This window comes from Macaca thibetana, chromosome 12 (assembly GCF_024542745.1).
Source record: "Macaca thibetana thibetana isolate TM-01 chromosome 12, ASM2454274v1, whole genome shotgun sequence".
Lineage (NCBI taxonomy): Eukaryota > Metazoa > Chordata > Mammalia > Primates > Cercopithecidae > Macaca > Macaca thibetana.
In genome coordinates, this window is record NC_065589.1 from 53,696,573 (window position 1) to 53,984,930 (window position 288,358).

Below are 288,358 nucleotides of genomic sequence, written 5' to 3' on the forward strand. Positions count from 1 at the left end.
AATTAAGTCTCTTTTAGGCTAAAGAGTCACCAGTTCCTCTGGAGTTTGGAATATACTTGTGGAAGATAATAAAGTCTCTAAAGTAAGAAAAGAACTGTAATCATGTAAGTAGGGCGTGGCCTTGACCATGAAGCTGGAAGTATTGCATTACAGCTAACAAGGTGACAAAAATGCTTAGTACAGATGACAGATTCTGTAAAAAAATTTTAAAATATCAAAATGGCACTTTGTTCTGTAAACTTGCTGATACATTGCAACTTTGGGTGTTTCTTTATGTCTAATTCAGCAGTTTTAGAAACACTAAAATATTCTGCATACAGCTGTGTTCCTATTTGCACAGACTCCACATCTGCCAAAGCAAATACTGGTCTGCTCCCTGTAATTCTACCACTCCACTAGAGTTTCTCCTGTATTTATGGGATGGGTGTGTTGATTATAAGTTAGAGTTCTGGTGTTTGGTTCTTGACTACATTGTATTTAAGTTCATTCTATGCTTTTTTGGCTAAAACTTGAAAGCAATGCCACTTTTAGATTTGGGAGGGTGAAAATAAATAAAGCAGGGCAATGATACTATGGTCATGATATTTCCGCATTGTATTTCCTTGACCTGTACATATGTTTCAAGTACTCATATTTTCTTTTCTTTCCAAAATATACATTAAAGGGCTCCATTACAGATTTATATTTTATCTGTACCAATGGAAAGTTACTGAATTTGAACTTCATTTTTAGCATTTTAATGCATTTCCATTCTACCATAGGAAAAAGTACTTAGCAGAAGAGGGGTTTGAAATGTATCAGTAATTGTATTATTCTGGAAGAATGGGCTGTTAAGCAGAACTCTTTTGAAGAATAAATAACTTCATTTTCAGATTAGAAAGTTTAAGTGTAATAAGTAGTGAAATCAAAATTATCAAAATTGATAACTAGAAAAGGTTAATAAATGAATTTTATGTCTCTGATTCCATTTCCTGTCCTCTTATCCTCATCCCTACTGTCTTGCCAAATATCCCAACAAAGATAATGATTTTAAAGATGATTCTCAAATGCATCATGCCTATAGTAGTATCTTCCTCAGAGTGAGTTATGGAATCTCACACTCTAACCCATCTATGTCAATTTACCCTCCATGCTTATGTACTACCATTATCATTTCTTTCTTTTGCTCAGTAGCTCACAATTTTCTACCACATGAATTCTAAACCTGGAGAAATTAATTTCTACTGCTTCTGAATGTGAACACTCTGCCACATCTGACCAGTTTACTTACTGCTTCTTTAGTAAGTCAAGGTTATTCTAGTCTCCACACTTGTTCTTCTCACCTCTCTTTCATTCATTCCAACTCCTGTCTTTTCTCAACGCATGAGAAGTCTGAACAGTCTATTGCTGGTCTGACAATCTGTTGCTTTTAACTGCATAATTCTGTTTATTTCTATTTTGTGTGAATGATATTTAACATTGCATTTTATTCTTTTGATTTATTCTACTTTTTCTGTTTTCCTATTTTCTACTTTCTTGCTTTTGCAGGGAGGGGGTTAGTGCATTTTGTTTATTGTTCACATTATATTCTCCCCCCACTGCTAGACTGTATTTTTTCAATTTAATTTTTACCCTTTTAATTATTATCCTAGGTATTTTAGCACATATATTAAACTTAACAGCCTAAAAATAATATCTTTAATCTCTTACCAGCTAAAACAGGAGCTTAAAATGCTTTGCTCCCCAAACTATGAATATATATTTATTATTATATGTGCATATATAATATATATGTTTAGTTTTTTTTATTAACCGACTAGATTTAAAAATGCTTTATATGATCAATGGATTATTTAGATTTACCTATATGCATATCACTTTTCCTTGCTTGTGTATTCCTTTTGCATATGTTTTTTCCGAGATAACATTTTTCTTCCTAAAGCATATCTCTTGAGAATTCCACTGCCTTCTGATTTTTATTGTTGTTGAGAAATTAGCTCTTAGCTTATTTGTTGTTCCCTTTACAGCAATTTGTCTTTGTTTTCCTCATGCTGTTTTTGTAATACTTTGTCTTTGATGTGCTGCAGTTTCAATGCAATGTGTTTATTGATTATTTTATTTGCATTTATCCTTCTTAGGGTTTTTTACATTTCTCTAACTTTAGAATCAAGGTAACTTCTATCTTTGGAAAATTATTAGCCATTATCTTTTTGAATATCTCTTTTCCATTTTCTTGTTTCCCTCCTTCTAGGATTCTAATTAGATATTTGTTAGTACCGTGTACTCTAATCTCTGTTACTTCTTGTGCCTTTCATGTTTCTCATCTTATTGTTTTCCTGTGTTGCATTCTGTATATTTTCTTAATTTGTATCTTCCAATTTTTGAATTTTCCCTTTAAATATGTAGAGTCTGTCTCCTTTGAATTAACTAAGTGTTTTGCATTATTTCATTTTATCTTCATTATGGACTTATTATTAAAACCCCTTTTTAATATTTTGTTAGTGGTTGCCCTAGGCTTTAGGATATGCCTTTTTAATGAAGGTTAATCACCATATGTATTGTTAAACTTTCCAACAGTATTTTTCCATTTTCTTTTCACATCTTTTGTGCTACCTTTATCATGTAATTAACTTTTAATATAATTGCTTGTATTGTTGCTTTAGAGATTCAATTATATTTTAGAGTAAAAGTAATAAAGTCTTTTTTGTTTTTAAAATAAAATATTTACCTTCACTTTAACTATTTCGAAAGATCTTATATTTGTGTGTGTGTAGATCCAGGTTTCCATCATACTTCTTTTGTCTGAAGAACTTTCTTTAACATTTCTTGTAGTACAGGACTGCCAATAAGGAATTATATTAGTTATTTTTTGTGTGAAAGAAAGCCATTATTTCTCCTTAATTTTGAAAGGTAGCTTGCTAGGGAAAGAATTTTTGATTGACATTTTTTTTTTTTAATTTCAGGAATTCAAAGGTGGTGTGCCATTGATTTTCTGTCTTGCAATGTTTCTGATAAGAAATTTCTTGTGATTCTTTTTCCCTCATTATGTATTATATCTCTTTATTTTGGCTGCATTAAATATTTTCTTTTTTTAAGGCTTTCAGGAGCATAAATATAATGTGTGTAGTTGTTTTGTCTTTGGTATTTATTCTGCTTGGCATTTTCTGAGCTACTTGAATCAATATATTTTATTATGTTAGGAAAACTCTTGGTCATTATCTCTTCAAGTATTTTTTTCTGTTTTGTTCTCTCTCTTTTCCTTCTATTTGTATTGCAATCCCATCTTCTTCCCATATTGTTAGAATCCAGCTTACTTAGCTACCCTATAACCTAAACTTTCTGCTGGGTTAAGGAAAAATTTTAATTTTGAAGGTTATCTGGCATTTAATTACTATTAAGCCAGGAGTAATTCACTCACCAGCTTCCTACTTTCTTGTGAGAAGTTGAAAGCCCTCTAATTACGTATTTATTTTGAGGTATTATCTAACAACTTTGAGCAATTAGAGATGTGAAAATTAGTACATTTCATCTTCTTTCTGCCTCCCTCTTCTCCAACTTTTAATTTGGATTAGTTGTTTAGTTAGGTTATTTTTTATACCATCAAGGTATTATTTATGCCATCAAAGTAAGACCAAAAAGATGGTACAGAACCCAGCGCCTGCCTTTATTAACCTTGATCCTGAAGGTGCAAGGAAGAGAGAAGTTAGTGAACCTGCGGAGATGTAGCTGTAGGAAAAAGCTACTTCACTGACTGTAGCCACTCTCTAGCCACAGCTGGCAGGAGGGGATTGGGAGAATCAGTGCCCTGACCTCATTCTCTCCCTGCCTTTCAATCCCCTGTTGTGCTTTCCATTGGCCTAACCCCAACAAAAAGCCAGAGGATGAGTGTCTGTTGATGCAACCTGTAATGGTCAACTTGTAGGATATAGTGATGTACAAAGAAGGATGGAGAATGAATCTGGTGGAGTAAAATTAGAAAACCAAGTACACTTATGTTGCTTCCTTTGGACATTTATTGTATTTTATCTGTAGAAAATTTTGTTTAGTTGTATTTTTACAAAATTAGAACTTTGAATTGTACAGGCTTTTATTACTGGATTCTTAGGGTTCTGACTTTTATTTTACTTTTTGATTAGCCACAGTACAGCTTGGTGATCGGATGACTTAAACAAACAACTTTGTGGGCTGTTCTAATTTTAAGGAGAAGATGAATCTTTTGAAGAGAATACTCACCACCCCCCCTCTATGTCCCTTTCTGCTTTGGTTATGAACATGTGTTTTCTTGTAGTGGGTGTGACCATGCCTTTTTTTGCTCTTGTGCCTAGTTTAGAGTCTTCAAAAGTATCATGGGCATTTTTATGTTATTGTAACTTTAATAAATGCTTTATTTCCCTCTAAACAAATGAAAGCTCTTGACTAAAAGGTATTATACCTTTGTGAATCTTACTCTATAGATAATTATGGCCTTACTCCATGATCTATCTCCAATTTTGGCAATAGTCATGTGCTTTTACATTTAAGTTTTTAGTTATTACTTACATATAGGTTATACAAATCTTTGCTAAACATGAATAGAATTAATAAAGTGGCCAGTGTTGCTTTTTGATCATATGCTGACCAATTATTCATATTTATGGGACTCCAGCTCACAAAAAGTTTCAAAAAGGTTTAGTCTTGATTTTTTCTCTTAAGGAGCCATAGTCTACTGAGGTGATAAACATACTCATATGAAAGGATAAATAATAGTATACACCAGCATATGATATGTGGGGAATTAAAAATTTAGGTGAGTAAGTGTTATAGAATTTTAGGGAAGGAAATGTTAGCATGGTTGAATGAGTGAATACATAAAGTAGTTGATTAAAAAAATTGTAAATGAAAGTAGAATTAGTGTGAAAATAAAAATTATCAACTTTCTCTTGCTTCCCAACTTAGAATCGAAACAACTGACTGTCTCTGAGAAAAGTTTTTAGTTTACCTTTCAGGTTGAGAAATAGTGGCTTGATGTTGACCATCATTTCCCTTAATTGCATATTATTATTACCTTACTATATCCCTCAAAATGAAAACTTATATATGTTTTACAAGGGCAAGTACAGAGTTGATTTTCACATGTTTAACTTCACATTTTCACTATTATGAAAACAATTTCTGCATCCAGAAATTGATTACATTGATTTTTGTTATATCACTAATGAAGGTATCTGATAAATGACTGTTCATTATGTCTCAAACCAACAAATACAACTTTTTCTTGTCCATCCCATCTCTGTAACAAACTTTCTACCCTGTCTTTTCTTCACTACTGGATTTCTTCAAAAAGTGGTACCTTCTACTATATGTCTTCTCTTTTTCTATTCATATCCCATTCAGTTAAAGATAAAATTATATATGGTTTTGTATTTATAAGATCGTTTGCTTATAATCAAATAATCACTGAGTAGAGATAAGAGATCCTACTTTACTCCAACAGTACTACAAAACATAAATGATTGCCAGATTAGGTTCTGTGCTTGTCAGCCCATTACTTATCTTTGTATTTTAATTGTCTTTATACATCTTTATATTTATTATATAAAGTTAACATATCCTATGCATTCATTCTTCCAGCATTCATGTGGAAAACGGGCAGGATAAATAGTAATGTACTCTTCTTCAGGTAGGGATAATACACTCCTAGATCTAAATATGTGTCATATTAAAGGTTAAGGTAGGCGGGCGGATCACGAGGTCAGGAGACTGAGACCATCCTGGCTAACACGGTGAAACCCCGTTTCTACTAAAAATACAAAAAATTAGCCTGGCGTGGTGGTGGGCACCTGTAGTCCCATCTACTTGGGAGGCTGAGGCAGGAGAATGGCGTGAACCCGGGAGGCAGAGCTTGCAGTGAGCCGAGATCGTGCCACTGCACTCCAGCCTGGGCGACAGTGCGAGATTTTGTCTCAAAAAAACAAAACAAAGCAAAACAAAACAAAACAAAAACAAGAGCCTACGAGAAACTTTTGCCACGTAAGGAAAATGTTAATTTGAAGCATCTGGCCATACTGGTCATTTCTGTTCCCTAAAGATATCAAACAGATTCTGCTTGAATGTATTTGTATGAAGTTTTTCTGAAGTGTTCTTCCCTGGAATTTCTCACGGTTGGCTACTTTTTTTTTTGTCATTTGAATCTTAGCTTAACGATCATTTGTAGAATAAATAAACTAACTTAAATGGACATTATTTAAAGCCAATTTAGTTGCGTTAGCAAATCCTTCCTTGCCACAACAAAGCATATGATTTCTTTCGAGTGCCTTCATCTACCACCCAGAAATGGGGAATAGCACTAGGGACTCTTTGCACCTTCCCTTATTTATAATATTTTAATTAATTAATTAATTTTTTTAAATTTTACCTTAAGTTCTGGGATACAAGTACAGAACGTGTAGGTTTGTTACATAAGTATATGTGTGCCATGGTGGTTTGGCATACCTATCAACCTGTCATCTAGGTTTTAAGCCCCAAATGCATTAACTATTTGTCCTAATGCTCTCCCTCCCATCGTCCCCCAACCCCCTGGCTGGCCCTGGTATGTGTTGTTCCCCTCCCTGTGTACATGTGTTCTCATTGTTCAACTCCTACTTATGAGTGAGAACTCGTGTTTGGTATTCTGTTGTGATGTTTGCTGAGAATGATGGCTTCCAGCTTCATCCATGCCCCTGCAAAAGACGTATTCTCATTCCTTTTTATGGCTGCATAATATTCCATGGTGTATATGTATCCAGTCTGTCATTGATGGGCATTTGGGTTGGTTCCATGTCTTTGCTATTGTAAATAGTGCTGCAAGAAATATACATGTGTATGTGTCTTTATAGTAGAATGATTTATATTCCTTTGGTTATATACCCAGTAATGGGATTGCTGGATCAAATGGTATTTCTGGTTCTAGATCCTTGAGGGATTGCCACACTGTCTTTCACAATGGTTGAACTAATTTATATCCCCACCAAGAGTGTAAAAGCGTTCTTATTTCTCCACAGCCTCACTAGCATCTCTTGTTTCTTGACTTTTTAATAATCGCCATTCTGACTGTCATGAGATGGTATCTCATTGTGGTTTTGATTTGCATTTCTCTAATGATCAGTGACATTGAGCTTTTTTTCATATGTTTGTTGGCTGCATAAATGTCTTCTTTTGAGAAGTGTCTGTTCATATCCTTTGCCCATTTCTTGATGGGATTGTTTTCTTCTTCTAAATTTGTTTAAGTTCATTGTAGATTCTGTATATTAGACATTGGTCAGATGGGTAGATTGCAAAATTTTTCTCCTATTCTGTAGGTTTCCTGTTCACTCTAATGATAGTTTCTTTTGCTGTGCAGAAGCTCTTTAGTTTAATTAGATCCCATTTGTCAATTTTTGCTTTTGTCACAATTATTTTTGGCATTTTCATCATACAGTCTTTGCCCATGCCTATGTCCTGAATGGTATTTCCTAGGCTTTATTCTAGGATTTTTATGGTTTGGGGTTTTACATTTAGTCTATTGTGAGTTAGTTTTTGTATCAGGTATAAGGAAGGGCTCCAGTTTCAGCTTTCTTCATATGGCTAGCCAGTTTTCTCATTATATATTAAATAGGAAATCCTTTCCATTTATTAAATAGGAAATCCTTCCCACATTGCTTGTTTTTGTCAGGTTTGTGGAAGATCAGATGGCTATAGATGTGTGGTGTTATTTCTGAGGTCTCTGTTCTGTTTCATTGGTCTATATGTCTGTTTTTGTACCAGTACCATACTGTTTTGGTTATTGTAGACTTGTAGTATAGTTTGAAGTCAGATAGGATGATGCCTCCAACTTTGTTCTTTTTGCTTAGGATTGTCTTTGCTATATGAGCTCTTTTTTGGTTTCATATGAAATTTAAAGTAATTTTTTCTAATTCTGTGAAGAATGTCAAAGTAGTTTGATGGGAATAGCAGTGAATCTATGAATTACTTTGGGCAGCATGGCCATTTTCACAATATTGATTCTTCCTATCCATGAAGATGGAATGTTTTTCCTTTGTTTGTGTCCTCTCTTATTTTCTTGAGCAATGGTTTGTAGTTCTCCTTGAAGAGGCCCTTCAGATTATTTGTTAGCTGTATACCTAGGTATTTTATTCTGTTTGTAGCAATTGTGAATGGAAGTTCATTCATAATTTGGCTCCCTGCTTGTCTGTTGTTGGTGTATAGGAATGCTTGTGATTTTTGCACATTGATTTTGTATCTTGAGACTTTGTTGAAGTTACTTATCAGCTTAAGGAGTTTTGGGGCTGAGACAATGGGGTTTTCTAAATAGAGAATCATGTCATCTGCAAACAGAGACAATTTGACTTCCTGTCTTCCTGTTTGAATACCCTTTACTTCATTTTCTTGCCGAATTGCCCTGGCCAGAGCTTCTAGCACTATGTTCATCCCTGGGATGCAAGGCTGGTTCAACATACACAAATCAATAAATGTAATCCATCATGTAAACAGAACCAATGACAAAAACCACACAATCATCCCAATAGATGCAGAAAAGGCCTTCGATAAAATTCAACATTCCTTCATGTTAAAATCTTTCAATAAAGTAGGTATTGATGGAACTTATCTCAAAATAATAAGAGCTATTTATGACAGACTCATAGCCAATGTCATACTGAATGGGCAAAAACTGGCAGCATTCCTGTTGAAATCCAGTGCAAGACAAGGATGCCCTCTTTCACCACTCCTATTTATAATATTTTAAATTAGGGCACAGCTTAAGAATTTTACAACTGGGAAGTGGCTAAATTAATTATAGGTATGAGTTAGAATATCATGCAGCCATTGAAAGACCTGCACATAAGATTTGTAGAACACACATTAAATAGTCCTTGCACAGTGTTAATTGGAAAAAAAGCAGTATGTCAAGCAAGAGATTACATGTAAAATGTATTCCTAAGTGAGAAAGAAACCTCAGAGAGAAATAAATGTTGTAAATGCTAACAATGATTATATTAGGGTGGTGGGTTTGTTAGTCAAATGATTTTTAAAATATTTTCTTCATTAGCCCTTTTCTAGGGGTGAGAGAAAAGCATGGGCTACTTTGGTACATTTGAAAATTTAATGCTATATTAAAAATGTAGATGAGAAATGGACTCACTTGGACCACAGTGTAGAGCAGTATTTGTCAGACTTTTGGTTTGGTATCAGGAGTCCTTTGTACTCTTAAAATTATTGAGGACCCTAAATAACTTTTTGTGGTGGATTATATCTATTGGCATTTACCATTTTAGAAATTTAAAATGAAAGACTTCTAAACATTTATTAACTTATTTAAAATAACAACATACCCATTACATATTAATATAAATAATGCATTTTATGAAATAACTGCATTTACTGAATCAAAACAACTAATTAGAAGAGTGGTATTATTTTTCATTTTTGAAAGTCTCTTTAATATCTGGCTTAATAGAATACAGCAGAATTCTCATGATTGCATCTGATTTTAATCTCTTGCCATAAATTGTTATGGTTAAAGTATATGAAAAGATCTGACCTTATACAGATTTGTAGTTGGAAAAGGAAGAATCTCATAAACTCATCCTCTCTCCCCCAGAAAATAATGTCTTGAGAGCATCTAAGAGTGCTTATGCCCTTCTCTGGAGTAGAGGAAGAACTGTAAGTCAGATCTGGGTTTGAGTCCTGAGTGATTTATACACTACTTGTATAATTTTTGCATGTTATTTAATCCCTCTTAACTAAATGTTATCTGTAAAATGAAATTTGTGCTGCCCATTTCAGTTGAGACAATTCAGTGGGGTGTTGTTGTGAAAGTCCTTTGCAATTTCAAAACAAAGACTTAGGATCAACAAATATCATTTTTGCATTATCGCTATTCAATCAACAAAGATCATTTATAGTTTATATATTTGAAACTCTTATGGTCATAAGTGGTAAATAAATAGTATTTTGATTTTGTATATTACTTTTAAGCAAATGAAATGTCTATTTTTTTCCCAGCTGGTTATTAGACATCTTTCTCATTATTCTTTATCTTTCTTTCCCTCCAAACTTGTTCTCCTTTTAGTTCATCCTATTAGATCAATGCTCAAGTTGGAAAATCTTTCTGAGTTTAGGCAGTTTGAAAACCAAGCCAAATGAAGTAACATTGCATTGCTCATTGATTTCTTAGTCTGCTTTGTACTAGTGAAACAAAATACCTGAGACTGGGTAATTTATAATGAACAGAAATGTATTGGCTCATGGTTCTTGAGGCTGAAAAATCCAAGATCCAGGGGCCAGCATCTGGCAGGGGCCTTCTTGTGTCATCCCGTGGCAGAAGGTAGAAGGGCAAGAGAGGCTGAGAGAGACAAAACAGGACCAAATACATCCTCTTGTGATAAGTAGTACTGTTGTGATAAGTATCACACTCTTGTGATAGGAATCCTCTTGTAATAAGTAGCACTCTTGTGATAAGTAGCACACTCTTGTGATAGGAACCCATGCTTGAGATAAAGGCATTAATTCATTCACAAGGGCAGAGCCCTCATGGTTTAATCACCTCTTCAATATGTTAACTCTTAATATTGTTACAATGGCAATTAAATTTCAACATGAGTTTTGGAGGAGACATTCAAACCATAGCACTGGTTTTGTCCTTTTACGCATTGAAAATACACTTTTAATGTCCGAAAATAGCTTTGAGACTTCATATTGTTCATACTTGACCAAATAATTGAATAGGGCTCTTCTCAATCTATTTGTATTGAATCACTCTTTATATGTAGGTAAAATAAATGAAGTAATGAGAATGACAACATATTTTATTAATTTATAGAATTTGTAAAACTTATTAACGAATAGTTCCTGTAACAATACTTGGAAATATTAAGGGGCTTTTACCATTGCATTTTGCAAATGAGGAATTGGGCTCGAAGGACCTACGGGGTCGTCCTCATGTAAAGTGGTTAGTGAGAGGCTTTTAGGACCAAAGCTCATGTTTCCCAAAGACCTACTTCCAGAGAGAATATTCTGTAGAGTAGTCCTTTCAGAAATGTCACACTTCAAGTTCTTAATGACACAAGATAAGTTTTTGTTTCCTTTTTTTAAACTTAAAATTACTTTGATTATATTATTCATTTCGTTTTCGTCAGGATTTGGTATTTAGAACTATATGTTGTCTTTAAAGTAAACCTTTTTACTTTACAGATCTGGTAACCCTCACAGATTTAAATAAATGTGGAACCTACCTATGTGTATTTTCCATTTCTCTGCTATGTTGACGCAGGCTGCTGAAAAAGATGACTACTTTGATAGGAGCTTGGAAGATAGGTTGAGGTTGTTATGTGAAAAGCAGAATTCACATCTATGTATGGTTACTGATTCATCCACATTTTTTCTTGAGCTATGTCTTCTTTTGGAAGCAAAGATATGGGTGTGGTTCTACAATAAACAAAACCATGCAGAGTAGTAGAAGTGCTTTTTTTTTTCCTACAAGAGTAAAGATGTGGGGATATTATTGATGTCTCTCTGTGCCTCCCTCAAGACACAGCATTCTGAAGAATACAGTTCAGTAGTTTATTAGCTTAGTAAAATCATAAAAAATAAAAGTACTCTGAAGTATAAATATATAAATTATCTTGAAATACTGGCCGGACCATTAAAAGATGAAAGTATTGTTAAGGTTGAGATTTATTGCAGTTAAGATTTATTTATTTATTTATTTATTTATTTATTTATTTATTGAGATGGAGTCTTGATCAGTCACCCAGGCTAGAGTGCAATCTTGGCTCACTGCAATCTCTGCCTCCCAGGTTCAAGTGATTCTCATGCCTCAGCCTCCCAACTAGGTGGGACTACTGCTTCCCCCCACCATCCCTGGCTAATATTTGTGTTTTTAGTAGAGACAGGGTTTCAACTTGTTGGCCAGGCTGGTCACAAACTCCTGACCTCAGGCGATCCACCCACCTCAACCTCCCAAAGTGCCGGGATTACAGGCTTGAGCCACTGTACCCGGCCTATTACTGTAAATTCAACATGCTTTCCTCTTACAATTTGAAAATATTAGGTTTTTAGTCTCTGCTGTTGTAGCTGTCTTAACTCTGCTAGGCTACTAAGGCTACTAACAATTTCTTTAAGCCACCTGAGTGGTTTTTTTTTTTTGTTTCCCTAATCTCCCTTCAGGCAATCTTTGTTGGAGTGCTATGCATTTTCTGAAGCTCTGCTTAAATCCTATCACATCCAGAACTTCTTTCCAAGTTCCTTGTGACTTCAAATCCTTTTACCATACCCTGTTCTCCTATTATTGTTCTGTGTGTTTGGTGTTTGTATAATAGAACTCATTCCTTTATTATGTGTTAGGTATCAGTGATTGCGTCTATTACCACCAAACCACGTAAGCCCTTGGTGGGCCAGGAGTATATCCTGTACATATTTGCATTCTCAAAGTACCTCTGTAACAAGTGTGCATTACATTGATTTGAATTAAAATCATATAACTTTTGAAACTAAAACCCCATCTTAAGCCGGATGAGCATATTAGTATGAATAAGTCACATTTGAAACAAGGGTGTGATGACTGATGCTCATGCATTAGGAGCGCAGTAACTTCTTTTTTTTTTTTTTTTTGAAACAGAGTCTGGTTCTGTCTCCCAAGCTGGAGTACGGTGGCACCATTTTGGCTCACTGCAAGCTCTGCCTTTCGGGTTCATGCCATTCTCCTGCCTCAGCCTCCCAAGTAGCTGGGACTACAGGCGCCCACCACCATGCCCGGCTAATTTTTTGTATTTTTAGTAGAGACGGGGTTTCACAGTGTTAGCCAGGATGGTCTGGATCTCCTGACCTTGCGATCTGCCTGCCTCAGCCTCCCAAAGTGCTGGGATTACAGGCTTGAGCCACCGTGCCCAGCCGTAACTTCTTAATTCTTCCTGCTATTGATAATTTCAATGTCCCAAATTATTTGTAGAGTTTTTAACAGATTTATAAAAATTGAGTAGAATACAGAAAAAAAAAATCTAGCAAATTAAGTACATTGTGGTTTCTGGAGTCAACTGCTGGGCCTTAGAGATTAATTACAAGCCAAAAATTAATAAAATAAAAATTATTTTATTTTATTTAATCTTCTTACAAATAAATGTATATAGATTTTTTTAAGTAAATTAACAGGAAGACAAATTGCCAAATGTTCTATCCCTTGAGTGTGTTAGCTGTGTATTGTATTTATGGATTTTCAAGGTTGCTTTCATGACAAAATTATGGAAGTGAAGATGATGCTGAAAGGGAAGACAAGGCACATTTATAAAATCTCACTCATCCAATAATATCTTCCGATTGCAGTTATTCCAGAGAAAACAAAAGTAAGTCTCTGTTAAGACAACAAAATGAAATCCATGTGTTCCTCCAAATCTCATGAGATGATATCACTCACATACTTTAAGAAAACATTAAAATAGTACAATCTCCAACTGGTGAATGAAACCTGCTTTAGTATTTACTGTGTATTTAGTATTTACTGTGTACCCTTTTTTGTAGTAAGTGTTCATAGGGCCTTTGGTTTTCTTACCTTTGGGTGTCAAGAAGGACTCAGATTTATGTAGATGGGATAATCAAGTTTATGAATTGCTCTTTCACCAACTATTTTCTTTGCATGTGTACTTTAATGTATGGATATGTACATGTTTTAATTAAATAGTCATTAGTGACAAATATATGGATTGCTGCTGATTTCTAAGCAGTATAATTAATGCATGGGTCTTTGTGATGTTTAGGACATTGAAAAACTTGGCTATATACTGACCATACTTTAATATATAATTAAGACTTCAATTGCTGTGGTCAGAGCTTTTCTTAATCCATATTTGTAATTTATACCAATGTGAATGCATTGATTACTTGAAGATATTTAAATAGAAATTCTAATTCAAATGAATTATATATATATATATATGTATATATATTTACACACACATACATATTCTCTTTTTTACTTAAGAGACAGAGTCTTGCTCTGTTACCCAGGCTGGAGTACAGTGGCATGATCATAGCTCACTGCAACTTCAAACTCCTGGGCTCAAGTGGTCCTCACCATGCACGGCTAATTTATTTTATTATTGTTATTTGTTTTAGAGATGGGGTCTCATTGTGTTGCTCAGGCTGGTCTCTAACTCCTGGTCTCAAGTGATTCTCCAGCCTTGGCCTCCCAAGTAACTGGAAGTACAGGGACATCATATGGTTTTAAATCAATAATGCCATTTTAGCTTCATAATGATTATTAAAGTATTTATACACTATAAAGAATTGTGATAGCAGGGATTGTGAGCACAAGCTTCTACTTTTCAGTATTAATCAAGACTTGATCACTGCTGGCCATTTCCCATTTGATACATCTATATCAGAAGAAGAAGATAGGGATGAATATTTTTATTACTCAGATTTTCTAAAAAAGTATTTTCAAATTATTTGATATTGAATTCTTTTGGCATGTTGAGGGCTAGTGCAATTATTTCATTCAAATACAGTACACAAAAATACAACAGAAATGGCACTTAAAATGGCAGATTTATATAAAACTCTTTTTCTCTCAAGGGCCAGTTTATTTAAAAAAACTCCTTTTATCTTCTCTCAAAGACAGAAAATTCTATAAATCTGCAAAACAGAATTAATTTTACTGAAGGAGTAGAAGAGATAGTTTTCTCCAATACAGAGGAGTCTTTAAAGTATTAAACAAAATACTGATGGACTAAATATGAAAAAATATATCACTTTGACTTCCCTGGCCTGTGCTGCCCTCTCCATACCAAGAAAAGACATGTTTCCCAGACCTCTGGTCGCCACATAATTGTCAACTGAACAATGCTAGAACTCAGATCCTGTTGAGCTGAATGACTCCTTATTTGTTGAGACACAACTTGAGACTTAGACCTTTAACTTTGTAAAAGCAGTACGTGGAGCATAGCACACTCATTTGGTATAGGAGGTCTTTGGTGCCATTGCGTTTCTGGACAATTTCTCCTTTGTAGCCTGTGCCTAGTCCTGCCATTTAAAAAGCTTCCCTCAGGGGAAGCCTTGACTCATGGACTCTCAATTTAGCTACAGAAAATCGTCTATTCCAATACAAACAATCATCCATGTCTCAAGATTTATTAGGCTTAAAAAATAACTGATGGATGAATGATTAAGAATGAGGAAATAAATTTTAAAAATGTAAACATAAAAGCTTTAAAGAAAGGAATGAACTGCTTATACATGCAACAGCATGGATGAATCTTGGAATAAGGCACAAAAGGCTACATATGGTGTGATTTCATTTATGTAACATTGTAGAAAGGCAAAACTAAAGAAATGGAAAACAGATCGATGGTGCCAGGGATGGGAATGGAAGAAAGGCTTTGACTCCAAATAGTGGAACTTTTTGCAGTGAAGAAACTGTCCTATAAATTGTAATGGCAGTCACATGATTGTATACATTTGCTCAAAGAACTGTACACCTAAAAAGATGAAATTATGTAAACCACATCTCAATAAACATAATATAAAAGAAAACAAACACAACAGAATGAGAAGGTGAGTGGAACATAGTGTGGGACATGATTAAACTTCCTTCTAGTGAGCCTGGGTTTTTGGTCTTTGAGTAAATTTTAATAGTAACATTTTAAACTAATGACACATTATATGTTTTTTAGAAGAAACACTAACAGTTTCTTATTTTTGTTTAATCAGCACTTATGTAGTATTACCTCTATGCCAGAAATTGTTCCAAGAGTTTTACAAATTTCAACTCATTTAATACAACAATTACCAATGAGGTAGGAAATATTATTATCCCCATTTTTCAGATGAGGAAATTGAAACGCAGAAAAGATTTTTTCATCATCCCCCAGGTAGTAAGTGGCGGGGCCAGCATTTGGACTCTGTCTGACTCATAACCACCACATATCTGCAGACATTTTTGCTGCTATCTTCCTAGTTCATAAAATTTGAATTGCAGTTTTATTATCAGGGTACAGTGGATAGAGTTCTAGGTCTTGAAAACTAATATATGAGGCCATTCATTATATTGTGTGACTTCTGACAAGTCACTTAGTATCTCTGAATCTCAATATAAAATGGGACTGACCATCTAGTGCGTATCACTGGGTCACTGTAAGTCTCAAAGAGTGTGTGTGAGCTAGAATGGTATGTAAAGAGAAGAGTGCTACACAAGCCAAGCTCTCATGTTATTTATGATCTTGGCTCACAAGACTCTCCATAATCTCTAAATGTAATGGTTGATGCCTTAGGAGACAGCACAATATTCTAAAATGTAAAATGCCAACTTTTCTCAAAATATGACTAAGCTAAAATATAAGTATTCAGATTAAAATGAAAATTCATATCGTAAGAATGTTAAAATGAAGGTAAAAATTTCTAATACAAAAAAGGAAATATCTCTAATAATGTCTAAATGTTAAAGATATATTTTCAGCAGAGATTTTCAGATAGAGGTAACATATTTATAAAGTTTGGATATAGATAGCATTGATAATTAAATTAATTGGTACATGCATTTGTTTTCCTTGAAAATATATTATTATAATGACATTTTGAGTGATTTTCCCAATAAGGTAATTTTTTTAAAAAGCAGTGATGGAGCTTAAGCTAAGAAAATTAACATCACATAATTTTTTGAACTTCCTTGTTAAGAGAAAAAACTGTGCAGCCAGGATTTCAAGGCAGGATCTATTAATAGTCATTCCTTGATGTGTAATTTGATGCAAATTAGTTTTTTATTAGCCTCAATTTCCTTCCTCATCTGTAGAATACGAAAAATAATAGCACTTACCCCACAGCGTCAATTTTAGGATTAAATTGAGTAATACAGTATTTGACACATAGTAAGTACTTAATACATTCTAACTATTATTATTATTGTTCTGGTTATTATTTTCATAGTGGCTTTCAGTGAGAAAAAGTATATTCACAATATGCAGTCTTTTTCCTTAATACATTCTAACTATTATTATTATTGCTCTGGTTATTATTTTCATAGTGGCTTTCAGTGAGAAAAAGTATATTCACAATATGCAGTCTTTTTCTGTTCAAAAATTATGGTTTGTTGGCTTGGCAAGGTGGCTTATGTCTGTAATGCCAGCACTTTGGGAGGCCAAGGCAGGAGGATTGCTTGAGCCCAGGAATTCGAAACCAGCCTGTGCAAGATGGAGAGACCCGTCTCTACAAAAAAGTAAAAAAAAAATAGCTGATTGTGAAGGTGTGTGCCCAGGAGCCTGAGGTGAGAGGATCCCTTGAGCCCAGGAGTTCGAGGATGCAGTGAACTGTGATCGTGCCACTGCACTCCAGCCTGGGTGAGAGAGCGAGACTCCCTCTCTTAAGAAAAAAAAAAAAAGTGGTTTGCTATTTTAAAGCATATATGTGCACAGATGCACCTAATCATTTCTGCGCTTTCCTGCTCTGTTACTAGTTTCTCCTCCTTGCTTAGATATTTCTTTCTCTAGGACAATCATTTTCCTGGTTCTCTGGGATTGACACCTTGGAATTATATTTATTTATGTTCACTGCCACTTGTCTCATGGTCATTCAATCATCATTTTCTATTGATTCCTTATCAAGCAATATATGTTCAGCAAATAGCTATCGAGCAAACAATGACCCAACAATGTCTTTAATCTCAGGAAGGCTTCAATATGATAAAGGAAACAGACATGTAAATACAGTGTGATGTTAATAGAGGTCTACACAGAACATGCTGGTGGGTTTTATGAAGAAGCAGACCTGTGTGTCAGGGGAGGCAATAGTTGAGCTTTGCCAGCTGTATCATCTACTCAGTCAGCAGAAGTGTCTTCCTCAATTTTTCATTTTTCCCTAGCTCTTCATAATCCGTCAGAAATGTTATTTCCAAAATACATCTTGAATCTTTCTGCTTCTTTCTATTTCCACAGTCCTTTTTTAGGACTCCATTATTTCTCATTTGGAGTAAAAGTACTTCTAACTGGTGTCCCTGCTTCTATCTTTGCCTTTGCATAATACATTTCTCACATGCCATACAGATCTTTTAAAAGTTAGCATATTAGGGCTGGGTGCGCTGGCTCACGCCTGTAATCCCAGCACTTTGGGAGGCTGAGGCGGGCAGATCACAAGGTCAGGAGTTTGAGACCACCCTGGCCAACATGGTGAAGCCCCATCTCTACTAAAGATACAATAAATTAGCCGGGCATAGTGGTGTGCACCTGTAATCCCAGCTACTTGGGAGGCTGAGGCAGGAGAATCGCTTGAACCTGGGAGGCGGAAGTTGCAGTGAGCCGAGATTGTGCCATTCCACTCCAGCCTAGGCGACAAGGTGATACTCCGTCTCAAAAAAAAAAAAAAAAAAAAAAACAAAAAGCAAAAAAAAAAAGAAGCATATTAGAGTATGCCATTTGTTTGTATAACAACGCTTTGTTGATTTCTCATGGCATTTAGGAAAAAAATTTGAATTCTTCCCCATGACCGACAAGGAATTAATGATAAACCTCATGTCCGATCTTATATCATATCATGCTAGCCATAATGGCTTTCTGCCTACTTTTACATAATCAAAGTTTATTTCTGTCTATGGTATGGAAAGAATAATAGCCCCCAAAGATGCCCTCATGTCCTAATCCCTAGAACCTGTGAGTGTGTTACCTTACCACATCAGAAAGGACTTGGCTGATGTAATTAAAGACTTGGAGATGAGGGAAACTATCCTGGAATATCCAGCGAGGCCCAATGTAGTCACATGGATCCTTAAAAGTCCTTTCCAGTTTGTAGTCAGGGAAAAATGTGACAACAAAGACATGTTGGGAATATGCTATGTTGCTGGCTTTGAAGATGGAAGAAGAGGCCACAAAACAAGGAATGCAGGTAACTTCTAAAAGTTCAAAAAACAAGGAAATGGATTTTCCCCAAGCACCCCAAAAAGGAATGCAGCCCTGCTAACAGTTCGATTTTATCCCAAGGAGATCCATGTCAGATTTCTGACCTTCTGAAATGTAAGATGATATATTAGTGTTTTATGCCACAGTCAGTAGTAATTTTTATGGCAGCAATAGAAAACACGTACACCAGTCCAGGTCATTCCCACTTGCTGTTTCTTTAGCTTGAAATGCCTTCTTTTCTGTTTTCCAGTGATAATTTTATTTTTTTTTTCAAATTTTAGGTCTCAAGTTCACTGTTGCTTCCTTAAAATGCCATATTTCCCAATAGCACTATTGAAGCATCCCTTCTGCCACCAACTCCTGAGCAACTCTAAAATAACTATTTATTTCTTGCATGGCATTTAATTGTCTAAGATCACCTTGTTTGTATATTTGCCTACTTGTTTATTGCTGTTTTTTCCACTCAAGGTTGTAAGCTGTGTGGAATCAGGGACCTTGTCTGTGGTGTTCACAGCTATATATCCTTAGTGCCTTCATTAGAACCTGACAAATAATAGACCCTCAATAAATATTTGTTAAATGAGGGAGTGAATTAGACCAGGGAAGTGGTTATTTCAGGCAGAGGTCAGAGCCTGAGTAAAATTATGAGGTGTGAAACTGCTTTATGTGTCTGGGAAAATCTGTTTCCTCTGGATAAAACAACAAGAGGAAAGCAGAAGATTGGAACCAAGAAGTAGGCATGCATTATTATAATTATCTTAAACTCATGTTATTATATTTTGTAGGTAACTGGGAGTCAGCTTTCTTAGAAAGAGGAGTAATTGAATGAAAGAATGCATAACAAAATCAAGAGGACTTGCTGAACAATAGGATGCAGGTTGAGGGAAAATGAAGAGTATCTTTCCCTATTTCAGATCTTTGGGACTAAAATAATGGCAGTAGTGTTAATTGGTATAAAGACCAATTGCAGATAATCGTTTCATTTTGGATTCTGAGTTTTATGCCTCTCCAGTGGGAGATTTTTAATTGAGGTACTTGAAAAACATAGGTCTGCAGCTCAGGAGGAAAGCCTTGACTGGGAGTCATTAACATGTAAACAGAAATAAAGTCAAGGGATTTAATTTAATAGTTAATATACCCCAAGTAAATGGGCAACAAGGGAAAAAAAACTGATAGTACAAGATTGGAGAGCACAGATGACTTTCTGAGAGGAATTAGAAAAGGAAGTTTGACTAGCAGAGCAGGAGGCATAAAAGGAGTATGTGAGACCAGGGAAGCCGTGAATGGAAAGAGATTCAGTATTAAGGGAGTAATCAGAATATCAACTGTTAGGAGGGGAAAGAAGAAAGATCTTTGGGTTTATCAACAAAAGGATGTTGGTGTCTCTGGCAGTGCAATCTATACTAGAGTGCTAGAAGTAAGATCCTGATACAAGGATGGAGGATTACTGAAAGAAGAAGGAGTGGAAGGGAAAAAGAGACCACAGAAGATGTGGGGTTAAGGGAAATCTCCCCTTCTTTTTTTATTTTCAAGATCGGCTATTGGTGAGGAACAGGTTTACAGGCTATAGGAAAGGTACTAGCAGAAGAAGAAAGGTGGAAGGTAGAGAAGAGAGAAGGAGACACTGACAGAGTAACATCTTCAAGGAGATTTGAAGAAATGGGATAAGGAGTGCAGAGGGAGGGATCAACCCTGAAAGGGCACTGAGACAACTTTTCTTATAAGCCTGAGCATATAAATATGTGTGGCATGCATTAAGCTCAGCAGAAGTTGAGAGAAAGGGAAGATTATAAAATGAGATTAGGTAGGTAAGGCATTATCATCACTTTTCTTGGTGGAAGAAATACAAGAACCTTTGGATTTTATTATTTGTTTTTCTGTTATTCTTACTGAATGTTTAGCAAGGTGGTTTACAAGTCCTGATTTTCTCATATATTCCAGAAAGAAGTAGCTGAAGGGTGGTTTTTGGTGCTTACTCAGTCCATTCATTAATTGGAAGTAGGCTTCTCCTGGAGACGTGTGGTGGTAATAGAAGTTTGAGTGTCAGGTGGGTCTAAAAAGAGCTAAAAAAGGGTGAGAACATTGACTCTGGAGTCAGACATCACTGAACTGGAACCCTAGATTTACTGCTTATTAGGTGAGCAAACTTGAGCAAGTAAACATCTTTGAACCATAATCGCCTATATATGATTTAAGAAAAATAATAAATACCTTTCAGGGTTGCTGTGAGAATTGGAAAATATTCACCCACTAGCACATATATACACTGTTAGGATAGGCTTCACTGGAATTGGGACATATTTCTGAGTACTCCACTGCAGCAGTGAGGTCTATAATCAGTTCTTTAAGGACTAAGAAATGGCATTGTCCTCTATTCTGAATTCAACCACATGTATTAAACAGACATTCCTGGTTAATACCTGTGTGTATTTTAGTCTTTTCCAAATTGTAATGTGGGACCCTAAAACCAGACATAGAGAAAAAGCCCAAGTTGCAAAATATTTTGCTATTTATGACTTGATTGCATTAAGATTTCAAGAGTTCACAAGGACAATATGGAATATTTATTTAGCTCAGGTCTTTATGCCCCTGTCATATCATGAGCTTTCAGCAGGGTGAAGAGGAGACTGAAACTGGTGGCAACCGTCAGAGACTGTATGGTGGTTTTAACCTTTCTTATATAAGCCATGTTTATAGTTAAATTTAAAACAACTTTATTAACGAACAGAAAACAGATACTAAACTACTGATCTGAGCAGCCACTGAGTGTTCCATACACTGACTCTGCTACAAGTCCTGCAATATTTTCTAATCATTGCTGCATCTCCAGCATAGGTTCTGAGAGTTGTAGATTCTCCATAAATGTCTGTCGTCTTGCACTTCAGTAAAAGTGCTGCACAAGGTGCCTGAAAATGGTGGCAGCCCTTTGGTATCAGGGTGGTATTGGTCTAAAATTGCCTCATGGTGGAATAGGACTGGCAAGCTCAGAGAAAGGTTAATAATTCCTTCCCCCCACATTTACTTATCTTCCTGTTATCTTTGAATATATAGTCAGGTGGATTTCAAATCCTAGCCTCTCTCAGATATTCTAGAAAGAATTCCTTACTTGGCCCATTCATTAAGTGGAAGGGCACCCCTGAGAACAGTGTGGTGGTGACAGAAGTCATTGAAATGGGACATGTCTAAATGAAAAGATAAACGAGGGGTATAGGGTTAGAAAGCTGGAAATGACCAGGAAAGTTGACCTCCACTGGAGGTCTAGTTCCAAAGCTAAAATGCAAAGGTTCTTGGATTTCTTCTATTAAGAAAAGTAATAATAATGTCTTATTGCCTAATCTCATTTTATAATTTCTCCTCTCTCTAATGCATTCCTCACATATTTAATGCTCTGGCTTATATATCTTTATTTCCTGTAAATTTAGTTTGTCAACACCTACATATGTTCCTTGAGGGTAATGGGTATGTCTTTTATTTCTTTTATGTCATCCTTTCTGCCCAGCGCTTAGCACAGTGCAAGGTACCTGTTGCCGAATAATTATAAACAATTGACTCATTCGTATTGTATGGAACATCCATTCTGATTCTAGGGAGACTCAAGGTGGCAAATACATTAGATTATATAGAACTCTCTGAGGTCATTAAGATCTTGGCAAGTGTGAGGGTGGCACAAAAGTTCATCAATAATTGTCCTTAAAATGCCTGTGCAACTGGGGCTATCATATTGCCTGCAAATCTGGCTTAGAGTTAATAATACAACCATCTACTTTTATGTAGCTCTTTGCAATTTGGAACTTCATTAATAATACATTACTCATTTTAGTGTCACTAAACCCTGTACACTGGTCAGGGTAAAGCCCTTTTCTCAAATGAGAAAACTGGAGTGCACAGAGATAAAGGACTATGTGCACACTTACAAAATTGTTGAGTGGCAGAACCACTCACAAAAGGCAGAAACCAGCCTTTTTTCATCCAAAGGTAGAGTACTTCCCATTCCTCTGCACTGCTTAGTAGACTATTTTTCAACATAGTAAAACTCTCCGGGACAAGAGGAACCTGAAGATGTGGCCCCTTAACAAGAGATGTGGAGAAATTAGGAAAGGACCTGCCTTCTTAATTCAGATTACAACGTATCACAAATTCATTTACTCAAAATGGTTTTCTCACCTGGATTTTACCTGGGGAACATTCTAATAATCCCCTTCCAGAGTATGGGAAAAGAAACCGAATCTGAGAAGGGGATAAGAATACTCCCTATTCAGTCAAAAGAAAGGGTTAAAATGTGATTCTTTAAAGATTTAAGGTGGAGAAGAGAGTCTTGAATTATCTAAATATAAAAAAAAAAAAAACAACTAGGCGAAACGACTGGATTTTCTTCAGAATGTCTTTTTCAGCTTATAGGGGAAAAGTTAAAGGGTGTGTGTCTGGGGGGAAGGGTTAGGGAGGGGAAAATAGAACCCTTCTAACAGCCTTTCTTAAAAAATAAAAGAAAAGAGAAACAAATGTTTGTTTCTGTTATTAAGCCCCATCTATGCTTTAAAGTTAAACGAAATAGGGAAAGTTCAGGCACAGAGACGCGTGTTCTGATTTGGTTGTTTACCATCAATCAGACCGTTGCTTGGCAGACACTGGATGGTTATGAGCCTGAACAAGCTGAAAAGGGGCAGGAAAAGAAGTGGAGGCAGCATTCTTCCTATTTAAAGCTGCATCGCTTGAAAAAAGTTTTCGCAGACTGTGCTGGAGCTGGTGCTGAAAAAGGGGGTTTGCAGAGGCTGCCCTGGGGCTGGTGCTGAAAGAAGAGCCCACAGCTGACTTCATGGTGCTACAATAACCTCAGAATCTACTTTTCACTCTCAGGAGAACCCACATGTCTAATATTTAGACATGATGGCAAACTGGGCGGAAGCAAGACCTCTCCTCATTCTTACTGTTTTATTAGGGCAATTTGTCTCAATAAAAGCCCAGGAAGAAGGCGAGGATGGTGAGTTTGCCATTTGCTTTGCTTTAGTGTTTATTGCACGGTTTGGGAAATAGGTGGAATGTTAAGCCTCAGGAAGAGCGTGAAGAGGAGGTTCTGGTTTGAAGTCTGAGAAGGGGGCTGACGGATTTGCACCTGGAAAACGACTTGAAAGACAATTGGGATGTTAGTAAATCCGGAGCTTCTAGATCTGCCGTTGGAGAGAGTACACTACTAAATTTTTCTGGGAAAGCCTACAATAAGTCCTTTTGCCTCAGTGTGAGAGTGGGAAGTTTGAAAGAAGAAAAGAGCGAATGCTTAAAACGGAGCACTAAAGGCATTTTAGTGAGAGGAGCTCTGTTCTGTGGGCTGGAGTTTTCAGAGCAAGGAAAAGTCGCGGCAGAAGCTGGGTAGGGTGGAGTCTTTTTGTACTGAACTTCAGCTGCTTCATAAAATTCTTTGTTTAGAAAAACCTCTACAGCAACTCTGATAGCTCTGATTTTTCTTTGTCTTTGGCTCCTCATTCTTTCCTCTTTAACAATTTACACTTCTTTTTACCATTTTCATTTGTGAAAATGTGATCACTTTTGCTTGCTGGGAGGCAGTCTCGTTTGTTTCTCCATGACAGAGGCTGATAGAAGCCAGATTTCTTAAACAGTGGTATTTTCCCACCCTACTGGCTTGATTAATAGGACAGTGGTGGTTCCCGGTTGGATGGCGGAAGGCAGGAAATCAGCATGCCTTATATATATCTTATTTGGCATGGAATATTTGCATGGACATTACCCCTTAGACACAAGCTTTTTTTTTTTTTTTTTTTTTTTTTTAAGATAAATCTTGCCTGGTGACCAAATTTTTTTCCTATGCAATTTTCTTATGTTACAGTTGGGTTATATGGTATGGTTAAGCAAAAATGCATAGCTGTTATAGTATATAAGAAAATGTTTAAGTTGATTCCTCTATTAAATCTTTACTTTTGAGGGTTGCAGTTTCAAATACAGACATGTACTCTTTTAAAATAAGCCACTATAGATTTTCATCAACTCAATCATTTAACATCAAACTCAAGCTTTTAAAACTTTGGGCATTCATTAACCTTTTCTATTACTTTCATATATAGACACATACATACAAGTATATATGTATATATACTATGTGTATATCTATCGTTTTAATACAATTATCTGCTTCTGTGTGTTTTTGCTTTTAAAAACTTTATAAAATTAATCTAGAGATCAGAAGTTCTAAAAAGTTTAAAAAGTGAAATACGAATTTGTAGATGAATATCCAACAGTCTGTCAGGAGTCCCATAGAGGGGGCACTTTCTAAGACTTGGAACTTTTTATGTTACATTTTATGTTTTTAAAATATGAGGTAATTTGTAAAAGGTAAAAACTTTTGAGTTTCTTTGTAATGGCATGAAAAGCACATGTTGTTTGGAAGGGTGGCAAAAATAACTGAATAGAAAGTAGAAGTAAGAAAACAGGAGGAGAAAAATACAGAAAAATTACAATAGAAATTGAAAATTTGACTCTAAAAAGAACAGTTTACTCCCCTACCCCACCAAAACAACCAACTTTAATTTAAAACCTTTAATACCACTTTCTTTGTTAATTTATGTTAAAATAAATAAAGTACTTTAATAAAGTATGGAAATAATTGAATATGTGAATAAATGAAAGGAATGTTTCACAAGGTACATGAAATAGGCCATATTTTAAAAGACATTCCCAAATAGTTATAATTACTCTGTAGGTGTTTTCGAAAAATGAGCAGATAGTTTTTCTTAATAGTAATTGACATAAATGTAAGGAATGTGATGCTTGGTGCAAAAAAGTCCCCAACTTCAATCCAACCCCAGTGCCCACCCCTGACCAGTATAACCAAACAGCACAGAAAATGGAATTCCAAACATCAGGTTTTACAGAATGTGTAATTGCTTGCATATGTGTTGTAAAAATTCCAGTATTTTATTTCTCAAGAGAATATAAGTGATAAAAATTCAACAGCAAAAGAAAGTCATCACTGCCCTAATCAAAGATAATAGAGAAAATAATTCCAGAATATAGTACATTCAGAACTACTTAACTTGTATTGTACTTACTTACCATGCATATTTTGGTTTAAGTTGATATTGTATGGATACTTGGCAATACTTTCTTTTCCCTGTTCAGGCCTATCACAAGCTTAATAAAGATGTCATAATTTAGAAACTCCATTTGATTTTGAGTTTGGGAAAGAGTAAGCTGAGACTGATGCTTTAAGTTAAAGAAATATCTAAGGCACACATGAAAAGCAAGTACATTTTTCAAGTTTTATCTATAACAGTCACATAATGTGATATTTACATTTTGTACAAATATGTCTTCTTGGAAATGTGGAGATCTGTTTTTGCATGTAAGTGCATATTAATAAGTTTTTATTTTCCCTTTCTTTTTATGACTTCAGGGTATATTTCCTTTTACTTGATTGTGGTTATTTACCAGAAATGTAAAATATAATCAGAGTGTGCCTGCCTGATAGAAACACATGAATGAGAAGATAAAAGTAAATAAATAAAGTTTTAGGCATTTTAAGCCAAAATTCAGTTCCATTCTCACTGAGTTTTAAGAACTGATTTGGTTTTTAAAATTAAAAGAAACTGAAAGGAGAAAGTTTGGGAGTTGGGCTGACCTTAGTTAAAACTAATGTAACAAAAATTAGGGAGTTAAAATGAAAAAAATCAGCTTTTAAAGAGTTTGTGTAGGTGTATGTGTGTGTGTGAAAAATCAGGGAGTTAAAATGACAAAATCAGCTTTTAAAGAGAGTCTGTGTGTGTGTGTGTGTGCATGTGGTGAGAGTATGTGTGCATGGGGGCGGTGGTCTTTGAAAGATTCCACATTTGTGTTAAGGAAAATGCTAGAGCATTTACAGTATAGTTTATATTCCTAAGTTAATGCCTAGCATCTAGTGAGCTATATATATTCTTGTTATTAGAAGTAGGCATACTTAATTTTAGAAAATAATCTTTGTTATGAATCACTGTATTCAACATGGGACAAGCAATGGAGAAGGGAAGGTGCGGAAATGTATCATTTTGTTTCCAAATACTGTAAACTTCAATGCTTTCAGAGGCCAGGCAGGTAATATAAACAAGTGAAGCAAACCAGTGTATGTACATCAACAGGTGATGATGGGGCCTATGGAGAACTGAAGGTGCATGCCCACTTTAAGGCATTCAGAATTAACATTTTCAGAAGATATTGCATATGCCAAATAAAATTTATCTGAGCATATATTTGGCTCATGGCCATCATGTTGCAATCCTACACTGATATCCTCGTAGACCCAAGCTGACTTTTGATTACTGAGAGATGAAGGACTCACAGTCTTATATGTCTTATATGTCATGGTCTCTTGCATTTTTATGATATGTCTGCCATTCATCTCATTGTTATGATACAAATATGAAGAAGCAGATAGTTAACACTCAGTAGTATTTGGATGACATCATTTTAAAGAAGGTACAGAATATGTATACATAGCTTAAGATACATGTTTACTCATAAATTGTTTTAAACTCATTACCGTTGAAATACATGCTATGAAACATGTAGGACATTCAGACTTTTATAGTGGGTACATGTAGCAGAATGCAGTAGTTTAAACAAACACAAAGGGGTTTTCTGGCAGGGCACAGTGGCTCATGCCTGTAATCCCAGCACTTTGGGAGGCCGAGGTGAGCGGATCACTTGAGGTCAGGAGTTCAAGACCAGCCTGGCCAACATGGTGAAACTCCATCTCTACCCAAAATACAAAAATTAGGTAGGTGTGGCAGCACATGCCTATAGTCCCAGCTACTCAGGAAACTGAGGCATGAGCGTCACTTGAACCCGGGAGGCAGAGGTTGCAGTGAGCAGAGATTGTGCCACTGCACTCCAGTCTGGGTGACAGAGTGAGACTCTGTCTCAAAAAAAAAAAAAAAAAAAAAAAAAAAAAAAAAAGCTTTTCTTTTCTAAATATAAAGAAATGCTTTTAAGCAGGTAGTGAAAGGCTGGAATATTGGCTCCACAGAGTCATCAGGGACTGAGGTTTTTTCTACCTCTCCTGACTCCCATATCTTTAGGTATTTTTTAAAATTTATTTTTATGGTCCTAAATGGCTGCTGAAGCTCCAGCCATTGCATGTACTTTCTAGGCATGTGGATAGAGGATGGGAAACAAAAACTGTGAGCCATTCCCCACCCTGCTCCCTTTTTTGAAGACTTTAAAGTCTTCATAACATTTAAACTTACTTACAGTTGGCCAGAATTTAGTCATATAGTCACACAAAATTTCAAGAGGGACTAGGAAATGTAGCCTTTACCTGGGTGGTGCTGGCAATATACTCTATGGAATTGAGTTCTGCTATGAGGGATATAAGGAAGCACCACTATTGGGAGTTTTATGGTCCCTACCTCAGTGAGCAAAAATGTCAGCTACTTTTAGTGGTCTAGATCCTACGGTTTCAATGGACAACACATAGTTGTGTGACTAGATCCACCTTGGTTATTGTTTATTTCTAAGTAGACTGTGAAGCCAAGAAGACTGAATGTCACATAAATATCAGGCTACATTTTCTTTGCTTCCTGTCTTTAGATAAATTTTGACACCTATAACTTTTTTTCAAACTAAACTGAAGCTTTAGTTTGAAGAGTGTATCTCTTTCTACATATGTACATTGGTAGATTCATAGATTTAGTAAATTTTTGATATTGACTAACACAATGTATACTTGGACCATGGCTCTGTAGGGTAGTTGGTAAGCAAGTCAGAGATCAATGTTGATAAAAAATGGTATAAAGAATCACCTAAGATCTTGTGACTAATACAGATTCTAGACCCCCCTACTTTCCAAATATCTAGGAGGTTTGGATGGGGTCTGGACATCTGTATGTTTTTAGAGCTCTCCAGGTGACTCTGATTTACATTGGTAAACCACTGTATTAAATATTTGACTGACACTCTCAATCTTGTTGTGGACCTGTTGGCTTTTATGTTCCAAGGCTACACATTAAGATTTTGGTAATAACTTGCTATTCTGATTATTCATTTTACTTATAAGGCTGCTTAGTTGAAGTTTGTAGATAAACTATTGCAAATTCACCATCACTTCTGGAAAAAAAAAACAAAACTCAAGGCCCAAATCCCCCTCATGGTGGATTAGGCGAATCATTCTACTATGCAGAAGACACATGTCGTTCAAACGTGTTTCCAGGTGAATGTATGTTTTTCATTTTCAATATTTCCTCTCTCTTACTGTCTGCTCTTCACACTTTCAGCAGTATCACTACAGGCCTGAAATTCATTGCGTTCATTATTCTAGACAGGTACCTAATGCAGGCTGTGAGGCAAAACCAGAAAGAGGAAGCTTTATTTTAAGAAGCTGGAAATTAGAAGATTGGAATCATGTCAATCTGTGGCCACAGAATGTAATTTTTAAAAATCATACAGTTTTCTCTGATTTGAAAAATGATTAATGCATCATCACCTGGCCTTACGTGGCATTCTTAAAATGTATGGATGTGGATCAGCTGATTTTTAATCTGATTTGCTTCTCTGAGATCACAACATTGAAAAGCTTAGATTTACACATAAAAGATATAGTACGGGTGGGGGAAAAGACTGGAAGTGTTAATTATTAATTGATCTATTGTATAAATTTGGGCAAGTTACACAAGTTTATATAAGACACATCTTAGAGTTATATAAAGATATTCCTTGATTTAATATTTTTATTATTTATATCCATGAAACTAGAATTTCCACTGAAAATGTAACATGAGACATTATCAACTTACTGATAAATATGAAGTCTTTGAACTTTTCATGTAACTAAAAGTCACAGCTTGGGTAGGCTTTTGGAGTCTGAATGAAATAAGATACTGATAATCTAGTGTTCCTTTAAATTTATTTCCATATAAATTTCATATATATTTACCTAAATTTTATGTAAGATGAATGAGCTGTGATATTCAATATTTAAAACACTATTTACTCTTGGCATTTGCATGGGAAGTAGTGTATCCTATAGAAAATTTTGCTTTAAAGGTGTGACCATATTGGCAACCTTAAGGCTTTTATTTTGTTTTATCAATGTTTTAAAAACTAAACCCTTCAAATAAATCAAGATGGCTTCATCTTATACTAAAATGTTCACTAAGAAACAATGTATAAGGGAAATTACAATAAAGCAAGATTATTCCTATCTAAATCTTGCCTTCTGCAGAGAAGATAGAGGCCGGGTGCATGGCTCACTCCTGTAATCTCAGCACTTTGGGAGGCTGAGGTGGGCAGATCACCTGAGGTCAGGAGTTTGAGACCAGTCTGACCATCATGGTGAAACCCCATCTCTACTAAAAATACAAAAAAAATTATCCGGGTGTGGTGGTGGGTGCCTGTAATTCCAGCTACTTGGGAGGCTGAGGCAGGGGAATCACTTGAACCTGGGAGGCGGAGGCTGCAGTGAGCCGAGATCATGCCACTGCACTCCAGGCTAGGCAACAAAGCGAGACTGTGTCTCAAAAAAAAGGAAAAATGTTAATAATATTAATTAATTAATATTAATTAATGAATCAAACTTCGTTCCTATAGCCTTCTGGTGTTATGTTCAAACTCAAAAATGTTTACATGCTTTTTTTTTTTTTTAAAGTTTAGGACTAGGAAGGAGGAAAGACAGTCTCACAGTTTTGTATCCCTTTTTACCTTTTATTTTTGGGATGCCCAATCAGAATTGTGAATTCAGCTTTAAGATGACAGCAAACTATATTCTTGGTGGAAAACCTCCCCTCAAGCAGAGGGAGCTGGTTCCGCCGTCGGCCAGCCCAGACTTGCAACATAAGCATCATAGCCTTGTTGTAGTCTATGTAGTATAACAAGTATAATAAAGCTTGGTCCAGCCATCATGTGAGAGAACATCTGGGTTCTGGTCCTTGTTCTATTTAGCAGTTTTGCTACCTGCAGAGGGTCCTTAACCTCACTGGAAATTTGTGTCCTCATCGCAAATAGTACACACCTTTGTCATCTGGTGGGATTCTTAGGAGGATCATTTAAGAAATTTACCTAAAAGTAACTTTAGAGTACTTAAATGAGACACTGTAAGTGACATTACAATCTATTTCACTGACCACAAATATAAACCCTAGTAGTGTATTTTTTTGCTTTCACCAAATCTTGGAATTGTTTTGAAGCACCTCCTGGATTTGTTATTTTGTGTTTTATTTGTTCTCCATCTCCTTGGGGAACTTGTTCCATCAGTCGTGCTCTCTTCTATAACTTCAGTCACTTCCTTTCTATCTGCTCTTTTCCTTTAGCTTGTAAACAAGTTCAACTCTCTCCCACAGCCTGTGTCTACCTCCCACCCAGTCTTTATTCTTTAAAAGGAGCAGTGCAGTTTTCTGTCTCTGCCTCCTATGCCCTCACTTGGCCTCTCCTTCCACTTAAGCTGGTCTAGCATGGTGAGGATTAAAATGTATGATGTTCCAAAGGTCCCTTTTAATCTTATCTTATCAGGTCTTTCTCCTTTATTGGAGACCATTGACCACTCCAGCTTTCCTAAAATGCTACTCTCTGAAGGTTCTTCCTCCACCTCCCTGACCTTTCCCTCTCAGCTTCACCCACGGGCTCCTTCTTCTCTTTTCCTTTAGCATTTTGCTCTTCTTAGAGGACTTAGTTCATTGGTTCTCTCTGGATATTCTCTTTCTAGGCCATCTAGAATTAAGGGTTTTGTTTAACAGCTGAATGCTGATAATTATAAAATCTCTTCAACCCCAATCTTTCATGTGAACTTCAGATAAATATATATATATATATTCAACTATCCCTAAGGCAGCCTACAACCACTTCAAGTTCAGTGTATCCAAAACCCAATTTATTGGCTTCCATTCAAGACTTAGTCATTTTTCTTATGTAGTCCCCCTTATGCCAGTTAATGGCAATATGATGCTACCTGGTCATTCAGTCATTCAATCAGTACAATTCCAATCATTCACTAAGATCTACCATTTTACCTGCTAAATATTTCTCAAGTGTACATCTTATCCATCCCTACTACAAATGCCTCAGTTTAGGTCCTCATCATCTGTCCCTCGGTTACTGTGATAAGCATCTAAATTCATCTCCTTGCCTCTCATGTGTCTACTTTCCAACAAACACATATATTGGTGCCCTCTGTTGCTAGTGTGATATAAAACTAGTATCTAATTTTGTCTTTATCTTCCTTAACAACTTTCACTGGGTCCCATGACTTGTAGAAAGAATAAGGTCCAGCCTTCTTAGTGTGACATACAAGACCCTGCTGATCTAGCCCATTTCTGAGTTTTAGTCGCATCAGCTATCATTCTCAGCCTCAAAATAAGGAATTGCTTGAGGCTCCCACCCCCAACACACACAGACACATGCAAACTCTCTCATTCTCTCTCTATCCCCTTTTATTCTCTACTGTCCAGATTCCACTCAGAACTGACATTCTCTCTTTAGTTGAGCTAAGTGCTCCTCTGGCCATCTCACAACATTCAGTACACCTCTGCCATGCAGGAACCATACCATACTGAGAATGCTTTCTTTCCATTAATCCATTTTACATATTCCCACCAGATTAGTCTTTCTAAGTCCCATGTTTATAATGTCACTCTCCACTTTAACAATTTATTCTGAGCTGCCATTGACTATTGCATCACACTTAACACATTATATTGACCTTACTTCTGTGTGACTTTTTTTTAACCTAAGAGTGCCAAGAGTATCCAGCTGCCTTGCAAGACTGCTCATGTTCTCTTCCACTCTGTCTAAACAACTACTATGATTTCCATTATTGTCCTTAACACTGTTGATTGCTGCACACCATGCAGCATCCTTTTTTACTTCAGACCTAACTTTTTACTGTTCCCACATCTAACTTTTGTGATTTAGGTACTTCTGTGCTTCTCTTTTTATGTTCGCTCTGCCTATTGATATTTTCCTCCAAGTTCTATTTCAAATCTTGTGTCCTCTAAGAAACTAAGAGATTCTTATCTGCAATAAATATCCCCTTTCCTTTCAAGGGATGGTCCTTATGTTGCAAGTGTGTTGGTGTTAACCAAGAATAAGTTTCCTGGGAGATAGGGACTATGTCATGAAGTCATTTTACATTTTAGATCCACCCATGCATAAATGCCAATTGAGTACTATTTGGGAAAATCTAGAAAAATTTTTTCCACAATTTGTTCACTGAAGTATGAGTGATCTGAATTCAAATTTAGGTTTTGCAAATTGTATTTGCATATTCTTGGGCAATTTTTTTGATTTCTCTGTGTTACAGTTTCTTCATCTATCAAATTGGAATGATACTTCAAATAATTATGATGAATACTATCTATCTATCTATCTATCTATCTATCTATCTATCTATCTATCTAACACCTACATGATAGCATGACTCCAAACTAATAATAGGAACTCATTAATATGGTAGATGAATATTATTAGATTACTATTTAATAATAACAGGCTGGGCATGGTGGCTCACACCTGTAATCCCAGCACTTTGGGAGGCCAAGCCAGGTGGATCACCTGAGGTCAGGAGTTTGAGAACAGCTTGACCAACATGGTGAAAGCCCATCTCTGCTAAAAATGCAAAATTAGCTGGGCATGGTGGCGCATGCCTGTAATCCCAGCTTCCAGCTACTCGAGAAGCTGAGGCAGGAGAATCACTTGAACCCGGGAGGTGGAGGTTGCAGTGAGCTGAGATCGTGCCATTGAGCTCCAGCCTGGGCAACAAGAGCAAAACTCCATCTCAAAGAAAATTATTATGTAATAATAATAGAGATAATAAATGCTTATTGGGTGATTATGAGAACCAAGATATTAGATGTTACAGAGAAATAAAGAAACAACTTTTGCTCTCAGAGAGATTAAGCCTAGCATAAAACCTTTAAAATGCAATTTTTATGTATTATTCTACTACAATCATTTTGATATTATATCAGTGATTTTATCTATGTGTTAATAAGCTTTTAAAACCCATTTAAAATTTTTACTGTTCAAATAAAAAGGCCGTATCATATTATTTCCTTTTGTAGGTTTACTACTACAAAAAACAAAAGAAAGAAAAAATAAAAGGCGCTTCCCATTGGAGAGTTTCTAAAGGCCCTGTGATCTGAAGCACCACTGCCTCTCTCCTGTTTCACAGCCCCACATACATTTACTTTGTGCTGGTTCCCAGTGTGTGAGCAAGCCAAGCACGATCCACTCCATGTCCCAGTGCCACCTCATGCCTGTCTACCATCCCTGTCTACTTCAGAGTTTATTTTGTGAAACTATGATAGTCATAGAAGTCTCTATTAAAAACTGGAAACCTGTTTTCCACTCTCCATTGCTCTGGGTTGCATTTGGAATGAGAGGCATTGCTTCACTGCACAGGGATTTACAAGGCAGCTCCCAGGACTATTTGGATACAGTAGTAGGGGTGACCATCTTTTCCCAGAGTCTGTAGCAAGTCTCTTCACTTTCCAAAAGCTGTTAATTTACCTCCCTCCCTTCACTCCCAGGAGACTTTTCTGAAATTGACTCCAGAAAGCAGAAACTGGTGTGGGATACTGGCACATTTTTCATACTCACACTTCCCTTACTTTGCTGCACTTTTCTTTCTTTGTAGGTTTTCAAATTCATAATAAAAAAGATGATGGGTTTAACTTGGAAGGAGAGATGCAGGTGGAATTTTACCAGATAATTTGTAGCTATGAAATTCTTTAATTAAATTTTTGATATTCAATATGGTTGTTCTGTGGTCATCAACTTTAGATTTTTTTATTATGGAATTCTGAAAATACGATGGTTCCCATAGCAAATACAATTTATTTATAGAGATTTAATATTTTCATTTAGCTTTCATAGTAATAGGCTTATTCGCTCTTGAGGTCGAAGAACCTCTCAGATTCATTTGTGCTAGTTTGGAAGTATTTTAAAGCCTTTTTTCCCCTTCATTCTTTCATTCTCAGATTTTTATATTAAATAAATGGAAAGTTATAGTTTAATTCAGGGCACTATGGTTTTCATGTTGTGATGAATTTTTAGCTAGAAGTTTTGGTGGAGTGGATTGGTGGACAGTGAGGTTAACTGACTATCATGGAAAGATTAACTGCAAAGTTCCTAGTTTTCTTGGCTACAAACATAAAACTTCTGAGGTTTCAGCAAAAACGGCTATACTTGCTTTGAGAGGACAGAGGGCACTGACCATTCCATGGCAAGTGAGAGATTCTGTTGTAAGAATTTAAAAAAAAAAAAAAAAAAAAAGGCCGGGCACAGTGGCTCACGCCTGTAATCCCAGCACTTTGGGATGCCAAGGTGGGCGGATCACGAGGTCAGGAGATCGAGACCATCCTGGCTAACACAGTGAAACCCGGTCTCTACTAAAAATACAAAAAATTTAGCCGGGCGTGGTGGCGGGTGCCACTACTTGGGAGGCTGAGGCAGGAGAATGGCGTGAATCCAGGAGGTGGAGCTTGCAGTGAGTGGAGATCAGGCCACTGGGCTCCAACCTGGGCGACAGAGCGAGACACCATCTCAAAAAAAAAAAAAAAAAAAGGAGTTTGTACTGGGAAAAAAGAGACTTGAGGCTGATGAATGAAGAGCAACTGTAAATTCTATCAGGGAGCTGGTGTTCAAGCCTTTGAGATGCTACAGTGTTATGCCCTTCTAGGTGTTTGCAAAAAAACAAAAACAAAACCAAAAATCACTTCTTTCTTCAATCCTTCCCTATTTTTCCTTAAGTTTTGATAATTGTCGATTAGATTAGGCAATTTTTTTATTTGTGGCTTTTGTTGTTCTCTCTTAAGCATAGTATAGCTGAACTGAATTTTGCTTAGAAACAACTCATAGGTTTGTAAACCAATGGAGTTCTCATTAGCCTAGAAATATTTCTTTATATAGTACTTAGAATCATTTTTGTTTGTTTGTTCTAAAAAATGGAGTAGAGGAGTGTATTCCGTTATGCAAAGGATGACAACAAATTGAAATAGAATTAGTTCTATAAAGATAAATCAGTGAATAGACTCTAAGTTTCACTGTGGGTGTTTGTGTTGGGGCATAGGAAGGATGGCACAATAAAATAGAATTGGTAAGTTTTAGTATATTCAGCATATAAATACGTCTTGTAAAGTTGCCAAGTGTCCTGCTCACCTGAACTATCTTGTGCCTCTTGACTTTCCTTGGTTCCTTGGATGCAACATTTGCTAAAGTCCTAGGAGTAAGAACAGGTCCAGTTCTAAGAAAAAAATTTTGTATAGCTGGTTTATTTTTAGTTTTTAAGGGAAATATGCTTTCATTCACCTTTCTGTTTGAAGGAAAGGCATTTCTCAGGATTGGGAGGCCATCCTTGCCTTTCCAGTGTTTCACACTAAGCTCCATCTGGATGTCTCTTTTCCAGATTTTCTTTCAAATTTCAGACTTTTCCTTCCAGCCTGACCTCTTATCACAATTTACCTGTTTGGCATTCCTTTCTTTCTGAGCCCCATGGGGAACTAATATAGTCCAGATGCCCTATAGTTAGCATCCTAGGACACAGATTTAATGATATTATGCTCTTGTCATGCATGCTCATTATATGGTAATTTGCCTTTTAAGATCTTTGTCTCAATATTTTGTGGCCATGAGATTCAACTGACATAGTGGCTCTGGGTAAAAGCCCCAGTATCCCAGATGGACTGTGGCTCACACTATAGACGAATAAAATTCAGCTGTCATAGACACTCTATTTGCCCACGGAAGGTTCCACAATCCAAATGTTAAACTTACTTCAAGTCTTTTCTAATAGAAACTGAAAGTTGTCTGGTTATAATCAAAATGGAAATTTGTCAGCCAGATTCCTACTATTTCTGAAGAGGGCTTTAGAGTTTCTTCAGGATAGAACCCTAAAATTGCCCCATGATGTATGCCCCAAAGTGACCTAATGTGGCCAGCTGAATTTCAGGGAGATGCTTTCCAAGATGACAATTTCACTGGAATAATTTCAGAATGGGCACTTCTCTGCCTGTAATGCCCCTTTCCTGTCTTAGGTGATTTAAAAAAAAAAATTTCAACCTGTCTTTCTTCTCTTCAAAAGCAAGTTTCAAGTCACACCTGGGTAGATCCTTATGCCTCTATGGAGTCTGCAGGATGTGGAAGACAGGAGAGAGGGTATGGAAAGCAGCAAGGGTCAGGGAAGAAGGGCTCTCCGAAAATATATAAATGATACCAATGGACAGGTGGCTCAGATAGCCTCAATGAAATGCACTAAAATGTAAGGCTCCATGCTAATTTAGTATGGCTTTACCTAAATGATGTCTTGGGGGATTTATTTAGTGAATTTCAAAAAATTTGGGAAAGTAGATGACATCTGTCAACATTTGTTCTTTGACTCTATTTTTTACCCTAATTTTTAAACATAGTCATTTTAGAATAAATAAATAGATAAATAAATAAACTGTGTCACAATACTATATTCTTTTGGCTAGAGGCACATATTCTGTCAACTAGGCCTACACGCTGTAGGAGTAGGACACTGACTCAGCAATGAATTTTTGTTTTAAATTTTTATTTTAGGAGCTTCCCAAGAGTTCCTAACTATTACCATTTTTCTACATATAGAGCTTTTTACAGTTAATACTTCTTTTCCATTTACTTTCAATACACACTTAACAAAAGAAGGGTCTTTGGATTCGCACCTTTGGGTCTAGGCTTTGCCGCTTGCTAACCTTGTGACCTTAAGCAAGTTCCTGTTCTTCTTTAAGATTCAGTTTCCTCTCCTGATCTGCATATTGAGGAGTTAAATTAAAATGCATGGCCTTAATGGGCTGAGGAAATGTGGATGTTATTAGTACTTTTAGAATGGATTCCTTGATTGACTCATTACAGACTTTTCCTCCAATAACTAAAACAATTTTTATCAGATTATTCCCAGTTACTAGGTTTGATAGGAGGAAGGATAAGGGAACAGTGAATCCTAGGCACCTGGGGCAAAATTAGGCGGGGAGTAGAATAGGAAAAAGTATAACTGGGAGATTTGAAATGACAATAGTAAATTTTCATTTACTATTTATTTATAGTTATAATTATTTTTATTTATCTCATGTTTTTCTCTTTGGCCAGGTTTGTGCTTAGCTCTTGATTATTTATGAAGCAATTCAGGAAAAGCAAACCAGCAAAAAACCCCAAAATTATCCTTTCATATTAGAATGCATTTTGCAAATTTAGTGGTACATATACACATTTAATTTAATTCTTTCTTTCTAATATAAGGGGTTTGGCAATTGTTTGCACATTTGGATCAGGTAGAGTTGTTTGAGAAAAGTGGAAATATGCTCAAGATATAAAACAGCTGTTTACTTTAACAATATTTTACTGATGTCAAGACAGACTTATTTGAGCCCTGGGGCAGTATTTTTGTGAGGGATGGCATGCACCTTGCCTGAGCAGTCAATGAAGAGAAAGCAGCTGTTTGAGCTTGCTCAACTTCTACTAACTCAACGTGGATAGATTCCAGATAGCAACTGGCCCTGTGTCAGACGACTACAATAAAGCTCTGACTCTTTCCTTATAAATTCTTTATAAACTTAATGTGCTGGGGTCTTAATTTTCTCATTTACATAACAGGGATAATACTTTATATTTTTCTACCTTATAGGTTCAAAAGAAAGAGTTCATAATATCTGTGGAAATTCTTAGCTGTAAAACCCTGTTATATAAGCGTATATTATATTACATAAAGGTGTTATTATTTAGCATGCTCTTACTGTGATGAACAGTTAGCTAAATGCAAAATAAGATTCTTCTTTGAAGTAAACAACAATAATAATAATCAAAAGGAATATAAGACTTTCCATAGAAATAAAAGAAGGCAAAGTTGTATTTTTTCAAAGTCACATTTAAATCTTTTATTTAGCAAAATAAAATAGACTGCTTATATAACTATCTAGAACATCTCCCAAAGCCCCGGAATAGGAATTAAATAGTAAATATATATATATATATATATGAGTTGAGGCTTTGACTTGAGGAAAAACAGAACAGATAGAAAAACAAAATGTGATTTTTCTGCTCTAACTGGACTGTAGTCTCTCTACAGCAAAATGTAGCTTCCTGGCAGAAGCCTGAATCACTGTTATTATTATTACTTTTTCTTTATTCATCTCACATCAGGAAGCTTGTCTCAAATTCAAAGTTAAATGCTAAAAGCCTGTTTGTAGCATGGTATCCCTTTTCCCTGGGTCAGAAGGGGACTTGGAGCTAGAAGTTTAAACTGGTGACAAATATCCACAGGCATCTGAGCCAAATGTTTAGAAAAAAGTCCTATCATCCCTCAGGCCTGTCTACATTCTGGTATTTTAAGACTCTCTACTTGTGTAGAGAGACACATGCAGTTAAAGATATGAGGGCCTCGACTAAATAGGCTGTTACTTTCATGAATGAATTGTTGAAATAATTTGAAAGAAAAGCTTCTAAATTAAAACTGGACCAGGACACAGGAAATCTGCATCATAATTGCAGCTCTGTCATGGACTAACTTGGTGATTTTGTGGAAGTGACTTAAATTCTCTGGACCTCAGTTACTTCTGTTGCAAAACCTGTGATACATTACCCAGGGCCACTGTCTGCTTTGAAAGCCTATGACTACAGAATATTTACATAAAGGTACTTCACTTAAGTCATATTTGTGCTGTAATACAGTGGAAAGTCTCACCTACACATTTTGGTAACTGGAAGCATCACACATATTCTGTATGGTAATATATTTCTGTACTTGTTAAGTTTGCATTTGAAGTTTAGATCAATTCAGGTTTGTAGTTATTTCCCTAAATATGGTTTATTTAAGGAGCACAGCTCCCAATTTATAACTTGTAAATTGATCTGCTTTTCAGTGAGTGACTCTACAATAAAGTTCCTAGACATTGTTATAAAAGGAGATGACTGTAAAAAAAATTCAAAATAATCTGATATCAAATTTTTCATATTAACTGAATTTTCCAATTAGAGAGAAAATTTATAAATGTATCATGTGCTGTGTTATACTGTTTAATCACAGACTCAGTGTTCTCCTTATGTTTTTGGTGAGATGGGATGTCAGAGTTTAGCAGCATGCCTTCTTGCCCTGATGCTGGTGGACCCATCTTTGCAATGCTTATTTTTTTCCAACAATCCCTGAGCATACTGAACTGCTATTTCATTCAAAATAAGAATAAGAATAAGAATGAGGAAAAGAAGGAGAACAATGGGAGAGGTGGAGAAGGAGCAGAATAATGGGGGAGAGAGAAGGTGAATTATTATTATTATTATTATTATTAAATGGTTGTGGGCTTTTACCTGAGGAGTAGATCATATTTGTTCTCGATTCCTTATTTTTTGCCTCTTCTTGACTTCTTATTTTTCTTTGCAATTGTGTTTATTTGGAGATACATAGGTGTTTACTATGAATATTTAGAAAATTTGATTTATTCCATCGATATTCCTTGGGCACAGACATTTTTTGGAATATGCTGCTTGCCCTCCTTTATCTTCTGGGAAAATGAGACTCCATCTTTGTGTTTGTTCCCCCATTTCCCTCCTTCACTAGTACTGACTGAGTCCTGCAAACATTTATCTTCTCAAGTCCTGCTAGAATTCCTCCCCCAGGGATTCTGGGCAGAAAACAACCCTCTGTTTTACATCTTTACAAGTAGCGTGTGTGTGGAATTCAAGTGCATGAAACATTCAGATTAAAAATCTGATAATATTTTAGAAATTCCAGTCTACCCACAAATACATTCCTGTTTAAATCAGGGATTCCAGTGGGAGAACACTATTAGGTTCTAGCTTAATGTATTCTTCAATAAGTGAGATATACTTTGGTCATCTTAAAGCATTTGCCAATAATTTACTACTTTAGGGAATTTAAATCCCATTCTATCTTCAGAAGTCATTATGAAAGTGTTTTCAGTAACATTATAATTTGCTTTGGGTGATTCTGACAAATTTGACGTTTTATTAAACAAAATGATGCTCTGGTCTCAAATGATGGAGATTTCAACTTGCTTTTCTCTACAGAGGAGTATATCCCTCACCATGCAAGTTATGAGGCCTTTACTTTCATTTATTCATTAATTTGGTAAACATTTGCTGAGTACCTACTCTTTATCAGGCTCTTTACTGATTGATACAGAAGCAAATATTTAATTCTTACTCTCAAGAAGTTAATCGTCTAGAGGGAATGAGACAAATGGAACAAGGATAATACTTTATGGTCTGTGCTGTGGCAGAGGCAGACAAAGCATCAGGGGAATAACGGAAGACTTCCCTCCCACGCACTGCCTGAGAGGTGGAGGACTGAGATGGGAGCTCAGGGAAGGCCTACGCGGAGGGCACACCTGAGAAGTCATTCCACTGCATGAGCTCTGTTATTTTCCTTATCCCTTATTTTCTCCTCCCCTTCACATCCAAATCCTTCAAGTCCACCATCAAGTCTGATGTGCATCCTCTTTGAAACCTTTTGGAATATCATAGACATATTTTTTCTCTCTTCTCTAAACGGTAGCACTGTAGCACTTCCTCTTTCTTTAAGACATTTAGCACATAATAAATCCTTTTATTCATTGTCCATTGTTTTCTAAATAACACTTATTATAAATGTCATTAATTTTTAGTTGTATCATATGCTCTTTGAGGGTAAAGACCATCTCTCAAACCCAGAAAGTCAGATCCAAATCCAGTGCTATGCATGTAGTAGAAACTCAGTAAAAGTTTGTGACTGATATTTCAAGCAAAATATATTTTTCTTCATGTTTCAGAATTAAGTGCTTTCTCTCTGTTGTTAGATTGCTGTCTAATTACATTGTGCAACCTTGCCTAAGTTTTTATATACATAGCATTGAACTTAAAAACATAGAACCAGCTCTTATGCATAATTTAGCTATATTTAGCGTCTTTTGGTCCCAAGCCTTATAAAAATATGTACATCAAAGCACTGTAATTAAACGGGAACAAAGTTAAGTTTTTATTTTACTTGTTTTATTTATAGTGACTTGAGTCAGAGTATAGGGACACAAAGATGATTGACATATTATCTTGTATTTAAGGAATACATAATGAGAGGAATAGACACATCAAGAAATAACTATAACGCTGTGTAATAAATACAGTGAAAAAGAATGGCATAGGAGGAGTATCCAACCCACCCTTGAGAACATGGGTTGGTTTCTTGCAGATGTATCCAAACCGTAAAGGATAGATGTGCAGTAACTAGCAGAAATGAGACAAGACGGAGGACTAGAGGATGGCATCTAGATAAAAGTACAGCTGGGCACGGTGGTCCATGCCTGTAATCCCAGCACTTTGGGAGGCCGAGGTGGGCAGATCACCTGAGGTTGGGAGTTCGAGACCAGCCTGACCAACATGGAGAAACCCCATCTCTACCAAAAATACAAAATTAGCCAGTGTGGTGGCACATGCCAGTAATCCCAGTTACTCGGGAGGCTGAGGCAGGAGAATCACTTGAATCCGGGAGGCAGAGGTTGTGGCAAGCCGAGATCGTGCCATTGCGCTCCAGCCTGGGCAACAAGAGTGAACCTCCATCTCAAAAAAAAAAAAAAAAAAAAAATACATGAAGAAATTCTCAGGAATATTAATTAGCATTGTTGTGCAGAAAACTACAACTACTTTAATGTCTTAGAGCATAGAACGAAAGGTAGGAAGACATTATTAGAGTTTTGATTTTTTTGACAATTTATTGATTGATTAATTATAAACTCAGTCTTCAGTAGTAGGGAAGACAGCAGGTATAGACTTTTATTTTTCTTTCTCTGTGCATTAAAAAGCTGAATTTTAAAGGGAAGAAGAGCTATAGGACCCTAGTCAGAACAGGATGTAGAGTCCAGTGAGGATTTTTGTTTTATTTTACTTTCAGATAGCGGAGTAGGCTGTTTATAGGCTTCAGAAAAAAACTACATAAAGAGGAAGATGTTGAAGATAGAAAAAAAGCGGGGATAAAGATTGCCCAAGATACAGAAAGGCTTTTGTAGAGACAAAGTCAGGGTTTTCTGAGTTGGCTAGTGGTCTATACTCTGTTGACATTTAGTTTTGGTGTCTTCTGCCTCTATAAATAATAATATCACACTACATGTAAGTAGTAGTATACAATTCATGAAGCATTCCCACTTCTTTTATGCATACATTCTCAGAACCTCAGGTTAAAGATTAGGACACTGAATCTACAAGGAATGAATGATTCAGAGGATGTTGGACAGAAGTTTAGAGCTTCAGTTTTCTGGCTTCTATTTCAGGGCTCTTTCAGTTGTATCTTACAGAGAGGAGAAAAAAAGGGAGGATGGCAATTTTAGTCACCAAGAGCAACACTCTACATGACATGAAAATCATTTGTGTTCAGTGCTGAGTTCTTAGAGACTTCAGTGAGACCAAACCTGTGGCAGGCAATAATGAGGAAAAATATAGTTTGGTGTTTTATTTAAAACTATTTATTTATTTATTTATAATTTAATTATTATTATTAATTTTCTTTGAGACAGGGTCCCGCTCTGCCACCCAGGCTGGAGTGCAGTGGTTCGATCTCAGCAACCTCTGCCTCCTGGGTTAAAGTGATTCTTGTGCCTCAGCCTTGGCCTTCCAAAGTGCTGAGATTCCAGGCATGATCCACTGTGCCTGGCCAATTTAATGTTTTAGAAGCTTAGATTTTTTAAAATAATTTTTTCAGTGAATATGCATAAAGAACTGTTGCTAGGAAGATAGAACCGTACAACTTTTAATTTACTCAACTAATACATTTACTTGTAATAAAAGCAGCAACATTGTAGCTGGAATCTGTGTAGAGTTGAAAACAAATGTAATCACAGGCTGTGTGACAGTGCAAGAGCCAAAAATTACTTTTGAGAAAAATATAATGCTTGTTCAGCATTCAGTGAGACACTCCTAATTGTTAGATTTTCTGCCTTAGCTTTAGATACTCCGCTGATTTTAAAATCAATGAAACAGTCATTGGCCAAATATTTATTGAGTGCTTTCTGGGTCTCTGGATTCTAAGCACCATGTTAGACATTGCAAGTAGGAAGAAGAATTAGAAGTGAGCTTACTTAGATACCTAATATGAGAGATACAATTAGCTGTAGATTTCTGTGAAGAGAACCAATAGGTATATAACTAACAACATGCATGTAGACCAGCTTAAGCGGAGACCACATCTGAACCAAATAATTTCAGGAAGAGGTTCTCTAGTGAAAATGTTCATTTGCTAAGAAACTGTTTTTCTTCCTGATGTAGTGACATAGATGATCAACACCTTTGTTCAGTTTTCTTTGAGGGTGGTTACAATTGAGTTAAAAATGTAATCACCTGCAGAAATGTTTTACCAATTTGTATGAATGCTGCCTATTTATAATCAGTCAATCCATAGATAATAAATATTTGTGTGACTTCAGTGCACCAAACAAAGTACAATGGTGCATTCAATCTGTATATTTAGTAAGAAATTCAGAAGCAGAATCCTTGGTTCCTGACTTTGGGAAGTTTCAAATTTAGTTGCAAAATAAACACTTGAAATAATTAGGCTAAGAAATAGGATATATAAACACCAAACAAAAAGACATTAAATCTTTGGTAATAAGTCTAGAGTCAGTTCAGGAAAGAGGAAAAGTTGGAGTTGTCAGGAAATGAGTGAAAGATTTCAGAGAGGAAGCAGACAGGAGAATATAGTGTTACAGAAGGTATCAGAGATGCTCTTAGAAGAGATCGACAGTTCCTGTGTCACAGAGATCCAAGGAAGGATGAAGAAAAGATACTGGATCTGGTACTGTGGTGTTTTCTAACTGTTTTTGAGAGAGTAGTTGTTTTTACAGTTAAGAACCAAAGTAAAATTTCCAGAGGTTAAATCTCTTGTATATTCTAATATATTGATTTCTGAACTAATTTCACACTGTAGCCATTTGGATGATATATTTGACTTAAATTCTACTCAGCTAATTTCTTTTAGTTTTAGATTGTTTCTTAATCTTAGGGACCTCTTGAATACTAATAAAATGATGGCTGTGGTCTATTGGTATTTGCACTGTGAATACCTTTTAGTGCTAATAAATATTCATAGTGCTAGTAAGCACTACAAAAATAGAGGACTGTGATCAGTGGCTTTAGTAAATAATTGCAAAAATGTTTTGGTTTAATATTTAATCCTTTATGTAATAATAATATTGGTTGTTAACATAAATAACCCCAAATTTCCATAAATTACTCATAAAAGTCATTACTGTGGAGTCAGTCATTGCACATATCTGTATCTATTACTCTAACGATTCTTAGTAATTCACATACTGACTACTGTATGATTACTTAACACTATGACTTAATAGTTAAAATGCAGCAAATATTTATTGGATGTGTTCTACATTTCAGATATTGTGCTAGACTGGAGGGATACCACAGTATATAAGACAGTTTCTACCTTCATTGAAGAGTATCTAGAGAGAGAAAAATGCAGATGTGTAGAATGGGAATGTTTTGAAAATTTAGTTGCCACAAAAATATTATTTCCTGTTTAGGTCAAGAACAAATAATATATGTATGACTAATATCAGATTTAAAATACTGTAGTTTATTATTGCAGTGATTTCATTGATGGTAAAAATGTTAAGTTGTTTCTTCAAACCAGGACATACCAGATGAAGCAGAACATTTTGACCAAAGCCTTGAAGTTTTATTTCAAACAAGAATACCACAAAACATTTAGTTCTACTGAAGAATTAGCCCACATTTTATTTTTGTCATCCAAAAACTTACATTCCAATCTTCCTTTTACTGGTATGTGTGAAAAACACTTCGAACTAGATAATAGTCTGGATTGGGATTCCATGTAGTCTCCTCTGTCCAGTCAGGTTTGCAGAGTAGTGAAATATCACCTGCTCTAGAAGATAACAGAACTGTGTGTTTGTAATTATTGTTGAAGATATATGATGAAATCATATTCTTGCTTTTTTTAGCCTTCTTTATTTAAATGTCCTTAGCATGCTCTGTCAATTTAATGAATATTTTAAATTCTTCTGTACCACTGTTTTCTTTTTTGCCTTTATCTTTGTTTTGGGTTAAACTTCCAGATGTGTGACTATTTGTATATGCTTTAACACACTTGGAAGAAATATATTTTAAAAAAAAGCAGATTTATACATCTTTCATTTTTAATGTGAAATATGATCTAAAAGTCTTAGCATTATTTGTATTTGGGGCTTCATGTGCTGAGCGCACACACACACACACACACACATACATATATATACATATCTCACAACTGGAAGTTTCATTAAGTTGTGCAGAATATTTAACTACTTGCTTCGGTAGAGCCTCAGTGCTATCCATTGTGGAGATGAGTAAAAAACACAGACAGGTAGTTAGAAGTATTACATAGTCATATTAACAGTTGCCTAGGGTGAATTTACCATTTTGTTAATAGACGTTATTTTTCAGCTACTGTGGCAACTAATCTTCAGCCATATTTCCACTATTTTATTGCAAATTATTAGAGTAACTGAATAGACTACCTGCTTATTATATTCTCTAGTGTGAATTAATAGTGGATTTTATGCTAGCTATTTTGGAATTTCAGAAGATAATGTGATTTTACACTATGAGTTTAGTGGAACTTATTATCAGGTAACAGACTCAAATATTCAGCACAAAAACATAGTTGAGAAATGTCAGTACATATTTTTTGCTCTAGACAAATAATATTAATTTTTTGTGCTGAAGCATCAATGTCTAATATTCTGTTTATGAAAGCCTATATCTTATTGGTGCAGTCTCTCCAGCAAAGCTGGATAGCCAGACTCTTTTAAAATTAATTTATGAGGACAAGACTATCAATATACATCAGAAATCTGAGCATAATTGAAACTTTCAAGTCTTGAGAAAGCCTTGTGAAAAAGTAATATATTAAAAAGAATAATTTTATATATGAGTTTGTCGTCAAATGTAATTTTTACATTTTTGAAATTTTGCAGTCAGTATATATCAAAACTTGTTCCCCAAAGAAGAAATTTTGAAATTTATTTACTTAAGGGCAGTGTTATTTATTTAAGGGCAATGTTATCACTCTGAGGATATAGTAATGAGCAACTCTCTGAGCTTCATGGAACTTGAATTCTACTGCAGGGTGTGAATGACAAAATAATGGCCATCCCCAAAGATGTTCATGCTCTGATCTCTGTAACCTGTGAATATATTACATTATGTGGAAAAGGAGAATTAAGTTTTTCGATGACATTGTGATTGCCAATCAGCTAATTTTAAAATACAGAGATTATTTTGGATTAACCAGGTGGGCCCCATGTAATCTCCAGCATCCTTCTAAGAAAAAGAAGTGGAAGATGTGACAACAAAAGCAGGAATCATAGCCAGAGAGAGATAGATTTGAAGATACCACTCTTCTGGTTCTGAAAATGAAGAGAGAGCCACGAGTAAAGGAAGGTAGTTGGCCTCTAGAAGCTGGAAAAGGCAAAAAAAAGGATTCTCTTCTGGGGCCTCCAGAAAGGGTGCAGCCTTGTCAATATCTTGATGTTAACCCAGTGAAACCCATTTTAGACTTCTGACCTCCAGAACTACAAAATAATGAATTTTCGATGTTTTAAATCACTAGGTTTGCGCTAGTTTATTATGGCAGAAACTAATACAGAGAAATAAAAGACAATAAATGAACCAAAATATATATTCTAAAAAGATAATTTCCAATAATAAGTGCCATAAAGGAATTAAAAACAGGATAGGATTCTGAAACAGTGCTGTCTAATATAATATACACTAACACATGCAGCTGTTTAAATTTAAATTAATTAAAATCTAAGTGCTACTAGGGTGGCCAGTGACTACTATCTTGGACAATGCAGATAATAGGACATTGCCATCATCATAGAAACTTGTCTTGGACAGTGCTGTTCTGGAGAATGGTGCTACTTCGCACAGAGTGGATTCAGTTTGTATGAGGATGTGAGAAGAAGGAATCAGGCAAATGAAAGGCCAAAGGAGCAAAATGTAGAGTAATATGTGCTATAAAATAAATGAAGCACATGTGATGTAAAACATTTTAAAATCTCCCAAAGTCTAGTGCAATGGCTCATGCCTGTTATCCCAGCACTTTGGGAGGCCAAAGCTGAAGGATAGCTTGAGTCCAGGAGTTCGAGACCAGCCTGGGCAACACAGTGAGACACTGTCTCTACAAAAAAGAAATTATTTAAAAAAGGTAACCAGGCTTGGTGGCATGCACCTGTAGTCCCAGTTACTTAGGAGGCCCAGGTGGGAGGGTCCCTTGAGCCCAGGAGGTCAAGGGTGCAGTGAGCTCTGATTTGTGCCACTGCACTCCAGCTTTCACATTAGAGTGAGACCCTCTCTCTAAAATAAATAAATAAATAATCTTTCAAGATACTTTAGGGACCTTATTATTATTTTATTTCAAGGTGCTCATAACCACTCATTTGTTCATTCATTCGTCAAGCATATACTGACAACCTAATTTTATTTAAAGTTTTATGCCAGGTAAAATATATACAAAAGTGAATATAATGGAGGTGCTAAACTCACATAACCAGAATCTAGTAGATTTCTCCTTTTAAAAAATATGGTTCATTTTAGACAGCATGGTGGCTCACTCCTGAAATCCCAGTGCTTTGGGTGGCCAAAGTGGGAGGGTTGCTTTAGTTCAAGAACAGCCTGGGCAACCTAGCGAGACTTCATCTAAAAAACTAAATAAATAAAAATTATGGTTCATTTTCATGGCCACAGAGGCCATTGATTCTGTAGGTGGAGAATTAAACTGCAATTTCTCATCATGCTAGGGAGGGTGAGGGAAGAGGGAGACCGGCAAGATTCTGCTACGCTGGGGACTGCCTATTGGTCCCGTATCAGAGATATTCACCAGATCATTTTGTGGACCTGATTCCACTCTGGTATCAACCCACATCATATTTGCAGAAGAAGAAGAAGCAGGAGACATGAATTATTATTCTCCTAGCAAATGAGCAGCATCTTTATTAAACTTTGTTAAGTCCTGCGAATACATTTTGAGCTAGAACTTTAACTTCATACTATAGTTTTGTTGGTGTTACTGCTATGCATTTATTTCATTATTGCTGTGTAGTTTATATTAATGACATTTACTTTCAAATATCATATCTTAGAGAATAAAAAATAGAGTTTCTGATATAGTAATCTCCTTTAAGGAATCCAAAGAGTTGTGAGTTGTCTGTATATGTGCATGCATATGTGTGTATATGTATGTGCTTTTTATGTTTGCTTAAGTTTTTAAAAAATATGTTATTTCAAGACACTATAACATTGACTCATAAAATGTGTAGTTATTAATATGACTGAAAGTGCCAGAGTTTGCAGTCAGTAGGTTGCAATTTTCCATAGCCAGGGAATATTGGAAAGCTGTTATTCAAAGGCAATGCAGAATCTTAGGGGGTTTATATGGGAACTACCTTGTAAGGCAAATGCATCTTACTGGTGAAAGTGATGGAGGATGATTTCCAGATGTTCAAATGCTTGTTTTGGCAACTGCTACAGAAAGCTGAAACGTGTATTGCCAGAACAACCAAAAGGGATGTGAAGCACTGATGTAAGAGGGATCAGGCCATGGAAAGCAAGGCAAGCAGAAACCAGAGAGTATATATAGAGATACCAGAGAGGGTAGGTAGCTGAGCCAAGAGAACAAACTTTAGAGCCCCAGTAATTACATGTAGTAAAAGCGTATCTGCCTCTGTATGAGGATGCACACCCAAGCTTATCACCCCCCACCCCACATACACTTTGCTGTGCTTTTTTCATTATCTTTCCTGTAACTATTGATGTCATTATGTTAATTGGGAAAACTCTTCCTGGCTAATATGCTTGTTAATTAGATATTATGGGCTAGTGAAGCATGCATGACTGGGGTTAAGCCGATTTGTCTTCAAATCTTGAGTTCATTCTTGATTACCGGAATGGTCTTGACTGAATCACGTAACCTCTAGATGGTTCAGTTTCTTCATCTGTAGAATGGAGGTTTTAATATTACCAAGGAGTTGTTGTGAGAACCAAATGAAATAATGTATGTGAAGAGCATGCAAGAATGGGTTTCTTCTTCCATCTGACTCCTTCCAACCGATTTCCAGAAGTAATACTACGTTTTTGTCCAGTTAGGAAAAATACATGTTCAGAAAACATCTGAGAATTGAATATCATGTTGGCAGACTCACAGACTGAAAATGTTTAGCTAGGTTGACTTTTTGTGAGCTTTTGGTTTAGAATCACATAGGCAACCAGATACTGTATCTACAAATCAGGAACCCACTTGGGATTGTTTTCTAAAAGATAAGAACAATACAAAAATAAAAATCCAACCTTGATTGAATATATCCTTTTACACTCTGAATATCTGCAGTGTTTCTTTTCCGCCCAACATTTTTTTAAACATATGTGTTGATTTTACAATACAGACTATTAACTGCCATCCCAAAGCAACCAGTTCTAAGCAGTTCAAGATAAATAAAATTCCCCGTCTGCCTTCACATCTTGGTGAGATCTTTGACCTTCATTTCTAAATCATTTTGATTCCTCTCCACCCTCCCCCTCCTTACTTCTACAATGCTCTCCACCCTAGCTCCTTTCTGAGAGAGAGATTTTTTCCAATCTGTGTGCTAAGCCTGGTCCTGGGCCAGAAAAAGCCAGGCTCTTCCAAAAAGCCAGCCTCTGTGGGAGTTGGAACCTAAAAATCTAATTCATACTGCAACTATTTTCCCAGGGGGTGGAGCAACAGGAGCCAGGATAACAGGAAGGGATCACTGTAGGGAACTAGCTCATTCCACACCTGGACACCTGGCTGTGTTCCACTGTGAATTCTCTGGGGAAGGTTTTGAAGTCTGTATTTTGAGTTGAGCTACATTGTGTGTTGGCTTTCTTGCCATTTCAACTTATCATATTATCTGTCCATGCCCTTTGCCATCTTAATTTCGCTGAGGAAACATCACAGAGGTACAATTTAGAACTTTTTGGTATCATAACTTGCAGCCTGGAAGTCATTGGAGTGCTGACCTTACCTATTATTGTACTTGAAGTTAGAAACTCTCATTTTAAATCCTAGATTTTTCATCTATAAGCTGCATCATCTTGTATTTTAAATCATACATGTGTCAGGTTCTATATCTAAAAAATGTAAAGGATGAGAATACTTGCTCTGATTACTTTGCAGTGTGTAAAGATTGAATGAAATCATGTGTGTTGAAGTACTTAAAGCAGTGTAGATGGTTCTCTTCCTAGTTCTCCTCTGAGATTTTGAAGAATTCTGTTCATATTGCATTGTAATTATTTGACTCTTTCCCTCTATTGACTCAAAAACAGAGATTAGTTTTTTAGCTATGAAGTAAGCAGAATAACATAATAGTTCTCTTTCTAATATAACTACTGGGGTCTTAGACCCAACAGTACAACTTTGAAGTGAACTCCATAGTTATGTGATTTTTAAAGTAAAGTAGCTTTTAAATAAATATAGCTTTTATATAGTTTCTTACTAGGATAGAGTTTAACCAAAGTTATTGAGAACTATCTAAGGTGTGTGCAGTCAGTTGAAGAGGCTCCATTACAGCAGAGTTTTAAGAATAATTATAGAGAGTAAAATTAGAGAAGGTACACTAGTGAGTTTTACAGTGAAGAAGGTAAGAAAAAGAGTTACGGATGAATATGTGTTTTTATGGCCTTGCTTAGATTTTAAACACACCTTGTAACTCATCACGGAAGAGGGGTAAACTAACTGAAATGAATCGTATAGAAGCAATACCTAAATGTCAGGTGTTTATTTGATTTGCCATTTATCTAGATCATCCTTACTCTTTAAACATTTACCATCATGTATGTTTTCAGTCATGGATTCAACAGAAAATAAGACAGTCAAAACCCAGTTATTTTCGCTATTGCTTTTCTTGAGATCTGTTATCTAGATTGTCTTCGCTCTGAAGATTGCTTCATTTGTCATTATGCCTTTATTAAATATAAAACATAAACAATTCGAAGACCTACTATAACACCATTTGCCATAGAAATTAGTTTGCTTTAAAGAATATACATTTTGGATGTCTATCTGGGTAAGAATGTGTTTATTCTATTTTAATGGAAGGGGTGAAGGGCATGAGTTCATTTCAAAGAATGTAAGAGTAAGATGCTGCGGGGAGGGCCTGGTTAGTGTGTCTTAAAATGTTTGCAGTGATTATCTGTGTGGAAATGGGTTACATTTACTTCTTATTATAGGCCATGGTAGTTCCTTATGGTAGAAAGAATAATAGGCCAGTTTGGGCTGCTAGGTAATCCATGATTTTTTTCATCAAATTATGTTACAGACTACTATGCTCCATATTTATGCATGGAAACACTTTCTAAAATGTTATGTGGGATTCCCTGTGGAAAATCTTTTTTAACCTTTGACCTAACTGAGAATACAATGGGTTCCCTTTGAGGTAATGAATTCTCTGTCTCTGGAAGTAAAAGCAGGAACTTTACAGCCACTTATGGGTGCTATAGAAGAAATTCCTAAGAAACTGGACTAAATAGCTTCTTGTTCTCTTCTGATGCTCTGTGTAAATGAATTTAGGAATTGAGGAACCAAAGATAAGCTTCCTAAGTTCATTCATTTGTTCCTAAGAACAAAGATCTGAACATAGTAGAGGTTCCAATAAACATCAAGAAACATTTATTGTCTACAAAAACACTTTTTATCTTTCAAGGTTTTTTAAATGGAAGTAGGTTATATCAAGAAATCCAAGCTTGATTTAGGTTGATTTTATTATAAGATGGAAAATAATAGCAGTCCATGGAGACACTGGCATTTCACACTAACATTTTAATTTTTGAGAATTTTTTTAAAAACTTTAAAATTTACATCTTCAAAAATTAGTGTGTCCAAGAGAACTCCAGTTGATTACATTCCAAACAGCAATCACCTCGGCACTGTGTCCTAAGGATTTTTATATTGATATGACTGAAAGAGAGTTACATTTGTGTCCTGATATTTGGCAATTAGCATGAGCTTTATTTGCCTTGTGTGCTCAGTTGATTTTCATCTGAGAGCATTCTGGATATAATTTAATGCCTGTTAAGTCATCTCTAAAGTACGATTGTAATACAGTAAACAATCACAACTGTTTAGTGTTTGAACAATTGCTTGCTTTCATTTGACCTTATTATAGACTGTGAGCCTGTTAGTTTGATTCCTGAAGGCACACACATTGTTCAGGAATGTTTGCCAGTAATGAGTGAGGGCTAGTTTTCCATATTGACCTCATACATAATTACATGAATTAAAGCAAACCATAACAACTGAGGGTACACATAAAATACACTTCACAGAGAGATTTTAAAGCCCTTGCATTGTACCAGGCTTGAAATTATATTGCCATAAGACACATATATCATTTTTGAAAAGTGTATGTTTAAGTTTCTACTAAGACTTTACAAAGAACACTAAATAAAAGGTTCTATTTTAATAAGCATTACCATGGAGGTTTTCTCTAGAAAAACTTGGTTAAGAAAGAGGATTGCCAGTGTTTTTATTCTGGAGGTTATTGACTTGATGATAGAAATTTCTAATGCTAGGCTTCCAAACAGTCTTGAAACCACGAAACACTTAGGAAAATGCAAATGTAGAATTTAGATCTTAACCCCCGAAAACATTCGTGAGTTTTAAAATTTACTTATAGCTTCTTCATGCTTGAAATTTCAGAATAATGTTGATGTTTAGCCAAGTTCAATTTAATTTTATAATTAACCTTTTTCATATGTGATTTTTTTGGTTAATAGTGTAGTCAGTTTTTAAAAACATAAAATATACACAAGACCTCTGCAAATGAAATTGCATTCTATGTGACTATTTAAAAAATCATAGACTTTCAGAGTTAAATGGAATATAGAGCCAATATTAAATATATTTACCAATAATTTAGGTAGTGGAGGCCAACAGTTTTAGTTATCAATCAGATATTAAGGTTCCAATATTATTAATCAGCAAGTATTACTTCATTTATTTCACTTTATAAAACAATTTTGTTTGAAGTTTATAAAACCTTATTTCTATTGTTTTCACTAGGTTTTGAGGCAACATGTAAGATGTTATCATGGGAAAATCTTCACCTAACATTAGCACAAGTTTTCTTTTTGATAAGAAGAAAGTTGAAATGTCTTTGGCTGGAGGAGTAGTTTTCATTTTTCAAAACTTTTATTGGAGTACAATGAGTCTTATTCTGTCGCCCAGGTGGGAGTGCAGTGGTGCGATCTTGGCTCACTGCAACATCTGCCTTCAGGGTTCAAGTGATTCTCCTGCCTCGGCCTCCCCAGTAGGTGGGATTACAGGTGCATGCCACCACACCCAATTAATTTTTGTATATTTAATAGAGATGGGTTTTTGCCATGTTGGTCAAGCTGGTCTCCAACTCCTGACCTCAAGTGATCCTCCCGCCTCGGCCTCCCAAAGTGCTGGGATTACAGGTGTGAGCCACTGCACCCAGCCACAATTGGTATTTCATGTTGAAGACCATGTCAAAATTAAAATGAGCTTAATGACCACTAATATATTTTGGGAATTTCCATTTTTGGTTAAGGCAGTGTTCTGTAACTGCATATATGAGATTAAATTTGTACTTTATGGAAAAATGAAGATTCATCTAAATCTATGATTCTAGAATATACATTCCTAGGTTTAGCTAAGTCTTTTTGATTGTTACAGCATTTCATAATTTTCTGACATCCTATTGGAGGGCAATATGGATTCATGTTTATTACTAACTTTATAATGTTTTTCTCTTCTTAATCTTCTTTTTACATCTTTTAAGTCTCCATTCACACCCTTCACAGTTTAGTAGACTTCACTGGCCTATCACACTCTTTTCAGTTTCGTCTTCCTAGCCTAGAAGACCTGTGTCTTCTGCATGGATTCATCCAGAGTTCTTACCTCCCTTGGGTCTGTGGTTGCCCTTTGCTTGATTCTTTCCACTTCTACATGTCTTTTCTTACATGTGTCAAGTTATGCCACATGACTTTTTCTAACCTACCCATATTATGACTTCACGTGTCAGATACTACTATATATGTGCATATTTTTTTTCTTGACAAATAATTGTTGACCTATAAAACTAGCATCTTGCTTGGCTATCTCAAAGTATGCCTGTGCAAAAACTCTGAGCTCATTTTTCTGGGTCTTTCCCATCATAATATAGTTTGTCATCTGAGTAAAATTTGGATTCCCCTCCCCCCAGTGAATAGGAACATAATTTTTTTGTGAATGCAAGTACATTTTCCACAAAGAAGTTCATTTGTCCTTTTTCTGTTAATACTAAGAGCATCATGGCGCTTTTTAATGATAATCATTGACATTTTTTAATGCCTGAAGTTTAGGATAATCCAGAAATGGTTCTAAGGATCTGTGATAGAATCTTCAAGAAATTCTCCACCTACTCATTTGGTAGAGTCCTGGGGACCATCAGAGAGGAGATAAAGCTTCTCTTCCTCCTTCTCCACCTACTTCTTTACCCTTGGGACTTTGCTAGGACCCTGGGGTATTAGTTAAGGCATGTAGATGGACTGCAAGGTAAACAAGCACTCTGATATTATCTGTAAGCCCAGAACATTCTCTGGGTTACGTTTTTTCTAGAGACGTTATAGCACTGTAGTCCTAGGAAGGCCTCAGTATTTGAACTTTTCCACCTGAAGAAATATTTTTTGGTCTACTTGTTTCTTAACTCTTAAGACAGCTCCTTACGCATGTTAGAACATCTTTCAAAATCCCATGGTGATTCAATCTTCAAGAAGTTTTTGTATGAACCTAGTCATACAAGTATTCAAGCATCATTTTCCCTCCTAGGACCATGGTTCCTCTGTGAGTTGTATTGTTTTAAGAACATAGTTATTCTCTCCTTTGTAACAGATTCCACCAGATCACCTGGTTGGAAGTAAACCTTAGATTTCCAGGGTCTTCACTGAATTCTGTCTTTATGAATGGGGATAATTATTGACAGCTTGTCTTTTCTGGTTTGCTTAATTTGTTACTGGCAGGTCATTTGTCTTGGCTTACTGTTCAACATTCCCTTACTTTTTTTCATAATTTTCATATAGATGTTATAGCATCTTAGGTATTTATCTGTGTCAAATATAACAATGTGTTTTTGGCAATTCGATCCAGTACTTTGGACACACATGCTTTAATATGTAGTTTAGGTGTTGAAATCGTCAAATGAATACATTAAAAGAGAAAAGAACTAACTATTCTTTGAGTATTCCCCAAATAATACAATTTTATATTTAGGATTTCTTTGGATTCTGGAACTGGATTCCTTCCTTTCTTTGACATTTTTAAGGGTCTTCTTATTGTTGGCTTTGAAGTTACTTGTAAGATAGTTTCACAAATCTTTTTCTGGTCTAATTTCCAGTTATATCTGATGTGTCAAATTTTGGAGGCTTCCCTTTCTACCTTGACTTGGGAAAATTTGATTTAGATGCTTGTTTCTTCCTATGAAGGCAGTTTTTACTGTAATAGTTTGCTGTGAAAGCATTTTTTTAATGCATCTGGCTTGTTTTTATGATTCATGACAAAAAATTCATCTTGGGCTTCTAATGGTGTATTTTAAAATAGTCTCCAGACATCCTGTGGTTCACTTTATTTTAAACTATTTCTTTTTACTTCTTTTTTAATAATGGCCAGAATTTCCTAAGTTCCCTTTACTAAAATTAAATTATTTTATATGACATTCCTTTTTTCTTGCCAAAATGCTAGGCTTAATCATTGTGAATACTGAGTAGACAGAAGTAGGCACCCGTGATACAACCTGCATCAATTCCTGCTCAAGTCTGCCTAGACTCGGAAAATCCCATTTTGGCAAACTGATGTCTGTAATCATCTGTATTCTTGTACTCCAATGTTCATTCTACATGTCTATGATGGGATTACAATATAAATTCACCTTATTTATTCTTTATCAAATGTTTTCACTGTCTTTCTTGTGATACACTGTTTAGATAATTTTGCTTAAAAGTGTCCCTGCATCCCATAGAATAAGTAAGGTTCATATTTTTTAGTTTAACAACCAATGCCTTTCCTAATTTTGATCCCTAATTATTCTATCTTCATTCACTTCCCACTAAACTTTTTCTTTTTCTTTTGCAGTACAATTCTTACTAAATGGCAAAATTTCACAACTGTACCTTCTCCCAGATCATTCTGGAATACCTTTCCCATTTCCTTCATTGTTCATCCATTCAGTGTCATTAAGATATCATCATTCTCATCAAGATGTTAGCCGTAGGTGCCTTTTCAGTTAAATTGCATGTAATCTTCCTAAACCCTTGGTCCTTGCCTTCAATGTAATTCTACTGTCTTGCTCTGTATAAGTCCAGGTGTGAGAGTCATTACCTCACTCCTGTACATGGCAAACTCCACTCATGTCACATTTTTGGAAATTTAATAATTTAACTGAAGATTTTTGGTTCTAAAGGAGGATCGCAGTATTAAGGACTATCTATCTATTTTCTCCTTTTTTCCTTCTCAGAAAATAAAAATTATGCCTTATCTCATATACTTTTGTAGCTTGGTCTCACCTATTATACAGGTCTTCCCCTATGTTCTAAGTAGCTTAGAAAAGTATGTATTTTTCTTTAAAATGTGGTACTTGCCCAATAAAAATCCTTCTGAATAAGATCTTCTTCAGCTCATTAATTGACCATAGTTTTTAAAGAGCCCAGAATGATCTAGGCAATATAATAGACACTGATTATATAGCAAGAAAATTTCAGGTCAAGCTTTTGTGTTCATAAAGTTTTAGCGTGTGATCCAAATAGCAAAATATAATTGTAAATAAAGTGTTCAATAGATATTTGGGGTTATGCAAGTGAATATTTTATATTTTCAGCTTATTTGTATTATTTTAGTGAATTGTAGTATATTTGCATTACTGTATTTTACTATTTAAATAGGAAATGCAGTGAATGCTGCCTTGAATCCATGTAAAAAATAAACAAGAAGAAAAAGATGGTCAAGAAATATATCATTCTTAATTTCTGACATGTGCAATTTTTCACATTACTTTTTTAAGTTAAATTTCTGTTGGATGTATAGTTCTCATGTCATATTTCTAACCCTTTCTAAGTGCAAGAATCCTTCCATGCTCTCACATCCCACTTACTCAGAGTCTGAAGTAAGGAAGTTTTCATACAAACATGGAAATACTCATGGCTTCTACTCTTCCATACATATAGGAATTAAGAAAGTATTTTGCAATGCTCTGAAGGTAATTCTGGTTGTGGACTAGGTCAGCTCAGCGTTCCATGAGGTTCTAAACTCTAAGAAGTACTAGTTCAGAAAGGATCATTGGAATAAGGAAAGTTGCATGCTAATGTATTCCAGGAGATGATGAAATCTCTCATCTTATTAATTTGGCAGTGCTGAGTTCCTCTTCTGTAGAATGTAATTTCCTTTCTAAAAGATATGAGGCATCTGTTCCCACTCAGAACCAAATGGAGAATTCTTCATCTACATTAGCAAGTCAGGCCTGCTTAGTGCCCCAACTGTGCTTACTGCTCAGGATATTCTACTCATGAGGACTGATTAGTGCATCTGGTGTTTCACATTATTCGTTGGAATTATAATCACTTATCATCTTTCCAGTTCATTAGGATTAAAAAACTCTGGTAAAAGTGTATATATAAAATATATGTATTTTTTAATTCAAGAAGATGGAAAACAGATTTTTTCGGTCTTGAAAAATATATAAATACAACATATATATATAACATATATATGTATGTATGCACATATGTTTTTGTTTGCTCTCAATCGTTCAGCATTGTATGGTTACAACAAGGACACTGCAACCTACACTGTCCTTATGAAGCTAACATACATGACTATACAAACATAGACCTGTTCTTTAATTCAAAATTTATAATAAATAAACACTGATTATTTGTTTTTCTCCCCTCTCCTTTGAGAAGATTCTTGCTCAAAAACAAAACTTGTGCTCTCCTAACTAGGTAAAACTACGCAAATTCCCAACTATGTACTTGTTTACTGAAACTGTGTGTCAAACTGTACCTTTTTTTTTTCTTTTTCATTTGTCTATCTTTTGAGTTTTTGAATTGTTCAGAAAATTCTCAAGTACTTTTATGTTCACTATTTTCAGAGGCCCAAGAGTCTTGCATCACAGCAACATGGTTTCTTGCAGGGAAGAATGTGTTTGAATGTCTACACCCCTTGCCATAACCATCTGGTTTGCAGATGATAAATACAAACACTATGTTGTTTCTTTTTTTTCCTCCCCTAAAGATCTGAGAAACAGATTGAACTTAAAATTCTACCCTGGCGATCTCAATATATTAATCTTCATTACCATGTCTAGTTCTTTAAGAATTCCAGTTCTGCAGCTAAATATTTTTTAAAGACTGAGCACATCATACATATGATATACCACTTGTAGGATCTTTTTATGTTGTTATAATGTCTTCATTTCTTCCTACAGTCTAGTAATATCTTACTCCTTTTTCAAAGTCCAGTTTAAGACCTGTTTCCCCTGTGAAGTCTTTTCTAGTTATTCTAACCTCCACACGTCTCTCTTTCATTGTTTGGAAGACTTGCCTTCACACCAAAGCAAGGTATATATTTGTTTAAAAGTTTCATGCATGTGCTTAGCTCCCTAATCAGAGTGTGAGTTGTTTGATAACAGATTGTTTATATGTTTTGTAATCATAGTATAATGGACACAGTGGATATTTAGAACCTAGTTGTCGAGTTAATACTTCATTAATGCCATCGAAGAAGTCTCATTCTAATAGAGGATGTGAGAGAGACTATATTGGGATGGGATCAAGTTAGGCAGAAAGTTTTACAGTGGGAAATATTGACTTCAATTACAGGGTTAGAGTAGGCCTTTACACATGTTTTGTCTGAAATAACATTAGAAATAGAAAACAGTGCCACCTCTGGGTGACTTTTGTCTGAAATAGAAAACAGAGCCACCTCCGGGTGACCCTAGGCAAGTGGACAGGAGCAAAAGAAAAGGCATTACTTCTTCCATTAGATACAGCCCCAAACTAGGGTTCAGAGATGACAAGGAGAGCTTGGATTGAATGTCATTTCCCACTGACCCCCTCAGTTGGAGTCTTTGTGAAGTGTACAAACTGCAAACAATACACAACAGCCCTCCAAATAGTGATATAGATAATGCAGGCAAGTCAAGGTGGCTTGGTGGCTTATGAAGTAGCTAATACTGCATACTCTGTGTGGCATGAAGCTAGAGGCTAAGCACCTAGAAATTTTATGTGTTACACCTTAGGAGAGAGATTGAACAGTCATGGCTGATGTGGAAAATATTTACTTAAGAATGTAGATTTTTCGTTGTTATATAAAAATAATATTTAAGAGAATGAATAGCCCAGAGAATGGGCAAGTAGGTCAGAAAGCAGTCGATGAGATTTGTAAGGTGTGAACAACAACCAGAGTGAAAAAAAAAGACACAATTCTGAAGGTGAGGACAAAGTTGTTATTGGGCCAGAGTGTGACTGAGGACAATTGCTGAGGTTTGAGAAAGGTGACACAATTGAAGGGTCATTTAAGAAGAAGTTTTGATAGCTATTTTTAAGATAGATTGCAGGGTAATCATAGTACAAAGAAATCTGAAGGATGTCTGTCCTATTAAAAGCAGAATGATCAGGAATTAATTAAGGTAAAATATGGGGAGAATTTTTTGGTTGACTTTATAAAAGACTGGGCATAAGATAATAAGCATTTAAATTATATTCTTTAGTGGACATTGATTAATATAATGATAATCATTACTTTGAGGCTACCATTTATTGAGTGCTTAATAAGTACGTTCAATTATTAAGCCTATGTATAGTGCATTCGTATAAATAAAGCAAGTACATAGTGTTAAGGCGGCGTTAAGATATCTCCTCAGTATAGGTTTAAAGTATTATTTTTATTATAGTACCATTTAATTTCCTCAGTTTACAATCTATTCATAATTTTTATGGCATCAACTAACTTTAGAAATTGCCCACACTCTGGAATTCTATGATCCATGAGTGTTTCTCATAGGTCTATGAATTCTATGATCTATGAGTGACACTAGTCACTAGCAGTACATGAGATAATTTCAAGTGGCACACAACATTTTATATTTGTAAGTTACGTGCTTATATGTATAATAGAGAAAACTATATAGCTTGTTGAATCTGAGGTTGATTTAAAATTAAAGTTTAAGACAGGGAATAATTGAGTCAAAATAGATTTTAGTCTAACAAAACACATAAATATTGGTAAATGATATGCACAGATATAAAACATTTATAATTATGGTGAGCTAGTTGGCTGTAGTATGGAAAATACTAATCTATGGTATACATATGTCATAAATGTTAAGCATTTATTTTAAAAATAAAAAAACAAGGATTTTCAAGGGAAGTATAGATGTTTAAATATACCTAGTTTGAAGAATAATCTTGTTTCACACTAAAATGTATTTTATTATTAAAAACATTTTTGTTTAAAATTATTGTCAATCATAATAGGAAAACATATAGATTAAACTTCAAATATTTTGGAATAATCTGTATCCATTCCAATGATAACAAGTCTATGCAGTGTTTACATTTACATATAATAGGGAAAAATCTGGCTCTTGATTATATCAGATTTATATTATCTCTCACAATAGGCTTAGGAAATTCCAGAAAAGAATTTGACATTACTTCTAAAATTACTATCCATAAAACATCTTAAATATTTTTCCTTAGTTTGATGAAGCTCAACTTTTAGTCTTTCATCGTTGACATACACTTTGTTATCAAATTATGCAAGTGAAATATACAGAATTGGATTTCTTCAAGTGAAAAAGAGATGGCTTCACTGTTAAACTCTATAAACTCCTTGATCCAATTTAAAGGACTGTTTGCTTAAGTTTTTAGGTCAGAGTACATCTTAAGAATCTAGAAGAAATATAACAGTGCATTTTGCTATTTTGATGTAGCATTAGTAAATTTCAAGAATTCGGGGGAAGTTGGGAAATGAGTGTGCTAACTTTAAAACTTGCGTTAACTACATGACCCATGTGACTATATGAACTTATTTGATATTGTTTGGTAAGAGGAAATCTTTAACTGGAGCCATAAATAAATTATCCCAGTCAGATGATTGTATATATTAATATATAATCAGCATAGTCTTTGGTTAAAATAATAGAAAGAATGCATCTGCAAAGATAAGGCTCTGAAAACTGACTTTTCACTGCCAGTGAAATCATTTTGCCCCTGTGAACCCCGTCCCTTTATATGTAATAAGGCAAAATAGGCAAAGAATTTCTACCTTGAATAGTCATGAGCATTTATCAGATAACATCTGAAAACTGCCTTGTATAAACACTAGATGATCTTTATTGTTATTATTAATAGGAACCTTAAGCATGTTAATTCACCAATGTGTTTAACTGGTCTACTGCACACTATATTTCCAGCTAACTTCCAACTCGGCTTCCTTACCAAACCATGGGGAATCCTCAGCTCATATTGCCATCCCCATCTCTGCCTGTCAAAGTCCTGCTTCATTTCCCAGAATACCTCACTTTCAGCACATCTCTATTAAAAGGAATACATCCGGCTATTTTATAGTTCCTTTTAATAAAAGAATGCTGATTTTATCATTAAAATATTTTTAAATCTTAAGCAGGCAACATGAAAATATTAGCATATTTTAGAATAAAATATTTGAATCTAAGATTAACAAGTAATGTCTGTGTAGTGCTTAATAGTTTAAAATGCTTTTTTCGTGTAATTTATCCATTTCATTTGCAATAAGAATTATTAAAACTATTTTTTAATTTGTGAAAACTGAGCCTTAGAAAAACATATTACTTACCCAAGGTCTCCCTGATGGTAATTACCAGAGCTATATCTTCTGAATACTAGAAACTGTTTTTCCTAGTATACATTAAGCCTCTACAATGAGAAATAAGATTTAATAAAAAGAAGGGGAGGGGATGCAGATAATAGCCTAAAAGGGAAATAGTAAGGAAATGAAAGCTCTAACTATAGCGTTGTACATTTTAAATAAAGATCAACTTCCCCATTCTCTTTCTTCCTTTCTATATATATGCGCATGTGCATACACACATAGATTTTCTGTATTTTTATTATAATCTTTGTTGAAGCACAATGGTTTAAATTTCTGGTCTATAAACATAACTTTGTTTCATAATATAGTGCCCAATGTGCTTCCAGGCTTCACATGTATTAATGTTCAGAAGAGTTCTCTAATCTGTTTAAGGCAAGATAAAGGAAAAAAGGCAACGTCGAATCAGAGGGCTCTGTTCTCCATTGAGGCCTTGGCATGTTTTTTCTGTTTACAATTGCTGGAAAATGTTGGTTTTATTTTTTGTCCTATATGGTATTGCATGATGTATGTATTGTTTGATGATAATCATTACAATGGTAAAGGGTGATTATTTTGGTACAAATACATATTTTATACTTTGATTCTTATTTTTATTCTTGATTTTTATAACTGGAGAATTATAGAAATGCTCACCAATTATATTTTGAACATGATTGAACATCTGGTCACTTTTTTTTTTTCTTTTTTTTGAGATGGAGTCTTGCTGTGTCACCCAGGCTGGAGTGCGGCGGCACCATCTTGGCTCACTGCAACCTCTGCCTCCTGGATTCAAGCGATCCTTCTGCCTCAGCCTCCTGAGCAGCTGGGACCTCAGGTGCACACCACCATGCCCAGCTAATTTTTTTATTTTTAGTAGAGATGGGGTGTCACCATGTTGGCCAGGCTGGTCTCAAATTCCTGACCTCATGGTCTGCCTGCCTCGGCTTCCCAAAGTGTTGGGATTATAGGCATGAGCCACCGCACCCAGCCAGCATCTGGTCACTTTTAAAATATACTTTTTAATTTTAGAAGTTTTTTTACAAAATAATTGTAACAGTCTCAAATAATCTAGACCCAATTTTCCCTCTTCTTAACATTTTACATTCACAACTAATAAACCAATATTGATACTTTACTATTAACTAGAGTCATACTTTAGTTAGGTTCTCTTAGTTTTTACCTAATGACCTCTTTCTGTTCCAGGATCCCACACAGGATCCCATATTACATTTAGTTGGCATGTCTCCTTAGGCTCCTTTTGGCTATGACAGTTTCCCGATATTCCTTGTTTTTTAGGATTTTGACAATTTTCAAGAGTACTGGCTTGATATTTTGTACCATGTCCCTCAATTAGGATGTGTATGATTTTTGCTTTCATTATTAGATTGGAGTTATGGGTGTTGGGAGGAGGTAAAGTACCATTCTCAACTATCAACATGAATTATTGTTACTGATGTTAAACTTTTTTTTTTTTTTTTTTTTTTGAGAATGAGTTTGGCTCTTATTGCCCAGGCTGGAGTGCAGTGGCATGATCTCAGCTCACTGCAACCTCTACCTCCTGGGTTCAAGTGATTCTCTTGCCTCGGCCTCCCAAAGTCCTGGGATTACAGACGTGAACCACCGCGCCAGGCCTGACGTTAAATTTGATCACCTGTCTGGAGTGGTATTTGTCCTGTGTCTTCACTGTAAATTTGCTATTTCCTCCCCTTTCCGTTCTGTACCCTTTGGAAGGAAGCCACTATGTACATACAGTCCATGCTTAAGGAGTGGAGACTTACTCTCCAACTCCTCAAGGGTGGAGTAGTTACATAAATCATTTGCAGTTCTGCCTAGGAGATTTGTCCTATTCTATTCTATTTTATATTTTGTATGTATTTCCATCAGTATGGACTCATAGATATTTATTTTACATGTTTGGTTGTATTCAAATGCTACTTTGCTTATTTTATTTGTCGAACTGTTTCAGTTTTGGCCATTGGAAGGTGAAGGTCCTTTAGTTGGATTCTGTGTCTCTTTAATATGTCCCCATCATGTGGGCTTTTTTTGTGTGTATGTACTTTTTTACTTTCTGTTACTATAAGATGTTCTAGGCTCATTTTGTATATTTATTGGCCCAGTTCTAGAATCAGCAATTCATTCAAAGAGCTCTTGTTCCTTATATTGGAGAATGCTATCAGAAACCACAATCTGTGACCTAGGTGTGTTCATTGCTACTTGGGAGTTGTTGCTTCTGTATTCTGTCAGTGCACAGAACAAGGAACTATATGGGGGTATATATACATATCTATAAATATTTCAATGAAGCATGTGTGTGTATTAATATTTGGAGGCAGAGACAGTAGAATAGCCTTGGGTTTTATAGCATTTCTTTTCAAACTTTTCCTATATGTGATATATAAACAGAAGCAAATCAAGGCATATTATTAAATAAGGGTAGAGCTAGACAGAGGCTGGTAATAATACCTTACAAATATACCCGACTGGGCATGTTGGCTCACATCTATAATCCCAGCACTTTAGGATGCCGAGGAGGGCAGATCACAAGGTCAGGAGTTCGAGATCAGCCTGGCCAGCATGGTGAAACCCCATCTCTACTAAAGAAATACAAAAATTAGCTGGGCATTGTGGTGTGCATCTATAATCCCAGCTACTCAGGAGGCTGAGGCAGGAGACTTGCTTGAACCTGGGAGGCAGAGGTTGCAGTGAGCCGAGATCACACCACTGCACTGCAGCCTGGGTGATCGAGCAAGACTCCATCATATATATATATATACACACACACACACACACATGCTATATATATATACACACACACACATACACATATATATATCTCCTAAACCTGGAGTCTTCAGCTGGATTAGGCCCACACAGATATTTTCCTGGGCTCAAACAGTGCTTTGGAAAACTATTTGAATTACATCATTAACATAAAAAAATTGACAGATGTCAAACACAAATATTGATTTCTGTCTTCTCTTTAAAATTTGCCAGGTCTGAGAAATCCTAGACACACATCATTTATGCACCCATCACCCTGCGCTGAATGGTGGTTCAAGCCTTCATGAGTATTGCACAAGCCCCAGTTCAACAGCCCATCTACCCGTCCCAGGCCCCAGCTCACTGTGTTCTGCACAGTTAGAAGCTAGCTCAGATTCTAGTCCATGTGCTGTTATTTTTTCTATTGTAAAGAAGAAAGGAAAATATTTCCTGGAACAAGGCTAACAAATTAATAAGAGAAAGCATTTTCCTCTAAGTGAAAAGTATAATTTTTTGTTTAATACACAATGTGTGACTACGTCAAAAGAGTATTACTTAAAATTTCAGTACAAAATCAACCCAGCTCACTAAATTTGGATTTCTCTAATCTCGTGTTCTTTTTTTTTTTTTTTTTTTTTTTTAAATTTATTTATTATTATTATACTTTAAGTTGTAGGGTACATGTGCATAACGTGCAGGTTTGTTACATATGTATACTTGTGCCATGTTGCTGTGCTGCACCCATCAACTCGTCATTTACATCAGGTATAACTCCCAGTGCAACATAAGTCTTCCTTCCTGCTACTTGTACAAAATGACTTCATCAAGTAACATGAGCCAATACAAAATCTGGATTTAGGTGTGGCCTTGATATGTATGTTATTATTAGATTTCAAAACTTCAGAAGGCACCTCTCATGTAAGAGTAGAATTTTATTTTCTGTGATAATTTTATACCTCTTGTCATTTCCTATAAAAGACCAATGGTAATTCACTCAAGATCCATAAACCACATTCTATTGCTATATTTAATGTATTATGTTTGTGTTTTTGCTTGAAGAGATTGGTCCAGTTAGTTTTATTCAGAAGAAACACGAATGAAGAAAACATTTATTAATTGTAGATTAATAATTATAATTATAGAATCTATAATATAGATTTCTACTGCACTAAAGAGGTGGAATTTAGATTCAGCATTTTATTTGACATCTGACTTCTATTTTTCAAAATGATGAAATTATCAGACAATAAAAAGTTTGGGCCATCAGCAGTTAAAATGAAAATAAAGTTCAGATTGTAAGTAGCTGGAAGTGAATCAAGTTTATAGCTTGCCATGTTTTACTGACTGAACCAAACTAAATATATTTGGCAGGACAATGTACTTATGGCAAGAAAATGGAAAAAAGCAGTGCAATTACTTGAATAAGGTTGCATTTAGGTCTAATTCCAAGTATTAAAAATAAATGTAAGACAAAATATAATAACTATTATAAAATATAACATTAAAAAATATAAAAAGATCAGGTTTGGAAATTTGACTGTCTCTTTTCCCCACTCTCCATATCATTGTATTATTGTTAGCATCATAAAATTTCATAGTGTTTATGTCTGTCTATATAAACATACAAATACAAGATTTTTTCATTATTATACATGTATGATATTTTAATATACATATATGTATTTGTAAAAAAGAAAAAATATGCAGCTGCCAAATGTGAGTGTATATATAACTACCTCCTGGTTAACCTATGTAACCACACCTGTGTAAAAGAAAATATCTACATCCTCAATACACACATATGAAGCTTTTACATATATATAAGTATATACATATAAACATATATATATAAATATGTATTTATATACATGTAAATTTGTACTCAGATATTTTTGTATACATAGCAGTAAGGTTTTCATTAGAAGATGCTGATTAGCTCACTGGAAACTTTCTGGTTTGCAGAATAATATGTTGTCTTTTTATATACAAATTAATTTCCTATGAACATGTGTAGCATAGATTAGCATTAAAAATTAATCTGATAAATACAGAGTGAGTTAACCATTAAGTTTCTGCACTTTCAGTGCTGAGAAACCAGAGCTTTAGTCAGGGCCTAGCTCAGTAGGTCCCATACTAGCAATCATTTTATTCTAATACCTCTCTGACCACAGCCCATCCAGGGAATAAATGTGACTGGTGGACCTCTTTCTCTGCTGATCCTTCTTACTGATGAAAAGGTTTACACCTGCAATAACACTCTCCTGTTTCAAATCCAGGGCCTATCACTTATGAGGGATGGGAGTTGCTGTGAGCTACTGTTGGTTGCCGCATGGGAATGATACTGTTTATTGAGGATTAAGTGAGACCAAGAATATAAAACAGGACAATATATAGCACATATTAAGTATTCAATAAATATAAGCTTCTATTGCTGCCTCTCCTATTACTACTATTATAGCTACTAACAATTTAAACAAAATCTTTTTAAACTAAATGATCTTTTAATATCTCTTATAAAGTATGTGTTCTTTTTCATTCATCTGGAGATTTTCTAAATGTGTAGATATAAACATAGTGTTTACAACTACTTGAAGCTGAAACAATTGAAAGACATTAGCCTACGGATTATGAATGATAAACTGCCATGTGGAGTATTATCTTTTGTTCTTTAGTTCACTGTTTGTAACCAATATTTATGACACACAGAGAAGTAGGGTTTGTCAGAAATCATTGTAGTACTTAATTTTCAAGCTTAGGCAGTATTTTTTTTACCAGATAGGTACTCTGCAGATTCATAGAGCATTCAAAGCCCTTGTGTTACTCTTAATAACTCACAACTGACTGTGTGGCAATATTTTCTCATAAAATATCTCCATTATAAATTATATATTACTTAAATATCCAGGTTAGGAAGAAAAAAGTTGCTAATAGGGTTGAGGTAATAGTCCAGTAATCCATGACCATCTGTGGTAGGTTCTGTTTTTGTAATTTGGTTGGTTTGAATTAGAATGTATGTGGTTTTAAATTAAGCCAGTCATTTTTTATGATTTGACTGCAGCCATGATGTAAGCTGAAATGGAAAATAGGAATAGAAAGATAACAAGAAGAAAAGTTGTGACTTGAATTGAAGATTTATTACATATGTTATACATAATCCAGCCAACCCAAGGTTATGAGCTGGAGAGATGTATACTATCCTTACGGGTAAGATAACTTTTCAAAGCTTTAAAATTAATGCTTTGTATAACTTCTTAGTCTGTACTAATTTCATTTGGTTAATAAGGCCTGCAGAAGCTAATGTTATTACTAATGAAAGATTAATTGGGATTAGAAGAATTTCATTTTCTAAATAATAAAACTGATTATCCACCCTATTTTCCTGATTTTAGCCAAGCTTAAGAGATGTATGTGCAACTCTTTTGAACGGCAGTTATGACATAATTTGTTTCATTTTCCTGAAATTTGCCCTTGGTTTGTTGTTTGCTGACCTTCAAATTCCAGGAAGGCATTTTCATGTAGGATTTTTTACTCTATGAGTTCATCAATTTGAATTTGCTTTATGCAAAACTGTTGACAATGATGTACTTTTAAAAATTTATTTTTGAGATGGAGTCTCACTCTATTTCCCAGGCTGGAGTACAGTGGCACAATCTCGACTCACTGCAACCTCCGCCACCCAAGTTCAAACGATTTTCCTACCTCAGCCTCCCGAGTAACTGGGATTACAGGCACACGCCACAACACACGGCTGATTTTTGTATTTTTAGTGGAGATGGGGTTTCGCCATTTGGCCAGGCTGGTCTGGAACTCTTGAACTCAGGTTATCCACCCACCTTGGCCTCCCAAAGTGCTGGGATTACAGGTGTGAGCCACTGCATCCTACAAATTGCCAAAAGGTTATATTTATATTGTCAACTACGTTAGAGGAATTTTTAGGCTTAGATTAGAACTAACTCTGTAAAGGCCAGCTGGTTGGTGAGAAGACATGAGGTTCTGCATGACTGGCTTGAATACAGAATGGAGGGCAAGGACACCAATAACTCTCAGAGTGGCATGAAGAGGATGCCAGATCTAACAACCTGTATTGATTTCAAAGAAATCAATCAGTGTATCATTTTTAGTATTTTTTTTCTTTTTTGTTGGTGAAAGAAGAGCTTTCATAAATGGTCAAGCAACTGTACATGGCTGTGTCCTCACTGGACTGCATGGTCATTTTCAAACAGAGGGTGTGGCAGCGATTTCATGTATGTCAGTCCTTCACTCAGAAATAAACACCTGAAGGAAAACTAAAATAGTCACTCAAAGCAGGATATGGTGCTTTAAAAATCTTTTTCTTGTGTGAAACATAACTTCTGAACTCCTCTGATTCTGTCATTAACACTTGGTTGGTGAAGCGGTCTCTCTAGCTTCCTTTTCTTTTCTTCCTCTCTGTCTTAAGGATGGACCCTTCTCAATTTACATTAGACCCAGAGTAACGAACACCTAACTGGCTTACTGCATGGAATCTTTCCCTGCTGCCTGACGCTCTTAGTTCATTCTGTAATCTCAGAAGATTCAGTCTTCCTTTTTCCATTTTGCAGCTCAATGAAGGAAAAGACTTCATGCCATCCCTATCACTATCAACCAAGTTAAATGCAATGCTGTTAGTTGATGTTCAAGATGTCTGATTAAAGTCAGTCAACACCCTCTGGCATGTATCCCACAAAGAACTTCTTTCTTTCATAAAGAAGTTGAATAGGCCAGGCTCAGTGGCTCACGCCTCTCATCCCAGCACTTTGGAAGGCTGAGGTGGGCGGATCACTCAAGGTCAGGAGTTTGAGACCAGCCTGGCCAACATGGTGAAACCCCGTCTCTACTAAAAATACAAAAAATTAGTTGGGCATGGTGGCAGGTGCTGTAGTCCCAGCTACTCGAGAGACTGAGGCAGGAGAATCACTTGAACGCAGGAGGCGGAGGTTACAGTGAGCCAAGAGTGCGCCACTGCACTCCAGCCTGGTGACAGAGCAACACTCCATCTCAAAAAAAAAAAAAAAAAAAAAAAAAAAAAAAAAGTTGTGCTCAGGCAGTAGTGTAGAGATTGGTTTGCCTGCTACTGAATTCAAACTAATCTCTATGCTGCTGCCCAAGCACATCCTATATTCAGCTTCTTTATCTCTGAGAAATTGCTTATATCTCCCCAACAGTTATTTCCAAAACACCTAGCCAGGGAACACTCAATTAATATTGTTTTATTTATTTATTTATTTTTTTGAGATGGAGTCTCGCTGTGTTATCCAGGCTGGAGTGCAGTGGTGCGATCTCAGCTAGCTACAATCTGTGCCTCCTGGGTTCAAGCGATTCTCCTGCCTCAGCCGCCTGAGTAGCTGGGACAACAGGTGTGCACCACCACACCCAGATCATTTTTGTATTTTTAGTAGAGATGGGACTTCACCATGTTGGCCAGGCTGGTCTCAAACTCCTGACCTTGAGTGATCTGCCCACCTCGGCCTTCCAAAGTCCTGGGATTACAGGTGTAAGCTACTGAACCCAGCCTGTTTATTAATTTTGACAATAAATAAGGTGAATTGTTAAAAACTCCATGAAATGCATCTTTTTTCTTCTACATTGTGATTTGTTTATTTGAATTTCACTCACTATTTTTCAGTACTATTCTTCTTTTCCAAAGATAATAAAGATACTTGATTTAAATAAAAATACAGTCAAATTATTATAAATTTAAGATAGTTTTTACTTAATATCTGCAGCCAGGGCTAATAAGTATGCAGCTCTCTTAAATATACAAAATTCATTTTCTCTGTTTAACAGAAATTAAAAGAAAAATGTAAAATCAGGTTTGTAACCTTTCCAAAAACAAGTTCCCTTTTTTTCTTCTCTGATTTTCTGAAGTTGTCTGTACCAAAATGATACTGTTATTTTGGAATGTTGATGTGGTGGGAAACTTCTACTTATGTCTCTAAAAACTAGACCATGATTACGGATCATAAAAATAGATGCAAAACGTGGCTATTCTGGCTACTTGAGGTCAGAGAACTTTGCCATGACTATGTTTAATTACATGTCCATACAACTCAATGACTTATTTTTTCAAAGAACAGACACTTTAATACAAGACAATCAAAATATGAACCTCAGTGGATGAATTAATAGATACCTTATAATCAAAATCTTTCAGCCTCTGAATTAACCAAAAATTCAGTATTCACATTTTATCAATTATACTACACAGAATTGCCTTGTTTGAAATATTTTATTCTTATGAGAAATACACAATTACTAATTTACACATATAATTTCTTTCTTTCTCTAATTTGTTTTAACAAGTATGGGAGATAACTTAGCTAAAAGTTATATATATAGATGAAGAAATTCTCTTAGAGAGACTCTAAAACTAATTGAATCTTACTTGATGTATTTGTTCTTTCAAACAATTCAGTTTTTTAACGCATATTTCGTTAGAGTTGCTAGGTTTTCACCTTTTTGGACAAAAGAGGGTACCATCAATGTATTTTCCTGAAGCCTAATTGCACAAAAATTTATCCCATATTTTCCCTCCTCCGGGTCCAGACTGAGCTTATTATTGAGCTCCAGGCCTAGTTGCTGTTTTTGCTCAAAGAAATTTTCAATGTCCCATGGCATCTCAAAGTAAACCTTTGACCCTTAATTTTCTGTCCAATAAAGTATCCTGATTGTCTGTGGTCTCCTAAGCCTATCTAAGTCATTAAGACCTTTTTTTTCACCTAATAAATTAAGCAAATGTTAAATTTTGTCAGCGAATTTCATATTTTCATGAAATATTTGCAATAGTTTGAGCAGTTTAAGAAGAAAAAAACCTTTTTGATGCTTTGCATTTTATTTGCTGGGAAATTACATAGGCAAAGAAACTCATTGTTCCATTTTATGAACCTTACAATTCACTTAGCTGTCAAAGTTATTTCTGGTAACCCAATAAAGAACTTGAAATCACTTTTTATGATGACAGGACTTAAAGATGACATTTCTTCCAATAAGAATTGTCATTTGAAAATACTATGTTATTTCCCTCAGGTCTCTGCTCAAATTCCACTTTATTTGTGAGCCTGTCCCTGATTATTCAAAATTAAGCCCAGTCCCCGCTCTCCACTCAATTCACTTTTCTCCTGGCACTGTTTGTCTTTACCTTGCTGCATCATTTTGATAACACTTCTTGCTACTAGACATTTTGCATGGTTAGTAAGTACAATATTTGCTTATTTCCTCTTTCTTTCTACGAGGGTATAATCTCTTTAAGGACTAAATCTTTTCTGTCTGTTAACACTTATATTTCTAACATTGATATGGTGCCTAAGATATAGAAGGTAGTCAATAATGTGTTGAATAACTAAAAATAAATGTATTAAGCATTTGTGATGTGACTTGGGCTTTATAAACTAAATTTTTCACAGTCACTTGTGTAAAAGGTAGGTTTGTAGACTGGTTTATAATCTAATATTTCATTTATAAAATGGAATGGAAACTTATCTGTGTAGAACAGATACTAGATGCTAGATCTATTTGAAATCTTTTCAGAGCCAAGGTGGCTGTTTAAATATGGTGGCAATACTCTGATTTCATTTCCTCCTTTCCCTTTTAGTTCATGTGGCTACAGTGGAGACCCACTATGTCCTAGATCCCTTGCTAGATATAAGGGGTACAGCTATGAACAACACACAGATACCTTGCTTCAGTGGAGAGTAGCCTAGCTATTAAAGCAAAAATTAGGAATAAATATGATTAGTGTTTTTACAAGTAAATGCCCTTTTAAATTGAGCACATATTAGGTGCTCAAAAACCATTGTTAAATAAATCAGTAAATACATTTGTAACGAGGCTATATATCAAAACTTAAATCCTTATACTTACTTCTAGAAGTCTATTTCACAGACTCACCTCTTAAAATATCTCAGTGACTAAAAGGATTTGGAGTAAATTGTCTAAAAGCATACTCATAGGTTCTAACCACAAAATACTTCCATCTTCCCACAAATTACTAAAGGAAGGAAAATTCTCATGTGAAATTAAACAAGACTGTTTCTTTCAGAAATAAAAGTATTCAGGAATGTGTTTGTCCATTGCTCTGTCACCACAATCCAGGGCAGTGTCTGGCATGGAGAAGACAGAAAATGCATTTTTGTTGAATCGAACTGAAGGAATATAAGGAGGGAAAAGATTTTAGTTCTGTGGCCAAAAAGATTTCTAGAATATCACAATACAGACATCTTTAGCTAACTATTAATTTATTTCATCTTCCTTTGCTTCAAGGTCATGTATGCTCATATAATTTATAACTGCTGCAGGCAGAACCATTAAGAGAGCACAATTTCAAACAAGTGTAAGCCACATAAGGGCATAAACTTTATATTATGGTAAACCTCCCACCACACAGTCTTTAATGTAGCTGCATAATATGTATATTTGGTAAATGGCTAAATTATAATCCAACCTCTTCCCCTAAATCTTAATATGGATGAAGTTTAAGTGGATATATGATACAGATAAGTTGCTCTTCAATTCCTAATTTGAAAATGATTTCCTAAATCATATACTATAACTTGTCCCTTTTGAAATCAAATAGGTGATTTACAAAAGTAAATGTCACCTAGTACCTCGTAGCTTTTGCACGTAAAAGCAGAGATTTTAAAAGATGAGAAAAAAAGGAAATTTGCCATAAAATTATTACTTTATTTACACCATTTTCTCTTCATTTCTGAATAATTCAAGGAATGTCCCAGAATCATCTCTCAAAATAGAAGCTTGAAAAATCTTCATTGAAAAAGTCAGTGTTCAAACATTTTTCATATGTCATATTGAAAAACATTGATTTTCAGATTTCTTTAGCAAATCATTTATGGTCTGGGCCCCTTGTAGTGAGATGTAAGGAGTTTTTCCTGCCAATTTATAAAAGCATAGAAAAACAGGCTGAAGACACAGCTGACAGCCTTTCAGCTTTAGCATCGCTAGCCATCTGTTTTCTATAAGGTAGTTGTTTTTTCTTGTTAAGTTCCCCATATGAAATGTTTTTCTTGAGTTTTTTTTTTTTTTTTTTCCTTTTTGGTTTGTGAATTCTACCCAGTGATAAAACTCACCAGGGGACAATAAAGGCACAAATGGAATCTGGGAGAGTTGTGAGACTTCTTATATTCACACCAGAATCTCCCTTTACTAATCTAAATTGGAGACTTTTTTTCCACGGAGATTTATTACCAAAATACCAAAGAATCCTAATTGATTAAAGCAATTTTAATTCAAGAGGGTTTACGCCTTACAAAAGATGATTATTGAGAGAGATTTCAGGATTGTGGTAGTTTTCGGTGATAAACTTTCCTAAGGAAGCAAGTGCCATTTAGCTTTTCTCTGTTATTATAAGGAAGAAGCAGAAGATATAGTCTTCTCTAACAACTGGACATAAGGAAGGAAAGGTCCCAAATGGGGATGATCATTCTGAAGAACAACATTTTTCTTGTTGCACATCATTGGAGTGCTTATTGTGAGGAAGATAGTAATTATTTCTGAATCTGGCATCAAAATACTAGAGATGCTTCTAAACAATACAAGTTTCCAGTTTCAAAACAAAATCAGAGTCACCAGAAGTAGGGTCTAGGAATCAGTATTTTAAAAAATTCTCTGAATGATGCTGATGCAAAGCCGGGTTTGAGGAGCACCAACTTAAAAGAAAATCAAGACTGAAATTAAAAAGGAAAAAAAAAAAAAAAACTCTTCAATATGAGGGATACGCAGCATTTAAAATCACAAACTACATATAATTTTTATGGAACTGATTTTGGATAAAATATTTGAATTACGGAAGAACTAAAAGATCATAAATATATGGTCACAAAAATAACCTGAAGCTTTGGATGGCTTGGAAAGATAATTACTAGGATTTGCTTCCCAGTTCTGCAAGTAAAATGCCACCTACTTTTTACAAACATAACTAGCAAGGTATGTATGGGTTATATTGGCAGAAGTCACAAAACATACTTCAATGGCTTAAAATGCCTCTTGTCAAGGTGCCCTATAATTAGCTTCAAAAGCGTTCCAGCTGTGATTCCATTAAATACAGGTGTATTGCTGTGGGCAGCTAGATCAGGCACTGTGGCATTAATAGGCCCAACTAATTACTGCAGTGGCTTTGTGCAGTGTCATATGCTTACTCAGAAAAAATTTATCTTGCCCAGCAGAAGTCACTTTCCTCTCTTTCCTACTCTTACCATTTCTATTCTTGAAATCTGAGTGCACTTCTGTTTTATGACCTTATTTATATAGACAGACTTGACCTCAGGGCATTTTGTAGGAGAAGCAGCACTCCTTCACTGTGATCATAGCCCTCTATAAATGGATTTTTGTCAATATAATGTAGATTCTTCTCTCCTGCTTCATCCTACTCCAGATTCTGTTAGGCCCATAAGGAGGAGAGAGGTGAGCATGACTCTACATTTAATATACATGTAAATGGATTTGAATCAGGCAAGAGAAATCTGGGAACCTCTGTGCTAAATAATAATGGTTTGTGTCTAAATAATACATACTTATTTTTCAAAGCACTCTCACATCTATTTGATTCTCAGAACAGCCTTGGGAAGGGTTATATTATCCCTATTTTTTAGATGAAAATAAATGACAATCAAAAAACTTATAATTTGTCAAACGTTACATAGCAAGTACTTTTCATTGTTTGTAGGAAAAAGTAAAATAAAAAAGCCTAGGTTTTCTGAACTCCTCAATTTCCATTCCTCCTGCATCGTTTTGCCTCTTAAGGGTTTCCAGTGAGTAGATTAAGAGCCAAAATACATCTGAAAAGCTATTAGTTAGAGCTGCAAATTTGCTTTCTCTGCCTCCATTTCTCATTCTTTTGATTTGGGTTGGCAAGATCCTACTCACTCTGAAGATGGAGCCAAAGAAAGAAGACAGAAGGCCATCAGAAATCTGTGTTCCAGACACCTGATGCTGCCATTTTTTCCAACCTTGTCCCTTTTTTAACCATTCAAGTTTGCTTTCCTTTTTTTTTTTTTTTTTTTTTTCTCTTGTCTTTCCCTTTTAACTGTATTGAATTACAAATGGTTCCTGGATAAATTCTACTTCTTTCTCAATTCTCAGTTCATACATCACTTCCACCAGAAAAGGTATCCCAATCCCCCTACAATGGCTAAGCAATGCTTGTACACACTCCCTTAGCACTCTGTATTTCTTTCTGTAAGTTGCTTATCGTTATGTACTTTAGTTGCTTGGTTATCTGATTGTCTTCCTCATTAGGATATAGCTACTTGGAGTTAGAAGGGTGTCTTTTGTTTTGTTCAGTTTTGACACCTAAAGAATAAATGGCACGTAATAGGTACTCAGTATTTGTTGGATGGAAAACTATTGTCTCTGCTCATGGCTTTAGCATTCCATGCAGTGCAGTATTTCTGTGGATATTTCTTTGGAGACCCCAGTCTGTTTCCTAACCCTGCCAAGACCACTTCAAATCCCCTACATGGCACACTGGACTGCATATATTTCATTTACTAAATGTGGCCATTTTTTGTTATGTTGTTATTAGTCCCTTGGTTTGGAATGCATTTTATTATTATAATGCTACCTCTGTAGGGGAAATTAGATTTGACTTACATGCTTTACTAAAAAACTTAATTTATTCTTCCTGAGTTTTAGAAGCCAAAGAGCTGATTTCCTCTTTCCTCTTAAGAAATTCTGCAGAATGTTCCACTTGATGTGCTCTAAGTGCCATGTCACTTTTCTTGAAATTTATTCTTGTTTAGCACTATGAAAAGAAATAAAAAATCTTATTTTTTAATAACTTTAAGAAAGAGAAATAAATTCTTTTGGTAATAAACACTAGATATTAACATTTTAAAATAAAAATATTACTTTGGGTTTAATAATCATAACCTAAAGAAATTTTCCATAAACTCTTCTCATTACACAAAATATTACCATTGGAAAGAATCCACATATACTGACTTTTAGGTAATATACATTTTGCTACTTTTTCATCATATTTTTTTTTCTTTACTAATATTTCTAATATTTAAATCTTAAGATGAACAAGGTGAATGATTAAGTGAAATTAATCTCCAATAAATTTAAGTATAACATAGTTCCTGTATAAAAATCAATTTTTAAATTTCTGAAAACTTTAGAACATATGTAGTGGAGTTGGTAATTTATCATGTATAGGCTGGTATAAAGTAGTGTAAAGTCATGGCTGGGAGAGGGTTATCATTGCAGATTTCATATTCCTGTAAGTTTTGACTAAACTCTTCACCTATCCATCTATAGTTAAAGGAATCCAAAGCCTGGGTCCCTTAAATAATAAGCAACTTGCTTTTAATTTTATGAGATGTGGAAGAATCATGTTGCATACAGTCATCTCTCAAACAATATGGAAGTTATGGGTGCTTGTGCAGTTGAAAATCCACATACAACTTTTTAACTCCCCCCAAAATTAACTACTAATAGCTGACTGTTGACTGGAAACCTTACCTATAACATAAACAGATGATTATCATGTATTTTATATGTTGTTTGTATTATATATTGTATTCTTATAATAAATGAAGCTAGAAAAAGGAAGATGTTCTTAAGAAAACCGTAAGGAAGGGAAAATATATTTATGATTTATTAAGTGGATGTGGATCATCATAAATGTAGTCATTCTTATTGTCTTCACTTTGAGTAGGCTGAAGAGGAGGAAGAGAAGGGGTTTGTCTAGGGGTGGCAGAGGTGGAAGGAAATCTCCTTATAAGTGGACCCATGCAGTTCAAACCCGTGTTGCTCAAGAGTCAACTGTATGTGAATACTGCTGTATGTGCAATTTGGTGTGGATATGCAGAATAATTTTGTCTATGCCTTAGAATTCCTAACTCTCAGGGAAGTCATTGGTAAATGTAACTGGACATAAAATAATGCCTCTAAATCGACTTGACTGTTCTATTTACCAATTCAGTTACTGTGAATGGCCTTATTCCCTTATGGTTGAACCTCTGCAACATCAGAGAGGTTTCTGTTGGTGGATACATACCTTGAGCTTCTTTTTGTATCTAGCACATCTTGTCATCTCATTTGATAGTGTGGTCCAGTCATGAAAAGTTTGGTTGAGTTCATGATAAATCCCATAATTCTTTATACTTGATATTTAGCCCGTAAAATTCCATTAAATAATTTTTAGTCATTGCTATTCCATTAACATCATAAGAATATCCAGATTCACTCAGTTATCTTCCATTAAATCAGTATGCAAATGAATCATATTTAGAATTTTTTATTATATCATATGCTTTTATCACTATAAAACAAACTGAGCAATTACATTTGTTTCATTATTTGCTTTTATTTCTAATCCTTATTGCCAGTCAAATCTATTGTGACTAACCTGACAGTTACTAAACAGGAAAAAATTGAAGTTATAAGTTGGTCCTGGAAGGAAGATTCCATTTTCAAATCTATAGCAAAGATTAAATTAAAAAAATAAAACAAAGGAAAACACAGTTAGGAACTTTTTAAAATACTAGTTCAGACTTCAGAAAAATTAAAGAAAATGAAAACATGAATGTAATGTAATTTAAAAAGTGACAGTTGATAGTTTTATTTAAATTGTATTTTATAATGTTGAATTTTATTGAACTTTTCCTCAATGACTTTTTTTATCATCCCCTGTTTAGTTTAAATGAAATAGCAAGCATAGTGCATTCTGTTTGCTGAAGGGAGTCATGTTTATATAATGCAAGCTGAATATTCTGGGGAAAAATTTCATTTCCTGCACCCTATAAACTAATCTAAAAAGAACTAAATAATAGTTGGTATGCAATCATTTACTAACCCTACTCATTAAAATAACTGAAAGACTTATTCATGTCATGGAGATAGTCTTTCCCCCATCAATATCCTGTGAGGCCTCAGGAAAGCTAGGGGAAATTTCACCGGATATTAGGATGGTAACATTTGGTGACTACACAGGCAGAGCACCAGGAAATGAAATTTCCACCATTTAGAGTTGGGAAATGAATAGAAAGAATGGGGTTCACAATCTTAGTATATTTTAATTGCTTCTCGTTCTAACACATTTTCTTTTAAAACACCCTTCTTAATCACTTCCTTTTCTCATCTCTAAGGTAAACCATGCTTTACCTGTTTTTTCTTTAACCCAGGCTTCTATTGCTCTTCATTCTTCATAGGAGCTCTATTTGTCACTTTACCACTCTCTTATTCAAAATCCACATTTAGAGTGTGACTTAAGACTTTTGTACATGTAAATGTGCCATCCCCTTATCTCTTCTCTAACATAGCAGTCTGGTTGTCTAACACAATATATAATAGTTACGGGTGTATATTTTTTTAATTATTGGCTCTGCCACTCACTAGCTTTGTGATCATGATTGACTCCAAGCCTCTACCAGGATGATTGTTAGGACTACCTGGAAAATTTTTATCAGGCACTTAGCATAACTCTTAGAACACAATTAATAGCTGCCATTAATATTTCTACTGGGTTATTCTTCCCTAAGATTCACTCCAACATGCTTTACATAGAGTTTAGAATTTTTAAAATAAAATTTGTTTATCTCTCCAAAACTTTTAGTTCATTCAATGTCTAGACCATACACCTGTGTTACTTTCCTAGGGCTGCTTGATAACAAGGTACCACAAACTGGGTGGCTTTTGACAACAGAAATGAGTGTCTGAGTCTCTGTGTCTCTTCCCCTCTTCCCTCCTTATAAGGACACTAGTCATATTGGATTAAGGGCCCATCATATTCCAGTATAACTTCATCTTAACTAATTAGGTCATCTTCAATGACCTTATTTTCAAATAATGTCACATTCTGAAGTACAGAGGATTAGCAATTCAGTGTATCTTTTAGCGGGACACAATTTAACCCAAAGTACACAGTAGGTTATTTCTTCCTCCATTCATTTATGAGACTCTGAAATTATCTTTAAAAATTTTTAGGCCTGGCGCAGTGGCTCACACCTATAATCCCAGCACTCTGGGAGGCCGAGGTGGGTGGATCACTTGAGGTCAGCAGTTCGAGACCAACCTGACCAACCGGTGAAATCTTGTCTCTACTGAAAATACAAAATTAGCTGTGCGTGATGACACATGCCTTTAGTCCCAGCTACTCAGGAGGCTGAAGTAGGAGAATCATTTGAACCTGGGAGGCAGAGGTTGCGGTGAGCCAAGATCATGGCATTGCACTCCAGCCTAGGCAACAAGAGCAAAACTCTGTTTCAAAAAAAAAAAAAAATTAAATACTTTATCCCACCCAAACTTCATCAAACCCTTCATATTTTCTACCTAGTGTCTCCTGGCTTTACCTCTCTCTTTTCGTAACTACTGTTTCTCCTAACTCCAGTATGACATTTTCCACTCGTGGCCTTTGGTCTCATTTATTTCTGATTTATCTTTAATTATGTAGTTACATTAATATTCCTGAAAGCTTCTTATACATTCTTTTATTTATTACCTTTATTCATTTATTCAGCAAGCATTTATTGGATGTTTTCCATGTATCAGGCACTTTAATAGACTCATGATATAGAGAGAAATTAAATGTTTTTCATTCTCAAGAAATGTACAGCCCAGTAGAGTTTACATGCAAACAAACCAATTAGTGTAATAGAATGTTGCAGGTATTTGCCAGGTGTATGAATAAGGTGAGATGAGGGCAAGAGAAGAGAATGACCACATTCCATGTGGGCATGTCGTTAAACCTTTCCTAGTGGAAGAGGTATCACTTGTACCAAGTATTCTCATCACCTCCTTTTTTTGATAAATTAAACCATCGCCTCCTGATGCTACGTATATGACATGTTTTCCCCCCTCTCTATTCCTGTTTTAGGTGGTTCTCTGCCTTTTTTCCAGGCAGAGTTTTCCTTACTCCCACAATCTCAAATACCTTCCATTTTTCAAGGCCTGCTTAAGAACCCACTTCTACTCACCCCTCTTCAGATAATTTCAGCTTATAGTGATATCATCTTTTCAGATTTCTTATTTGTAATTCTCATACCTAGTATCTTATATAAACTATGTGGTCATTGAAGAAACAACTAGATAGACGATACTTTACATTTTGAATGTTCTTAGTAAATATTTGTTAAAAATGTGATTTTATAAACTTTCCTCTAAGCTCCTCTAGAGTAGCTTGTGTGTCTTTAACTTTTGTGTCTTTCCTCCATGGGATAGAGTCAGGCATATAGTAAGTAGACTCAATAAATGCTTAAGTAATCTACGAAAATGAGTATAAGTGGATGTGCTAAGTATAAATAAAATAAACTTTTAGTATGGGTATTTAATATCTTACTTCACAGTGTTTTCTAAATTACAAAAGTCAGCTTCTTTCAAACTAGACATTATACTATTTTTTTTTTACTTCCTAAAATGTCAAAACACAATAATCCAGAATTCTGTGTCTACAATTGAAGAAAGACTATGGAATTGGACCTAGAAAAATGCTTTTATAGTTTGTCCCAGTGTGGCTAGAGTTAGTTAGTCATCGGCAACAAATGGTTCCTGCCATGTTGCTGTGCGCCACTGTCTTGGCTTCTGGACTGCTGGCCCGCACCACCACAAGAGCCCCACCCCTCCTCCAAGGCACCCTCCCATGGACATACCAGTTGGTTTAGAAACAAGAATGCTGTTGTTTTACCCTCAGGCAAAGGAAGAGATGGTAAAGAAGTTAAAATCAGAGTCATGGTTGAGAGGGAGTACCTGGGCTCCTTCAGATCCATCCTGGTCAGTTGGTAGAGAGAAGGAATCTATTGCAAATTACCAGCAAGGAGCCAGGGGTAATAATATTATATACCTTGGAAATGAATTTTTGGAAGACACTGCTTTGGATTTTAATTTTCTCACTTAAAAAAAAAAGCAACCCTCAAAACAATAAATTAAAGAAAGGAATTAAGGAAGTTAAAGAACTCAAATCCTAGAACTCTTTTGACTTCTCTGACCTCCAGCCTAGATGATATGCCCTTCCTATGTGTTCCCACAACAACCAAGGTTTGCCTATAAATTTATGTTTAAAAAATTATGTTCTAATAATCTGTTACTGCACTGGTTCTCTCAGTAGTCTGTAAACTCCTTAAAGGTAGGGAGGAATTCATTACTTTAACTGTATTCCCAGTGCTTGGCAAAATAACAGATAAATATTTGTTGAATAAATAAACATGTTATCAAAATTCATACATTATGTTATTTTGATGTTTGCTTTAAGAATAAATGTATTTATTTTATGATTTGAACACATTCTTAATGCCAAAGGTGTTGAAAGACTAAAACATACAGGGAGGACTGAAACTCACACAGGGGATCTCAGAACTGTGGCCTTAGCCATTATTATGGCTGGCATATTCTTAGGGATCATTGAATGATTTGCATTTATGGGTTTCCACTTTCTCTCTGCTATGTATCCAGACTGTCTTGCTGTCTAAGGGTTTAAAATATATTTCATTATCAAATAGGACACCAAAGGAGAGTCAATAGGTGATATACTCATAAGAGAATGTAATGTTATTCTGTATTCTGTTCACCCTTGCTAATTTGAAGTTTGCTTTTATAAAGAGAATTTTATATTTCCATAATGATTGAAGGTTGTTTTTGTTTTGGATTCTAGGAAATCCTCAGGTTGATGTTCCCCAGACTTAGTTGTAATTAATGAAAATAAACAGCATTAGACAAAAACCTCTCAAAACACAGAGGAAAATTTCCAAGATAAGGACCAATAATTCAAAAGGCCCCAGGATACATATAGGTTAGAGAAATGAGAAAATAGAATGAGTTTATGAAGTTTCAGTGTATATGTAATTTTTCCAGAATGCACTAGTGAAATATACATATGAGCAAAATTATTCTACAAAAAATTCATTATCTTTTACAACTTCTGTATATTTTGGTTGTTTTTGGCAAGGAAGTTGAACTCAAAATGTCTCATTCTCTGATCCAAAGTTTGCTTTTGTACTAAACAAGTATTAATAAAATTGTTATTAATTTGCTAGATAAATAACTGTCGATTAAATGAATTAACTAATGACGCTATTCCTTTTTCCAGATTGACAAATTTAGGATGAGATTTCGACCACACTTTAAAGCAAACTTATTTATGACACCTTTAAATATTTCTTTTACCCAAAAGTAATGGCTCCTATTTTATCTTTTTCTATATGTTAACAAGTAGAAGAATTGAGGCAAACTTTTCATTTATTAATTTAGTAATAATCAGTTGACTAGTAAACAACGTAATCTTTTGTCCAAACTAAATTTTATACTCCTAGTTTCTCCTCAGCATGTCCTAATGACTGTATTAGCAAGAAATAAGTGTTCTGTAGTTACTTGGAATTAAGCAAATTATCGAAAGATTTTAGAGACTTTAAATCTTTCCATGGGTATTTAAAGAAAATGACAAGAGTATTATTTTCCTTTACAGATATTTTATTCATAGTCACCATGCTTAAAGAAATTAAAATGTGAGTTATACAATAATGATAAAATTCAGAATTTAAAAAAGCAGGATGAATAACATTAAGTAATAATCTAAAACTTTTGAAATTCCAATAAAGTTTGCCCATGTTTACTTGTTAAGGAAAATAGCAACTTCTCCTTAGAAGCACATGGATTTGTAGGTGAAAAATCTTGGATTCATTCTTTATACTTTTCCTAATAGGATAAAGAAGTATCTTCAGGTTAATTCTGTTATTTTCTAAAGAAACTTGTAAAACCTCCTTCTTGATGTAGTAAAGTTATATGGAAAGAAGATGATTGTCTCTTCCTCCTTCCTCTCCCCCTCTCCCTCATTCCTCTCTTCATCCTCCTTGTCTGTTTGCTTTTCTTGTCTTTTGTTCTCCCTACAAGTAGAGAAATTACCCAATGATGAGCTTTGCTGTGCATCTAAAAAGTTATTGATATAACTTTCCAGTAAATGCAACAACTTCTCTTTCTCATACCAAGTATGACTATGGCATTTGGCTGGTTTTGAGATTCAGAGCATATTGAGTTTTGATGTTAAACATGCAATAAATAAATTGGCTTCCATACAATTATTCACATTATAAGGGATAAACTAAATATGAAGATTAAGAGATGAATTTAGGTTCTGAAATAATAATTACAATTTTATTTAAATATTCTATTACATGTTCTGGAAGTGACTTGGAAAGTAATGCCAGAAAGAAGAGTAAAATCTAGTTTTAGTTTTGTTCTTCAGCAAAATCACTTATTTTTTAATAGCTACAAAATAGATGTAAATTAAATCTATGTAAAGCAGAACAAAACTGAATACTAATTCAAGTCACTACATATTTCCAAGAGGGTAAAATGAGAAATTGGCCTTTGGGATGACAGCACTAGTCTCCCTTCACCCCATGCCTCCAGAACTGAGCTCCAGAGGGAGTAATGCAGGAAGAGGCATCCCTTTAAATTCCTCTTAGAAATTTTCTTCAAAATATTTTAGAATCCTTGGTAGTGAAATGAATGGGATCAAAGAGCCATTGAGAACTGTGGAATGTTTGGTGGATTGTAAAAGAAATTTCAACTTGCTCAAGGCAAGAGCAGAGAATAAAGAATGAATTGGAAGAAATAAGCTGACTACAATGTCTGGATTTTCTCTAGAGGCCCTAAATATTCTTCTGTATCAGGGAAAATTGAAAAAGAAGGCAAAATGCAGCTGCAAAGACATAATAAAATACAGAGTTAAATTGATTCTAAAATGTTTTATGTAAAATATTTAATTTTATACTCATGGAGTATACAATAATGAATATTCTCTTAAAACACAATAATTATTTGTGGTTACAAAAATGAGTAAAATATATGCTCTTCTTAGGGTATAATGTCTGGAATAAATGATAATACATCATATTCCTATAATTCATGGTATTTTAAAGCCTTGTAGGTTTGGCCCACATTTAAATAAGCAGCTAAAATGGGGCTTCTCTAAAAATCAGGTAATAGCCCAGGGTTGAAGCATATCATTTTGTATTCACTGTGGCATAGATCTCTTACTTGGTATTCTTACAACTGACTTTAGATATAAAAGTCCCTTTTTATATAAAAAAGAATATTACAAAATAACTTTACCATATAAAGCTTCTTAAGCAAACAACTAATATTCAACAAATTAATTCGACAAATACTTCTTGAGCATTTACTGTGATCCTGACACTATTCTAGGATATCAGGATATATCAACAAAGGAAGCAAAATAAATTATATCTGTTCTCACAGTGCTATAATTCTATCGTGGGGTGACAAACACTAAACATAATAAATTCAATATATAGTAGGCTTGAAAGTGATAACTACTACATTAAAAGAAAAAAAAAGAATAAGAATTGGTGAATTGAGAGTGTTATGGTTGTATGTGTGTGTAGTCATGTGCAATTTTTTTGGTAAAGTGTCCAGAGTAGGTAACATTTGAGCTAAGACTGGAAGGAGATGAAGGAAATCTGGAATGTGGATATTATATATTACTGAATATTTACTTCTCCTTTGAAAGAGAAATAGCTAAGCAGATTTTTGGTTCTCCTGTTTATCTCAAGCAATATTAGGCTAGGAGAGATTAAGTAGACATCATTCAGAACAATTACAAATTTTTCATGTATTTAGGTAGGCAGACACATTTGGCATAGCTCTGTACCAAACTTATTCACTGAGGATTAATATTTAAGATTAGAACTAAGGTTGGCTATAAAAATTACAGCTGAAATTTCTAGTGTATAGATTATAGAGTTGGCTCAATTCTCTTTGTGGTGTTTTGCAACTATTTAGTAGTTTGAAGTATGTATTTGGGGAAAAAAAAAATCTATGTCAAATGCATTAGCAGACTGAAATCTGTTCTTCCAGACAGAATTGTAGATGAGCATTGCATGTGCAGTATGTGTAGTTTTAGTTTCACATTTTGGCCACAGTCATTTAGATTTCCCAATGATACATGGAAAAAAACTTAAGTAGTACTTAATATGAGAGTTTTTCCTTTCTATTTTTTCCATTTTAAGTAAAGTAAAAACAGTTTTACTAGTTAACTGAAAAACTTTGCTTATGAGATTGGAAAGCATTTAATGGTTGCACTGAAGAAACCAACCAACTTCACAGTTTATCTAATTTTTAAAATTCATATGCTCACTGAAACGCATTGAAATGAATGCTTTCTATGAGTTGTCTCCTTTTTAATTTTTCAGATTTCAAGGACAATTTTCACAATTGTCATTATATTGCTTCAGAATATAAAACATGATTGTCCTTAGTGGAACAGAAATTTAACTCAGCTCAAATAATTATTGAATGCGTACTCTTGTTCAGTTGGTACAAGGAAAAAGGAGCAGGGCACAGAAAAAATAATAATTTGGATAACTATCCTAAAACTAGATTTAAGCTTGCGGGGCTCACTAGAAAGTAAAAGTCTTTGTAGTGAATTGAAGAACAGAAGATGTAAAACCCCATAGGCCTGCCCCATACATACTTATCTTCCCACCATCCCATAGATCTTGAGGCTGAGATAGAATAAATTGTCAAAGTATGGAATAGATCCCCCTCAGTTATCCCTGGTGGCTTCATATGTATCTAACTTTTAAAATTTGGAAATTTTTAAGGAAAACAAAATGAGGAATGTGGAATTTTGGGCATCTCCTCTGCAGGGTCTAAAGACGGAACTGAATGCTGTCCCTCTTCATCTTTCCCTTCTAATGAGAAACAGTGCCCTAGAGCAGAAGGAAGGGAAGGATTTCCTTGGTAGGTTCTCTGGAACCCCATCCAGCAGCCCACGCTCTGCTGTGCATTACTAAAGGCAGCATCTGTGGCATCCAGACGGACACGTGGGCTGCTTTACTACCTCCTCCTTTGTCCCACAAGGCATTCTCTCTCCACTTCATGAGGCCACCGGCTGACGGTGTCATGATTATAGTCTCTCAAAGACCTCTACAGTCAGAGAAACTTTAAATAATGGTAACCCAGATCTTCACAATCCCAAAAGGGACCTAAATCAGCTGGGTCAGGAAGGCTGAAGGGTTGCTATAGCCTGCTGAAGGTGGTTCTAAAATATGAACTTTTGTGACTGACACAATCTTCTTCCTTTCTGGTTACACAGAGGCCTGAATGTCAGGGACACACCTGGTAAAAACCACCAAGTGACCATTCCCTTTCATTCAAAAAAGTGGTCCTAAGTGCACATCCTCTCTGGAAAGATTAGGGAAGGAGGAAAGAGAGCTAAAAGTGCTTATCTTTATAATAGGCGTATCAATGTACTAGTTCCTTACTTTCCTCATTCACATCTGCATTCATCCACGCTACACACACATTTATCAAAGACGGATTGTATGACATTAAATGTGAACGTTGCTGAGGTAAACACAGTTCTGGCTGTCGAGGAACTCACAGTCTCACAGCTCACAGGGAAAAATGATCAGCGCAAACATTTGTCTGAATAAGAGATTTAAAATTTTTGTAACACGTGTTGTGTTGTATATTATTTCTGCGTGGAAGAATTTTAGTTAATGGCTAGAGAATATCTAACATAATTTTAGGGACTTTTATTTCATATATTTTTCAAAATCTTTAAGTAGACTCCAATAATTTAATATGCAAATACAATCGTCTCTCTTGGCCAGTTCAAGGTTTCAGTATGGTCATTTCTATGCAGGCATTTTTTTTCCCACAAGTATAATTTATGAAAAAATGTGGATGCAGGGCATAACATATAGTTGGCAAGCTGCAATTGTGATAATGTAGTTTCTAATTGTTATAATAAGATGGTGGATTTGGTCTGCCATCTAGTGATTAAGAACTGAATTCTTACAACTAAATTTAAAAGCACTTAAGATTTATGAGAAGATAAATCTATGAGGATATATGAGAAACAGAGAAATTGGGTTGACTTCAAATAAAATGTCATCAGATAAAATACATCTTTTCTCTGTAATACATCAGTGTCAGAAGTTTTGTGGGAATGACTTCACAATGGATTCAATTTATTGGAATAGTTGGTGAGGGTAAAAGAATCTTGTAGCTTGGGAGATAAAAATTTTGCAAGTTAAAACACCATGAAAATTACAAAATAGTGATGATATTATCAGATTTCTACCAGTCCTAATCAATTTTAGGAAAGTTAAACATAAACAGCAAAAAATACAAGTAATGCAAAATGATAGTTTTGGGGTTCATTTTTAGATTATATAAAAATATTTGTTTATCCAACTTTTAAATTTAAATTTTATTTTTATTTTAAGTTCCAGGGTACATGGCAAGATGTGCAGGTTTGTTAACGTAGGCAAACGTGTGCCATGGTGGTTTGCTGCACCTATCAACCCATCACCTAGGTATTAAGCCCAGCATGCATTAGCTATTTTTTCTAATTTTTACTAATGCTCTCCCTTTCCCAACCCCACCCCACCCCCTAACCGTCCCCAGTATCCAGGTATTTTAAGGAACATTTATTTATTTTTATTTATTTTTAGTCCTGGGCCTTGAATCTAAGCTTTGGATGTCAGCTTGGGTTAATTTTATGATTTGGATAGGGAAACCAGGAGGACAGAATTGAATTTCTCAGAATGTCGTTTGAAAATGTTTGTTATTTTATACTGTACTGTCATTTATAAAATAATTCTATTATGACAACTTTACTGCAATATTTTTCAACAAGTTGGCTGCAATTTTGCTTTCTATTTTACTTTTCTTTTCGTTTAAGTAAGTGTGTAGGAAACAGAAGGGACAACTTAATCATATGGTGTACAACTACCATGTAGATCCGTGAAAACTGCAAGACACTCTGTCTTTTCTACCCACTGTTTCTTTGTACACGGCTTTCATTCAGACATGAACAATGAGAATTCACTGAGTTTTTGAGCCCTCTGTGATGTGCATGGATTCTTGTTTGAGTGAAGAGGAGACAAGGTTTAACAGTGAATGTGGTTTTTCATATCCCTGCTATTTAAAAGCATTCCAACTAACTTTCCACATCATCTTAAATTTAATTATAAATTCTCAGGAGAAAGGAACCCATGATGACTCAGAGTATAAAACTAACCTTTAACTTTGTCATTTAAAGAAAGTAATCCAGTGGCCTACTTCTTTGCCCCTTGAGTTGAAGTTATGTTGTCTTAAACTTTCAGAAAGAAACTGCTCTTCTAGGTGTTAACACAAGACTGAAACAATGTGTCTTTTTATTCCAACCCTAAAGGAGCCACAAAGAACAAGATAAGCTACTCCTTAAAGAGTCCCTCACGTATTTTAATATTTAATTGACATTATTACATGTCATCTGGTTTTTGTTTTTCATATTCTCTACTTCCAAATATCTAATTATTCCATCAGCAATATATATCCTCATATATAATGTCTATCCAATAATAACATATATTGTTATAATAATTCATTTTATAAATCTTCAGGGGATAACTTATCCTGTTCTCTGGCTCCTTCAAGATTTGTACAATAAACATATTATATAATTACAATTATATAATAAGTTAATTATATTCATTTATTATATAACAAAGAGCACTCCACAATGTTATATATATAAAACATATATATAGTTATATGTGTAACATATATAATATATATAATACTCCACAATAATATATATTTTGAGGACAGAAAGGAACACATATGCTTCTTTTCTTTCTGTGAGTCAGGGTCTCACTCTGTTGCTCAAGCTGGAGTGCAGTAGCATAGCATGGCCATAGCTCATTGCAGCCTAGAACTCCTGAGCTAAAATCATCTTCCTACCTCACCTTCAGAGTAGCTGGAGCTACAGGCATGTGCCACTATGCCTGGCTAACTTTTAAATTTTTGCAGAGTGTCTCACTGTATTGCCCAGGCTGGTCTTGAACTCTTGGCCTCAAGCAATCCTCTCACCTTGGCCTCCCAACGTGCTGGGATTGTAGGTGTGAGCCACTACACCCAGTCACATATGCTTTCAATATTTTGCACAATTAGTACTAGGCACTTATGCACTTAACTCCCAGCACCCCCACCCAAGAGTGTGTAATGAGAGAAACAAGCTAATTGAAGTAGTATCTCATTTTCAGGTAATAGCATTTAACATTTGTAAGTGGATATTTCCTTGTCAATCATAAAACTTAATGAGCAAAGTTACTCTTAAGTTATCTACTTAACGGAATTGTTCAGTCAACTATGGACATAAGCCCATTTTTATACAGGTTGTATCTCTGGAAATGTTCATCATGGAATTACACTGTGTTAAAGTGATATTTCATGTAAAAGTCACACTTTTTATTTGATGAATATATTTCTCATTTTTTCAAAATAATCTTCCAGAAAAGCATATTAAAACATAATTTCTATTTTTCCCTTGGTTTTAAATGACTATAATAGCACTATGGATATAGAGCTAATACTGTTTTGTTGATTGGATATGTATTATGTGATACAGGTCTTTTAATGAAGATAAAACAGATTAGAAACTTAGTCCTCATCTTATAAAACAGCACACAAACCATTAGCATATAGTAGTGTTACTCTCTGAGAGCAATTTTCCATTTGCCAAATATCTGTGATGAAAGACTAAATATATAAAGCAAAGTATGCCACAGGACAGTGAGAAAAATGTTTTTATTCCAGCTTTTTTAAGTTATAATTGACAAATAAAAACTATATAATGCAGATTTTTGGATTAATATCAGTATTGTAAACTAAAATAATTTTCATATGTAGCTTTGCCTTATCATTTGAATATATTTATATGTCAAATGATAATATCTTTCATTACATTCTTACAACTACATTACAACTACATTAAAACATCTTTTTATGAAGTACAAAGTTCATGCTGTGCAATTAAACTAGTTTACCATAGTTTAGATTCATTCATTATATCCATCCAATAGACAAGTATTTATTAAATGGCAGTTCTATGAAAGGTATAGCATCAAGCTTTAGAAATACAATGATGAGGCCAGGCACAGTGGTTCACGCCTGTAATCCCAGCACTTTGGGAGGCTGAGGCTGGCGGATCTCTTGAGGTCAGGAGACCAGCCTGGCAAACATGGTGAAACCCCTTCTCCACTAAAAATACAAAAATTCGCTGGGCATGGTGCGGGCGCCAGTAATCCCAGCTACTTGGGAAGCTGAGGCAGAAGAATTGCTTGAACCCAGGAGGCGGAGGTTGCAGAGAGCTGAGATTGTGCCATTGGACTCCAGCCTGGGTGACAAGAACAAAACTCCATTTTGTTATTTCAAAGAAAAAAAGAAAAGAAAAGAAATACAGTGATGAACAAGACACCTAGTCCTTACTTTCGTGTAGTTTTTCTCTAGTGAAGGAGATAAAATAAACAAAAATTAAAAATTAATACTCATTCTAATAAACTTACTGAGGGCAGTGATTTTTGCCTATTTGTTCACATTTTAGTATCTCTTAAATTACCTAGCATATAATACACAATGAATGAATGAATAAATGAACGAATGGCCAAGTGAACGAGTTCTTTGAAAAGGTCTCTGAAAAATATCAATTGGGTAAGAGGAAGTCTAATTTTTGCAGGGTAGTCAGAAAAGAATTTCGTGGGGAGATGACATTGAAGTAATGACAGATAGCCATGTGGTCCTGGGATGAAGGAAGGAGAGGTAGTGCTAGGCAAAAGTGGTCAAGTTGTGCAAGAAATGGGAAAGAAGGTCTTTAGCCTTTATAATTATAGGAAGTTTTGAATTTAAGTAGTTAGGAAGTTCTTGATGTATTTAAGCAAGGATGATTTGATCCACGTTATGCTTTAAAATTCTATAGTATTGTTACAAAGTCACAAAGTTAATGATGTAATATATGTGTTTACTTATTAGTAATGTAAATAGAACTGCTGTCGTGCAATATATGTACACACACACATATATATATGTGTGTGTGTATTTTCCCAAGCTTTCTTAATTGTAAATGTAGAAAAGCACTAGGCAAATATATATTAACTTACTGTATTATTTTGGCTATGATTTTCCTTAATTAATTTTGATGCAAACATAATTAACTCATTACCTGCATAAGTTTTGCATTTCTGCTATGGTTGAATAAACACCATTAATTTAGGATATCAAATGGAATTCTACTCCATGAAATGGGACATGGTTATTCTTTTTTTCTGTACATTTAAAAATAATTTTAATAAAAACATATACCTTTTTCCTTTTTGCAGTTTTTTTCTATGGTACATGAAAACGTACTGTCTCCTGTTGTGGAATTTACTAAAGTTTCCAGTGAGTTGCAAGTCATAATAGGGTTCACCAAACATTCAAATTATATATTCTCCTTTGAATTATTCATTTTTTCCCCATTTTCAGATGGTTCTCTTTTATTCCTCTTTACTGATACTCTCATTCCTCATTCATACCTTCAAGAATAAAATCTTGAAGGAAGCATTATCTGGTTAAAAAATATACTTCCATTGTATCACTTTTATTTCTTCCCCTATCATGCAAAGATACATTATCATCATTTCATGGTGAATTACATATTATTTTGTTACAAAATGAAATCAGTTCATCTGTGTTTGGCTCCTTGGAAGGTTACTTCTTAGTCCAGAATTTTTTAGAATCCACAAGATGGCTCACCTTTTAAAATATTTTCCCAATTTCATAATTTCAGATTACTAACCTCTTCTTTCTTTTCTTCTTATTTTAGAAGGATATGGTGAAGAAATAGCCTGCACTCAGAATGGCCAGATGTACTTAAACAGGGACATTTGGAAACCTGCCCCTTGCCAGATCTGTGTCTGTGACAATGGAGCCATTCTCTGTGACAAGATAGAGTGCCAGGATGTGCTGGACTGTGCCGACCCTGTAACGCCCCCTGGGGAATGCTGTCCTGTCTGTTCACAAACACCTGGAGGTGGCAATACAAATTTTGGTAAGGAATGTTTAGGGCCAACTCATAATTGATCCAGTTACTCACCTTTATAGTCGCAGTGTTTTTCACTTTCAGCGTTCAGCAACCCAAGAGAATAATTAAACAGCTTTTTCGGTGGCTTTTGGGGTTAATGATTAATGATTTTGCTCACTCACTTTATCTAAAGTTAGATAGAAGCAGACAGTAATTTCCTGTCTTCTTAAATATCTGAAGCATTTGGGGCTGAATTTTGAGTGGTGATGTCTAATCTGAGAATTCCTTGAATCACTTAAGATGGTCATTTGTTACCATATGCATGATGAGTGCCTCCAAGTTATTTTTCAGTTTCCCTTTAAGTCCATTAATGCCTGAGAGAAGATCTAGAAAACACATTTATCCTCAATGATGCCAACTTTGTCCTAGTGAATGGAATACTTATTCCTAATGTAATTTAATGCCACAGCACCCTGTATTACATTGGCTCTTCTTTTTTTTTTTTTTTTTTTTTTTTTTTGAGACGGAGTCTTGTGCTGTCTCCCAGGCTGGAGTTCAGTGGCGCGATCTCAGCTCACAACAAGCTCGGGCTCCTGGGTTCACGCCATTCTCCTGCCTCAGCCTCCCCAGTAGCTGGGACTACAGGGCCCGCCACCATGCCCAGCTACTTTTCTGTATTTTCAGTAGAGACAGGGTTTCACAGTAGCCAGGATGGTCTCGATCTCCTGACCTCGTGATCCGACTGCCTGGGCCTCCCAAAGTGCTGGGATTACAGGTGTGAGCCACCGCGCCCGGCCTACATTGGCTCTTAAATGTAGGATGCTTTTCATGTTGGCTAGGTAAAGAATGAAATAGATTTCCATGAGAAAAAATAATATACAGCTTTTAAAACTTCTTTGAAGAAAAAGTTTCTGTGTTTAACAGATATTATGTATTTCAGTATGAGTACATATTTTAAAGATACATGTCAGGGAAACAAGTTTATATTTATAGGTTTCAATAAACTAAGTAAGAGCAATATTAAACCTTTAGGTTATTTGTGTTAGCAGTCATGAGACTTCTGATTCATCATTGTCAAGACAGTATCAAGGCTTTATTTTTTTTTTTTCAAAATTTCATTGCAAATAACAGCAAATACAATAAAGGTTTCAACAGTATGTACATGGAAATAGATATCAACTTACCTCTTCTCTGCCTCTGGAACAGAAGCAATGTGCCTTGGATAAATACCTACACTCAATTTTCAGTAATGTAATAAGAAATATATAAAAGAAAGAATTAAAACCAAGACATATAAGAGCTACCCAAAGCAAACGCAATCATCAAAGAAGCCCAGGAATAAAGTAAAATTAAATCTGTGGGGATAAGTGAAGAGCAAATGGGAACAATGGTGGCAAATATCAGGAAACATATCAAAATGTACAGTCTCTTTCAAATAGTTGGTCTAGGAGCTGGCAATCGCATTATACACAGATGCCATAAGGTAAAAAGTGGTTGAGTTCAGCTAAATTTACTAGATAAAGAACACACCATAAAATACATTACTGTAGACCATGTGAAAATTCTGACCTATCATTTTACCGTGAATAAAAAAAAAACTTAATAAAGTAATTCTCTTTAAGAAAGAAGGCTATAAAGCAGAAAAAAGTAACGGTCAGAAAAGAAGTGGAAAATCAAGTCATCACAAGGAAATGAAGATGAAATAGAAGGGATCACAAGGAGTGTTGATATTACACAAAATAAAGCAAGGGCCATGACAATAGGAAAATAATGAATTACAATTTTTAAAGAGTTAAGAAATAATTGATGTGGAAGACAAGTAAGGGATAACCCTGAAGACGAGTACTCAAAGAAAAAAATAATACAATTGAGTGGAACAAATAATAACATAATACAATAAAAATTTTGTGAAGTAAAATAAAACTTCAATATTTAAATGGCAACCACATGTCTGAAAAAATGACCCAAAAGAGTTAACAGAGACATATGTAACTTATTTAAAATCATTAAACTTTGAAGATAAATAAATACTTCTTTAGAATTTCAAAAAATAAGAACAGATTATTTCTAATGGGAGAAGTTATTAAGACTGGTCACAAATTTCTCCACAGTATCCAGTGTCAGAAGACAGTGGAGCAATATATACATATTTATTAAGGAGAGAATATGGTTAATTAAAGTTAAATATAAATCCATTCTCTCCTTCAAATATAAAAGCTATAGAAAAAAATTTCTCTGGGGATATTGTTTCTTTTTTTTTTTTTTTTTAATTTATTTATTATTATACTTTAAGTTGTAGGGTACATGTGCATAACGTGCAGGTTTGTTACATATGTATACTTGTGCCTTGGTGTGCTGCACCCATCAACTCGTCATTTACATCAGGTATAACTCCCAATGCAATCCCTCCCCCCTCCCCCCTCCCCCCTCCCCATGAAAGGCCCCGGTGTGTGATGTTCCCCTTCCTGAGTCCAAGTGATCTCATTGTTCAGTTCCCACCTATGAGTGAGAACATGCAGTGTTTGGTTTTCTGTTCTTGTGATAGTTTGCTAAGAATGATGGTTTCCAGCTGCATCCATGTCCCTACAAAGGACACAAACTCATCCTTTTTTATGGCTGCATAGTATTCCATGGTGTATATGTGCCACATTTTCTTAATCCATTCTGTCACTGATGGATATTTGGGTTGATTCCAAGTCTTTGCTATTGTGAATAGTGCCGCAATAAACATACGTGTGCATGTGTCTTTATAGCAGCATGATTTATAATCCTTTGGGTATATACCCAGTAATGGGATGGCTGGGTCATATGGTACATCTAGTTCTAGATCCTTGAGGAATCGCCATACTGTTTTCCATAATGGTTGAACTAGTTTACAATCCCACCAACAGTGTAAAAGTGTTCCTATTTCTCCACATCCTCTCCAGCACCTGTTGTTTCCTGACTTTTTAATGATCGCCATTCTAACTGGTGTGAGATGGTATCTCATTGTGGTTTTGATTTGCATTTCTCTGATGGCCAGTGATGATGAGCATTTTTTCATGTGTCTGTTGGCTGTATGAATGTCTTCTTTTGAGAAATGCCTGTTCATATCCTTTGCCCACTTTTTGATGGGGTTGTTTGTTTTTTTCTTGTAAATTTGTTTGAGTTCTTTGTAGGTTCTGGATATTAGCCCTTTGTCAGATGAGTAGATTGCAAAAATTTTCTCCCATTCTGTAGGTTGCCTGTTCACTCTGATGGTAGTTTCTTTTGCTGTGCAGAAGCTCTTTAGTTTAATGAGATCCCATTTGTCAATTTTGGCTTTTGCTGCCATTGCTTTTGGTGTTTTAGACATGAAGTCTTTGCCCATGCCTATGTCCTGAATGGTACTACCTAGGTTTTCCTCTAGGGTTTTTATGGTATTAGGTCTAACATTTAAGTCTCTAATCCATCTTGAATTAATTTTCGTATAAGGAGTAAGGAAAGGATCCAGTTTCAGCTTTCTACTTACGGCTAGCCAATTTTCCCAGCACCATTTATTAAATAGGGAATCCTTTCCCCATTTCTTGTTTCTCTCAGGTTTGTCAAAGATCAGATGGCTGTAGATGTGTGGTATTATTTCTGAGGACTCTGTTCTGTTCCATTGGTCTATATCTCTGTTTTGGTACCAGTACCATGCTGTTTTGGTTACTGTAGCCTTGTAGTATAGTTTGAAGTCAGGAGCGTGATGCCTCCAGCTTTGTTCTGTTGACTTAGGATTGTCTTGGAGATGCGGGCTCTTTTTTGGTTCCATATGAACTTTAAAGCAGTTTTTTCCAATTCTGTGAAGAAACTCGTTGGTAGCTTGATGGGGATGGCATTGAATCTATAAATTACCTTGGGCAGTATGGCCATTTTCACGATATTGATTCTTCCTATCCATGAGCATGGTATGTTCTTCCATTTGTTTGTGTCCTCTTTTATTTCACTGAGCAGTGGTTTGTAGTTCTCCTTGAAGAGGTCCTTTACATCCCTTGTAAGTTGGATTCCTAGGTATTTTATTCTCTTTGAAGCAATTGTGAATGGAAGTTCATTCCTGATTTGGCTCTCTGTTTGTCTGTTACTGGTGTATAAGAATGCTTGTGATTTTTGCACATTAATTTTGTATCCTGAGACTTTGCTGAAGTTGCTTATCAGCTTAAGGAGATTTTGGGCTGAGACAATGGGGGATATTGTTTCTATAAATTTCCCAGGGAAACTACCACCGGCTAAATGCAAGACAACCAAGAGTTAATTGAGGAAGTTTCCTTTGACAGTTTCAAAGAACTTATGTGAGCATTTATTATATTTAACTCTAGAAAAAGACTAAAACAAAAGTGTAAGTTAGGGTGACAGATGGGATTGTAAATATTATAGCTTCTGACAATGCAGAAATAATTATAGAATTTACATATAATGAAAGGGGGAGGCAAAAGAACGTATGAACTAGAGCGAGTTTGGTAATTCCTCATCTTTAAGGGTGAAAGTCAGAAAATATCATTCAAACCTGACAAATCACATGAACAAAGTAGTGGCACATTTAACACTACAAAAATAAATGCTAAAAAGAACATTTCTTTGTTAAAACTGAACGCTAGAAGAAAACCTGAGGGGCATGTAAGAAAAAAGAAATACCATCAATTTTATCTTTGCTCATTTTAGTGGAACTAATAGAAACTGTCTAAACAAATATAGATCTATGAGTAATGTAAAAGAATGTTAACATAATTTAACAGAATATGGAATATAATTGATAAAACTAATATATAAATCTTTTTAAACATAAGAAGTTCTAATACACCAAGGTTACTTGAAAACATAGTGAAACATTTTATTTTTAAAATTTTAATGAAAAATCATAGTTCTATGCTTATATAAATAAAAAGAAAGAATAAAAGTATGTTCATTTAGCATCTTTCTCAAAAAGTTAAAAATAATCAACAAAGTAAACTGAAAGTAAATAGAAGAAAAAATTGTAAAGATAAAAACAGAAGTTGAAAAGTAAGAAAACTGAAATATAATGGAAATAACATGTAAATCCAAAACATGGTCCTATAAAAACCCAACCAAAAGATCTAACCTAAAGCAAAAAATGATAAAGAGAAAATTGCCTAATGAAAATAAAACAACATAAAAGAATTATTAAGAGGTCCCTTTATTCAATTGTATCTTCATAAATTTGAAAACCAAAATGAAATGAATAATTTTCTAAGACAATGTAATTTACTAAGACTAACCCTGGTAGAAAGAGAAAATCTTAGAACATGGATTTTCTTAGAAGAGACAGAAATTTGTAAAGCAGCTAGATTCTCAAAGCAGCAAGTCCAGGTGTTTTCACAGTTTTGTCAAACAACTAAAAGGTCTTAAAAAGAAATCAGATGGTTTTAATGCTTTTAAAATCTCTTCTTGAACACTGAGACAGCAAACTTTCAAAGTTTTGCTATGAAGGAAGTATATTATTTACAGCAAAAGCAATAACAATGACACACACAAAAAACTATGAACTAATCTTACAAATATTTTTTAAAATTCTAAATAAAATATTAAGTCTATTAGCATATTAAGAGAGTAATTAGTCATGAAAAAGTAGACACAAGTGCAAAATAATCGAATATTAAGAAAGCTATTATAAAAATAATTAACAGATCTATGAATAGAAAGCATATTAATTCCTTCATAATTAAAGTAAAACTATTTGACAATGATCAGTAAATACTTTTGATAAAGATAGTTACTAACTTGGTAATAAATGATAATAACATAATACAATATTTACACCTCAACTTAAAAGTTTCATTATGCTTATACTAAAAGCATCCCTACTAAACACAAAGATAGAATGAGTATCTATTATCACCATTACCATTTAACAGTACTGAACGTGCCTGAATAAATAATTTGACATTAAAAAATGAAATCAGAGGTTTTGAAAATCTAAAAAGAGGAGCAAAAACTATCCACTTGCAGAAAATACAGTTGTATGCTTACAAACCTGTTAAATTGAGTAAAAAAAAAAAAAAAAAAAAAAAAAAAAACCTACAAAAAAAACATTTGGTAAGACACGAGAGTGCAAAATAAACAAGCAGAAATTAATAGATTTACTATGTATGAACAATTACATCATAGAAGAAATAATAAGAATAAAAATTCCTCATTTGTAATAGCAACAGATGCTTAAGGATACACAAAATGTATGAGATCTGACAAACATTTTTAAATACTGCTAATTCAAACTAAGTCTTTAAAAAACTGAATGTCATATTATGTTCTTGGTTAGAAAGACTAAACATTACACTCACATAAATTATCCATAAGTTAATTAGTGACTTTAACATGATCCCAATATAAACATAGCACACTTTCTTTGAGAATTCAACATATTGTAAATTAAAGTTTACATAAACAAGAAAGAATAATCAGGCAAATCCTTAAGAATAAGAGCAATTAAGGATGACTAGCCCTCCAAGATTTTTAAAAGGATTCATTAGTTTAAAAAAATGTGATGTAGATACCTGAATAAAATAAAATCTTGAAGTAGATCCAAATAAAATCTTGAAGTAGATACATGGTCAGATTGAATACAATAAGGACGGCATCTTCGCAGTGGAGAAAAGAAGAATTATTTCATAAACCTTGTTGGAATGGCTAGGCAATCATCTGGAAAAAAAAAATAAATTGAATAATAAAAATATATTCTACACTAGCACAAATTCTAAATAAAGCAATGATTTAAATGAGAAAAATTAAATCATAATGATTTCAAAGATAACATAGGATAATTTCTTTATAGTCTTTAAAAATATATGATTTTATTAATTCTGACTCAAAGCCCAGAAGCCATAAAAATGTACAAAAATAATGACATTTGTGTGACACAAAAAATGAGCAAAGTAGAAATGTTTGCAACTCAATTCACAAAGAATTAATATTCTTTACATATAAAGAAATGCTAGATATAAAAAAACTAATAAAAATATAGGCAAGGGAAGTTAGCTAATCATTCAAGCAAGGAAATACAAATGATTTTTCAATATATGACAAGACTGTCAAATTTTCTCATAATAAAATAAATGTGAATGAAAACTATACTGAGCTATCATGTTTTACGTATCAGATTGGCCAAAATTAAAATGTTTGATAGCATCCTGGGTATCACTGCCTATTGCCTGTAGGGAAATGTGTCCATTATTTGTGGAGCGTAAAATGGTATAATTTCTATGAAGGGACATTGGTAGTATCTGTCAAGTTACCAATGCCTATACCTTTCAACTCAAAAAGGATATTGGGGAATTTATCTTACAAATATACTTGCATGTGGCATATATATAACAATTACTCATTACAATATAAGTTAATAGCCAGCATGACCTCCATTCTAGCTTGCCCAGGAAAACCCCAAATTATATCAATTTTCTTGGCATAATAAACAATAGCTTTCACTTTCATTCTTAAAATTGTCCTGGTTAGTTGATAAAGTACATCCTAGTGATAACAAAAGATTAGAAACTATCCAAATGTCCTTAATGGGTAAAGATCAAGATTAATTAAATGGATTGCATTAGATTAATATAGTGGAATCTTATAAAAAATTAAGAAAAACAATAAAGAAACTATATACTGATAAGTAAGATCTGTAAGATTTAACGATCTATGTGATATACAGACAAGTGAAGAACAGTATGGAAAAAGTAGAAAAATGAGTCTATAATAATTTTCTTAAATATGCCAAACTAAACTTGACAACAATATACAAGAAACCAATAATAGTGGCCTCCTGTGGGGTTGGGGGTAAAGTGGAAATAGGGAAAATAGAACTGGATGGAATGAAATTTTTTAGTGTATAATTGTATACTTTTAATACCTTTTTGCTTTTGAACCATATGAATAAACAACCTTACTCATAAAATTATAAAAAGCAAAAATAGAGAATATTGATGAAATAATTCATTATAGCTTTAATAGTTAATTTAATAATTTAGTGAACTTTAAATGTCATATAAATGTTGTGAAGAATATTAATATGTTGAATTTTCCAAAAAGATGCATTTTTTGCCTTTTATGGAAGTATTGATTCAAAACCTTTTGAGTTCTGCTTACTGCTGAAGCGTGTAATCACTCTCACCGCAAATCTTTTTTTTTTTTTTTTTTTTTTTGAGACGGAGTCTCGCTCTGTCTCCCAGGCTGGAGTGCAGTGGCCAGATCTCCGCTCACTGCAAGCTCCGCCTCCCGGGTTCGCGCAATTCTCCTGCCTCAGCCTCCCGAGCAGCTGGGACTACAGGTGCCCGCCACCTCGCCCGGCTTATTTTTTTTGGTATTTTTAGTAGAGACGGGGTTTCACCGTGTTAGCCAGGATGGTCTCGATCTCCTGACCTCGTGATCCGCCCGTCTCGGCCTCCCAAAGTGCTGGGATTACAGGCTTGAGCCACTGCGCCCGGCCTCTCACCGCAATTCTGACTCCAGAAGAAATCAGTTATTGAAAGTAAATATTTAGCAGATTCTGAATAATTGTTTCTTCATAAAATAACACATTTACTCTTTTCTTTTTACAGGTAGAGGAAGAAAGGTAAGTGTTACTTTGCATTGTTTCTCTTTCACAAGCAGAGTTATATCCAATACTATCCACACAGAACTGTGCTCTGAAACATTTGAAAGCTTTTGAAAAGTACAAAGTACCATACAAATACATTGTGACAAGTATATGAGCACACTTCAGCTACTGTGTTTCCAAAGGACAGATGCCTCTAACCATTCACTTTATGGTTAATTTCTGTTTGTATATCTGTTTCTGCCAGAAAGTTGTGACATCTTTAGGGATTGACAGTGTCTTACTAACCTTTTTATTATTTGCATTTATCATTGCATAGTACATACTTTGCACGTATTAGAAGTACAATACACATTTGATGGAAGAAAGGAAAGATAGGAGGAAGGTAAGGAGGAAGGAAGAAAGGGAGGAAGGAAAGAAGGAATGAAGAATGTCAATTTGACTTCAATGGGCCTGTAGCCCCTCTCTCATTGGTTGGGAAGTAAAGATCCAGAATTAATTGAACATTTTACCAAACAGGCATTTCTTCCCCTCCTCTCCCCTCCTTCACCTTCAGAGAGCTTAAAATCTAATTCTGGACACAAGCTTTACCCTTGAAAACAGGGTAGTAGGCTGCATCCATGACCCAAGTATAGCTGGTCAGCTTGGTCACTTGCCATCAGTAAAGTAATCCTACGAAGCGAAGAGAGTTCTTTTTGCCCAAGAGTGCTCTCTGTTTTTCGGTTATCTTGAAAATAATGGCATTTGCTTCAATCCTATCCAAATGAGATGGGCACAGGTATCAAGGGAGTAGAAATGGTTACTGGTCCCAATTTCCATAAATTTTCTTTACTTTTGCACACAGTGGAACTTTAATAAACGAATTTATCAGATAACAGACAAAGCAATGCTACACTTTCATGATAAATGAGAGTGATGCTATCAAGGGGAGATCTTGGCCAGTTTTACACATTTTGTTTCAGAAGGCAATATCATAAATTTGTCTCATTTGGAATAAATTAGATATGAATAAGGCTGCAAATGCTGTCTCACATTTAATTTATTGTGAAAACGAAAATAAATGGAAACTTAGCAGATTGGTATAGGCCTTGAACAAACTTGATAGGTAGGTGAAAGATAGATGGATGGATGCATGGATGCATGGATAGACAGACAGATCGATCTATGAAACAACACAAAAACCTAACAATGAGTATTGCCATGAAATAATCAGTTTAATTCAGTTAGCAGTTACCCGACTTAGAGAGATTAACTGGTAGGCTGTGTCATTTGCTGCCTTTCTCCAAAGGTAGTGTGGGAGAGCTGGGTGAAGAATATACTCAAAGCAGCTGCCAATGTAGCAGACTGTAGTTGTGTGCCACTATCTTCATGACTCGTTTTCATTTGTCATCAGGTATCATCAGAAACACAAGAGCAAAGCAATTTATAAAAATGCAATTTGTTCTTGGTTTATATCCATATTGATATTTACTTACAACTCATTGATTGATTGATTGATTCATGTTAACTCCAACATAATTACTGAACCTTTTTTATATGGCTGTGAGGCAAATGGTGTAGATGATGCAAATGTGAGAAAAACACTATGACTGCTTCCAATGGTAATGACATTCTACAAAGCATGTCCACATGGTATTAAATGATAAGTAATTGTAATGCACATCTGGATCTGAGTACATGAACTTTATGTTTCTCAGTGGATATGAAAATTAAATTTAGTAAAACTTTAGACAAACCAGTATTCCATACAAATTAACTTTCAAAGCCTGTATTAATAAAAACAGTAGAAACAAATATTTACATTTGTGGCTTATATACAAAATAAGAAATCTATAGAATCATTAGCGAATTTATTATCAGAAACTTGTAATTGAACACTTAATCCATTTTAAATATTGTACAGCAACAGAACAGTCATATATCAAAAAGCCTACAATTTAGGTAAGACAGGTATCAGAGAGTTCTATTTCCCTACATACAAAGTAAGTATAAAGTGCATTTTGCTTGTAGGTCTCTTAGGATGGAAATTTCACAACTGTTCTTAGCAGGCTATTCCATTTTTCTCATTCTGACTGAAATAATTTGTCCTCTCTTTTTATTTGTTCTTCTAGTCTTGCTTTAGAAGGAGCATTGTTTCAGCAATGTCCTTTGTTTATTGGACACAAATTTATGTACCCTTTCTAAACAATTCAAATTCTTTCAGCATTTTGAAAAATATCTTTTATTATAGCTCTTACATGGTAAATTTTTATTATTTGTGTATTTTTTAAAATATAAAGCTCTAGAAGTTAGTGGATGTGAACATGCAGAAATAAGCCCATTTTACTTTGAAGCCCATATATGTTGATTCTTTCTTGTCCTAGGCTTTGTGTAGGTTGGCTATTAGTCCCTAGTGTTTCTATCTTGAACTTACCCTATAGAACTGCCTCCTGCTTCTGGAGAGCGCTTTCCTTCTTTTGGATTCTCAATTTATTCCTGACTTCCAGAGTATTTGCTGCTTCAACATTAGAATCAGCAAGTATGATTGAGTTATTATTAGGTCTGCCGTTAAGTCTATCATTTCACTTCACGGAGTTTTGTCAGGATAGTATTGGAAGGATACAAGATTGTGTCTTTAGTAGTACAATTTGGTGATATGGGTTAAAAAACTTAAAATGTCTTTAATCTACAAATTTAACTTCTAAAAACATATCATAAGGTATTAATAGAGATACCATGCACACATTTATGAACAAGGATATTCATTTTAATGTCATCCTTAAACTTAAAAATGAAAACAAAATTTAAGAGTAAGATAATGAGGCATTGATTAGATACTCAAAGTGCATGTAGATGGTGGAAAACTAAGAATGCCAGAACATTAATGGTGGTTATCTCCAGGGTGTAGAGTAGGATATTTAGGTTTTTTTTTTTTTTTTTTTTTTTTTGTATATTTCTTCTGTTTTCAAAATTTCCTACTATGAACAGATATTATTTTTATAATCAGATTAAAGAATAATATATATTAAAGGAGAAATAAACTAGAACTCATTCTTCTTGTTTTTTTCTACATTTAAGAGATAGTTGTTAAATTCATATTCATCCTACACAATTGCCCAGTAAAAAGCATTATTTCATAATACATTAATGGAAAGTAATACATTTTAAGAATTCATTGAATGCTTCCATGTGCTATGCTCAGCATGTAAAGTAGACTAAGACATAACCATGACTTTGAGGAGATCAAAATCTGTTGGAAGACAAATTTTGAAGTGAAGAATACAAATTAGTAAATGATTAAGTAGAAATATATAAAGCTACAATTCGTCCAATATTATTTAATCTATGTACCTGATATCACGCAATGAGGATTCAATTTCTGAGAAAAGTTGTAAGAATCAAAATAAATTCTATCTACATCTATTATATTTGTTACATCTATTATAAAAGCAATTATACTGACCTGACCCTATTTACTTACATGATAGTTTCTTATGTTGTTTTTGATTTTTTTAGTCAATTCATTTTTTTTCCTAGATTTTCTTCAGGTGTTGAGAATTATCTGAGTGGAATTATTATTTTTTCTTTCTTTTTTATTAAAGATGAGCACATGTACTCATTTTTAATGCCCTTCCATGAGTACTAAAAAAGGGTGCTAGTAGTTCAGGAATGGCATCTGATTAGATCCTGAAAACTGTATGTCATACAATAAAAGTGTGAAACTTGTATATATTAATTTATATTAATTTTGATGTATTACAATTTCTGACTTTTTTTGTGTTTTCAGTCTTTCAGTAGTTTTTCCTCTGGTGCTTCATCTTTACATCTTTTTGTTGCAACTATTTTGTGCTCTAGTCAACTCTTTGGATTTGATCTATGTAAAAACTGAAGCAAAATAGCTTTACATATTTCACACATTGGATTTTTTTAATGTCTTTCAGGTGAGCAGTAATATTTTAATGAATAATGTCTGACTAAATATCCTAAAAATTGTTAACTTTCTTTTTGCAGTTTTTTTGCATTTCTTACATAGAAATTCCCTGTGTTTACATGGCATATTCTAGGGTGGCATGTTTTTGCCCAGCAAGCCATTATATTGTGCTAATTGAATTTTTAAATTGTTTTTAATGTCATAGGGACAAAAGGGAGAACCAGGATTAGTGCCTGTTGTAAGTATATGTATAATCATTGTTTCCCTGTACCTTAAATAAACTTAGCTTATAGTATAATTGTATAGTACTGCTTATATACATACTTTCAAAAATAAATTAGTTATTTTAAAAAGAAGTTTTTAGTATAACACAAGCAAACCAGAACAGATTAGTTACTTAATACAATATTTGATATTCTGTGTTCCTGACTTTTGTAGTCCCATGACTAAAGGTAGAAAGTCAGTGTTTTAAAAAGTTAGATATATTACATGTGGATATACACTGATAGTTAATATTAGTACTAATTAGTATAGTAGTTTATTGTTCCACACTTCTGGAAATATGTCATGCCCTGATCCTGATCAAAATTCCATGTTGCATAAGAATTCCTAAGACTTCTTTAAACTTGTTAATGGATCAAGAAGTGTATTACTAAACAGGATTAAAGCTCTTCAGCTATCCTAGGTTTATTTATTTATTTATTTATTTATTTATTTGAAACAGAGTCTCGCTCTGTCACCTTCAGCTATCCTCCTAGGTTTCATTATTTTTTTTATTTTTTATTTTTTGAAACAGAGTCTTGCTCTGTCACCCAGGCTAGAGTGCAGTGGCACAATCTCAGCACACTGCAACCTCTACCTCCCAGTTTCAAGTGATTCTTGTGCCTCAGCCTCTCGAGCACCTGGGACTACAGGCGAGAGCCACCATGCCTAGCTAAATTTTGTGTTTTTAGTAAAGACGGGGTTTCACCAATTTGGCCGGGCTGGTCTTCAACTCCTGACCTCAAGTGATCCACCCACCTTAGCCTCATTCTCCTAGGTTTTAAAGGCATTATCATCAGTCTGTCAAGACAAAAAGAATATCCATGTTGATTTATTTAGCAGTGTTTATATTCTTTATTTGCCTTTAATTGGCTTGTTTTTTTTTTTTTTACAAAGATTACCTAAAAATTAAATAATTCATATTGTTTAATTTCATTTTAAAAAGCATTTATGTGTGCTTACTATGTTTTAGGTGTTAAGTGCTTTACAAATACAAATATTTATTATTTATCTTCATTACTCTATGAGGGAGGTAATTACGTAATCATCACTACCATTTTACATTTAAGTTTCCACTTAAGGTTCTTAAGAACAAAGAGGATGAGTAATTAGTCAGAAGTCACACATCTGGTAAGGGGCAGTGTCAGAATTTGAACCCAGGCCTCTTGGCTCCAGTGTTGGTGTTCTTTATCACTACTCCAGCACTGCCTCCCTATATTAGAGTTAAAATTAGATAATATCTTAAATCTTAAGGAGAGGAGGAAATGGGCATCAATTGACAACATCCATTTGTCAAAATAATTACTGTGTTTTTTTGTTGTTATTCTTATTTGTTGACTATTGACCTCTCTGAATATCTGCAGAAACTTTACCTTTACAAATTTTCTTGTTTATTGTTTAGGTAACAGGCATACGTGGTCGTCCAGGACCGGCAGTAAGTAGCTTCTCCCAATATTCATGGTACTCTTGTATTCCTTGATATACTGAAAATCTTTACACTTATTATATCCATGAGAAGATAAAAGAATTAAACAATGATGCTTGGTCTCTTAAAGCATTTTGTCTTAAACCATCTTCAAGTTAGACATTCCTTTGCAGCAGTGAATGGTAGATAAGGGGTCGTTTTATTCTGAAACTGAAGAAACACCATGTTAGTCTTGCTGTTGGTTATGTAAAAGGCAGAACACTTTATTGTTACATTTGTTAATTTTGGTTCGACTTTGTTCACTGAAATTAGGGCATAATTGTGTGTTGTTTGACTATGATTAATGATGGGCTAGTTTTATCTGCTTAATAAAATTAAATTATATATTGCAGTAGAATATGGGAAATCATACAGCCATATTTATGGCTTAGTATAAAAGACTAAGTTTTTCAAGTTTGGATTATCAGCAGTATTCATAACATATACACACACTTCATATAAATGTTAAACACATCAAATCAACTTAAATAAAATACTAAGTCAGCTTTAATGGACTCACTCTGGTTCTTCTGAAGCCCTCACTTTTAAATGATGCTATATGTTGGGTTGAGTAAATACACAATATAATCTTCATAACTCACTTTAAATCCTCTTTTAAAGAGAAACAAAGTTCCCCTGACAACATCCATTTCCCAGGGGGAAAAAAAGCCATTTTAAGATATCAGCACTATAACACCACTTTTGAAATATAATAGTCATTTGTTATTTAAGGGAAAAGTAACTGTAATTAAGAATTGGAAATTTCTAAGGGGTTTTAAACATACAAGGGAAATAATGCCATATTCTAAATAAAGTAAAAAGATGCTTGAATGTATATAAAGCAGTATTATAGTAGTCTAAGAGGCTTTCCTTTCCATTGCTTTTATCAGCAACTTGAACAGTGATGAACATTTTGGGGTATCATGTACCAATTTGATTTCATACAGTCCCTGGAATAATTGATAATTTGTGGTTTGCACATTTATGTAATTTTTCAAAATCAGAACTGTAAGTTTTTGTGCTCAGAGTTTTGTGGCAAAGGCTATACCTGGGAGAAGACAGCAAATATGATCCTTAAAAATTTGCAATTACTAGTCAAGCTAATCTGTTTAGCTCACTATGCTTCATGATGCCATAATGTACACCTAGTTCTTTATAGGTCTTTAAATTTCACTGATAAAATAAACAAGACTTCTAAGTGTACAGAACTTTTATATGCACATGGCTTTATTCTCTATAGTCTTCAACTGAACTGAATTAAGTGTGGTACTTCTGTTTTCCAATTTTCTTTTATCAAGTAAACTTTTAAAAAATTCAATAAGAAAGTATAAATTTTTGCATGCATAATCATCATTTTCTGTTTTAGGGACCTCCAGGATCACAGGGACCAAGAGGAGAGCGAGGGCCAAAAGGAAGACCTGTAAGTTGACAAGAGGGCTCCTTGTGGGGAACGTGTAGCCAGTCAGTTTACACTGTGTTCTGTGAATGCAGCAAGGAGCTGGGAGCACTCTTCCTCTTTCACCCCATTAAATGTTAGAAAAATACAATAATAATTGTATATTATCTTATTAGATAACACAAATGATATTTCCTTGTCCCTTATGAGGTCAAATCAAAATAAAGTAGAACTTAAGGAAGCATAATTAACATATCCTGAGTTTCACTCATGAGTAAGCAATGCCAAGAATGTACTGTTGAGATAAAACATCCAAGTTATGTGATCTGTGGTTGCCACAGGAATAACCAAGCTGGATATGGGAAACAATTGTTAGAGGGTAAAATTTTCTTTCAAGTGGTTGCACAACAAGTTTATTTCCCAGGTAGCACTCTGCCTTTTTCACTCAGCAGCCACTGCAGAGATATCAAAGGAGTAATTTTAAAAATCAGCAATCCCATTACCAGACAAGTGAAATACCTTTAAAATAAAATAATGACCTCAATATCCTTGAGGTAAAACATAAGGATATTATATAATATATACCAAAGGTTTTCTTTTATTACTTATCTGCACAGAATACATGTTGTTCTCAAGTGTTAGGGTTAGAATGTTTTTTCTTTTCACTTTTTTTTTTTTTTTTTTTGGAGAGAGCTTCACTCTGTCATCCAGGCTGGAGTGCAGTAGCGTGATCTCAGCTCACAGCAAGCTCTGCCTCCTGGGTTCATGCCATTCTTTTGCCTCAGTCTCCTGAGTAGCTGGGACTACAGGCACCAGCCACCACACCCAGCTAGTTTTTTGTATTTTTTAGTAGAGATGGGGTTTCACCGTGTTAGCCAGAATGGTCTTGATCTCCTGACCTCGTGATCTGCCCACCTCGGCCTCCCTACAACGTTTTTTCTTATATATCACTTCTAAAATCTAATGTCTTTCATATATTATATAACTGTATTAATTTGTATATTGCTTTCATTATCCCATGTTTCAATTAGAAAAATTTTTTGTACTGTTTTTTTCTCTAATGATATCTACTAAAACTCTCAGTAGATTTTTATCCTTTTAAATATATATTTATCCATATTTAAATGGGAGGATTAGAAGATAAGGAAACAACAGACAACTTGAAATGTATAAATGAGGATAAAATATATTTTAGATCATATGCCTAGGAACTCTTGCCACTAGTTTCATCCTTGTTACTACATTATCCTTCTACTCATTTCACCTCATATATAGTGTGATGTCAGTACTTTTTCTTAAATGGGGCTGCAGTATGGATGGTATTTGCAGGCATGTAGGTGCAAAGCAGTGCCCCAAGAGGTTGGACATATCCATATAGGTGAGCAGCAGGACTGTATTCACATTATTTTATGCCCCATTCTTCACTGTGGTTGTGTTGAGTTTCCTCACTAGTGTTGGTAGCTTAAACTCTGCTGTAGCTCTCCAGATGTCTGTCCTAGATCTAGAAAGACAGAAATAGGTAGAAAATAACATCAGTTGGGTGGAGGATGGGTGGTCATTAAAAAAAAAGATTTTGCATTGGTGTATTTGTACACTGTAAGTAATTGACAACATTGGGTCCTAAATCTACGTAGAAGTTGTGGGACCAGACTTCCAGAGTTCCTGGTTAAGATCTGACGAATCTGCTCCCCAACACTTCTCACTTATTTTCCCTATTTGACTTTGTGATGTGGTCAGTTTCGTACCTTGGTTAGGCCTGAGACAATCAATGTGAATTGGGTATAAGTGTGTGTGCATTTTGTGTGTGTGTGTCAGAAAGAGCGAGAGAGAGCGAGAGATTGAGAGAGAGAGAGAGAGAAAGGGGGGTAGATTTTTTATGAGGAATCAAGTGAGACAACCCTGGCAGATATCCAAGTAGGAAATCTCTTCCTCTGTTAATCCTAGCAAAGAGTTGTAGTGTGATACAACTCTTTCAATGCCTGCCTACATGGGTTTAAAGATATGAAATGATGTATAGCTTTGCATGAAATGATGTATATGAAATGATGGGCATGATGTAACAGAATGCCCATAGGCAGAATGTTTTGCCTCATACCTCAAGCCTTCTAGGAGCTGCTTAACTGGACTAAAATTATGGCTGTCACAATATAGGGTGGTTCTGCAATCAGAAATAGCATTCCCCCCGCCCGTGCAATTATATTACCATCAAACAGTTTAGAAGACTCACAATGTACAGCATGGTTTCTCACTGTCAACACTATTGATATTTTAGGCCAAATAATTCCATATGCATAGTAGAAAGTTTTGCAGCATTCCTGGTATCTACCCACTGGATGCCAGTTGAAACTGCCATTCCCCATACAATTGTGACAGTTAAAAATGTTTCCTGACATTGCCAAATCTAGGCAAAATAGCTCTGGACTGAGAACTACTATGTCAGTAGTCCAGTATGAGATACTACCATAAAACCTTCAGGATTAGCCAATGATTTTCACTACTGTCTTTCATCACACATCCTCAATTTTAAGTGTATTGTTCAGATAACTTCATAGTGACAAACTAGCGACCTGACAGGAGATGGACCGTCAATGATGGGCTAAGTTCTAGTTGCATGTGACCCTTAACCACTATTAGTATGTTTCCTGATCTGTAAAATGGGAAATATACTAGATCTTAACATCTATAACGTGTGTGTGTGTGTGTGTGTGTGTGTGTGTGTGTGTGTGTGTATGTGTCTCAGAGAGAAAGAGAGAGACAGAGAAACGAGAGAAATGAAGTTCTTGACAGTTCCTGGTCATTCGTCTTTTCTCCTTGTGGATGTTTAAACATCGCCATCTAGTGGCAACCTCGAAGTACTTTTTTATTGTAGGTTACTGCGGAGATAATGGAAATGGAAGGGAAGGATAATAAATGTAACATTTACCTTAATATAAGAATTATGTAATTCAGCTCACTTGAAGATATAAAAAAGATACTTTTAATGAGCTCCCAAATTCTAATTTGCTTTTGGTATTTACCAGTAAACATTCTTGTGTTCACTTAATTTCAGATAATTTTTATAAAAGTTTTTATTAATTTTAATCCTAATTTGTACAACAGTAAATTTCATAAGCTATTTAGAGGGGATTCCATGGAGGCATATAATAAATCATGAATCAATGAAAACAATCTTAGGATCAGACTTTGAAACATGATTGTTAATTACAGAAGAATGGAGAAAGTCACAATCTCTTTGGAGGACTAATGAATATTTCACAAACTTGTCTCCACTCCTGTTGACGCTAAACGTAGTTTTGTGTGTGTCTCTTTGAAAATCTCATTGGGCGCAGAGATTATACATTAGTTCACTTTGTGTATGTAATAATATCTGGTTATTAATTAGCAATTGAACATTGCAAGAACAGATTCAGAGTTTTCTACACAAGGCTGTATGAATAAACCAGACTATTATTTTGTCTATGCTGCCTTATACATATCCAGTTCATGTTACGCACATTCGTATGATCCAGGAGTCCTACAGAACAACTGAAATCAGCCTGTTTTGTATAATGAAGTGTGAAGTAAATTGATAGTAGCTTAGGAGTCAGAAAAGTTTTGATTTTTAAAATCTAAGAATATTTTTCTAAGATATCATTTTTTAATATAAGTTTTTAAGGCTAGGTATTCTGCTTCTATTTAATAGATAAATTTGCTTATTTATCCCACTACTGCAAGAAATAAATATGTCTATATATGTTTAAATATATTAAAATAATTAAATTTCTGAATAGCTATGATGCCACCCTCCCTAAAACCATCATATACAAACGGCCGCCTCTGCCACCTGAGCTTGTCCTATGTTTGCTCCCTCTGCACTATCAGCTCCCATTTGAATTGCTTACTCTGGGCCCATAGGTATTCTCATGTTTAATCATGGGAGTTCTTTTTTTTTAATTATTAAACTTCATTTACCATATTTCCCTTGATCCCTGCTTAAAATTATAAAAAGCATATTGTCTTATGACTTTTTTGTCCTTTCTTTTTAAAGCCTGTCAAGATTCTTTAGGGTTAAGAAGCCAGAAAATACTTAACTAGCCTTGTGGGAATGATGAGGTTAGAGGACGGAGCATTTCCAGAACTGAGGACGTGGCTGTTCCCCAAGCTGCCTTCAGAATGTGGGTTAGGAGAAGGGTGGAATTTGGCAGCTAGAAATCATTGCTCACTTCTCTGAGAACTTAGACTTGGCTGGGTCACAGTGCCTTTGCCTCTAATTTCTCAATGGTCTAGTCTTCCTGTGGGGGTAGAAAGGAAAATAAAGGGTGCCAGGCTTAAAGTATTAAAGAGGACTGAAAGGTAACAATACAATATGCATGTACTGAGTGTCTAGTATGTACCAGGAACTATGCAAAGAGTTAAACAATTAGATAGAAAATTTCTACAAACTCCAATCAAGGGGTTCTTGAATTTTGGGGGGAAGGGAGAAGTTAAGCAGACATGTACATAGTTACTGTAATTTTACTGACAGACAAGTGAATTTATAATTGTTGATCAAATACCCTTGCATGGCAAAAACTCAATCAAATAAGGAAGTTCACTCTAGAATAGGGTTGAACTGAAAAATTTAAAAATAATTATTCTAGGAATGCTGATTTCTGGGTATTTAACACACTAAATAAAGTTCTTACCCAGACCATATCTGAATGGTAGAAGTTCAGACCTATGCTAAAATCAGCAGTGATGTGGCTGATGAAATTACTCTAAGTGGCTAGATTGCCATTTATTATTAAAATAATAAACACTCCCTTGCCATTAAGAAGTCTGTGCCTTTAGCTTTCTACTAAGTGTATATTTGGCAGTGGGTTCTAATTTTAACTGGCTTGTTTTCCAGGGTCCTCGTGGACCTCAGGGAATTGATGGAGAACCAGGTGTTCCTGGTCAACCTGGTGCTCCAGGACCTCCTGGACATCCGTCCCACCCAGGACCCGATGGCATGAGCAGGGTGAGTTGTGTGCATTGTTCAATGTCATGTACAGATCATGTTTTAAATTATTGATATATTGTTAGGATTTTAAATCGTCTCAGTTCAGATATTGACACTTGACTGTAAGAGCAGTTAAATAAGGTCAACACTGCTATGGACAATAAAACTAATAAACCCACAGGGAATTGTTGGAAAAATTTGAAGAAGTATTTTCTAAAGTACTACTTCAAATTGTTTGTATTTCTCAATGTCAGGCCTGGATTTCATGAGCTTTGTTTTTTCTACTGATTCTAAAGAACCACTGCTTTTTCCCCCTTTAAATGAAATGAGAGATTTATCTGTCCTATTCTCTAGGCTAAGAATGCCAACAAAATCTGCTCCATATCCTCCACAAGAGAGGATGACACATCCATGATGAGGGATATGAGAAGGCCATTGAGTTGACGCTAAAAATGACACCTAATTATTTCTCCAATTTTAGTTTTTTTACTTGAAGTAAAGTCAAACAAAATGTCTTTCAATACCTACTTCTTTGAATTGTTAGTGGCAGACATAGGGGATTTATAAGTACAGGCATACCATGGAAATATTGTGGGTTCAGTTCCAAACCACCTCAATAAAGTGAAATACTACAGTAAAATGAGTTGTGTGAATTTTTTTTTGTTTCTCAGTGCATATAAACTTACATTTTTCCACAATGTAGTCTGTTATAAAGTGTGTGATAGCATTATGTCTAAAAAACAAGGTATATTCTTTAATTAAAAATACCTTATTGTTAAAAGTTGCTAATAATCATCTGATCCTTGAGGAAGCCATAATCTTTTTGCTGATGGGGTGTTTTGCTTTGATGCTGATATTTGCTGACTAATAAGGGTGGTATTGCTGAAGGCTGGAGTTGCTATGGTAATTAAAAAAATAAGACAACAATGAAGTTTGCCATATCAAAATCCTTTGTTGTTATTTCAACAATATTCACAGTATCTTCATCAGGAATAGATTGCATCTTGAGAAACTACTTTCTTTGCTTATTCATAAGAAGCAAGTCCTCATCTGTCAAATTTTTATCATGCGATTACAAAAATTAAGCAACATCTTCAGGCTCTACTTATAATTCTAGTTCTGTTGCTATTGCCATTATATCTGCAATTACTTCCCCCATTGCAGTCTTCAACCACTAAAATTCATTCGTGAAGGCTGGAATCAACTTCTTCCAAACTTCTGTTGAGGCTGATATTTTGACCAATCAATCAAGAATGTTCTTAATGGCACCTAGAATGATGAATACTTTCCAGAAGATTCTCAATTTATTTTGACCATTATATTCTTAAGTAATAAGATTTAAAAGTTGAAATTTATTTTGATCCATGGGCTTCAAAATGGTTTTTGTATTAGCAGGCATGAAAATGACATTAATATCCTTGTGTATCTCCATCAGAGCTCTTATGTGACCTAGTGCATTGTCACTGAGCAGTAATATTTTGAAAGGAATCCTTTGTTTCTGAGCAATAGGTCTCAATAGTGGGCTTGAAATATTCAGTAAACAATGCTGTAAAGGCTGCAAACAGATGTGCTGTTATCAAGGCCTTGTTGTTCCATTTATAGGGTACAGGCAGAGTTGTTTAATCATAATTCCTAAGCATGCTAGGATTTCCATAATAAGAAATAAACCCTGGTCTTAGCTTAAAGTCACCAGCTACATTAACCCCTAACAAGAGAGTAAGCCTGTTCTTGGAAGCTTTGAAGCCATTGACTATTTCTCTCTAAAAACGGGAGTCCTAGATGACATCTTCTTCCAATAGAAGACTGTTTTGTATACATTGAAAATCTATTGTCGAGTGTAGCCACGTTCATCAATGATGTTAACTTGATCTTCTGGATAACTTGCTGCAGTGTCTACATCAGCATTTGCTGCTTCACTTTGCACTTTTATATTATGGAGATGGCTTTTTTCCTTAAACCTCATAAACCAACATTTTCTAGCTTCCAACTTTTCTTCTGCCACTTGCTTGCTTCTTTCAGCCTTCACAGAATTGAAGAGGGTTAGGGCCTTGCTCTGGATTCGATTTTGGGCAAGATAATGTTGTGGCTCATTTGATCTTCTATCCAGACTACTAAACCTTTCTCCATATTAGCATTAAGGCTGTTTTACTTTCTTATTATTTGTGTTTACTGAAGTCGTACTTCTAATTTTCCTTAAGAACTTTTCCTTTGTGTTCATAAGTTGGATGACTGTTTGGTGCAAGAGGTCTAGCTTTGGCCTATCTTGGGTTTCAACATGCCTTCCTTACTAGACCATTTCTAGCTTACGATGTAAAGGGAAAGATGTGAGACTCTTTCTTTCACTGTTGTGTCTCAGGGAATAAGTAGGCCCATGTAGAGGAAGAGAGATGGGGAACATCTGGTTGGTAGAAGAACACACACAGTATTTATTGATCAAGTTTACTGTCTTGTATGAGCATGATTCAAGGCACCCAAAACAATTGCTTTAGTAACATCAAAGATCACTGAACACAGATCATCATAAGAGATATAAGAACAATAAAGATATTAAAGTATTATGAGAACTAACAAAATGTGACACAGAGACACAGAGTAAACACATGCTGTTGCAAAAATGGCACCAGTTGTCTTGCTTGGTGCAGGGTTGCCACAAGACTTGAATTTGTAATAAACATAATATTGGTAAAGCACAGTAAAATGAGGCATGCCTGTAGATTGAGACCTTAGCAAAGATACATAGGAAGCCTGAATATGATTTTTGCTTTACAAAAGTTCATACACATTTTTTTCAACAGATTGTAGAAGAAATTGCCAATTTATTTATAAACAGCACACACATTCTTTCCCACCAAAATTTGGAAACTAATGTGACTACTAAAATGTATATGAACAATTTTGGTCAGTTTGATTACTAGGGTTTTTTAATTGTGAAAGAGAGTAGGTCAAACTGTTTCCGATCTTGGAACAGTCAGGGATTAATTAAAAGGACTATAAAAGTTTTATCGGCCGGGCGCGGTGGCTCACGCCTGTAATCCCAGCACTTTGGGAGGCCGAGACGGGAGGATCATGAGGTCAGGAGATCGAGACCATCCTGGCTAACACGTGAAACCCCGTCTCTACTAAAAAAAAAAAAATACAAAAAAAAGTAGGCGGGCGCCTGTAGTCCCAGCTACTCGGGAGGCTGAGGCAGGAGAATGGCGTAAACCCGGGAGGCGGAGCTTGCATTGAGCTGAGATCCGGCCACTACACTCCAGCCTGGGCGACACAGCGAGACTCTGTCTCAAAAAAAAAAAGTTTTATCAACTTACGTAAATATAATTTAAAGTTTACTGGGCATTGAACAAACAAAGAATATCATCCAAAAATAGTCCAAAATGGAATCTGGAATCTTTAGGACAAATGTTCTAAAGGCATCTTTTAGGTTTTGTTTAGATGTTTGGCGTGTCTAACTGTGGGAAGAAATCAGTTAAAGAGACTTAAACCTGCAATCAATTAGACTGGCTAGTGATTATCAGAACAACCCATGTTTTTATCAAGTATCAGACATTTGCCACGTTGCAGAAATTGCTCTGGAGCAACATACTTATAAAATACTCTGGGAAAGAATGGTCAATCAAAGGCAGAAACAATCAAAACAACTTAAGTCTTTTTCCAAGCTCTAAAATCAAACAGTTAGAATGGCTGTTAGAAGAGGCATTCTATAAGAATTCTTTATCCATATGAAAAGGATGTTTATGTATGTCTTTTACTGTAGAAATAATGTCAACACATTGCTTTTACAGCCGTTTTCAGCTCAAATGGCTGGGTTGGATGAAAAATCTGGACTTGGGAGTCAAGTAGGACTAATGCCTGGCTCTGTGGTAAGCATAAATTTTACTGATCATTGAAGTACTTCAGTGAAAAAATTATTTTAAATACAGAATCTTGAGTTAACTAGTCAAAGAATAACATGCATCTTCTTAAACACACTCATTCATTCATTCATTCATTTAATTTATTTACTCTACTGTGTGCCAGTTAAAAGCCCGGCATGTTTCATTCATAATTATGCAAACTTTTTGCTGACATTAATAAAGGTCTATCTGTATATTTTATTTAATATTGGAAGAAAATAAAGGAGTTTAAGACATATAACCACAATCACAATAATAAAACCTATAGATTTATTAATAGAAAACAAAACTATTTTATGGTGCTGTTAGAAACAGTGGTTTGGTAAAACTTTGAAATGAGATGTTTTGCTATTTTCATTTTTATTATTTTCTACTTAATATCCTCTGGCTGCCTTATTCCAACAGCTCTGTGGTTTCCTGGCTGGGTCTTCTCAACATTCTTATCCTCTTTTGAATTTCTTCAACATCAGAAAGACTCCCATTTTTTTTCTGGATATTTGGAGCAATGCAATTTTATTGACTAAATTAACACTTTTAAAACCAACTCTCCATATTTTATTGCTCATAACATAATTCAAAATAATTCCAGGTTAATAGAATTTCAGGCAATAAGAAGTGCAAAATCAGACCTCATAGATAACCACCCCTACTATCCATCCTTAAGGCCAGCATTATGAGCATTTTAAATATTATTTGTATATTTTTAAAGTTACTAGTAATATGGCATCATTTAGTGATTCTTTTGGGATTTTTTTTTGAGTTGCATGTTTTTATCCATTTGGAGTTTAAATTACATATGTAATTTTAAATGGAGCTTTTCTTACTACATGTTCCATTCAAAATAAAAATTTAAAATTTTGCCATAAGAATAAATTTGATTTTAATTTATTCTACTTTTTTAAAGTATGATATTTAAAAATAGTAATAGACATATAATAATCAATGTTCTAAAATCTCATTTTTGTTTTCTCTAATAGACATATAATAACAAATGTTCTAAAATCGCATTTTTGTTTTCTTCCTTTTGTTATGCCTCAGTGGAACGATTTCATGTTTAAATGAGGAAAGCCTGTGTGGATAGTTTCAATCAATGTTGTGAAAGAAAGAAATCACCCAGGAAACTCAGTGCCCCAGATCATTTTCAACTCATATTTAATATAATCTAGTCATTATTGTTGATGTTTCATCTACCTTTAATTCAACTTATTTAAGCTATAAGAATTATCTGCTGTGAATCTGTAGAATTAAATAGGCAGTTTGAGAACTAACTTATGTCTGCCAAGATTTTTCTTTATTCGGATGTTCTCATTAACAGAACCATCCATTAAACACGCAAGTGTTCTTGTTCTAAAGACAAGCGGTGTGCACAGACATATGGCTCATTTCTCTTTGTAACACTGAGGGTATGTATAAAATCATCCCAAATGTTGTCCAAGCTTTAATTTCTTGAATTTAGCTGCCTTCCAAATGAGTGCAGATGGAGAATGTCATCATCCCCCTTTGTCAAAGCTTCACTTTTCCAGATTCTAGAGATGATTCAACATTTTTGAAATATTTGACTGAATTGTCATGAGTACTATGCAACATTTCTCCTCATTTGTTTTTAAGGGTCCTGTTGGCCCAAGGGGACCACAAGGTTTACAAGGACAGCAAGTAAGTCTCTTTATAATTAAGTTACATACTATAGGAAAAAGATACACACATATATTACATAAGGTCTCTGTGACATGACTGCTTTTGGCTGGTTTTAAAATTTTATATTGTAATGCTCACTTCAAATAGGATATATTAAAGAGTTTTTATTTAGAAATATATACAGCATGTTTTTGCAAAGTTTATTGGGATAAATTTTTATCATCTGATTTCTTTATGTGACTGACCTCCGATAACAAGATTCAAGATTACATGCCTTTGCGTCTGAAGAAATTCATTATGTTATGTCATGAAAATGTTCATAATTGGTTATATGCCAACTCTGAAGCTATGAAATCAGATCGTAGGAGGCAATCCCCATGTGATATTATTAGAAATAAGAATCAAGATGTTTGTTCCATGGGATCTTTAGGAAGAACGTAATGCAATATACTTTTAAAGTGCCTATCAGATGCCAGTAAAATAGTGATGTAGAGCTATTTTTATTTTTTATAGCAATTCAACAGGCATCAGAAAATAGTATTTTAAAAGAAAGAATGAAAATAACCTTTAGTTCAGTCAAGATTACCACATTGTCATTATCATGTGTGTGGAGTTTTACTTCAAGCAATCAGTGAATAGAAAAGGTGGTTGATGATGGTGATGATGATGATGTTGATGAGGAGAACTGCCACTGATTGAGCACTCATGCACTCTGTGCCAGCACTATTCTAGGTTCTTAACATACATTAATCACTTAAGCAGCCATAACAGCCTAATAAGGTAAGTACCAATATTATTCTGATTTTACACTTTAGGAAACAGTTATAGACAGATTAAGTAACTTGCCCAAAGTCACACAGCTGGAAGATGGCAGAGCCAGCTGTCTGAACAATTACACTGTATATTGAGAGAGCACAGGATTTAATATTCTATTTTTCCTTGGTTTGTATATATACTTTGTTCTCAATTGTAGGGTGGTGCAGGACCTACAGGACCTCCTGGTGAACCTGGTGATCCTGGACCAATGGTAAATGTCAAGTAAGCATGTAGACCCAGTTACATTTGGGTCCACCGTTATAATGATGTCAAATATTGAGTTAATTTATCTTCCCAGGTCCTCCCTAATGTAGGAAGAAATAACAATCCAGTTTGGGAGTCCTGTTCTATGACCCGTTCTTAAGCTATATGTTTCTCGTAGCAGAATATTTAAATTCAAAGACTGATTATGATCATTAGACAGTGCTGAGTGATTTGCATTCATGCAATTACACTTTTTTTCTTGTTGAGCACATGATCTGAGGGATGCAACAAAAAATTCAAAACATTAATAAAACTATTTTCTCTTTTTCAACAATATTTATTATTTTCATTCGTCTCAATAATATTGTGACATTTCATTTGTCTCAATATTTTGAATTATATTATTGGTAAGTAAAGGTAAATATTCTTTTTTTCCTTTTGTTTTGTTATTAGGGTCCGATTGGTACACGTGGACCAGAGGGCCCTCCTGGTAAACCTGGGGAGGATGTAAGCTACCTTTCCTCATTTTCCAGTCAGGTCTTGAAGAGGCGAAGGAGTTACAATGTTAAAAAGAATGTTCTGTATTAATTTCCATTACATTTCCCCACCCTTTTAGCTTCCATTAAATTCAATGTAAACAGAAGAACTCAGAATAGAAGTTTACAAATATCTAAAAGGGGCTCTTAATTTGCATAGTATTGTATTATTAGGTACTACTGTCTCTTCCTGCATTCCCTGGGTTTTTGTTAAGATTTCTCCATTAGATGCTAGGCTTGTTGTCACAGTAGCAAAAACCTTTCCTAGTGAAACCACTGAAATTATCTGAAATAAAAAATATATTGCTTTGATGGAATACATCATTATGAGGTCTTATATAAAGGAATTTTTAAAATGTGTTAGTAGTATAGTGCCAATATGGCTCCCCAATGATGAAAAAATGATTTCTTCAATTGGATTTTTAATTAAAGACCCAACTCCAGATTTTAACATTAAGGACGTGTAATCAGAGAACAGTGTGCAATAGCAGACTTATATTTCTAGATTCTTTTCTTAGTTGTACCAAAGTTGAGGATCAAATTATGGGTAGGCCATTAATTTCTATGTGATACTAAACCAAGTATTAATAAATATTTTCTCTTTGTGAGTCATAAGATTCATTTAAACAGGTTACATTGAATTTGGCTATAGAGCACGTATTTCTGGTAGTCCTTTCTTTTTAACCACAGGAAAGAAATGGAAAGTAGTATTTTAACAAGCAATACTTTAATTCAGTGTCATGTGATCATATAGAATTCTATAGTATATATCCTATAGCATACATGTATGTTTGTGTGTATAAATTTTGATATTCATAAAATAGTGAGCTAGATCAGACCAGGAAAATTTTCAACAATTTATTCTTCTGGATAAATTAATGAAAGCCACAGACTAACCTGATAGAATCGAGTACTATCAGGAATATAGGGAATAGAGCCTATTTTTATTTTATTTTTTTTGCACTGTTTAGAGAATTGCACATTAGCTTTCTAAAGAAGGCTGTTTTATCAGTAATTTATCATTTAGTTTCAAAGAAGAACCTTTTAATCACTTTTGCCTCCCCAATCTCCTACATTTTTTCCATAAAGGGTGAACCTGGCAGAAATGGAAATCCTGGTGAAGTGGGATTTGCAGGATCTCCGGTAAGTTTATACTCAACATAAGGCAAACTTTGAAAAATAAAGAACATTGAATTAAATTGCAATTCTCTGTATGCACATGTATCAGGCACTAAGTAAATGGAGACAAACAAGCATTGTTTGTTTCTGTAAAAATGTGAAATGTCACAGGACATTTTGCCAGAGTGATGGCTCTGCTTTGCATTGGCACCATAAATACGCCTTCTGGAGCTAGAGAAGTATATCGAACATAACATGAATACCCTCCAAACTGAGTATCAAATCCTCAGAAAATTCAGAAAAAATAGTTTGTTTTTTTCATAAAATGAGTTACCAGCTTGACCTATTTACAGTTCACACTTCAATCCTATTTTAGCTTTTTAAAATCCTTTTAATATTTTTACTTTATATTGTCACATATGTCTAAACAATAGCTTGAAGAAAAGCTTGTTGCCTTGTTTTTTATCAACTAGGGACAATAAATTATGGACGAGATGCCTCTTTGGCTGCTCCCCAAACCGTAATTTTGGCTGAAATTCTTGATTAATGTTCTGGGTCCTAAAATCATATGACAATATACACTGATTTCCAGCCCTCCTAACACAGCTGTTTTCTTCCCCTTTGGCTCCCTAAAAGAATAGACCTCTGGCAACTACTCCACCAGAATCCAAGACCTGGCCCCTTGGCCATTCTCTGAACCCACCTGTCTCTCATCACTCAAATTGCTTTGCCAGGCCCTCTTCTAGAATGTGTTACACTGGCCATGGGGAAAATTAGAGTATGATAAGCAAGCAAAAATCTTCCTCAAGCGTTCCTACTTCTTGGGTTTCTCCTGCCCAATAGCCCAAACATTCACTCTCCTATTTATTTTCTATAATTTCATTATGTTTCTACCACTCAATACAATCAACAGTACCACATTACTTTCTGTTTACTTTCTGAAAATTGATGAGGTTCAATGCTAGGAAATGTTTTAAACAAATGAATGCTCCCTTATCTTTTAAGGGAAATTTACAAGGCTCAAAGGATTATTTGGTTGCAAACATAAACCAGTTTCCCAACTCCCTGCTTTCTTTCCTCCTCCATCAGCCTGGGAAATAAATGCAGACAAAGGCATGAGGTTTAATCATTAGCACAGATGTCCTTTTCAACCCATCCAGGTTTGAACTTCCCAAGTCCTGCTGCACTCTTGCTCATGCTCACAGTGTGGGCCCTCCGTGGGGAGGAAGGGTGCCCCGCCAGCACACCACAGATGCACTGTGCAAGCTCAGTGCAATGTGTGATTGCGCTGTAATGAAAGTCCTGGGTCAGCAGAATGAGAATTTTTTATAAGCATTAGGACATCTGGTTCATTTTCTTGTTACATTAGGGATATGTAATCACATGAGAATTTCCCTTGCAGACCATAAAAACTGAAGTTAACTAATTATTTGAAATAACATAGCTCAGCAATTCTCCTATAGGCTTAGATGGGTCTGCACTAAGTTGCCTGCTAAGGATGGAGAGGAGACAAATCTCTGTAAAATGAGGCCTTAAGTTGAAGACTTAACAGGAGTTCCTGATGTGAAATAATTCTTGAGCAGGGTTGTGTAAACAGAAGAATTAATGGGACTTCATTTGTTCAGAGAGCATGATTTGTTTTACCCCTACTGTGATAACCCTCTAAAACACTAAAGAAATAATTTTCTTTCAAGAGGTCACAGAGGAATTATTGCTTTGATTTTGTTATATGAATTTCATTCATTGAGTTCTTATTCAACCGTTTAGAAATAGTGAATGAAACCTATGATTTGCAGAGCAGAAGGATTTTGTTATCAGTGTAAGATCATGCTAGGACAAGAGAAGTTCCTTAGGAAAGGTTAAAGGACTATGAAAGTAAGAAATATTAAACCATTTCTTTATTCAGTTGTTTATCCAATGATTATTCATTGAATGTCCATTAACCAAACATAAGGCTAACTGCCAGCTATACATAAATTAACAATAATAATCAATACGTGATAATATGGATCAATGCTATCAAGGTGCTAAATATACTGGCGACGGTGGTAATGCCAATTCAATGCAAAATCAAATTAATGTAGGCCATGATAATAAGTAAATAAGTAAGTCACTAGCTTGGTATCTATTTTAAGACGGTATAAAAAAACTTTCATGCATCATTTCAAAGTAATTGTACCACTGGATTTGATTTTCTGTGGTATTTCTGTTGTTTTTTATTTAATGTGTTTAGGTGAAAGCTACATAGAATTTGCAGAAATTAATTATTTAGTCAAGAAACAAAGCATTCTCATATTTCTTGACTTTCTTTTCTGTTGGATATTTTGTTTATTCATTTAGCTTTAAAAATAATTATAAATCCACAAAGTTTCTCCTAAACAATTTATTTTAAAAATTCCTGACCACATTATAATACTATTCTTCCCATCATATTCTGCTGCCAATATTCAGAAATTCATAGAAAATAAAAACATTGGTTTGCTACAAAGGCATTTAATGTTGTACCATAAATAAAGCACAATAAAGAAAGAAAAGGATATTTTTATCTGGAATTTCTCTCCTGAATATTTTTTCTCTACCTTGGTATAGTCAATTCTCATATTGGACATATTGATTCATGCTTATATTTTGTTTTCACTAATAATTATAACACAGTGATGTCATGTGAAAAATTCTAAATGTCATTAACTCAATACCTGGTATTAATTTGTATCCTTGTATAAGTCATGTTTACATTTCTAACAGCATATTTACTTTGCTAATTTTGGTCACCCAGATATATTTTGACAGATAAAAGTATATTGCTTTTTGTTGTTGTTGTTGTTCTTAATATGTTGCTGGAAAACTGTGTACTAACTATTTTTTGTGGAAAATGATATATTAAGGAATTTTGCATCCTTATTGACTCTAAAATGCCTTATCTATGTTTTCCTTCCAGGGAGCTCGTGGCTTTCCTGGGGCTCCTGGTCTTCCAGGTCTGAAGGGTCACCGAGTAAGTTCAATCTATTGTAATCCTCTCAGGTAGTGTAGTTTAGTGAATAGGCTCTGGGGAGCATTACCTTCAAAATCTTTACTAGTCAATTTGTTGATTGTCCTTAACTGTCTATGGTAGCAGTATTTATCTGTGGTTACTGAAATCATAAGTTTTTTATACATTTCCTTTGGGTTTAATTTGATTCAATAAAGAAATATATTTTGAGTTCTTACTGTGTACTGGACACTATGCTACAAAAGAGGATACAGTGATGAATGAGAAAAATCTCTGACCTGAAGCTTCAGGCTAATGGGGAATACGGATGAAAATTTAGGCAATTCCTATATAGTGGAAGAGATGACGTGGTAGAGATAGAGAGTACTAGGTCACAGAAGGGGCCCAGTCTACCTAGACTTGGAAAGCAATAGAATGCCTTTTTTTATTACTGAAGATAATTACGATGTAACTATTATGTATTGTTTACGTATGTAGAATCTATCATCTATCTAATCTATTTGTCATAATATCAAATAGTGATTTTCAATCAATATACACTGGCCTCTGTTTTGAGTAATTGAGATTTTGATTAAGATGTCTGGTCTGCTGCTATACTCGTTATTAAGAATTTTGAACATTCACCTTGAATACAAATGATATTTTATAACTATATGAACTCTGTAGTTATGTGTTTCCTCTAAAGCCACTATAAGTTTTTTATTTGTAGCTACAGATTAAATTTCTACAAAGTCACAAATGTTTGAAGGGTGAGAACATTGCAAGCTGAAAATGTTATTTAAAGGCGAAAACTCTAATTTTCCTTGAATAAGCTTTCAGAATAGGTTGAGAATTTGAAAATATTTTGAGCAACAACTTTAAATTTGAGATTCATTTTTATAAGGCAATTTCTGCAAGCTTATTTTTGGTTCTTCTTTTATGCCTTTGAGAATTGAAAAAAAACAGGATACAAATACAAATTTATATTTTTCTTCTCAGGGACACAAAGGTCTTGAAGGCCCTAAAGGCGAAGTTGGAGCACCTGGTTCCAAGGTAATCTTATAATTATCTCACTGTAACCTCACTTTGGCTTCTTAGTTTTGCTTCAAATGTTTACACATTTTTCAGAACCAACTTAATTCAGCAGGAGAGAGGGCTATAAATAAATGGTTAGGTAAATAAACGTAATTTTTCGAAGATGAGTGGCAACGGCTTTACCATGACATGACTTAATATGCCCCCAAGAACAGCCTCCATGGCACTGGGTGTCTGCCAGTGTAGGATGGGTGTTGTCTTCATATGAAGATGGCACTGTGAATCTATCTTCTAAAATACAATCATTCAGTTTTTGTCTTAAAAAATATCTGAAAGATTTAGATAGTTCATTAGTCCCATTATTGAGTACTCCTTTAATACCAAGACCCTCTACCCATTGTTTCTTCTCAAAATTTATTTGTATTTCTACAGGCAGAAAAAACATCAAGGAAGTATAACGGAATTTTTAGTGGAAAACATCATGACCTAATGTGGAAATCATTTGACTTTAAAATTTTTTATTTCTAAGTCTCCTAGAATAGATCTTAAGATAATATTACAATCAATTTTAGCTTTGTAAAGTTTTACTTGAGACATATCAGACATAGATAAGTCCTTTCCTGAGACTCCTGAGACTAGTTACTGCGGCTAGGTATGATAGTTTCCATCAATCTTAAGTCGCCAATATTAATTTATATGTATTTCTTTAAAACTATACTACTATTGCATTTTGAGAAGAAGTAATAGAACAACATTCTGAGATCCTATGTCAAAAGTACATCTTTCATATGCCCTCTTTGAAAATATGCTTTTAAAATTACACACACAGAGCAAAGTGATGTGAGTATCAGTTATAGGCTTCTCATACTGTAATGTATTCTCATTTTTGTTTTAGGGTGAAGCTGGCCCCACTGGTTCAATGGGTGCCATGGGTCCTCTGGTATGTGCTGGTTTTCTTGTTTCTTAAATTTCTAAGGTTATATTTCCTTGCCTTTTAGATTATAACAAGAGAATTTTTAAATGAAAAGTAAAAATAAATGGAGAACGTAAGTTGGCTGGTAAAATAATCTTGATTACTAGCTGATAGACAAGCACAAGAGAGTTGAGCCCTTCTAATAGCAAAGGCTTTCAACATTTCATTGTTTCTCTTACCAGTTGAATGCCCTTATTCTTTTTCTATACACAGTGATCAAATCAAGATTATTGTAGATTTAGCCCATTAAAGCCAGGTTAAGTGAAATCTATCTATGTAAGGGGTGATAGGTTATTTATCTCCAAATGGGGAGAGTTTTTCAAACCCAACATTGCCCCTGGAAATACTATTGCTTGGTGGCCAATTATCTTGAGTCTTAATTGGATTGAGTGGGGTAGTCAGACTACCCTACATTTCAAATTAGGTGCTTCAAGAGATATTTCTTCTCTATCGTCATAGGGTCCGAGGGGAATGCCAGGAGAGAGAGGGAGACTTGGGCCACAGGGTGCTCCTGTAAGTATATCTGCTTTTACTTATACTGCTGAGATGTATATTTCAATTCATTTTTAGATTTAGTTTACTGAACTTGCCTTTTAAATGAAATTAACAGTACTGGTCACTTTTTTTTTTTCTTTTTCTTTTGGAATAAAGTCAGTTTTACAGAAAAGTTGAAAATAAAGTACAGAGAATTCTTGAACAACCTTCCCTTTGCTTTTAATGTTAACATACAGCCACAGTACATTTGTTGTCTACTTTAATACAAAAATTAAGAAAATAATGAATACATATAGCAGCTTGGAATATAGTCCATAGAAAAACACAAACTTGGATATACTAATAAAATTGCAATAATAAGAAACATTTATCAAAACCTTATTGTATGCCAAGAATTCTTCCAAGCATTTTATTTTATGTTCCTCATACTCCTAAAAGGTGGGTACTCTGAGTGCACTCTTCGAAAGAGCTGAGTCTCCTGATCACCTGTCTTTGATTCATTTTAATTATACAGATTGAGAAATACTCTTGCAGACTATTTATGTAACTTGAATCTGTATAGGAGGCATATTCTAATTATTCCTTTCACAACTCTCTGAAGGTCAGGCTATGCTGACTAATATTTCAAACTTATAGTTCATTACTTTACACCTACTTTGCTTTAGAGAGTTAAGGACTGTCACCTTTCCTCTATTATTTCAAGGTCCGATCATCACCATTACTCTTAGCAATCCCAGGTTTACACTGTCTCTGCTATTACCTCCAGCCCATAGAGGACGACCGACTCAGAGCTACTCAACAGTACCAAATTCAAGGCCCTGATTTGGAAAGTGCAAGACCCTCTCACCAGCCCATTCTATATCAGTTTAGTAAGCAGAGTGTCCTAAGGGGATATAGAGGATATTATAGAATATAGTCAACTATTGGCTTATCCAGGCTAACATCATCTATCAATATAGTATGCTCACTTCTCTGTGCTTTCTTCTACTGTCTGCCAGGGGAGGTCTGACATTTCTGCCCCAGCATGGGCTATTGCTCTTCCCACATTTCTAAGAACTGTCTCCCATGTTAGCACTATTTCTCAGGGTTCTTACCAGGGTGTTAAATTGTAATATCATGAGACAGTGTATCCACATCATTAAAGGTTTCCAACTTTGTATTCTGTTTTTTGATACAGTGCCTTCAGGACCAAGACCCATACATTCTTTCTCAGATCCCACCTCTACCTAATGTTTAGGTCTTATAGGTGCTTTGGTGTATGATATCTTTTTTAAAAAGTAGTAGTGCTAGTTATTGGTCTGGTGTACAGAAGTGAGGCTTAAGTTGTCTGCCAAAGTAGAAGCTTAGGTATCATCTTCAACAAGAGAGAAGTACCAACTATTAATGGGGGGAATGGCCACTTCTCTAGGCCCAGTGACTTTAGATGGACCTGAGATTTTAAAGTTCTTTTTTTTTCGTTTAAATTTTGAGGACAGGGTCTTACTCTGTTGCCCAGGCTACAGGGCAGTGGCACAATCATAGCTCACTATAGCCTTGAACTCCTGGGCTCAAGTGATACTCTCACCTCAGGCTCCCAAATAGCTGGGACTACAGGCGCATACCACCATTACTGGCTAATTTTTTTTGTAGAAACGGAGTCTCACATTGTTGCCCAAGCTGGTCTAAAACTCCTGGCTTCAAGCAATCCTCCAGTCTCAGCCTCCCAAAGTGCTGGAATTACAGGCATAAGTCACCAGGCCCAGCTGAAGTTCTTCAGTGTGTTGATGCACATATCTTAATGCCACTCCTCTCAATCCAGGACCCTGACCATGACATAACAGACTTTCTAGGTTTGAGAATTCAACCATCCCACGAGCTCTCATAGTCTTGCATTAAGCCCTGTGGTTGGCCTGTTATTCAGCTTTTTCTTCTCTCTGGTTGCAGAAGATGAGAATTTTAAAAAATGCTGCCAAGGAGTCTTGCATTGGTGATTAATCACCATCAGCCTTTTAGTGTCTTTCTCCAATAGACACACTATACAAGACCCATGCAATTCCATCAGCTTTATAATTGTTATTTTCTTAATTCTTCTCAAATGCCCAAGATATTGCACCACTAGCCCATTCCCTTAAAATATCTCTGTTCACCATTGGTGACAATATTTGCCATTGTGCCATCGCAGCATGCCAAGGGTGATTCATACTCCGACTGTCACCAGCTGGCCAGTGGGAAATCCAGCTTAAAAATCCCATTTTAGAGTTTGCTTTCTTGTAACCACTCTGGCATCAATGGTCTTAGGGTCTTAGGTCAGGTTTCCTAGGAAACAGCCTCAGGAAAGTGACTTGTATACAGTACAGGAAATTTATTGGTGAGTACTCTTAGAAACTATTTTTCAAGGAATGAATAAAAGCAGGGTTTGTCAGAGGGAGAAATTGAACTGTGTTGCAATTGCAACAGAGATCTCAGTCAATTTCAGGGGAACTATGGAGCTGAGATGGCTCTTGCAGGCTTCTCTCAAATAAGGGCCAATGCTTTGTATCCTTGCATTGACCAAGGAAAGAGTGCAGTCTTGAGAGAGCTAATTCCCTTTAGCTGAGGGCAATTCCTAGGGAATGTCTCAATAGCGAGCCATCAGCAGGTTGTATTTCCAGCTGACAGGATGAATACTTCAGTACTTAAGGGAGTCCTGGGTGAAACCCACAGGATTCATTATAACTTCATTTATCTCTTTCTGTGTGTTTTATTTTCTGGGCATTGCTTCTCTGAGTTAATCTGGCTATTAAGAATATTGAGGTGTTCAAATTTTCATTGTCTCTGAGTTCATATGTTAGAAGATGATACATTAAAGTAAAAAGAATCATTTTAATCAGTTTCATTTTCTCAATCTTGATTTTATTTCTTATTGCTATAAGGATAGATGCATTTATGACTACCATATCAGCTTGTGTAAATGTATTTATATTGTTATTAACTGAGTGAGGGTTATTGTCAGTTAACTTTAATATTTATTCTTCAATTTTTAACATGGAAATTTTTTATAAAGCAAATAAATTATGAGAAAATACAGTATAAAATGTAATCTTATCCTATCTTCTCCTTTTTCTCTTAATTAGGGACAACGAGGTGCACATGGTATGCCTGGAAAACCTGGACCAATGGTGAGTTATATTACTTTCATATTAATTCATTAATTTATTCATGCATTCTTCCATTTGTGTATTCAAAAACATTTACAGAGCACTCACCATGTTCCAGACACTTGGAATAAAAAGCTGATGGACACACAGTACTTCTTCAACACTGTTCTATTAAGGAACAGAGATATTAATATTGTTATGTAACATAATTGTTAACTCCATAATATAGTATACAACTTCAGGTGTGGGAACAACTTTCAAGTCAAGTCCTGAAAGATAAGTATTTAATATATAAAATGGGCAAGAATATAACATTGTCCAGAGGATACATGGATGAGAAAACACAGTGGGCTCAGAAAATTCTAGGAAGGCAAAATTGGATTGATAGGCGGGAGCTAGATCATGAAGGACTATACTTACCGTGTTAAATGGTTTTTGAGCTTTTTTCTATAGTAGTTAATGTGAGATCATTCAGGGATTTTAAACATACGAACATTATGACCAGAGGATAATCTGTTGGTAATGTTTGAAGATAAAATGAAGACGGCTAAGAATAAAGAATGAGTTTGAATACCACTGGCATAATTCCAGAAAGAAATTACAAAGATGTGAACTAAACTTATTATGGTAGTAACAGAGGCCGACTGCATGTCAGTGAGCTAACAACTCTAATGGACATGGCCCAGTAGATTTCTGGTTTAAAGTGTTTGATGGATGATGTAATTTATCTGAAATTGGAAATAAAGAAAGAGGAACAGGATACCGTTTGTGAGTTTGAGTTTAGAATGGGAATAAATGAATTCAATTTTGTGATTAGATTTGCAAGAGTGGAGCTCAGGATAGAAATTTGAATTTCAAATGTAGTTTTGGAAATTTTTAACATACAGGCAATAGATACAGCTGTGGGAGTAAAAGTGTAACATAGAATGAGAAATGATGAAGTCTCAGTGTGTACCAATATTTTGTATACTGTGCCTTTTTGTGCTTGGTATGGACAAGGCTATTGTATTTTGCTTCAGACCATCTTGCAGTATTTCATAGGTAATCCTCTGTAACTATGAACCTTTAATTCACGCTTGAAGATGGAAATCTGGACACTTATTTAACTATTGCAAATTAGCTAAATAACTAGATCTAGATCATGAAGAGCTGTACTTACACACTTAAAGGATTTTTGAGTTCTTTTCTATTGTAATTAATGTGAGATCATTCAGAGATTTTAAACATAGGAACTTTATGACCAGAAAGATCATCTCCTGGTAATGTGGATGATGAAATGAAGATGGCTAAGACTAAAGAATCATCTGTAAATTATAAACAAAGAATGAATTGTAAATTATAAACAAAGGCAAATATTTTAAATTTGACACATTTCAAACATATGCCCTTTTTAAAATTCCCTTACTTGCAATAGTTCTCCCATGTGAATAGCCTCAATTGCTGCTCATTAACTGCTGAGTTACCCAGAGGTACAAAGGATCCTAAGAGATGTGTGGAGCTGAAGTAGATTTTAGTTGAAACAGTGCTGTGGATCAAGGTCTCTACTACTATTCTGTCAAGGACACTTAAATTATATCTTTACAAGCAAAATAAAACTAATTTAATTTTTAAAAAGAGCTTCAAGACATAAAGTTATTTTCTGAACTTTAGAGCAATTTATTATACATGTGCTTTTCCCATCAATTATGTGACTTTAATAGCGGTGCCCTGACTTTTAAAAGGAAGATATAATAGTATCTAGGATAAATTATTTCATATATGATTAACACCGGTTGCTAGTAAAATGTACATACTTATATTGTAGGCATCATGTAGTAAACCTTATCTGTTCATCATGAAATTAGTGGTTCTCAACTTTGGCTGTACATTAGAATTACCTGGAAACTTAAAAATATTGATGTCCAATCCAATTAAAATGTAATCTCTAGAGGTAGACTCAGAAATCAGTATTTTTTAAAGCTCTACAGATGATTCCATAGGGTCATTAATGTGGATAGCTGCTGCAGGAAACCAAAAAGTGGTGTTTTATAATAGCACAAATATATTTATAGAATGTTATCTATAGTCATTTTTTAATGTAGTAATTGAGCACAAAGTTGCTACTGAAAATGCTCCTAAATAAATAGTCCGTGGAACAATTTTATTTTACTCCAATAGGAAAAGTTGAGTCAAGCTCTACAAGGTAAATTATGCTAACAAAACACCAAGGAAAGAAAATATTATGAGGGAAAGAGAGAAGGTATTGTAGGAAATATTCATGGTCAGCATGGGCCAAGACTGAATGATCATAAAAGAAAAAAATTTAAAGCTATTAGCCAAAAGTAAAGTATAATTATAGTAATTGAAATCATTTGCCCCAGGGATCTTTTCTTCCTGTTTCTCATAAGTAGGAAACAAAACATAGAATGAAAAAATAAGTATACTTTGAAAGGGCTTTTATTAATTCAAAACTGATGGGATTAAAGTACAGTCCTTGAAGAGTCAGAATAATCTGTACTAGAATTCCTCTTATACTCACTTCTTTTAAATTTAGTCTTTTAATCAATGGCTTAAATTCTATGCATGCCTTTCCAAATGGAGGGTAATATAAATATCCACTTGTTATTGCCTGAAAAACCTCTCTAAAATATCCAGAATTTTTTTTTTTTTTTTTTTTTTTTTTTGGAGATGGAGTCTCACTCTAGGTTGAAGTGCAATGGCGCAATCACAGCTCACTGCAGCCTCCACCTTCCAGGTTCCAGCAATTCTCCTACCTCAGCCTCCCAAGTAGCCAGGATTATAGGCACCTGCCATCACACCTAGCTAATTTTTGTATTTTTAGTAGAGACTGGGTTTCACCACATTGACCAGGCTGGTCTCCAGCTCCTGACCTCAGGTGATCTGCCTGCCTTGGCCTCCCAAAGTGCTGGGATTACAGGCGTGAGCCACCACGCCTGGCCTCCAAGTGGTTCTTAAGCATCATTTTTATAGAACGAAGTACTCGATTTTGATATAAAATGTAACTTTCTAAAAACTATATTATTTGATTAACACAAAGAAAGTACATCTCTCAAGAAGCAGTTGTTTGAAACACTTTATGTTTGTGATTGATTTAATCCTATATGCTATTTGAGTAATCCAATTATATTTAATACCTTGGATATGTCTTTTAGCATTACTTTAGATTGATGTTGAAAGGTACTTATAATGAAATTAGACTATTATCTTTGTAATTTTAAAGTGAAAGGCAGGTTATTCTTATGTGACAAATACAAAATGACACCAAAGACTTAAAAATGACCTAATTAGATACTAATTAAATACATGTCTGATTACTTCTCTGGTTTCTTTTAATAGGGTCCTCTTGGGATACCAGGCTCTTCTGGTTTTCCAGGAAATCCTGGAATGAAGGTAAGACGTTAATGTTAATATACAGTATTTAACTCTACATGATTACATGATCCCCAAAGTGAAGAATGACATTTAATTAATTGAAAAGTGTGGAAGTTACTTTTAACTAAGGAAAGAGCCTAGAGTATGCCCTTTGTTCATTATTACATGGAAAAAGATAAATGAAAAAATAAAATTAACTGTATAAATATAATTAAAGGAGAATCACTTATAATTGTACCCTTATAATATCAAAGAACCTAATGTGTTAGGACTCTAATGCCAGACAATCAAAACAGCTCTAAGGAATAGGAGCTTTAAACTGAATTGGAACTCTATTCTCTATTCCTGAATAGAGTACTTGGAAGTAATGAACAGCAGAAAGTTCCAAACAATAGTAGGTTAAAATAAATTAGATGCTGTCAAAAGGCTGTTCTTTCACCTAACATTTGTTATCACTCTGCACTCCCCCAGACCCCCAACCCAATTCTATGCAGCCATTAAAGGAGTGGGCATGGAGAATATTTGGCTCTCTATGTAGGAATGATTAAAGTATTCTGTGGGATGACTTACATTTGTAGTGAGTCACAATTGGTTCTTTCTCTCAGTACTTTCAGATAAATTCAAGGATGACAGTAGAAGGACATTAGGATTACATTAGATAAACTGGTGAATTAATTTAGAATACCTCTTTCAAGTCATAAGCAATATAACACATCTGATTCCCCCCGATGCCGTGTTTCCCTTTGGCAATGACTTTCTTCATCCTGAAGAGATTATGCACAAGATTATGCTGTACAAAAATGACTGCGGTCACAGACAGTCACCTGGCCCCTCCAAACCTTGTTTTCTCATGGAATTTTGTTGAGGATTAAGTGACATCATCTACATAAACCCATCACATAGAGCCTGATGCAGAGGACACCCTAAATGTAGGTTCATGCTTCTTATTAGTTGTGCTACTCAAATTGGATTTGAAGAAAAATGTCTGTAGCTGACGTTTCAGATATTCCTTGAAAATGTGAGAATCACCAAGTCAAATTATTCTTTAGGCTCTCTCTAATGACATATTCAAACACGGTGCTATGGGGATGCTGCTGCTTGAAAACAGTGCCTTAATTCCTTTCCCCGTGTTAACTGAGAACTCAGTGTAAACTCAAGTGGGTGGGATCTTCTTGGGTCTCCTCTGAATCTGATCTTCTCCCTGAAGTCCTAATAATGTTACTACCACAGACTCTGGCCCAGACTCTCTGTATAACCCTGTCAAAACATGCAAAATCCCTTCCCTCTTTTTGTGAGACCCTCTGGCCCCAAACTGAGTTCTGGTTAAGGAAATATTCTCAGATCTATGAATTAGCAGAAAGAGGTTTATACTCCAACTTTCATGGGATTTACTTTAACTTCACTAGCAATCATGGTTTACACAACCCAACCATTCACTCTGGTTACTTCTCTCTCCTCCTGGGTGTTTGTGGTACTGGTTGTTGGCTACTGAAAACTGCTTAATAAAACTCAAACATCTAGCAAAACTGTTTCTGTTAGAAATTTTCTGTCTTTTCCTTCCTGCATCTCTCCACCATAAAATTCCTGGATCTTTGTTTTTGGACAGGGTCCTGCTTTTCCTACAAAGTTCTGCCATGGTCTCTGCTCTCTGACTAAAGAATAAACTTCTAAATCCAGTTCTCTGCATTTCAATGAAGTGAAACAGAGATTCAATATGCTTTACTGATACTGATGAGATACCTAAGGCTTAGAATTTTGGTTTTCCAGGCCCCTTTATGATTAGATTCATATAGGTACATAATAAGCAAGATAAAATACAGAAGCCAAGTGAAGTTTGAATTTCAGATAAGCAAAGAATACATGTGTAGTATACGTATGTCCCAAATATTGCATGAGAAAAACTTATGCTAAAAGTTATTGTTTATATGAATTAAAATTCAACTAGGCATTTTTATTTGCCAGCTGGACTCACTATCTTGGCTTGAAATAAAGGGAGCTATTAAGTTACCTTAACCACTTCACTCTGCTTTTAATGTTGCATTTTAAAAAATATCTTTTAATTCTTATCAAAGAAGTGTTGTTTCTTTGGTTTAAAAATAGATGGTATTTTGCTTATAAGGTTGCCAAAAATTAAGTTGATTAGACATTTGTAGTCCAGATGTTTTTCACTTTACTGATAAATGCTTTCTTGAAGGTCAGTGGAATTGAATTTTACAACTGAAATCTTATACTCTGAAATATGATTTGTTATATTGCTTATATAGCAAGGAAACAATTTCTTGTTCTGTAATGATGGTATGAAATTTTATATAGACTTTTTACAGTGAGTCTCACAAATTTGGAAAACTATTGTCTGAATCTTGCAGCACATTTTAGCTGATATTAAGTTGCTTTATAAATATTGGAAAATAATATGATTTATCCTCTAATGATTGCATGAAGCTTTAATTGTGTAGTAAATTGCTAGACTTGAAATGTCTAGCTTTACCTTGAACAGAAACAACCCCTTTAAATACAGTGGGTCGGTCAGGTTTTCTCCCTCATTTGATTTGTGTTAAAGAGTCTGAATGTATACACTATTTATACAGAAATGGGCTTGAATAACCTGAGCATTTATGGAAGAACATATTAAAAGTAAACCATGCAGATTTAAGAATATCTATTCTTTGATAAATATCTTAAATAAAAAACATTTAAGAATATCTTATTCTTTGAGTAACTCGGTGTGCCTGAGGTGTAGGTTTCTAGTTTTTCTTTATGAACTTAGATTATCTTAACTGTTTAATATGTAGTAAGTGTAAATTCTGACAGATGTGGTAAGAAAAATTCCAGATTTTGTGGAGGTTCAGAGGAGAGGGAACTTAAGCTAACCCTGGTGTAGGATTCCTCTAACTGGAGATTGGATATGGAGAATATTCCTAGTGAAGAGGCCACCAGCATCATCCCTTAAGAAGGAAATGGGAAAGTGAGTGCACTCCTTAAGCTTGGTTGGGCACATATCTCTTATAATCCTCTTTGGCCTCTTTAAATATTTGGGTTTCAAATGTAAAATTCCAAATAAACAGTCAACTTTGTACAATGCCACTCTTGTATTTTTCTTAAATTAACATTTCCCTTTGCACCCTTTTAGGGAGAAGCAGGTCCTACAGGGGCGCGAGGCCCTGAAGGTCCTCAGGGGCAGAGAGGTGAAACTGGGCCCCCAGGTCCAGTTGGCTCTCCAGGTCTTCCTGTAAGTTTGTGGCATATCTAAGAACCAGCCCAGAAAGCTGGACATTTCTTGTAACATCAGAACAAATTCAACCTATTTTTTTTTATTGATACATAACATTTATACATATTTAGGGGGATACCTGTAATGTTTTGTTATATGCCTAAGATGTGTAATAATCAAGTCAGGGTATTTAAGATATCCATCCCATTGAGCATATATCACTTCTATGTGTTGGGAACATTTTAAGTCCTCTTTTTCTAGCTATTTTGCAATATAAAATTTAATATATTCTCTGAATTCTGAATGAGTGCTTACAACTGTGAAAAAATGTGTTTCCCTTGTCAACTCTGTAAGTTTTACCTATTTTATGTAAAAAAGAATGAGTCAAAAAAGTAATTTTTATGATATAATGGTGGCTGATGTTTAAAAAATGCTTCTACTTCCTTTTTGAAGATGGCTGGACATCTGTCTACTACCACATTTGTATCTAGATATTGCTTAATATTTTATTATATACTTTTAATGTACCTTTTAGGGTGCAATAGGAACTGATGGTACTCCTGGTGCCAAAGGCCCAACGGTGAGTAATGCATTTATGCCATGTGAAGCTCAAATGGACATGATTCTTTAGACATTGGCCCCAGACTGTTACCTGTGTCTCTACTTATCACATCACTCTTGCTGTTTAATAGGGCTCTCCGGGTACCTCTGGTCCTCCTGGCTCGGCAGGGCCTCCTGGATCTCCAGGACCTCAGGGTAGCACTGGTCCTCAGGGAATTCGAGGCCAACCGGTAATGACCTTTGAAAGAACTGTCATCCTTTAGTGTAATCTAACTACCAAGAGTAATAACATGTAATGTGATACAATGAAACATAGATAATGTGACTTACCCAAATGAGGGAAGATGGGAGTCTTTGTGAAAGCCAAATATTGTGGTACAATGTAGATGTTTAAATTCTAAGTGGGAACATTATTGCAGTATGTTAAATTTTAGTGTTCTTTTATTTAAAATAATAAGGTTATAACATTATGGTTCACCTCATAGACTTTTATGAGTAATTGAATAATAAATACTATAAAAATATTATGCAAGCCAGTGTGAGGAAGTATAGAGCTTCAACAGGAATTTATAATGACAATTTGGCTAAAAATTGGTTCAGCAACTATTTCTTGAGAGTTATTCTTAAAGACTGATTCAAATATATTAATCAGACTGAATGTCAGATTAAATGTTTTAATATTTTACAGAAATTATTTATTAGAAAAATATTTTGATGAACCCATAATAAAGCAACTGAGAAGTTGTGCTTAATAGCTTTTAGCTTGATGTATAAAAATAAATATTTAAACAAATATTTTCAATTCTGTTCCAAGTAATGTGGTCATGCTGATAAATTCTCTTTAAGTGCTGGTGACAGATTTATTAAAACATGAATGTTGCTAGTGTCACATTTGATTTCACCAAGTTTTGAATTTTGTAATCCGGTTCTTACAACCTAAATTACAGTTGGTATTTAAAGACACACCTATAGAAAAACCCTCGAACCCTCCAAGAGTGAAATGCCCTATTTGAAGTTGCTAAATTCTCAATAAATATAGCATAAATATAAAATTATTTTGATTCTGGGTAAACAGTTTCACATCCTAAAATACAGCCTAAATATATTTGTCTATAGAAGTTATTGATAGTTCCAATTTTAATTTTCAAATTTGATTAATAACTCAATAATTCTATTTATTCTACTACACATGATAAAAAACATAATTAAAAAAATAAATATCTTAAAGACCACTATAAATTAAACAGCTACCAAATTATACTGAATTTTATGAAAATTTACACATATTAACATATTCACATACATTCATTTAGAAATGGTTATATTATACTACTGATGCAAAGCAGACTCAACTGGAGAGAATTTTTAAAACCCATTTACTGTAACTAATTTGAGCAGATTGGACTAGCAAAATGTCCTGGTTCTTACAAATATCAATATATTTTTTTCAGGGAGATCCAGGAGTTCCAGGTTTCAAAGGAGAAGCTGGCCCAAAAGGGGAACCAGTAAGGTTTCATTGTTTTAATGATAAGAAGAACATAGTATTGTCTAGAAGTGTACAGCTCAAAATGCTCAGGGGTTTAAAATAATAATGAGAATTATAATAGCTTGAGATGAAAATATCTCATCGTTCCATATACTTTAAAATTTGTGACTGACTTCGTTAAAGGAGACTTCCAACTATAATTCACTGGTTGAATGGGTCTTTCTGGTAACTGTCCTTCTGTTTTTAACAGGGGCCACATGGTATTCAGGGTCCGATAGGCCCACCTGGTGAAGAAGGCAAAAGAGGTCCCAGAGGTGACCCAGGAACAGTTGGTCCTCCAGGGCCAGTGGGAGAAAGGGTAAATTTGAATAATACAACACATTCTTATAGTTGTGAGGGAATTATGTGAGTAAGTCTAAGAATAGTAAGGAAAACTAGAGGAGTTAAGAGAAATGCTTGCAGGTTCCTTGCACAGTTCAGTACAGTTATGTGCAAATAGAGCCAACTGATGGCCGGGCGCAGTGGCTCACGCCTGTAATCCCAGCACTTTGGGAGGCTGAGGCGGGTGGATCACGAGGTCAGGAGATTAAGACCATCCTGGCTAACACGGTGAAACCCCGTCTCTACTAAAAATACAAAAAATGAGCCGGGCGTTGTGGCGGGCACCTGTAGACCCAGCTACTCGGGAGGCTGAGGCAGGAGAATAGCATGAACCCAGGGGGCGGAGCTTGCAGCGAGCCAAGTTTGCGCCACTGCACTACAGCCTGGGCGACAGAGCAAGACTCTGTCTCAAAAAAAAAAAAAAGAGACAACTGACTAATCATTATTCATTTATTCAACTAATATTGGTTATATCACTACTCTATGCCAATTTGAGCCATCTGTGCTTGGAATTGTATCAGTGAACAAGAAGGTTATGATCCTAGTCCTCATGTGGAGACTAGTAAATAGTTGTTTATTTTAATGGAGAGGTAAACAATAAACAAGTCAACGGATAAATAAAAATGTATGTACACACTTTAAAAAGTGCCATACACACACTAAATAAAGGCATGACACGTTGGAGAGTAACTACACATGTATGTCAGAGTTGTAATGTTAGATTCAGTGGTTAGGAAATAGGATCCTCTGAGAAGATAGCATTTTATCTGAGACCTGAAGATGACTTTAAGCCAGTAGAAAACTTGGAAGAAAGAACATTCTTAGCAGAGGAAAAAGCAAATGCAAAGCTAGAAGGGCAGAAAGGACCTGGTGATTTTAAAGACTAGAAGAGGTAGCTGTGACTGGAGCATAGTGAGACAGGTCTGAAAAGAAGAACAATAATCTCACATTTATCTAGAGCTTTGGAGAATGCAAAGGGTTTCACAAAAATCTCATTAATGAATGTTATTGTTGACATTTTAATTGCTATAGATGGTACCTTTGCCTCTCATCTCTAGCTATGTTTCCTCTGTTTAATTTTACAATGAATCGTTAGAATATTTCCTTCCTTCCTTCCTTTTTTTTTTTTTTTTTCTGACAGAGTCTTGCTCTGTTGCCCAGGCTGGAGTGCAGTGACACCATCTTGGCTCACTGCAACCTCTGCCTCCCAGGTTCAAGAAATTCTTGTGCCTCAGCCTCTTGAGTAGCTGGGATACACATACCTGCCACTATACCCAGCTAATTTTTGTATTTTTAGTAGAGACAGGTTTTCACCATGTTGGCCAGGCTGGTCTTGAACTCCTGACCTCAGGTGATCTGCCTGTCTTGGCCTCCCAAAGTGCAGAATATTTCTTGATTTGAAGAATTATTTGGCTCAGTACTTATATATTCTTCAAAATTTTAAATTTTTTCCATCGAGTCAGATTTTTCTCATGCATATCTGTAGCCATGTTGGCTTGATCATGGCTCCTAAAACTTTATAGTACTAAAAATAAAAATCATCTATTCATTACATATGCAAAAATATCAATGACAATTAAGAATCACATTTTGGTCATTTGTAGGGTGCTCCTGGCAATCGTGGTTTTCCAGGCTCTGATGGTTTACCTGGGCCAAAGGTGAGGTTGCCCTGTCAACACTGATACTTACGTGGGGGGTGCTCCAGAAGATGCCATTTTTCAGCACGGTGATCTAGCTATGACCTGCATGGGCTCAGATCCAGAAAGGAGATGGATACAGATATCAGGCCTAACCCCAATTCTCTCTTGTGTAATTCCTGTATTAAGAGGCATAGGGGAGAAGGATGCTAGTTGGAGGAATGTGGTGACAAAATTTTGTATGTTATATTAGTTCCTTGATTTGGATGTTATATTAGTGCCTTGATTTGTAAAACAGTAATTTTACTTCGGCTTGCTTTTGTTTTTCTATACTCTTTTTCTTCATGCATCTGCTTTGCCTCGGTACAGGGTGCTCAGGGAGAACGGGGTCCTGTAGGTTCTTCAGGACCCAAAGGAAGCCAGGGAGATCCAGGACGTCCAGGCGAACCTGGGCTTCCAGGTGCTCGGGTAAGAATGTAGCAAGTGTTTGCTACATCAGTGGGGAAAAGTGCTCCTGGGCATGCATTGAAAGGGTTTTTGTTTGTTTGTTTTTAAATTTAGTTTGTTTTTACAGTTTAGAACATTTCTTTGTTTTTATGGTTTTGATCCAATTCATTATTTTAAAAAGTACTGATTTGTTATTTTTATCATATATAGAAAACACGGTAACTTCTCCTCTCTCTTTCTCAAAGGAGTATGTATTAATAGCTTTATCACTTGGCATGAGAAAAAAATTCTGTTTGTCAAATTTTATAACTTTACTTGTTAGCAAGTAAAGAATTTATAAATATTTGTAAACATACTTTTATAGCAATATAGCAAGTAAAGTAATTTTGGCAGAGAAATTCTGACAAATTTTATTTTAACAATACATCACTTAAAAATTTACTTGATTTACATAACTGTCATTCTATTCAGTTGACAAAAAAGCAACACTAGTTTTACTCTTAAGAATCTTTACTTCAGCTGCAGGTCAGCAACAAACTGACAGTTGCTTTTTTATTTTCAGGGTTTGACAGGAAATCCTGGTGTTCAAGGTCCTGAAGGAAAACTTGGGCCTTTGGTAAGTAATTTAAACAGAAGTCCACAACCACTAATATTTCTCAATAGACATGCAACTTAAATGATATTTATTTGTGGTTAATACTTTTGATTATGTGGATGCTGGTCATATTGACATACTTAAAACACCTTCTGGAAGCATATTCTTCGGATCTGTTTCCAAGTTGACAAAAATGTAGATTAAATTTTACTAAGAGAAATGTTTGAGATTGAAATTGCTTCCCTACCTGACATCAGTGAAAAAGTTAAAATGATACAGTTTTTAATACTGGTGAAATTTGTCTATTAGCAATATTCTCATTTTTGATATTCTTTTAATTTTATTTAAGAGATAAGTAGTATGAATTTTGACAACTTATATATTCTAAGATCTTCCCTTATCCTGCAATGCAAAATACAAGTCCTGAATTTTCATTACCACAAACCAGAGTAAATGAAAGAAGAAAGATTTCCCCTATTAATATGATTGTCAGGAGACATGATGAGGAAGCCTATGTCTAGAATAAGAATAAAATATCTCTTCTAGTTACTTAAAATACTTCAGTGTTTTTTTTAAAAACCCTTTCAACCGTCCTGATTCTTTAACATGAAAATTCAAGATAATTTAAAATTTATGTAACATCATAGTAAGCAAATGCAAGTGACACTTTGGATGATGGGATATTTAGAAAAACTTACATGAAACTTACATGACTCCTGTCAATTCCATAGGGTGCTCCAGGGGAAGATGGCCGTCCAGGTCCTCCAGGATCCATAGGAATCAGAGGGCAGCCTGGGAGCATGGGTCTTCCAGGCCCCAAAGGTAGCAGTGTGAGTACAGTGTATAATATGTTTGCCACCTCATCATGATTCTCATTTGGAGGAGGTATGTTTTTGACAAATTGATGGAATTTTACAAAAGTTTCATTTATTCTTCAGGGTGACCCTGGGAAACCTGGAGAAGCAGGAAATGCTGGAGTTCCTGGGCAGAGGGTAAATATACATTTTCTGCTAAAGAAAAATAATATAAGGACTATTTAAATTCTCATGGACTCACCTCACAAATATCTGTGTGTGATACTAGGGAGCTCCTGGAAAAGATGGTGAAGTTGGTCCTTCTGGTCCCGTGGGCCCGCCGGTATGTGATTTTGTGTGTGTGTGTGTGTGTGTGTGAGAATATAAACACATTGCATTTTTCAATGATGTTTATTCAAGACTTATGCATAAGTTTCAGGGAAAGTGAGTAAGAATGTATGGGAATGAAGAATTTCTGTTATACCTTCTCTTTTGATTTCTGTAATATAGTGTCTTCTGCCTTTTTAAATATAATGATTAATCTTTTTTCTTTTCTTTGTTTTTTTTTTTTGAGATGGAGACTGGCTCTGTCCCCAGGCTGCAGTGCAGTGGCGCGATCTCGACTCACTGCCAGCTCCGCCTCCCGGGTTCAAGTCATTCTCCTGCCTCAGCCTCCCTAGTAGCTGGGACTACAGGTGCCTGCCACCACGCACAGCTAATTTTTTGTATTTTTAGTAGAGATGGGGTTTCACTGTGTTATCCAGGATGGTCTTGATTTCTTGACCTCGTGATCCACCCGCCTCGGCCTCCCAAAATGTTGGGATTACAGGCGTGAGCCACTGCATCTGGCCATGATTAATCTTCTTGCTTTAAACTTCTTTAAAAGTCTGACTGCAAAGGTTTTTATATGTCACAGTCAAAGAGTATATCAACTGAGGAAAATAGTGTGTAACAAATATTTTATAAAATATTTTATTTAAAATATTTAAATACTTAATTATCTACCTTCTCTCAATAATGCATCTCATAAAAATTTATTTAAGGCTGGGCATGGTGGCTGATGCCTGTAATCCCAGCACTTTGGGAGGCCAAGGTGGGTGGATTACCTGAGGCCAGGAGTTCAAGACCAGCCTGGCCAACATGGTGAAACCCCGTCTCTACTAAAAATACAAAAATTAGCCAGGCATGGTGGCGTGTGCCTGTAATCCTAGCTACTCAGGAGGCTGAGGCAGGAGAATCACTTGAACTCAGGAGGCGGAGGTTGCAGTGAACTGAGATCACACCACTGCACTCCAGCCTGGGCGGCAGAGCAAGACTCCGTCTCAAAAAAAAAAAAAAAAAAAGGTGTTTTTTAGGAGGTAAAAGGAATAATATTCTTTGAGGTCTATTTTCATTTTGGGATTTTAAAATGAAGTGTTTATCAGAAGTATTTTGGCATATTTATTTGTTTTGGGGTGGGGCAGTTTAAATATCTTTCTAAAATGTTAGCTTTGCTTTCTTTAGTCATTCTGGTTTTGAAGTCTTGATAAATAATTCTTAAGACATTCAGAAATAACTATAATAAAAATATTTTGTTTTTAGATTAGATATACAACAGTAATGGATTTTCCTATATTCAATCCAATTTTCCCATAAGTTTACAATTGGCTCCAGACATTTAAGTTTGGATCAAAAAATAAATACATGTTATCAGTCACTTCACTGGCTTTAGAAGATATTTTCTCACCTCCAGAGACTTCAAACAATACCATTTGCTTACTGTTAATACTAGTTTATTACCTGGCTAACGAGAAGAACATGTGATTGGAAGAAATACAAAGAAATATCAGTACTTCTAGTAGTTCACATAGAGAGGAAGCAGACAAAGATCTGGCTATATTCACATTTTTTTTTCTCCTTTACAACTTAGGGTCTAGCTGGTGAAAGAGGAGAACAAGGACCTCCGGGCCCCACAGGTTTTCAGGTATGCACTAATTCGGTTTTCCATTTCATCTTCCATTAACTAAAATGCTATTTTTAAAAAAGAAAAAAAAAATATGGTCAGAAGATTTGAAATTCTACAATTTTCAAAAAGTCATCCCTCTTTTAGTAGATAGGATAGACATTTGGATAAATCAAACATTTTTGTCCAGAGTAAAGGAATGGACTTCTAAAAAAACTAATCAAACCTGCAAATTATGAACAAAACAAATAAAAAATAACAAAAAAGTAATAAAAAGATATCAGGAATAAAATGTTTCTGATATCTCAACAAAGTTTATTCAACCATTTTAAGGCTGATCTAATTTTATTGGCAAAGTGACTAGAATTTTTTATTGAACAAATTTTCATAATTTATCTACATATATCAGTACGTACATTATTTAATAGTAGGATGATCATAATTTGTAAAAAAAACTTTCTGGACTGACTTTAAATAATATTCTTGCAGTCTGAAATATTGTTCACAGAGCCATAAAAACTCTACAAATATGAAAACCTCCTGTTACATTATCTCTTTTTTTGCTAAGTGTTGTGCAGATGAAAATACAATCTTATAAATTAACTAGCTGTTTATTTTGTTGGTAGTTTGTTTTTAATGCTTCTGAACAATATTTTTTGCTTAAAATGTCTGAACAATATATTTTCCTTGAAAATATAGTCTTGGAGACTCCATGAATTGTAAAAGTTAAACTGTTAACACTGGTAGCCTATTGAACTTTCACAGATTGATTCACAATTTTATTTTCTTACTTTTGTTTTAGGGGCTTCCTGGTCCTCCAGGGCCTCCTGGAGAAGGTGGAAAGCCAGGTGATCAAGTAAGTGTTGAAATAATAATAATGGCAACACTATACATTGCTGGCTCAGTTATCACTTTTTATGCGTGAGGCTCTGTTGTGCTTTCCTTTACATACATTATCTCTTTGAGTTCTCAAAGCAGCCCTATGTACTAGATACTATCATTACCTCCATTTTATAGATGAGGAAAATGGGGCATACAGATGTTAGATAACTTTCCCAAAGTCACAAGGTTAATAGCTTTGAACCCAGGTCATCTGCTTCCCAAGATGTGTTCTTAACCACTTTATGTAAACAATTATGAACAAATACTAACAATTTTATTCTGTCATTTTCCTGGCACATAGATTTGTTTATTTTTCTTTGAGTGATTCATTTGTTCATTTAACCATTTAATAAATATTTGCTGAGCACTCTGTGTGCTTGGCTCTACAAAGCACTGGCCTGAACCAGCTGAACAAAATGGATTTGGACCTTGCTGTCCTTACAGTAAAGTAGGATTCAGAGACTATAAGACAATTACAATAATAGCATGCTCTAAATGCTATGATAGGGGAGGTACTATGTTTATGGAAACAAAAAAGATGCACCTGAATAAGACTTGGGGGGTTTAGGAAAGGTTTTCCAGACAAAGTAATATCTTGTATGAGATCTGAGGGATGAATGATGGTAAAGATGAAGGAGGGAAGATAGGAAAAACCTCCAGGAAATGAGACAAGCTTACAAATCAGAGTGGGTAATATAATTTGGGGAAAATAGAAAGGGGACTGTGTAGGGGTGAATCAGGGACCTGATTATGGAGGGTTTTAATTGGATTCTAATTTGTTCTTCATCAGTAGTGTAACGGGAAGCTAATGAAGGGTTTTTAGGCCAGGCACAGTGGCCCACACCTGTAATCCCAGGACTTTGGGAGACCGGAGCAGGTGAATCACTTGGCGTCAGGAGTTCAAGACCAGCCTGGCCAACTGTCTCTACTAAAAGTACAAAAATTACCTGGGCATGGTGGCACATGCCTGTAATCCCAGCTACTTGGCAGGCTGAGGCAGGAGAATCACTTTAATCCAGGAGGTGGAAGGTGTGGTGAGCCGAGATCAAGTCATTGTACTCCAGCATGGGTGATAGAGTGAGACTCCGTCTCAAAAAACAAAACAAAACAAAAACAAAATTAAAAAAAAAAAAAAAAAAAAGAAGGGCTTTTAAGGAAGGAGTAATATGATCAGATTTGGCTTTCAGGGAGATCAGGCCACAATGAGGACAGTCCATTTCGGAGAATAAGATTGGAGGCCTATTTGATAAAGTTATCATCCTTATCAAAGAAAGAAATTTCAAACTGACAAACTTTCTTTTATGTAAGAACAAACTGAAACTTTTAATGTAGACATGACTGTACTAGTTTGAACCCACAATACTAGTAGAGTGCTTTGTCCATGTTATAGGCTCAAGAAAGATTTACTAAATTGAGTAGAATTGAATTGGTTCTATTTAAAAGATAACTCTTTAGCCCTTTTTGTATATCTTTTCTTTATTTAAGCTTTTTCATCTTCTATTAGTTAAAAAGAAAAAGACATTTAGATTTTGTTGCCTTTAAAAAACTAACGCTCTATCGTTGTGAAATAGTATTTTGCATATTCTCATTACCAAAAATCAAACATTCAGGTACAGTACAAAGTTTTTTGGAAAAATGTTTTCATCTAAAACATGTCATATTCCCTAATTTATAAAAATATACATACTTTTCTTTCTTTAAATTGTTGGCTTATGCAGCCTTCTAATGGCACATTAATAGAAAGTAGGTGTATGACCTGAAAAGTTTTCTGATAAATGCCTAAACTCAAAGCTCTTGTTCCATTAAAAAAAAAAAAATGTATTTATAGGGTGTTCCTGGAGATCCTGGAGCAGTTGGCCCATTAGGACCTAGAGTAAGTACTTTAATCTTCATGATTAATTTTGTTTCCCACTGGCTTCAGTTTTAAAAGGTATCTTTAAAAATCTTAAACTGGGATTTATTTAAACTGTAAATTCTTTGGCTGGATAAAAATCAATTTTGTGAGAAATATTTTGTGCTATGAAGCTAGTATATCCTTACTTGAAGTTATTTCTTATCACTAAATTATAAAATTGAGATTTAGTAATGTCTCATTTCTAAATTTTTCACCAGTAGAAGCCATTTCTCAGAAACATTTTAAATTATTTTTAGATCAAGTATTGACATTATTTGACATCACAATTTTGTGCTAGGGAGAACGAGGAAATCCCGGGGAAAGAGGAGAACCTGGAATTACTGGACTCCCTGGTGAGAAGGGAATGGCTGGAGGACATGGTCCCGATGGCCCAAAAGTAAGTGTCATAGTGATCTCAGTGTTTTAAAATGCTTTAAAATTACTGCTCAATAAACACATGGTGGTGCAAGAATGCATTTGTCTTGTTTTTGAAAGATAATTTGATTGTATCATTTTCTTCTTCCACAAATATTTAATGAGCGCTTACTAGGCTTTTTCCTTGCAACTAAAGTGTGAGCTAAAAAGAAGACTCTCTTCTGTGATGGGGATTGTGGTTTAGTGCACATGGTAATAGATTTCCATATACAAACACATTCCTAATGTTTATGTACGTTTTATTAGTGGCTTCTATGAATAAGTAGAGGAAAGAAATAGAAACTTGCGTAATTTATTAGGAGGCTTTTCTGATAATATGCTCCATTTTTTTTTGTGTCAGGTTTCACAGTTCTGCTTACTACATATGTGAAAATATAGAACTTTTGAAATCTGAAAATGCAATGCATCATAAGGCAGAAATGTGTGCCATTTAGTGACTGGTAGAAGATAATGTGGCCAACTTCAGTATAAACAATTGAAGTAGAATTTTTCATGATCGTGTGACATGAGACCCCTTATTGTTTTCAGGGTTTAGAGTGATTGATACGGTCTACTACAGTTTAGACACTATATTAGCCTAAAAACCAGGTTAATATCAAATATCAGTTTTTTATTAAAGAGAGAATGAAATATTTCTCAAATTGTAATGTCTTTCTTTCTTAGTATCTTTTATTATGTTGCCAACAGAGGGAAAAAAAGGCAACTCTATCTTTTTTATTTGAAATAGCGTTCAATTGCCTCTTAAGAGAAAAGTTAAAAATATAAACCAACAATCAAAAAAGAAAATCTGATTTTTTTAATTTCAAAAAAAAATCAACTCACTCAGAGAAACTTTCTCAGATGAAAAATATAAGCACTAAGTTGAACTACCTGAAATTGTTGACAGCTATTTTTGACCCACTAAAAAGCAATTTCATCAGTTTAATCTTAATATATTGGTATGGTCACTTAATGTTGGTTCATTTTAGGGCAGTCCAGGTCCATCTGGGACCCCTGGAGATACAGGCCCACCAGGTCTTCAAGGTATGCCAGGAGAAAGAGGAATTGCAGGAACTCCAGGCCCCAAGGGTGACAGAGTAAGTACTTTTTTTTTTTTTTTTAGTTCGTTTATTCAGACTTTCTACTGAAAATGATTTCCTGAGGAGGCTTTTATTTCTACCATCCTGAGTCACTAGTCATTCATTTATTCATTCTTCTAATAAATATTTACTGAGAAAGTGCACAGTGTGAGGCACCATCCAAGGTTCAACTGGATACAACTAGGAAAATTACAAATAGCCTTCACTCTCATGAAACTTACACACAAGTGTGGGAAAGAGACAATTAAATGAATCAATTGTATTTTGTGTGTTTTTCCAGGGTGGCATAGGAGAAAAAGGTGCTGAAGGCACAGCTGGAAATGATGGTGCGAGAGTAAGTAAAAACATTCCTTTTCTAGCTGGGCTAGGAACCAACATTACAGTATCATAGGAGTTTGCCAGAACTTTCAAAAATAAAGTCAATCATGTTTCCTTGGTAGTCAGGAGTTGGAGAATAATGGCATGTGAGATCTGCTGTGATTCAACCATGGGTTATTCATTTTGCTTGCCCTGAATTAAATGAAACTTAAATAAAAACATATTTATTGTGCCTATGAGATAAGTGCCTTAAGGGAGTGGGGGCCCTCTTTATCTTTCTCTATCATCTTTTTATTTCATACACAAGGTTTATTTCTTTTAAAATGCTAATCTAGTGAGGGGGCCAATACCTTGTTCCAGCATAGACAAGTAGAGCTTTGTGGAGTCACCAAAGTTATGATAAATGTTTCTCAGTATATTGGATGTTGGGGTGAGAAATTTACTGCACAGTGAATTATCATTAATGTTACCATTAATAAAGAGTTTGAATAAGCAGAACGTCAAGAAGGATGGTTGAACTCAAAGCATTGTTTAATGTCATGTCAGAAATTGGCATTTAACAAGCATTAGGTCTTTGAAATTAGAATGCATTTACAATTCCAAGGACAGTCAGACTCAAAGGACAATAATATTTTCAGACATAAATGATTCCTTCATGTAAGAGTGGCTAGTCACAATGGCTTAAACATCCATCATTTTTTGGAATAGTGCCTGATACTTGAGTAATGGTTTCTGTTTCAGTATGACATGGTTTGCTGTTAGTTGTCATGTGTGCCCTGGCAATAGCAGTTGTAACATAATAAAAGAGAACTGCTATTTGATTCTACACATTGAGTCATTGTTAATACATTGGTTATAATAGCTTTAGATTAAGGAAATATAGTGAAATGTAGTAGAAAATTTTCATCTTAAGGGTAATTAGTCCTTTTTATGCAAATTTAATTAAGGATGCACCACTTTTTTTAACAAATTATGCACAAAAGATATACCTTCCCTTTTAGTTAAACCTAATATTTAATTTAATATTTCAAAAATAGTCAAGTAAATCTGGTATATGTTTAATACTTTACATCATGAATGTCCTGGAATGCATAAGTAGTCCAGTACTATTTATAGGAAGAATGCATTGGCAGTTTGTTTTAAAGGAAAATCCAAAATACATATCTATTGTGCCTATGAACTAACTTTGAAATTGCAATGTGATAGGATCAGGAAGTAAGCAATGACTGCTTTATTTTTAATGAGGACACTACATTGTTTTAGGAAAGAAGCAGAGCAGAGCACTTACTGTAATCTAATAGTAGGGAAAAAATGAATAACATGTTTTCTCTGTATAAAATATCTATAAACATAAGTAATGAAGTGATATTTGTATTTCATCAAATCCTTTAAAGAAGTATATTACATAAATTATTGGAATGATATCATTCCATTTTAGATCCAGAGACTATGAGAACACAGATTTCTTACGTTCTTGTCAAAAGCATAAAATTAAAGTCATTTTTGTTCCTTAAGTTTCTTCAGTTATACATACAGAAATTAAACGATGAAAGAATATTTGGGTTGCATATGAAGAGGCAATACACAGTTATAAAATAGAGAACTTGTTTTAGAGAGGACTCCAACATTCCCGCAGTTTCAAGATTGTGATTACGCCTCAAGAAGACTCAGGTTGTGTCCCCATGTGTTAGCTGTACTATCCTTTAAGTGTTAGCTCTCCTATGCCCATAAATCTCAAAGCAGCTGGGGTTTTGGGCTGTAAATTTTAGCCACTTTTCCTTTGCATCTCAAAAGAATGAAGAAAACTGATTGGGCGCTGTGGCTCACGCCTGTAATCCCAACACTTTGGGAGGCTGAGGCGGGCGGGTCACGAGGTCAGGAGATCGAGACCATCCTGGCTACGGTGAAACCCCGTCTCCACTAAAAATACAAAAAATTAGCTGGGCGTGGTGGCGGGTGCCTCTAGTCCCAGCTGCTCCGGAGGCTGAGGCAGGAGAATGGCCGGAAGCTGGAAGGCGGAGCTTGCAATGAGCCGAGATGGCGCCACTGCACTCCAGCTTGGGCGACAGAGCGAGACTCCGTCTCAAAAAAAAAAAAAATGAAAAAAACTAATCCAGGGATAGTGGGGATAGTGGCTTGTGCCTGTAGTCCCAGTTACTCTGGAGTCTGAAATGGGAGGATCTCTGGAGTCCAGGGCAAGAGTTCAAAGATGCATGTGCTGTGATCACATCTGTGAATAGCTACTGCACTCCAATCTGGGCCACATAGAGTGGAGATCCTGTGCCTAATAATAATAATAATAAAAGAAAAAACCTAAAATGTCTTAACGCAATTTCAATTTTAAAAAATAAAAAAAGTGATATTTTGCTATTATAATTTAAGAATATAATATATGCAAAAGAAGGAAAGCCTCTTTTCAATTTGTGGTCAAAATGTCCGAATAGATATTAGCAAAGCTAATTATGCTAAGAAATAGAAGCATTTTTGTAGCTTAGCATTAATTTAGTGCTAATGCCTGAAAACAGTTTTAGGAATGCATTAGTTAAGTTGCATGAAAGAGATTAAAACACTGTGTGGCGAAAATATGGTGGAAATAGTATTAAACTAGACAGAAAAATCTTGAAAATATATAGATTATATCTTTTATTATAGATAATGATTTACAAAAACAGCCAAATTATAACAAAATAGTCCTTTTTGTTTTGTTTATTTGCTTAAGCATGAAGATTTCTGTGCATTTTTTACCTCAGTATGCCTATGTTCTGTTAATTGACAGGGTCTTCCAGGTCCTTTGGGCCCTCCAGGTCCTGCAGGTCCTACTGGAGAAAAGGTAAGTCACAAGTTGTTAGTTTGTACACTCAAAATTCTGAGTCCTGAATAGCTGGCTCTTTCATAAATCTTTTCATTTTATAACATATGGTATCTGAGCAAGATCATTTCAGTGTTCTTTTCCGCTGTCTCCCCCTACACAGTGACCAATATCCTAAAATTATATTATATTTAGCCACTGTTTTGGACAGTAACCATCTAAAATCTGCTTTCTAGGGTGAACCTGGTCCTCGAGGTTTAGTTGGCCCTCCTGGCTCCCGGGGCAATCCTGTAAGTGACAGTACTTGGTGTTCTTTAGTGTGAGATTGAGCAATACAACAATTCATCATTTGTTCTGATATTTATATAAAATGATGCTTACTGGTTTTAGGTTATTTATAACTTCCTGGTTTTTAGCTTTTGCTTTTCTAATTAAACTTAAAAATTATCTGCTATGCAATCTGTTAAGTGTAGTTAGGCAGTTTGTTTACTAAATAATTTGGAGGCTCCTTTGAGACTTCTGACCTTGGGAATTTTGTTCTATGACCTATATCTTTATATAATCCTTAAGGTCCTTCCTTAAGCAATATGTGTAATTTTTCTATATTTACATGTCTAACTATCAAATTTATATAATCATATTTTAAAATACTGTTCCTGTTTAGAATAATGTGTGAAAGCTACAGTAATCTTTGACTCCTTCTAGGGTTCTCGAGGTGAAAATGGCCCAACTGGAGCTGTTGGTTTTGCCGGACCCCAGGTATAATTTTCAAATATCCCTAATTTACAAATAAACGCTTATCTTGTTATAATAAGTTTAATGATCATTGTCATATGTTTTGAAGTCATATTAATTCTGGACAGTTTATAGCTTTCTAGACAATATTCTCATTTTCAATACATTTTTTATAGATTGGCACAAAACTTGAGTTTGTGCTAGTTGAGCTTCTATAATTATTTGTTACAATAAAAATGCAGTGGGATAGCTTATTTTTTATGCTGTCTTGAAAGATCTCATCAGAGTACTTTTTTTCCTTTACTATGCTTTAATACTGATTACAAAGCACTGTTTCACAATATATGATTAATTGATACATTAGTAATAATTACTCTAAAGTAATTTGTCTATTAGTCTTATAATCCATTGCTTGTTTGTATGATTTCATATAGGGTCCTGATGGACAGCCTGGAGTAAAAGGTGAACCTGGAGAGCCAGGACAGAAGGGAGATGCTGGTTCTCCTGGACCACAAGGGTTAGCAGGATCTCCTGGCCCTCATGTAAGTTAACAAGAAAAAGGCATAACTTGAGTCAAGTGTCCCATGTTTGGAGTGTACATTCAGCCTCTTTTGCTTCACTACAGTGCTCTTTTGTTTGTTTCTATGTAGGGTCCTAATGGTGTTCCTGGACTAAAAGGTGGTCGAGGAACCCAAGGTCCGCCTGTAAGTTTCTTTGATGCTCTGCGAAGTATGCACAGTTAATTCTAGTTTTCTAGTGCTTCCTGGTCATGTAAAAGATCATTTCCATCTGAGGCTGAAATAGCAAATTATTACCTGTATCAAATGTACTATAGTGCAAAGGGCACTTAACTCATGGAGATTTGGGTTACAATCAAATTTGTAATCTTGGAGACCCAGGTGCCTCACCTGTAATGTAAGTAACATATTACCTATATAAAAGAGTAAATAAATAATGTGAAAGCACTTTAATTCAATTATATAAAATATCAATGTGATTCTAGTACTACTTGCAGGGAAAAAGGAAAATAGTACCCTTCCTACCAGTTAATCTAGATTAATTCCCCAAAATATGGGATTCATGCGAAGAAAAAAAATTATTGCTTACAACATGAAAGGAAATCTAAAGGTTTCAGTCTTCCTGTGAAAAAAATCTCAGGATAATACATGTAACTAATTTATGTTACCTTAGAAATTGCTTATATGATATTCTGGTTCTAGGGTGCTACAGGATTTCCTGGTTCTGCTGGCAGAGTTGGACCTCCAGGCCCTGCTGTAAGTCAACTTAGTGAGTCAAGTCACTGATAGTGAAATAATTACACACACACATACACATTTGAGTTATATTTATTATTTTATTTAATTTCTTAATGGTACATTTTCTTATTTAACAACTCTTATTCCAGTAATGCATACTGGCATTTCAGCAAAGCAAATCATCCTTAATAATATAGTATTTCTTGGAGGAGCTAATTTGCAAGTTCTTTTTAGCCCCATTGTTTTATTATTATTCCATTTAAATACTGAATAATTATAGTATTGTGTGCTAATAATCATTTTCTTCAGTTAAGATGCAACTATGGAACTTTCTTTAATAAATGTCATTCATTAGCTCAAATCATAAGAATAAATAATTATCACAGAATAAAGTATTATATATTCATCATTGGAGTGGAGCCTTAAATAAGTTTGAAAATTCAAGTGAGTTGCACCGCTCTTTAAAAATTATTCAAAGGGAATTGACTGCAAATGATATTTAGTTTTCCCCCTGGGGAATGAATCTACAGCTGTGTTTTCTTTTGTTTTGTTTTGTTTTGTTTAAATCCTATTGAAAAACTGATTATCTAACAGTCACAATGAACCCGTGAGGCTTGAACATCTGCATCTGAGGCAGACAATGTTACGTCAGTCACTGTTACTTGGCTTCCATTTTGCCCTTCTGGGTGTTTCTTTCTTTGTTATACTAGGGAGCTCCAGGACCTGCAGGGCCCCTAGGAGAACCCGGGAAGGAGGGACCTCCAGGTCTTCGTGGGGACCCTGGCTCTCATGGGCGTGTGGGAGATCGAGGACCTGCTGGCCCCCCTGGTGGCCCAGGAGACAAAGGGGACCCAGGAGAAGACGGGCAACCTGTAAGTTTGGTGTATTTGTTCCAGACCACCTTCAACTGAAATACTTACAAATAGAAACCTGTAATGATCAGTGCCGCAAAAATGCTTAAATATTGTGCTGGGCACATTCCTAAATTTTTAAAGTGCGTTGTGCCCTATAGATTTTCATTTACAATTCTCTGATTTAGGAAAAATGTGTATATATATAGATTTTAAAAATAGCAGTAATAGATATGGTATCTAAAAACTAAACCAAAAAATTATTAGTTAAATGTTCATTATGTATGAATAACTTTAAAAATATATGTATATTATATTTTATATGCAAATGCCTTTAAATATTGTGTTTAGATAACTATTTTTTCTTTATTGTTAAACTTTCTTTTTGTCTTTTTATAAAGAAGAAAAAATATTTCTCTGAAGTTACCTCTTTTATTGAGTCAGTATTCACATTAATCTTCAGCTTCTTTCCAACTGATGAGCTGTTTTTACCTTTAAATAATGTTAGAGGTTCTGTGTGGATGACAATTTATAACTACTCATATGTAGTATGATTTTGAGAAACAGAGAACTTCTTTTTCATACTGAAAAACCCGTAAAGCTGCACCCAACTTATTGTAAATTCCTTGGGTACAGTTTTACCCTGGATAGTTTCTGATTTTAGTTTGTCCTCAACATTAGGGTCCAGATGGCCCCCCTGGTCCAGCTGGAACGACTGGGCAGAGAGGAATTGTTGGCATGCCTGGGCAACGTGGAGAGAGAGGCATGCCCGGCCTACCAGGCCCAGCGGTGAGTAACTGCTTCAGTCAATGTTTTACCTCATATGTGCAATACAAATTGTTTAGAGAATTTATTTTATTTTATTTTTTTGCTTGATGAATAGATTTAAACAGTATTGTAGGGACATTAATTTTTGAGTATCTTAAAAATCTTTTGATCTTAAATGTCAAATTCTTAACTACCTTAAGTAGTTAAGAATTTAAAAACAAAAGTCTTTGGAAATATATATTTGTTTAACCCTGAGACTAGAAAAGCAGGCAAATAAGGATATGGATTTTTGGTGACCTTTAAATCCTTCTTCAAAGATTAAAAAGATCCCCTGGAGCTAGAGGAGGGGAATAATCTCCTGGTGAGTAGGTAGTGTCTTTTTAAGTAAACATGCTTAACAAAAACACCATATTTCACAGTAAACCATCAAAGGGAAGACATAGTTGAGCTAAAGTAATATTTGAGGTGAATGTGGAGGGAATGCTGAAGAAGGATCTGAAGGTAATCTCTGTTCCCTGGAGGGTACTTTAGGATTTTATATTCCCTGGAGTATGGATAAAACTTTGATTCAAAGTTAGCTTTGAAGAGACTAAATTTTATTGCTAAAAGATTGCAGTGCTTGAAAAAAATTAATGTTTTCGTATGGAATGTAGACCGAGAGATGTATGGGATCTTGGAACTGAGAGACATGTGGGTAGAAATATGAAACCAACAAAGTAGGAGCTAAGGGATGTCTTATTGTTATCAGAAGTGAGCCAAAGCTGTGAAAGTAAGATCTCTCAAGAGTGAGATCAAAGTATCAGAATATAGAAATAAAATGAACAGACAAAGCGGAGTGGGGAAAAAGGATGAGAGTGATTCAAATTCCAGAAGGGCAGCCAGAATCAACTGTGGTACACATGATTAGAACCCAAAATGTACACCTGTGCTGGTGGCAACGGATGGTTGGTTTTGGGTCCCTTCGATATGTCAAGAGGAGTCTCACAGGAGGTGGGCATGCCTCTAAGAAAGCATTATGATTACATGGGTGTTGTAAGATAACGCAAAATTATTGTTATAGAAGGAGCCCAGAGGCACCATTTTGAAAACTTAGCCTTTATGGGAACTAGCCTTCTTCAATTTCTTCACAAGTGTTTGACATTTATACTTCTATTTCAGGGAACACCAGGAAAAGTAGGACCAACTGGTGCAACAGGAGATAAAGGTCCACCTGGACCTGTGGGACCCCCGGGCTCCAATGGTCCTGTAGGGGAACCTGGACCAGAAGTGAGTACTACAGTGAAAATAACTCTTCTGTTGTTATCTGGTGTCATGGGAACAATTTTTTCATTTAGCAATTGATTTAGAATTTGATTGCGTATTTGACCTTATGAAAGTTTCTTAGTAATATTATTTGATGTACTCTACTTCCCTAGAGAGTTGGCTAAGTGATGACATAAAGAAAAGGTAACAGGATCAGTGTCTTTGCACTGACCTTCATCTAGTCTGGAGCTAAGTATTTTAGTTCATTTAAGCTGTTGCCAAACTGTTTTGAAGGTAAAAAGACACATCCATTCATCTTTCCCCTTGTTATTATTTCATTTTGTAATGGCATATTTATCAAAATTGCCAAGTTTTTTGGTGATAGGATTAATATAGCTATTCCAGCTTGTGAAAAGGGCAAAGTTAGTAGAGATCATTTTACTTAAATATCACTATAAAGTAACGTAATGGATAGTATGTTCCTTTAGGCACTTTTGGGAGGAAATCAGTGTTTGATAGGCAATTTGAGAAGTTAAAGGTTGGAATATCCTCTGTTCAGCGTTTTAAGTAGTGAATCATCAAACAGCTAATGTAACATTTTATTGAAAGAATCAATAGCTTTTGGAACAATTTTTGATCAAATAGTAAAGACATGTTTATGAAAAAAATCACAATAAAATAGAAAAGGAAGACTATATATTTCTTAAAGTAGTTTAATATCATTGAAACACAGTTATTTTATTTCAAAACTTTAAGGATATTATTTGAATAATCTTAAGAAGCAAATGTAAGAAAAACCTTTCATTGGTAATGCAAGCAAAACATAAAGTGGCAAGAATGTAATTGCTGTCAATTTCAAAATATTTGTAGATTTTTCACTTTTCAAAAGAAGAAATATAAATGAAGAATGTGGATTAAGTAAGAATGTGTTAATTTTACAGTAATTCAAAATAATGAAAAAGAGGTAGAAACCTTTCTTCTGCTGACATTTGCATAAATGCTAATGTACAGTTTATAAAACAGAGGTGTAAAACATGCTGTCATTTTTCTGACAATTGGAATGAAGATTTTTTTCATTACTCAGTTAAGTAGTTTTTCAAATCATTATTCTTTATAGGGTCCAGCTGGCAATGATGGTACCCCAGGACGAGATGGTGCCGTTGGAGAACGTGTAAGAGCCATTTCACTTATTATAAAATCTAAAGTCATGCCAATCTGAAATCTTTTTAATTTACACTAAAAACTATCATTTTTCCTGATAGTTCCAATGCACCTCTGATTTTTCTGAATAACAACTGTTTCTGTAAGGCCATGATTTTTAAATATTGTAAATGAAATGATATTGAATATATAACAAATTAAGATGGTATTTTTTCAGAGCAGAAAGATAAAATTGATTCCATCTTTGGTTCAACATAAAGGCTTTGGATGAGGATATATATGAAGTGTTCCAACTTTTAAACTCATTAACAAAAGTATGAAAGCCAAAATAGTGCTGTGTAATGTCTAAATTTTTCCACTCACCATCTAAAGCGAATGCCCTATGAGAATATAAGCCATGTGGCTTTTTAAACACTGTATATTCCATGATGTGTTTTAAATTAGAATGTGCTGAGCTGAACATGTCCTCAACTTTCTCTGAAGCCCCAGTCCCTTCTGGCAGTTGCACAATTGTCTCAGGCTGCTGAGATCAGTCACTGAAGGCAAAATCACTCCCCACTCCAAAGTCTGCTATGATGTAATTAAAGCTCATCATGTAGCAGAATGGGCTTTGGAGCCAGTCAGACTTGATTTGGAATATTGTTTCCCTAAGTAATTAGCTATGTAATCTTAAGCAGATTTTCTGAACCTCCGTTTTCAAATGCTTTAAATATAATTAATACATATGCCATTGGGCATTTGTATATTAAAAGACATGTTTAAAGACTCCAGTAGAGGATAGACACTCAACCTCATGTTGAAAAAAAGGGGAAGAAAGGATTTGGAGAAAGCTTGGGCTAAAGTACGCTCATCTACTGTAATTCACAGACTGCAAATTCTCTTGGCATCTTGGGCTTTTTACTTCGTCAATTTATATTATATAGTGCAACCATCTTCAAAGGTTTTGCTGAAGTAATTATGAAAATCTATAAATCTCTATACTTATTTTAAGTTGCCATCACCTTTTTAAAATCGCAAGTTTAAATAGTTGCAAAGGAGGTGATTCCTGGTAAACTCTAAATGTACAAGTGCTTTAAGTAATTTTTTTTTTTTTTTTTTTTTTTTTTTTTTTTTTTTTTTGAGACAGAGTCTTGCTCTGTTGCCAGGCTGGAGTGCAGTGATGCTATCTCGGCTCACTGCAACCTCCACTTTCCGGGTTCAAGTGATTCTCCTGCCTCACCCTCCCCAGTAGCTGGGACTGCAGGTGCGTGCCACCACACCCAGCACATTTTTGTATTTTTAGTAGAGACGGGGTTTCACCACATTGGCCAGGATGGTCTCAATCTCTTGACCTCGTGATCCGCCTGCCTTGGCCTCCCAAAGTGCTGAGATTACAGGCGTGAGCCACCGTGCCCGGGCAAGTATTTTTTTTTTTTCCAAAACCTTGAAGTTGCCAGTTCAGCTTATTCAATGTATTATGTATCCGTTCTGTAACCTAATTGCCAAAGTTTATCTAGGTTGATAAATTTATCAGTCAAATAAGACAATTTTTTTGTCAGAAAATATAGTCTGACTCCATTTTTCAAGTCAAATATTTATGTTTAGACATGTTCATATAACGCTTATCTCACCTCTGACTTCTTAAGGAGACAAGTAATATTTGGAGCCTTGTCATAATTGTGTCATCTGGATAAAATAAAAAGGAGCCTCTTTATTTTCCAAGTCCTTCGTAGCTTTATACTCAAGTAAACTATGCATTCTGGAAAAGTCCCTTAGTTCAGTGCCTAGAGGTATTTATTCCTTGGGACATTGAATCATAATAAGATTGCAGATGGTATGATTTCTGCTTTTCTTTTGCAAAACGGGAGAAGGTGGATTATTTAGGGGAAGTAAGGAAGGATAATCAAAATTTAGTTTTCTGAAAGAATACATATGGAGAGGAAAACCTGGAAGGTGATTTCCTTAAAATTTTCTTTGTTTTCACAATCTTTGGAAAGTCTTTGTGTATTCCAAGTATACCAATATTCCAGCTTAAAGACTGGTGCTCTGGAAAACATGATAAATTCTGGAGGTGATCACTCCTATACCCCAATGCTCTTGACTGTGCAAGCAATAGGGAGTAGGTGAAGGAAAGGATGAGACCTGAAATTAGGGGGAAATAACTTTATTCTTTTCAATTTGATTTGTTAATTAGTAAATATAAGTAAAATAGTTAAGTAAAATAATAAATAAAAATAAGTTTTAAAGGGCATATTTTTCCTATTATTAATATTATAAGAATAACATAAGCATATGGAATATTGTTGTTTAGAATAAATGTTAAAAAATAATATCGTGGTTACTCTTGACAGGGTGATCGTGGAGACCCTGGGCCTGCAGGTCTGCCAGGCTCTCAGGGTGCCCCTGGAACTCCTGGCCCTGTGGGTGCTCCAGGAGATGCAGGACAAAGAGGAGATCCGGTAAGGAGGGAGTCAGTTTCACACTGACAGTTTTGCACACCCATATGCTAGGTTATAAGCTGCATATATGCACACACACACAGTCATACATGTGCACTTTGTTAAGAACTCTAAATAATGAATGGTAAACTAGTATATGTTTCGTAGTCTGAAAGGCAAAATTTCATTTCTAAGAGGGAATAGAAGATACTGATGCTTTGACTTCCATCATGGGAAAATGCTGTAGTTTGAGAATGTAATAAGTATGCATCGTGTTAAATGTAAATGAGTATTGTCTTACTGTATTCAACTAAGGTGATACTTATTCAATGAAGTCGATGAATAAAATTGACCATAAAAGTGTCATTGAAGTTATAGTGACCACAGTCTTATCTACAGATAGACATTTGCCTGATTTCAATTAATTAATCATAAGACTATACACATACACTCACATATATATAAAAGCATCCAACTATAAACATATTTTTGACATCCTATATCTATATAATATGTGAATATCTTTTTTACATGCCAATTTTTTTTGTAAATTTCTTTTAGGGTTCTCGGGGTCCTATAGGACCACCTGGTCGAGCTGGGAAACGTGGATTGCCTGTAAGTTCTCTTTTTTTGTTTTTTTAAAAAATGTTTTCTTATATAAAATATACTCCCAAAGAAATATAGTATAAGATTCATAACCGAAAAATGTGAAATTCCTCAAGCTTGAACAAAAATATTAATTAAAAATTATATGAGTTTACTCTTATTTTTTAAAATGAGTTTATTTTTATAATTATAACACAATTCTTCTGAATTTAACCATGAATTCTATCAATAATCATGGAGGCTTTTAAAGTCACAGATTTCTCCTAAAATAATAGGGATTATAGTGTATTTCTCTCTGAGCTATTCTAAAAACTACATAGGAAAATGGATTTGAAAGCTCTCTGTAAACTTGAAAAGCACTATTCAAATATTATGTTTCATTTTCAACTAGATTTTTCTTTCCATGTTCTGATCTTTGTGCTATTTGAAATCAGTCACTTTCAGGTTAACATTATTATGTAGATGTCTTACCATGAATGAATCATCCAATGTGCAGTCTAATAGGTCACATGCTTTTTCATGCCCATCAGGTAAATCAATGTCTATTCTCAAAAAGAACAATTATACTTTTAAAATCATGGCCATATTATTAAATAATTCTAAGCTTTAATTTGAGCTTGACCGGCGAATATTTTATAGTTGCATGCATGTCAAGTGAACAGTGTTTTGAACAGTTATAGAAACATCGTAATTTTGTTTTCTGTGAATAAATACATTGTAGTTAATAATTCAAATAGGTGGCTTCTGATGTAGTTTATTTTTAATGATGAAACTTTGGGTCATCCCCCAAATAAAAGAACCTTTCGAACATTATGAAAAACTTCAGGCTGATTTTGATAGTATTTAAATTTACATTGTTATATAAAATATGTAAAAGCTACTGAAATCATCTTATTTTTATTATAAATGGGTTCCTATACTGTATGATAATTAGGAAATATAAATTCAAAATTAAAACAATAAGGGAAAAATTAACCTGAGAGCCAATTGATTTGCTGATTGCAGTCATCTTCCAAAATCAGATAAATAGGGATCCAATTCTCTTTTGGGAAAACACTAAAAGCAACAGAAGCCAGTTCTATAGTAGATGACACTATGTCACTTGTCAGTTTACTGTGAACCACTGATTCCCTGGAGCTGTTTTTAATTTCCCAGGACTTGAAACAAAACCAAACCAACACCACTAACAACAATAACAAAACATCTGAGATTGATCAGATAATTTTCACCTCTTCTCTGGGTGTAGCTTCTATCCCAAAATAAGATCCTTAGCTATGGCTTTCTTTGTAGTTTCTCAGCATCAAGATCACTGGATTTGGTTACAGATGTTGCAGATATGGGATAACTTAGAGTTGCTTTGTTCTTTAGAGGAAAGTGGCTTAAAGATGATATTTCTGTTTAATTTGTTCAAACAAGTTTTTGCCAATTTCTTAATATAGTTGCAGCTGTCATATCCAGCTAGTTTATTTGCATATGTAAATTTAAAATCATTTCATTGTTACACATGGCAAGTATGAAATGTTTTAATTTAAAAGAATCTATATATGGTGGCAATATTTTTATATATAATATCAACTAAATCTGTGAAACATAATCTTTAAAAAACATTTCAGATAGGCTAGATCAAACAAAAATATCTAATTTTAGTATGCATGTAAGATAAACATTTAAAAATGAATATTTAGAAAACTATTGTTACGTATCTTTTTTCAGTGATCACCTACCATTCTTTGGGAAAAATAAACAGACATTTCTAGGTCTAATACTATTTAGATAAGTAACCATATAAAATACCATGTTCAAAATTGTAGTAAATACAATTATAAAAAGCAAAATTTTAGTAAATTGTAGTCTCAACAATAATATGTAGCAAGTAATTTTCATGCCGTATCTCTATTTCTAGGGACCCCAAGGACCTCGTGGTGACAAAGGTGATCATGGAGACCGAGGCGACAGAGGTCAGAAGGGCCACAGAGGCTTTACTGGTCTTCAGGGTCTTCCCGGCCCTCCTGTAAGTTATTCCTTTAAGTGTTGTTCTGCCCTCCAGTTGAAAATACACGGGTATCTTGACATGAACATTTATCTGCCTATAAAATAGGTGGATATGTTTGTATTTTCTTTTCAGTTCAAAGAATATCTTGATGAATAACAAGTGGTAATTGCCAATAATAAGCTATAATTTTGTAGGGGAGAAATACAGCAAAAGCTATAGGCACTGTTACTCCTACAGATATGTCTTTAACATTGGTCAACTCATGTAGACATTGCAGAGATTGAAGACTTAATCAAAGTAGTTTATGCTGCTAAAGTCAATGATAGCACATTTTTGAGAATGGCACAATGCAGGATCCAAATATTTTGGCAACATTTTTTATTGTATTCCTACTTAGGGTCCAAATGGTGAACAAGGAAGTGCTGGAGTCCCTGGACCATTTGGTCCAAGAGTAAGTAACAAAAAGTAATAAGTTGCAGGTGTAAATAATAATGCCTTTGTTGATGTACTGCTAATGCTTGAGTATCATTTTCATGGTATTGAAGCTGGAGTTGGCTCATCTCTGAGGTTGGCAACACACATATGAGACAAGCTATTTAGTAATTAATTTTAAGTAGAAATGTCATGAAATATGATATATTACCTCATGGGCCGGCATTAAAATTTCTTACCTAGGGTTTGGATATATTCCTCTGTTAGTTCATTTTGTTACATTGTGTTAATTAAAATTTCTGTTAAACTTTCAATTTTTAAGATGGTATAATAGGATTTACTATGAAGTGGAGACAGATTTTGAGGCTGAATATATTTTGTCTTTTAAGTAATTGTGATAATTCCTCAGAAGTAGTTTACATAAGGCTAATTTGGAAGTAAATAATAAAATGAAGCCAATATTTGAAACTTTTAGAAATTCCCCATTAGTATTAATGTTGCTTGTAATAAGTCATTGATGTCATAAGACAAGTGATGTACGTAATTATTTAGGAAAATAGAAAACATTTTGTAGAAAAAATTAGAAAAAATAATTCAAAGCAATTCTGGTGTATCTAAATACAGTGTAAAAAATCCTACATAAAATTGAGAATAATAGTCCATGATGATATTCTGAGGCATAAGCACAAAAATTTCACTAAAACACTCCAACTTCTGTCATTTTCTTCTTTCAAGTTAATTGAATTTCTAAGTTTACAACATGTGAGGTTTAATAAAAGTTACTACCAATAAAAGTAGATGACTAGTCCATTAAAGATGTAAACTCATATTTGTCTTTTACCATGCATGGATGATGGAAAATTCTTATGTCATGAAATCATAAATGTTACAAAGTACCAGAAGTTCATTTATTAATCAGTAAGAAAATGAGTCTTAGAAATCACTGTACCAGCTCCATATGTAAAAAGGCATTGTAACATTTTTTTCTTCACAGAATCTAAACTGCGGTCTTTGTTTCTTGCAGGGTCCTCCAGGCCCAGTTGGTCCTTCGGGTAAAGAAGGAAACCCTGGGCCACTTGGGCCAATTGGACCTCCAGGTGTACGAGGCAGTGTAGGAGAAGCAGGACCTGAGGTAAAGTCACAAGGGTTTACATGCAAGAAATGCTATTCATTTCAATAGCTCAGATTCCATCCAAGAAATGTCTGTGCAGCCTGATTGACAGAGACTTAAGGGACCCTGAAAACAAACCTAGAAGTCACACAAAAGTTTGTATAAGTAACCATTTCAAGTATTTTAATACAGATACGTTAGAGCACATAAAATCAGAGTCCAGCCTACCCAGACATTAGCATAATGTGATACTAATAAGAGCAAAGAACAAGTTATAATTGTATTTATAATTAAAGTGATGAAAATGTTGATTTGCTCTCAAGGGCAATATTTTAAATGTCTGTGAGGTATAGTTATTACTTCATGAAAACGCCATAAAAATGCTGGACAATGAAGAGTATGAAATTGAAGTTTTTCTCCATTGAAAACAACATTCAGGGAGGACTTCGATTAAAACTTTTTGTTAAAAAGTTTCAGTAGTGTTGACTTGAGGATGATACAAAGGTGTATACTGTGTTAGTTAGATTCTTGCTTCTCAGTCTGGAAAACATCTTCATACATCTTCCATGCACAAGTGTACTCATGTGCATGTTTGTATATGAGCTTATGCTTCTCTCTCTGGTGTTTCTTCCTCATTGGTCTTCTTAACCTTCTCGTCCTTACTTTTCCTTTGCCCTTCATAGCAATACTGTTAAGCCAGATATTTATTTCTTATGTGGGTCAAATAGTCTTATATTTCCTATGGACAAGAGAAATGTTTTCTACTCATTTGTTTCTCTAACTCTGAATGGGAAACAGCTAGAGAATTGGAATACCTTTGGCTTATACGGCTGTTGATTGACTTTATTTTGTGATTCAGTGGTCCTTGATATATATCAAAAAAGTCTTTTCTCCTGAAATTAGTATGAAGGACTGCATGGACTCAATATATGACCTTAGAGACAGAAAGAAAGAAAGATTATGTAACAGCCCTTTGAGAGTGAGGAAACATTGGCAGTGAAGGTGAAAGCAACTTGTCTGGAGCCATATAACAAGTGGCAGAGCAATGGTAGAACTCCAGCCTTCTGGAGAGTTCTTGCTCCCAGATCTTACTCTCTATATGAGATGTGGACTATGTGTCTCTTCAGGTTGTCACCTGATTCTTTCAAGTTGCTGAGTTCTTCCTTGGGGAAGTGCAGAAGGGAATTAATAGAGAGGATCCATTTCGTAGTCTCTGCCACTTTTTGTGCTTATCTCCCTCTCATTTCAGTGTATCTTATTTGGCAAAAAAAAAAAAAAAAAAAAAAAAAAAGGCAGGTGGGCTCCTTATTTATGTGATTTAAAAGGCTAAGGAAAACTGGGCACCCTGGCACATACCTGTAATTCTAGCTATTCAGGAGGTGAAGGCAGGAGGATTGCTTGAGCCCAGTAGTTTGAATCCAACCTGGGCAACATAGTAGCAAGACCCTGTCTCTAAAAGCCAAGACTATTTCTTCAATTTTGCTTAAGCAGATAATTTTTATCTGTATAGTAATTAATGCACATAAAAGGACTTCCGGTGTGTCTCTCCCTCTCCTTTAGAAGTAGGAGTATAATTCTCTTGTGGGTGTTTCTTGTGGGTATTTTCTTGTTATTGACATGTGATCTTATAGCACCAGCAGCCACTATTCCCCTGCATCCTTTGTTCAGCTTCTGTCCAAAAATACTTTTAAAACATTTTGGTTGTACCTTGACCAAAATAGTTTGCAAATGAACACACTTATCTCCATGCTATTAACAGAAAATATGTTGTATCTTCAAGGTAAACACCTAAGCAAATATTTTGCGCTTTGATCTTTCTTTATCTTGGATGCTGACTTGAAGATATGTTGCCTGAAAAATGGTTAGGCATCATTTCTCATCCTTGAATGTTACAGCCTGTTAGACCACCCCCATCTAGTTACAAAAGGGCACAAGTCATAGATCTCCCTTTACTGTCAAATTGGAGTGTCTCATTGGAACTCCCTATGCACCAAGTTCTACCAGTTAAGTAAAACCAAAACAATGTGTTAAATGTCTTTCCAATTTCTTTTTGATTAGGGCCCTCCTGGTGAGCCTGGCCCACCTGGCCCTCCGGGTCCTCCTGGCCACCTTACAGCTGCTCTTGGGGATATCATGGGGCACTATGATGAGAGCATGTCAGATCCACTTCCTGAGTTTACTGAAGACCAGGCGGCGCCTGATGACAAAAACAAAACGGACCCAGGGGTTCATGCTACCCTGAAGTCACTCAGTAGTCAGATTGAAACCATGCGCAGCCCCGATGGCTCGAAAAAGCACCCAGCCCGCACATGTGATGACCTAAAGCTTTGCCATTCCGCAAAGCAGAGTGGTGAGTAGACAGCAGCCCATTTGAGCAAAACCCATTGTTTCTGTTTGTTTTATTCTCAACTGCATTCCAAAATGTGTTACTGACTTTCTACTTAGTGATAGATTTGAGATAAAAATAGTAAACATATCATGGAGCTTATAATTTAATGGTGGAAACAGTCAATTTTGTGAAAACATGAAAAAAAATGCTCAGCATCACTAATTATCAGAGAAATGAAAATGAAAGTCACAATGAGATACCATCTCGCATGAGTCAGAATGGCTGTCATTAAAAAGTCACAAAACAGGCTGGGCGCGGTGGCTCACGCCTGTAATCCCAGCTCTTTGGGAGGCCCAGGCGCGCGGATCACGAGGTCAGGAGATGGAGACCATCCTGGCTAACACGGTGAAACCCCGTCTCTAGTAAAAATGTAAAAAATTAGCCGGGCGTGGTGGCGGGTGCCTGTAGTCCCAACTACTTGGGAGACTGAGGCAGGAGAATGGCGTGAACCCGCGAGGCGGAGCTTACAGTGAGTCGAGATCGTGCCACTGCCTGAACGAGAGAGCGAGACTCTGTCTCAAAAAAAAAAAAAAAAAAGGTCACCAAACAACAGATGCTGACAAGGCTGTGGAGAAAGGGGAATGCTTATACACTTATTGGTGGGAATGTAAATTAGTTCAGCCACTGTGGAAAGCAGTCTGGAGAGTTCTCAAAGAACTTAAAGCAGAGCTGCCATTTGACCTAACAATCTTGTTACTGGGTTTATACCAAAGGAAAATAAATCATTCTATCAAAAAGACCCATGAATTCGTATATTCATCACTGTGCTATGCACAATAGCAAAGACATGAAATTGACGCAGATGCCCATCAGTGGTAGATTCGATAAAGGAAATGTGGTACATACATATGATGGAACATTATGTGGCCATAAAAAAGAATGAAATCACGTCCTTTGCAGCAACATGAATGCAGCGGGAAACCATAATCCTAAGCAAATTAATGCAGGAACAGAAAGCCAAATATCGCATGTTCTCATTTATAAGTAAGAGCTAATGAGCACACATGGACATAAATATGACACCATAAACACTGCAGGCCACTGCAGTGGGGAGAGTGTGGATGGGAGCAAGGGTTGAGAAATTACCTATTGGATACTATGTTCACTACCCGGGTGATAGGATCTGAACCCCAAACCTCTGCATCGTACAATATTCCCATGTAACAAATCTGCACAGGTACCCCTTGTATCTAAAATAAAAGTTAACTTTTTTTTAAAAAAAGTACTATAATAGATGATATATCCTATTAATAATCCAGTCTCATGATGGTAGTTCCATTTCCATCCAGAAATCTTAAAATATTGATATTTTTGTGGAGTAAAAGCATTTCGTGGAAATGTGGAAAATAATTGGTTAAGTATTGTTCAAAATGTTTATTTACTTACATGACCTGTCAGTGTCTTAATGTTAACATATTGTTGGATCATCAAGCATATATTTCCCAAATTTATTTAAATATGTAATTCCTTTCATGTAGTTTAATGTTCTGTGAGTCATACTTCTGGAATATCTGCTGGGGGTATTATATTATTATGAGGTTCCAAGACATTTTGGAATCAAATAGTTGTTCTGCCCTCGTTGCATGTACCAGGCTTAAAGTTTACCTTATTCTGTCATTTTAATTAATCCAATACGACCTAGAGAAGAGGGATCCCAAGTCACAGGAGACAAATGAGCTACAAAGTGCTTAAGAATTTAAGTTAACTTTGAAATGACATTGACAGGAATAGCTAAAATTATTATCATCGAAGAAAGGGCAATTTTATAACTCTGTATATTACATTCTGGCACTTTCATTTCATTTAAAGTGCAATTCTCACATACTATTTATATAATATACACACAAATATGTATATATACACACATCCATATATGCAAATGCATATTAAATTGTGTATTTGACTGTATGCCTACCACCAAGCACTGCCTTGGTATTTCCTGTTTTAAGAATCTCTTATATATGAGAAAATTAATTTTAAAAAGAGCCAATGAAATGATTCATAGCATTCTAATTGTAATTCAACTCATTTATTCACTTGACTCACGGTTTTGATGTTACATTATTTTACATTATTGTATTACATTATTTAGATTATTTTATTACACTCTAATTCTAATTTGCTTTAAAATATTGGGAACACATCTATTTTGGCAAAGCCACTTACTGTGTAGATTGTCTCTTTTCAGTATTGTTTTCTCATCTGTAAAATGGGAGTAATGATACTTCTTCACATGGATGTTTTGAGCCTTAAGTGCATGGTTTGGCAAAGCGCCTTACAATAGCGACTGGAATGTAGAAAGGCCCCCAATGCATAACAGTTACTTTTTTCTTAAGGGGTGCTCTTGTTTAAAATAATCCTTAATCAGTGAGTATATATTTTCAAACCCTCTGTTAATTTTTTTGGAAACTTATAATGGTGATTGAGATTGTCTTTATTTAGTAAAATTTCTATTTTGAAAAATAGGTGAATACTGGATTGATCCTAACCAAGGCTCTGTTGAAGATGCAATCAAAGTTTACTGCAACATGGAAACAGGAGAAACATGTATTTCAGCAAACCCATCCAGTGTACCACGTAAAACCTGGTGGGCCAGTAAATCTCCTGACAATAAGCCTGTTTGGTATGGTCTTGATATGAACAGAGGGTCTCAGGTAATTTAATATGCTTACTTAAAATTGTATTCTTTACTTTTTACTACTTATTACATATTTTTGATTTATTTAGGACTTTGCTATTTTTTTTAACCAGGCTTATTTTGCCATGTTTATTTTGAAGTGACATATTCTCATTAGTTACAATTGTAATACCATTGCATAAACAAGGTTTTGCTATGAGTCAAGTTAACAAAAATTTTGAATTAAAAATTTTCTCATTGATGAAATATAGAAAAGTAATGATTTTTACTGTAAATTCCTCTGATGTATGTGACATGGACTGTGGAGTGTACTAGAAGGGATCTTGCCACAGTTGATAAACAGTGATTTCTGTATATTCGGCTTCAGGAGACCTGGTTACCTCACCAGGATCTCGTACTGACTTTGGGGCCTTATAAAGTCACCGAACTTTTTGGAGACTCAGTTTTGCTAGCTTAAAGTAAGGGTGATAATGTTTATCCTATAGTTTCCATGTGGATATAAAATTCTTAGTTTAGGGTCTTGTACTATGGGATAGATGGTAAATTAATATTAGATAACTGCTATAATAATGTTTAAATAATTGAATCATTTTGTAAAATTTTTAATATTATTTAAACTTAAGGCATCTTTGTAATGTTATGAAGTCTATTGATATTTTTCTGAGTCCCAGTCTACCCTGTTTCTGTCATGGTCTGGTGTTCAGAAACTCTCTGGCCTTGCCACTGCCTATTGCAATGTGAATATTTCATATTGCATTTCTTTATGGCAGCCTAATTGAAATTTTCTTCTCACTTCTGCTTCTGACCTTTTCCTAGAAATCACGTTCAGAATAAACATTATATGAGAACATTATGGGTGTATACAAGATAAGCTAGTATCTATCATTATTTAATGAGCACAAAATTTTAAATTTTAAATATAAATAGTTGAAATGTAATTTAGCTAATACAATATGTAAAATAAAACCCTCAAATGGGAGTGCTGAAACCAAAGCTCAAAGTAGAAGGTGAGTAGGAAAGAGTCTTTAGAAAAAATTTTTTGATTATTTATTTTGTTAGCTCATGGAAAACTTTTCATATGTATTTCCTACAATTATGTAATAGTTGGGGTAAAAAGATTTTATACTACTAGTTAATTCCTAATTTTTATTATAATTAGCAATAAAAATAATGAGTTATTTTTGATACATGATTGAAGCAGATTTAAAAATACTTATGCTTGTTCTGGTGAATTATTGTTATTATTGGTTTCATTACCCTTTGGGTTAGTAAGGACAGAGGTTCTTTTGAGTATTCATAGACATTTTAAGATATGTTTAGATGTACAGGTAGAATGGCTTGCTTTATGACAATAATTAAAGTAATACTCTTCAAAATTGATTTATCTGAAATCAATTTATATATTTATCTATACATGTGTAAGGCATTATGAAACACTTCGGTCTTGTGTATGACAAAGACTCTTTGTTTTTCTAGTTTGCTTATGGAGACCACCAGTCACCTAATACAGCCATTACTCAGATGACTTTCTTGCGCCTTTTGTCAAAAGAAGCCTCCCAGAACATTACTTACATCTGTAAAAACAGTGTAGGATACATGGATGATCAAGCTAAGAACCTCAAAAAAGCTGTGGTTCTCAAAGGGGCAAATGACTTAGATATCAAAGCAGAGGGAAATATTAGATTCCGGTATATCGTTCTTCAAGACACTTGCTCTGTAAGTACTTTTTGATCTACATTGGTCTGGTTGAGGAAAAAAAAAATTATTTTTGTTAAAAATACTATTACGGCACTAGAACTGGGGGCAATTTTACCTTGTGTATGAGCATAATAGCAGTTTATAGTCATTCCTTAGGGTAAACTTGAGTGTGTGTTAGCACATGAAGCGTGATAGAGGTTTGAATCCTTATAGTAAAGAAAGAACTGGATCCCTAAGATCTGATCCAGTTCTTCTACAGACTTTCTTTGGTTCTTTTCCAAGTTATTTAACTTACTGAATCTCAGTCCCATGCTTAAAATGCCTTATTTCTAAAATGCGTAATCAATCCAAGATACTTTAGTTTTTCACCAATTTGTAAGTCTCCCCACTTGCATATTGAGATATAAAACAAAAATAATACTGAATGGTGAATTATAGTTTCATTTGTGAAAAACAAAAAAAGCTTTCATAATTTATGTTGCTAGTGACCATTTGGGAAGCTGCAGAAGAACAAAGAAAATTTACTTAAAGCATGAAAGAAATTCTGTTACATAAGTACACTAATATCTCACTTTATGTTTTCATTTTTTTTTTAAGGAGTACTCTAAAAATCATTGCCTTTACATTATAAAAGTTGTCTGGGAAGGTTGCTGTGTAACATACTTGGAAAAAATTGTATGTACGTTTAACCCATTGCACCATTTAATTTCAGAAGCGAAATGGAAATGTGGGCAAGACTGTCTTTGAATATAGAACACAGAATGTGGCACGCTTGCCCATCATAGATCTTGCCCCTGTGGATGTTGGCGGCACAGACCAGGAATTCGGCATTGAAATTGGGCCAGTTTGTTTTGTGTAAAGTAAGCCAAGATACATTGACAATGAGCACCACCATCAATGACCACCGCCATTCACAAGAACTCTGACTGTTTGAAGTTGATCCTGAGACTCTTGAAGTAGTGGCTGATCCTGCATCAGCATTGTATATATGGTCTTAAGTGCCTGGCCTCCTTATCCTTCAGAATATTTATTTTACTTACAATCCTCAAGTTTTAATTGATTTTAAATATTTTTCAATACAACAGTTTAGGTTTAAGATGACCAATGACAATGACCACCTTTGCAGAAAGTAAACTGATTGAATAAATAAATCTCCGTTTTCTTCAGTTTATTTCAGTGTAATGAAAAAGTTGCTTAGTATTTATGAGGAAATTCTTCTTCCTGGCAGGTAGCTTAAAGAGTGGGGTATACAGAGCCACAACACATGTTTATTTTGCTTGGCTGCAGTTGAAAAATAGAAATTAGTGCCCTTTTGTGACCTCTCATTCCAAGATTGTCAATTAAAAATGAGTTTAAAATGTTTAACTTGTGATTGAGACCTACATGCATGTCTTGATATTGTGTAACTATAATAGAAACTCTTTTAGGAGAATCTTAAAAAAAAAAAAAAAACAGTTTCTCACTGTCTTAAATAGAATTTTTCGATAGTATATATTCAGTGGCATTTTGGAGAACAAAGTGAATTTACTTCAACTTCTTAAATGTTTGTAAAAGACTATAAGTTTAGACATCTTTCTCATTCAAATTTAAAGATATCTTTCTCCTCTTGACTCAATCTATCAATATGGATAGAAGTTACACTAGTATATACCATTTAATAAATTTACACTCTCTTATTTAAGAAGATATTGAATGCAAAATAATTGACATATAGAACTTTACAAACATATGTCCAAGGACTCTAAGTTGAGACTCTTCCACATGTACAATCTCATCATCCTGAAGCCTATAATGAAGAAAAAGATCTAGAAACAGTTGTGGAGCTGACTCTAATCAAATGTGATGATCGGAATTAGACCATTTGGCCTTTGAACTTTCATAGGAAAAATGACCCAACATTTCTTAGCATGAGCTACCTCATCTCTAGAAGCTGGGATGGACTTACTATTCTTGTTTATATTTTAGATACTGAAAGGTGCTATGCTTCTGTTATTATTTCAAGACTGGAGATAGGCAGGGCTAAAAAGGTATTATTATTTTTCCTTTAATGATGGTGCTAAAATTCTTCCTATAAAATTCTTTAAAAATAAAGATGGTTTAATCACTACCATTGTGAAAACATAACTGTTAGACTTCCCGTTTCTGAAAGAAAGAGCATTATTCCAATGCTTGTTCACTGTTCCTCTGTCATACTGTATCTGGAATGCTTTGTGTTACTCGCACGCTTCTTAGACCAGAACATGTAGGTCCCCTTGTGTCTCAAGACTTTTTTTTTTCTTAATTGCACTTGTTGGCTCTATTTTAATTTTTTTCTTTTAAAATAAATAACTGGGACCCTCCCAAAAGACAAGCCATGCATACAACTTTGGTCATGTATCTCTGCAAAGCATCCAATTAAATGCACGCTTTTGTCATGTCCGTGGTTTTTGTTTTGTGGAATTCCTTTGACCGTATTAGATCTGTTTCATTTCCAATAGTGAAAAGGAGATGTGGTGGTATACTTTGTTTGCCATTTGTTTAAAAGATACAACAAATACCTTCCATCATATATGTACTGGCTTATAAATGAAAATCTATCTACAACATTACCCACAAAGGCAACATGACACCAATTATCACTGCCTCTGCCCTTAAAAATGTCAGAGTAGTATTATTGATAAAAAGGGCAAGCAATAGATTTTTCATGACTGAATAAACTGTAATAATAAGACATATCAAAGTCTCAAAGTGTATCACATATGAATTTAGCCTAATTGTTTTGTTTTATTTTCAATATTTAGTTTACAACATCATTTTCCCCCAAACTGGTTATATTTTGACCTGTATATCTTAAATTTGAGTATTTATATGCCTAAAAACATGTGTGAGTCTTCCTTGACTTCCTTCAAGTCCAAACTGTACAGATTATATAAGTTCACATAGATGCATCAGAAATATGTGGTAATACTATTAAGTCACAAACACTAACAATTTCCAACTACAGAAATAACATTTCTTATTTGGATTTTGGGAATGCTACCAATAAAAGCCTGCCCAGACCATTCCAAGGCTCTCAAATTTCTTGCCTATATATTTGATCTGTCAGTGGATTTCTTTACTTTCATGTCCCATAGACACCTCAAATTCTACACTATAAAAAGTGAAATAATCTACATTTGGGGAGGATGGTGGCATACATTTATTGTTGATTTATTTAAAAATACAAATAAAAATTCTCAGAATTAACAGAAAAAAAAAAAAAAAAAAGACAATAGCCTCATTATCCATCCATTTAGGCAGGCCAGAAACCTGAGAGTCATTTTTGTCACCTCTCTCTCTCTCTCTCAGATCACGCGAGTCCCGTCCTTGTTAAATATTTCCAATTCTGCCCCCTAAATATTCCCTAAGGTCCTATCCTTCTCTTGATCTACACTGCTGCTATCCTTGTCCACATAATTATTATGTCTCGCCTGAGCTTTTTCAATAGCCTCCGACAGGTTTCCAGGCATCCACTCTTGCCCTCTTCTGATCCATTCTTCTCACTACAGCCAGAGAAATCAATTTGAAGTAAAAATCTGAATATGTCACCTCTCACTCCCCCCCAGCCACCCTAGCTACAACACACATGCGCTCATCTTATTATAAAAAGCTTCAGTGGTAGCTTCTAGGATAGAGACAAACATCTTCAAACTATGAGGTACTGGCATGACCTGACTCCTGCCTTCTTCCCAGGCTTCCGTACACCACTATCTTCCTTTCTCTGTGCTTCACTCACGTGGGATTTTGTCCATTTTCTAAAATCTTCTTCCCTGTCCTACTGAAAACCATTTGCATGTGTATTCTTTTTGCCCAGTTTACTTGTACTTACTTTTCGGAACTCTTCTCAATGCCTCATCCTCACAAAATCTTTACTAGGCTCCTCACTCCTTACCACAACCCAGGTAAGATAGTCCCCATTCAATTTTCTTGGCACACTGTATTTCTTCTTATAAATATTTATATTTATAGCACAAATTAGAATGTTTTATAAAGGGTGTGATTATTTGGTAGGTGTCAGTCTTTTCTATTAATTCTATTTGTTACAAAGGCATGGACTGTTTACACAGGATCCAAAAATTTTCTTAGTATTTGTGCATGTTCAACATACATTCATTGAATGATGAAATATTGTATACTATGTGTAACTGGAAAAATACATTCAGAGAGTAATCATTTATGTACTAGTGTGAAGCATACATCGTTATTACCATTATGTTACTGTTTCTATTAGTACTACTGGACAGAAACACAACTGAATAAAGGATTATTATCCAATAACAATAGCAACATACAACATATACCTAAACATGACAAGAAATTTGCAGAACCCGATTGAAAAAAATCCATAACACTTGACTGAGACATGTAAAATAAAATTAGGGCTAAACCTACCTTAACATAGGGAAGCTCAATATTTGAAAAATGTAATTTTTTCCTAAATTAATAAATGCTCCCACTGAAAATCCCTATAAGATCATAAAAACTGAAAACATGACAAAACTGTTCTAAAAGTTATTGGAATGAAAAATTTGCAAGAAAAGTGATAAAAAAAGATCCTCTCCAAAACAGAAATGGTGAATAAAGGTGGACCCTGGCCCAAGGAAATATTTAAAAATAATAAAAAGCTACCGGTCATAGGGAACAAAAAATATTTAGAAGTGAATCTATGTACCTATATTAGAATTAATATAGAAAAAAATTAATTCCTGTTTATTCAGTAAATACTATTAAATTTGTAACTATTTATCATTTGAAAGCATGTTTCTTTCTTTAATTCTTTTTTTTTTTTTTTTTTTGAGATGGAGTCTCGCTCTGTCGCCCAGGCTGGAGTGCAGTGGCGCGATCTCGGCTCACTGCAAGCTCCGCCTCCCGGGTTCACGCCATTCTCCTGCCTCAGCCTCCCGAGTAGCTGGGACTACAGGCGCCCACAACCGCGCCCGGCTAATTTTTTTGTATTTTTAGTAGAGACGGGGTTTCACCGTGGTCTCGATCTCCTGACCTTGTGATCCGCCCGCCTCGGCCTCCCAAAGTGCTGGGATTACAGGCGTGAGCCACCGCGCCCGGCCTCTTTCTTTAATTCTTATACCAAAACAGTTCCCAAATGAACTAATTCAATTTTGAAAACCTCTAAATATATTTGCATAAAAATTATTGAGTAGCTTAATAATCCTGGGATGGAGATGAAAACAAATATGTAAATAATAAAATGATGAAAGATCAGATTCTAAAATACATCTTAAATCTGTATTATAACCAGGCACAATGCTGCTCACTTGTAGTTCCACCTATTCAGTAGTCTGAGGTGGGACCATCACTTGTATCCAGGAGTTCAAGGCTAGCCCTTGCAAGACAGTGAGCTCCTACCATTAAAAAAAAAATACTATATTATAAAAATCTCAATAGTATGCTTCAAAGCATGTTCCAGTTGGGAACATTTATGTAATATATATTACAGAAATGGTTTAATGCAGTTTCTGTAAAATCCTCCAAACTATGCATAGTCCTATACAGGTAATTTACAAAAGCCACAATATAAAAACTAATAAATGTGGAAGATATTTAATATCATTAGAAATAAAAATGCAACAGAAACAATAAGATACAGAATTTTATCAGAATTTGACAAACATGAAAATACCTGACAGTATTAAGTGTCAAAGAAGACACAGAAAAACACTCACATATATTTTTTGTCTGTTTTTTCCCGTGGAATGTGGAAAGGATAGTTAAAGTCATTTTCTCTAATTGGTTTATTCACAGTTCCTATAAATGTGAGAAGGTAGTAGGCCCAAAAGTGAGCCAGAGGTTGAGGATAGAGTAGTACACACTAGGATGTCCTCTGGGGCTGTTGATTTTACCTGATGACAAGTAAATTGAAACATTATTTGTAAAACAAAAAATAACAAAAGAGAAAAAACACTCCACAAATGTAAATAATAAGTATAGATATAAGATAGAATAGAACTTAAAAATTAACATGACAAAAACAATTTCACAATGGTGCCAGATTATTTACGCAACAGACTAAGAATCTATTGTGGGTACATGCTTTTCATGTGGATTTCATGTCAGATACTGGTATTTTTGCTTTGGAATGTAAAATTATTACCCAGCACATGGTACAGGAAATCATTCCATGCTTTATATGCTGCTTATACCATTTAGTGGGTAAAACGGACCAACATACCAACTAAGCTGAATAAATACATGGTGATAACTAACATTAATTAGGTATGTATATGGGAAGCATGGGACCTAGCCATCTAAGCTAGGCTGGAATTTGGAGAGGAGAGGAAGCAAGGAAGAGTAGCTGGAATACACTCTTTCTTAATGAGTCTTGAGGGTTAAAGATAGTGTCTTGAACAATGAAAGAAGGTAAGACACAAAGAACAACATAGATCAAGACATGGAGTTCTTAAAAGTCATGGCCTTGCCTGGGGAGCCCCTGGTGGGCAGTTTCTGTAATAGATTGCATACAAGGGGTTGGTGGGAGATGAAGTTAGAGGAGCAGGAAGAGGTATCGTAAAGGGACTTGTGTGTAGAAATAAAGAGATTGAAAATTATTTTGAAGGTGTTTTAAGGAAAGTATCTGTGGTTCTTAGCTGGGTGTGTAACCATACCCTCTAGAGTGCCCTTGGAAATGCGTGAGTAGGGTGTTAGTGGTTATAATAAAGACTGGGGAATATTTTAGGGATTTTGTAGATGGGCCAAGGATGTTGAAATTCTTGTATGTAGGCCAATCCCTTAGAACAAAATCTGAACCACCCAAAATACCAATACAAGTTTCACTGCAATATATTGAAGTGTTTTGGCAAGTAAGACACATTGTGATTTGCATGTTAAAAAGATCACCTTGGCGGCAATACTGAAGGAAGAATTTTTAATGGCAGTAAGACTGAAAAGAGAAAGATTAGTTGAACAATGTATAAGAAAAGCAGGAAAGAGCAGTTCATGTCACTGCACATGGAGAGAGATGGATTTGAGAAATATTTAAAAAGCATCAATGCAATCTGATGAAAGAGTGAGGGTGAGGAACCAAGATTTTAAGATTATTTCCAAGTTTCTGGCTTAGGAAGCTGGAAGGAAGGTGCTGGCATGTACTGAGATGGGGACTAGCAAAGTGGGCAGGCTGAGGACATGTGTTCTATGTCCATGGAGCATCTAGCTGGAGACAGTCAGGGTTATACATAAAGATAGGTGAGCCATCACATCCAGTAGTTGTTTGAGATTTCAATGTGAGTGCAATCATTCACAAAAGTGGAGACTAGTGAGCCCGAAACAGACCACTGAAGAATGCAGATGTTCAAAAGGAAAAGAGTGAAGGAGGAATATGTATTATATGAATATTACTTTTTAGTCATAGAATTCTAAACCTTGGATGTCAGAGGTAACTGTGAAGTCAGAAAAGAGAGCTTGAAGCCATGTCTAATGCTCTAATGCATCTCTTATTCTCATTTTTATACTTTAATGACTAAACTCAATAAAACCAACAGAATGAAATATGAAAGAAAATGAAAATTATATTTGAAAATTGAACTGGACAAAAGCATGAGTGAGACATAATAAGGAGCTCTAGAGAGAAAACTGTAAAAATTTAGCAAAATCCTATAAAAATTTGCTCATAATTCTCTGCTGGATTTTATTTTGATGCTATCAACAAAAACCTCAAATGATATTTAATTCATATTATGTGACTATCTTACAGGATAAAAAATTCCCTGAAGATTGCATTTATTTTGATTTTCTTTTTTTAAAAAAATTTGTATTTTCATAGTTTATTGGGGAACAGATGGTGTTTTGTTACATGAGTAAGTTCTTTAGTGGTGATTGCTGAGATTTTGGTGTACCCATCACCCAAGCAGTATACACTGCACCCAATTTGTAGTCTTTAATAGTTCACTCCCTTTCCACCCTTTCCCCCTGATTCCCCAAAGTCCACTGTGTCATTGCTATGCCTTTGCATCCTCATAGCTTAGCTCCCACTTATGAGTAAGAACATACAATGTTTTGGTTTTCCATTCATGAGTTACTTCACTTAGAACAACAGTCTCCAACTCATCCACATTGCTGCAAATGCCATTAATTCGTTCCTTTTTACGGCTGAGTAGTATTCCATCATATATATATGTGCGTGTATATACGTATATCCACGCACATATACGGGTGGATAAAGAAACTGTCTTGATTGATGGGCATTTGGGTTGGTTCCACATTTTTGCAATTGCAAGTTGTGCTGCTATAAACGTGCTCATGCAAGTATCTTTTTGGTGTAATGACTTCTTTCCCTCTAGGTAGATACCAAGTAGTGGAATTGCTGAATCAAATGGTAATTCTACTTTTAGTCCTTTAAGGAATCTCCACACTGTATTCCACAGTGGTTGTACTAGTTTACATTCCCTCCAGCAGTGTAGAAGTGTTCCTGTTCACTGTGTCCATGCCAACATCTATTATTTTTTGATTTTTTGATTATGGCCTTTATTGCATGAGTTAGATGGTATTGCATTGTGGTCTTAATTGCATTTCTTTAATCATTAGTGATGGTGAGCATTTTTTCATATGTTTCTTGGTCATTTCTGTATCTTCTTTTGAGACAGAGTCTTGCTCTGTTGCCCAGGTTAAACAGCAGTGGTGTGATCTTGGCTCACTGCCACCTCTGGCTCCTGAGTTCAAGTAAGTCTCCTGCGTCAGCCTCCTGAGTAGTTGGGATTACAGGTGTGCACCATCATGCCCAGCTAATTGTTGTATTTTTAGTAGAGACGGGATTTCACTATGTTGGCCAGGCTGATTTCAAACTCCCGGCCTCAAGTGATCGTCCCGCCTTGGCCTCACAGATGCATTTATTTGTAATCAAAGAATGTGATTCACCTCATTTTAAAGAGTGCATACCAAAAGCATATGCATATAAGCAGTTATGGTTAAATGCCATTGATATAGCAGAAAATTGGTCTGCATGTATGTGAAGTACAAATGTAGATTCAAGTGGTAATAAATAGAGAAATGTAGAACTGTAATCGTAATGTGAACAATTTTCCCAGCAGTTGAAACTGTTACAAGATAGATCCTATAATGAAAGGCGGCTGGAGATACAGAATGGTCACACTTGTTAGCCAATTTAATGAAAAAAAAAAAGCAACATAAATTGAAAACATCTGTAGTCAGAATTTTAGCCCTAAAGACTCAAAGGAAGCTAAAGTACAAGCCCCTCCCAGAGACATTTGACATGTTTCCTTGCATAACGCTGTGCTTTGTTGGGTTCTCACAGAAAGTGATCACCTCTTTCAAAGCTGTGCTTTTGCTGACTTGGCTGAGGACAGTCTCCAGGTGGTTTAAATTCAAGACAAAATTTGAAAATCGGTCCCAAACCATTTTTATCAATAGCACTAATGAATCCCTCCTTCTGTTCAGTTTCCTCTCTCTCCTCATAGCCCTGAATTAATCACAACCTCAGCCCTCAAAATTGAACCCTCCTTTTTAAAATCGATTAAAAGCTACAGTATCCCCAATCAGACCCTTGGTGATGTTTCCTCCACATCCTCCTTCTCACCACGTACACACCATGCTGTTCTTTTCCCCTTTCCTTTGGAAGTTTGGTCCTTGATGATTTCATTCTGGAGCCAGATGATTTCATCCACCATCTGCAGAAGGATAATTTCCAAATAGACTTAGCTGCCTCTGACCTAGTATTCTCCAATCAGTCACACATTTTATCATGTTCAACCACCCTTCCAAATGAATCACTGCCACGTTTAACTGCCACGTAGAAAGCTGCGAGGAAGGCCGAAGTTGTGTAAATTTCCACTCAGTCCTTATTAAATGGAAACGTCTCTTGCCTAACTTTTGATATTCTCCTTCAGCCTGACCCCATTTCCCTCCTCCTGACCCCATTTCCCTCCTTAACCTAATTTTCCCAGCAAGTATGTCTACATTCTATGACTCTTTCTTCAGTCTCGTCTTTGAAGAAAGGGTGTTCTGGTTCCCGGCTAAAGTTGTATTGTCTCATCCTCATCTTTCCTAAAATGGAGATCCAATCTGCCTCCTTCTTCCCACAACGGGTGTCTCTTCATTGCCTGTAAATCTGACCATGGCTTCCCATGTTTCCCTTGATTTTGTGCTCTCCTCAAGCAACAGCCTTCCAATATTTAAACCTTTTTATGACTCTAGATTGAGAAGCAGACAAAATAAAAACTCATCACCTTGCTATTCTAAGGCCTCATGTCTAGACTGTATTTCCAGCCTCATCTCTCACACCACCACTGCTTGAAACCCCTGCTCTGTCTGAAACTGGGATAATTTAAATTGCCAAGTATGCCTCCTAACTCTGCACCTCTTTCCTTACAGTATTCTCTGTGGTCTTCCTTTCTCTTGCTACCTGAAAAACATTACATTATTTAAAGTTGGCCCCACATGTCACCTGCTTTATGTAACCTGTCTTGAGAGCCTCCAAATGGACATGACTGTTCATTCCTTGTGCCATTCTCATATTATAGGATCTTTGGGGTGTCAATTGTCTGACTGGAAACCTCTGTGGCCATGGTGCCTCGTTCAGCCTGAGTTCTTGTTCTGCATCCAGGAAGAACGAGGTACACAGACAAGTGAAGTGTGAACAAGATGAAGATGAGCTTTATTGAGTGTTACAACAGCTCAGATGAGACCCACAGTGGGTAGCTCCTCTCCACAGGCAAGTCATCTGTGGAGTGTTCAGTTCTCTGCAGAGAAGAAGCCCTGGAGAGGGTAGCTCCTCTCTGCAGATCATTCAGATGCCTCTGCAGGTCTCTGAAGTTCTCAGCAGAGAGGGTAGTTCCTCTCTGCAGTTGGTTGTCCTGTTGTCTCTCTGTCCTCTCCATCTGCCCTCTCTGGCTGAGCCCAGGGCTTTTATGGACCTCAGAGGGGAGGAAGTGCCTGCCAATTGGTCATGGGTGGCCATGGGTGACCCGGGAGAGGCATCACGAGTCCCCACTCCAGTCCATGGGACTGGCAGCCTGGCCCCTAACCTTTAGGCCCCCTCTAGCCTGAAGGTGGGGCCTTACTAGGGACCCATCAACTTCTGCCCAGGACTCTGTATCCCGCTGTTATTCATGACCTGAGGGCTCAGCTGCAACCGAGGGCGAGATCAGAGCTGGGGCAGCAGAGGAGAGAAGCCAAACAGCCAGAGCAGACACCCCCAAGCCTGCGGGGATGTGCAAGGGGGAACTTCCCAGGCCCTCAAGGATGCAGGCTACAGAGATGCCCAGGTCCTGGGCCTCGGAGAGCAGCTATAGCTGCACATAGAAGCTCCTGCCCCCTCCAAGGGCACAGGGAGGCAGGGATCCACAGCCACAGCTTTGGTGGCTATATCCCCACTCAGGAAGGCAGGGCTCCTGCCTGCTCCACAGAGTGGGAGGCCTGGATCTGCAGCTGCAGTTTGGGCAGCTGCAGTGGCACCTGGGGAGCTCCCGTACCAACTCAGAAGCAGTAGGGCTCCCACCAGCTCCACGGAGTGTGCAGCCCCAGCCATGCCTCCCTGTGCCTCCCTGCTGCAGCCTGCATGATGGCGACAGCCACTGCCATCACTAGTGTCTTGTATTTCTCTAATTCAAATTATTATGTTAAGTCTTGTGACATGCTTGTGTCATCATACTTCCACTAAATTTTATGATCTTTTATTCTGCTTGAATCCTCTTGGGCACTTGGTTCTGAGTCTTGCATTCAATAATTGCTCAATACTGTGGCTGAATTAAAATGAATGTATTTAGGTAGCCTAGGTCCTTCACTGTGCTATGGATGCAGGATAATCATTCTTCTATTTGTTCTCTTCTTTTGTTTATTAGTCCAAAGTGGTTTTCCCTTTCACCAGGATTTACTCAAATAACACTCTTTTTTATTGCACAATACATTTTATCTTTTTAAAGAAGACGGTCCTGAAAATATAATCATCATTGGCCAATTATTTTTTCTCACCTATTATCTATATCTTTTTTAGTTAGCCCAGCACAATTTAGCACTTAATTGCTTGTCTTGAATGCTTTTGTGCCACTTCATATGGGTTCAACCTATCTACCCTAGACAACACACACCTAAAGAGGGAATATCATGTGATATATTTCCCTATAGTGTTTAGAAGAGTACCGAACATATAGGATGAGCTTATAATTTGGTAATCCACATGTATGCCCTTTTCAAAGCCAAAACATTGATAGCAGCTGATAGCAGCCACTGAAAATAGTTGTTACTGAGGTTTCACAGCAGTGTCTGTCACACAGAATTACCCCCAGTCATGAACACTGCTTTACCAAATATAACCTCCACCCCTTCCAAATTTCAGCCCACAGTCAATGACTGTCTGATTCAGGAATACAAAGACCCATCCCTCTTACTGTGAATTATAGCAACTCGGAAGGGCCATCTCAGTTCCAGAATTTCCTGTAGAGTCCTCTGAAACCTTCGTCAATTGCATGGGGTCAGCTTCCCCCTCTGTCTAAACCTACATTTCTCATTTCCTTACAGATGTATCTCCCAAGATGACTCCCCAGTAAATCTTCTGCTCATCATTAGCTGCCTTAGAGTCTGTTTTCAGGGAACTCAACCAAAGCTTAACTTTTGCTTCGTTTCCTACTCCATTATGGGGTATCTCATTTTCAAGATAATAGAAAGTATATCATTTCTCTCACACAATCACTAAACTGGTGTGATTTCTCTTACACAATCACACATATTTCTATGTGATTTAGAAATATCATAACTCCTATTTCTAAATTTTATGGACCTCAAAGGGCAACCTGGCTTCTATTAATAAATACCATAGCAGATATGGTCCAAAAATGCAAAGTAATTCAATGCGTTTTAGTGAAAGCCTTCAGGAGTTTTAAAGGTAAAGGTATTTTTGAGGAAGATTAAAGCAATAAGGAGAAAAAGGATGAGCAAAATATCAGAGAAAAACTTGTTTAATAAAAAATATTAGCCATAGATGATAGCCTTTTTGTTTACAGCATTGACTCAAGAGGTGATTATTTGCAAGATTTCTGAAAACCTTCAATGGGGCAGACTAGAGAATATGGAGATTTGGGGAGATCTTTCAAGTATGCCATGTTATATAGAATGTTTTCACCAATACTGTATCAAGCTATCTTAGTGACCTTGTCTCCTTTGTTGCTTCCTCTTCATTTCTCCAATTTGTGAATATTAAAGTATCCCAGGCTTTCATATTTTCTTCTTTCTACACTCCATTATTTCATGATCTCCTCTACTTCTTCTTCTTTTTTTTTTCTTTTTTTTTTTCTTTTTTTCCTGAGACGGAGTTTCATTCTTGTTGCCCAAGCTGGATGCAATGGCATAATTTCAGCTCACTGCAACCTCCGCCTCCTGGGTTCAAGTGATTCCCTCGCCTCAGCCTCCTGAGTAGCTGGGATTACAGGCGCATGCCACTGTGGCTACTTTTTTGTACTTTTAGAAGAAGTGAGGTTTCACCATGTTGGTCAAACTGGTCTCGAAGTCCTGACCTCAGGTGATCCTCTTGCCTTGGCCTCCCAAAGTGCTGGGATTATAGGTGTAATCCACCACACCTGGCCTGATCTCTTCTACTTCTAAGGATGTAAAAGCCATATGCTGAAACTCTTAAATTTGTTTCTCTAGCCTGGACCTCTCCTCTGATTTCCAGCAAGTCTGGTTAGAAGAGTGATAACCATTCAAAATGTAACATGCCTAGCTTCAAAGTACTGGGTTCCTTAAATTTTTTACTTTAGTCTCCCCCATCTTAGTTACAGCTCTATTATTCCAGCTACTTGGACCAAAAGCCTTGGATTCATGCTTGATATCTCTCTTTCTCTTAAACCACACATCCGAATTGTCAGCAGTTCCTGTTGGCTCTGTACTCAAAATGTATCCAGAACATGACTACTTTTCATCACTTCTACTATTACTGCCCAGGTGGAGACGACTATCATCCTTGGCTTAGAATATTGCAATGCACTCATGACTGTTCTCATGGTTTCTGCTCTTAACACACAGTCATCTCAAAAGAGCAGTCATGGAAATACTCTAAAACTGCAAGTCAGATCGTGTCATCCATTATCATAGTGGCTTCTCATCTAACTGAGGCAACAGCCAATATCCTCAGTGGCCAGATAAAATTAGGGTGACCATATAATGTCATCAGATCAGGATATTTCTGAGTTCTACAATACTAAATCTTATTAGACATTGAAAACATAGGCATAAACTGTTACTTTCCCAGGCAAAGCTGCACCTGTGGTCACGCTTCTTATAGGGCTCCACATGATTTGTCTCTTTCTCTTTTTCTATGGCTTTCTCTCATACTCCTCCCCCAGATGCTCACTTTGTCCCAACCATATTCCCTTTGTTTTTCCTTGAACATATCCAGAACATTCCTCTCCTCATGATATTGCTTTTCTCTCTTCCTGGAATGATCTCTTTGAAAGCTTTATATTACTTGCTTCATTAAATATATTCAAAACTTTGATGGGAATTTCAATTAGTCCATAGAATATATGGGGCTTTAGTTCCACAAAGGCAGAAGTCAATTTGTGAATTATTTTTAATTTAATTGATGACTAGCATTATGGAAATAGATAAGATTGTCAAGGAGAGATAGTAGAGTGACTGATGGTACTGTAATGACTAGGTAGAGGAAGATAATGAAGATAGAGAAGGCATGGCCTAGAAAAGGGAGGAAATTCACTTAGGATAAGGTATAATGTCCATACATGGTACACATTAGATGCTCAGTAAACATCTTGTGACTAAGTGATTTACTAAATAAGGTAAATGTATGCCTACCTGAATTATGGTACCCGAATTAGCTATGACCACCCTGGAAGTGAGTTATCAAAATCCCAATTCAAGTTTTAGAGTGGCATTATGAATCTGTAGTAACTGGTAATACTTTATCATTACTCTTCCATAGCTCCCCCAAAGTCATGCATTTGACCTTTCCTCAGTGTACCACAAAAATGTTAACTTAGGTTTCTTTTGGAGAAAGAACATAGTAAATATTTTAGACTGTTTAGTGTCATGCCTTAGAGTATTAGCTCTAAAGCCAAAATGTTTGGGTTAAAATCTAAGCCCTCTCTCTTATTAGTTAGGGGACTTGGGACAACTTACTTAATCTCTTGTGCCTCATTTTCTTTCTTTTCATTTTTTTGGGGGGAGGTTAAATGAAAATACTAGTACTTCATTGAAATAAAGTGGGTAATACACAAATTAATAAGTTTAAAGTGACTAGAACAATGCTTGGCCCTGTAAGTGCTTATCAGTTGTGATTCTATTGGCAGAGATTTCTTCCAAACCACTGAACAGGAGACTAGGTTTATTAACCATCTTATAGTCTGGGAATTGAGGAATTCAATTTCTGTGTGGTTGCTGATCTGAGTTCTCTTTTACCTGAACTAAATATATTTGTCATTATTGTTTATAAAAGCTGTAAGTATGACTGTCCCAGACAGCTCATCATTCTCATTATCAATCAGCCACAGACAACATTACTTCTGAATTATGCCATTATATTTTTTTCTACCATGACAGTCCTGCTATCTTGTACAATATTATTCTCACTTTGTTTCTGGTAGTCTAGAGTTGCCATTTGTCCTCTGCAAGCTCGGATCCTGTCATCTCCATGGAATCAAGAAGCCTATTTCAGACAGATTTTTCTTCTGCTTCCATCTTTAGACCTCAGACACACAAGGAGATTTTTCAAAGGTGCTGGCATGCAGCCCACCACGTGTTTCTCAAAACCTTACTGGTCCACCTTGAGAATATACTCAGAAGGTGAATGGTTGTGTCACATATGATAAATTCATTCCAATATTTCTATCTTCTTAAGTTGTTGAATTACATTCTCCACCTGTTAGAAAGTTTGTAATGTCTCAAATTCATTCAGTTTGGGCAACCTCTGAGACCTGAGTTCAGTGCAACCATGTTAATAATTACAATGGTCCCATAACTCTTTGTTACATTGATGTATTGATACATTTTGTCCAAATTTCACAGTTCTTTTTTGTCTAGTATCTCAAAACCCACTCCTACACACATTTCTCAGATTTTAAACAAAATAAATTAATTAAATCCTTCCATTCTTTTTACGTGTAAACCTCTTCCTGAGATTGATCTTTAAATTGCTACCCCCAGAGGCATTCCACGATCTGATTTTAGTTACAAATCTGGAGACAATAAGCAGTGGTGAGAATGAGGTCTGAAGAGAACCGGCTTTTTTCTTGTAGTCATCTTGCATTTTAAGAATGGGGGAACAATTACCAGGCAAGGAATGCCGGGCGCGGTGGCTCAAGCCTGTAATCCCAGCACTTTGGGAGGCCGAGACGGGCGGATCATGAGGTCAGGAGATCGAGACCATCCTGGCTAACACAGTGAAACCCCGTCTCTACTAAAAAATGCAAAAAAAATTAGCCGGGCGTGGTGGCGGGCGCCTGTAGTCCCAGCTACTCGGGAGGCTGAGGCAGGAGAATGGCGTGAACCCGGGAGGCGGAGCTTGCAGTGAGCCGAGATCCGGCCACTGCACTCCAGCCTGGGCGACAGAGCGAGACTCCGTCTCAAAAAAAAAAAAAAAAAAAAAAAAAAAAACTTAATGTGAAACTGGAATGTTTCAAGATAATTCTTCCATAAACCCCATTTAAATTTCCAGGGTTTTGCTATTCCCAAATATAGAGAATCAAATCGAGAACTGGAAAATCCATTTAGATTTATGTTGAAATCTGGTGATCTGCACAATGAAGATTTGTATTTGGTTTTTATTATCTCAAACCTTTGGCAAAAATATGAGTTTTTAAATCTTCTTTTCCAGAAAGATGGTATGCTTTTATTTTAGCATAGTCAGGGAAAGGGCATAGATTTTCTTCTGTGTCTTAAATCAAGAAGTTAGGGATTTGAACTTGTCATTCTCTTTCTGTTCATCACCATTCACAGCAGCCACATTCACATGCAGTCCTGCAATTTCTCATGAAATTCAAACATACTGTTGTGTAGTAGAGGCCACTTCTCTCCTTAAGCCTTGTCTTTAGAGTGCAAATCACTCCATGTAATCATAAATGATTAATCCTATTTCCATGGACTTCCAAATTCTCATGCCTGGATACAAGCTGAATTTTCTATTTTTACCCCTAGCTAGTGCAAACATTTGATCTCAGAGTCTTTCCATTTGCTTGCATTTTTGCTTCCTGCCAGCCCTGCTGTTACCAATTGCTGGCCTAGTCAGGCTTCTTAGTTGTAAACAATCTAAACCAGCTTTAGCTGACTGAAGTAAAAATGTAATTTATGGATTTTTATCTGAAATTCAGAGGAATTCAGAGAAAGCTATAGAATCCAGGTGCATAAAATCAACAAAAATGAAGTGAATGCTGACACTCAGAGCCATCTTCAAAATCATACCCTAAAAGCAACCTGGCAAAGCCATCATAAACACAAGACACTGGATGCCATTTCTGGCACTGTTGGCCTTGCTTCTTTTCATATCTGGCAGTTGCTGCCCCAACTGGAGCTGTGATCACCACCAAACTAGATTTTTAATTCTTTTTACTTCTTTACATCACTCTTGTTGGTAGGTGGAATAATGCTCCCTCAAATGTGTTCATACCCTAATTCCCAGAACCAGTAAATGTATTACCTTTTTTGGCAAGGCAAGGAGCAATTAAGGTTGCAGCAGGCATTAAGGTTGCTTACCAACTGACCTTGAAATGGGGAGAGTGTCTTGGATTATCCAATTGGGCTCAATGCAGAAATTTTGTTCCTTATAAGTGAAATAGGAAGACAGAAGAGTCAATGTCAGAATGAGACAACATGAGAAAGACTTGACCAAATATTTCTGGCTTTGATGTCGGAAGTGGCTCGTGAACCAAGGAAGCTGGGCAGCTTCTAGAAGCTGGAAAAAGGAACACACAGTTTCTCCCTAGTGTCTCTAGAAAGGAAGACAACCTTGTTTGACACTTGGATTTTAGTCCAGCAAGACTAAGTTTAGACTTTTGATGTTCAGAAATGTAAGACAATAAATCTGTGTGGTTTTAAGTCACTAAATTTATGGTAACTTGCTATAGCAGTAATATGAAATGAATACAACTATCCCCAGATTGAAACCTTCAGATGTGTGTCTCTAATTTGCCAAGCTCAGGTCACATGGCCACTTGCCTACACCCTAACTCAAGAGAGGTTAGAAAAACAACTGTCTATGGCCTCTAACCTCAACCAAGACTCATTTAACTGTAACTTCCCCACAGCGAGATAGGGCTTTAGAGGCTTGGTAGCAAATAAATAACCAGATAGGCAAACAAGTAATTTTAACTCTAGTGTGTTCATTAAACTGAGTATTGGGATCAATAACACACAATAAGTTAGAGCTATATATAATGTACTCTCCATGATATATTAAGTTACAAATACAGGAGGCAGAACATTGTGTTCCAGATATCTTTCTTGGTCTAAAATAAAATTCCAAGTATCTAGTTTATTAATTCATACTATTGATTTGAGTTCTCTCTCTCTCTCTATATATATATATGTTATATATATATGTGTGTGTGTATACATATATGTATGTGTGTATATATATGTAGAGAGACAGAGATACATATACATATATAGGCAGTACCTCAGGTTCTCATCATTTCTTGTGGTGAGAACACTTACTCTCTTAGCAATTTTCAAAACTATAAGGCATTGTTATATTATCGAATATAATATTCAATATTCAAATGTGGTCACCATGTTTTACAATAGATCTCTTGAGCTTATTACTTCTATCTTACAGTAATTATGTATCCATAGATTAAAATCTCCCAAACCCACCCCACCTTCAGCCCTTGGTAACCACCATTCTATTCTACATCAATGAATTCAACTCTTTTAGATTCCACATAGAAGTGAGATCGTGTGGTACTTATCAAGTTTTCTTAATATCAATGTGTTTCACCAGACCCATATTATAATTACTTTCTGATCAACTATCAAACACTTCCTACCTTATTATTCCCACTCTGGGGACACCTTGATTTACTATGTTACCATTTCCAGGGACTGATTCTTCCAGACAGAATGCCCTCAGCGTTCAGTATGATCCACGGGGGTTCCAGTAAATATGATCTAAAAATCAGCAGGATTCCTCACTGAGCACATCTCTATTCTGAACATATGTTATTTTATATTCTTAAAAGTTATCGCATTATTAATCTATAGAGTTAGAATTCAATCTGCTTTTTCAAGATTACTGGAGTTCCTTAGTGTAGACATGCATTTTTTAAATCTTTGAAAAGTGACAAAAAAACAAGAGAATTTTAATATGATATTTTATTATGGGTGTCTGTAAGGGGAAAAAAAAAAAAAGATCAACAACCACATACAAGCTTACAAAGTTAAATTTCAACACATCCTCTATGCTAGTGTGACAAAAGCAGCCCCATTATTTGGTTTTTATCGTTGACCTTTACAGGATGAAGGGGAGAATCCTCCGTGGCATGCCAATTAAACTTTCTGACAGGAGACATGTACAGATTTTGTGCATTTATGTTCTGAATGCAAGTCAACAATTCTGATCTAGAGTTTAAAAGTGAAGTACATTAGCACCATAACATGCGTCTTTAAAACCTTCCCAAATATTAGTAATCTTGACCAGCAATGACAAGAAAAAAGAGAAGCACCTTTAAAAGCAGTTGATATCCAAGATTAAAATAATTGTGGCTTTAAAAATATTTCTTGAAATTCTTGTACTACACTCTTCTTTTTAAACCAATCTTCCAAGAGATTAATCAATGAAATTTATAAGTTTTATCAACTTATAAAATTTTTTTTGTCTTCTGGGACTCATAGAATACAATCTGTGTTTCTGATCAGTTGAGGTAGTTAAAATAGGGAGGGCTTTTCTAATTTCATATTTGACTATTTCAGAAAGAAAGGTTATCTTTTACTAGTGAGCACAGTCATTGCTCTGCAGATGGGCTAGGATTCAAAGAATGTAACACAGTGTTGTTATCGTTAAGAGTGTTGAAGTTTATTTATTATAGCACCATTGAGACATTTTGAAATTGGAATTGGTAAAAAAATAAAACAAAAAGCATTTGAATTGTATTTGGTGGAACAGCAAAAAAAAAAAAAAAAAGTATCAGTTTTCTTTGTCAAATTATACTCTTTCCAAACATTTTGGAAATAAATAACTGGAATTTTGTTGGTCACTTGTACTGGTTGACAAGATTAGAACAAGAGGAACACATATGGAGTTAATTTTTTTTTGTTGGGATTTCAGATAGAGTTTGGTTTATAAAAAGCAAACAGGGCCAACGTCCACACCAAATTCTTGATCAGGACCACCAATGTCATAGGGTGCAATATCTACAATAGGTAGTCTCACAGCCTTGCGTGTTCGATATTCAAAGACTGTTTTGCTCCATTCCCCAGTGTGTTTCTGTAAAAAAGGATAAAATGCAAGTGATCATGACATTACAATTACTTAAACAACTCTGACTGATCAGGTTAAAAAACACCTTTTTACTCTAAAGGAGCTTTCATTGTGCCATGTTATTCATATATATGAGACCTGCTCCACTTCAAAGCTGTAATCTTCTTAGTTGATAAACATTATTCTTAAACAAATGCTTCATAGGGATTCTTAGTAAACGCAGCAGGGCAATTGCTATAAACCAGTGCATCTTCAGGAGGCCTGGTTCCAGCCATTGTTAACAGGTTTATAATTGGTTTATTAAAAAGAGGATAGGTCTCTCACAGTGAAATTTGCTAATATTAGAAGTGAGTTTTCCCTTTGCTCACAAATAACAGTAACAAAGGAGAGATTTGAAGTTAACCTTTAAAATTTTTAAAAGCAGATATTTCAGATTGAATTAATGTGACAGATATTATTCAAAACATACAGACTATCCCAATTATCTGATAAAGTTTGCATTATGGATTTAAATTTTAAATGCTTTTATTTCAACTGGTTTTCATCTGAAGGCTAAGATCCATTCACTTTTTGTTGCATTTAACATTCCCTGCAATGAATCAGTAGATGCAATGTATGTAATTCATATCAAATGCTATCTTTATTTCATCCTATTAATTTTATTTCTTTTATTCAAAATAATTTGCATGATGAAACTAAAATGCTGACTGCATTATGACTTATATTGAGAAAAATGTTTCTTACCGTGCAACCATCCTCCAGAACTGTGTAGGTGAATTTGCTATTTCCTTCAGCCTTGAATTCACCTTCATTTGACCCCATCAGCTTCAGGGCCTTCTTTACATTTCCACTGGCTTGATCCATGTACGCAATGCTATTTTTGCAGTGATACGTGATGTTCTGGGAAGCTCGGCTGGAGAGAAGTCGAAGGAAGGCCAGCTGCACGTCAAGGACATCTTCAGGAAGTTCAGGATTGCCATAGCTAAACTGTAATAGGGAACAAATAAAACAGGTCAAACATTTTAGTTGCAACTGCATGCAAGGGATTTGTGTAGTATGTGTATGCTTATTGTAATATGGGCTGTTTATATATTTTATGTATGAATATTTTACGTGGGAACATATTTTATTTGCACGACAGAGTAAAAAAGGTCTTAAGATGTGAAAGAAAGGTGTCTGCATACAAAAATAATTTAATCTAACTGAGCTTTTATTGAGAATAAAGTCATAAAAGTATAGTCACCTGGATACATAAAATCATTTGAGCTCTTCTAGTTATTAATTATTAGGTTGGTGCAAACATAATTGCGTGTTTTGCCATCACTTTCAATGGCAAAAACTGCAATTATGTTTGTACCAACCTAATAACTTTTCTTGTGATGAACATATAGGAAGAATACAAAGGATATAGGGATGACTTATTTAAAAAAAGGTATATCCTTTCTTACCTGAAAACCACCATCCATGGACTCTCCAAACCAAATGTGTTTCTTCTCAGCACCAGAATCTGTCCACCAGTGTTTCCGTGGAACATTCAAAGGACTGGCACTTATGCATGTTTCCCCAGTTTCCATATTACAGAATACCTTGATGGCATCCAATTTGCATCCTTGGTTAGGGTCAACCCAGTATTCTCCTGAATAGTCACAAAAAAGAAGAATGGGAATTGGTTATAAAATGCAGTAATAAAGTGATTTTGTTTGTTTACCTGTAAAGGCATTCATAATGTTGACTGCTAACGTGACTGCATTTTATGTATAGAATGATAGAGAAACTTTTGGATTGAAATTGTTGAGGTAAAAGAGTTAGCTATGACTACAGAAAGCACTGAAATAAAATGCAACATCTTGGTTTCTAATCTGAATGATACACTAAGCTAAGACCTTTTGATGGCTGTATAATATTTGCAAAAGTCTCTCCTTTTTTTAAAAAAATGATTATTATATATAATCTTGCTTAATAATATAAGCTGGTTGTCTAATCCAGATTTATTCCAATAGCTCTAAAGCTGAAGTCCCTATGATTGATGCTTGTCTCCTATTTTAAGTAATTTCTAGAAAGGACTCCTAGCAAAGGCAGTGTTCCATGTCAAGATATTTGAAAACTTGAAATAATTTTGCTTTTCAGAAATATTTAATCCAATATATGCAAAACCTTAAACTATTACAATATTCTATTTAATTTTATATAGTATTCTGAAATTTTTCATGTGAAAATTTTAATAATTAGATTCATTGCAGTAAGTAAATAGTATAATAATCAGATTATAATTGTCTACATCAAATTATGTATATTTAATCCTGAGAAAAAAAGATATATATTACTTTATACTCAAAAAACTTATGATTTATACTACAACTTCTATAAAACTGTCTTTATATTTTTCTATATTTGGCATGTCCTGAAGTTATGTTATATTTTACATCTGCAAAGTTTACTCTTTTATATGAAGCAGTTTCAATTCACTTAACTTTCTTAGAGTACTATTTCAGCTTTCCATTGAAAGTGGATGTTTTTTTGTTCTCATTCTAATCTAAACAACTTTCTCTGTAATCCTGTTGCCATGAAGACGAAAGACTCCCAAACATACCACTCTTGAGTTCAGGATGGCAGAATTTCAGGTCTCTGCAGTTTCTGGCAGGGTTTTTACGAGTACCATCAGGACTAATGAGGCTTTCTATTTGTCCGTTAACAGACTTGAGTGAAGTCATAATCTCATCGGTGTTGATTTTGAAATCCATTGGTTCATCTCCATAATATGGGGCAAAACCGCCAGCTTTTTCACCTCCAACCCCAGCAATGGCAGCGGCTCCAACACCACCGCAGCAAGGACCAGGGGCACCAGGAGGTCCAGGAGGACCTGGTTGCCCTGGGTGGCCTGGGGAGCCCTAGAATGAGTAAAACATGGATCATTGAGGTATGCATGTTTGGGTGCCACTCTAAGAATACATTGCCAGTTCAAGAAAATGCCTTAAAAATAATTCATTCGTTGTGTCATTATAATTATTTTACTAAAGATTTATTTGGGTGCTTTTAGGGTCACGTGATCACCGATTTATAATAACTGCAATTCATTATCAAGAAAGGTATTGTTCCACTATGTAAGAATCAGTAGTGTCAGAGCACACGTTTTCTCTATCATTCTTCCTTCTGGATGAATGATGTAAGCAAACACCTATGAGCTACAATTCTAATATTGACATGACAAAGGGGAGTGTAATTTGTTGGGATAATAGTTTTTATTTCATTTACCCCAAAGGCATGGAATACAAAGTATTAGGAATGATAGTATCACTAACAAAATAGTAACCATGGAAGCTGTTTGAGAAGTAAAATGCACTGCATAAACGCTGATAATTATGAATGTTGTAATTCCGAGATCTCTAGTGTGATAGCAATGCAGACAAGGTTTGTTTGGTTAATTGGGCAGATGTCATTATCCTGATACCATGGATACCTGATCAAATCTTTAAAAAGATATTTTTCTCCTGTTATAGTGTGGTAGAAACATTTTCAATGTGATGGAGAATGTCTTAAAGTCATGGTTCATTTTCTAAATTGAGTGGTTGCATTGCGTCTCACTCACTATTTCAATTTAAAGATAATGCAGTGGTTCTGAAAACTGGAAGATTATAACAAATTAAATGCACATACATATAAGTTATGTCTTACCTCAGATCCTCTTTCACCTCTGTTACCTCGAGGCCCTGGTGGTCCAATGGGACCTGGATGTCCACTGGTTCCATCTTTGCCAGGAGGTCCACTGGGTCCAACAGGTCCCTAAGAAAGTATCATGACATCACAATGCCAGAATATCTTTCTGAAGTGCAGACATGTGAAACTGATATCTTTCTGTGCTACTTACTCTGGGGCCTGCAGGACCTGGACTACCAATTGCACCCTGCTGACCAGCAGGGCCCTGGAAGGAAAGAAGTGTGCATATGAGTGAAGGCCTTAAAAAGCACTGGGAAACTGTACATTCAAGATCAGATCAAGAAATATGGGGATTATGATGAAATATTTTTTCTTTCTTTAATCTTCCCATTGTTTCATGCTGATTGTTGTTTCAAATTAGCCTCAAATCCATTTCTCATCTCTTCTAGTACGTATTTTTAGAGATAGAAAGCTTTCTTCTCTTAATCTCTAAAATTTGCATACATTGGAGGGATTCTCCAACAGAATGAATGCACTTACTGGAGAACCTGGGGCACCTGGATTACCAGGGAATCCTCGATGTCCTTTAATGCCATTAGCTCCACGTTCACCTGTTTCACCTTTGTCACCACGTGGGCCTTGAGGACCCTTTAAAAACATATTTTGAATTGAAGTCATATACACACATACATATTGGAAAAATAAAATAGAATTTATAACAATTAAGTCTATTTTATGGCTTTCTATCAGCTAAAAAATCCCCCATCAACAGATACTTCAGATATGAAATAAGATTATTTTTGTGGTTGTTTTAATTTTGGACTGACAATGGCATAGATCCCTAACAACTGGTGTTTCTATCATCGGCTCCAAAGAACTTTTAGATCCTGAACTGCTTTCCGTATCATCATCATTAAAGGAAAGTTTATATTTGTTCTATCTATCATCTCTCTCTCTCTCTCTCTCTATCTATCTATCTCTATCTATCTATCTATCTATCTATCTATCTATCTATCTATCTACCTACCAATAGAAAGAACAAATACATATGTAAACTTACAGGAGCACCTCGGGAGCCAGCAGGACCAGGAGCACCAGCAGGGCCGGCAGGGCCCTAAGATGAAAACATTCAATGGAGCAAACATACACGAATTAGTTTTATGTGTTGACACAATTTTGTTTTCAAAAGTAAATAATTTCATTATAATAGAATTATAGTATGCATGCAATTATTGGAAGTTAATATTATTTTTGCCTTCAAAGTGCTAAAGCCCTGTTTACAGCTTTATCAGGGGATCTAAACAGAAAAGCTGGGCAAGAGCCCTATTAATTCGGCCTTGCATTTACCCAGCAAATAAATAGCTGGTCTGATTAATACGATTTCGGGTTTCAGTAATAAATTCTTTATTGACTACTGCCAGGTACTTCTGGTATTTCTTTACTAACACATTTGTCTAAGGAACAACTAGCATTAAAACTGTAAAAGAAATGATAGTGGATATTTTGGTTGGCAGATCTGACATTCTATCTTCCACCTACAAATGTCTTTATTGAAGGAAACGGACAAACAAGAGAGATGATGCTTCTGGGAACTCACACTTTCTCCTCTGTCACCACTCTTTCCAGCTGGACCGACAGGACCAGGTGGGCCTGGATGACCAGGAGCACCAGGGGCACCAGGAGAGCCGTTTTCACCACGATCACCCTGTGAACAAATTCACAGGTCCAAAATAAACATGATGATCACTTATTTTAATTACAGAAATCTATTGCACATGTGTTTATTATACCTTGCCACCAGGAGATCCATCTCGGCCTGGAAGACCATCTGATCCAGGGTTTCCCTGATTAAAAAATGAGAAAGGAAATAAAGTTTCTTGAAACCTTCCAAATGCCATTTAATCATGCATTCTCAACAGGGCAATATAATTCTCAAGGGGGTGAAAATGGTTCTTGGGGGTAAGAAATCTTAGATATTACAATGGGGTGTAGCCCTTCAAAGGGTCACAATATCCAAGCAGATAGTTAGTATATTCATGGAGGAGATGTGACTAGAAAAATAATATCCAAAAAGAGTCTTTACAGACCTCTAATAAATAAAAGTTTCAGAAATAGTGATCTAAACTATTAATGGAAATCTACAGTTTAGTTTGCTTTAATCATTCCACATTGCATACATATATTAAAACATCACATTGTACCTTATAAATGTATACAATTATGGTTTGTTAATTACAAATAATATTAATTTTAAATTCTTTAAAAATAATAAAAGACTAATCACAGATAACTGCAGAATATTTTCACTCAGAAAACATGTGAATTGTGGTTCTCCCCACTAACTTTTATCCCAATTTAGTTAGAGATAATATTTTCTCCACTAATGATTATTCACTGACTAAATATTAATGAACAAGAGCTTTTAAGTCTATTCTAAGTTGTAATGAAAGAATTTATTAGAGAGAGAAGAACTTTGCTGTGTGGCCATATTTACACTCTTAGACATTAAGGCTCAATTTCACCTTTGCTTAAATAAATTATCAAATTCTACCTGGCTGGTTGAATAAGAACTGCTACTCACATCTCTTCCAGGTTCACCAGCTGCACCAGCCAGACCAGGAAGACCCTGGGGTCCAGGGGGACCACGTTCTCCACTGAGACCGTTAGCTCCTGGTTTCCCACTTTCACCCTGTATACAAAGGAATGAAAAATATTTTGTTTAACTTAAGAAATCAATTAAAATGGTGTTATCAGATATCTTTATTTTCAGGTAAAAATCTTATTTAATTTTTATTGAATTTTAAAATTAAAACTATGCCTGTTATGGGAAAAAGTTTGGGGGAGCAAGCTTGTTGCATTTTCTAACTTGCTCAGTGACTCTGGATGGCAAAGGGCTGAATAGTCACATTGATTATCTAATTCAGAATACTGTACATTCTAATCTGAGATAAATACATAGACATGATTATTATAAGAAAAACATAATAATGAGCCATCATGAAACTAGAGGTTTATGGTGACTCTTAAAATTAGGTTACTTGTCTCTATCTGAAGAATATAGACTTACTAGAAATATCATATCAATTGGATACATTTAAACATGAAATGTTAATTTTATGACAATAGTACATAACATTTTGTTGAAAGAAGTACTTAAAGTGTTATAATACGAGCCCTAATAAAAATGCAATTTTATTACCCTGTTTACCAAATGAGTGTTTTAGATGCCAAGCACGAGAACGTTATAGGAATATAATATACTAGTGAAAGAGAGTCAGGAGTGCAAGATGACTTGAATGGATGGATAACTAGCATCAGTGAAAGACTTTCCTAGATCTATAAGCTAACACTATTTTCCCATTCAAAACTGACAGTCAACAAATTGAAGAACATTCACAAGTTTCCTAAAAGAGGTGTTTCAGATGGCAATGTTGTTTTTGTTATATTAATTTATTTGTGCTTATATTCAAGGTTGGTCTTTGATATGCCCTGTTTTGTGTTCTGGAGCCATTTATTAAAATATATGCTTTTAAAAATCTAAAAATATAAAAAAAATCTCCTGGCTAATTTACTCCAATGACAGAAAAACTTTTCATCCTTGATATGGTTAAGTGATTTCTGAAGGCTAGCAAAGGAAGCAAGAGTGTAGTGGAAAATGACTATACTCACCTTGACACCCTGAGGGCCAGGGTTTCCCCTAGGACCTGGCATGCCTGGTGGTCCTGCAAGACCCCGTGCTCCAGTAATCCCAGCAATTCCAAGTGGGCCTGGAGCTCCCTAATACAGATAATGAAGACTTAGCTCATCGTTATGTGACAATCTTTTTCTCTAATCAATTTGTGATAAAAACCAAAATAGTACAATCAACTTATAAAAATGAAGTTACTTACTGGGGGACCCTGGGGACCAGGTGATCCCTTCTCTCCTGGTTGACCAGCATCACCTTTTGGTCCAGACACTCCAGGGCTGCCAGGAGCACCTGTGTTACCCGCAGGACCTGGGGGCCCATCCTTGCCTGGAGAACCGCCGGGACCTGGGGGTCCTGGGTTACCCTACAAAGAATTGTTTGAAATTTGAATATTTATAATAAAAAGTGCATTTTTTTCTTTCCTTTCTTATTTCAAATAATTTTATTTGAGACTTACTAGAGAAATAAGTAGCAATGTGTAAGTTTCTCATCCTATACATATATGAATGCTCTTTCTGAAGTGTATGATGAGAAAATACTTTAACAATTACTTACATTATTACCAGGAGGACCAGGAAGACCACGAGCACCAGGGAAGCCAGCAGCACCCTGTGAAATGGTAATATATTTTTGAATTTCAAAAGTAGAACAAACAACTACACAACAAACAAAAAGTATAATGTGTGGTATGATCTACATTGTACCTGAAAGTCATTTATGGTTTGCTTTTTCCCCTTGGAATTTACACATTACTCATGTATGAATGAGAGATTACATTTTTTACATTCTCTTTATGGATCTAGTGTCTCAAGTGCAGCTTTTATACAGGTTGATATGAATACTTTTCAATAATAGTTAAGAGGATCAATACTTACGGGTCCACCAGGACTGCCACGTTCACCTTTGACACCTTGAGGACCAGGAGGACCCTATATGAAATGGAAGGAAGGTATGTAAGAATAGTGCCAAAATCAAAATTTGGGAAAAGCATTAAGCCTTTGAAAACCAGGAACTCTATGAAGAGGTTAAAATAACTTTTAGACTGCTGGTGCTGAGATTCATACTTCAACTGTATTCACATAAAGATTATACTCTTGCCACTATGACATGTTATCTCAGTATAAAATATTAAATTACTGATAAACCTTCATGTTTTTCCATTAGAACACTTAGCACTTAGAGAGGGGGGAGAGGGAGAGAGAGAGGAAGAGATAGATAGATAAATAGATAGATAGATGATAGATAGAGAAAGAGGAGAGAACTTACAGCAGGTCCAGAACCTCCAGGGGGTCCTGCAACTCCAGGAGGGCCTCCTTCACCTTTCTCACCTGGAGCCCCTCTTTCTCCTTTACCACCAGGCTCACCATTCTGTCCCTACATGCAACAACAACAACAATCTCTCAGCTGACACTCTTTATGATATACTTGGATTATTATTATTTCTCTTCAGAATATAGAATTCTTCAGATGTAAGGAGCTGAAATAAAATTTAAAAACAAGGCTCTCTGAAGACATGACAAAACAAAGCCAATCAAAATATTTTCATGATCAAAGAACATGACCAAGAAAGCATAAACTGTACATTATTTGCCATTAGGGATGGAGGAAGTCTCTCTAAGGATTAAACATTTGAAAATCAGCACCAGTAAATTTCTTTGAGAAAGACTGGGTTTAAGAGAAAATTTTAATTAGTACCAACTTATAATGGAAGAACTTACAAAAATTCAGAGTGCATTTCAATCTATGATGCTACTTTAGTTCATTACCTAGTCATAAAGGCAGGACAGGTGTTTTTATTTCCATCTGTTAAAGAGCAGCAATAGGGGTAAAGTAAAACAAAATAGGGGTACAATAATCTTATAGGGAATGAACAGCTAAAATGGGACTAGAAGCCAAACTTGACTATACTTCTGTAATTTTTCTGCAAGATAGTGATCCTGGGCTATGGAACATGTCTGTGTAAATATTCGCACTTACAGGAGCACCAGGGAAGCCAGCAGGTCCTGGAGGGCCAGGTTCACCTCTCTCACCCTAAAGAGAAAAACATCCTCCTTAGTCACAGTGAAGATATGCCACGGGGAGTGTGTGTCATCTCCTTTAGGCAGGAAATGTCATCTTGTCATCTTATCTTTTCTTTCCTTTAAGCAGGAAATGTGCAGAGTAGCCAGTAAACTTCTGAAGACTTTGCCACCTCTCAATAAAATTAGGAGTAGAAAATACCAGAACCATTGATTCCTTCTGTCTCCCACTGTGATATTATTTGCAAGAAAAATAGTTTGAGAATTTTAAAGTATTTAACACATTTATATATATATATATATATATTTATTTATTTCAATATATGGTAGAGCCTTAACTGAAAAATTAACTAAATGATTTATTTTTAAAAAACATTTGCTAAATATCTTTCCAGTGTCTTAAATCCTAAAGGTCAAGAATTTTAAATCCAGAAGGAGTCTCAGGCAAAGATTCTATAGGCTTAAGAAATACCTAATTACAAACATATACTACTTGTGCAATTCATGTATTTTTTCCGAAGTTATTTTGGAAAGAAATCCTGATTTAAAATGGTCTCTTGTGAATGTTAGATTTAAGAAATTTAACATTCCCTGGCATGCTATATGGTTCCTGAAGATAGTGTCTCCAAATTGAGGCTCGGGGAACTGGGGGCAGAATTGCTAAAAAGGGAAGCATAAGTAGCTGCTGTCTGTATGGGGTTAAAAAGTATGTTGAGAATGTCTTTAACACTTACAGGGCCACCACGAGGTCCAGCTATACCTGGAAGTCCAGGGGCACCACCTTCACCCTGGAAAAAGAGAAACCAGGTCACTCTCTTGCATCCAAAAGACAGAGATATTTTCTTTTAATTTCCAGACAGTATTAAGTGCTACCTTATCTCCAGGCTGGCCAGCTGGGCCAGGAGGACCAATAGGACCAGTAGGACCCTAGAGGAAATAAAAATATTTTTTAATTTTGAAGATGCAAATATCGTTTTCTGCATTAATCAAACAGAAAGTATATAGACATAGATACCTAATAAACTAGATAACATACTTTTTAAATTTTTTATGGCTTGAATGCTGTGCTTTTCACTCAATGTGTAAATACTGCAGAGCTCAGTAAACACAAGACTCTGTGGGGATAACTCTGGGAGAAAATAGGATTCAGCAGTGGTTTATTGATTCGTTTGTCTTTATCTCCACTGTAGAAGATGAATAGGATGTCATGTAAGATCTTACAGTAATGTCTTTTTAAATTAAAGTACATTTCTGTATTAAATTGCTTGATAATTTAAATGTTTTCTCAAAGTATCATTGTACATATTAAATTTTTCAACTTGAAATTTTCAAATAGTTGTTTTACGTATATTACAAACGTGAAGTATTGAGCACTTTTTTTACTTGAATGATGGCTTATCTACTTAATCTGTCAAAAGTGAAGCATTTATGAATTTCTTTAAGGCAACTACTATATAAATGTATTAAATGACTTACTTATAATCATATTTAGAAGATGTTTTTTGTTTTGTTTTTGACTTTTAGTTTGAATTATAGATTCACAGAATGTTGCAAAGGAATATACCAGAAATTCTGTGCACCTTTCTCCCAGCCTCCCCTAATGTTAACATCTTACACAACTATAGTATAATATCAAAACTAGGAAATTGACATTGATACCATCCATAGAGCTTGTTCAGATTTCACCAGTGATACACGCACTCATTTATGTGTGTGTATATGTGGCTCTATAGAATTTTATCCCATTTGTAGATGTGCCTGACTACCACCACAATCAAGATACTCAAATGTGCAATCACCATAAGACTTCCTGTGTCATGTCTCCATAGCCACATCCATCTCTCTCTTTCTCATTCCTAACTCCTAGCAGCCACTAATCTGTTCTACATCTCTAAAAGGGTGTTATTTTGCAAATATTATGGGAATGGAATCATGCAATGTGTATCCCTTGGAGACTGAATTTTCTTCACTGAGTATGTTGTCCTTGAGGTTTGTGTAATTTGCTGTGTGTACAGCATCAATTGTTCATACCTTTTTGTTGCTAAATACTATTCCATAGTGAGACTGCACCATAGGATTACAATTTTTGAATATAAAGTCTATTAATTAGGAGTACTTACTATATTGAATTGTGATGACTTTTAGTTTCTTAATGAGCAGTATTGATTATCTTAAATTTCAGTGATTATCTCAGATTTTAGTGACTCACAAATGCTAGTTTGTGACCTTTATCATACTTTTGAGGTTTTTTCATTCTTTGGTCACTGTAGACCTATCAAGTAGCCATAGATATAGACCAGGAATTTAATTATAAATCAAGTTATTTGGGTCTTTTTATGCTCAAAAGGTGGTAAACTATCTAATTTATCTTGAGTAGTTTTTGGAAAAAATAAAAGTGGAAGTGCAGGACTGTCGCATATGACATATAGGTAAGGCCTGTTTCTCCTCACTGAGAATGCTTACCCTTGGACCATCTTTCCCTGGGACACCATCAGCACCTGGACCGCCTGGTTCACCCTGTCAAATAAAAGCCAATGTCATCAGATTCAAAGTATCTTCAGTGAAAAATTGGCCAAGAAGAGGAGTAACCCTCAGGATTTGTTGGGATATATATTGGGTGTTCTGATTCATTATTGCTCTAGGAATCCATCTTAAATTTCACTTACTATAAAATGATAATATTAATTTTGAAAATATAGTCGATTACTTTCCAGGAATGTTGCTTTTTTTTTTTTTTAACCTACAATGACTGATTTATGAAACAATTAAGAGAAAACAAGTCAATACCTTGTCACCCTTTGGACCAGGACTTCCAGGACCTCCTCTTTCTCCAGGCATTCCTTGCAGACCAGGAGTACCAGCAGCACCAGGTGGCCCAGGAGGACCAGCAGCGCCCTGAAAATAAGTGAGAAATAATAAATGATCAGAAGGAAATCGAATGTATTTTTTAAACCTAGGTGAATGGAATTCTGTGGAGTCACCTTTCCTCCTTCGGGACCAGGGGGACCAGCTCCACCTCTAAGTCCTGGGGCCCCTGCCAATCCAGGAGGTCCACGTTCACCAGGGGCACCAGCATCACCCTGTGATAAAAATATGTAAATAACCATATTAGACAATCCAAAGCTAAAAACAAAACACCTTAACTTGCATCATTTTGAATCAGGCCACTAGGTTATTATGTTGTGAACAACCTGGAAATTTGTATACTTATAAATAGTTGAACAGCTGGGTGGGAACTGGAAGCTTAAAAAAGTGTCCAAAAGAAAACTTGGATACTTAGTCTGCTTAAGTGTGAACTGTCATTGAAATACTTAGTATTTTATTCATAAGGGCAGCATTTTAAAGTTCTTTTACCAAAACAGTTTTCCTACATAGAATCAACATATTGGCAATATTTTTCTATTTGAAATTTTAAGCTCATATTTGATTCTGTAGTGATTATGAATGTCAGAGAAGTGGACCTTCCAGATTAAAGCAAATTTAATGTATTGAAAATGTCTTCAGTTTCTCTAAGTGTACTTAACAAACCTTTGCAATGATGCTCGTTTAAAGAAAGAGTATTTTCACTTGATATACTAAAAATATACTACTAATCAATTGCTGTATAACATGCTGAAGAAGGTAGAGAATGAATTGAAATACTACCTTGCCTCCTGGAGCTCCAGGTGAACCGGCATCACCCTTTGGACCCTAGGAGATTTGCATTATATGATTAGGTCCATATCAGAATGCATTTTATGTAAATATAAGCAAAATACACATTTGTCATGTTGGCATACAGTATAATTTTTCTAATCTTGAAATTATGAACTCTCTATTTTATGGTAAAATTCAAACTCTATATAATATTTATCTTTTAAATAATTTGTCTTTGTTTTGATAATATTTCAAAACTAAATGTTAAATCTCAAATATCATGACATAAGAAAATTAAAAAGTTAATAGTTGACAAACAATTATTATATATTCTTTTTGTTTCTGAGTTTTGAAAAATGAAACGTAACTTACTGGTTCCCCAGGTTTTCCATTTTCTCCTGGAGGACCACCTGTACCAGGCAAGCCCTAGAAACAATCATAGTTGTATCAGGTAATTACCTCAAACATGGCTTATAGAAAAGCTTCTCATATGTACACATGTTTCTGCAAGATATTTGAAAAAAGTTTCAGTGGTCTTTTAGGGGTAGAAACATTGTGCCACTCAAAATCCAGTGACACATATGTGATAATCATATCTTACAAATCCGTGTTCATCTCTCTTTGTTCTTTCAATTGCTACACATAAAAATTTATTGACAAGCATGGCAGGATAGACTTGGCTATATGGATTTATATTATAATAAAAATAAATGTAAGCAAATAGAATTATTTGAGTTTCATTAATTCTTTTAAATAACTTATTAATGTGCTCTGGAATGGACATGGAAGATATGCCTATCTATTAACATTGCCTGATATTTTATTTCCAGATGAAAGATGGACTCACAAGTTAAGCTTCAGATAAATTATAATCTGTTAGGGACACAAAAGATTTGATGGTCAGATATACCATGACATTTAAATAACAAGTTCTTACTTGTAATCCCTGTGGACCAGGGGGTCCTGTGTCTCCTTTGTCACCACCAGGCCCCTAGAAAAGTATAATGATACACTCTGTTATAAACATCCTTTTATATTTAGTCTACAGTATCCATTTCAACAGGCCTGTTGCTTAATTATAAAAGTAGTGATGTGAAGAAAGGGGAGGACCTGGACCCAAAGCACACATGTATACTCTAAACTCAGTGCTAACATCTAGCTAGATAACTAGGTCAGCAAGTTGCATCATTGCTTTGGTAAACTATAATAACATAGGGTCAGAGATTATGTAATTTTTGAAGCATTCTTCCTGCCCCACCTCCACCCTATTTTCATCTCCAATTTTATGTGAGTGAACTTACAGTAGGCCCTGGGGGTCCCTGAGGTCCAGTTTCACCATTCTTTCCAGGAGGACCCTAAAAACAAGAACAGTTAGGGAAGCAGAAATAATACAGATTACAGAGAGAAGTCACAAGGTTGGAGATGAATACATCTATTAGAAGGCTAGAAATAAATTGATGAAAGCTACATACCTGAGGGCCAGGTCCTCCAGGGCCACCTCGTTCTCCATTCTTACCAGGAGCACCCTAAAGAAGAAGTGGTCAGTATTTACTAATTCTCAAAGGGCAATAACTAATCATATTATCATCTCATATATATATATATATATATATATATATATATATATATATATATATATATACATATTTTTGAGATGGAGTCTTGCTCTGTCACCCAGGCTGGAGTGTAGTGGTGCAATCTTGGCTCACTATAGCCTCTGCCATCCGGGTTCCAGTGATACTCTTGCCTCAGCCTCCTGGGTAGCTGGGATTACAGGCACATGCCACCATTCCTGGCTAATTTTTGTATTTTTAGTGGAGACTAAAACAGCCTCACCATGTTGGCGAGGCTGGTCTCGAACTCCTGACCTCAGGTGATCTGCCTGCTTCAGCCTCCCAAAGTGCTGGGATTACAGGCGTGAGTCAGTGCACCCAGCCTGTCTCATATGTTTTATCTGCCTGCTCCATAGACACACATACAACCATAACCAATTATATATTTAGCTCCCTTCCTACATGCAATTTGATTTTCCTATACTCCTCCATGCTTTGAAGAGGAGACTGAGTTTTGACCACTTCTATACTCCATATGGAAAATAAAAACCTTCCAGTCAAGTATTTATTGAAGAAATTAATGAAGGAACTCACATCATTTCCTTTAGGACCGGGGAAACCCATGACACCGGGCTGACCTCGGGGACCAGATGGCCCAGGAGGACCTGGTCGACCGCTTTCTCCTTGACTTCCCTAATAAGAAAAAATTACATTAATAAAGGTTTGATAAAGATAAGATTAAAACATACTCTCTATATAGTATATATATACTATACACACACTCAAGGATAGGCCAACATATACATTCCATTTTAACTGGCCTTTTAAAATGAGATTTAAAAAATGTACATACGGGAGGCCCTGGTTTCCCATCACTTCCTGGTCCTCCTGGACTTCCGGGCATGCCCTGAAGCAAAGAAGTCAGTTGTTAGGTGATTTTAAATGAAATAATAAAAATTACAACATATACTATTTGTACAATTGGGATATTTTCGCTTACATGTGAAGCCTCAGATTTGAACATCTTTTTTCCTGTCTATAAAGTATCTAAGGCAAGTGTTCTATGTTTTCTCTCCTTGAACTATCATGGCTTAAGTTTACTTAAAAGAATTTTGTTTTGTTTGGGGCCTTACAAAATATGTAATCTGATTGATTTCAGTTGCTTTTGATCTGTCTTCATTTGTCTTGCCTTTCTTCTGTCTAAATTAAAGTGTCATTCAAACAAATGTTTCTCTGTACCCTCATTCCTGGACCTCCAGGGACACCATCTCTGCCAGGTTCTCCAGCCGCTCCTCTGGGCCCTGCAGGGCCTGGAGCACCACGCTCTCCAGCAGGACCCTAAGTAGTGAAAGAAATAAAAAAAATTAAAATAGCATTCACTAACCTAGATACCAACAATATTTTGGTTACAAATAGAGAACATCATTTGAACTTTCAAAAAGGGTTCACGTGTTGCTGAAAAATTTATATGTAAAATCAGTTATCTTAGCTTGGATTGCCATATTGAAAAAATTTTGAAGCAAATGTGTGAATATCACATGCTTAATAAAACAGTATTTAGTGTGCTTAAAAATATATTTATGTGCATCTAAAATCAAATATCTTAATGATATGAAACCATATTTGCATTTAACTTTAGAGTTTTCAAAGACTTTTCAGGCATTTTAGTTTATTGTACTCTTGAAATGATGCTCAGATAAATGATTTCCAATTAACAGATAAGTAAAAGATTATCACAGAGAGTAAGTAAGTGGCTTTAGTTACAAAGCCAAGAAAGTGACTGAACAGAGGATGCATTACATTAGGAATTTTTTTAACTCCAATATATATTTTTCAGATATTTAGGTTTTCATGAACGGGAAATTGTATGGAAGAACTACCTATTTGTGGTGCTAGCATTTAGGAACATAGAAACTAAAGTTATCTACCTTTTCTCCTGGGATGCCATTTGGTCCAGCAGGTCCTCGGAACCCAGGGGCACCCTGAAAATAATGAAAGACAAATATTTCAGTGCAAAGGATTACAATTCTTTTCCATAATTCTTGAGTGGCAAACATTTTTATGTCATAAAGTGCTTTAAAAAATATTTTGCACTGAACATTCAACTTAAGAAAAATTGGCTGTCTTACCCTGAAGGTAGTTTTATTTAGATGACAGTGATGCTGTTTTTCTTTTAGATGCCCCATGGAAAACGTACCCTTTCTCCTGCAGCTCCTGGAAGCCCATTTGCGCCAGGTTCTCCAGGTGATCCATCCTTGCCATCTTCGCCTTTAGCTCCTGGAACACCTGGAATACCGGCCTCACCCTGAAAAAAAAAAAGATGGTAAAATAAGAAATTATGACTGAATTTAGTTCGAAGTTTTTACCTGTTTACTTCCTAATTACGTTGTATTTTTTCGAGAAATAACCAGATCTGTTGCAGTAATACTTACGCGTTCACCACGTGGTCCTGGCTCTCCTTTGGCACCATTCTTACCAGGTTCACCCTAAATTATAACAGAGTCTTGGTTGAGAAACAGGGAGGATTCGACTAACAAAATCATCACCAGAAACACATAATTCAGTTATAAGACAAGAGTGAAGTCAATATAAATTCAACTGAACAGGAGCAAAATTTTGCTATTAATTTTTGTTGATGGAATTAAACTATACCTTTCAGTCAACAGAGAAAAAACAAGGCAACTTACTGCACCACCTCGCAGTCCAGGAGCACCATTAGCACCGGGTGGTCCTGGAGGACCCCGGGCTCCCATCAGTCCAGGAGCTCCAGGAATGCCAGCGGGACCCTAAAAACAAATCAAAGACACTACATTAGCCAAACTCGAACATTCTTTTATGAATATCTCACTTAAATATCACAAATCTATTGTCATGCAAAATGCAAAAGAAGCCAGTAATGTGTGGATGAGATAAGGGTGAGGAGTGGGGACAACTTACCATTTCGCCTTTACCACCAGGACTACCACTACTCCCAGGAGGGCCCTAAGTATACAAAAAACAGTTAATGTATTAATAGTAATGCAAATAGTTCGTATATATCTGAAGTTGTTTGTGTGAAAATTAATGTATTGGTGAATGTTATGCTTTGTAGAGATTAAGTGAATCCTCCAACTATAACACAGCATATGAAATGTAGTCAAAAGATTCATCATTATCTAAACAGATTAGAGGTAATATGTACTTGGTATAAATTATTAAATGATACATAAATAGAAGAGATTTTGAATTTGGTTCTTCTCTGAATTTTTATGATTGGTGATTAGCTTGGGGCACATTCTTGAAAGCATCAGAAAACTATTCTATCTTCTATTCTTTTATATAAACATAAAAAATCGTGAATTCTGAAATAGTGCAACAGTCAAAAACTATCATTTTTACTACTAATCAAATCAGTATGTGTCACAGGAGGATCATTTTAGAGCCCTAAGCAACAACTTTTTCAAAGTGATTTTCACTGATAGCCATACTGAAGCACATGCTCTCATGGAGTAAGTGTAGCAGCACTCTCCCTCTCAACTATGATACTTACAGGAGGACCTTGAGCACCAGCTTGTCCCTGAAGTCCAGGTTCTCCTCTTTGTCCAGGGGCACCATTTGAACCAGGAGACCCTGCAGGTCCAACTTCACCCTAATGGTAAAACCATATGTAGTCAGTTCCTCTCACCACTTCTACTCACTTAGCCACTTCACCCTTCAGTCCTATTTAAACCCATCTCCCAAAGGTTGGAATAGTAGGACTCTATACTGCAGGTAAAGCAAGGAATCATTCATCATAAAGGCAGAGAAAAATGTAACTATGTGTGTGATTGTGTTATCAGTTTCCTGGAAAGAGTCTGGGGAAAAAAAGAAGGCATCAGAAGAAATATCAATAGTTGAATGCTAGGGACTACACCTCTTTTAGAATCAAGAATAGGGCTTTAAAGACATGTATAGATAAAAGCTATCCATTTGACTGATCTAAAAAATCAGTTGCAAGAAACAATCTAGTGGTTTTCTCTTGTCTCCAAGATATTTTTATACCCTTCTGTAGAAACTCATATTTACCTTAGCACCAGGGGATCCAGGGAATCCGGCAGTTCCAGGAGGACCAGGAGGGCCCTAAAAAAATTAAATACAATTTCAAGAGCTCCTTTTCAAATAAATGAAAGCCGGAATACTAGTAAATAAGTAAGCACATATAAAGAAAAGAAGATATTTATGCAGATAAAAAAGATATTCATACTTTATGGATATTATGTGGAGAAACAATGTGGTAAAATAAGAAGAGAGTGAAATCTAAAATTAGAAATTCTTGGTTTCTCCCTACTTTGCCATGAATTCCATGACTTAGTGCAGATTACTTTTCCCTGAGCTTTTGTATTCAATTTTACAACATGGAGGTAACATCTATTTTATCCATTTTGTAGGGCTCTTTAAAGTGCCATGTCGTATATAAGATGTTAACTAACATTGAGAGCACCATTAAATGTTAGCAGTTGGTCAAGCAGAATGAATATCAGAACCTAGATTTTGCTTATGGGCTCAGTGTCAGTTTTAATCACATGCATATATACAATATTGAGTATTGGGGCTACGATACTTTTTCACTTTTTAAATTATAAAAACGGTCAATAGAGATGCTAATGTGTGTGTTAGATATATAAATATACATATATGTATATACCTGAGTGTGTGTGTATATATATAATATTAAATAATCCACAATCCATAATTTCTCATTATCCTACAACAAATAAGAGATAGAAAGTTACTTACTGGTTGACCATCACTGCCTCGAGCACCGTCATTACCCCGAGCACCCTAAAAAGAGAAGTTTACATTAAATATCTATTTAATTCTGAATGGCTGGTCATGAGTAATATTTTGACTAAAATTCTGACTCGAGCTGAGTTTTCTTCAAGTACGTTAAAATCTGCTTACTAATTATATATTTCAAAGTCAATATATTGTGAAGACAATTCTGATATATACAGCAACAATCAAATGTAGAAGGATTGGAATCTGTGTTTTCAGGACTGAATGCAGATGTAATGGCTCTAATTGCATATGAACAGTTAACACAAAAATTCTCAATAGAGATAATTGGAAAACATTTATTCATTTCCTTTTAACTATAGCCAAAATGTTATCACAGTATCGAGTATAATTTTGTAGGAGGGTCTTTTTTCTAACGTATTTTTACAGCCTGAAATTTACTGAGACACTAATCTGTCACTTTGGGTTGTAACTGTGCGATGTTAATTGTGCGATGTTAGTAACAATACTCACCGCGGCTCCAGGAAGTCCTGGCCGTCCTCTCTCACCAGGAGCCCCTCTTGGACCCTAGAGAGTAAAATTGAAATATGGTCTTACTCTAATCCTGACATGTGTAAGAACAGTTGGGGTGGGAGCAAAGCCAGTTTTAGGTAACAATGAGGTTAATAATAAAACTGAAAATTATGCATAAGAAACATAATTACCATGGGTCCAGGAGCTCCATTTTCACCTGGAAGACCATTTTCACCCTAGATACATATAAAATATGTTACTATTTTATACAAGAGGAAGAAAATATTATTGATTTTTAAATACAGAATATTATGGAAAAGCTTATGGAGCCTAGAAAAAGATATACATTTTAACAATATTAATTTTCTGTTAGTATTTTATTTACCAGAAATCTCAATTTCTGAATTTAAAAACTTAAAAACTAAAGAGAAGTAATTGATAAGTTATACTAATATGCTCAACTATTTCTAATCTAGACTCTTCAAGTTATCAGTTTTCATGGAAGCGTTAATAGAATATCTCAATTAGTTACCATTATTCATACCTAATAGGTAAAGTTCGGGTAAATTTCAGCAAACAAGTTAAGCCTCACAATATGAATCTTAAATGTAGCTTTAATATTTAATGAATTTACTTATGAAAACGTGATTTTGTTGTGATTTACCTTTAATCCAGGAGCACCTGTTTCGCCCTTTTCTCCATTTCGTCCATCGAAGCCCTAGGGAATGTATAAAAATAGCAAAATTATTAAAATCTGTTCATCTAGAATGATTGATAAAGTTTACATTGAGTTTTTCTAATTGGTCTTTATAACACTACTTGCAAAATTAACTTAAATAATTTAAAACTTGTTTAAAGGGGTTGAAGATATTTCATACTGATTTTACAGCAGGAAAACATGAACTAACTAGAAAGTGCAATGTAGTCTGATAAGAAAGTTGCCTTAACTATAGAGTAGCAAACATGAGTTTCATAGATTTTGTTATAATTAAGTTAATAGGTTATAGGCACAGTTGCTTGAATGTATGAAATGTTTTGCGTAGAATAAAGTTGTTCAACTCAATCTATAAATCATATTAAGTCAATAAAAACATAATTCATAAAATGTTTTTATTTTTCTGATAGTGGTAGTAAAAAAATATTTTTCAAGAGTATTTTATATACTAGAAATCAACTCCTTTATTTTGCAAAAAATGGCTACTTTGGTCAACAAATAAACTTGGTAGACTTAAAAATTTCAAATTAATTCATTGTCAGAATCACCCTTTTGGGCACATAATTGTCCAGTTAAATTGGTTAGTCAAGTAAACATAGCCCAGTGGAATACCTTGTAAATAACTTAGAAACTCTACTTACTCTGTGTCCTTTCATACCAGGGAATCCAGGTATCCCAGCTGGACCTTTGATACCCTAAAAATAATGAATGAAAAAATATTAATGAACCTTCAAATAGAATCACAACCTAGTAGTAAAACACTTTCTGTTTTTAAGTTTAATTCAATCGAATTACATAATAGTTTTCAAGCAAAGTTTACTCCAATTAATTTATTAGATGCTGAAGACTTACTGGAGGTCCAGGCAATCCTCGCTCTCCAGGTCGTCCGGGTCTACCTGATTCTCCCTAGGTAGAGAAATAAAGAATACATAAGTGCTCATGTATGACAAAATACATTGTAGACAATAAGCAAAATGATTACTTTGTATTTTTCTCATGAAGGACTCATTAAAATGGTCACACAAAATGTATAGTTGAGATCAGCTTTCTTGGTGGAAGGCATGAGGAAGACCTTTCTCATTTTGATATAAGCTTATAAAGAGATAATGCAGGTGCTTCTAATCACTGAAATAATATAACCCTTCCTCAACCCAGTAAAAAGAACTTCTCATTGGAGATTAAAAGGGAAAGAAAGAATGTCATTGAATTGAAGGTGTCTGCAAGTTCTCAAGTTCATTAAATAGTGGTATCAATTTCGTCATTACAAGAGGCAGGCAAAGACAGTTATTTCCCCTCCGGTTAAATAATATATTCAATGGATGAGTCTTCTTAGCAGTCAAAAACCACTTTAGGGATTTTATTCTAGAATTCAAGTATACATATGTAACAAACCTGCACATTATGCACATGTACCCTAGACCTTAAAGTATAATAATAATAATAAATAAAATAAAATAAAATAAAACAAATGATAAATATATGTATAGGTATGCAAATACTGTATAACTACTCAAAGATCAGTATTAGCTAAATGTTGTTAAGACAACAATATTTTGAACAACATTTTTTTCTTCTGGGATTCTGACATAAAGCATATACTGTTTAGAATACCCCAAGTTAAATTTTGCTGTGTTCTTATATAATTTTTAAAAACTTACATCTTTTCCAGCAGGACCAGATGGACCCATAGCACCAGGAGGTCCTGGAGGGCCCTGAAAATAAGGAAATAAAAAATGAATATATTTGTAAGTTTTTCTGTTACAATTTATTATTATACAGTGTATGTATTCCTGGAAGGAACCTCATTTTAGAAAATCCTTTTAATGTTTCTCATGATGAAAATGATACTTACTGAGTTAATATTATACCTCTATTACATCAACTTACTGTTAATAAAAATTACATCATATATCTGTATTTTATATTACACATGTGTATTTATAAATTCAAATGTATTTCTACATGTTTTGAAATATTAAATATATCTGAATATAAAGGTATTTCTAAATTTCATGTAATATTGTATTTAAATAATTATTTTACCTGCTTATTTACAGAGCATATCCTTCTAAAGGACTCTCTTAGATTATGTTTATTTCTACTGTCTAAGATATATGCATATGTATGTTTATATATGTAAATATATATAATTATATTTATCAGTAGATTAGATATAAGAGTGAACTGAGTGGTTACAGAAAATAAATAAACAAATTCTAATTTGTATCAGCTCTGGGAAGTGAACTATTTTGATGGCTAATGATGAGAGAATTCCTTTATTAACTAGTGTCTCTAAGATAGCTAAACAATTGAAAGAGTCCAAAAGACTCGATAAAATGCTATTTGTTATTTGCAAATTTAAGGGTAAATTTAATATTCATTCTGTAAGGGCCTATACTTGTTTTAGAAAACAAAGGTAGGTTCCATATAGAATTATCAACTTATATATACATATAAATTTAATTGTTACTTACTGCAGGACCAGCTTGTCCAGGTTCACCAGGGGGTCCTTGGTATCCTGGAGATCCCTAGTGAGTAGAATATGTAAATATTTTAAAAGTAACAAAATCTTCATATAATTCATTTACATCTTGACAGTAAGAAATCATGATTGTGAATGTAATCAGCAAATTTTACTCCAGTTTATAAATATTGAGACCAAATTTTTTTCAGATCAGAATGAAGTTAATGCATTTCATTGCATTCACTGCAATCCATCGAAACTGAATGGTTTTGAACTAAAAGCCATATCACATGCAAATTAATGCGGTTTAATTTTACCAGGGTTTTAATTATCAATAATTGTTGGTGGAAAGGAATTAAATGTGGAATTCTATCTTTGAAGGTTTAATTAGTTTCTTGGTTATGACTTCTCTAGTTAACTGGGATTATGCCTGCTGGAATGGCTGAATTACAGCAGAATATATACTAATTTGATTTTTCTAAAAATGAAGAAGTAAACACCACTAATGGCTATACTTACAGGGGAACCAGGATGACCAGATGTACCAGGGGGACCGGGAGGGCCTGGGGGGCCCTGGAATGTGAATTTGAATGAAAAACAAAATAAATGAATGCAAAATACACTTTATCCAAGCTTCAAAACAATGACACTTGCATTATCAAAACTGTGAACAAATATATCTTTTGATAACTATTCATGAGATCTACAATGGTGATCTTAGCAAGCAAACATTACTGTAATGAAATTCTCACAGGTTCCATATAAATTATTAATAAATGTTATAAAATGTTGTCCTGAATTCAAGGAAGGGAATTAAAAATCTGGAAAAATTAGTACACAATGCTATGAAAATCCCTGCAATGTTAGGATTATATTGCACTGGTGAAGAAGCAATTTCTTGCTTGCCAGCCAAACTCAGTGCAGAAAAACATTTATTGGCACACTACAAATCCTATAATCAGTTATCTAAAATAATAATGTAAATCAACTATAAAGTCCATAATTATGTTGATATATCTATCACAGTTAATTGACATAGAGATTTATATGGTCACACAAGAATCATCATACACAGGACAATTGATTGATCGTTGTTCAGAAATACAGATTAAACTAGAAAACCTTCAGCATGCTGAAAACAGTATGCTTCACTTTTGTAACATGCTGTTTGTAAATACTGATAGCAAATTTATAAAACAATAGCTTGTGTATTTCCTTTTTCTCTTATAAAGACTTTCCTGAAATGTTAATAACTGTTGACTTTGGTTTTTGCTTTTTAGTAAAAAGTTTATATGTGATTAAAAATTGGATTAATAATGTGAATGAGATAGAAAGAACATGATAATGCTACCATTTTCTTTCCCAACCTTATTAGGAATAAGCTATTTTGTACAATTCCATAAAAATACTGAATTCCTAGAAGAGCAACCATTCAAGATTTTACAAACTGGAAAGATAATAAAGCTCTAAAATGCTGAGAAACATTTGTACATACAGCTGGTCCAGGATAGCCACCGAGTCCTCCTACTGCTACTCCAGACTTGACATCATATGAATCATACTGGGGAGAATAGTTCTGTGGCAAGGAGACCAAACAGATATGATCATTTTAACAGACAGTTCATAAGTCTTTTAAAAAGCATTTAGAAGTGCATGCAACATCTAGTAACCACTGATAGGTTTTTGTGTGCCAAAAGATGTGGTATGTATTAACTAATTATCTTGTTTATCCTGTTTTTCTGTAGATTTAGACATTAGATATCCTACAGAAGCATTTTCTTGTGTGATGCACAAATCTTTCCACTGTGTTAAATGTTAGTTTCCCCCAGTTTTTCCTATTGTACTCTTACTTCAGCTGTTATTTCTAAGCAGTATCTACATCATTACAAACATAGGATCATAGGCTGTTTGAGGCCAAAAGAGTCTCGAGATCATATAATTACACCTTCTCATTTTGAGCAAAAAAAAAATGAAGTCAAATTATTTTTTCAACACTTAATGATACAAGTAAAATTCATACCCCCTGGATTCTGGTTAATATGACTAAAAGATTCACTAAAAAATAAACATCTCCACAGAAAATAAGTCAAAATTAGTAGAAAGGCTCACACACTTATTGGATTTCTTTGAAGCTTTTTTAAATTCTAAGTTTTAGGTCTAGAGTTAGGTTCTATTTGGTTACTAGAATAAGAATAACTTAGACAATACACTTTGGTTCTTGTTGAATTGCTTTTCGAAAAGCACTTTTTTTTTTTTTTTTTTTTTTTTTTTTTTGAGATGGAGTCTCGCTCTTTCGCCCAGGCTGGAGTGCAGTGGCGCGATCTCGGCTCACTGCAAGCTCCGCCTCCCGGGTTCACGCCATTCTCCTGCCTCAGCCTCCCGAGTAGCTGATCACAAGGTCAGGAGATCGAAAAGCACTTTTTAACCTCACAAAGATTTGTATAATATATTTTCTTATTTCGCCTAATTCCATGCAGCAGAAATTTTGTCATATTTATTTATTTGGTTGTTTTACATGCAGATTTATTTGGTTGCCATGCTTCAGGAGAAGCAAGATGTGCTCTGAAGGATTAGCAAGAGCAGTTTCATAGGCAGAAATAATTCTGTTCAATAGGAATATTCACAGTTCTTCAACTTCTTTTTGTCCAAACTTTTAGAGGCTTTGACATTGGTGTTAGTAAGAGAATAAAGTATAGATATAGTACTAACTAAATTATGTAGGTTAATTTTTTTCGTAAGTTGATAGTTCACTTCTTAAACATAATGTGTATGCTATACATCTGCTGAGAAATTGGCAACTTTTCTAAGTATATAGGAGCAATGACATTAGCATTATGAGGACGAATGAATACTTATAAAGCACTTAGAATAGTGCCTAATATATAGAATCACTAAATAAGGATTTATTAAATACATAGAATCAGAGAACAGATACAAAGAACTCATAATAGTGAGATATAATATAGAGTAAAGAAAGAAGATGAACTAGATAGTTTTATGAGGGGATTTTTTAAGTAATGTAATTTGTTATACCTGAGGACCAGTGGGGCATGATTCACAGATTCCAGGGGGGCCAGGAGAACCAGGGGAACCTGGTTGTCCTGGAATACCAGGGTCACCATTTCTCCCAGGAATACCAGGAGGGCCCTAAAAAAAGAGGTAAAAATAAATTAAATAGTGAAAAATCCTGGTGATTCGGAATCATTATCAGATTGTTGTTTCTCCACTTTATAATATTAGGAATCAATACAAGTAATATATTTTCTTTATAACACATATTTTTAATCAAAATCACGTGAATAATTTAAGTATAATGTATTCCTTTGTATATTGACCTATATATTTTATTTAAACTGATCATGGGGGTGAAGACATAATATGAAGTTTGGGAAATTGAAATCTTTACATGTACAATTATGGATTCCCAGTCTGTTGTTTGGTGCCATTATTCAAATATGTGGTAATAAAGATAATGTATGATGAAAGTTCAAATCTAGAAAGGGTATGAACAGAAAAAAAGCAAATTCTTACTAGAATTATCATTAGTATTAATTTTATTCTACTGAAGAATGTTTACTTACTGGATCTCCCTTGGGGCCTTGAGGTCCTTGACCATTAGGAGGGCGAGTAGGCTAATAAATGGAAAATAAACAAGTTAAAGAAGACAAGGAATTTGCATATTATTTCTTAACCCAGATTCTAAGCAATACTTATCTTTACATTGAAACATCCACTTTTTACTTGTAATACAAACATAGCTATTTGACGAACATGACTTTCATTTTCCTTTTAGGCTCCTATGATATAAGAACTATTCGTGTGTCTAAATATGAATATTGAAGGTGTACAGTTTATCTTTGAACTCACAGCAGTTGGAGGCTGCGGGCAAACTGCACAACATTCTCCAAATGGAATTTCTGGGTTGGGGCAGTCTAATTCTTGATCGTCACATATTATGTCATCACAGAGAACGGATCCTGAGTCACAGACACAAATTTGGCATGGTTCTGGCTTCCAGACATCTCTATCCGCATAGGACTGACCAAGATGGGAACATCCTCCTTCAACAGCTGAAAAACAAGTTAGATGACATGAAGTTTCCTCAGGTTTTGCTGAAATGTGATTTTTGTTACTCTGTCAGGGCTACTAACAATAGCCAAAGTTGAAATGGTTTGAAACAAATAATTTCTTCCTTTCATTAGAAAATTATATTTGTCCTACATAATTTGCTAAGTCACAAGGAATTAATTAAAATATCATATCTGCTTATTATCATGAAATTGGCATACCATAGTCAATTTTCCTTAAGACCAACAGGTATTTTAATTTCATTTATAGTAAGAATTAATATCAATGTATATCACACAAGCATTTAAACATTTATTTATTAATGGTACAATTGAAAATAAGCTTTTCTACCCAATTGCTATTCTTTGCCTTAACAGCAGATGGGAGCATTAAACTAAAAAGATGATTTTGTCACTAACTCTGAAGACTTTCTGGATTTTATTAACCTAGTTGAGAAATTCAGGGGAAAACTGAGCTAATCTTGGCACCATAAAACTCTACCAGATTTTCCTGGGAAAGCTTTAACAGAACTTATTGTGTGTATCGAATGTCACTGTTAGCTCTGTTTGGCATTAGTTGGTCAACATGATATGACATAATACATTGTATATCCCATACGGATGTAAAGACATTTCCAAATCACCAAAAAGAAAAGAAAAAGATGTTTTTAAAATAAATATTGGCAAGGAATAAGTAAAAATAATAGGGAAAATATGAATCATAACCATCTGTATTTGTGGCTTAAAATGGTAAAAAAAATTGCTTCAACCAAAATTTTAGACTTGCTTCATAATTATATACAAGGTACTGAAATTTCAGCAGCTATTAACTATGAATCAGCTTAGGAACTGCCAAAACAAAGCCTGGTCTCAATTCTTAAAGCATTAGCTGTGTATTGTGGTTAAATGCAACTTTAGTTCTTGACGATTGGTATGATAGTTTGCCAGTAATTAAGTAAATAAATAAGTTTCTCAGCATCTGCAAAAATTTTTGCAAACAACAAATGATGCACTGTTCAGTAATTTATATTTTTGTGAGACAGTGAAATTTTTATTTTCTCAAAGCCAAGATATTTAAAATGTCTACTGAAGGAGGCCTGCTTCCGAGTAGGCAAGTAGTTCAAAATTAGTTTTTGCTGCCTAGTGGTCAAGAGGCCTTTTAGTGGTCCTAAGATTTTTCCATCTGGGCATGACATGCAGCCACAAAAAATCACCTTTTCAAGTTCTTGTTTCTATATCTTCTCTCTGTCTAGGGTAATAATAATTTAGGTTCATATTTAAATGAGTTGAAATGTTCAGCTGATTTAGTAAATGTTCACCAAAAAGAATTTCAAAACCTAGACTCTAGGGACTACTGAAATTGCTTCCCCCTCTCATTTCCATGTATGTGTTCTGATACAAATTTAATGATATTGTACAACACACTTGATCTATTTGAGAAGATAGATAATCCATTCTTTCTTCATGTTACAATTTCTCAATGTAGTTTACAGCTAATGAAGGAAAGCTTCATTTTTTAAATGCAATTTTAAGTAGGCAAGTAATTTGTTTATTTAGAAAAGTTATTCTAATTCCTCCTCTATGTTTGAAACACATATATGATAACATGGGATATATTTTCTATATACATTTCCTAAGCTTTTAAAGGAGGATTTCTTAATTCTTAGTGAATATAAAAGCTGAATACCAAAATGCTTATCTCAGTGCAAATGAAGTAGGCCTATTTGAATGGTGTTATGGAAAACATATTTAAGAGAAGAGCAAACAGTCATTGACACATTGGTGTGAAGAGTAATAACGTAGGTAAGTCTATGCATTAAACTCATTACAGAACTGGCATCTTATATTTAAGTACTAAGTTCACCAGTTTGCAGAAAAGGTCTGAAAATTTGGGGTTGGAAGATTGTGCCATAAAATTACATGGAGCACTGTAATTACACTGGTTCCTTTTCTCAAAATGAACCACTTAAAAATTTTCTCCAAATCAACTTTATATGAAATGTTCCTACAGATTAGTTTCAGCTCAAGGTTTTCCCATTAATAATGTGTATTTTAAGCTCCCCAGATCTATCCTCAAAAACATTGTTAGATTGTACGGATGATTCTTTAGATTTTTGCCCCTGGATCAGGAACATCTTTTAACACTTAATACATCATGTGGGTTATGAAAAACAGCTATTGAATACTAAAGGCCTATTAAAGACAAATGAAGATAATAGTTAAAGCTAGGCTCAAACATTTCCTATTTTAAGTATCTTCTATGTGTTCTTGATCTGCCTAGAAATTAACATAAATGCTTTTCCTTCCTGTGTATTCATCCTCCTCTGTTTATGTCTCATTAAGGGTGTCCTCACATCATTAGAAATACAGTACTTTCCATTTGTTCTGCTAATTACTAAATAAATGAGCACAATATTGACATACTAAAATTGTAAATGAGCTTGTTAAAATTGGGTTAAATGCAATGTTGTAAAAATTAAGGTTGTTATTTAGCTTATTGTTTCCAAATTTTACTAGACACATGTTATAGTACTCTTTAAAACACAGTGGCCTCAATATAAAGATTATTTTAGTGCAATTTAAAAAATTGTCATATTCTTAAAATATTTTTTTGCTCTCACCTGCACATGACAGTCAACATGGTGCATGCATGTTTTGTTTTACTTTAGAAAGTCATATTGTTTTAAGTTAAAGAAGAGAGTTGGAATGCTTAAAAAATAAGAATTAATGCAACTTTGTTTATTGCCGTTATTTCATATCCACTTGAAATAAATTTGGCTGTCCTGAAAAGTCAGTTCCTGTAAAAACTTGTGGCTGAAAATTAGCCCTTTCTCTGTTTTTCTATCTTAGTTACCTTTGCTGAAAAAATAGAGTTTTGTGTAGCTTCCTTTATCGTTCCATGCATGACAAAATATAGTTAGCAATATATTCTACTGAAAGTTAAGCCTCTTAGATTAATGTTTCATGGACCTAGTAATATGTGTGAAAATCATGGCAAAGTCAAAGTCAAGGAAAAGAATATTTTGTTTCTAGAGGAATAAAAATGCTCTAGTTAGCCATTTGCAACATTTAGATATAGAATAGAAAATGGGATTTTGAAATAAGTCATCTCATATTATTCTCTTCATTTCTTAGGAATCTGTATTCAGAGTAGCTTTGGTTAAAATAATAAGTTAATTTTTCCCAAAAATATTAAATAAAAGGCAAATAATTGCATTTTACTATTGGAAAGTAATGGACTTTCCAATTACTTCCGTTATTTTAGTTGTTTAAATCTCTCTGTTCCAATTTGTAATTAATTTTAAATTCCATCTCCCATGTCATTTGGTGTTTCTGTTCCTTACTACAAAGTACAATTCTGAAAGAAATTTACTTGTGATCACACAAGCAATGTATTAAGCTCAATCATCTCCTTGTTGGGATCTATAATATAAAACATATTGAAGCTAACACATGACTTAAACCACTCTTAGCTGCTTCTTTCCTAGTTTTCTATTTTGGAATTTTAGAGAAAAATAAAGCCAGATAACATAGTTTTATGTTTTTAGGTGTGCATAAAGCTTACTTTTTTGTGATTCTTTTGTTTCCATTCTTTATGTTAAATTATGCTGACTTGAAGAAATCATATTGTTAGGACAAAAATGCATATTATGTTTGTCTTAATACTATTTTTTGAGCAATATTATTATTATTATTCCCTAAAGCACCTAATTAAATTAGTTAATTTGGCTTGAATGAAAAGTGAACATTTTTTCCTCTTCTCTTCTTACTGAATCCTTATCTGGGAAAAGATGTATAATCTGAAAATCTAAGAATCACAGATATGATTTGTAAATTATCATAATTTATTTTCATTACTTTAGAAAGCTGAATATTTTGTACATGTGGGTATTTGGCATTCATACAGTTTCCAATTGAAATATGCTTAGTTTGCCTTTTAAATGATACTGTTTGGAAAACATAAATTTTAATAAAATATTTTTTCTGCTGCTTATATCTTTATCACAATATCTTAAAATACGTTAGATTACTTAACAAAAAGGGCTCTGAAGAAAGTATCTGGAGACATTCTAGGTGAATAATTTTAATTTAAAAGCACTGTTTTGCATAGACAAGGAAGATTTTATTTATTCCTGCTACCTCCAGGAAAAAATATTGATAAATTATCAGTTGTAGATATTTTCTTGTTTCATATTTTATAGATATATGATTTTTCAATCTCCAGTTAGAAATGTCCTTTAAGTTGATTAATATTTTATCCTGTTAAAAATAAAAATAATTAGATAATTAGAAAATTTAAAGTATCTTATATCTAACCAACAGCAATTGCATGTATAATAAAATCTGCTTAGTGTCAAATTATAAAAACATTGAAGAGAATATATTCTACTTATTACAGTTGGCAAACAACTGTAAATTGTATAGTTTTATAAATAAAATTTTACATTTCACCATCCTTATGACTAAGTTACTAAGTACTTTAATTTCTTCCTTAGAGTAATTTTATTTGCCAGCATTAGTAAAACTAGTGCTAGGTAGAGCTTGTATAGTACCTCCTATCTTGTAGGCACTGCTCTGAGTAGTTTGGATATCTATTTTGCTTCATACTCCCAAAGGCCTTATGAGCTTAGAGCTGTCATAATCCTAATTTTACAGATGAGGAATCTTAACCACAGAAACATTAAGTAATTTCCCAAGGTTACACTGTCAGGGTAAAAAAGATTTGAATGTAAGAAGGCTTCCTCTAAATTTGATACTCTTAATTACTGCATTCTATTTTCTTTCTGCTATTTCAAAACTGAATATCATTAAAGAAGTCAGCTCCAAAGCTCTGTCCCATATGATTTTTTATCACTGCAAGGTTAAAATCTGAATCTAGATAGGTATATTTTTAAGGAGAACAGTTCTCTGCAAAATATCTTTTCTATCGGGCCTCAAAACAGGAAGATGCCATCTGGAGTTAAATTCTCCTGTTTATTTTCTCTTGACCTTATGAAGAAGGGTTACATCTCTAAAGCCACCCTGGTGACATCCAGACCACCAACAGAATAAATGTGTGACTCAGAAACCCTGCATACGTTTTGCTGTATACAAAAAAGTAGGATTCTAACAACAATATACCAGACAGAAAAGACTTCTGCATCCAGTGCAAAAATATGTTTCAGATGTCTCATTAACACACTGTTTTTCAGAAAATATAGTTATTAAATGATTCCTATTAATGCTTATCTAAGTTCATTAGAAGTTTTCATTGAATGAAACTCGAACCTTGTGAACATGCTATGCAATTTCAAAGAGTATATCTATGATTTCAATTTACTTGAGAAATGCAGTCTCTGTCATCCTCCACAGAAAATACTGTACAAAAACAGTTTCAGAAAAATGTATGCCATTTTACTCAAGCGGTACTTTCTTAACACTAGAATTCAAGGGAAATTTAATTTTTAATAATTTCTGGATCTTTTCTCTTTGATGTTTATATCTTTTGGGCATTTTGACTCGTCCTCTTTCAACGTTTCATTTTGCTCATTAAGACTACATTTTAAACATCAGTGCTTGACCTCAGTCATGGAAAAAAACAAGGGTTTTATTAGTTAATCTGAAAGGAATCCACTTCTGCTGTGTTTTCATTAGACACAGACTGAAACTATGGTGGTTAATGTAACTCCCCAAACTGCAGTTCACAAGTGATTTATGTAAGAATAGCTATCTCATTTTTTCCGTTGTCATCTTGACATGAAACAGGCAAAGTTTCCCCTTTGAAAAGTCTGGAGAGTTTTTTTTACACTATATGACCTTTTTTTTTTTTTTTTTTGAGCGTGGAAACAATGGGATTGAGCTTTTTTCCTAGGGAAAACTTTTACAAGAAACAGTTCACTGAGAGGGTTCCAGAAAGTTATTGTAGACCTGGAAACTTTACAACTGTTCCTCATGTCCAGCAAAAGCAATAACATCTTTCATCTTTAAAGCTTTAATTCTTAAGCAATCTGCTTTAATCACTTCAAGGCGGTGATATCACTAGATGTTACAAAATTAAAGAGCTGGGCTACATAATTTTTGGAACTCTGCACCAAAGAAGCCATTCACAATGGAAACTGGAGTTTCGGTAGATGGCACTCTTTTCTCTGAGTGACAACTCAAGTCCAACATGTGACTGTAGATGTAGAACAGGGGCTTTCCTGAGGAGCTGTCCTTTAGCCTCAACTATAATCCTGGTAAACTCACAGCCAATCATTCTTGATTTTTAAAAAGAAGCCTGTAAATAAGACATCAATCCAGGAATCTGAATTAGTTAAAAGGCATTTAATCACAGTCTTTCCTTCTTTCCCAGAATTGTTCCAGTGGCTTTGCTTTCTTGTCTTATAATGCTGAATTTTATTTAATTCCAGAATTTAATAAAAATACCTTTTTATGTGTAGGCCTTTAGATCATCTAAAGAGTATTCAACATTAGATGAGCTAAAGGCCTATACATAAATAGGTATTTTTGAAAATCCAAATTTTTCAAAGCTCTGGTATTACCTGAGCATTTTTCCTTCCCTAGAAATAAAGCTCAGGTAAGGAAATACAAGTATCATGAATGAAAAACACAAAGTGTTGTATTATAATACTTTATTTACTCACACAGAACTGGTGTTAATTTCTTTTAAAATAAGATCCTGAGCTTCTGGGCTTTAAAAAATAAATGTTCTACTCTCTATAAAATTGAGTATTAAACAGAAAAATACCTATTCTTTCTTCACCTTTAGAAATGCATTATTAGCTCATGTACTTTCTAGGACGATATATGATTTTTCAGTATCTCCTTTCAATGGCAAATAGTTACAAAACTAAGAAAATTCAAATACTCTAATTTTAATGTGTGTTCTGTAATTATCTAAGACTTAACAGAATATTGGTCCTAGCTTTGACTTTGTCATTTTCTAGTTTTGTAATCTCAAATAAAGCACTGATCCATGTTAGGTGACTGACACTGAGATGTGTGAGCAACTGTGCATCCTCTCCGCTTAAAAATGCAGTTGTTCCTAAATTTATAACATTTTCCTGTAGGTCAATGTGTTTAATTGTAGGGACAGATGCAAACCAGAAAACCTGAATGTTACCTGAGCAAGTTATAAATTCCCTCTTAAAGCATAATGAAAAATATACTCTCATGACATCTAACAAGAAACTGATTCTCTGAGTCCATTTACAGTTTTAAAAATCTCAAACAACTAAAGGTCCACAGTTTATTTTACTGGAATTATCACTGTAGCAAAATATAGAAACTCAAACATTAGTACACATTTAATTAAACTAAAGTTTCTGTTTCTGCCCTAATGAAGCAGTATTACTTAGTAACAGCTGTCTATAATCTATCTAGCAATTAAGCAGCGAATAAAATACTTATGTCAAATAAGGACTACATCAAAGACATGAAAAATATATTTAAAAAATAGTCATATGTGGAATTTTTTAAATGGCCATAACATTTAATTTCCAAAAAGTCTCTGAATACTGTTACCATTGTGTTTTTGTGTCAGTATATGTGTTTGCAATATTTATCCGTATCATACTAATTTCCTTAGGAAAGCAGTGTTAACATTTAAAATTCACGCATATGATTTTTTTAAAGCTCATTATAAACTACTGAAGCCAGCTACGTAACATTAATATTGGCATTCGTTATGTAAATGGTAACCTGGCTTGTCAGCCACTAGGTGACGCATCTTTGCACTTAAAATTTGGCATGTTTATAAACTACAGGAAATATAAAACAGACCATGTTTCTCCATTGGTGGAATATAACACATGAATTAAATACAATTTTCACAAATTTGTAAGAAGACCAAAATTCTTTTTGAGGACTTCTTTATACCCAGAAAATGCCTGTGAGTGAACTAGAAGTGTGTTCATTAGAGCTGTGCTGTCTCTGAAGTTATGAGGACATATACAAGAAACACCACCCTAGAACTTTATGACCGTTCTCAGTGTGCTGAATATTCAGATGCCTCCTGTAACTTTTCCAAACCTTATCTAATAGCAGAATTTTCTTGTAAAACCCACAGGGAACGTAAGATGTACTGTCTTAAGTCAATTAAATTTTACTTTTATTCATGACAAAAAAAAAATATAGGCTGAACAGTTCTTTTTCAACTCTTTTTGAGCTTAAGAGCACACAAACACTTATCAGTAAAATTTTATATTTATTGATTATTTTTTGCATCTAAAGAGAAAAAGGGAAATAAATACAACTTAATGTGATGACAAGGTACTGTAAGTGTCAAACACTCCCCCTCTAAAGTTGGACTGGGAAGAAAAATAGCCACAGGGCTTACAAAAAGCTTGCAACCACTAGGCAACTACAAATACATTGCAATTTTTTGAGCTAAAACCTCCAAGTTTGTAGTCTTTTCAATAAATGGGTGGTGGGGGATAGTAGTCATTTGGTATCCTAAGAAAGGACTGTGAGTTGTAGCATCTCCTGGGAGGAGCAGGATAGGGAGGAAAAGAGGAGAGGAATAAGAAAGGAAGAAGGATTGCGAGTTCAGGGGAAAGAAAGGGCGAGGAGGCAAGGAGAGAGAGAACTAAAAAAAGAAATGGAGGCATAAGGAGGCAACATGGGGAGTAGGGAGGGAGGAACAGGCAGGGAAGACAGAGGAGGAGAGAGGAGTAGAGATGGGCTTGCCTAGGGAGGGGTGGGGTGATGAGTGAAGAGAAGTCTAAAGGAGCCAAAAGGGGTGGAGAGAGATAAGGAGGAGGGGAAAGGGAAGGAGAGGAGGGGTAAGGAGCAGAGGAAATTAAGGGAACAAGGAATATGGGTGTTTCTTTTCTTTTTTGTCCATGGGCTGAATATAACTGAAGACATTTCATTGTATATCTACCCCTCCCCTCATACACACATTTACATGTATTACCTGTGAGGACAACAAAGACATTTGATATTACAAACAAAAAACAAATTATCATGCAATGTCTTTTGCAAAATCTATAAGTTTAAATGTAACCATGTTTAGTTATGTGCAGTAAAAATTCTCTAGTAATTTCCCCTAGCTATCTTTACATTTAGCATTTAAATATTTATTTCTGTGGAAGTTTGTATTCCAATTTGTTCAGTATTTTCATGACTATGGTAAATAAAAGAATATTTTCACATAAATAATGAGACAAATGTATTTTTAGGAGAAATTAGAATATGGAAAACATCACATGCAATTATTAGAAAATATAGCTAAACAGCTTTCTGAAGTCAACAGTACTAGTATCTTTACCTTGTTTGTAGCAAAGTCAAAACTCCTGTTGAAAACATTTTAAAAAATATTTTCTTCATTAATATGAATGCAGTTAAAATGTAGAATATGTGGAAAATATTAGTCCCTTAACATCTTGCTACTAGAAAATATGAATTAATCAATCATTCTCGAAACAAAATAAAAACAGGAATAATAAAATATTTTAGCAGTTTGATCCCTTTGAAGAATATTTATAGGTATCTTGTTGCCGTTTTACAGAAATATATTCAATGATTCTGATAATGCATAGTACCTTCCTTTAGACTGTTCTTAATCCATGACATTTGAAATGCATTCTTATTCAGAAAACAATGCTCGATATTCTAACCTTACAAAGAATCCAGCAGACAAAGAAGAACATAAAATTATTGCAAGAGACCAATAACTTCCAGACTGCCTGGGGAAGTATTCCAAGATGTTAACAATCCAGGAGGGAAAAATTTTAAAGCCATTTTTAAAAGTTTCCAGTGCCTTCAACATGAAAACAAGTTAGTACAAGAACATCTTATCTTAAACAACCACAGAACTCTTAAATACACACATAACACTATTATTTTTCAAGTAATATAAAAGCACAACTATAGTCAGTTCAACATTTCACAATTTGGAGCTTATAGAGGAAATTATCTTTAATCTGGCAACTGATTTTTTTTTGCACCCCTCTTTGTGAGGAGAAGAAAAGACAAAAATCCCATAAAGTTTCTTGAAATCAGTACCTACTCACCTTCCTGTTGTGCCAAAATAATAGTGGGATGAAGCAGAGCAAGAAGTAGCCAGCTCCCCTTTTGCACAAAGCTCATCATGTCTAAATATCAGACATGAGACTCTTTGTGCAAAAAGGAGAAAAGAAAAGCAGTTCAAAGTAGCACCATCAAGTTGTTCCCTGCCCTTCAGCACCGGGCCCGTCATAAAACTCAGCCACTGAGATTCCTTTGCTTTGGCCTTAAATAGGAAAAAGTTTGGCTTCCCTCACTTTCCAGCCCCTTTCTGAAATATGAGAGCCGCACCCATCCCCTCAGCAGTAAAAGAAATGATAAATATTTCTTTTTCCCTTATAGAAGACACAACCCACAGTAACAAAAAGAGCACATCTGGCGTTTGTATGCATCTGCTTATGTAAAAGTTTGTTACATATTTCAGTCTTACATATATGTTTGTATAACTTAGGAACGTATAGAAATGCTCTGCCTTGTTTTAATATATACAATGTAAATGCATACATTTTTATTTCCCCTTATAAAGTTAACAACTCCATAATTTTGAAAAATTGCTGGATGCCCATTCATCCGGTATGTCTAATTTGCAGAACTGATCTTCTAGAAGATTTTTATGTTGGGATTTTGCCAGAATTAATCCTAACTCAATTTAAATAGGGGACTGTAAGAGATTCACTGAAAGAAAAGCCTCCGTTTGCCCCTTTGACTCATCCACCCACCCTGGGTCCTAGAAGTTAAGTTTCAGGCAAATGTCAAAAGACAAAGTATTTGAGCTATGTTTACATGGCTTCCTAAAAGTTAGATACTTATCTATAGCTGTTTCCATTTCTCACAAATTTCTTTAGCAAGCCAGAGTGCTTTCTTGTGAGATTTCCAATTTTTATGTTGCCTGGGAAAGACAGAACAGATCTTTCTAGAGAAAAATTCAGCCTTTTCATGACATAACTTTTTAGGAAACTGGAAGAGAAAGAGTTTAGCACATAGAATAGCAAAAGAGTACCAGAGAAAGTGGACTTTTTTTTTCCTGCATTACTCTAAAGATTAGTGTACATATTTCTAATTTAGACTTTTATGTGTATACTTTCCAGATCCTCATCCACAAAACTTTCCAATATATTTCTGGATCTATCAAGCAGCAATTTTTGTGTCATATTTGAAAGAGGGGCAAATACCATTTATAGGTCTTTGATAAATCTCTGCAGGAAAAATATGCTTGTCCACAGTATAAGGATATATCTGGCAATGGAGATATTTCTTTACACCCTAATCATCAGTTCACAGTTAGTTCATCTATCTCTATATCTACAGTGGAAATTTCAATTCTAATCAAGGTCACTTGAACTAATTTTCTTCATGTTCACCTAAACATGTCCATCTCTATGCCTGTGCACATAAAATTCTCCCCATTTCACACCAATTCATGGAAGTCACTTCCTTATGCCCCAATGCAAAACTTTCCTCCTTAAGTAAAATACCTCCTTTAAACTTATTTTCATCTTTCTCTTTCTTCTAATTTGTGTTACTAAATTTTCACTCAATTCGTATGTGTATTCCCAGGTGTACATGAATCCTGTAAGTAGGGACAGTGGCACACTTGCTTTCTTATATATTTTTGTTTGTTTGTTTGTTTGTTTTTTGAGACGGGGTCTCCTTCTATCGCCCAGGCTGGAGTGCAGTGGCGCAATCTTGGCTCACTGCAAGCTCCGCCTCTGGGGTTCACGCCATTCTTCTGCCTCAGCCTCCCGAGTAGCTGGGACTACAGGCATCCGCCAACACCCCCGGCTATTTTTTTGCATTTTTAATAGAGACGGGGTTTCACCGTGTTAGCCAGGATGGTCTTGATCTCCTGACCTTGTGATCCACCCGCCTCGGCCTCCCAAGCTTTCTTATATCTTTAGTCACAAGGAGCACAAACCAAGACATCCCAGTGTAGATGACATCATTCGATGACAGGAAAGAAAAACTAGAATGAGACCAACCTCTTGTGTATCTTTATTTTAGATTGGAGAGTCACTGCTTGGGGGCGTGGGAGAAAAGTAACTGTTCAGAATGGTCATGAATATAAGCTTTTCTACTGGATCGCAGTAGAGATGTTGGGGAAACGCTGCTATATGCATCTTTCTGTCTTTCAAACATCTTTGTCCTGTAAATAAAAAATATTTCCTGTGTTCACACCAATTCAGAAACATAGTTTTTCTCATGATGTCTTTGTATCTACATAGAATTCATATATCTATATTAGGTTTCTCTCATTGTTTTAGGTGGTCAATAAAAGCTGAAATTTATTGAATTTCTTCATCAGATTTATTTTCCACTGTGAAAAATGAGAAATGTTATTTTAAAAATAATGCTTGTTATGCTTTATTTTAGGCATTATAAATAAAATTACTACTGTTCTAAAATTCTTAATTTACTTAGCTATTCAAATAAAAGCCTTATACTCATGAGAAAAATTCATGATTGATGCACTCACTTAAGAAACATTAGCTGATGCTTTGTATATGGAAGGATTGTTGCATTTTAAGATCTCCAGGAGAGACCTAGAAAATTCATTCTCCAGATATTCTGATTTACCATTCTTCACTACCTCAAATATATGATTATATTTGGAGGTTTTGCACTAGGATTCTTTGCATTCTGTGTCCCAGATCCTATTTCTCTACCTCCTATCAAAGCATTTCTTTATACGGGGTCAAAGCATTTCTTAATACAGGGTCTGAACTAGGTGAAATGCATACACTTCTGAATCCTATTATGCCATCCAGGAACTGCTGTCCTCATTGTTATCTAGACACACATTTCTTCCCATAATTCCCTGACTTCACTGATGTTAACCAGGACACATAAACATGTCATTTTGCTTTTTGGATTGCATTTAGAGGTTTAACTCAAATCTAAATATCTGCACCAACTAAAGCACTGATTTATCTGGATCTCCTTTAACAAAGAGAGTGCCTGGAGAGATGAGGCAAAGCAAGGGTGTGGCAGATGATCAACCAAAAATTCAAATCTTTTCCAATTCAGTGGAAAGTGGAGTTTGAGAGAGATGCACAAGCACAGCTGTGATGAACTCAGTAGGCCAGTGAATGCCAGCAGCGCTTTCTACAAGAGCACTAAGAAAATCAATTATCTCCATCATGGAAAACACATGGAACAGAAATGTTTCAATCTTTCTCTCTTTCCTCTCCCCTCCCCTTTGTTGTGCTGCTTTATGTGTGATTTTCTTTTTGAAGCCAACCACATGCTTTATTTTTAGGGACATTTTCTAGGTTTCAAATCACTGTAAAGCCTTTAAAAAAGTACTTGTGATAATAGAAATACCAGTACAACTGTAAAATACAATGCAGGTCTTTTTTTATTATTCCCAGAGAGGTGGATCAGTTCACTCCGTTGATAAGGGTAAAACCACATTTGAAGAGTTGTATTTCCTTTAAAAGAATTTGAACAAATACTAGTATGTGCATAGTACAGCCAGAAATACAGTTGAAAAAGTCATGTTGTACTTGCAGGACTTAAACATATTTAACCATGGATATTTCCAGGATTGAGGCAAATTATACCAGCAGTGGGACATGATAGTCCAGTATTTGAGTGATTATATGACCAAGTCTTCAAGACCCTTTTCTTTAATTTCCCCTTAGTCCCCAAGGTAGAGTTCATTGACCTCTTGTTTTTTTTCTTATAGAACTATTTTAATAACCGTTTCTTTTTAGCCTAGAAATTTCACTTTTGCACAAGATTTATATTTTCTTGACATTTAGTAAAATAAAGTTTTAGTAAAATTTAGTTAGGAAACACGAAGTATCTCAATTCCTATCTATTCTTTGCTATTAAACTTAAGGTTCTAAATTTTTATCTTTGTATTTTGCAGCTGAAAAGTATCCCAAGAATGAACAGAAAGTCTAAAGAGGTTACATGACTCTCAAATTACTCATTGGAATTGTAACTAACTAAAAATTTTCACTTTTGTACAAAATCCATGTCTTCTTGACATTTAGTAAAATAAAGTTCCAGTAAAATTTAGTTAGAAAAAACTAAATGTCTTGATTCCTGTCTATTCTTTGCTATTAAAGCTAAGGATCTGAATTTTTATCTTCGTATTTTGCAGCTGGGAAGTATCCCAAGATTGAACAGAAAGTTCAAAGAGGTTACGTGACCCTCAACGTAGTTCGTTGCAATTGGAACTAACTAGCACACTTTACAAATATTTTCACCATGCTTTCCACTAATCACTGATTGTGGTAAAGATATTTTTATGCAATTTAGGAGTGTGGTAAATACAAATCTGACACTTAATTTTGTATTTTTTCTAATGAAGCATTGTGAAATGATAGTGTTATGGAGTTAATGGCCAATTTACAAAAATTACTATTCTGATTTTTGTCTTGTCATTAATCTTTCAGTAATTTTCAGTATTGTATTTAAGTAAAAGTTCACTACTTTACACTTAGTGAAGTACAATCTTAGAGCATGCAAAACCATTTACATATGTGTTTTTGTGTGTTTATGTATGTATATGTTTATATACCCCCCACACATATATGTATAACTAAATACATATGTATATACTTTTAAAAGCTGACAAAAATTTGAGCAGGTAATATACATGTAAGGTAACTTGTATTTGTTATATCAATGTTCCTTCACATAAGTAGATAAGTATCTATGAGTTTTCTCTTATGTAGACATAAACCTGTCACCTGAAATCTTATTTAACATAACAGACTATTAATCATTGAAAGGGAAACTACTGGCAAGCCTCTACTTGAATTGTGAAACTTTCTGAAGTATTGTAAGCATGTTCTCTTGAATGAAGCCCTTATATACTTATGTTTTAATTATAGCTTTATTTGCTATCATAATTATTATTGTAATTATATTTGAAAATTCATAGAAAATTGAAATTCATCTCCTTACCTAATCTCATTCCTGAATAGTGTGATTACTTTATAAATTTACCACAGGGGTGACACAGAAACTGGGATGCCACATCGTGAAGCAGCTCAGGAGTTCCCTGTTGAGTCTTCAGTTAACTTAATCATTCTCAGGGTTGAAGCTCCACTCTGCAAATCCCACTAGACTCTCCATCAAATATAATTTGTCATCTGAGTCATCCTTAGGAATTCTCAGCAATATCCAACACAGATGTAACAGCTCTTCAGATGTAGCCAGTTCTGTGTAAAGATAAAAGGAAGGCCCAAATCATGATTTTCTGATAGATACATGAGCTAGGTCAAAGCCAAACAGGGAATCTATATGCTTCAAATGGAGACTGATTTTTAATTCCTATCATATCCTTTCTATTCAGATACATAGTGGAGGCTCAGATTTAGGATCTTTGATTCCAAATAATTCTTAAGTACCCCAAAATTGAAAGCCTCCTCATCAGGCTCCCTTGCCTAAAATAAACAGACATAAACAGGCCTTTCTGTGTTTAACTTGCCATGACTATTAAATTGTCTACTAAATTGTCTAAAGCCTTCAATTTTGTCTATACATTAAATCATATTTAAAGACTCTACATTTAGGTATGTTCTTGGTATATGGAACATTATTCTTGGAGGAGGGATGTCACAGCAAATAGTCTCCTTTTGTTCCCAAGGATTCAAGTGTTGCCTTCTGGAGACTTGGCTTTCTTGTGGCAATGTCCATTTTAGAAGCATTGTTTTGTATTTCTTTATGTGCTTATTTTATTCCTTTTGATAACCTTTTTTGTTTCCTACCCTCACTCACTTTTAAAAATCATGCACAGTAGTAAACACAGTCCCTTGTACACAATGAATACTGATCAATGTAAAGGAGACTGACTGAATTAGGATGGTATTAAATAGTATTTAAAATATGAAGTGTTTAATAATATAAGCATTTCTTAAAAAAAAAATAGGACCCAGACCATGGATCAGTTTTTGCTCTTCACCTCTTTATTTTATAGATACCAGATACATTTCATAAAGTGATTAAGGTAAAACATGTGACTCATGAAAATAAACTACTCCAAGTAGAAAATCTTCACATAAAAATTATGCCATATTGATTATTCAAAGTGTTAACCTTTGGATAACAATACTAAATAGATGAATATAATTTGATTTCTATTATTTCATGTCCAGCAACCCTTTCTATTTCTCAACCTAAACCCAGCAGGATACAAAACACTATTTTAGATAATTCTTGATACGCAATTAATCTTGATCCAAGTACTATCTTCTTAGCAAATCAAATGGCTCTTTTTTTTTTTCCAATACCTACTCTACATTTCTGGGTTTCTATACCTTTGCATATACTCTCTTTCTGTCTAAAATGATTGTTCCTCATTCTATATGTTCAAATCCTATTTTGAAGATTCAACCCAAAGATTAAGTAATCTACAAGATCTTTCTGATCCTCCCTGTTAAAATCATTTTGCTCTTCCTTTAATTTACCTTACCTTTCCTATGCCTTTTAGTTTATTTTAATTTACATCCTTTTATGTCCTTTACTAGGCTGAAAGCTACTCCAGGGAAAAACTAAGGTTTATCTTTCATTTTATACTTCATTGTAACTATTACATGGCCTTGTGCATAGTAGGAAATTAATAAGAATCAAATGGCAAATGATTTAAAATATGAAACACTTAATCCAGAAAAACACATCTGAAGTAATCTATTTCCTTTGTATCCTTTAGATCTAATGTAATTTTCAATAAGTTAATTATTTCCAGTATTTCCATCACTCTTGAAAAGGAAGGTCACTCTTTCCAGCATAGGAAGTCTTTGGATTTATAATGGATTTAAAAAACTTCCAGATGTTATGAATTTATTTATAAAATAGAAAAAAAATAAACAATAGAACTAGTTAGCAAATAAATTGAAAGCAGTCAAACTCTGTGTTCACAACAAGTATTACGAGTCAGAGACCACGAAAAAAAATTTATAAAATAGAAAGAAATACAGATAATTTACCGAGGATTATGAAAGAGAATGACAAAAAAAGCCAAAAGTTAATTTCAAAATGAATTGAAATAATTGAACTAGAAATGCATCATAATAGTAATTTATTTTTAGTTTAGGGTAAAAAGAAAAAAAGACATGTAAATGAGCAACATGAAATTAAAATGCTTCAAAGAGGAATTATCACACTTCTTGTTTAAATTGTTTTCACTTTTCTTGACTCAATTTCCTTACTGTGAAAATTTTAAAAGGAAAAAAATTGTGCAAAATGTCAAATAAAAAAAGAAAAAATATGAATCAAAATACTGAAAATTCCTTACCTTCCCACAAATACAGACACCCTACATGTAATGTAAGACAAATATCTAAAGCTTTATATTTTATTGCTTGATTTTTTAGCTTCAATTCCCATGAGAATTGTGAGAACTTCAATCTGTTTAGTTGAGCATGCTAAGGATACATACAAGGCAGGTAATAGTATTCTAGAGTGGTCCCTTTATGTGTAGGAATTGTAATCCATTTTTTGGTTGTTAAGAGCAAGGTTAGCTGGAAAATGGGCAACCACACTGACCTAGATTCAGCATCAGGGGTGTGGCGCCATGGATTGTGTCCTGGTGTCCAGCTGAAACAGTCACTTCTAAAATTTTAGTTAGGGTGTGGCTGGCGGTGTTAGATCAACAACTGAAAGCTAGCGTTGGAGGTAATGTGTGATCAAACTGGGTAGCATTGTGTGAGATTTCCCTGACCCTTCCCGTTTCCTAACTTGGAGTTATGCAAGTGACACACTTTTTATGGTGAGGAAGGGGAGAAAAAAAGTACATTTTATGGTTATTTGTTATGATGACTAACTGGGAAGAAATAAGTAGCTAAAATAAGGTTCTTGAATTATCTTATGATACCAATATTTCCCATTCAAAATATGTTCGAGAACTGTTTGATCTTTTGTTATCATACGGATTTAGAGGGGGGAAAAAGATACATCTTGGAAGACTTCATCGAAATTAACATCAAACTGAAGAAGATAATTTTATAGCTGCACTTTTTGCTATAGCAAACACCAGGGCAAAATATGGCCAGACAGTCAACTGGGACAGCATGACACATCACTGGAAAAAATGATTGTTGAGTACAAAATTACGAGAAAAGTAAAATCATTGTTGAAGCCACGTTAGCATACTCTGTTCAAATTATATCTGATTCTCTAGACACTTCTTTTGGAAGATTCCCCAAAACAAAAGCAGAGAAATTACATAAATGGTTTTACAGGCCAACCTTTCTGATTTAGTGTGCTGTAAGTTGCTTACAATGTTTCTCCAAGTAGGGGATCCAGGAAAATTCCTAGGGGTTGTGGATTTTGGAATTTCACCAAGTCCTTAATGATTGCAGCCCACTAGTTAGCAAAATCCTTCCTAGCTGTTATTAAGAAGAAAGTATGACAAGGCAACCAGAGGAAACAACAACAGTAGTCATAGCCAGTCAACATCTCCAGTGCCTATATGTACCCATCACAGTGTCAGCTTTCTTCATTGTTATTCCCATCACTACATTGCTGTAGTTAACTTTTCTTCTGCTTCACTAGAAAAGATAAGGATAATGCTTCTCATTTCTTCTCAAAAGTTTAGAATTTAGAGACAATGGGCATCAAAATTTTGGGTAAAGATATATTGAAGAAGAATACCAAAATATGGATCATAATGAATGGCTACATTCCAAAAGTGCTTCATTTATTTTCTGATAGTTATAATAATTTGCTCATAATTATTACTTTATGTTTTCTGCAAGACTGAAAGCTCCTTGGGGAAAGAGTTGTTTCTGTTTTGGTGGTCACTGTTTCTTTAGCACCTAGCAAGCAGTCCAAAAGGGCAGACATTTGGTAAGGACCTATTGACTGATGAGTTGCTGAGATTGTAGTCAAATATGGATGATTCTGGCAATATCATTATTTGTCCAGTCTATTTTATATAATTTAAGTTTAAATTAAGCCCCCCCAATTTTCAATCTTGAGTTGTGGTTTTATAAGAAAATTTTCACTTTATAATAAAAGTATCCATGTGTGAAATCTTAGGATATTTTTCTTCATTTTTTTTAACTTCCAAATTAAAATCCCTGCCAAGTGAAAGAAATACAAGGAAACTCAAATAATTTGCCAGAGGCAAGTTTATTAACATTTTCCCAAAGCCTATCTTATTTGAACTGTTTATTTTGGATCTCTATCCAAGAGATAATTTTTTTTTCCAAAAGCTTGTAAGAAAAAGCTTGGCTCACAAATGTTAGTTTGCATAGATAAAGGCAAAAAATTGGGTTGAGGGAAGAAGAGGAAGAGAGTCTTTCACAGTTAAAGTAGTCTCAGAAATGATTTTTGACTGTGCGATTTAAGTAGTTAGCCCTCAAAGTGTTATGCAGAGCACTTCAATCATCTCAAAATAAAATCTGAGAAATATTAAATATCTAATGTCTGATGAAGTTCCTGGCATGTAAGTTGCTCAGTAAATGTCCATTTAGTGATGAATTATGAAATGAGCTACGTATGTTGACTTTATTAGTATGAAAAAGTTGTTATGAAAAAATAATTGTAGATAATTTTTTTTATAATTAATAAAGCATTTCTGAATAATAATGGCTATGCACACACATGCACACATATGTAAACTTAGAATGGGGCTTGTGCATACTAGGTACTATACACACACACAAACACACTCACATACACACACATAGAAAGTACCCTCATCACATTCTTATGAATGTGTACTACTTTTATATGCTTTTTTTTAAATGAGTAAACTGATTTGTCTAAGATGCACACTTGGTAAATGACAGAGCCAAGATGCTAATCCAGGAAGTCTGGTTCTGGAATCCATTCTTTTAATCCCAATATATTATGTGAGTTTAATAGCCCTATGTTTTGAAATATATTCTAAACTATATATTCAAATGAGTGGTTTCCTCTTTGATGGAATAATTTTGAGTAACTACATTTTGTTCAATTTTTTCTCCATCACTTATTTGTTCAAAACATATTATTTTCATGTTCTTATTGGTGGAACCATTGAGGGTAGGCTTAACTTTTTTTAAATGCCAAAAGCAATTTGTTGCAAGTTGTGGTTTGACACTGCATTAAAAAATATGAATATATGGTAATGATTCTGATTTTTTGAATGTCTCATAAAATGATCCTAAAGTAAATTCCATAGAAAAGTTCCAAGAGTGTTTTTGAAAAATATGTGAGGATCCAGTCAAACACACATTCTTTCTGTTGTGATTGCAAAAATAAAAGTAAATAATAGAAAAGAGAAAAACTCAGTACTCTATGAAATTTAAAAGTCAGTGGAAGGCTCCTTTACATTTACTGTTTTGAATTGAGATGGTGTGACCACACAATGGAATACAAAAGGTCTGAATGAGTAGACTCACGTTCTTCTACTAAACTAGAATTTTTAATCCTATTTTTATTTTTCTTAAAATCTGTTAGGATAATCCAAGTTTTACTGTAGTCGGTATTAAGCTTAGATTAGTTGAGTAAAGCCAGAAAGTGAAAAATTAGGCTTTCCCTACCCTCAGGGCCTGTCCACGTTGTAAACTGTACAAAATGATCCCACCCTGACAGTGCACGAATGAACACAGTTTCCAACAAAACTTACTTATGTGGCAGGGAGCTGTCCTGAAATGACATACTTAGGCAAGTATTTCCAAAAGGATCATAGGTTTTTCTTTACAACACTCTCCCAGACTTTCCAACATTTCTCAACTTAGACATCTCTTTATCACTTTTTCAAGCTTGATAAATTCCCCGGTTTCTTCAAAGAAATCTTTTTGCTCCAAATAACATTTTAATTGTTATATATACATATAGTTATGTGTGTGTACATATATATGTATATATAATTTATGCAGTGCCAAAAAGCAGTTGAAGAACATGAAAGACAGTTAACTAAGGAACATCGTACATTATCAACAGTTAAATAAATAAAGACAGCTAACCAAATTCCAATTTTTATAGTTTTAATTTTTAGACATTAATCATTTGATGGATGTGTCATTTACTCTCACTTTATAGATTTGGGTTTTCAAGGGCATTATCCACTTTGTACATATTGCCTCCAAATTACTTTCCAATCATTTAAGTAAGTGCCTCTATGTGGATAATGGTATAATTTGCAGCTCAAACAATCTTCCTTCAATTAGTTAAGTACACTATTCAAATACATACTGTATGCAAAGCACCATACTGAGTTTGTCAGGATATAAACAGAAAAGCAATATATAAGCCCTAGCCTTAAATATATTATAATCTAGTTAATATTAAACAGATTATTTGGTTACTCTTGGCATAAATTCTCTCACTTATAAAGTGGTAAATTTAAACATGATTAACACTTATTTGTGTAAAGAAGAGTGAGTGTACTTAAAATGATAGGGCATAAATTGCAAAGTTGCTACCATATGCTTAGACAATTCTACATGTTTGAGAATAAGCAGAGATGCTCAACCTACTTCCTGACACCGCAGGGTTCATGTTAGTGAATTTGGGTAAAGCTCATATTATCCCTTGCCAGGTAAGTTAAGACCTCTTGGTGAAATGATATTGAAATAAGATGTATGAAATTATTTTACTAATATTTCTATAGAATAATGATTAGTAGACGTAGCAAAAATTCATATCAAGTTTGTAGGTAAGACCAGGCTACACGTTGCATGAATAGCCTTAAGATTAAAAGAAGGAAGCTTTTGGTTTTTCTATTAGACTAATAAAGTTGTATAAGAGATAAATGTAAAATCATTGGTAAAAAAGTTGACTGCACAAGAATATGTTGAAGAGAAATATGGCTGCACAGTATTAGTTGATATGAAAAAAGTTAGATAGGTTTCAGATCAGTTTTTCTATGAGATAAAGTAGGAAACAGAATAGATGAAAGCACTACAAAAGGCAGACTAGTTTTTCTTTTTTATGTACAGATCATAATCCTAGTACCCTTAAAATATTCAGAGTTAGAGCAAGTGCATCTGCAAAAACCTGATTATACCCTATCCCACAGTTCTGTCAATAATGTTTACCAGTAAAAGTGGAATGTTATATACTACACAAGGGAGATAGGCAATTTTGTAATGCATGTGAGGAAGGCTTTATCTAAATGGATATTTTGGCAGTAATACAGGTAACCTTTATTTTAAAGGAAAGAATACCTTTTCTTTTCTCTTCTCTTCCCTTGCCTTCCCTTTCCTTGCCTCCCTTCCCCTCCTCTCCCCTTCCTTCCTTCCTTCCTTCCTTCCTTCCTTCCTTCCTTCCTTCCTTCCTTCCTTCCTTCCTTCCTTCCTTCCTTCCTTCCTTCCTTCCTTCCTTTCTTCCTTCCTTCCTTCCTTCCTTCCATCTTGCCTACCTGCTTGCCTATTTGCCTGTCTGCCTCCTTCTCCTTGTCCTTCTTCTTCTATTCCTTCTTTATTATCCTATGATATTTTTTCTTTTTTAAAATTTATTTTGTATTTCAATAGGTTTTGGGGGAACAGATGGTGTTTGATTACATGAATAAGTTCTTTAGTGGTGATTTCTGAGATTTTAGTGCATCCATCACCCAAGCAGTGTAAACTGTACTCAATGTTGTAGTATTTTATCCCTCATCCCACTCCCACCCTTTCTCTCTAGTCCCCAAAGTCCATTGTATCATTCTTATGCCTTTGTGTCCTCATAGCTTAGCTTCCAATTATGAGTGAGAACATACAATGTTTGGTAATTTCCATTCCTGAGTTACTTCATTTAGAATAACAGTCTCCAATTCCACCTAGGTTGCTACAAATATCATTATTTCATTCCTTTTCATGGCTGAATAGTATTCCATGGTATATACATACTACACTTTCTTTATCCACTCTTTGATTGATGGACATTTGGGTTGGTTCTATATTTTTGCAATTGCAAATTGTGCTGCCACAAACATGTGTGTGCAAGTATCTTTTTGGTATAATGACTTCTTTTCCTCTGGATAGATACTTTGTAGTGGAAATGCTGGATCAAATGGTAGATCTACTTTTAGTTTTTTAAGGAATCTCCACACTGGTTCCCATAGTGGTTGTACTAGTTTACATTCCCACCAACAGTGTAAAAGTGTTCCCTTTTCACTGCATCTATGCCTACATCTGTTATTTTTTGATTTTTTGATTATGGCCATTCTTGCAGGAGTGAGGTGTTATTACATTGTGGTTTTGATTTGCATTTTCCTGATAATTAGTGTTGTTGAGCATTTTTCCATATGCTTGTTGGCCATTTGTATATCTTCTTTTGAGAATTGTGTATTCATGTCTTTAGACCACTTTCTGAGGGGATTGTTTGTTTTTTTCTTGCTGATTTATTTGAGTTATTTGTAGATTCTGGATATTAGTCCTTTGTCAGATGTACAGATTATGAAGATTTTCTCCCATTCTGTGGATTGTCTGTTAACTCTGCTGATGATTTCTTTTCCTTTGCTAAGCTTTTTAGCTTAATTAAGTCCCATTTTTAATTTTTGTTTTTGTTGCTTTTGCTTTCAGGTTCTTGGTCATGAAGTCTTTGCCTAAGACACTATTTCACAGGAAAAGAAAGGAAGGAACCATTCCTAAATCATTCTATGAAGCCAGCATAACCCTAATACCAAAACCAAAGAAGAACATAATAAAAAAAGAAAACTGCAGACCAATATCTCTGATGAACATGGATGCAAAAATCCTCAACAAATTACTAGCTAACTGAATCGAACAGCATATCAAAAAGATAATCCACAATGATGAAGTGGTTTTCAAACCAGGAATGCAGGGATGTTTTAACATTTACAAGTCAATAAATGTGGTAAACCACATAAACAGAATTAAAAACAAAAATCACCTGATCATCTCAGTAGATGCAGAAAAAGCATTTGACAAAATCCAGCATCACTTTATGATTAAAACCCTCAGCAAAATCAACAGAGAAGGGACATAAGTTAAAGTAATAAAAGCCATCTATGGCAAACCCACAGTCAACATTATACTGAATGGAGGAAAAGTTGAAAGCATTCCTCCTGAGAGCTGGAACAAGACAAGGATGCTCATCTTCACCTTTTCTATTCAACATAGTATTGGAAGTTCTAGTCAGAGCAATCAGACAAGAAAAAGAAACCAAGGGCATCCAAATTGGTAAAGAGAAAGTCAAATTATCACTGTTTGCTGATGATATGATTCTATACCTAGAAAACCCTAAAACTGATCCAAAAAGCTCCTGGAACTGGTAAATGAATTCAGCAAAGTTTCAGGATGCAAAATTAATGTACAGAAATCAATAGCTCTGTTATACACCAACAGTGACCAAGCTAAAAATCAAATAAAGAACTCAACCCCTTTTACAATAGCTGCAAAAAATAAAATACAATTAAGTACTTAGGAATATACCTAACCAAGGAGGTGAAAGAGCTCTACAAGGAAAACTACAAAACACTGATGAAAGAAATCGTAGATGACACAAACAAATGAAAACACAACCCATGCTCATGGATGGGTAAAATCAATATTGTGAAAATGACCATACCGCCAAAGCAATCTACAAATTCAATGCAATTCCCATCAAAATAGCACCATCATTATCAGAGAACTAGAAAAAACAATCCTAAAATTCACATTGAACCCCAAAACAGCCCATATAGCCAAAGCAAGACTAAGCAAAAAGAACAAATCTGAAGGCATCACATTACCTGACTTCAAACTATACTGTAAGGGCATAGTCACCAAAACGGCATGGTACTCATATAAAAATTGGCACATAGACCAATGGAACAGAATAGAGAACCCAGAAATGAAGCCAAATATTTGATCTTCAACAAAGCAAACAAAACCCTTAAGTAGGGAAAGGGCACCCTATTCAACACATGGTGCTGGGATAATTGGCAAGTCACATGTAGAAGAATGAAACTGGATTCTCGTCTCTAACCTTACACAAAGATCAACTCAAGATGGATCAAGGACTTAAATCTAAGACCTGAAACCATATTCTATTATTTTAATTACCAATGTATCCTTACTTATATATTGGACATATCCTTACTTATTTATTGGGCATATCCTTGCCTAGGGCTTTTGAACTTGCTGGTTCTGCCACCTGGATCGCTCCTTCCCAATGGCTTCATGGTGTGCTTTCTCATCTTCTTCAGGTCTTTGCTCAAATATAACCCTAGTGAGTACTTTTTTCTTTCATTTAAAATGGCATATTCTTATCAGCACTCTTACTTCTCTATCCTGCTTTATTTTTCTTCTCACTATTTATGATTCTTTGGTATACTATCTATTTTACCTCTTTTTATGTTATTTTCTCTCCAACTGGCTTTTAAGAACTTATAAGCATTGCTTGCTTTGTTCTCGTTTGCAGTACCAGTAGCTAGTTTCAGTCCCCAATATGGGACATGGTCGGTCATAAACAAATATTTTTTAAATAAATGAATCACAAAATAAACTCAAACACTGACTTCACTTCTGATTTCTTTTCCAATTGCTAAGCCATATATCCAACTGTTTATTAAATGCATCCACTTGAATGTCTCATGGGCAACTTAAATTCCACATTATAAACGTATTCATTGTTTCAAATCTATGAACATCGCTACCCCAGAGATCATCACTATAGTCTAGCTGTTGCCTAGATTTATATAACATCTTCCAAGTTTCTAGCCCTGTTTTCAGTTTTTAAAAAAATATTTATTTTCTTTACTTTCTTAAGAAATTGTTCTAAAATCCAAATCTCATCCTTCCACTCTCCCACTCATAAATTGTCAATGACATTTCACCACCCATAGGATAAAAATTTACACCTTAAGGATCACCTAATTCTTCCTCATCTCACTTTGTTGTCTCAGATCTCAACGTGCTAGTCTTCATTTTGACCATGCTGAACTAGTTTAAGTTCCTCAAAACTGATCACCTTCTTTCTTAACCTCAAGATTATCAAATATATTCTACTTGACACTCTTCCCACAACCTACTTTATCAGACTATCTCATATCCATTTTTCATTGTCAGTGAGAAAGTTTTCCCACTGATCTCATACGCACCTACACTTTCTCAAAACAGTCATCATGTTATTTAAATGGATGATTTATCCATTAACTTTAACAGAGTCTAAGAATCAAGCAGATATTCATCTTGTTTGTTTCACTCACACCTAGATCCCTAAAAGTCAGCATAGCCCCTAGCTTCTAGTATGTGCTTGATATTTGTTGAAAGTAAACAAGAGAAAGAGTAAGAATGAATGGAAGGGAGGATGTGGAATTAGATTTTATCGCTTTAAAAGAAGGTCAGCTTAGATTACCCATGGAAATAAACTTTCTTAAAGTTTTTCATTGGATAATAAAAACATGTCTAAAACGCAGCAAAGAGTATCTCAACAGTTATGCTTAAGTCATTCTTTTGTTTAAATAACCCAATATTCTCCCTAGCCCAGAACAGGTGCTAAATAAATATCTGAAAATTAACACACAAGACAGATAGCAAGAGGTAAACTTTGTGAGTATGCATAGATTGCTTGTTCAATACGTTTACTATATTTTAGTGAGAGCATTCAAAATGCCCTCCAGCCCAGGACATGGTCCAGCCAGCCTTGTATTCACCTAGAGACTGCCAGTGACATCACAAGTAGAAATGGATGTATTGATTCTCAAAGGTTGTCTCAATATGTGTTTGTCTCTTTCAACTGCAGTGTGTCTCTTGTTATTTTAATCAAGTAATTCTAAACTAACAGTATTTTATCTTAATTATCTTATTATGAGAATTACTATTAAATTGCTTACGTCTTCAGGCAGTATCAACTATTGGGCAATCGAGTTATTAGTCACTGTGCTAAATAAGTGTTCTCAATTGTTCTAAAACTACCTATTCAAAGCTTACTGGGATGCCCAACACTTCAAATATTTTTGACTTCCCAAACAACTCCAAACCACCAAAGGCTTAGCATCTCTTCTTGTTTTCCTTAATTTTGATCAAATTTCTTATCTGCTTTTGCCTTTCAAGGAAACAGAAGCAAATATTTCCAAACAGTCTGCATGGACCTGGAAGCCCTGTGTGGACCTGACATGTCCATTTATAAAGACAGTAACATTAAATAGGTAAAATAGATAGTATATCAAAGGGTCGTAACTGTTGAGAAGAAAAATAAAGCAGGAAAGAGAAGGTAGAAGGCTGGCAAGAATATGCTATTTTAAAGGGAACAAAAATCACCCATTAGAGTGATATAGATAGGGTGGGGTAGACTCTCAAGGATGTATAGACCAATAAGAGGCTTTCTGTTTGTGCACTTTTCTCAAAACCAAAACACCAATTTGAAAAAAAAAGTTGGAAACGTGGGTGAAGAAAGAGGGAGGAACCAGTTTGAGCCTGAGAAACTGCCGCCAAGACCTGCGTATTATTTTTCCTTGTCAAAATGTTATTGCCATCTTTCAGAACTCTGCTAAGAATTTGGAATTCAACTCTTTACTGAGTCTGCCACGTGTTAGAATTCTCCTCAGACTATGAGCTAATACAGAAGGATAGCAGGCCATCTGGTATTATTAGAGAACTGAACTTGATCTTCATGCTTCAGACAAATAACTGATGAGAATCTCTCATATATTAGTAAATAGAACTTTCTCTTTCATACCACATTAACAAAATTATATAAATACTGAAAAAACAAAACAACAACAACAGTTTAAAAATACGGAGTTTACATAGGAACACTTTATTTGTTTTTTATTTTTATTGTGCCTGGAATTTTTTTATTTGCCACAGTCAAAATAATCTCTAATCACATTTTAATGTAATACTTTTCTTATAGTTCTGCTTAGATATTTATGACTAAGACAACTGTTTTCTAACTAAATGAAAGGGTAATATGTGGGAAGGAGAATTAAGTTATGAAATGCTAAGGAAATAAAATTTAATCAAATTTTGTTATTTAAATCCAAGTGTCTGATACTGGTTACTTATTGTTTTTCTGCTTTACCTCAATTACTAAAACAATTTGATATTATGTTGGATTCACCTCAAAATTTTCGATTTATTGCAATGTAATTTCTAGAATTATGATGTGACTAACAAAACTTGCTATACGAAAGTGAGATATTAGAGGTGAGGGGAAAGAATGTGTAATTAACATATAACATAACTTGGAAGAGGAATTGAGTCAGAATTGAATTTTCAGATGGAAAAAGTATTGAACAAGTTTGCGATGTAGGAGCCAGAAGTGTTGACTGGGTTAGAAGTGCAATAGAGGAAAGGAAGAAGAGATTTGGGAAACAGGTATTGGGTACTCCTATTTTATTTTATATCCATAATTTGAATATTATTATTGAATTTCTATGAATTCTTCAGGAATAAATAAATAATCTAGTATAATAAGTACACTCTCTAGCAAAACTCAAGTGAGGAATATTAACAAAAACCCTATTAGCTAAGTACAGGTTTTTTTCTTATATTTGGCCACATTCATACCATTCGGAAGAATAGGCATGCATTGTATTTACTGTAACCTACATACACTACTTATTTTTCTCAACATATAACTTTTTATTTATATACTCCATGAAAAATATATACTGTTGCAGAGTTGAAGCAATGGTTTATAAACAAAAAAGATAGCAGCCCTCCTTCTTTCTTTCTTTCTTTCTTTCTTTCTTTCTTTCTTTCTTTCTTTCTTTCTTTCTTTCTTTCTTTCTTTCTTTCTCTCTCTCTTTCTTTCTTTCTTTCCTTTCTTTCTTTCTTTCCTTCCTTCTTTTTCTTTCTTTCTTTCTTTCTTTCTCTTCTTTCTTTTCCTTTCTCCTTCCTTCCTTTTTCTTTCTTTCTTCTTTCTCCTTCCTTCCTTCCTTCCTTCCTTCCTTCCTTCCTTCCTTCCTTCCTTCCTTCCTTCCTTCCTTCTCTTTCCTTTTTTCTTTCTCTCTCACTTTTTCTCTCTCTTGCTCTCTCTCTCTCTTGCTGTCTCTTTCTCTCTTTCCTTCTCTCTCTCTTTCTTTCTGTATTATGCAGTATGATTCCTGAGAGAAAATAAGAAAAGTTTCTTATTTTAATTTCTTGTACTTTATTTCTTGTACTTTAATCCACAGATAAATTATCAGAAGTCAATGAGTTCTCTATGACACTTTTATATATTTTTGTCTTCATTTCGATGATGCATAACCATACATATACATATTTATACTTCAGAAAATACATACCACTCTTTTATCACCAAGTAGTGACAAACAGTAACAAAGTTCAAATGCTGTCATGGCTTGCTATATGAAATTTCACCATAGTTCAAAAAGACTAGTGGTAGAAAAACTTTAGGTGAGAATAAGGTGGAGTCATAAAGGGAGAGAATGACATTTTTCTTCAGTATACCCTTTGTATAATTGTGGCATTTGAAACAGTGTAAGTCTACATCATTTATTCTAGAAATAGATTAATAGAAATGTGAAAGGGGAAATATAACTAAAAACCTGAAAGAACACTGAAACAAGTGGATCTAATTGCATTTCTATTGAATATCATAACCACAAGGAAGGGAAATAAATTAAATGACAAACTAATCAAAGTAACTTATGAATATGGTATTTAAATATATACCCTCATTCAAGAAGAGATAGCAATAGCAATGAACACACTGGATGCCCTTGTTTTGTTCTCTGTTACTTCTCTTCATTAAAATGAACCAGGGCACCTTGAAGACACGTCTAATAGCAGGGCTGAGGTATAGCAGGTTCAAGATGATTGTGGCTCTTCTGGTTATGCTTGAAAGTAAGGAAGTACTAAAACAAAACAAAACAAAACAAAACAATGGAGGTGTATCATAAGGATACAGGTACCAGGCTGAAGGGGCTCTGATTGACCAAATCTAGGACAATTTGAGCACCAAAAATAATTACATACTGTAATTAATTATAATCGTCTGAATAAATGGGAATTTATAAATAAAGAAATAAATCAATGGAGAAAAGAGATATCTTCCTTAAGGTAAAAATTGAGGACTAACTGACAAATGTGGAGGAAATGTTAGACTTGGAAAATAATCATTTGGTAAATATGTAATATATTGATTTAGGCAGGCTCATGTCTGTGCTAACTTTAGAAAGAACTTTTCATTCAGACAATATATGTAGTGTCTTAAAGTGTCACCCAACGGCTGCATATTAATTTCAATGGAGAAAAAAATCAGTAATTATTCAATGGATATTTGAGCACTCGATTGTGACCAGGTGATCAAGAGTTTAACATCATCAGTGAGGAAGAGATGGACAACACGTACCTCCAGATGTGATAATTTAGAAAGACATAAAATCAATGATGTAGTGTTCTAGGTGAGAATATGTAATCATAATCCAATCATGAGGAAACATCAGATACAAAAATAAAGAAAAATTTGAGTCTAAAAGGTGATTTTTATTGTCAATGTCATAAAAGATTCTTTAAAAAACTGTGAAAATGTACCAGATTAAAGAAAAATAAAGACACATGCCTGATAACATACTATCTTACTCTAGACTGGATCCTGTCTGACAGCAGAAAATGATGTAAAAGATATTAATTGATCAACTGATAAAATTAAGATATAGATGGTAAAATAGATATAAGTAATGTATCAATATAAACTTACAAAATTGTTAATTGTACTGGGATTACATAAGAGTACATCTTCATTTTTAGAAAATACACATCAAAGTTTCTAAGGGCAAGGGTTTATGGTGTATGTAATTTATTCTCAAATGGTACAGAAAAATATATATTAATAGATAGATATATAGACAGATAAAAACTTACAGAAATAGATTGAAGGCTAATTTTAATAATAATAACTGTAAATATAAATGGACTAAACACCCTGTTAAAAGGTAAAGCTTATCAAATTAGATAAATAAGTGAGCTCAACTAGATGCTGCATATATGAAATTCACAAGATAGAAAATAATAAATGTAAAGGCAACAATAAATGCAATATCAACCAGGAAAACCACAGGGAAAACAATGAAACCAAAAGCTGGTTTTTGAGGTGACCAGTAAAATTGGTAACACTCTAATCTGGCTGATAGGGGGAAAAAAGAGAGAAGAAACCAATTACCAATACACTAATGAGAAAAATGTCATCAGGACAGATATTACAGTTACTAAAATGATAGTAACGGATATTATAAAAACTTTTTGTCAGTAAATTTGACAATATACACAAAATAGGCAAATTCCTTAAAAACTACAAACTATAATGTTTACTCAAGAAGAAATAGATAACCTGAACAGCCATAGGTCTATTAAAAACAATGTTATTGCAGATAAAAAGATATCTTGCAGATAAAAAGAAGTTTAATTCTAGGTAACTGATGAATTCAATTAAATAAAGAAGACATAATATCCAACTATATCAACTCATCAATACAAATAAAACTCATTCTTTGAGACTTGTGTTCTGTGATCCTAAAATCAGACTAAGATTTTAAACCAATAGAACATAGCAAGCATACATGCCTTGTGACCTTAGGTGCAAAAATTCATAACAAAATGATAGCAAATTGAATCCAAGAATACTTCATAAACCATAAAAATCACTGACCAAGTGGGTTTTGTATGAGGAATACAAAATTTGTTTAAAGTTTGAAAATCAATGTAGTTCATTATATCAGCAGACTAGAAAATAAAAATACATAATAATCCCAATAGGTGCAGAAATAGCATCTGATGACATCCATCAACCATAAACGTTCAGCTTTCTAAGCATATAAGGCAACTTTCTCAACCAGATAGAGTGGTCATGAAAAATCTACAGTTAAATATACATTATGATGAAAGACCGAATACTTTTTCTCTCAGAGCAGCAAGAAGGCAAGGTTGTTCAGTCTCACCACTTCTATTCAACATCATGCAGGATGTTTTTGACTGTGCAACAAGGCAAGAAAATAAAGTAATTTAGATTAGAAAATAAGAAATTGAAACTACTGAGTTTAGCACACTGCAGGGTAAAAGACGAATATACTAAAATTAATTGTATTCATACATGTCAGCAACTTACAGTTGGAAAATGAAATTTAAATTAATACCATCTATAGTAACATTGAAATATAAAATACTTAAGAACAAATCTGAAAAACAAACATGTGCAAGGCTTGCCTGTGCACTAAAAATTGTAAAATGTAAGATCCAAATAAATGAAAAGGTGTACCTTCTTTATAAATTGGAACACATAATAATATTAAGGTATCTATTCTCCTCAAGTTGAACTATAGATTTAATGCTGTCTCAATCAAAATCTTAGCATGATTTGTTTTCAGAAATTGCTGAGCTCATTCAAAGGTTCATATAAAAACACAAAGCACTTAGAATAGACAAAATAACTTGAAAAAAAAAGATTCAAGTTGGAAGACAAACTATCTGGTTTCAGGACTTATTTTAAAGTTAAGGTATTCAACACAAATTGATAATGGTTTATGTATAAACAAGTAGATTAATCAAACAGTTACATATTCAATTGATATTCAGCAAAAGTGTGAAGTTAATTCCATGAAAAAGAATATAATTGTTTAATTGTTCTGGATTGGATATTCATTTAAAAAACAGAACCTTTCTTCATACCTACCTCCAGATACAAAAAAATAGACTCAAAATAAGTCATAGACCTAAATGTAACACCCCAGACTATAAACTCACTAGAGGAAAATATGAGAACACATTGTTTTAACCTTGGGTTGACTAAATAGACAACACTAGAATCATTACACATAAAAGAAAGAGTTGTAAAATGGAAGGTTATCAAAGTAAAAAACTGGCTCTTGAACAATATTGTTAAGGGATTGAAAAAAGGAAGTCACACATCGAAAGAAAATATTTGCAAATTGTGTATCTAATAAAAAAACCCCTTGTATCCAGAGTATATATAGAACTCCCAAAACTCAGTAAGACAACAAGGAACCCAATTTAAAAAAATCAAAAGATTTGAACACTTCATCAAAGAATATAAATTGATGGTAATAAGTATATTGAAATGATGCTCAACATCATTAATCACTGGAGAAATGCAAATTAGAACAGCAATTTCATAACACTACACACTTATTAGAAAGTCTAAAATTAAAGTGTAAAGTGTTGAGGACGCATTGCAACTGAAACTCTCATGTGTTATTAGTACAAATGTAAAATGTGTAAAATGTGTAAAATGATACAACTGATTTGAAAAAGTTTTTCAGTTTCTTAAGAAACTGGTATATGTTTCTTATACCACATGACCCCATCATTCTATGTTTAGTATTTACTAAATAGCAAGGAAAGTATATGTCCATACTTATTCATAAATGTTCATAGCAGCTCTATTTACGACAACCAAAACTGAAAATAATACACATCTCCAACAATAGGTCAATGGGAAACATATTGCGGAATTTTGTATACAATGGAATACCACTCAGCAATAGAAAGCAGCAACTATTGAATCACTCATCAGTCTTGAGACTCACAGAATAATTATGCTGAATGAAAGAAACCAGACTAAAAGGAGCACTGCTGTATGATTCTATTTATGTAAAATTCTATAACATTCAAACTTATCTTTAGACAGTTTGCTTATAGATAGAAAGCAAATAAATGATTTTCTGGGGTGGAGGGGGTTGGGAGGGGCAGGGAGAGGATTGCAGAGACTCAAGGAAACTTTTATAGATAATATGTTTATTATGTTGATTGTGGTGATGTTTTCACGGGTGTACACATATGTCAAATCTTATCATGTGCAGCTTATTTTATGTTTACTGTATTTAAATTAAGCTGTTTAAAAAAGGAAACAAAAACAACATACACAAGTGAAGAAAATGGGGGGGATGATCAGTAGACAAGAGACTTCTTGCAAGAGGAAATGTGGATAAATAGTACTCATGGATTAAACAAAATAAATACAGAGGTGCTCTGGGGAACAGGACCACACTTTGTTTGGTACAGAGAAACTTGGCAGTCTGCTATAGAGGGCTCACATATCCCAACCACACAAAATGCAAAGTGTTAAATGCAATGGCATTTAGGCAAACAGTGAGAGAATAGTTCCTACAATATTTCCCTTGCTTCAAATGCTAGCCACAAAGTTGGGGATCCCAAGACCACCCTTACTTCAGACGAACTGGCTACAAATTTGGGAGTTCCCACGACCACCCTCAGATTCAGTCATTTGCTAGAATAGCTCACAGAACTCAAGAAAACTGTATACTTATGCTTACAGTTGTATTACAATGAAAGTATACAAATTAGAACCAGCTGAAAGAACAGAACATAGGGCAAATGTGGGCGGGTTCTGAAAATGAAGTTTCCATCATTATCAGGGACACATTACCTTCTTGGTATTGAAGTGTGGCAATACTCAAAGAATACAGTTGTCCATTGGTATCTATGGGGAAATGGTTCAAGGACCTTCTGCAGATACCAAAATACATAGATACTCAAGTCCCTTATATAAAATGGCATAGTATTTACATATAACCTATGCATATCCACCCATATACTTTAAAACATGTCTAGACTACTTATAAATACCTAATACAATGTCAATGCTATGCAAATAGTTGTTATATTTTATTGGTTTTTAGTCTGTATTATTTTTATTATTGTATTGCTATTGTTTTCTTAATATTTTTGATCCACAGTTGGTGGAATTCACGGAAATGGTGGGCTAACTGTATTACCAACCAGGGAAGCTCCCCCTAGCCATTGGTGTTCAGAGTTTATATTGGGTTTCAATTACATTTTGCCCACATAGCAGACCTTTGGTCTCCATTATCCAGAAGTTAGGTTAGTCTCCATTTCCTCCAGAGGTTGGAACTATATAGTACATTCCAAAGCCTCCGCCATAAATTACATCCTTAGGCCTCCTAGTGGCCAAAGCCCCCGGTAAACAAAAACACTCTTAAGACATTGAAGGAACCTAGAGATCACCTCCTAGTAGTTAAGGACAAAGGCCAGACCTCTCTTTGAGTAAAGTTAATTATTCACTGTACACTAAGGAACCTATGAGTTCTTCTGTTATGTGATGTTTCTATATGTACAACATTTGGTATATCCTTCACTCAGGATCTAGCACTTAGCACCGAAACAGAGCAACGCGTTACTCTAAACATTCGTAACTTGAATTGATGAGCGGGGAGCATTCCCTTGACCCCCTTGGCGGGCAGGAGGAAACTGGAGTGGTTCCTTTCACTCAACCCACAGCTCAGAACCCCTTTCGGAAGGGGGAGCACACAGGTGAGCCAGTACAGGAGCCAGGGGAGAGCATCTTTGAGCTCCTGCCCCACAGCAGAGTCTAGGGGTGTGTTACAATGCTCCTTTGCTCTGCCGTCGGGGATGGCTGAGTGTTAACCCTCAAGTTCTTGTCTGGCTGTCCTGGACAAATCAGGTCACAGAAACTGTTTGAAAGATGAAGAATGTGATGACTTTATTGAGCAGTAGAGGTGGCTTTCAGCGGGATGGGGAGCTGGAAGTGGGAAGATGGGGTGGAGGGTTGGGGCAGAGATAATCTTCCCCTGGAATCCAGACACCTCTTCTCTTCTCTCCTTCTCTGCCATGCCGGTCGACTGGTCTGCGGCTCTCTGCCCTTCTCCTCTCTGCCACTGTGCTCCTCTGTTCCTGTCGACATTCAGTCACTATGTCTGAGCCAGCTAAGGCTTCCGGTGTATAGGGCACAGGATAGGGGGCGTGGCAGGCCAGAGTGGTCTTGGAAAATGCAACATTCCTGTGCGAAAACAAGAGTCCCTGTTCTCATTTAGGTTCCCAGGTACAAGCTTGAGGGAGAGCCCTCACCAGGGACCTCGCCCTTTTCTACCTAGTATGTCCTTGCCTTCTTCCCGTATCATTAACACCATTCAGACCCCAAGGAAACTGTTTCTCCTGCTGTATGTTCTAGAAGCAAAAATCAACCCAGTTTGTGTGATGCCAAAGTTGGGGACCTACATACAGTGCTTAGAAGTGTCCAGAAGATTAGAATGGTAGAAGAGCTTAGACAAGAGAAAATTCAAAATAATTAATGTATCATCTTCTTCCACTACAATATCGTAAGAGATTATTGTCTAACCTAACGGTCTTTCCCAGTAGTACTAAGATCCATTTATTGTGTTTCATTTTAAGTTTCCATATGTGGTTTTGGAGACATTAACAAATTAGCATTATATTCACAAGTATTGCCCATGGCAGTTGAAGAGTATTTTGGAATTTTAAATAATTCATATCACTTTTACTTTGTTTCTCTGGGAGGCTAGACCAAACATATTTTAAGTGTGTTTTTGATTTTTTTAAATTGGCAACTGGATAGATGTTGATATAATAAGACGATTTAATTTCCATTAGTTCGATTAAAAATTTAGCTTTATTTAAATAATTTTGATTTAAATATTAAATATTTGTTGATTATAATTCCCTTTTCTCCTCAAAATTCTAATAGATGATTGTGAAATTAAAAACCTCTTTTTGGAAAACTGTGTAAATATAATCATTTTGATTTTTTACATTTATATTTTTAATACAAGTAGTAAATTATGTGTATTTTAATACAATCAATTTTTATTTTGTGTTTCTATATTATTATACAACGTGTATTATGCTGAAATGGGAATAAGTAATAGCAAATTTTATAGACTAAATGAATGATAATTTGTGAGTTATCTGTATCTTGATTTTAGTCCTGTTCCCTAAAAAATGTCAGGTCACTGATAGAATGCCTAGATGTACAATAATGATTCCATTCAGTCATCCTTGATATTATTTTGACTTTCAGTGATATACAGACTATGGTTTTACACAACTATTTTTAAATTATGTTTTTCTGAATGTTAAGAAATTGAATTTATTAAGAATTTTGAATTTATTAATGAATGAATTTGTTAAGAAGCAAAGATAAAGCAAACTTTATTAGCAGCTTGTTGACTTAACTTACAGCCTTTAAATATTTAGCCATATTCATGTAGCCTCTGTTTATTTTCTTGGTCAGGACTCTAAAAATAGTAGAATTGGGCATGTTGATGATGATGACAGTCTAATTGTCCAATAGATGTTGAGGGAGGATTTCAGTGTCATTGCTTGCAAATATAAAGAGGCGAGTGACACATGAGGCTGATATGAGGCAGATCAATTCAAGATCTTTGCGTGTGTGTGTTCAAGTGGTGCACAAGCTTGAGGGCTCCAGGGCATATATCCACAGGAAAATCAGACAATTTTGATGAAAAATTGATAAATTTAAGGATTGAGAGAACATTTTTTTTTTGATCAACAACAACAAAAATATAAAGACACTTTAGACTCCCCAAGAAATATACATGCCCTACCAGAAAGTCATGAATCAAATCAAAAAGTAGTGTGATTTACAGCAATTAATGGAGCACAAAAGGAAAAAATTGGCTGGGCGTGGTGGCTCCTGCCCATAATCCCAGCATTTTGGGAGGTTGAGGCGGGTGGATCTCTGGAGGTTAGGAGTTTGAGACCACCCTGGCCAAAATGGTTAAACCCGTCTCTACTAAAAATTAAAAAAAAAAAAAAAAATAGCAAGGCATGGTAGTGAGTACCTGTAATCCCAGCTATTAGGGAGGCTGAGGCACAATTGCTTGAACCCAGGGGGCAGAGGTTTCAGTGAGCCGAGATCACGTCACTGCACTCTAGCCTGGGTGACAGAGGGAGATTCGGTCTCAAAAAAAATAAAAAATAAAAAAGAATAGAAAAAATTACTCTTATCACATAGATAGTTAAAAGCACATGAAGTTTTACCTTCAGAAGAAGAAATACATGGGTATATTTCTATCACACATGGGGCTCTTCAAAGTTTAACTTTTATCTCATCATAATATCTTTTTTTAGCCAGTTTATAGATACAGCATGAAAGACTTGACTATGGTTACAAAATAGATGGATTTGGGGTTCAGTCACAGCATTTTCAAAATTAAAACCAAACCTAATAAGTATTGGCGATATGTACCTAACAGATAAGATTATGTCAAGAAAACTGTAAGATGTCTGGTAAAGAAGTAAAGGAAAGTAAAACTAATTTTCCATGATTAGTTTTTCTTTTTTTGACCTTGGTAATTACAGAGAAAAGTGCTTTGAAATATGCTTATAGAGGACGTACAGTATCAGAAAACAAAACAAAACAACAATGTGAAATTTCTCAAATAAAGATCTTGAGTTTATTATATCCTTGCATTAGCCAAAAATTAATTATAATTACACATTGTATTTTCATTCTTGTGAATTTTGTGGGAAATATTTTATCCCACTTTCATAAGTGAGGAAATTGAGGCACATAGAGATTAATTGGTTCCTCCTGAGGCATGAAGTCAGTAATTTACAGTGAACTTCTCATGTCTTTGAAAACAGTTGCTGGAATCTCATCCTAGGTTTTTCTTAGTTCCTTCTTTCAGCTTCTGTTTGTCACTCAATGTTCTAGTTTCAACTTGTACACTTGCTAGCAAATAAACAAAAGCAAGGAAACTTGGTGACCATAATTATTGGTCAAATATTTCATTTTGGTGACATACATTCCTAAAGGGGGAAATGACAATGATGAGTGAAAAAGTGAAATCCTAGTGGTGAATGGCAACATATTCTAAGACAACATCACGATTTCTCCCTGTGAAGCTGAAACTTACTTTCGTAAATTTGTTTCCACTGAGTATTCATAAATTTATTATTATGAAGGCTAATCTTATTTAAATTTATTTTTAACTGACAAATAAAATTGCATATATATTTGGTGGTACAAAGCAATGTTTTGATTCATATATATAATATGGAATGATTAAGCTAATTAACATATTTGTTACTTCATGCGCTTATTATTATGAAAACATTTAAAATCTACTCTCCTAGCAATTTTCAAGTATACAATACATTATTATTAACTACACTTACCACGTTGTATAATAGATCTCTAGAATTTATTCCTCCTAATTGAAATTTTGTAACATTTCATCATCTCTCCATTGTCCCTCCATCCCCTGGTAACCACCATTCTACTCCAATTTTGAGAGTTTTGACTCTTTTTAGATTCCACCTATTAATGAAATCATGTGGTATTTCTCTTTCTGTGCCTGGGTTGTTTCATGTAACATAATTTCCTCAAGATCCATACTTGTTGCAGATGACAGAATTGTCTTTTTAAAGGCCAGATAGTATTCCATTGTGCATATATACCACGTTTTCTTTATCTCTCATCTGATGATGGACACTTAGGTTGATTCCATATCTTGGCTATTGTGAATAATGCTAAAATGAATACTGGAATTCAAATATCTCTTTGGCATGCTGATTTCATTTCCTTTGGATATATACTCAGATGTGGAATTGTTGGATCATATGGTAGTTCTAAATTTTATTTTTTGAGTAACTATAATATAATGGCGTCACTAATTTACATTCTAATAACAGTGTACTAGGGTTGTCCTGTCTCCCTTATCCTCACCAATACCTATTTTGAGTCTTTTTTATAATGGCCATTCTAACAGATATGAAGTGATATCTCATTTTGTCTATTTGCATGTCTTCTTTTGAGAAATGTGTATTCAGATCTTTTGCCCTTTTTTAAATTGGGTTATTTATTTTCTTTCTCTAAATTTTGGTTATTTATTTGTTTGAGTATGGATGCTAATCTTGTTTATGTTTCTATATGAGTGTTTCCTATTATGTTATCCTCTGTAACAAATGCCATGGTAGAAAGTACCCTTCACCATAAGTCACCAGAACCCCTGGGTTGAGGGTTGGTCTGTACCATTTTCTAGAAGAGTGATGTTAGATAAAGCAGTTAATTCACCTGAGCCTCTTGTTTTCTCATCTACAAAGGGAGGATAGTAACACGCCTGTTTGCCTGGTTATGACGTGATGATTTGTTAAAATAAAGTATGTACACTTTCAGAGAATATGGAACAATAAATAAAGCAGTGTTTATATGTTAAATTTGCTATATGCAATATTTAAAAAGTAAGGTTGTATGCATTTAAATGAAGTCCTCTTTTAATGTATAAAATATTTTAGTATACAAGACAATCTTAAAGAAGACAGGTGTAAACTTGGAAAGTTTCTTACAAATCAGCCATTATTAAAGACTCATTTACTCTATTGAAACTATTGCTGAGCTATATGCCATTATTAAAATCTAGAAATTATATAATATTCTACAAAGTTTTAAATTAATTTACATGCCTGAATATAATCTCAGCAACTGACTCATTTAAGAAATATTGATTTCTAAACTTTTTTTTCTGGAGAAATAAAGTGTTAAATATAATGAAAATATGACCTTAAGAAAAGAAGCAGATGATGTTTTTAGTTTTTGGGAAAGTTCATGAAAATATATTAGTAACCAAATATTTCATATTGAAAATCATCTCCTTATGATGCTCAGTTTCACAAATGTATAAAGAATATCCTTGTGGCAAGCAGCAAAATAGCCTGCCAAAAGTGCCCATATTCTAATTCCTGGAAACTGTGAATATATTAGGTTCAATGGCAAAATGAATTAAAGCTGCAGATGGAATTGAGGTTGCTTATCAGTTGACTTTAAGAATGGTGTGATTATCCTGTGTTATCTGAGTGGGGCCAAGGTAATCAGAAGGGTCCATAAATGTGGAAGAGAGAGGCAGAAGAGTCAGTGTCAGAGTGACATGACGTGAGAAAGACTCAATCACCAGTTGCTGACTTTGACGATGGGAGGACACAACAAACTAAGTAATGTGGAGTCATGTGGACAGCCTCTAAAAGTGGGCAAGGGCAGGAACACAGACTCTCCTCTAGAGACTCTTGAAAGGGAGGCAGCACTGCTGACATCTTGATTTTAGCCTGTGAAATTAATTTTGGACTCCTGATCTCTAGAATTATGAGAAAATAAATATGTGTTGTTTTAAGCCACAATGTTGTGGTAATTTTTACAACAACGAAAGGACACTGATATAAACTCAGTGCTTCCAATCAATGTAAAAGACTGTGGTTCTCCCTGACATGAACTTACAAGCCAATGGCAATTACTATCCTGGACTCTTATGTGAATAAATGTATGGAAGGAGAAGTTTCCTCAAATCATGTACTAAGCTAAGTACTTTCTATATAGTATCTGTAAAGATTAAACTAGTTACCTCAAATTAAAATTTATGAGGTAGGAAAATAGAGGAGATGCAAATGACAAGTAGTATTATTTTAAAAACTAATTTACTAAATATCAAGGAGATTTATAGCTAGGGCTCTTGCTTTAAAGTTTTGATGGATTTTGACAACAGGTGTTCTAGTGAAGATGGAAGGAAATCTTGGATTTTAATAAAAAGATAAATCTGTCACCTCACAACTGGATAGGAATTTACTCATATAGCAATTGTTTAGAACTTCCATAGATAATTTTCTTTGCTAATTGTGTTATTATTATTACTATTTGAATACCACAATTGCCTATGGAAAGCCATTTTTTTTCTTTGCAGATTTTTAATATCAAAGCAATTAGCACTATTCAAATTTGTACTATTCTCCAATGATATTATTATTTAAAACTAGGCGGTTTATTTTGGAACAGTGTATATATTTTTGAAACATCATTAAAAAACATCAAGAGAAAGAAAGTCATACAAAGCCCTCCCCACCCACCCGTCATCACTACCAAATACTGAGTTTTTAACTGACACTCTGGATGGAAATATATTAGTTTCTCATTCTTCTACCCAAAAGTCATGTCTCCTACTGCCAACGTGTACTACGTGTTCTACCACTGTACTCTTGACCTCATATGGCACCTGTCCTCAAATGAAATGGAAGCATTTACCCTGGAACTGAAAATGTTGTGTGTCCTGAGGATGTAACAGAGTAAGAGTGTTTTTGAGGGAAATACCACTTTTTAAAGTCTCAAGTATTTTTTTTTTTCTGTAGAGGGTAGGACATGTTTATATTCCTTTTCATATTAGGTATTTCATATTCATATATGGACCAATGTATGTGTACAAATAAAAAAAACAAGCCTTACCAATCCCTCATGAAATTTAAGCCTCACACATTATTTTCCTAATGAAATACAGTTTAAATTTTTGTAATTTATAGAAAACTTTAGTTGGTCTAGGTAAAACAGACCTAGTGCTTAATATTTATTACATTTTTACATAGAAGATGAGAATTCAAGAATATCTATGTGTTGTCTCTTGATTTGATAGTTATGTCCAGTGTTTGAGGCAATTGTTACCATTTCTATATTGTTATCATATTTATTGATAAAAATGTCAGTGTACTAAGAGTATAATGAGCTAGGTTAAGCTTTTTTATTCTCTTTTGCCTAATACAGCCATAATGGATTATATATAAAGTCACATATAGTGCCTTATTCTCAAGTAGGAGGAGCTATAATGAAGAATGCTAAGAGGAAAAATATTACATTGGAGAAAACCAGCCACTATGGCCATACTAATGAATATGAGAAAAAATTCAATGCAGCTTTCCAAAAAGTTAAAACAAGATACAGAAGAAGAGGCTGAGGCCTTCATTTAAAGAAATAATATGCAATGTCAGAGATCAACTACTTTCCCTTTATCAACCAGTTTCTTCTTTTTTGCCAATAAAATGTGTAGACTCTACTTTATTTTTTTGACTAATTTTTCTTCAGTGCTGCTAGCGAGGCTCATGTTCTTAAATTTTCTATAAATAAAAAGAAAAATTAAAAGAAAGAGTTAACTTGTATTGGGGGATTTTTTGAAAGCCTTTCAACTGGTTAAAGATAATTCAAGTTCAAAGTTAGAAAGAAAAATATAATAATCAAGTAACTGGCAGTTGTCCACAGGAAAAGATTGTTCATGAGCCGACAGGACTGGAACACTTACAGGACATGGAAGCTGTGGGTGGAAACTCACTGTCTACATTAAATAAAGTGGGTTTTGGCACTGCTTTAAACTTGATGTTGAATTCTCTGTCTGTATGCTTTTGTCTTCCCAGACAGTCAATTTCACTGAGGGCAGTGAAGTGGGAGTGGGGAGCAGGGACGCCAATTGCAGCAATTCCTTTTCGACTTGCCAGCTCCCTGGAGAAGATTGTTAGTGGCCCAGCTGAATCTCATCACAGTCATGGAAAACAGCACTCAGTAAATGGTCTGATTCTGAGAACATAATCCTGAGAGAATCAAAATGCCTTCTATACTAACAGGCTTAATTTGTTGTGTGTATTTTGTGTTGACACTTTACAGCTTTATAAATTCACATTTTTTAAATAATATTTTATCAAAATCAACATGTTTTCCATTTAATGTTGAAATAATAGTGAAAACAAATGCTGTCTGCAAATAGGAATTTGTTGATTTCTTGTTCCTGGTGCTTAGTACATTATATGTTTAATTTCTTATAGCTGTAAGACACTGGAAAGTTTAGGCCATATCTAGGTGTTAAGAAATGTATAAGAAAATGGTTTACTGGATAATAGTTAAAATATCTTGGGAGATAGGAGAACTAGGATGTATTCCATAAGGCATCTGCTTTCATTTTATAATAAAATTATAACACTTCTTTGAATATCTAGTAAAACTTTTCAATATAATGAATAGCATACCTCATGCTTATGAAATTTGAGATCCATTGAGTCAAAATTGTTTCCACCAGCAAAACACCTAAATTTCCCTGTTATCATTAAACTCCAGATAAATGAACTTCTCTGTGTTTCAATTTTCAAGTTCTAAAATGAAACACATTCTGACTTTGTATAATATGTAGATAAGACATCTTAAAACAGATTTCTGAGAAAAATTACCTTAAATGGATATACCATTACATATATTATCCTGATAAATCATACCAAATTGTTGCTTTTTATCTTAAAACTACCTTTATAAAAAGCATATACTAATAATACAAAGTGGGAAAAAGATGTTTCTCTTATCTATAGGAAAAAGATAACAGTAAAAAAGAGAAGTTAAGAGAAAGAAGAGAAGGGAAAGTATGATTGACTACTGCATGTAGGGATAAATGTATATTAACCTTTTCATTATTTTTTATATCCTATATGATTTTCTCCAATTTCCAAACCAAATAATAGAGATAATTTTTGCTAACTCGAAGTGGCACTGCTTTTGCATTTTCTCCAAAACCATCACATTCTAAATTGTGTACAATTACATATTTAGAGGTTAGGGTTGGTGGATAGACATGAGGGCTCTCTGGAGACAGAATATCCACAGAAAAGGGAAGTAGAAGGATTTAAAAAGCAAACTTCACATGGTTTCCTAGCTTCAGATCTGCATGTATTATTCTTCTTACGTGTTTATTATGACTACCGCATTTTGGAAGGATGTAGAATCTCGATTTTTTCCCTGATAATTTCATGCATAATCTGAACATTTTAATTTATCTACAAAATTGTTGAATTTAATCTCCCAAAGTGTCAAATGTTGCTAAGCCTGGTGCAATAATCAGGGTAGCCTTATGCTGTAAAAGAAAAACTCCCATATGTCAGTGGTTTATGATATTTTTTTTCCTTCTTTCTCATAATATATTTACAATCTGGGTTGGCAGAGAAAGGGGTTGCTAAAAAGACTACCTTGATTCAGGTTATTTTGCCATTTGAAGTGAGGCTCAGACTTAGCCATGGTAGGATAAAAATAACAAATCAACAAACACATGGAGAATTGAGTTTTTCAAATGCTTCTGTTCAGAGTGACACATCACTTTCACTCACATTTCATTAACCAAGGTAAGTCTTAGGACTATACTTAGACATAAAAAGTGAATGATTATGGAAGCAGAGGAGACCTAGAATTCTTAGAATATCATAATAACATCTATTATAGTTTGCTTTTTTGATCACTAAGTATTCTGATTACTCTCCTTCCCACAGGCAGCGCATACTCAATACCACTTAAAAAGAGACAACTCAATAGTCATTCCAGTCACGGTATGGAACTTAAAATTCAAGCTCTCTCTAATGATGTTCACTGGTCTGTTCATTAGATCTGAATTTGGCTTGCTTTGATCTAGAGAGGAGTGACCTAAATAAAGCTAAATCGCGCCACCTACTCAACCACTCACGCACCCTGTGCTGCCCCCCACCCACAATATGCAACGATGGAAAAGGAAGATAATAAACACTTTCTTTCCGAAACGAGAAGAATAGGGGACTTACTTTCTATAGGCCCTGACACACATCAATTCTAAAATTCCACTGGGAAGATATTATCAGCTTCTCTATCCTGGAGGTGTGGAATGTTCGCTGGTTCTGCTCTGATTCTATTCCTTGGGAAGAATTCCTTTGTTCATTGTTTCGCAAGTCACTAGCTACACCCTCTGAAAGAGTTTGCTTTTTCCAATATATTTCCTGGCCACATCTAAAGTAGGCAATGGGAATACTCTGTGCTGCTTTCTTAACTCATTTCCTGCCTATATATGGTTGGGTGCTCAAAGATCATTTCAAGTCTGGAGGAACAGACTCCTGGTTCTTTTGGAAGTACAGCTCTCTCAGAAACTCACTGAACTTATTATCTATCTGATTTTAATCATGGGTCTGTAACCAGACTGACACTATTTTCTGAGACACAGCTGCCAGAACTGCTACATTTCTTTGTTTTCTTTCTCATGCTCTTTCTCACTCTTACTCTGTCCTTTGTGTTAGGTCCTTTGAGACTGGAGCATGTAATAATGAATCCTTTTAGAAAAAACTAACAACAAAATTACTGAGTTGTATACCCTAATTTGCTCCATGCCCAGAGGTAATTTAATCAATTAAAAGGTTTTAGTGAATGTTGGACTCACAAAGTATTTCTCAATCTTTGGTTGTTTGGGATGAAAAAAGTAGTTTCTGGACTCATTCTATTTCCTTTCTCCTTGTCTTTGGAAACTGACTAATTCTTTCCTGAGTTCTTCTGTTTCTTGCAATCTATTGCAAAACTATCCAGTGGTAACCAATACACACAACCAACATTTGCTTTGCAATATGCTCCCCTAGAGCTACAAGTGCATTGGGAACATGAGCCATCTTGCATGTCTTGCTTCAGCAAATGTTTTATCTCCATGCTGTAGGGCACACATCACTGTCTTTTCAGTTTCCAGATTCAGTTTCCCCAATACCAGCTATTGTGTCCCTAAGACAGCATGATATATTTTAGGATTTTTTAAAGGGAATAATTATGCTTTAGGTTCTATTTTTATAATCACTAAGAGATAGTCAATTGTCAAAATAAAGAAACAAAAATTACAATAGTTTAAAGTGAGATGCACAAGCCAGTTCCTGTGTACCAGCAATGACAAACTGGAATTTGAAGTTAAAAAAAAAAGTAGTAGCAACAAAAATAAAAGTGAAATAAATAGTTGTAAATCTAGCAAAATGTGTAAAAAATATGTATGTAGAAAACTGCAAATTACTATGGAGATAAATCAAACAATATCTAAATAGGAAAAAAGATATGCCACTGGATTAGGAGACTGTACAGTGTTGTCAGTTCTTCCCAGTCTGATCTATAGATTAAATATAATACCAATCACAATCCCAGCAACCATTTTTTGTAAATATAAAAAATATTCTGAAATTTATATGGAAAGGCAGAGAGACTAGAAAAACAAAGGCAATTCTGAAAACAAACAATTAGAGTAATCTCACTACCAGATTTCAAAATTTATTATAAAATTACTATAATCAAAACAGTCTGGTATTCACAAATAATTAGATACATTAATTCATGGAACAAAATAGAGAGCCCAAAGGTAAACACACACAGGTATAGTCATTTGATTTTGACAAGATGCCATTATTCAATGGAAACAGGATAGTCTTTTCAAGAAATGCCATTGATATAATTGGATATCCAAACTACACATAAATCTCATACCTCACAGAAAATTAAGTCAAAATGGATCAATGATATAAATGTAAAATTCAAATCCATAAAACTTCTAGAAGAAAAATAAGAGAAAATCTTCATGACCTGGTGTTCAGGTATTAGTTTTAAATACAATACCAAAAGCATGATGCATTGAAAAAGTAAATTGCACTTTATTAAAATTAAAAAGTTTTTCTCTGTAAATGACACTGATAACGGTGAAGAGACAGGCCACAGACAGGGAGAAAATACACATATCTGATAAAAGACTGGTATTTATAATATACCAAGAACTCTTCATAACAGAGATTTATTTTGTCTTTATGCTACATATCACTACAGATCAATATGGGTTCTGCTCATTGAGGTCACACAGGGAATCGGACTAATACAGGCTCTCCTGTCATATTAACTTTAGGGTTCTCTAGGTTAGGGGAAGAGAATACAGATAATTGGACCACTCTTTTTTTTTTTTTTTTTTTTTTTTTGGGCGGAGTCTCGTTCTGTCACACAGGCTGGAATGCAGTGTTGTGATCTCAGCTCACTGCAGCATCTGCCTCCCAGGTTCAAGTAATTATCTTCCTCAGCCTCCCGAGTAGCTGGGAGTACAGGCGCCCGCCACCATGTCTGGTTAATTTTTGTACTTTTAGTAGAGATGGGGTTTCACCATCTTGGCCAGGCTAGTCTTGAACTCCTGACCTCGTGATCCACCCAACTCGGCCTCCCAAAGTGCTGGGATTACAGGTGTGAGCCACTGCGCCCAGCCTGGACCACTCTTAGTTGTTCTTTTTTTTTTTTTTTTTTTTTTTTGAGACGGAGTCTCGCGCTGTCACCCAGGCTGGAGTGCAGTGGCCGGATCTCAGCTCACTGCAAGCTCCGCCTCCCGGGTTCACGCCGTTCTCCTGCCTCAGCCTCCCGAGTAGCTGGGACTACAGTCGTCCGCCACCTCGGCCGGCTAGTTTTTTGTATTTTTTAGTAGAGACGGGGTTTCACCGTGTTAACCAGGATGGTCTCGATCTCCTGACCTCGTGATCCGCCCGTCTCGGCCTCCCAAAGTGCTGGGATTACAGGCTTGAGCCACCGCGCCCGGCCCACTCTTAGTTGTTCTTACTGGTAATTGGCATGCCACCGCTGATCACCTTTCATGGGATAAAGAAAATATGACCTGAAGTTTGCTCTTAGAAGAAAAATTCCAGGAAAAAAAAATCCGGAATAAAACTGGAAATTTAGCTGAGCACTAGTATGTATTCCTTGTTTGGTTATTTACACATGCATGAACAACTGAGACCATTTAGGTGATATTTATTAAACACTGCATATACAAATCAGATGTTACTTGGTAAAGAAATTACCTGACTTTTATCTTTGCAGGAGATTGAAAGTCTAAAGCAATAAAGTCTTCAACTTTCATATAAATATTAGATTATAATTTAATCAGTAGATATCCACTTAGAAAGTAATTAAGACCTTTGAAAGGACAGAGAAAGATAAAAGAAAACAAATATGCCTTTTGAAAGTGACTGAATAAAGCTAAAATAGCTTGAAATGAAATGGCTTTGGAGAAATGTCTAATAAAACTATATAAACCTCACTGGTTTGTTTCAAAGTTGCTGAAATTTTTGGGTCAGTTAGACCACTAGAGTTAACTTAGAGACAATGAAAACAAGACAAGACCACATGAAGAGCTTCCTGAATCAAAGGAAACCATCACATTTCAATAAGTTGTAGAAGTATTTATGTGCAAAGAACTTTCATTTGGAGAAAGCAAACCAGTTACTCAAAGATTTCAAAGATTGTTTAAAAATAACATTAATGTACTACTAATTTAATTTTATTTAAAATGAAACTAATTTGCTATTAAATTAAATTAACTGCTAATTTACTAACCACTGTCACTTGAACAGGTCAGTACCCCTACATTTTTATGCAAGCTTATGGTGATCCTATTTCTTTGGGATCTTGATTCCTCCAGGCTTCAGTTAAACTCAGTACATGAGTAATTGATTAATGAAAACTTTTTCAACCAAGAGTGTAAGCCTATCATTAGAATAAAATACATCAATAATACATAGGGCTCTAGTGCCCGAAGAGGCTAAATGGAGTGATCAGGAAGTGTGCTTCTCCAGCTCCCTGAACTTGACTGACAAAAGGATAAGATCAATGAATATCAGTAGCTAAGTGCAAATTTAGAGAAAAAAATCACTAATTGATAATTTCATTTGATGTTTTCTTTTCTATGCCAGTTCATTCAACAATCATAAACAAACACCAAAAAAAAAAAAAGCTAGGATTTTTTTTCTTATGAAAATCAACTTTTTAATTTTATTTTTAAGAGTAGTATTTATCACAAATTGTTGGCCTCCAAATAATAAATTGACAAGAAGCTTCCTGGTATGGTTTGGATCTATGTCCCCACCCTAGTCTCATGCTCAATTGTAATCCCCAGTGTTGAAGATGGAGCCTGGTGGGATGTGATTGAATCATAGGAGTGAGTCCTTAATGAATGGTTTAGCATCATGCATTTCGTGCTTTTCTCCTGATAGAGTTCTCATGAGATCTGGTTATTTAAGTGTGTGGCATCTTCTCACATCTCTCTTCTTCCTACTCCAGCCATGCTCACTCCCCCTTACCTTCCCCATTATTGTAAGTTTCCTCAGTCCTGCCCAGAAGCTGAGTAGATGCCAGCACCATATTTTCTGTACAGCCTGCAGAACCAATTAAACATTTTTTCTTTATAAATTACCAAGTCTCAGGCATTTCTTTATGCCAATGAAAGAACTAATACACTTCCACAGATCTCAATTTTATAACCTAGATGAAGGAAAACATAGTTAAGTTCTGAAAAAGGAATTCAAGTTTGTAGTCTCCAAATGGATAAATTGTGGGAACTGGGGATAAATAGCAACTCAGAGTTATAAACTATATGCTCTTTGAAATAAATGGCATATTGAATGTTGCCTTGGATAGTCAAAATATTTCAGAGTTCAAAATGGCCTACTAGGAAATTTACCCATAAAATAATTGTTGTTTATTAGTTTCCCAAATGCATTTAAAAATGAATATAATGAATATAGTTTTTAGGTTCAACAAGTTTGTGCTTGTTTCAATCCAAGCCAAACTTGGATTTCATGTTGCCATTTCTCTCCAAGTAGCCCTTGAGATAGTAACACAGAAACATACTCATCTATAGCTCTACACACTCACATGTATATAATTGATTTCTTTACAGACTGTAGCTAATTTTCTTAAAACATACAAAACAAAAAAGTAAACAGGGTAGAAAAAGTAGGTTTAGTGACAAAAAGTAGATAATAGCATATAAGATACTTTTGGTTTTAACTTTCTCTTTTAGCTATTTGAGCTTGGGCAAGTCATTTAACCACTTTGCCTCAGATTCCTCATCTTAAATTGGAAAGTAATAATAACATCTATATCAAGATTATTGTGAGAACTATGTAAGTTCATATTTTATACACACACACACACACACACACACACATATATATATATACACATAAAGAACAGGTCCTCACATAAAGTTAAGTAAAGGCCGGACAAACCTCAGTTATTGTTATCAAATGTAGTATCTTCTTTTTTTTTTGAGGTGGGAGTTTTGCTTTTGTCACCCAGGCTGGAGTGCAATGGTGCGATCTTGGCTCACCACAACCTTCGTCTCCTGGATTCAAGTGATTCTCCTGCCTCAGCCACCCAAGTAGCTGGGATTACAGGCTTGTGCCACCACGTCCAGCTAATTTTGTATTTTTAGTAGAGACAGGGTTTCTCCATATTGGTCAGGCTGGTCTTGAACTCCCAACCTCTAGTGATCTGCTTGCCTTGGCCTCCCAAAGTGCTGGGATTACAGGTGTGAGCCACCATGCCCGGCTGTCAAATGTATTATCTTATATTCATTAGATTGTTACGAGCAGTGTATTTTGCACATTTCTATCCATACATCCTGTATATCAAGGGCTTAATTTACTACAAACCAACTTCTAAAACACTTTATTAATGGTTTGTTCCATGTCTTCATAGTATCTCAACTGGCATTGTCCGTTTTCACCTTTGCTATACTTTTACTCATACTATTATCCCCTTCAGCTGTGCCTTTCTCTCCTATATGAGTCTAGGAATCATTCATTATCCAAAGGCAAGATTAAGTTTACAGGTTGTTTTTAGTCGTATAAGAGAAAGGTGATATCATTTCCTTGGAACTTGTATTGCATTTATTATATTCTTGAAATTAAAGAACTGTTTGATTGGAGCATTGTTCACTGTTGGCTAATTAGGACCAGAATGTTGATTTTAATATAAGCAATGTCAAACCAAAATTCTTTATTAGCTGATAATTTTTTGAAGGATTGAGGGACACAATTTAATAACTTTATTCCCAGCTCAGTTCTGATTATCTGGTAGTTTCAATATTAACTTTGGCTCTGTTTTATTTTCCATTTACTTTTATAGACATATAATTATTATACAACTATAGTAACATTCATGAAAATTATTTTTGAGTAAAATCTTCTGTGGAAAGCCTAGTTGCATTGTAATTGTTCAATTGCAGAGATTTGTTTTTGTACCTATGTCTCCTACCTATTAGTAAGTGTGATTTTTCTCTTATTTCAGTAGGAGGAGATAAGGCAAATTTTAGTTTGTAAATCAGAGAGATGGAGAAAATAAATATGAGGTCTTGATTAGAGCTGATGACCACTGGACAAAGTCTGTTCTTGGAAGCAACTATCTCTATTGTTTGCACAGGCAATCAATTTTAGAGCTTGTGATCTCTCCCTTCTTTTGCCTCAGGGATCCAGTGGTAGCCTTCCTTAGACTGGCTACTGGCCTTAAATGTGGACTGGTGGAATACAGTGAGCTTATCCAGCCAGGTTCTCTCCTTACAACACTGAGTCAGAAGTATGGAAATGATTTGCCAACTGAGAAAAAGATCAGAACTCAAAAAATTGCTATACATGTGAATCATATTATGACAAAATGAAGCTAAAATTTTTAGAAGTCAGAGAAAATTGGTTGTTAGAAATATGTTGAGAAAAATCCTGCAGTTTATGAGAGAGAAACAAAATGGTTGCTAAAATTCCCTGAGTTCTTGCTGCCATTCTAGGTCCCGTTTGCAGTTCTTTCCACTTTCCCTTCCAACTCTAACATTATTTTTTCTTTTTTTTTCTTTTCTTTTCTTTCTTTTTTTTTTTTTTAGACAGTCTTACTCTGTTGCCAGACTGAAGTGCAGTGGCACGATATCTCAGCTCACTGCAACTTCCACCTCCCAGGTCTAAGAGCTTTAAGGAGATTATTTATGTATTTTTATGTTTTCACAGCAGTATGTGTACATTTTTTATATAAGGTATAACATGCCTAGGTAGGAGCAGCAGATAGTACCCATATATTACACTAATTGCCACTAACCTGAAGAAATGAAGATTTAGAAGGAAATGTCATAGTAGTGGGAATTATTTAACACAGAAATAGACTGGGAAAGGGTTTTCTGGAATGGCTTAGAAATAGAATAGTTCATACTTGATAAATTAGATTTATGTTTGCCCAAAGAAAGTTTGAAATGCCATATCAAAGCTCTTCCACGAAAAATATACTTTATTTATTTTTTAAATGATAGTTTTCTGTGTAGTATGCTTTTACAACTATTAAACTTACATTTAAAAATGAGGCCAGCTTGGTTAGCATTAGTTCTTTTTTTTTTTATTTTCGTGCAAGAAATTACTGCAAACTTGGTGGCCTGAAGCAACGTCCACTAATTAGTCTAAAATTCGATCATTGGGTTTTCTGCTCAGAGTATCACAAGGCTAAAACCCACATGTTGAATGGTTGAGTTCTCAGCTGGAGGTTCAGTGGAAATATTACTTTTTTCTTTTTTCTTTTTTTTTTTTTGAGGGTATCACTTTGTTGCCCAGGCCGGAGTGCATTGGCACTATCTCAGCTTACTGCAACCTCCACTTCCTGGGTACAAGCGATTCTCATGCCTCAGCCTCCTGAGTAGCTGGGATTACAAGCATGTGCCACACTGCCTGGATAAGTTTTGTGTTTTCAGTAGAGACGGGGTTTCACCAGGTTGGCCAGGCTGGTCTTGAACTCATGGCTTCAAATAATCCTTTTGTCTCGGCCTCCCAAAGTGTAGGGATTATAGGTGCGAGCCATTGTGCTTGGCCTCAGTGAAAATATTATTTCTAAGCTTATACTTATTTCTTGCAGTTGTAGGGCTGAGGTTCTCATTCTCTTGTTCACTATCACTTGAGAATTGCTCTCAGCTCCTAAAGGTCACTCTCGTTCTTTGGCAAGTAAAGTCTGCCATCTTCAAATCAGCAATGACATGTAAGAGACTTCCTGAATTTCAAATTCTTGATGTTCTCTTCTGTAATCAGCCATAAGAAACTCTTGGCTTTTGAGGACTCTTACAATTAGGTCAGGACCACTTAAATAATCTCTGTTTTAGAGTCAACTGTGCCATAGCATAATCTAATCATGGGAATAGTATCTATTTTATTCTCATTCTCAGATATTAGAATAGGATATTTGGGGAATAATCTTAGAATTTATTGTTCTGTATTCTGGTCAACCCACATCAGAGGACTAGCCAATGATATCACATTGCAGGAATCTTAGTTCACAGGTTTACCAGGCTTGAGTCCCTAGCCAGCTTCCTCACAGAGCCTTTGTGCTCTAGCTAGGTCTTTCTAACATCTGGAGACAAATTCAAGTCAGTGATAACGGGAAGAGGGCACATCTATACCCATCCATCCCCAGCTGGTGAACAGCAACTCCACCAAGCCTTTGTGCTCTATTTAAGCCTATCCTAGGCAGAAAAGCAAGCCCAAGTTCATCATATATATGGAGCATTGCCTCTCACACTGCCCACTTTTGTGGCTAAGTAGCAACCTGAGATACCTTACCTAGCCTCAGATCCCAGCACATGGCTCTGCCCAACTATAGATTCCAAATAACAGTGTCTCCTAACCAGGGAGGACAACCTGCAACCCTGCTTTGTCACAGAATACCACAGAGCCTAGCTAGCAACTCTGCCTGACAGCAGAATTTAGCCAGTGGTCTCACCAGAGCATGCAGCATAGACAACAGAGAATCATTAGACCTCAGAGAATAGGAAGTGACCCAATTCAACTAGAAAATCTGACACCAACATCTTTCTGCCTTGTGTTGCTATCAGCCAACTCATCCAGAATTTTCAACCTAGACTAAATAGTAAAGAATTATTACCAGCAAATAATGTCCACAAAGGCTGAAAGAAGGATTTGTCTCATCAAATATGCAGGCATCAACATAAAGACACAAGAATTATTAAAAAATCAGGAAAATATGGCACCACAAAAGAAACTAGGTCCAATAATGTACCTAGAAGAAATGAAGATCTATGAAATAACTGACAAATAATTTTAAATAATCCTTACAAAGCAGTTCATGGAAATAAAAAAATATAGAAATGTAAATACAATTTGAAATACAAGTGTGAACAAAATGAGAATTTTGAAAAAGACATAGTAACAATTAAAAATAGAAATCCTAGAGATAAAGAATACAAGAACTAAACTGAAACATTCAGTAGAAAGCTTCAACAGCAGACCTGATTAAGTAGAAGAAAGAGTCATCAAACTCAAAGAGAAGACATTTGAAATTATTCAATCTCTTTTTGATAAAAAATGAAAAAGAATAAAGAACCATAGGAATTATGGGACACCATAAAGTGAACTAATATTCACATAGCAAGAGTTCCAGAAAATGAAAGAAAAGAAAGGCCTAGAAAACATATTTAAGAAATATTGGCTGAAAATTCATCAGATCTATGGAAAGATGACAATCCAGGTACAGGAAGCCCACAGGTGGCCAATAAAATTCAGTTCAAAGAGGAGTTCACCAAGACATATCTCAATCAAATTACCGAAAATCAAAGACAAAGAAAGCAGTGAGAGATAAGATACATATTGTATTAAAGAAAGCACCAATACAGCTTTCAGCAGATTTCTCAGCAGAAATCCTGCAGGCCAGAAGAGAGTGGAATGATGTATTCAAGTGCTTAAGAAAACAAACAAACAATCAAAATTTTCAACCAATAATACTTTAACCATTAAAGTTGTTCTTACAAACTGAGGGCGAAATAAGATCTTACCCTGACAAACAAAAGCTAAGGCAGTTCATCATCACTAGGCCTGCTTTAAAAGAATTGTGAAAGGAAGTTCTTTAAGGCTACTAATTAATAACAAAAACATACAGAAGTGAAAAACTCAATGGTGTAAGTAATACATAGTCATGCTCAGAATTCTCTAATCCTGTAAGAGTGGTGTGTAAACAATTGTGTTCACATCATGAAGATTAAAAGAAAAAAACATTTTAAACAACTGAGGTCACAATAAATTGTTTTTGAGATACAAATTATAAAAGAAAGGAAAATGTAAAAATTTGATATTAAAATCAGAAAAAGTGTTTGGGACAGGAGGGAGTGAAAGTGTAGAGTTTCTGAATGAAATTGAAGTTGTTAGTAGCTTAAAGTAACCTGCTATGAGGATAAGATGCTTTATGTAATAAGCCTATGATAACCACAAAGCAAAAACCTATAGTAGTTGCACAATATATAAAAAGTAAGGATTCAAAGCATACCACTACCCAAAACTATGCAGTCACAAAGGAAGACAGAGAGGAAGGAAAAGAAATACCAAAAGACCAATCAGAACAATAAGAAAACAAATTACAAAGTGTCAGTAGCAAGTATTTACCTATCAATAATTATGTTAAGTTTGCATGGATTAAATTCTCCAATAAAGAGACACAGAGTTACTGAATGCATTAATAAAAAAGATCCAACCATATACTTTCTACAAGAGACTCACTTTACTAATATGGACGCACAGACTGAAAGTGAACGGAGGGAAATAATTCCATACAAATAAAAATCTGAAGAAGGCAGGGTAATTTATACTTAGATAAAATAGTATTGAAGTAAAACATTATAAAAGAGACAAGGTGATTACATAATGGTGAAGGGACAAATTTACCAAGAGGACACAACAATTATGAATAAATACACACTACACATCAGAGCACCTGAATATGTCAAGCAATTATTACATGAGCTGAAGGAAGAGATAGACTGCAATATTATTGTTGTAGAGGACCTCAGTACTTTCAACAATGAAAAGATAATACAGACAGAAAATCAGTAAATAAACATTGGATTTAAATTATACTTTGCACCAAATGAACCTAAAAGACAGAACGTTCTATCCAATAGGAGCAGAGTACATATTCTTCTCAAGTGCATAGAAAACATTCTCCAGAATAGAAAATATATTAGTCCACAAAATAAATTGTACAAATTCAAGGTAAATGAAATTGTATCAAGTATCTTTTGGGATCACAATGGCATAAAATATCAATAGCAGGAGTAATCTTAGAGAACACAAAAATATGTGGAAATTAAACAATGCCTCCCTGAACAACTAATGAGTCAGAGAAGAAATAAGAAAGGAAGTCACAAAATGCCTTGAGTAAAATGAAAATGAAAAAGCAACATACTAAAACTTATGGGATGCATCAAAAGCCATCTTATTGGGTAAATATAGAGCAATAAATGCCTATATCAAAAAAGAGGGATCTTAAATAAACAGTCTAATGCTAAACCTCAAGAGACTATAAAGAGAAAAACAAATTAAACCAAAGTTAAAGGAAAGAAGTGACAAATAGAGCAGAAATAGATGAAATAGACACTAGAAAAACAATAGAAAAGATCAACAAAATTAAGAATAGTTTTTTTTTTGAAAAGATTAACAAAATAGACAAATCCTTATCTAGGTTAACCAGGAAAAAAAAGAGAGAAGACTCGAAAAAATAACCTCAGAAATGAAAGAGGAGAGATTACCATTGATATTAAAGAAATACAAAGGATAATAAGGTACTACTACAAACAATTATGTGTTGACAAATTGGGTACTGTAGAAAAAAAGATGAATTCCAGATACATAACACATAGCAAGATTAAATCATAAAAACGGAAAATCTGAAAAGACCAATAATTAGTAGTGAGATTGAATCAGTAGTAAAAACTCTCCAAAAAAAAAAAAAAAAAAAAAAGCCCAAGACCAAGCAAGCAGTTTTATTGATGAATTCTAACAAACATTAAAAAAAAAAAAAAAAACAAATACCAATTCTTCTCCAGCTCTTCTAAAAAATCAAAATGGAACGAACACTTTCAAGTTAATGTTGTTAGACCAGAATTAGCCTAAAACCAAAGCCAGACAAGGATACTACAAGTAAAAAAATCACTACAGACAAATATCCCTGATGAACATAGATGCAAAAATTCTGGACAAAATGCCAGCAAACCAAATTTAATAACACATTAAAGGAATAATTTACCATGACTGTATCAGTCTATTCTTACACTGCTATAAAAAACTACCTGAGACTGGGTAATTTCTGAAGAAAAGAGGTTTAATTGACTCACAGTTCTGAAGGCTGTACAGAGTCATGGCTGGGAGGCCTCAGGAAACTTTATGGCAGAAGGAAAAGGGGAAGCAAGAACATCTTACCATGGCAGAGCAGGAGAGAGAGAGAGTGAAGGGTAAGTGCCACACACTTTTAAACCCCCAGATCTCATGAAAACTAACCACTCTCAGGAGAATAGCAAGGGGGAAGTATGCCTCCATGATCTAATCACCTCCCACCAGGCCGCTTCTCCAATTCAACATGAGATTCAGCTAGGGACACAGACTCAAACAACATCTATGATCAATGGATTTAACCCTGAGATGCAAAGATGGTTTAACATATGCAAATAAATAAATGTTATACACCACATGAACAAAATGATACATGAAAATCATATCATCTCAATAGATGTAGAAAGAACATTTCATCATTCTTTCATGATTAAAAACTCTCATAGATTAGATATTGAAGAAATGTACCTCAACATTATAGGCCATATATGACAAATCTGTAGCTAACATCATTCTCAATGGTGAAAAGCTGAAAGCTTTTTCTCTAAGATCAGAAGTAAGACAAAGATACTCTCACCACTTTTTTTCCTTTCTTTCTTTCTTTCTTTTCTTTTTCTTTTCTTTTTTCTTTCTTTCTTTCTTTCTTTCTTTCTTTCTTTCTTTCTTTCTTTCTTTCTTTCTTTCTTTCTTTCTTTCTTTCTCTCTCTTTCTTTCTTTCTTTCTCTCTTTCTTTCTCTCCTTCTCCCTCTCCCCTCCCTCTCCCTCTCCCTCTCCCTCTCCCTCCCCCTCCCCCTCCTCCTTCTGCTGCTGCTGCTGCTTCTGCTGCTGCTGCTGCTGATGCTGCTGCTGCTGCTGCTGCTTCTTCTTCTTCTTCTTCTTCTTCTTCTTCTTCTTCTTCTTCTTCTTCTTCTTCTTCTTCTTCTTCTTCTTCTTCTCCTTCTTCTTCTTCCTCTTCTTCTTCTTCTTCCTCTTTTCTCTCTCTCTCTCTCTTTCTCTCTCTCTCTCTCTATTGTTGACAGGGTCTCACTCTGTTGCCAAGGGTGGAGTGCAGTGGTGCAGTCTCAGCTCCCTGTAACCTCCACCTCCTGGGCTCCAGCAGTCCTCCCACTTCAGCCACCTGAGCAGCTGGGACTACAAGTACCCATCACAACGCCTGGCTAAGTTTTATAGTTTTGGTAGAAATAGGGTTTTGCCATGTTGCCCAGGCTGGTCTCTGACTCCTGAGCTCAAGTAGTCCACCCACCATGGCCTCCAACGTGCTGGGATTACAGGCATGAGCCACCTCACTCAGCCCTCATTTTCCATATAGAACTGGAAGGCCTAGCCAGGGAATTAGGCAAGAGAAAGGAATATATAACATTTTTGATGGCTGCAGCACACCAACATGGCACAAGTATACATATGTAACAAACCTGCACGTTATGCACATGTACCCTAGAACTCAAATTATAATAATAAATAAAAAAAAGAAATATATAACATTTTGATAGAAAAGAAAGAAGTTAAATTGTTCCCATCTGATAATAATACAATATTTTAAATGGAAAACCCTAAAGACTCTACTGAAAAACTGTTTAGAACTGATAAAATGATTCACTCAAGTTTCAGGATACAAAATCAACATACAAAAATAGTGAGTATTATTATATAATGATAACAAACTATCTGAAAAGGAAATTAAGAAAAGAATCCCATTTGCAAGTGGAACAAAATAATTAAATACTTAGATGTAAAGTTAACCAAGAAGGTAACTCAATTGTTTACTGAAAACTGTATAATGCTGATAAAATAAATTAAAGAAAACACAACTAAATGGAAATATAGCAAAAATAGATCAATGTCATAGCATTAAACTAAAAAGTTTTCACACAGCAATGGAAACAATTTAACAAAGTGAAGAGATGACCCACACAATGGGAGAAAATATCTGTGAGCTATACATCTGATAAAGGGTTAGTATCCAAAATATATAAGGAACTCAAGTAACTCAATAGAAAGAAAACAAATAACCCAATTAAACAATGGGCAAAGGATCTGAACAGATATTTTTCAAAAGGAAGACACACAAATAACCCATAGATAAATGATTGATATGGTTTTACTGTGTCCCCACCCAAATTTCATCTTGAACTGTAGCTCCCATAATCTCCACATGCCGTGGCAGGAACCCAGTGGGAGGTCATTGAATCATGGAGATGGGTTTCTCCTGTGCTATTCTCATGATAGTGAACAAGTCACATGAGATATGATGGTTTTATAAAGGGCAGTTCCCCTGCACATGCTCTCTTGCCTGCCACCATGTAAGACATGCCTTTGCTCTTTCTTCACCTTGTACCATGATTTTGAGGCCTCCTCAGCCATGTGGAACTGTGAGTCCATTAAACCTCTTTTCTTTATAAATTACTAAGTCTCAGGTATGTCTTTATTAGCAGTGCGAGAACAAACTAATACAATGATAAAATACTTAGCATTGCTAAATATTAGGGAAATACAAATTAAAATTGCAATGAGATATCACCTCACACCTCTTGGAATATATTTTATCAAAAACAAGAGTATTGTCTAAGATGTGGAGAAAAGAGAACTCTTGTACATTTTTGGTGGGAATATGAATTAGTACAGTCATTATGGAAAATGGTATGGAGGTTTCTCAAAAAACTAAAAATAATACTACCATATGATCCACCAATCGTACTTCTGGATAAAAGAAACTTATTAAACATGTTGAAGTGATATATGCACTCTCATGTTCATTGAAGCATTATTCACAATAGCCAAAATATGGAATCAACCTACGTTTTCATCAATGGATGAGTAGACAAAGAAAATGTGCCATATGTACACAACAAAATATTATTTAGCCTTATAAAACAGGGACAAAATCCTGTAAATAGCAACAGCATAGATGAATCTGGAGGATATAAGTGAAAGAAGGCAGTGAAATAAGACAGGCACAAAATACAAACACTTTATGATCCCCCCTATATGTAGAATATAAAAAGTTGATTCATAGAAGTAGGGAGTTGAATAATGCTTACCAGAGGTTGACAGTCTAGAAAAGGAGGGAATAAGGAGTTGTCGATCATGGGGTACAAAATTTTACATAGACAGGAGGAAGAGATTTTGAGATCTATTGCACAGCAGGGTGACTATACTTATATCTCAATAAATTCTCAGAAAAATTATATGAGGAAGACACTGTTCTGATTTTTTTTAAATGTGTCCCCACCCAAATCTTACCTTAAATTGTAATCCCCATATGTCAGGGAGGAACCTTATGGAAGGTAATTGGATGATGGGGGCAGTTTCCCGCATGCTGTTCTTGTGATAGTGAGTGAGTTCTCATGAGAGCTGATGGTTTTAAAAGTGTTTGGCAGTTCCCCCTTCACTCTCTTTTTCTCCTGCCATTAAGTAAGATGTGCCTTACTTCCCCTTTGCTTTCCGCTATGATTGTAAGCTTCCTGAGGCCTCCCAAACATGTGAAACTGTCAGTCAATTAACCCTCTTTTGTTTATAAATTACTCAGTCTCAGGTAGTATCTTTATATCAGCGTAAGAACTGAGTAATATAATAAATAAAAGTATTAAGGAATATGATATAATATTAGATTGGGATTAACATTGATACTAACCAATTAACCCAAAGAACAATTATGAGAATACATGATATGGTTTGGATGTTTGTCCCTCCAAATCTCACATTGAAATGTAATCTACAATGTTGGAGGTGGGGCCTGGTGGGAGGTATTGAATCATGGGAGTGGATCCCTTATGAATGGCTTAACACCTCCTCTTGGTATTGAGTTTGTTTTCACTCAGTTCAAGCGAGATATCATTGTTTAAAGGAGTCTAGGATCTCTGCTTTCTCTCTCTCTGGCTTCTTCTCTTGCCATGTAATACACTGGCTCTCCCTTATCCTTCGGATATCATCGTAAACTTCCTAAGGGCTCACCAGGAGCCAGATGCCAGCACCATGCTTCCCATGCAACCTGCAGAACTGTGAGCCAAAATAAACCTCTTTACTTTATAAATTATCCAGTCTAAGACATTTTTTTATATCAATACAAATGGACTAACACAGCATGGAAGAAAGATGGAAGATTCAGCATGATGTTAAAATTCAGGGCAAGATCTTTTAACAGTAAGTTTAATTTTAGGCTCATTGTACACTAACTCTAAACCAGTAATATGTGTCATATTATTTTACCACAGCTAGAATTAATTCTTACAGTTCTCTTTAGGTGGTGAAGCTTCCTTTCAGTCAGATCAACCTTATTCAATTAACTGGGATTTACAGAGTATGGTAGCCAATACTGTTGGAATTATTCATGTGAACTATGGGCAGCAATCTTGGTATCTGGACTCAACGTCAAAGAATTTGAGCCAAGGAAAATCTTTCATCAAAACCAAAAGACTCTACATTTATTTTTCTTATTTAATAGAGCTCTTAAATATAAAAAATATAAAACAAAGAATTTTGATTGCCACCAAAGGCCTATTTCTTAATACTTATAACGCATACTCCCTCCAATGGAAAATCTTACATTTTAGAAACTGTTTAAAATAATTATTCAGGATGCTCATTAAACCAGTTATAAAATTGTGGGACTGGAGACAATCGTAGAGGTTATTCAGCCTAACTTGATCATTTTACAGGTGAGAAAACTGAGATGTACAGTTTAATTTATGGATGACCATCTGTAAAACCCAGGAAACCTCCTCCAGACTTAATGTACTTTCTATCACATGCAACTTTTCAAACACATATATTTTAATATTTTGATCTGGGAATATCTTTTAATTTATCAGGATTGAGGGACTGAAATATTAACCATTCTCTATGAAATTCTAAGTCTGTTCTAATTAATTATCTTCTTTGTTATCAATTATTGAAATCATCTTAGCTTTTTCCTTTAACATTTATCAGTGAAATAAGTGCATTCTTCAAGTTTCTCTGGAAAGGTATTCCAAACTTAGCTGCACATTGAAATCAACAAGGTAGCTTTAAGAAACAGAGATGCTGGCCAGGCACGGTGGCTTATGCCTGTAATCCCAGCACTTTGGGAGGCTGAGGTGGGTGGATAACCTGAAGTCAGGAGTTCGAGACCAGCCTAACCAATATGGAGAAATCCCGTCTCTACTAAAAATACAAAAATTAGCCAGGCGCGGTGGCACACGCCTGTCACCCCAGGTACTCAGGAGGCTGAGGCAGGAGAATCGCTTGAACCCGGGAGGTGGAGGTTGTGGTGAGCCGAGATCACGCCATTGCACTCCAGTCTGGTAACGAGCGAAACTCCGTCTAAAAAGAAAAAAAAAAAAAAAAAAAAAAGAAACACAGATGCTGGCATCTTGCCTCCAGAAACTTTGATTTATTTCATCTGAGATGTGATCTGGGTGGGATATTTTTTAAACCCTCTGGGTTATTCCATTGTGTAGCCAAAATTGAAAACCACTTCAAGGTCAACAAAGTAGGCAGAGTTGGTAACAGTAATCTAACCTATCAGTGATATAATTCCAGTGTCTTTCTTCGTACATTGTGAGCTCCTGAATAATTTATCAGACCATTAAATGGAGAATTGGTATATTTTGTTTCTACTGTTGCAAATTTTAGTGCTTATTAAATGTAGAAATATATGCTAAATATTGGGAATATTACAATATACACGTAACATCTATTTCCTGTCCTTAAGGAGCTTCCTTGTGATGGTAGGATCAGATCAGGAGTCATTCGTGTCATTGACAATTATAAGACAAAGGGAGGAGTGTTAAAATGCATTTCTGCGTTTTGCCCATTTTGAATAACCCATTTTGCCCACTGACATAATCAATAGTAATAATTGTATACAAATGATTTCTATCTACATTCTGGTATTATAGTTAATCTGATTGCAAAATATCATTTTGTGATGAACAGATGAAGGAAAACCGATGGCTGGTTTTCAAAATCCACTCAAATAACATAGATAGAGAACAGAGACGATTCCCTTCATTGTGCTGGAAGTACATGACCTTGCATGACTCAACTGGCATTAAAGAATAGTCAATAAAGTTCAAGAAAAACATTTTTACAGATCCCTGGACACACCCTTTCATTCATGCTCCACTCTAGCAGCATGAATACTTCCCTCCAACAACATAACCATGCAAATTCCTGCCAACCTATGGGGTGGGATCTAGAAGGTGTATAAATAGTAAAGGGGAACAGATGAGAACATTTGTTTTTAAAATGACTTATCATAATTTAAAATATGAAGTCTTCGGTAATAAAGTGAATTGAAAAACCATTTTCTCTTCTAAAGATAATATCTATTTTGTTTTTCATTTGATGTACATATGAGGTTAATTTTAAAAAATATTTTTAAAAAGTGACAAAATCAAACATTGATAAATCAAAATATTTATTTTGTCTATTTGGTATGTATAATATGAACAATTAAGTGTCAACTTCAAATGCTGTTTTAATATAATAAGAATCATAATACAAACAATGGTTGAGGGTAAAAAGTAAATCTATATGCTATAGGATTTACCACAGTTGTGATGAAAATTTTTGGAGAGAACTAGATGAAGAACTGTGAGGTCAGGAACGTTCTTAGCTACCAGTGTAGCATCTAACAAATTCCATTCCTGAATAAATTAAGAGAGGTCTTCTGCTTGTGAGTTAAATGTACATTTGCCATTTTTCTCATTTGAAAATACTTAGAATCTGATCTTAGTGTTTCCGCCTGTGTCATAGTTTTTATAGCTTTTAAAAAGAAGTTGGACAGTGTGTTATACAAACTTGGATTTGAAAATATTAGCGCAAAGTGGCACATAATAATTTATTATATTTTAGGATACATTCAGCTGAGAATTTTATGACTAATAGACCCTTAGTCTTACAGTCAATGAACACCTAATAAACACTTTAAAATAAAAATGTCAAATCAATTTTGATATCTTGTGTGATATTTTAAAATTACATTCATATTTTAGTGAATTGCATATATGCATTGAAATTAAACAGCAATTTTAAAAGAATTGATTATGCTAGTATATTAGTTATACAGCCTTGGGATAGATATTCTTCATCAGTGGCCTCTAATCTTTTTCAGAGCTTGTAAATGACTCGAAGTTGGTAATAAGCACTATAAATTGTATCAATTACTTAAAATGATGCCTCCTTTTGTTTGTTTGATTTTTCTTACCTCCAACATGGTGAGTGGAAAATCAGCTAGTTATATTCAAGTTTTACCAACTGCAATTAAAATCCATAGGTCTCTCAACACAGTCAAGCATTGCCTGACATTTTCATCTTTTGATAAATTTTGATAAATTCTCATTATCACTTTGTGCCTACTGATGTCAAGAAGTTGTAAAAAAATCTCTTCCTAAATTTAAAAAAGACTAATTTAACTATTGAAGATAGGAAGGGTCGAGCTCCCTTAAATACTTTATTGTTATATTTATGACTTATATAATATTTATATCTATATTTATAGATATAACCCAGCAATATGTTTCAAGTTATATATACATAATAAGAGCCAACATTTTGCATTATGGAAATGGAGAAGTGAAATAAATGCAAAGTTCCACCTTACTCTTTCCTGCTCTTCCACTGATCAGTCATTCAAAAATATTACTAAGATATACACAGGTAACAAGATAGGCATTTTTATTAACGTCAATATACACTGATCAAAAAGTATGTATGTACTTCTTGATCAAAGATAAATGATTGAAAAACAGGCAGTTATTTTTTCCCCTATGTCATTTTTTTTTTTCTTTCAGACAGGATCTCACTCTGCCACCCAGGCTGTAGTCCAGTGGCATAATCATGGCTCATTGCATCTCCCTGGGCTCAGGTGATCCTCCCACCTCAGCCTCCTGAGTAGTTGTGATTACAGATGCATTCCACCATGCCTGGATAATTTTTTTGTATTTTTTTGTAGTGGCAGGGTTTCACCATGTTGTCTCAAGGCTGGTCTCAAACTCCTGGGCTCAAACGATCAACCTACCTCAGCCTCCCAAAGTGCTGGGATTACAGGCATGAGCTACTGCACCCAGTCCCACTTTATCAAATTAACTAATATCTATCTCTATAGAATTAGTTCCTTTGGGTTTTCAAAAATCTATTAAACATTAATTAAGTGACAAGTTATATCCCTAGGTATATAACTGTGACAAAAGCACTCAAGATTTTTGTTGTTATGGAGAGGAATTGGGAAAGAGGAACAATAATCAACTTATTACAAATACTATTTGATATATAACAATGCCATTATAAAGAACTGGTGTGTTGTGCTACCAGAGTATGTAACACAAGTTCTTGACTTGATTTTTGGCATATGAGAGCATTCTCAGGAAATGAAAGTTGGCATGAATGAGAACTTTCTTCAAAGTGGAGAAAGCACTAGAGTTTGGGCACAGTTTTAGCAAAAGACTTGTGGTGGGAGAGAGGATGATTTATTTTGAGGAACTGAGAAAATGTCAGTGAAGCTGGAGCAGACAGCAAGGGTGGACTGGGTTAGACAAAGCAAGAAATGTAGGCAGCAATGAAATCACATAAGGCATTGTATACTATAGGACGGTACAAGACTTTCTTCCCAATAGGCCAACATGGTATTGAAGAGTTTCTAAGTAAGGGAGAAAAGCATGATGAAATTTTAGCTTTCAAAAACCTTACTTTAATGGTGGTATGAGGATAGGATTGGAAGACAGTAGAAGTGGATACGAAGAGACCAGTCAGGCAATTCAGAAATCAAGCCTGGGGAAAATGAATGCCTATACTAGGTTATAAGAGACAGGCTAAGAAGAGTGGGTGCATTTAAGAGAGATTTAGGAATTGAAGTCTAAAAAATTGATTGAATATGGGAGTAAGTCTAAACATTAGGTTTTTAATTTATCTAGTCGTATGTGGATGATCATTTTGTTGAGATAGGAAATAAGAAAAACTGGAAGACAACCAGGTAGTTAATTTTTTTAATGTATTTATTTATTTATTTTTTATCATACTTTGTGTTCTAGGGTACATGTGCACAACGTGCAGGTTTGTTACATATGTGTACATGTGCCATGGTGGTGTGCTGCACCCATTAACTGGTCATTTACGTTAGGTGTATCTCCTAATGCTATCCCTCCCCCATCCCCCACCCACAACAGGCCCCAGTGTGTGATGTTCCCCTTCTTGTGTCCAAGTGTTCTCATTGTTCAATTCCCACCTATGAGTGAAAACATGCAGTGTTTGGTTTTCTGTTCTTGCGATAGTTTGCTGAGAATGATGGTTTCCAGCTGCATCCATGTCCCTACAAAGGACATGAACTCATCCTTTTTTAAGGCTGCATAGTACTCCATGGTGTATATGTGCCACATTTTCTTAATCCAGTCTGTCACTGATGGACATTTGAATTGGTTCCAAGTCTTTGCTATTGTGACTAGTACTGCAATAAACATACGTGTGCATGTGTCTTTATAGCAGCATGATTTATAATCCTTTGGGTATATACCCAGAAATGGGATGGCTGGGTCAAATGGTATTTCTAGTTCTAGATCTTTGAGGAATTGCCACACTGTTTTCCACAATGGTTGAACTAGTTTACAGTCCCACCAACAGTGTAAAAGTGTTCCTATTTCTCCACATCCTCTCCAGCATCTGTTGTTTCCTGACTTTTTAATGATCACCATTCTAACTGATGTGAGATGGTATCTCATTGTGGTTTTGATTTGCATTTCTCTGATGGCTAGTAATGATGAGCATTTTTTCATGTGTCTGTTGGCTGCATAAATGTCTTCTTTTGAGAAGTGTCTGTTCATATCCTTTGCCCACTTTTTGATGGGGTTGTTTGTTTTTTTCTTGTAAATTTGTTTGAGTTCTTTGTAGGTTCTGGATATTAGCCCTTTGTCAGATGAGTAGATTGCAAAAATTTTCTCCCATTCTGTAGGTTGCCTGTTCACTCTGATGGTAGTTTCTTTTGCTGTGCAGAAACTATTTAGTTTAATTAGATCCCATTTGTCAATTTTGGCTTTTGTTGCCATTGCTTTTGGTGTTTTAGACATAATTTTGTAGAAATTGATTTGCTTTGTTCTTTCATTCATTGTGTTATTTCGTTTTGGCAGGGAGAAATCAGGAATTTGTTTTTGGCCCCGTTGAGTGTGAGGTGCATCGAGATATCTAAGTGAAGCTGTTCAGTAAAGAATTCTACATACAGGTTTGAAACTGATATGGCTTGGCTGTGTCCCCACACAAAAGCACATCTTGAATGGTAATCCCCATCACCCATAATTCTCATGTGTCAAGGGCAGGACCAGGTGGAGGTAACTGGATCATGGTGGCAGTTTTCCCCATGCTGTTCTTGTGACAGTGAATGAGTATCATGAGATCTGATGGTTTTATAAGCATCTGGCATTTCACCTGCTTGTACTCACTCTGTCCTGCCTCCCTGTGAAAACAGTGCCTTGCTTCCCTTTTGCTATGATTTAAGTTTCCTGAGGCATCCCCAGCAATGCAGAACTGTGAGTCAATTAAATCTTTTTGTTTATAAATTACCCAGTCTCAGGTATTTATTCATAGCAGTATGAGAACGAACTAATACAGAAACCCAGTAAAATTATCTGGGGTTAAAATGTAAATTTGCAAGATGTTGGTGTCTAGTTGGAATTGAAGCTGTAGACTTGGATGAGGGAACAGAATGAGAAGAAGGCTTACAATCTAGGCATAAAAAACTCTAACATCTAACAGTTGGGTTGAGGCAGCTAAGAGCTGATCAAAAAGTTAGTAGAAGCAAGAGGTGTTTATTATAGATTAAAAAGTGGGGAAGGTTTGAAGAAGGAAGAGCTAACCAAAAATATTGAAAACCAGCTGAGAGGATAGATAGGCAGTGCGTTTTTTTTTTTTTTATTGGAGTTTATTCGTAATCAAAATCAGGTCAATAACTCAGAAGGCTGAAAAAAAATAGTCTGACCTGAATTTGACAGTGTAGTTGTCATTGGTGGTAAATAATTTATTTTTTGTTTTATTTTTGTTTTTGGGCTGATGGTAAATACTTAAGGATTTAAAATTCTGTTGAAAGGGATCCAAGTGAAAGGAAGATTCTGTTGAGAATATTGAGATACTGATATGTATTTTGTGTTCACCATACTTTTCCGTTTCCCTTTCTGAGAAGAGAGCCAGGTCTTGGCAATTTCTTCAAAGGATGGATGGTTGACTGTGCCTTTCAGAATCTTGTTTTTCATGAAGTCTGAGCTCCTTGAGAGGATTATTTCATAGGGATAGGAAGTGATGGGAAGGGTCTGCCTAATGTATTAAATGGGGCAGAGTGGGGGAAAGTTCACAAAACTGGTGTATGTTGCTTTTGGGTATCTAACCAAGAGCTCCTCATGTAGTCATAGTGGAATTTCTGTGAATAGAAGCTGATAGATCTTCAGGGTTCTATAGACTGTTGCCCGCAGGTTATGAGAAGAAGAGAGCAAGGGAGCTTGATAATTATTGCCAGGGATAAGTGCATTGCATGCTAGTTGGTTTGGTTTTTCCCACTAAAAGTGAAAGTTACCATGTTCAGCTTGTAGGCCCAGACTAGTCCAAGAATAGTTGTTTCTTAAATATCCATGTAGGGCCTTGAATCTTATGTAAAATTCATCTGTAATTTTTCCTTATGTGTTTTTTTCTACATTGAGTTATAACATATTTTATTTTTTTGATTATGTTTCCATTTGTTGAGCATATTCTACTCTCTGTTTATGTTACTTTCATCTAGTCAGGGTTTTATAGATTATACTATGTTAGCATTTAAAGATTTAGCTGTCTATTTTTGAACAGTATTATTTTTCAGTGTTGTGTTACTAATTGGCCATAAAGAGATGTTTAGCTTTTGAAAGAAAATAGCTACCCTCTAAATGGCTGACTCAATGTTGTTCTCTGGGCATGTGATCTTTTGATTTTGTAGATGATAAGTTTATAATGAAGCTCGTTTAAACACTAGATCTTCAATCAGATTTTAGATCAT

The 288,358-nt window shown here is 34.9% G+C and overlaps 2 protein-coding genes across 2 annotated transcripts; one reads left to right on the plus strand and one right to left on the minus strand.

The window, feature by feature from the left end:
- Positions 1–23,724: 23,724 nt before the first annotated feature.
- On the plus strand, positions 23,725–174,186 carry COL5A2 (collagen type V alpha 2 chain). The gene is made up of 54 exons (XM_050751933.1): positions 23,725–23,826; positions 93,107–93,331; positions 101,851–101,864; positions 105,962–105,994; positions 107,420–107,452; positions 108,849–108,902; positions 113,746–113,856; positions 117,621–117,698; positions 119,340–119,384; positions 120,340–120,393; positions 120,840–120,893; positions 122,012–122,065; positions 124,980–125,033; positions 126,009–126,062; positions 126,940–126,984; positions 127,477–127,530; positions 130,605–130,649; positions 133,965–134,018; positions 137,131–137,229; positions 137,747–137,791; positions 137,904–138,002; positions 139,224–139,277; positions 139,509–139,616; positions 141,244–141,297; positions 141,646–141,744; positions 142,286–142,339; positions 143,050–143,148; positions 143,257–143,310; positions 143,402–143,455; positions 145,022–145,075; positions 145,857–145,910; positions 147,765–147,809; positions 148,129–148,227; positions 149,234–149,341; positions 149,625–149,678; positions 152,439–152,492; positions 152,708–152,761; positions 153,177–153,230; positions 153,641–153,748; positions 153,857–153,910; positions 154,427–154,480; positions 155,173–155,334; positions 155,995–156,102; positions 157,240–157,347; positions 158,441–158,494; positions 160,815–160,922; positions 161,463–161,516; positions 163,411–163,518; positions 163,898–163,951; positions 164,957–165,064; positions 167,102–167,393; positions 169,899–170,086; positions 171,547–171,786; positions 172,481–174,186. The coding sequence occupies exons 1-54, from the start codon at positions 23,730–23,732 to the stop codon at positions 172,625–172,627; spliced, it is 4,500 nt and encodes a 1,499-aa protein (XP_050607890.1). The 5' UTR covers positions 23,725–23,729; the 3' UTR covers positions 172,628–174,186.
- Positions 174,187–191,049: 16,863 nt separating this feature from the next.
- On the minus strand, positions 191,050–229,474 carry COL3A1 (collagen type III alpha 1 chain). Its single transcript, XM_050752790.1, has 51 exons — positions 229,231–229,474; positions 219,036–219,238; positions 218,750–218,800; positions 218,202–218,315; positions 216,664–216,744; positions 215,688–215,741; positions 215,179–215,232; positions 214,363–214,416; positions 213,557–213,610; positions 213,346–213,399; positions 212,654–212,707; positions 212,181–212,225; positions 211,990–212,043; positions 211,477–211,521; positions 210,766–210,819; positions 210,251–210,349; positions 209,659–209,703; positions 209,409–209,507; positions 209,154–209,207; positions 208,919–209,026; positions 208,650–208,703; positions 207,961–208,059; positions 207,575–207,628; positions 207,316–207,414; positions 206,641–206,694; positions 206,470–206,523; positions 206,106–206,159; positions 205,541–205,594; positions 205,178–205,222; positions 204,514–204,612; positions 204,320–204,427; positions 203,996–204,049; positions 202,406–202,459; positions 202,267–202,320; positions 201,492–201,545; positions 200,781–200,888; positions 200,390–200,443; positions 200,070–200,123; positions 199,717–199,878; positions 199,496–199,603; positions 198,408–198,515; positions 197,617–197,670; positions 197,424–197,531; positions 196,887–196,940; positions 196,367–196,474; positions 196,038–196,091; positions 195,845–195,952; positions 194,763–195,060; positions 193,621–193,808; positions 192,917–193,159; positions 191,050–192,178 (listed from the first exon to the last, which is right to left on the minus strand). The coding sequence occupies exons 1-51, from the start codon at positions 229,307–229,309 to the stop codon at positions 192,032–192,034; spliced, it is 4,401 nt and encodes a 1,466-aa protein (XP_050608747.1). The 5' UTR covers positions 229,310–229,474; the 3' UTR covers positions 191,050–192,031.
- Between the last annotated feature and the right edge of the window lie 58,884 nt (positions 229,475–288,358).

What these genes read in the sequence shown, in the direction of transcription:
- COL5A2 (XM_050751933.1), top strand. Translation starts at nt 23,730, where the DNA reads ATGATGGCAAACTGGGCGGAAGCAAGACCTCTCCTCATTCTTACTGTT. An exon ending in TTGGCTCTCCAGGTCTTCCT is followed by an intron (nt 137,230 to 137,746) that starts GTAAGTTTGTGG and finishes TGTACCTTTTAG; the next exon opens with GGTGCAATAGGAACTGATGG. An exon ending in TAGGGGAACCTGGACCAGAA is followed by an intron (nt 157,348 to 158,440) that starts GTGAGTACTACA and finishes TATTCTTTATAG; the next exon opens with GGTCCAGCTGGCAATGATGG.
- COL3A1 (XM_050752790.1), bottom strand. Translation starts at nt 229,309, where the DNA reads ATGATGAGCTTTGTGCAAAAGGGGAGCTGGCTACTTCTTGCTCTGCTT. An exon ending in CAGGAGCTGCAGGAGAAAGG is followed by an intron (nt 208,704 to 208,918) that starts GTACGTTTTCCA and finishes CATTATTTTCAG; the next exon opens with GGTGCCCCTGGGTTCCGAGG. An exon ending in CTGGCTCCCGAGGTGCTCCT is followed by an intron (nt 196,475 to 196,886) that starts GTAAGTTTACAT and finishes ATGTTTTTAAAG; the next exon opens with GGTCCTCAAGGCCCACGTGG.